The sequence below is a fragment of the Oncorhynchus clarkii genome, chromosome 21 (assembly GCF_045791955.1).
Source record: "Oncorhynchus clarkii lewisi isolate Uvic-CL-2024 chromosome 21, UVic_Ocla_1.0, whole genome shotgun sequence".
In the NCBI taxonomy this organism is placed as follows: Eukaryota; Metazoa; Chordata; class Actinopteri; order Salmoniformes; family Salmonidae; genus Oncorhynchus; species Oncorhynchus clarkii.
In genome coordinates, this window is record NC_092167.1 from 26,895,039 (window position 1) to 27,160,038 (window position 265,000).

Sequence of the window (265,000 nt, forward strand, 5' to 3'; positions counted from 1 at the left end):
CATATTAGTTTGTGGCCCTCCATGGAAAATAATTACCCAGGCCTGGTCTATATTGTGTAATGCAGCGTTGCCCAAACCTCTTCCTGAAAATCTACAGTCCTGTAGTTTTTCAGTCCAACCCTAACCAAACTAGGTACCTGACTCATCTAGTTAAGGCCTTGGTGAGCAGCTAATAAGTGGACTGAAAACCTACTGGACACTAGATCTCTAGAAAGAGGGTTGGGCAGCCCTGGTTTAATGTAGGATTTTTTTTCTGATGTGCGACCAGGAAGATGATTGTTATGTTTTTAACCATTCATGTCTAATCCATTTAATCTAATCACATTTAATTGAATCTAAGGTTCGGGGCAGCTCCGAGTCTCTCCTGGACTCTCCCTCCACCTCCAGAGCCACCTCCCCCTCCCTGCTCTCCATTGAGGCAGAGTCGACCAAAGCTTCCTCCCCCTTCAAGCCACCAGGACTCATGTCCCCCTCCAGCGGCTACTCTAGCCAGTCAGAAACTCCGACGCCCATCACCCCCTCCAACCAGGTGGCAGGAACACCAACAGGGCCCGCCTGCACGTTGGGGTGTAAGATGCGCCCCAAAATCCCAGAGAGGAAGTCTTCGTTGCCAGCTACATCACCACGGGACCTTGCCGCCCGATCGAGGCTGTCCTTCGAGATGCCGGTTAACGCTCATCTGGATTTGTCCTCCATCAAACCAAAACAGAAGGCCAGCCGGCGCCATTCTGACACGTCCACCGCCACTAAGCCCGGTAAACTGAGTGCCGGCGGCCAATCAACTCTCCCAGTGGTGACCACGAACGAGCTCCGGAACATCCGCCTGCGTTCTGTCTCCCGTACTGACCTGGAGGACTGCCTTGATGGAGCCTCTAATGACATCATTGAGGAGGAGCAGGGTCGCGACCTTTCCCCCCCTCCTGTCACCCCCGGTTGCATCCCCGGCCCCCTCGTTGCCCCCAGACCCAAACCCCCTGTGGCCTTCAAGCCCCCATTACCCAAACGCCCCCTCAACATCCTCCTCAAGTCCCCCTCCTCCTCCCCCGTTGCTTCCGAGTCCCCCCCTGCCTCCCCTGTTGACCCTCCCCGGCCCATGCCTAACCCCAGCATCTACATGGTGGTAGGTAGGAAGCCCAAACTGAAGAAAGCCTTCCCTCACACCCCCACCAGCCCCTTTAGACCCCAGGAACATCCCCAAACCTTCCCCCTCCACTACCCCCAGAGCCTCTACGATGCCCCCTCCTTCCCCCACACCCGGTCCCTGTACGATCTGCCTCCTCTCCCCCTGCCCCAGCCCCTCCTGGAGGACCCCTCCATGGAGCCGGAGTTCAACCCTGACTTGGAGCTCCGTCTCGGGCCTGAGGATGGAGGGTCACTCCCTTCTCCCTGCAGTAACCAGGAAGTGCTGGAGACTCAGGATAAGAGCAAGTCTCTACCTAGCAGGATGACCATATCCTGTCTGGCTGAATTGGACAAGAAGAAACCCAAGGTAGGCCAGCTGAATGGGTTAGGGTTCAATGAATGCCTTTTTTTGGTTCTGTGGTCAGTCAGTCAATACTCTCTCTCTCTCTCTCTCTCTCTCTCTCTCTCTCTCATAAACATATACAGTATATTGTCTGCATGTATTTACTTGCTACATGGCACATTGTCCTTTGGCTATCATGTACACCACTAATAACAAATCGCTCCCCAAGGTTCCTCCGCCGGTTCCAAAGAAGCCCAACGTCCTGCTTCTTCCCTCCAACGGTACCACCGACAGACAGGGAACACAGACAGACTGCCCTGCCGCCCTCCGCTCTCCCGTTGGAGCGTTCCCACCAGAAGAGATTCCCGGGAAAGAGGAAAACCAGGAAAATGACCTGGGAATAGGGACGGATGAGGAAAGCTCCATGGAGTCTTCATTACAGGGCTCTTCTTTTACAGACGTGGAGGGGAGGCTCAGCATTACAGAGACAGGCAGAAGTATGTTTACAATGTTATGATGGGAAATGAATAAGTGAAAATCAATTTAGCTGGAATTCAGATCCTGTCAGGGGTGAAAGTATTACAGTGCAGTTTCATTTCAATCGTAGTTGAAATGGAAGTGGTTACCATCGCAAATGAAAAACCATAACCACCAATATTGTTTTGATTGGTCATTGTTAATTGTTTTCTTCATTTATTGATTGATATCCATTGATAGAAATGTTTCTTGTTTTCATTGGTCCGTTGTCAGAGAGTAACTGACCAATCATATTGTTTCCAGGTGATGATGCGGAGAGTGTTGAGGAGAGCAGTTCGGTCGTTAGTGACAAGACGGAACTCCACATCACAGAGGAAATGGATGATGATGTCAGAGGACACACACCTACCACACACACCACAGAGGACCTGTTCACCAAAATACACAGGTATGCCAATACACACGCACGCTCGCACACACACACGCTCGCACACACGCTCGCACACACACACACACACACACACACACACACACACACACACACACACACACACACACACGCACATTGGTTTTACTATCCTTATGGGGACCAAACAATTAATTCTCATTTAAAACAATGTTTTTCTCCCTTAACCTAACCTTAACCCTCACCCTAAAACTAAACTTAGCCCTAAATATAAATATAACCCTAATTCTAACACTAAACCTAACCGCTAAGCCTGAAAAGCCTTTTTCCCTGTGGGGACCGGCGAAATGTCCCACTGGTCCGAATGTTACTTGTTTTACTATCCATGTCAGGACTTCTGTTTCCCACAAGGAAAGTAAAAACAAACTGCACAAACACACACTCCACCAAGGACAGTTACGCTAACTCACACACATATTTATAAAAAAATATATAATTCTAATGCGTTTAACATCTCTCCTCTTCTCTTCTCCCCTCCCTACAGGTCAAAAAGGAAAGTCCTGGGCCGTAAGGAACCAGGGGACTCGTTCGGCAGCCGCCAGAGTCTGGTCTCCCCGGTGAAGCACAGCACCAGTGGTGGTGACCTCCGAACCCTGACCCTGGGCTCGACCCCGCGCTCCACCTCGAGGAATGACAACTTCATGGCCCTGCTCCAAAAGAAGGGCAGCAAGTCCAGCACGGGAGGGGCCAGAGTCTCTGCTATGGAACTCCTCAAGAGCACAAACCCCCTCGCACGACGCGTCACAGAATTCTCCACCTCGGCAGACGGAGGAGGGGATATGACCACCGGGAATAATGGAACCAGAATGCCTCAGGACCAATGAGAGTTTTTAAACCAATTGTCCCAGGTCATCCTCTCTCTCTCTCTCTCTCTCTCTCTCTCTCTCTCTCTCTCTCTCTCTCTCTCTCTCTCTCTCTCTCTCTCTCTCTCTCTCTCTCTCTCTCTCTCTCTCTCTCTCTCTCTCTCTCTCTCTCTCTCTCTCTCTCTCTCTAGTAGTTTGAATCTAGTTATAGACTTTTCGATCGGACTATTGATGGAAGAAAGGAACGTCCAACCAGACCACTCAACCACTGATTGACCTTTCACAAACGTTTATTAACTGGCCAATGGTTGGTCACAATGGTCATCAAAGGAGTTCTGTTTATCACGCCGTCCGTTCCATCATTAAGGGGTATTCTTTTTTGGAGGTCTCCTTCAGTCTAAAGGAGAACATTAGGATTGTTAATGTCATACTTCAACACACTATTTTTTTTTTAAACGAGAGAGCGACTATACTAGGGAACGTTTGATTGGATAATAGACCTGGGTACATCGCAGGCCTGTGCTTGATGGCGACAGATGCCACACTAGTCTTTTGAAGACATGGGGTGAGTGTGTGTGTCGTATTTTCTGTCCCTCGCACAACAACAACAACAACAACAAAACCACAACGGTTTAAATCGAAAACATTCCACGGGAAGATTGACAGTTGGACATGGTACCAAGCCCCGACCCTTTATGTTTGAATCTACGCACTTTGGCGACTGCCTACCGAGGTAGTTTACAACAACGAGGAAAACAACAACGCCTGTTATTCGTTTGTTTATGTTTCTCTTTTCATACGCGATAGAAGGCCATATAAATGTACAAAGATATACATACATACCGTATAAACTGAAAAAATCCGCTTGAACTGTTCTAACAGACTATGGAGAGCCACAGTGTATAGTAGTACTACTAACAGTAGTAGTATAATAGTACTACACTAGTACTAACAGTAGTAGTACAGAAGTACTACAGTAGTACTAACAGTAGTAGTATAATAGTACTACACTAGTACTAACAGTAGTAGTACAATAGTACTACAGTAGTACTAACAATAGTACTAACAGTAGTAGGACAGAAGTACTACAGTAGTACTAACAGTAGTAGTAGTAGTACTACAATAGTACTAACAGTAATAGTACTACAGTAGTACTAACAGCAATAGTACTACTGTAGTACTAACAGTAGTAGGATACTATGTGATACACCTCACAGCACACAACAGGATCAAACCAACTGAACTGAAGGAGCGACGCTATGGAACACAATCCCACGAACCCTTACCCACGGATCTCCCCGCACTGCCGTCAGAGTGTGTGTGTACTTGCGTGCGTGTGTGTGTGTGTGTATACAGGAAATGATAACCAAACACAGCAAGGGAGGTGTGAAAGATGGAGGGCACAGAATTGAACCCTGTGGATCTTTCTTAACAGAGAGTATGATACAGGGTTGGGTTTATTTAACAGGGTTTAGACTGGTTTCTGTTAGGACCAAAGGACTGCCATAAACAGACCAGTGTGTGTGTGTGTGTGTGTGTGTGTGTGTGTGTGTGTGTGTGTGTGTGTGTGTGTGTGTGTGTGTGTGTGTGTGTGTGTGTGTGTGTGTGTGTGTGTGTGTGTGTGTGTGTGTGTGTGTGTGTGTGTGTGTGTGTGTGTGTGTGTGTGGGGACAAGGGCTTCATTTATCCGCCCTAAGGAGAGGATTAAGTGGTCTGAATCATGTGGCTGTAGTCTTTGGAGTTTTCCGTGACGTTTTGGAACTGAGAGAGGATTCTGGGCCTGAGGGGATTCCGGAACTGTGATTAGAACCCACTTTTCTAACAACCATCACAAAACAAACCGAGACAGTCCAGGAAAACAGCTAACCATCCATCGGCCATATTGAAAAATGCATCTCCCTCTTCTTTTTGCCCTCTCCACATGTTTTTTTGTCATACTGTCCGTTTTTTGCAAGGGTGATGTCGCAGCCTTTTCCCCTCGTCCACTCTCCCTCTCTTCTCGTCCACTCTCCCTCTCTTCTCGTCCACTCTCCCTCTCTTCTCGTCCACTCTCCCTCTCTTCTCGTCCACTCTCCTTCTCTTCTCGTGCACTCTCCCTCTCTTCTCGTCCACTCTCCCTCTCTTCTCGTCCTCCTTCCTGGCAGGAACACATGCTCCATCTGTCTCTCTCTCTCTCTGCCCATGGAGTAGCCCCCTCCTCTTCTCATTTCTTCGTCCTCCCCTCATCCCTCCCTCCGTGCCCCTCCCATTCTTTCTGTGCATCTGAGCTTCACGCTCACAGACGACACAGCCTGAATGTCAATGGAAGGAAAGAAAAGGACGCCGCGTTGATATCGTGTTCAAGAGTGCTATGTTCAACTTCATCTTTCGATCTAACCCTCTCTGTCAAAAATACAAATGTTTTTTTATTTTTTATCCTTCTGCTGCATTGTGCATCTGTCCCTATATCCAGACCAAACCAACCATCCATGTTACAAGGAAAACAGGAGGGTGGATTGTGTGAAAGAACACACAAAGAGACGGATGGAAAAGGGTATGAATGTCTGGATGTGTACTTAAAAGGAAAGGATAGTGGACTTCTGGACCCACTCAGACTGTGAACACGGATCTTAACCCATCCTCCTTTCACCACACTTTTCCAGAACCATTACATTGGGGCTGTGCAAACCCTGGTGCTATTAAGCTACAGCGCCCCCTTGTGGATGAAGAGAGGGAGCACACCCTGTAAGACTACTGCTCTGTCCCTCCAGCAACAACACGGAGACGCAACGACTCCAGATGAATATCTGGATGCTCTTTTTGTTATATCGGTCATTCAGGAAACCAGAACAACAACGACGACAACTTATAAAGACAATGAAAAGAACGAGAGAAAAAAAACCTATGTAAATGAACACGTTATTAATAAATAGTCAAGTGACGCTTGTTTTAAATATTTAGTGAATGGAACTACATAAAAAAAAAATAACTATGACAAAACTCAGTGTTAGTTTGCCTTGTAGTCTGGCGTGATGTTTAACCTTCTGTGTTTTCTACATAGAAATATAATTACTAGAATGGACACCCCTATTTACGTCAATGGGGCCATAATGTCAAATTCCTATGGTCAGAGGTTCTATGCCCATTCTACTGGTTATATTCTATGGTTTTCAGCTACCTTGATATTACACTCCCTTTGAGGTATGCAGAGTTGTTACTCTTTCTGTTCTGAAGTACTGTAGTTATTATGGTTACTAAGGTAATGCTGTATACTATGGTTACTACAGTCATATACTGTGGTTATTACGGTAATACTGTATACTCTGGTTACTACAGTCATATACTGTGGATATTACGGTAATACTGTATATTATGGTTACTACTGTCATATACTATGGCTGTTACAGTAGTGGTCGTCACTATTCCCTATTCCTACTATTACTACTCTTGGCTGTACCCTTATATTGTTCATAAAACACAGGTACAACGATAGAGAGAAAGAGGGAGAGAGAAAGAGTTGAAAAAAATGTAAGCAATAGATAGATGACTTAGCCCAAGACTTAGCCCAAGCAGATTCCAGCTCTAGCCACAGAAATGGTTGCGCAGTGCTACACACACACACACACACACACACACACACACACACACACACACACACACACACACACACACACACACACACACGAAGAAATACAGATTTGTTCAGTAGCCTACAGTTGGCACATACAGTGATTTATTATAGTGGGTTCCAAACTCCAATCAACCATGTCTAGGAATGTGGTAGAGTATTACAGAGTATGGGAGCAGAAGAGAAAGAGGTATGAGGATAGGGGGAGGGGGGGCGAGGGAGAGAAGGTGGATATATCACTCCTCTGAAAGAGGGGATCACAGTTGGGTTAATACAAGTTCTGTCCATCGATTTATTTTCTTTCCTTCTTTCCTTTTTTCTTTTTTTCCTTCCTTCCTTCCTTCCTTCGTTCCTTCCTTCCTTCCTTCCTTCCTTCCTTCCTTCCTTCCTTCCTTCCTTCCTTCCTTCCTTCCTTCCTTCCTTCCTTCCTTCCTTCCTTCTTCCTTCCTTCCTTCCTTCCTTCCTTCCTTCCTTCCTTCCTTCCTTCCTTCCTTACTTCCTTCCTTCCTTCCTTCCTTCCTTCTTTCTTTCTGTCTTTCTTTCTGTGATAGGGACAGCTCTTAAAGCTTTCCCCAAACTCCCCACAGAACACTAGAAGTCTAGAGAGAGGGAGAGAAGAAGAGAGAGGGAGAGAAGAAGAGAGAGGGGGAGAAGAAGAGAGAGGGGGAGAAGAAGAGAGAGGGGGAGAAGAAGAGAGAGTGGGAGAAGAAGAGAGAGGGGGAGAAGAAGAGAGAGGGGGAGAAGAAGAGAGAGGGAGAGAAGAAGAGAGAGGGGGAGAAGAAGAGAGAGGGAGAGGAGGGATGACAGAAAAAGATGTCCTTTAGTCAGTTTGTGTTTTATATCTTGTTTCTGCATCGACATCAAACAGCAGCATGACAAGCTGTTAACAACCATCTGGTTGTCAGGACGCCTAACAAACAAACAGACATATTAATCTTAGCCTTTGTCTCAAATCACATCCTACTCCCTATCTAGTGCACTACTCTGGTCTAACACTTGAAAGGGTTTCAAATTAGATTTGATCGCACCCTTTTGAGCTATGTTGAAGTGTTAATCTGTATATACAATGTAAGTACCATTAGACGACCCTTATTCAGATTAAATATAGAGGTGATAGGATGATTAGGGATAGGAGTTATTTTTCTGTCAAAACATGTACTTTTTTTTTCCCCGAACAACATTCTTACAGAAATCTAGCCCCATAATTTTCCCTCACCACATTACCTAACCAATGCAGGAAAAACTCAGGGTCCTAGTTATAGGCTATGAGAAACAAATAGCATATAACTCTCGGCCCAGAGTGTTTCCCGGTCAGGTCATGTGGTCAGGAAAAACTCCTGTCCCTAAGTATAATGAGTATAACCGATAATTAGTTGTACAGCAGTTAAACTGCTCACAGTACTCTCTGTATGTATAGGACCAGGACAATAATAAAGTTTTATTAAGTTAAAAGACACACACAAAAACACCCACGAAACAAGATTAAGTTTGTTGGGTTAGGCTACTCAAATAAAGAGAGAGAGAGAGAGAGTTCTTGGAATTATTCTATTTTTGTTATTTCTCATTGGAAGGACATATTTAAAACTCTACTGCATATATGATTATTATTATGATAATTATCAATAACCTCAGTTTTCAGATCCAGCAGTGTGGTTTATGTAGCTGTTGGTTTGAACACATGCAGCTATGTATGTCTTGCCAATGTGATTCAAATTATTATATCATTCAAATAAATTATTTTTCTTGCTTAACACTGATTTTGTCTATGGATGTCCTTTTGAATTTTTTCTGACTTGGGGTGTATTCATTAGTGCCCACCATGGCAAAACGGTAGCAAAGTGTTTTTGCCATGGAAAACATTTTTGCAATGAAAATGAATGTCTCTTATTGACCAAGTTCAGGTTAGTCCCTCCTCATTTCAGTCGTTTGATTCATTTAGTTCCTAGAGAATACAAACAACCCTGTTATCATATCTGTGTTTCCTGAATGAAAGAACATTGCTGGTGATAGCGAAAGAAAATCTATGATCAGTACAAGACAAATGAAAAGTCATCCGTAACTTGAGAACTGTTTTGATTTCATTAGCGTTTTGCCTTTTTCAATCACCAACATAGATTCACATACACTATTTACATTCATATAACCCTTCTGTGTTTGGGTGTGCTCACTTTCTTCTCCAGTCTGCTTCAGACTGTGTAGTTAAACCTCTCCAGTCTGCTTCAGACTGTGTAGTTAAACCTCTCCAGTCTGCTTCAGACTGTGTAGCTAAACCTCTCCAGTCTGCTTCAGACTGTGTAGTTAAATCTCCCCAGTCTGCTTCAGACTGTGTAGTTAAACCTCTCCAGTCTGCTTCAGACTGTGTAGTTAAACCTCTCCAGTCTGCTTCAGACTGTGTAGTTAAACCTCTCCAGTCTGCTTCAGACTGTGTAGTTAAACCTCTCCAGTCTGCTTCAGACTGTGTAGTTAAACCTCTCCAGTCTGCTTCAGACTGTGTAGTTAAACCTCTCCAGTCTGCTTCAGACTGTGTAGTTAAACCTCTCCAGTCTGCTTCAGACTGTGTAGTTAAACCTCTCCAGTCTGCTTCAGACTGTGTAGTTAAACCTCTCCAGTCTGCTTCAGACTGTGTAGATAAACCTCTCCAGTCTGCTTCAGACTGTGTAGTTAAACCTCTCCAGTCTGCTTTAGACTGTGTAGTTAAACCTCTCCAGTCTGCTTCAGATCGTGTAGTTAAACCTCTCCAGTCTGCTTCAGACTGTGTAGTTAAACCTCTCCAGTCTCAAGATGATGGACTAGAGAAGTTATCCATATATCAATAAATATATAGCCTAGGTTTCATTGTAGTTTTTTCCTACATCCAATGTATTCATACATTAAATATATAATTTACATTCGTATATTCCTTGCCATGTTTAATTAAACGGTAGCTTTGTTTTCTTACCTCTGTAGTGAGCAGAGTCTGCCTCAGACGGTGTAGTCTTGTGTAGTGGTGGTAGTGTGTCTGTATTTCAGACTTGTGTAGCGGTGGAAGTCTGTATTTCAGACTGTGTAGTCTTGTGTAGTGGTGGTAGTGTGCCTGTATTTCAGACTTTGCACCAGTGGAGGCTGCTGAGGGGACGACGGCTCATAATAATGGCTGTAATCGAGTCAATGGAATGGTATCGAACATGTGGTTCTTATGTGCTTGATACCATCCCATTGACTCCATTCCAGGCAGTACTATGATTCACCCTCCCCTCAGCAGCCTCCACTGCTGTTTAGTGGTGGTAGTGTGCCTGTATTTAAGACTGTGTAGTGGTGGTAAGTGTGCCTGTATTTCAGACTGTGTAGTGGTGGTAGTGTGCCTGTATTTCAGACTGTCTAGTGGTGTTAGTGTGCCTGTATTTCAGACTGTGTAGTGGTGGTAAGTGTGCCTGTATTTCAGACTGTGTAGTGGTGGTAGTGTGCCTGTATTTCAGACTGTGTAGTGGTGGTAGTGTGCCTGTATTTCAGACTGTGTAGTGGTGGTAGTGTGCCTGTATTTCAGACTGTGTAGTGGTGGTAGTCTGCGTTTCGCTCAGATTAAAATGTATAACTAGAGGGAGGGTATTTCTTTAATAAACTGAGTTCCACAGAGACAGCTCATTATTAAAATCCAAAACAAACTTACGTAACATAGTGTTCATCCCAAATGGCACCCTAATTCCCTACATAGTGCACTACTTTTGACCAGAATCCTATGGGCTCAGGTCAAAAGTAGTGCACCACATAGGGAAAATGATACATTTTGGGACATACATGCATCTGAGGACTATGGCCCTGGCTGTAAGAACCTACTGGAGTCTGTTGCCACCTAGTGGAAATATCGCTCAATGACATCACACTGGATCTAAAAGTTACTACGCTTTTATTGATGCAGTCCTGATCCTAGAATTCAAATTCCATGGAATTGGCAGCAGTTGGAATGTTGAATGTTGAAAATCCCTCCTGTATGATGAAAGTGTTCTCAGTCAAAATAAAAAAAGATATGTTATACATGACCATAGCGGCAGGTAGCCTAGTGGTTAGAGCGTTGGTCCAGTAACCGAATCCTCAACCCTCGCTATTGAATGGCAGACCCTGGCCGTGACCTCACTTTCCAAGGAATAGGATATGCAAAAAATACATTTCCAATTCACACATGCGTATTAATACACACTTGTACATGTGTGAAATAGGACAAATGCAAGCACCCATCAAATTATTATGATTTATTATTATTATTATTGTTATAGATACATCATGACACAATGCTATTTGCAATGGAAAATCCCAGTAATCACAGAATGAACTAATGCAATACAGACTATTTTGTGCTATTCTGGGTTTTTCATTTGTAATCTTAAATTGTTTTGCTAATGAATAACTACCCCTCCCTAATCCGGCTACTGCAGTACCATTATGATACGATATATGTGTGCCAGTGTGTAAAAATATGGTATAACATACAAATGACAAAACATTATAGATTACCTGAGGTTACGCAGGTCGGAAATTGATCCGTGTGTGTGTGTGTGTGTCTGTGTGTGTGTGTGTGTGTTACTATTTATCAGGGTTCAGTAGGCTAAAAGTGATTACCAACTCCGTCTCACTCTCGCACGCAAGCACACACAGACACACACACAGACACACACACACACACACACACACATATGGACAGTAGGACAGACTGACGAGAACGCAGGCACCAGGGCTAAACTGCCAAACTCCACGTTTCCTGTTTCTGACAGCAAAGAGCGCACAGTGCGTTATCTGTCACAGAACACACATACACACACACTCTTTCTCTCTCACACACACATCCAGCGGCCACAACAGCAGCCGGCACAGGAAGAACTGAGCGCTATCTTCAGAGAGATAGAGAGAAGCAGGAAAGAGAGAGAGGGAGTGTGTGTGAGAGAGAGAGAGAGAGAGAGAAAGAGAGCAAGAGAGGGAGTGTGTGTGTGAGAGAGAGAGGGAGTGTGTGTGTAAGAGAGAGAGAGAGAGAGGGAGTGTGTGGGTGAGAGAGAGAGAGAGAGAGAGAGAGAGGGAGTGTGTGTGTGTGAGAGAGAGAGAGAGAGAGAGAGAGAGAGAGAGAGAGAGAGAGAGAGAGAGGGGGGAGTGAGTGAGTGAGTGAGTGTGTGTGTGAGAGAGAGAGAGAAAGAGAGAGAGGGAGTGTGTGTGTGAGAGAGAGAGAGAGAGAGAGAGAGGGAGGGAGTGAGTGAGTGAGTGTGTGTGAGAGAGAGAGAGAGAGAGAGAGGGAGTGTGTGTGTGAGAGAGAGAGAGAGAGAGAGGGAGTGTGTGTGTGTGAGAGAGAGAGAGAGAGAGAGAGAGAGAGAGGGAGTGTGTGTGAGAGAGAGAGAGGGAGTGTGTGTGTGTGTGTGAGAGAGAGAGAGAGAGAGAGAGAGAGAGGTGGGTGGGGGGGACCACACAACAAAAACCTCATACTATCCTCTCTTGACTGATGGACAACTCTACACATCAACAGTTACTGTCTAAGCAGTGAGAGGAGGAGAGGATAGGAAAGAGAGGAGCGCTAAAGAGAAGAGTGTCAAGGAGGCACACCTCGGTCCCCTCTCTGAGTTTTTAGTCACTGATGGAATATCTTCTTCAGTGATGCAGATGGAGCAGCCTGTGCGGCAGGACATGCAGTTCTACTACGTGGTAAGTCTGTGTGTGTGCGTGCGGGTGCATGCACATGTATGTGTTTCTGTGTGTGTGCGTGCCACACTTTCAACCAAAAGTAGTGCACTACATAGAGAATAAGGTGCCATTTGGAATAAGGCTATGTTTGTCCTCCTTACTCAGTACACTTCATTCAGTGCACCTTGATCATGTTCCCTTTGGTCTCGTTTCCTTATGGCTCTTCGTTTAATTAAGCTCAATAAACTTCAGGGTCACTTTAGTCGACCTTTGGAACAATATTACTATATTGCTGGCAATTGTGAATGAATGAACTTCTCACCGTCATTCTTACTTTGTGCGTTAGTGCTAACCGCCATGTTACATTAATATTGAAAGGAGAAAACCGCTTTTTCAGCTTGTGTTTGTGTGTTTATAGAAGTAGGACAAGGGGTTTTATATTACTATATCAATACAGTGAAATATACAGTAACTAAAGTACTTTTACATTAAGGTTAATGTATTTAAAGTATATACAGTTGAAGTCGGAAGTTTACATACACCTTAGCCAAATACATCTAAACTCAGTTTTTCACAATTCCTGATATTTAATCCTAGTAAAAATTCCCTGTCTTAGGTCAGTTAGGATCACCACTTAATTTTAAGAATGTGAATAGTAGAGAGAATGATTTATTTCAGCTTTTATTTCTTTCATCACATTCCCAGTGGGTCAGAAGTTTACATAGAATCAATTAGTATTTGGTAGCATTGCCTTAAAATTGTTTAACTTGGGTCAAACGTTTCAGGTAGCCTTCCACAAGCTTCACACAATAAGTTGGGTGAATTTTGGCCCATTCCTGCTGACAGAGCTGGTGTAACTGAGTCAGGTTTGTAGGCCTCCTTGCTCACACACGCTTTTTCAGGTCTGCCCACAAATGTTCTATAGGATTGAGGTCAGGGCTTTGTGATGGCCACTCCATTTGACTTTATTTTCCTTAAGCCATTTTGCCACAACATTGGAAGTATGCTTGGGGTCATTGTCCATTTGGAAGACGCATTTGCGACCAAGCTTTAACTTGCTGACTGATGTCTTGAGATGTTGCTTCAATGTACCCACATAATTTTCCTCCCTCATGATGCCATCTATTTTGTGAAGTGCACCAGTCCCTCCTGCAGCAAATCACCCCGACAACATGATGCTGCCTCCCCCGTGCTTCACAGTTGAGATGGTGTTCTTCGGCTTGCAAGCCCCCCCTTTTTCCTCCAAACATAACAATGGTCATCATGAACCAGACTTGTGGAGGTCTACAATTTATTTTCTGAGGTCTTGGCTGATTTATTTTGATTTTCCCATGATGTCAAGCAAAGAGGCACTGAGTTTGAAGGTACTCCTTGAAATACATCCACAGGTACATCTCCAATTGACTCAAATGATCTCAATCAGCCTAGAAGCTTCTAAAGCCATGACATACTTTTGTGGAATTTCCAAGCTGTTTAATGGCACAGTCAACTTAGTGTATGTAAACTTCTGACCCACTGGAATTGTGATACAGTGAATTATGTGAATGATGAATTATGTGAAATAATCTGCCTGTAAACAATTGTTTGAAAAATTATTTCTGTCATGCACAAAGTAATGTCCTATCCGACTTGCCAAACTATAGTTTGTTAACAAGAAATTTGTGGAGTGGTTGAAAAACGAGTTTTACTGACTCCAACCTGAGTGTATGTAATCTTCCGACTTTATGGGATGCATAGTAGTTTGTGTTTACTAGTGTTTTAACAACCTCAGATTGTCCCTGAGGGAGTGCCAATGATATGAACTCATTCATGTATTTATGGTTCAGTGAAGTGACTGACCGCATGCCACTGTGGTATTTTGGACACAGTAATAGCAGAATAGCTGCAGTCATACTGCACGGTAACTGCGATCACACTGCAAAATTACTGCAGTAAAACATTTTTGTTTTTGTTTTGGACTGCACTCTGACTGCAATCTTCTTTTTAGATTCGTGTCTGGAGCATCTGTCTTAGAGCGTCATTTAACCCGGGGATTACAACACACATAGTATTCTTCCTGGCAGACAGACAGACAGATACTTTACCGCTGAGACGTGTTGTTTCTAGATTAACCAGTAATCTGCCATAGCTAAATCCATCGAGATGGAGTATTTTTTTCACTCTGCAATAATCTGCTGTTTTTATTGGTATGCACTCAAACGTTCGATATGTGTGTGTGTGTGTGTGTGTGTGTGTGTGTGTGTGTGTGTGTGTGTGTGTGTGTGTGTGTGTGTGTGTGCGCGCGCGCGCGCGTGTCAATATTTGACGTCCGTTGCTGGTGGTTAGGATATTGCCTAACGTCTTGGATGCTCAACCGTATAATGAGCACCATATGCTAATGGAAGGAAGTGGGGAGGAAGGGAAGGATGGAGAGAGTAGGAGAGAGGTGGAGGGAAGGAGACAGAGGGAGAGCGTGAGAGAGAGAGAGGTGGGATGGGGTCGGGTGAAGGGAGTGGTGGAAGAAGGGACAGGCGGAGATGCCGGAGTGAAGGGAGTGAGGCGGAGGGAAAGATGGAGGATGGAAAGAGGGGGGGAGTGAGGGGTCGAGGTGGGAGAAGGGAAGTGGCATTATGCAAGGAAGAAGAGCGAGAAGGATACTGTACCGTATGCATCACTTCATTAGCGTGATTGCAATCCTACTAATTTAATGGATGGACAGCAACCGTCTCACTTCCTGTTTCTTCTGCTTCTTACGCTGTTCACTGTGTTTATTCTCTCAGACAATCAAGTTGCTTTCTAATTGTGTTATGCGATAATCTCTCTCACGATCTAATAGCTACGTAATGTTTTTCAGTGTTGACAACATAATAGGCCTACAATCATATTGACATAATGCAACATAATATTGATTGCCCTCCTAACTGAAGTGGACATACTAATCTAACCAGGTGGTCTATTGTTTTGTATTCACTGCTCTCTTCCAACTCTATTTATGGTATCAGAAGAAAACTCAAAGCTGTACTATGTACTATGTACATATGTACATATGTTCTTCCTCTTATGTACTATACTATGCACTGTACTATGTACTATACTATGTACTATACTATTTACTATACTATGTACTATACTATGTACTGTACTATGTACTATACTATGTACTATACTATGTACTATACTATGTACTATACTATGTACTATACTATACACTGTACTATGTACTATACTATGTACTATACTATTTACTATACTATGCACTGTACTATGTACTATACTATGTACTGTACTATGTACTATACTATGTACTATACTATGTACTACATTACTGTAATGTCTAGATTAGTTACTTTGGGCCAGAGTCACCCCACTGAATACTTTCTCAAATTGAAATGAGTGTAAATCTACCTTTTCCTGTCATCCTGAGAAAACCTGGCAGTGGAGCCGGATGGAGAGAGGGAGAAAGAGACGGAGGAATCTCTCAAGAGGTAGGAAAAGAGGAAGGAAAAGTTGAGGTTCGAAAAATATTCCTACCAGCTGACGTCAATAAATCAACCATCTACTCAAATGTACGACTCTACTGGGCTGGATACCTCTTCTTGAATTAGTGCTAACACGCACACGCACACACACACACACACACACACACACACACACACACACACACACACACACACACACACACACACACACACACACACACACACACACACACACACAAACACACGCACACACACACACACACACACACACGCGCGCACGCACACACACACATCAACAGAGACGTTACTCTTCTGGAGTGCTACTGTGGAAAACGTCTTGGGTACATATCTCCTTGTGTTTGCTTGACTCCCCCGTCTCTAGATTTATATGAAGGAGTTTGTCTCAGGACACACAAACAACACCCAGAGAGAGACCCGTACACACACACACACACACACACACACACACACACACACACACACACACACACACACACACACACACACACACACACATCAACAGAGACGTTACTCTTCTGGAGTGCTACTGTGGAAAACGTCTTGGGTACATATCTCCTTGTGTTTGCTTGACTCCCCCGTCTCTAGATTTATATGAAGGAGTTTGTCCCAGGACACACAAACAACACCCAGAGAGAGACCCGTACACACACACACACACACACACACACACACACACACACACACACACACACACACACACACACACACACACACACACACACACACACACACACACACACACACACACACACACACACACACACACAGAGAGAGAGAGAGAGAAAAATACACACACATATGTATGCAAGCACACACACACGGATCTGCACATACACGCTAACACAGCATCACAGCAGGCTACAGTACTGTACGTTCTTCCAGTGTCTCTCTGCCTTCTGAACACTCAGTCCCAGTGTGCGTGTGGGTGTGTTAGTGTGTGTGTGTGAGCGATGAGTCTCTGCCTTCTGAACACTCAGTCCCAGTGTCTCTGTAGCGTGCGATAGTGTACACTCCGAAATTGTTCTCTGACTTTCCCTACAACCCTGTGGAAAGGGTTGTACATGGAACCCAAAATGGTTCTATCTTGACCCAGGGTTCTACCTGGAACCAAAAGGGGCAAAGATTACTCCTATGGGGACAGTTGAAGAACCATTTTAGGTTCTAGATAACACTTTTTTTTAAAGAGTTCATCTAGTAATACTTATAAACGGTTTGTTGCTAAGGTAAATATTGTATTTCATTTAGTCTTTGTCCTGAGACAGGAGTTTAGAAGAAGCATCCTTATATTGGACTTCTATTATCATCAAAGAGAGGTTGAGTATCTCTTTGCTCAATCATTTGTTGTTGTTCTTGGTTGGATGGTGAGCCACCCAGAAGCATTTCTTTGATCCTGAGAGGTGCACAGCAACTAAATTATTGACGGTTTCTGACTCACAATGTCCGAGTACAAATACTTTACGTGCTGTACTTTACTTAAGACCCGTTTAGACGCCCACAGTCAGCAGGCTCAACATCAAAGCCCCATCTCCGCCAGTTTCCCCCTTTCCTCTCTATTCCCAATGGAGGAATTCACACTGGACACAAAATAGCGCCCGTCTCTCTGCAGCTTTTATCACAAGATGGATGGCCATCCGGGTCTGTGGCACCATAGAGGAAGAGGCGAAAATAAGCCTACGATGTGAGGAATTTTTGTATGGAGAGAGTGTCGAATTTGGTCAACAAAAAATGTAATTGCTAATTTGCTACGTGAGGGTTATTTGATTGAATAGAAGCATGTAATGCTCAGGTGGATACGAATGAAAACGACTTCATATCGGTGTTGTGCCTGTTTTCATAGAGATAGATAAAGGACTTATCATGGATATAACTGGTTTTAGCATGGACATTGCCATTGAGGGCTTCCACCATTTTAAATTAGTCAACTGGGTGGGGATTCCAATGAGTTGGGAGCAATCAGCCAATGAAGAAAAATAGAAAATAGAAAATTGACTACTTTAAAATGGAGATAACCTTAATGGCGCTGTCCATGCTGTCACATATGTTATAATGACACAGATACAAAGATGAGTCCTCTATCTAGCTCTATGACTTGTTGTTCACACACGTATCTGCCATCTCACTGGCTAGAATGGTCACACCTCCTCCAGCCTGCCTTCCATCTTTGAGGAAAAAAGCGGTCTATTGAATTTCTTGTCAATATAATAGACAATATTTGGTCTGCCTCTCTGATGACCACTTCCTTTTTACCTTTGACCTCTACCTGTCTCTTCCTGTTCCTGTCCGTCACTCATTGTACGATCTGATATCCCTATAGCAGGGTTCCCCAACTGGCAGCCCGCAGGCCATATTTGGCCCGCGTGTGGTATTATTTGGCCCCCCAAGTGTATATATATTTTTTGTTGTTGGACATAAAAGACTAAAAACACTAGGAAATCAGCTCCAATTGATTTTAATTTAAGAAATCTGTTCCCAAGTATTCCCACGCATTATAGAAAGAAACTTATGATCGTATACAAATGTAAGCAAGGTTTGAAATGATTATGTGGCGGGACACAATGCAAATAGTCCGGGTAGCCATTTGATGACCTATTCAGGAGTCTCATGGCTTAGGGGTAAAAGCTGTTGAGAAGCCTTTTTGTCCTCGACTTGGCTCTTCGGTACCGCTTGCCATGCGGTAGTAGAGAGAACAGTCTATGACTGGGGTGGTTGGGGTCTTTGACAATTTTTAGGGCCTTCCTCTGACACCGCCTGGTGTAGAGGTCCTGGATGGCAGGTAGCTTAGCCCCAGTGACGTACTGGGCCGTACGCACTACTCTTTGTAGTGCCTTGCGGTCGAAGGCCGCGCAGTTGTCATACCAGGCAGTGATGCAACCAGTCAGGATGCTCTCGATGTTGCAGCTGTAGAACCCTTTGAGGATCTGAGGACCCTGCCAAATACTTTTTGTCGTGCCCTCTTCACGATTGTCTTGGTGTGTTTGGACAATTCTAGTTTGTTGGTGATGTGGACACCAGGGAACTGGAAGCTGTCAACCTGCCCTATGGTCTGATTATATAGTCTGCATTGGTCTCTAGTCATTGTCATTCATAAATCATTGATAGGTACACACACACACACACACACACACACACACACACACACACACACACACACACACACACACACACACACACACACACACACACGCATGTACACACACACACACAGAATAGCTAAAGACATATTCTAAGAACATGTATAAATAAGTCATTATCTTTAATGTCCAGTCAATCTAACTGTAAGGAGACCTCTGACTATGACTAGATTACTACACATGATCTATTGAATGAATATGCATATAAATATCGGTTTCTTTTAGTGGTTAAGCGATCATAATTGATCTTATTCCATAATGCTTTCTCTGAATGTATACACTGTCAGTAACAGACCTCGGTCATGACCCTCTATCAGAGAGGGTGCACACACACACACGCGCGCGCACGCACGCACGCACGTACACACACACACACACACAGAATAGCTAAAGACATATTCTAAGAACATGTATAAATAAGTAATTATCTTTAATGTCCAGTCAATCTAACTGTAAGGAGACCTCTGACTATGACTAGATTACTACACATGATCTATTGAATGAATATGCATATAAATACCGGTTTCTTTTAGTGGTTAAGTAGTGGTTAGCAGATCTTATTCCATAATGTTTTCCCTGAATGTATACACTGTCAGTAACAGACCTCGGTCATGACCCTCTATCAGAGAGGGTGCACGCACGCACGCACGCACGCACGCACGCACGCACGCACGCACGCACGCACGCACGCACGCACGCACGCACGCACGCACGCACGCACGCACGCACGCACGCACGCACGCACGCACGCACGCACGCACGCACGCACGCACGCACGCACGCACGCACGCACGCACGCACGCACGCACGCACGCACGCACGCACGCACGCACGCACGCACGCACGCACGCACGCACGCACGCACGCACGCACGCACGCACGCACGCACGCACGCACGCACGCACGCACGCACGCACGCACGCACGCACGCACGCACGCACGCACGCACGCACGCACGCACGCACGCACGCACGCACGCACACACACACACACACACACACACACACACACACACACACACACACACACACACACACACACACACACACACACACACACACACACACACACACACACACACACACACACACACACACACACACACACACACACACACACACACACACAATAATCTAATAACTATCAGGCTGATGCTGAATGAGCATCCAAAGGAATGTAGGATAACATCTCCAGATAATACCAGAAATGTTGGGTATGCAATACACAAACATTCACACATATACCGCAAACACACACATTAGTGCACTATATCGTCCGGTATTGGGATAACCAATAATAGTTAGCATTGAGTTCAGGGTAAATCCATTTGAATTCAATCCATTTTTGACAGCAACCCTTATGGTTTGAACAAAACATTCCATTCATACAGTATTTGTCCAATGTGGAAGTGCCTACAAAGTTACTTTATGGACCTGAATGCCAAAACATTCAAGAGATAACAGTGTTCAAAGTTGATTCCTTTTGCATACTCCACCCTACAATGAGACATACATTTCTTCATTACTGGTAGAAGAAAAAAAATGGCTGAGATTGACCATTTTTGTTTTTTTACCATTAACATAAATGATCTAAAAACGTGTAAACTTCAATTTTTTTCGTATTCTCATATGTTGCATATATTTTACATCATCTGAGGTTTTTGTGTTCTCTTGAAGACAAATTCTCTTGAATGCAGGGTAGTTGTCGTGTTTGGCTGATAAATGTTCTAAAATTGGAATTCAATTGAAATTTCAACTTTCAAATGTTACCACAAAGATGGTTGGAGGTCCAGACTTCAGAGAATGTTGACTTGAATGGGAATATCTGTTGTTTTAAATTATAATTATAGTCACAGAGACAGAGATAATAGAATAGACATGATCATGTAAGTTGACGTTCAACAGTGGGTGGACAGGCGGCCATCTTTGTGGTGGTAAATAGAGGTACCATTCAAATTCAATTTAAATTGGTGTAAATTGCATAAATTGGTGTAAATCGGATAAATTGCAGAACAGGTTCAGAACTTTTGTAAAACAGCACAGTTAAAAATATATGGCAAACAGAAAACTGGATGGTCTTTAGAAATAGATGGGAAGGGTTGAGGGTAGCTGAAGGATGGGATTAAAAACAAACAAAAGAGATCAGTCGTCCTGGTCCCTTTGCAGAAAAACAGCCCCAAAGCATGATTTTTCCACCCCCATGCTTCACAGTAGGTATGGTGTTCTTTGGATGCAACTCAGAATTCTTTGTCCTCCAAACACGTTTTGAGTTTTTACCAAAAAGTTATATTTTGGTTTCATCTGACCATATGACATTCTCCCAATCTTCTTCTGGATCATCCAAATGCTCTCTAGCAAACTTCAGACGGGCCTGGACATGAACTGGCTTAAGCAGGGGGACACGTCTGGCACTGCAGGATTTGAGTCCCTGGCGGCGTAGTGTGTTACTGATGGTAGGCTTTGTTACTTTGGGCCCAGCTCTCTGCAGGTCATTCACTAGGTCCCCCCGTGTGGTTCTGGGATTTTTGCTCACCGTTCTTGTGATCATTTTGACCCCACGGGGTGAGATCTTGCGTGGAGCCCCAGATCGAGGGAGATTATCAGTGGTCTTGCATGTCTTCCATTTCCTAATACTTGCTCCCACAGTTGATTTCTTCAAACCAAGCTGCTTACCTATTGCAGATTCAGTCTTCCCAGCCTGGTGCAGGTCTACAATTTTGTTTCTGGTGTCCTTTGACAGCTCTTTGGTCTTGGCCATAGTGGAGTTTGGAGTGTGACTGTTTGAGGTTGTGGACAGGTGTCTTTTATACTGATAACAAGTTCAAACAGGTGCCATTAATACAGGTAACGAGTGGAGGACAGAGGAGCCTCTTAAAGAAATAGTTAAAGGTCTGTGAGAGCCAGAAATCTTGCTTGTTTGTAGGTGACCAAATACATATTTTCCACCACAATTTGCAAATAAATTCATTAAAAATCCTACAATGTGATTTTCTGGATTTTTTTTCTCATTTTGTCTGTCATAGTTGAAGTGTACCTATTATGAAAATTACAGGCCTCTCTCATCTTTTTAAGTGGGAGAACTTGCACAATTGGTGGCTGACTAAATACTTTTTTGCCCCACTGTATATACAGTATATACACAAAATATATGGGTGATTGGAAATGATGCAGACAATTAAATTGATGGAAGCTACAATCCTTCTGCGCTATTAAGGCTGATCTACCCCCTAAAAAAATAATAATAATAATAATAAGGGTAACAAAAAATGTAAGAAATACTCAGATTACTGTGCACGAAAACAATGACAATACCACTGTAGTTTCTGTGAAGCCTTCATATACACTGAGTGTACCAAACATTAGGTCCCCTTTTGCCCTCAGCACAGCCTCAATTCATCGGTCACGAACTCTACAAGATGTCGAAAGTGTTCCACAGGGATGCTGGCCAATGTTGACTCCAATGCTTCCCACAGTTGTGTTCGAGTTGGCTGGATGTCCTATGGATGGTGGATCATTCTTGATACACACGGGAAACTGTTGAAAAACCCAGCAGCGCTGCAGTTCTTGACACAAACCGGTGCGCCTGGAACCTACTACCTACCATCCTCCGTTCAAAGGCAATTAAATATTTTGTCTTGCCCATTTACCCTCTGAATGGCACAAAGCTTAAAAATCCTTCTTTAACCTGTCTACACCCCTACATCTAGACTGATTGAAGTGGCTATAACAAGTGACATCAATAAGGTATCATAGCTTTCAACTGGATTCACCTGGTCAGTCTATGTCATGGAAAGAGCAGGTCTTTTTGATGTTTTCTATACTCGGTGTATACTGCATATGCCAGCGCTGTGTTGACACGACTATTTGGATATTTGGACTTGATTTTGAACTGATATTTTGAACTAGGACTTGATATGGAACCACGATTTGTAACTAGTCGCTATCGTTTGGAATTTTTTTGAACAATTGTTTGCTCTCGTAACACCCGCTGTTGTGCCTTTTATGGTCTCATAGCTGAACATAGCTGAACATAGCTGAACAGGACAGCGTTCTGTTGGAACATGGTTGGCACTTTGTTGGCAGTATCCATAGCCGACCCATCATCGGACTGTTAGTCAACAATTTAATCTGTTTAAGCTGGCAACCGGGGTCAGAGTGAAGGACACCAACCACCATTTTGGAGTCTATCGTACCGAAGCCTACCATTGGCACTTGACCGAGTCTGTATGCCAACAGTGTTATCTAGCATAACATCCGACTAAATAAGCACAGCACAGGAGAAAAACTGCACCCAGAAGGCATCAGTGGCAAAGGAGAGGGGCAATGTTAGGAGATGATGGGTGGGTTATGTTAGAGTATGTCCTGTTTAGAGAAACGCTGGTACCGTGGAAATGAACCTGTTGGGTCAAATGTATAGGTGCAAGAGTTTTCATAACATTCAAACGCATCGGTTCCAAGCCCGCATCAGTTCCAATGGAATATGAGGGGTGGCGGTGGGCTACCTTTTGCAAAGCATGTTTGGATGAAACACTACTGAGTTGATCAGCCAAACCGATCAGCGGGTTGTTCTCTGACGGGTGACGGGTGGGGTTAGTTAGAGTATGTCCTGTTTAGAGAAGCCCTGGCATCCTCCTCGCTGGATCTTTCTCTCCCTCTGGCACTTCCTCTCAGAGACCTCTGGGGATAGAGTGATAGAACAGCAGGATGACAGAAAGAGAGTAGAGAGAGACAGAGTTAGAGAGAGTGAGAGAGAATGACAGAGAGAGAGTAGAGAGAGACAGAGTTAGAGAGAGTGAGAGAGTAGAGCGAGAGAGAGAGAGAGAGAGAGAATGACAGAGAGAGAGAGAATGACAGAGAGAGAGAGAGAGAATGACAGAGAGAGAGAGAGAGAGAGAGAGAGAGAGAGAGAGAGAGAGAGAGAGAGTATGACAGAGAGAGAGAGAGAATGACAGAGAGAGAGAGAGAATGACAGAGAGAGAGAGAGAGAGAGAGAGAATGACAGAGAGAGAGAGAGAGAGAGAGAGAGAGAGAGAGAGAGAGAGAGAGAGAGAGAGAGAGAGAGAGAGAATGACAGAGAGAGAGAGAGAGAGAGAGAGAATGACAGAGAGAGAGAGAGAGAGAGAGAGAGAGAGAGAATGACAGAGAGAGAGAGAGAGAGAATGAGAGAGAGAGAGAGAATGACAGAGAGAGAGAGAGATAGAGAGAGAATGACAGAGAGAGAGAGAGAGAGAGAATGACAGAGAGAGAGAGAGATAGAGAGAGAATGACAGAGAGAGAGAGAGAGAGAGAATGACAGAGAGAGAGAGAGAGAGAGAGAGAGAGAGAATGACAGAGAGAGAGAGAGAGAGAGAGAGAGAGAATGACAGAGAGAGAGAGAGAGAGAGAGAGAGAGAGAGAGAGAGAGAGAGAGAGAGAGAGAATGACAGAGAGAGAGAGAGAGAGAGAGAGTTTGAGTTTTAAATACTCTTTATTGGGTCTGGGGGCCCACCACACAATAAATACTCATACAAAACCACAGTTACACATCAATTAAAAACACAACTCCAATTCCTCCTCCACAGTAACAAAACACAACAGCCTCTGAATACCCCATATACTCAAAAACAGATCGATATTGTTGACAAGTTTATAATAAGCAAACTCAACCCTTAGTCTCGCTGCCAACATTCCCTCCAGCATTCCCACCACATCCACAGACCCCTGTCCCCGAATGCTGTTCTTTCGGGTCTTCCATATCGCTAATTTTGCTGCCCCTAACACAAAATTAAGCAACACAACTACACCCTTTTGACTGAACCTGTACTTTGGCCCAAATATATACAGTTGGGAAGAGAAAACCTCTCCCAACGTTGAGAACCAATCAGTGATCAGATCAATCATCCCAACCAACCTGGGACACAGTAAAAACAGATGTGCCAGAGATTCATCTTCAGCACAGAATGGACACCCCTCCCCAACAGTAGGGTCCAGGTGTACCAGATGCATGTTGGTGGCTATAGCTCCATGTATTATCCTCCATTGGAGGTCAGCTGTCCTCTTATCAATAGGCAGTTTATACAATGATCGCCAACAGCCTTTTGGAGAAGCACCTGGACCAAGCACATCCGCCCACCTCGTCGATTTTACCCCTTCCAGGGAAGAGGCATGGGACACCTTCACACATGTTCTGTACATAGCCTTCTTTCCCACCTCGTTGAACTCCCCCAGCTCCGGGGTATCGAAGGAAAGCAGCATCCCCGCGTCCTCCTCAAATGCCCCCATCGCAGCACTAACAATCAGTGCAGGGAACACATAATCCAGACCCTCCTTCCACCGATCAGAATTGGAAATGTCAGTCACATACTGCAGATGAAGCACTGGCAAGGAGTCGCAGACCTCATCGACGACCTTCCTCAGTAGGCGAGATGATCGGATCCCCGCTCTTTCTCTCAGCTCCTCCAATCTGCTCCTGCTCCGCATCAGATGACCCAGCTTGGTACACCCCACGCCTAATAGGCATGAACGTAGGCTAGCTGAAACCAGAACACGGGACTGGATGGCAGTGTTATGAAAAAGAGGCTCTTCAAAAAGCCACATCCCTGGTGGCGTGCCGGTCTTACGGGACTTGACAAAGACTCTCCAAGCCTGCATAACAGACTCATAAAATGGAGTCAGGCCAGTCAAATCACCCCCCTCCAGCTTTAAGAGGAAAATATGTTTGTCTAAGCCCAAACAGCCCGCTCTCCTCATCAATATGTAGGCTGTTTCGACCCAGCTAGAACAGTCTCTGTACAACAATCTCTGAACTGCTTGGAGCCGGAAAGCCGTGATCCTAGAGGAAATGTCCACCAGGCCTTGCCCACCCTCGTGCAGTGGCAGATACAGGGCTGCAGCTTTGATCCAGTGTTGTCCAGACCAGAAGAAATTGACAAGGGTCCTCTGAAGCTCTTGTATCAGACCCTTTGGTGGCTGTAAAATCATTAGTCTGTGCCACAGGGTAGAAGCAGCAAGATTATTAGCTACCAGGACCCGTCCCCTATAGGACAGCTGGGGCAACACCCATTTCCACCTTGACAGTCTGGCACACACTTTCTCCACTACACCCTCCCAGTTCTTTTTCTGAAAGACATCGGAGCCTAGAAAAACTCCCAAAGTCTTCATTCCATCTCTGCCCCACTGAAGCCCCCCTGGTAACCGTGGAGCGGACCCCATCTGAAGCTGACCTGCCCACAGCGCTTCACTCTTTCCCCAATTGACTCTAGCTGAGGAGGCCCCCTCATACACCTTTAAAGTGTTTGAGAGAACCTTAACATCCTCACCCCCTGTAATAAAAACGATCACGTCATCTGCATACGCAGACAGTGCTATCGTGGGACCCTTCATTACACCTGGCACAGAGAAACCAGTAAGCTTCGCTCTTAAAAAACAAAGCATTGGTTCAATCGCCAGACTATATAACTGCCCTGAAATTGGGCATCCCTGCCTGATGCCCCTTTCGACAGGGATGGGGCAACTCAAACCACCACCAACCTTCACCATACACGAGGCTCCAGCATACAGTAAATTCACCCAAGACAGAAAAACATCCCCAAACCCAAAGGCTTTCATTGTTTTAAACAAGTACTGGTGGTCCACACGATCAAAAGCCTTCTCCTGATCCAACGAAAGTAAACCCACATTTACAGCAGACAGTTTACAAATGTCTAAAACATCTCTTATCAGAAACAAGTTGTCAACAATAGAGCGATCAGGTACACAGTAGGACTGGTCCTTGTGGATCAACAATCCCAGATAGTCTTTCAACCTGTTTGAGAGACATTTAGAAACAATTTTGTATTCTGCGCACAGCAAGGCAACAGGTCTCCAATTTTTTATGAGAGCCAAATCCCCCTTTTTTGGCAACAGTGAAAGCACCGCACGTTGACAGGATACAGGAAGAGAACCCTCATGAAAAGATTCACACACCACTTCATAAAAATCCTCCCCAATAGACCCCCAAAAGTGCTTGTAAAACTCAGATGGTAAACCATCGATGCCAGGGGCTCGGCCTGTTGAGAGCTGCATAACTGCTGTGGACAGCTCTTGCAGTGTAATATCAGCGTCCAATGCGACTCTCTGCTCAGGTCCCAATTGAGGAAGACCGTGTAACAACTGTTCAGTACATAAAGAGTCACAATCCTCCGCCTTATAAAGGGATGAGTAAAAATCCACGGCATGTTGACGCATTTCAATATCATTCGTGGTCACCTTCCCATCAGGGAGACGAAGGCAGACCATCTGTTTGCGTTGAAATTTCGACTGTCCTAGGTTGAAAAAAAAAGCGCTAGGAGCATCCATATCCTTGAGGGAAGCGAAACGAGACCTAATCAAGGCACCCTTCACTCTTTCATGCAGAAACGACCTCAGTTCATGTCTCTTGTCCTGTAAGTTCATGACTAGTCCAGGGTCGTTCTGAGTGAGCAGCTTCAATTCAGTAGATTTGATGTCCTGTTCAAGGGCCTTGATAGTCTCTTTAACCTCAATTTGAGACAGAGCAGTATACTGTTGACAAAAAACTCGTATTTGGGCCTTCCCAACCTCCCACCATTGTCTCAAGGACTCAAAATTCCCTTTTATACCCCTCCATTTTTCCCAAAACAACAAAAACCTGTCACAAAACATGACATCATGTAACAATTTAACATTAAAATACCAGTAAGGCGATGACCGTCGTGGACAGGACAAGTGAATATCAACAGTAACAATATGATGATCAGAGAAACCCACAGGAGTAATGGCACACTTTCCAACCCTACTACAGTAGTGATCAGATACATACAACCTGTCTAACCTTGCTGCACTGACACGACCTTCATTCATTTTTAGCCATGTGTACTGCCTAACTTTTGCATTCCTTACTCTCCACACATCAGAAAGCTCAAACTCAGTTAATAGGCCAGACAGGCAAGTGGCTGACCGCAGGTGAGGTTCTTCAGCGGTGCGATCAACAGTAAAATCCACTGTACAGTTCCAGTCACCCCCTAAAACCATACACCCCTCTTGGTCACACTGTCTTAAGGTTTCCTTTATTTGATCAAATATAGCAATACGCTCTGTACCCTCATTCGGAGCATAAACATTCAAAAAAACAAACAGAAACCCCATAACATCCACCTTGACCAATAAAACCCGACCCTTGACAATCTCTGTTGTAGATACCACAGTCACCCCTAAGCCTGAGGAAAACAAGATGGCCACCCCAGCACTGAAATTAGTACCATGACTGAGTACATGCTGCCCCTCCCACCACATACCCCAGTCAACCTCATTTTCCTCATCACTATGTGTCTCCTGTAGGAAAACTACATTAAGCCTTTTCTGTTTTATTACTTCTAGTACCCAAGCCCTCTTATTCCTGTCCCTTCCCCCATTAATATTGAGAGAACCTACCCTTAGTACCTCCATATAGAAAAGAGAAAAGAAAAGCAGAAGAAACCACAGAGAAACCAACGAGAAAAAAGACACCCTATGAAGCATGATCATCATCATTATTTTTCTTTCTTCTCTTAACCTGAACACGTTTCCCACCACCTTTTGCTGCTGCAACAGCAGTAATAAATTTCCTCAAGCGAAACCGCTTCTTCTCACTCAATTGGTCTAACCCCACCGTCTTCTGTAACATCACAGCTGACCTCACAAACTTATCAACATCAAAATAATCTGCCAATTTGACAGATTTCCCAAAAGTCTGATCCAGAAACTCATTTACCTCCTCTAGATCATAAACTGAGTCCTCACCAGCAGCTGTCATATCTAAAGAGATATCCATATCATTCTCCTGATCTTCAGCTGAGACCACAGACAACTGACTCCCCTCTACCACATCCCTTTCAACACTCCCCACTTGCACCTCATCACTCGTACCAGGCATCTCCTCCACTACCTGGGAGACTAGCCCCACCTGAACATCACTACTCATAGTAGTCATCTTCTCCACTAACTGGGAGCCTAGCTCCACATGAACCCCAGCACTCGTAGTGGGCATCTCCTCTACTGCCTTGGAGCTTAGCTCCACATGAAAACCCTCATGTACCTCATTACTCGTAGTGGGCATCTCTTCCACTACCTGGGAGCCTAGCTCTACATGAACCCCAGCACTCGTAGTGGGCATCTCCTCCACTACCTGGGAGCCTAGCTCCACATGAAACCCCTCCTGAACCTCATTACTCGTAGTGGGCATCTCCTCCACTACCTGGGAGCCTAGCTCCACATGAAACCCCTCCTGTACCCCGTTACTCACAATGGGCATATCCTCCACTACCTGGGAGCCTAGCTCCACATGAACCCCCTCCTTTACCCCAGCACTCATACTGGGCACCTGCTCACCAGTCTGAGGAACTGGCTCTTCAGATACATCCTTACCTTCTACAACAATACTTTTCTGTAGCATAACATTTCCCTCTAATACAAGTTGCAACCCCGTGCCCTCAACGGGGATAACTTGTTCCTCAGCACCAGGTGCTTGTGGCTGCTCTGCCGCTGTCGGCCCACCTCTCCCTACATCAGTGGGCCCAGGCGTTATGAGGACCACCTGCGCCCCTCCCTCGGCCTTCTCCCTTTTCGGGCAAGCATGTCGCTTATGACCAACATCCCCACACTCAAAACACCGTTGACTACCCGTACTAGCATAAGCCATATACAATCTATTGTCATACTTGACTTTAAACGATAACTCTAAAGTCTGCTCCGGTGAGTCCAAAAACATAAACACCTGTCGCCGAAATGACATTACCTGTTTCAACGCCGGGTGTTTGCAACCCAACGGAACAACCTTAATTGAACTGGCGAACTTCCCAAAGCGCAATAACTCGCGCTCCAACAGCTCATTTGGAATAAACGGTGGTACATTTGAAATCGTTACCCTTGTTGACGGAGAAAAAAGCGGCGTAACTTGAATAAACATTCCTTTAAGAATTACACCATGCTCAACCATCCGATCAACCAGACATTCTTCTTTAAGAAATACCACCACAGCTTTATTCATCCGGGATGCATAAGCAATATTCTCATAGCCTACCTTCTCTCCTACGGCGACCAGAAACTCCTCCACCGTGACAGTAGCTTCAGTAACACACCTAAAGCCGTGCCGAAGTGACAGGGACGGCATCCCCATTCGGGCTGCCATCCCCGCCAAAATCAGGGTAATTTCGATACGAAAAACAAAAAACTTAATTCTACCACAACAAAAAAAGTAAAAATAATAACCTTAATCATGCACAGAAGAAAACCAAGAAATAGCAAACCGAAAGAAAGTTGTGAATATCTAACTCTCCACAACACACGCACTCCTTCACTCAAACAATTCCCAGCATGCACCAATCACTCCCAGCATGCAGAGAGAGAGAGAGAGAGAGAGAGAGAGAGAGAGAGAATGACAGAGAGAGAGAGAGAGAGAGAGAGAGAGAGAGAGAATGACAGAGAGAGAGAGAGAGAGAGAGAGAGAGAGAGAGAGAGAGAGAATGACAGAGAGAGAGAGAGAGAGAGAGAGAGAGAGAGAGAGAGAGAGAGAGAATGACAGAGAGAGAGAGAGAGAGAGAGAAATCCGGTCTGCTTTTGCTTTTTTTGTAGGCCCTGACAGTTCATCTCAGTTCGACAAAAATAATTATGTTCCAAAAAAGGTCCAGTTGCCAGGGCCACAAATACAAATTCCACCTAGACATTGTTGCCCTAGAGCACACACAAATCTATACCTACTCCGACCTAAACATCAGCACCAAAGGTAACTTCCACAAAGATGTGAACGATCTGCGGGACAAGGCAAGAAGAGTCTTTTATACCATTAAAAGGAACATAATATGTGACATTCTAAAAATACATGAATCAGTTATAGAACCCATTTGTTCTCTATGGTTGTAATTCACTAAATGGGACAAACAATGAACACTCTGATTGGAGAATTCTGCAAAAACATCCTTTGTGTACAATGTAAAACACCAAATAATGCATGTAGAGCAGAATTAGGATGATTCACGCTATTTATCAAAGCATGAGAAAAGAGCAATTCAATTCTACAACCACCTAAAAGGAAGAAATTCTCAAACGTTCCATAACAAAGCCCTCACCTATAGAGAGAAGAGTCCCCTCAGCTACTGTAGCTGGTACTGGGATTCTATTCACAAACACAAACAGACCCCACAGAGCCCCAACACAATTAGATCCAACCAAATCATGAGAAAACTAAAAGAGAATCACTTGACACATTGGAAAGTATAAACACAAAAATTGAGCAACCTAGAATGCTGTTTGGCCCTAAACAGAGAATCAACAGTAGCAGAATACCTGACCACTGTGACTGAACCCAAAATGAAGAAAAGCTTTGTCTATGTACAGATTGTGTGAGCATGGCTCTCAAGAGAAGACAGGCTATGTGCCTACTGCCCAGAAAATTTGGTGAAAAACCGAGCTGCACTTTCTAACCTCCTGCCAAATGTATGACCATATTAGATACACATACTGTATATCCCTCAGATTACACAGACCCACAAAGAATTTGAAAACCAATTAAATCTTGATAAACTCCCATATCTATTAGGTGAAATGCTACAGTGGGCCATCACAGTAGCCAGATTTGTGATCTGTTGCCACATGAAAAAGGCAACCAGTGAAGCACAAACACCATTGAAATACAAACTATATTTATCCGTTTAACTATTTGCCCATTGTTACAACATTTGAAGTGTCTATATTCTTATTATTTTTTAACAGTTGAGTGTATTCTTTACTTTAGCAATAAGGCTCTTTGAATGTAATTAAGAGAGAGAGAGAGAGAGAGAGAGAGAGAGAGAGAGAGAGAGAGAGAGCGAGAGAGAGAGAGAGAGAGAGAGAGAGAGAGATTTTGATTTGTGGTTTATGTAATATTCCAAACTACACCTGATCAGGGGTCATAGGCCTATTTTGCGTAGCTTACTTCAGGCAAAAGACGTTTAAAGGAGTTGTAGAGACGTTTTGTGTGAGGACAAAAAATATATAGTTCTGCAGATACTGTTGTTTGCAATGTTCCTGAAGCAGTAGTGGCCTGACAACTCCTGCTGAGACTGACACACAGACTGAGGCTGTCCTAATTAAGACACCGGAGACTCTGCCTCTGCCTCCTTCTGCACAGTACCTGAACTGATGTGATTGGTTTATCTAGTGCCTGAACAAGTTTGATTGGTCAATCAATTGATTGGTCAATCAAACTTGGGGCGTGTTCAGCAGGACACAACCTTTTTTAACATTCAGATAGAGCAGGGGAACACAACCATAGTATGGTATATATTTTTACGTGACTGAAGGACAATGGGCCTGTTGATCTCAACTATGCTAATCTTGACTCTGGTTTGGTAGTGGTTTGAACTGGCGAAATAAGGTTTGAATTTACCTTTATAGTGGATTCAATTGTGGAGTTATTCCCTTCTCAAAGTAGATTATCCTTAGTCTGTGAACTAGCTACTGTGGAGTTTTCCCCTCCAATTTGACAGTAAGTACAGTAAATCTACCAGTAGACCTGTCGTCAGTCTAGACCCCTCAAATTCAAAACTGGACCTCGAAGCCAGTTCCACCGCTTTGATTTTTCTAATTTAAAATAACATTTAAACGTATTTAAATGCATTTAAACGTATTTGTCACATGCGCCAAATACAACGGGTGTAGACTTTGCCATGAAATGCTTTCTTACGAGCCCTTCCCAACGATGCAGAGTTTTTTTTTTTAATGGTGGTGTGCGCAATTAAGTATCAGCTGGAACAGAAAAACAGCATTATTCTGGACTTCGTAGGGTAAGATTTGAATACCCCCTGGTCTAGACTATGAAAATGAATTAATTGTTTACTTCACATACCACGCTCTCGAATACAGACACACACAATAACCCCAGTGTCCTAGCCATCTAGACTAGGCCTGGAGCTAGATAGATACAATGATAAATCAGGAATGTCTAATGTGATGCTCCTAATCTAGCGTCATGTAAGGCACTGTGAAGGGATCCAGCTACCTAGAAGCACTAGACGTCTCTTCTCAGAAACATGATATTGATGCTAATCATCCTCCATAAACATCATTGACCTATGTGTTGTACAGGGTTAGCTCCTTCAAAACAGTGAGTCTATGTTTGCAATGTGTAGAGCGAGTTTCAATTTGAAGTGCTTTGAGACCTTGTATAGTAAATCTAATTCATTGCTAGATTCTAATTTCATCCCTTGGACTTTAAAGCAAAGAATCGTGCATTTTGAGTCCCAAAGATGGGTTATTATTGGATTCCCAATGAACGAACTACATTCCATTTAGCGAAAAGGAAGCGATGTCACCATGCAAAATATTGAGATTAGGATATTAGAATTACGATGGCACGGAGATTATTATGGTCTGGGAACAAGGTCGCCTGAAGTTAATTAGCTGATAAGTCTTATTTCAGCTGATAAATGTATCTCTGGAATTGGAGTAACCCTTGCCCAAGTCCTAACCAACCCTAAACCGAACCAACCCTAAACCTAACCAACCCTAAACCGAACCAACCCTAAACCGAACCAACCCTAAACCGAACCAACCCTAAACCGAACCAACCCTAAACCTAACCAACCCTAAACCGAACCAACCCTAAACCGAACCAACCCTAAACCGAACCAACCCTAAACCTAACCAACCCTAAACCGAACCAACCCTAAACCGAACCAACCCTAAACCGAACCAACCCTAAACCTAACCAACCCTAAACCGAACCAACCCTAAACCGAACCAACCCTAAACCGAACCAACCCTAAACCGAACCAACCCTAAACCTAACCAACCCTAAACCGAACCAACCCTAAACCGAACCAACCCTAAACCGAACCAACCCTAAACCGAACCAACCCTAAACCTAACCAACCCTAAACCGAACCAACCCTAAACCTAACCCTAGCCTAACTCTTTACACACTTGCGTTACTGGGAATTGACTTGCACAAAAATGGAATAGTCCGCCAGAAGCTGGAAGTGAAATGAAATTACATTTCAACTCACTCGGTGGACGGTCCGTAGGTTTGGTCCTTATGCAGAGGGCAAAACATCTAATAGAACATAAACGAAACAGACTTTAACTTCTTGCTCCTACTTGAGACGCAGATGTCTCAAGTAGACACCTGGAAATGCAAATGCGCTACGCTAAATGCTAAATGTACTCGTTAAAACTCAAACCTTCATCAAAATTCACATGCAGGGTATTGAATTAAAGCTACACTCGTTGTGGACCTAGCCAACAAGTCATATTTTTAAAATGCTTTTCGGCGAAAGCATGAGAAGCTATTATCTGATAGCATGCAACACCCCAAAATGCCTGAATGCGATGTAAACAAAGATATAGCTTAGCCGGCGCTACACAAAACGCAGAAATAAAATATAAAACATTCATTACCTTTGACGAGCTTCTTTCTTGGCACTCCTATATGCCCCATAAACATCACTATTGGGTCTTTTTTAGTTTAAATCGGTCCATATATACCCAAAATAGCTTTCTATGGAAGCTGTGTCATTCAGAAAAAAACATTGTTTTTAAACGCTGCGTCATTTTTTAAAATTAAAAAAGTTGACGATAAACTTTCACAAAACACTTCGAAATACTTTTGTAATTCAACTTTAGGTATTAGTAAACGTTTATAATCTATCAAAATGATTACAGGGCGATGTATATTCAATAGCTCCTCGTTTTCAAATCAATGGCTGCCAATGTGCACATTCAAAACATCCTGGTGGAGACCGGAAGAAATGGAATCCAGTTAGTTGGATTTACCAAGAAAAAAGTCCCTTGAAAATGACGACAATGGCGACATCGTGTGGAATCTGTAGGAATTGCATGCAGGTCGATAATTAATTTTGTGCCCTTTTAACAAACCATGAAAGTGACGCATGGAAATAATTTTTAGCTTTCAGAGAGCAGTTTTTCTTGCGCTTTTCAATGAAACACACAATCTGTTATAGTCACAGCCGTGATTTAACCAGTTTTAGAAACTTCAGAGTGTTTTCTATCTACACATACTAATCATATGCATATACTATATTCCTGGCATGAGTAGCAGGACGCTGAAAAGTTGCGCGATTTTTAACAGAATGTTCGAAAAAGGATGGGGTAGACTTAAGAGGTTTTAAACACTAGCGTCGCTAAGAGCATCTAACCTAACCCTAGCTTCATGTCCACATCCTGGTTCAAACCTAAAACCTAGCTCTTACTTTGCTGCTACCATGCTGCTAACCTTTTTTGTGTTGTTGGTAAGTTTTGACACCCTATTGGGCAATTTCTTATCTGCTATCTTCATGCACAACACAACACTGACTTGGCCAGTCCTTCAGTCACGTAGGTTGTGAGAAAGAAGGCCAACACACTTTCTGTATGGGTATCTGTGGAAACGTAAAACCAACATGGCACATTACCTCTACCACTGTGACGTTAGAGAGTGTGCGTGTGTCAGAGGAGGCTGGTGGGCGGAGGAGCAATAGGAGGACGGGCTCATTGTAATGGATGGAATGGAATGAATTGAAAGGTATCAAACACACGGAAACCACATGTTTGACCGTTCCATGGAATACATTACGGCCATTATAATGAGCCCATCCTCCTATAGCTCCTCCCACCAGCCTCCTCTGGTGTGTATGTGTGTATTTGTGTGTGCGCTTGCGTGTTTACCGTGTCGTACTGTGTGTTTCCCTGTCAGCTCGTCTGAGTTGGCCGTATGGCTATAAGGGTGAGCGGAGGAAAGGTTGAGTAATGTGTTTTTATTGCCGATTACTAACTGTCAGCTGCTCACAAGTCTGGACAGAAAAAGTTCAACCATCAACGTACGTTTTAATGACATTACATGCAGTATGGCGGTCCACTGTGTAAGGGTGCTCTTTACATTGGCAGCTTGACTTTTTCTTCGTTGATTGATACTGCGATGTTTAGTTTTTCCTCAGAAGGTTGATACATGTGACCCATTTCACAGTCTCAGTGACTTGTGGTAGCACGCTTAGACTAAGGGTGGCAGTAGAGTCAACGGCTGCCCTTGGTTTGAAGTTGAGTTGAGTTGGACATGTGGTTATTTGGTCAGTGTGTGTGTGTGTGTGTGTGTGTGTGTGTGTGTGTACGTGCTAGCGTGCGTGTGTGTTGCTCATAGTAATCAGCTACCAAAACTCATTAGGAATTTCCTGAACAAATAAACAAGTTTCACCTCCTCAATCTTTACGGAGACCTCCAGAGCGCTAGACTATACATCAACACTGGCCTCTCCTCTCCTCCTTTTCCCCCTATCCTTGTCTCTGTATTTTATTCTATTCTAATAAGTAGTTTGCCTTTTGCTATATATTTTTTAATGTATTTATTTATGGGGGACAATGCACATTAAAATCAACATCCATATTAACATAATTCATCATCCATATTTTTAGTGCCGGGGCTAGCCAAAAGCTAACATGCACCGATGCAATACAAAATACTAAATACAAATACATTACATCCAATAATATATCATTCTAACAGCAACACTATCCTCAACTGTTGTCTTACAGATGAGGAACGAGAGATAACTAATGTGTACAGGTTTGGATGGATTTGAGCCATGTTTTCAATCACATTTTTTTTAAATGCAATAATCAGTGCAGCTTCTCTAGTCCATGGGCATTGCATTCCAGTATATTGTAGCTCTAACAGAGAAGGACGATTGACCTATTTTACTGTGTCGAGAAGGGACAACACAATCCCCTCTAGTTTACTGCCCTTGTTATCATGGAGGTGCTTTCTTTGAGCATGATATGCCGGCATAGGGGTGGAGGGGCAAGACCATGCAGGATCTTAAAGACAAGGCTTGCATCTACATACTGCTTAAAGCTATCCAGACTACATCGATTACCTTTGTAAATGATATGACCATGGTGGTAACTGTATGATTTGTTATAAATAAGTGTTTGTTTGTAGAGTGATTCAATTGGTTTCAGAATAGTACTGTAGCTCCTGCTTGTGACCAGCATGTGAGGCAATATTTCACATGTGTTATCCACAGTCACGTGTTTCTTAAATGTCAAGTTGGAGTCTAAATGACGCCGAGATTCCTGAAGTTAGACACACATTTCAGATTCTCCCCATTAACAAGAACAGCTGTTTGGGAAGAATTAGAGGACTTCTTAGAGAAGTACATACAAGCAGTCTTGTCGATATTTAAATGCAGGCAAGAATTAGTCATGCATTTATAAACACGTGCCATAGCTTCAGTTAACTTGTTAACATCTAGCTGTCTGTTTTTTGAGTGTATTAACAGAACTGTACATCTGCATGTTAACTTGTGGGCAAGCACGTGGGAGATCATTTATATCACATATGTCAGAGTCAAGGCCCGCGGGCCACATCCGGCCCGCAAGAAGGTTTTTTACGGCCCCTGGGATGATCTTGATTTATTATTAGAACCGGCCCGCAGCAAGCCGGCAGCCCGCAGATCTTTTACACGCACCAATACTACATTTCCCACAATGCAAAGGTGACGCACCGAGCAGTAGGCTGCTTCATTTCAATATTTATTGGCACAGCAGTCGTCAGCATCACAGTAAAATTAACTTTCAGATACCCATCAAAAATGGCAAAACGGAAGGTGGATACTGAGAACCGGGGGTTTCAAACAAGGTGGGAGTCGGAGTATATGTTCACGAAGGTAGCTGGAAAACCTGTGTGTCTTCTGTGTGGAGAAAGTGTGGCGGTACTGAAAGAGTATAATCTGAGACGACATTATGAAACGAAACACGCGGACAAAAACAAGAATATGGACATGGAACAAAGGCTACAAAAGGCAGAGGAATTAAAACGAGGCCTCAAATCTCGACAGGCTCTGTTCAAAAAAGCCAAATCACAAGGCCAGGCTGCTGTCAAGGCCAGTTTTATTTTGGCAGAAGAGATCGCTAAATCAGCCCGGCCATTTACGGAGGGGGATTTCATCAAAAACTGCATGATTAAAGTTTGTGACGAAGTTTGCCCAGAAAAAAGGCAACTCTTTTTAAATGTGAGTCTGAGCAGAAACACCATTGCCGAGAGAGTAGACCAGTTGTCCATCAATCTAAAAGAGCAGCTTGTGAAAAAGGGAAAAGATTTTATTGCATATTCCTTGGCTGTGGATGAGAGCACCGACATTTCTGACATTGCCCAGTTGTCAATTTTCATCCGCGGAGTGGACTCCAACCTAAGCGTGACAGAGGAGTTTTTGGCTTTACGTCCTATGCATGGCACAACTACGGGGCATGATTTGTATGAAGAGGTGTCAAGATGTGTAAATGAGATGGAGCTGCCTTGGGAAAAACTCGTGGGTTTGACAACCGACGGAGCACCTGCGATGTGTGGACACAGGAGCGGACTGGTGGCGAAGATACGGGAAAAGATGCAAGAGGAAAACGCGACAGGTGAGCTGACAGCTTATCATTGTATCATACACCAGGAAGCGTTGTGCGGTAAAGCCTTGAAAATGGAGCATGTAATGAGCATCATCACGCGCACAGTTAACTTTATCAGAGCCAAAGGTTTGAATCACCGCCAGTTCAAGGCATTTCTGACGGAGTTAGAAACGGAGCATGGTGATTTGCCTTATCACACAGAGGTGCGATGGCTAAGCCAGGGAAAGGTGCTTCAAAGATGTTTCGAGCTTCGTGAGGAGATTTGTCTGTTCTTGGACAGCAAAGGGAAAGACACAACACAACTCCGAGACGAAATGTTTCTGTGTGAAATGGCTTTTCTGTGTGACATTACGAGTCATCTGAATGCAATAAACTTGCAGCTGCAGGGTCGGGATCGTGTCATCTCTGATATGTACAGTACAGTGAAGGCATTTAAAACCAAACTGACTCTGTGGGAGACGCAGATGCGGAAAGAAAATTTGAGCCACTTTCCCAGCTGCCAGACCATGAAAGAGAAGCTCTCTACCAGTGCGTTCCCGAGCACACAGTTGGCTGATAAAATAGGTATGCTTGCCGCTGACTTTCGACGCCGATTTGCTGACTTTGAAGCACAAAAAAGCAGGTTGGAACTGCTCGGTAACCCATTTGCTGTTGACGTGGAAAGCTCACCACCAAACCTCCAAATGGAGTTGATTGACCTCCAATGCAATGATGCACTGAGGGCAAAATATGCGGCAGTGGGTGCTGCGGAGTTCGCCCGTTTCCTCCCCGGCACAATGCCCCAGCTGCGCATCCAGGCTGCTCAAACGTTGTCTATGTTTGGCAGCACATACCTGTGTGAACAACTGTTTTCTTTGATGAACCTGAACAAAACATCACACAGAAGTCGACTTACTGCTGAACACCTCCACTCAATTCTGAGGATTTCTTCAGCTCAGAGCCTTACCCCGAACATTGATGAACTTGTGGAAAAGATGGGACACCACCAAGTATCACCCTCAACCTCAAACAAGTGAACATTACTGTGCAATCACATATTTAGAGTTTTTACTCAGTTCAAGTTTAAAAGTTAAAATTTAATATTTGTTTTCACTGCATGTTACTTCTCCTTAAACAAAGTGTTGTTTTTGATTAATAGATTTTTGCACTTTATTTTTTTGTATTTCAATCCAATTATATTTTAAAAATATTTCAGTTGAGTGGATGATAGAAAATTGCTATTATTGTTTTTTCTTTGAAGTAAATTTAGCCCACTTTTGCTAAAATAGAAAATATAGTCTACTGATGGTGCCTTGAATACCGGTTTCTTTCATTTAATGTTCATGTTATGGGGATATTTATATAAAGGAAATTTGTCTTTTGTGTCACACCCTGGTCAAAGTATTTTGTGTTTATCTTTATTTATTTGGTCAGGCCAGGGTGTGGCATGGGTTTTTGTATGTGGTGTGTATGTATGGGGATTGTAGCTAGTGGGGTGTTCTAGTTAAGTCTATGGCTGTCTGAAGTGGTTCTCAATCAGAGGCAGGTGTTTATCGTTGTCTCTGATTGGGAACCATATTTAGGCAGCCATATTCTTTGAGTTTGTCGTGGGTGATTGTCCTTAGTGTCATTGTTCTGTGTTAGGTTACACAAGTATAGGCTGTTTCGGTTTTCGTTAAGTTTATTGTTTTGGTTTTGGTAGTGTTTGTGTTTAGTGTGTTACTTCATTAAACATGGATTGCAATAGACACGCCGCATTTTGGTCCGACTCTCCTTCTCACCAAGAAAACCGTTACAGAATCACCCACCACAAAGGGACCAAGCAGCGTGTCAACAGGCAAGAACAGCCCAAAGTGGAGTACAGTATGGACTATACTTCTTGGGAGGAGATAGACAGGTGGGCGGTCGACCCAGGGAGAGTGCCGGAGCCCGCCTGGGATTCGATGGAGCAGTGCGCGGAGGGATATAGGAGAATGGAGTTTGCGAAGCAAGCAAGGCGGCGCGGACGGAGGCCCCATAGTCAGCCCCAAAAATTTCTTGGGGGGGGGCTCAGGGAGAGTGTGGCAGAGTCAGGAGCCAGACCTGAGCCAACTCTCCCTGTTTATCGTGAGGAGCCAAGGAGGAGACCAGAGCCGGTGTTGGAGGTGAGCGAAACAGAGACTGTGAAGGAGTTAATGGGGAAATTGGAGGAGAGAGAAATGAGGGAGTTGCTGTGTTGGTGTTTTAAACATGGAATTCGCCCGACGGAGCGTGTCGGGGATTTGATGGCACCTGGGTCAGCGCTCCATACTCGTCCTGAGGTGCGTGTTAGTCGGCTGGTGAAGATGGTGCCAGTCTCACGTACCAGGCCTCCTGTGCACCTCCCTAGCCTTGCACGTCCTGTGCCAGCACCGCTCTCAAGATCTCCAGTACGCCTTCACGGTCTAACCCATCCTGTGCCACCTCCACACCCCAGCCCTCCGGTAGCAGCTCCCCGCACCAGGCTTCCTGTGCGTGTCCTCGGCCCAGTACCACCAGTGCCAGCACCACGCATCAGGCCTACAGTGCGCCTCGCCTGTCCAGCGCTGTTAGAGCCTTCCTTCTCTACAGCGCTGCCGGAGTCTCCCGCCTGTTCAGAACTGCCAGTTAGCATAGAGCTGCCAGTTAGCATAGAGCTGCCAGTTAGCATAGAGCTGCCAGTTAGCATAGAGCTGCCAGTTAGCATAGAGCTGCCAGTCTGCATAGAGCTGCCAGTCTGCAAGGAGCTGCCAGTCTGCAAGGAGCTGCCAGTCTGCAAGGAGCCGCCAGAGCTGCCTGTCTGCAGGATGCCGCCAAAGCTGCCAGTCTGCAAGGAGCCGCCAGAGCTGCCAGTCTGCAAGGAGCCGCCAGAGCTGCCAGTCTGCAAGGAGCCGCCAGAGCTGCCAGTCTGCAAGGAGCCGCCAGAGCTGCCAGTCTGCAAGGAGCCGCCAGAGCTGCCAGTCTGCATGGAGCAGCCAGGGCCGCCAGTCAGCATGGAGCAGCCAGGGCCGCCAGTCAGCATGGAGCAGCCAGGGCCGCCAGTCAGCATGGAGCAGCCAGGGCCGCCAGTCAGCATGGAGCAGCCAGTCAGCATGGAGCAGCCAGTCAGCATGGAGCAGCCAGAGCAGCCAGTCAGCATGGAGCAGCCAGAGCTGCCAGTCAGCATGGAGCAGCCAGTCAGCATGGAGCAGCCAGAGCTGCCAGTCAGCATGGAGCATCCAGTCAGCATGGAGCAGCCAGAGCTGCCAGTCAGCATGGAGCAGCCAGAGCTGTCAGTCAGCATGGAGCAGCCAGTCAGCATGGAGCAGCCAGAGCTGCCAGTCGACCAGACTCTTCCAGATCTGCCAGTCGACCAGACTCTTCCAGATCTGCCAGTCGACCAGACTCTTCCAGATCTGCCAGTCGACCAGACTCTTCCAGATCTGCCAGTCGACCAGACTCTTCCAGATCTGCCAGTCGACCAGACTCTTCCAGATCTGCCAGTCGACCAGGATCTTCCAGATCTGCCAGTCGACCAGGATCTTCCAGATCTGCCAGTCGACCAGGATCTGCCAGTCAGCCAGGATCTGCCGAAACCACCAGCCAGCCAGGATCTGGTAGATTCATCAACCTGCCTGAGCTTCCTCTCACTCCTGAGCTTCCTCTCACTCCTGAGCTTCCTCTCACTCCTGAGCTTCCCCTCAGTCCCGAGCTGCCTCAGTCCCGAGCTGCCCCTCAGTCCCAATCTGCTCCTCAGTCCAGTGGGGTTCTGGGTGAGGACTACTAGGCCATGGTCGGCGGCGAGGGTGGACTATCCAGGGACGCGAGGAGAAGGGGCTAAGACATTGATTGAGTGGGGTCCACGTCCCGCGCCGGAGCCGCCACCATGGACAGACGCCCACCCGGACCCTCCCTATTGTTTTGAGGTGCGTTCGGGAGTCCGCACCTTAGGGGGGGGGTTCTGTCACACCCTGGTCAAAGTATTTTGTGTTTATCTTTATTTATTTGGTCAGGCCAGGGTGTGGCATGGGTTTTTGTATGTGGTGTGTATGTATGGGGATTGTAGCTAGTGGGGTGTTCTAGTTAAGTCTATGGCTGTCTGAAGTGGTTCTCAATCAGAGGCAGGTGTTTATCGTTGTCTCTGATTGGGAACCATATTTAGGCAGCCATATTCTTTGAGTTTGTCGTGGGTGATTGTCCTTAGTGTCATTGTTCTGTGTTAGGTTACACAAGTATAGGCTGTTTCGGTTTTCGTTAAGTTTATTGTTTTGGTTTTGGTAGTGTTTGTGTTTAGTGTGTTACTTCATTAAACATGGATTGCAATAGACACGCCGCATTTTGGTCCGACTCTCCTTCTCACCAAGAAAACCGTTACATTTTGTGTCTGTTGAAAATTAAAGATTACTGACAGAGCCATAAGAAAATATTGCTTTATTTATCTGATCATATTGTAATATATTTGTTAGGTTTTCAGTAGGTTCAATTAGGTTCACTAGACTATATGCGTCATTTAAAAATTTTTCAATGAACATTCGAACAGTCCGGCCCTCGTCTTGTAGCTGATTTTTTTATTTGGCCCTCCGTCCATTTGACTTTGACACCCCTGATTTATATAGATGGTAAACAGAAGGGAGCCTAATATTGACCCTTGTGGGACCCCAATGTTATAGTAAAGAGGGCCGACTGAGTGTCCCCAAAATGAACCTCTTTGACTTCTGTTTGTCAGATAGGAATACATCCAACTAATAACGGCAGTGGACACATTAAGGGAGTAGTAGTTTGGATAGGAGGACCTCAGTGGACACATTAAGGGAGTAGTAGTTTGGATAGGAGGACCTCAGTGGACACATTAAGGGAGTAGTAGTTTAGATAGGAGGACCTCAGTGGACACATTAAGGGAGTAGTAGTTTGGATAGGAGGACCTCAGTGGACACATTCATATGGGATTGATGTTTCAACAATACAGTACATAGAGTATATTTATGATTTGCTATGCCATTCTATGCTCATACTTGGTTCCATTACTGCTCATAAGCCACACTGTTCTGGTTCAATCCGAATGTGGAGTGATCCTGTACCACTGCTGGTTTCCTAATCGTGCCACAGTGGTCAGGTGCCTTCACTTGTTATATGACAGGACAAATACATTAGACTATAATGATGCGAGGGAGGGAGGGCGAGTCTTTTTAATTATAGGTTCATAGTGTTCTCACAGTGGTCAGGTACTTGTTATATGACAGGACAAACACATGTTAGGATATCCGGTGACTTAACCTCTGCTCGCCTCCTCTGAAACCTCGTTGACCTGTTATTGACCTCTTCATGTACATGAGACCTCCTGGCAAAATAAAGGTTGAGTAAATACATAAAAAATGGTCCTTTAGGCCTGTATTCCAATTAAAGCTGCTAACACACTCCCTTTCTGATTGACCAAATGAATCTTTGATCCACCTATTGATCTTTGATCCTCAGAGCCCCTTCGGTCTCAAGACCACATACTGAGTGTCTCGGTGTTTGTCTCGATGTCAGATACATTTGTACTCGGTTCTTGATTCGGTCTCGGCTGTGACCAGCAGAGTAAAAAAGTCCTAATTATCAGCTTCCATTCAGTCAGCGCATAAAACCTCTTCACCAGGCCAAATACATACACTCCTTACTTGAAACATTAATATCTTAACAGTCTTTATATCTATTATAGACATGTTTGCGCAGTGGCGAACTTATAGGCCTTCAGTGTGTGACAGGTTTGTGATTCCCGGAAGGACAGCAACCATAATACCAGCGCACTCATGTAGGAGTGCACTTTCTGTAAAACACAAAGGGCCAGTGGTGTAGTGGAGGGTATACGCAGGTATAAGCCGTGTACAAAAAATGAATTCAGTGGGCATTGCTTATACTCAGTGGCGATTTTAGCATGTTGCCTATACAATTGCAAAGCACAGGAAATATATTCACATGCGCGGCGCAGACAGCCTAGTTTCATAGTTTCAGCGGAACATCATCTGCAGACAGCAAGAGTGTGCAGCTCTCAGCTTGTTTTGGCATGGAGCAGCTCACAGAGGAATGACATCGGTAGCCGGTCGGGTAGGAAAGATGTTTCCACTTATGATGTCTATCAGTAAATTCTAACTAAGGCAACAATGGGTAAGCAAACCAGGTGTTGAAAAGGTTTAGTTCAAAGTGTTGGTTAGTAGGCTATTGGCGATGCACAATTGTCATCATACGCTGTTTGCATAAGGTGCGTAGACATGGATGGGCCTGGGTGGACAGAGGCCCACCCACTGGGGAGCAAGGCCCTAACAGGCCTACTCAATCAGATTGATGTGGGTTAACCATTGTTGTGGACTTAGACCATCACATTTTTGCATTTTTTTCTATAAAAAGAAAGTGTGATTTTGAGAGTGAAAATCTGACATATTTATAGGAAAATAAGATAGGAAAACAAGATTTTTCACACAGGGTGCCTTTCCCTCGCTGAGCGGTCCATTTGGGAACTTTTGGGCAAAATTAGAGTATACCCACTTATATAGACAGGCACACACCTGTCCCACAGTTGGCAGTGCATGTTAGAGCAAAAACCAAGTCATGAGGTCAAAGAGAGTGTCCGTAGAGCTCAGAGACTGGATTGTGTCGAGGCAAAGATCTGGGGAAGGGTACCAAAAAATGTCTGCAGCATTGAAGGTCCCCAAGAACACAGTGGCCTCCATCATTCTTAAATGGAAGAAGTTTGGAACAACCAAGCCTCTTCCTAGAGCTGGCCACCTGGCCAAACTGAGCAATCGGGGGGAGAAGAGGGACTGGGAGACTAGTCAGGATCGAGGCAAAGATGAACGGAGCAAAGTACACGGAGATCCTTGATGAAAACCTGATCCAGAGCGTTTGGGACCTCATACTGGGGTGAAGGTTCGCCTTCCAACAGGACAACAACCCTAAGCACACAGCCAAGACAACGCAGGAGTGGCTTTGGGGCAAGTCTCTGAATGTCCTTGAGTGGCCAAGCCCGAGCTCGGCCTTGAACCCAATCGAACATCTCTGGAGAGACTTGAAAATAGCTGTGCAGCAACGCTCCCCATCCAACCTGACAGAGCTTGAGAGGATCTGTAGAGAAGAATGGGGGAAACTATCCAAATACAGTTGTGCTAAGCTTGTAGAGTCATACCCAAGAAGACTCAAGGCTGTAATTGCTGCCAAAGGTGCTTCAACAAAGTACTGAGTAAAGGGTCTCAATCCTTATGTAAATGTGATATTTTTTGCTATATATGTAAATTACCAAACTTTTCTAAAAACCTGTTTTTGCTTTGTTGTTATGGGGTATTTTGTGTCGATTGATGAGGGGAAAAAACAATTTAATTTTAGAATAAGGCTGTATCCTAACAAAATGTGGAAAAAGTCAAGGGGTCTGAATACTTTCCGAAGGCACTTTATATCCAGGTCACAGAGTCATGATATAGCCACCAATGTTCCACTACTCCACTGGCGAAAACAGGATAGACGAGTGTGTGTGTGTGGGGGGGGGTCAACTCCTGTCATTTCTTCTGTTATTCTGTCCCCAGCTCATTTATCTGTTATGTGACAAAGGCTTTTCCCCTGCTGTTTGGTTGTTCCTGACAGACAGAAAGAAAATATGTGTGTGTGCCCACCACAACCTCCTGTCCTCTCCTTCTCTACAGGGACCATGTCAACTCATGTACACACACACACACACACACACACACACGTACTGTACAGGTCAACCCCTGTCCCATGTCTGTTCTCATGTCTTCCTGCAGAACATGTTTCTGTTATGTAACAAAAGCCTTTGTTCCCAAATTGTTGTTCCTAACAGATACAGCAGAAAGAAAGGAAAGACTTGTGTGTGTGTTTATCATGCCCTGCTGTCCTCTCCTTCTCCACAGGGACCAGGTCAACTCCTGTCCTTCTTCTATTCTCCTTTACCACACACACACACACACACACACACACACACACACACACACACACACACACACACACATACAACAGTTTTTATGTGGGTCAAGTTATTGCACAATCATCAATAATCCCTGTAGTACTGTATAAACAGGCACAGCGGGAAAAGTATTGGAGACAGAGATACAAATATTTCAGCTAAGAGTCATCAGTTTGTTTGCTCTTTCATTAATCTGTTTTAGATTAGAACATTCTAACAGTTCCGTTCCAGAATCTCTCAGTTCAGTAAGGGTTGACTTGTCAGCCGTTTGTGATTAATCGCATAATCCAAAGGGTGTATTTATTCCCGGCTGGGTTGAGGATTGGAAAGCTTCTGAGAGACATGTTGGTCAGGTTGGAGAGAAAGGTGTCTGCGTTCTTTGCTGGGTTGCAGAATGAGAAAGCTTGGTTGGTGACAGGCAGACGGTTTTAGGCCTAGTGGCACCAGCAGTAACTTGAGCAGCGTAACTGGGAGCCCCATAGACGCCAGCCAGATGTGATGCTTGGCATCTGGAGAGGGTTTACTATGACAGAGATGGAGAGGACCCTTGGGAGGCCTGAACACAAACACAGGCATTTTGTTTACCGCCCCAACAGATCCATAGACGACGCAATCTTAATTGCACTCCACACTTCCCTCACCCACCTAGATAAGAGGAATAGCTATGTGAGAATGCTGGTCATTGACTACAGCTCAGCGTTCAACAACATTGTCCCCTCCAAGCTCGTCACCCAGTTTAGGATCCTGGAACACTTCCATCTGCAACTGGATCCGAGACTGAAACCTGATGGGCCAACCCCAGATAGTGAGGGTAGGTAACATCACCTCTGTCACGCTGATCCTTAACACGGGGTCCCCACAAGGGGTTTGTGCTTAGTCCCCTCCTGTACTCCCTGTTCAACCTCAACTCCGTGGCCACACAGGACTCCAACACCATCATCAAGTTTGCTGATGACACGAAGAAGATGAGACAGGGAGGAGGTCAGTGTCTGTGTGGTGCCGGGAAAACAACTTCTCCCTAAAATATTATTTTGAGACAACAGGAGTCATGGAACCTGGTGGAATCTGGCTACTCCAGAGGTCAATTCTAAAGGTCAAAGGTAATACATTTTTGTTTTGTTTAATCTGCTGCTCACTCAGTTTAGCTGCACTGCTGACACACACGCACACGCAGACACATATACACGCAGACACACACACTCACACACACACACACACACACACACACACACACACACACACACACACACACACACACACACACACACACACACACACACACACACGCACACATACACACACACACACACACACACACACACACACACACACACACACACACTGCTGACGGTGACTTTCCAACTCCTCCCCAGCGCTTTGACTCAGAGCATCTGAACATGGGAATGGGAAGTTGGGGGCTGGAGTTTTCCAGAAAGGATTTTTTGGGTGGCCTCCAAAAGCTTTGTGCAAGAAAATAAAAATTCCCTGCTGCTGCTCTTTTTGACTGCTGCAGTAATCGACAGCATCTTGTTTTTTGCCCAAAAATGTTTTCAAGTTCATTCAGGAAAATGTATGTATTAGGTTTAACCATTTATAAAATAATTAACGACGGATTGTGTTAGTCTTGGGGATCACTCACTCTCCATTAGTGATGCTCCTTGCAAGATGTATGCATTGACCCTGTGAGACCCAAGCATAGATCCAAATGAGGAAAAAAAAAATTAACTTCAGAAATACTTGTAATAGGTGTCACGTTCTGACCTTAGTTCCTTTTTTATGTCTTTATTTTAGTTGGTCAGGGCGTTAGTTGGAGTGGGCATTCTATGTTGTTTTTCTATGTTTTGTTCTGTTATATTTCTATGTGTTTGGCCTAGTATGGTTCTCAATCAGAGGCAGGTGTCAGTCGTTGTCTATGATTGGGAGCCATATTTAGGTAGCCAGTTTTCTATTGTGTTTTGTGGGTGGTTGTATCCTGTGTTAGTACCATACGGGACTGTTTCGGTTGTACTTTTGATATTTTGTTCAGTGTTCTGTTGATTTATTAAATATATCATTATGGACACTTACCATGCTGCACATTGGTCTGATCCTTGCTACTCCTCCTCTGAAGAAGAGGAATTCCGTTACAGAATCACCCACCAAAAAAGGACCAAGCAGCGTGGTAACGGGCAGCAGATATTTCAAGACTCAAGGACATGGGAGGAGATTTTGGAAGGCAAGGGACCCTGGGCACAGACTGGGGAATATCGCCGGCCCAAGGCAGAGCTGGAGGCAGCTAAAGCTGAGCGGCGGTGGTATGAAGAGGCTGCACCGCAGCGTGGCTGGGATGAGAGGTAGCCCCAAACATTTATTGCGGGGTGGTCAGGTAGGAGACCTAAGCCAACTCCCTGTGCTTACCGTGGAGAGAGGTGGACCGGGCAGGCACCGTGTTATGCCGTGAGGCGCACGGTGTCCCCGGTGCACAGGCATAGCCCGGTGCGTTACAGCGCAGCGCCTCGTATCGGCCGGGCTAGAGTGGGCATCGAGCCAGGTGCCATGAAGCCGGCTCAGCGCATCTGGTCTCCAGTGCGTGTCCTCGGGCCGGGGTACCAGCACAGCCCAGTGCGGTCTTTTCCACCTCGTGGCACTGGCCTGGCTACGGGGAGCATTCAACCAGGTAGGGTTGTGCAGGCTCGGTGCTCGAGACCTTAAGTGCGCCTCCACGGTCCGGTCTATCCGGTGCCTCTTCCACGCACCAGCCCTCCGGTGGCAGCCCCCTGCACCAGGCTGTCTCTCCGTTTCCTCCCTACAGGTGCTCCCGTCTGTCCTGAGCTGCCGGAGTCTCCCGTCTGTCCTGAGCTGCCGGAGTCTCCCGTCTGTCCTGAGCTGCCGGAGTCTCCCGTCTGTCCTGAGCTGCCGGAGTCTCCCGTCTGTCCTGAGCTGCCGGAGTCTCCCGTCTGTCCTGAGCTGCCGGAGTCGCCCGCCTGTCCTGAGCTGCCGGAGTCAGTGCCGGTGCCGCCGGAATCTCCCGTCCATTCGGGACCCGTTGCTAGGGTCCCCAATCCGGGGTCGGTGGGAGGGTCGCCACTCCTAAGGTGCCACATAAGTGGGCCGAGACTATGGTGGAGTGGGGTACACGTCCCGCTCCAGAGTCGCCACCACGGTAAATGCCCACCCAGACCCTCCCCTATAGGTTCAGGTCTTGCGGCCAGAGTCCGCACCTTTGGGGGGGGGGGGGGGAGTACTGTCACGTTCTGAGTTCCGTTAGTTCCTTTTTTATGTCTTTATTTTAGTTGGTCAGGCCATTAGTTGGGGTGGGCATTCTACGTTTTGTTTTCTATGTTTTTCTATGTTTTGTTCTGTTATATTTCTATGTGTTTGGCCTAGTATGGTTCTCAATCAGTGACAGGTGTCAGTCGTTGTCTATGATTGGGAGCCATATTTAGGTAGCCAGTTTTCGATTGTGTTTTGTGAGTGGTTGTATCCTGTGTTAGTGTTTGCACCATACGGGACTGTTTCGGTTGTTTGTACTTTTGTTATTTTGTTCAGTGTTCTGTTGATTTATTAAATATATAATTATGGACACTTACCACGCTGCACATTGGTCTGATCCTTGCTACTCCTCCTCTGAAGAAGAGGAATTCCATTACAATAGGCCTCTGTAATAGGCCTCTGTTTATAAAAAATAAAAATGTATTTGAAATTTGTAGAACAATTTTCTGGAAATGTTGCAAAAATGAAACATTGGGCTTCAATTTTACCTTTATTTAACTAGGCAAGTCAATCAAGAACAAATTCTTATTTTCAATGATGGCCTACAAACAGTGGGTTAATTGCCTGTTCAGGGGCAGAACAACAGATTTTATACCTTGTCAGCTCAGAGATTTGAACTTGCAACCTTGCGGTTACTAGTCCAACACTTACCACTAGGCTACCCTGCCGCCCCAATAGGACACATCTGTGGTAAGAACTGTTATTCTATTAAAATCATCTCAAAATGGTGCAAAAGCTTTACATGTAATGGAAAATAGTGTCTAATGGTATATAAAGCTGAAATTAAGTCCTAATTTGATTAAACAGGCCCCCAAATAAATATGTACAATGCATCCGGAAAGTATTCAGACCCCTTGACTTTACAACCTTATTCTAAAATGGATTAAATATTTTTTCCCCCTCATCAATCTACACACAATACCCCATAAAGACAAAGCAAAAACAGGTTTTTTGACATTTTTGCAAATGTATTAAACATAAAAAAAAAAAAACGAGTTCAATCATGGTTTCATTGTTTCTCATGGTCTGAGAGTCCTTTAGGTGCCTTTTGGCAAACTCCACACGGGTTGTCATGTGCCTTTTACTGAGGAGTGGCTTCCGTCTGGCCACTCCACCATAAAGGCCTGATTGGTGTACATATTACCTCAATTACCTCGACACCGGTGCCCCCACACGTTGACTCTGTACCGGTGCCTCCTGTATATAGCCCCGCTATTGTTTAATATACTGCTGCTCTTTAATTATTTGTTGTATTCGGCGCATGTGACAAATAAAATTTGATATGATTTGGTGGAGTGCTGCAGAGATGGTTGTCCTTCTGAAGCTCTCTCAGAGTGGTGTAAAGTCCTTAAGTAAATATATTTTTGGGGGTATCTGTACTTTCCTTTACTATTTACATTTTTGACAACTTTTACTTTTACTTCACTACATTCCTAAAGAAAATAATGTATTTTTTACTCCATACATTTCCCCTGACACCCAAAAGTACTCGTTACATTTTGACAGGAAAATGGTCCAATTCACGCACTTACCAAGAAAACATCCTTGTTCACCCCTACTACCTCTGATCCGGCGGACTCACTAAACACAAATGCTTTGTTTTTAAATTAATGTCTGAGTGTTGGAGTGTGCCCTTGGCTATCCGTAAATAAAATTAAAAACAAGAAAATTGTGCCGTCTGGTTTGCCTAATATAAGGAATTTGAAAATGGTTAATAGTTTTACTTTTGAAGTATATTTGAGCAATTCCATTTACTTTTGATACATAAGTAAATGTAAAACCACATGTTTTATTTATTTTTATTTTATTTTACCTTTATTTAACTAGGCAAGTCAGGTTTGTTCCGAAATGTTTCGGCTGGGAAGCATGCGGAAGCTTTTTGTCATTCTCACTCAGACATCATATGGCATAATAAGTCATGGCAAAATGGATAGAACTGCAAGAAATTAGCTGTAAAAATGAAGAAAAACAATTTCTCTGCCCAACGTCAAAACTAGTAGAATTGCAATGTGTTATACATTTTGTTTTTATCCTCTCCACCCAATGACAAAATGTTTCGAATTGCAGAAAACTTGCTTTAAAATTGCAACATTTTCTCTATGCCCCATGGCAGATGTGTAGAATTGCAGAAAATGAAGGGACAGATTAACATTTATTGGAGGGGCTGGTCCAACTCAAGGTGTCATAAAAAAAATACCCTCCCTTCCCTAATGTTAGAAATATTTTCACATGACACTCCCCCCTCGTAAATTTCCATCTGCCCCCCTTGTACAGTAAAATAAATGTAACACCCTCCCCCTCATAGAATTAACTCAAAATAATGTCACGATCAAAAATACAACCGCAGCGACGCTGTGTTTGTAAACGTGGATATTGACTTTGACACTTCGGCATGCATTTGTGGCACAGTCGATGCCACGCAGGGCTATGGGCCAGAAGGTTGTGGGGTTGCCGACCACCACAGAGGAGCTCACTCTCCCTGCCTGTTTCAGAGACGGCTGCAGACAATGATCAGCTAGGGGGAAATCAGATTTTCGAAATTTTGATGCCATATTTATAATTCTATAAAACATATGCAACACATTTTTAACCAACAGGTTTCTGTGCCAACACAACCAATAAACAAAGCACACCGACTTCAGGCACTTGAATATCATGGTTTGCATTTTCAACACAACAATAATAGACTATGTCAATCTCAACATACAGAAAATACATCCCTCCCTACCTTGTAGGCTTACCCAGTACAGAAGGCTTGGCTTGACAATCTCCGAATGTCATTAAACGATTTGGTGTTTTGTTGAAGATATATCTTGCCATTCATTAATTGGCCACTGCACAGTTTGGATTGATAGATTTTATTTGTCAGTAAAAAATGTTTTTGAAAATGTTTTAAAGTGACTGGGATTGCACAATAAAGTTGAGAACTTATTTCCATCGTGGTTCCTATTTTTTACGTAAATACATATACAATTATTACAGAGATAGAGATGAAAAAATGCTATGAGTTTGATGGGTGAGTTGAAGTACAATTCTTACAAGCTTGTTTGGCTGGTAGCTTATTATTTAGATGTTTGGGGCTGCTGGTGAGCCATGATGTTTTGGGGCTGCTGGTGAGCCATGATGTTTTGGGGCTGCTTGTGAGCCATGATGTTTTGGGGCTGCTGGTGAGCCATGATGTTTGGGGGCTGCTGGTGAGCCATGATGTTTGGGGCTGCTTGTGAGCCATGATGTTTTGGGGCTGCTGGTGAGCCATGATGTTTGGGGCTGCTGGTGAGCCATGATGTTTTGGGGCTGCTGGTGAACTATGATGTTTGGGGCTGCTGGTGAGCCATGATGTTTGGGGCTGCTTGTGAGCCATGATGTTTGGGGCTGCTGGTGAGCCATGATGTTTGGGGCTGCTGGTGAGCCATGATGTTTGGGACTGCTGGTGAACCATGATGTTTTGGGGCTGCTGGTGAGCCATGATGTTTGGGGCTGCTGGTGAGCCATGATGTTTGGGGCTGCTGGTGAGCCATGATGTTTGGGACTGCTGGTGAACCATGATGTTTTGGGGCTGCTGGTGAGCCATGATGTGCAGACATGATCAAAGTGACTGGACCAGAGCACTAGCTCGGTTTCCACCCAATTGGTGACACATTTTAGTGAGCCTGTGGATCCAGAAATACTCCCTTTGAAGAAGTTTCCTCTCAATATTGGCTAAACGACACACATTTCCATCCTTAAAAACCGCCTATAACAAATGACAAAAACACTATTCCTTCGATGTGTAGCATATGCAAAACGTTATAGCCAATTTTTTTTGTTTTGTTTTTTTAGGCTACTTTTCCAAAACAACAATTGTCCACCTCACGGTTCAGCTGTCAGAGATTTGATCACAAACTGTATCAGAGCATTGCATGCATAGGCCTATAGGCTTAGGTGTCCACAGTGTGATATTAACATTTGAATAAATACATATAGCCTATATAAAGGAAGAGAAGCTTAGGCCTAACCCCAGAGAGATAGGGATATGCCAGTGGCATGCTACCACACCGACATGCATTTCTTTATGTCAGATGGCCACTGCGGCTGTCATACAGATGTCGACGTATAGAAGGAGGCTAATTTGTTACATCTTCAGTCAGAATATTGTGTATAAAGATCAGCAGTATAATGTTAGATTATGGGAGTAAATCTGGTCGGCCTTCCTCACCTCAAGCTCAACGGTCAGTTGCAGTGCCGGGGCGCACTGCCTTTAGATCATAGGCCTGTAGTAGCTAAAGCTTATGTGAGCGGAGCAAGTATTTTTTAAGTTGCTCTACAGCGGAAAGGTAGAATAAACGAGTCAGGAGCAGGTTTTCTTACATTGAACAAAGTTCTTTGTTGAGGAATGTTTTTCTTCTCAAACAATCCTAACACAGAGTCAAGGATGATCTCACAAGGATAACACAAATCTTCTTCTTTACAGGGATAAGGAACACAATGTCTCCCCCACTGCCGGTTCCCTCCTCTCTCTCATAGGGGGGAAGAAAATAGGTGATTAGTACCGTAAGCTGTGTTTAACTGCCTCTGATCACCTTGACTCACATGCCGGGCTGGGCTACTATACGTGGGACCAGCCTGCCTCCTGGTGGTCCTTCCACATACCTCACCCCTCAGGACTGGACCGGAGGGCCGTGCGAGGGCCCACTTAATGGTTAGGGCCTCTTTCTCTACGGTAGCATATCTCTGTTCCCAATCACAGAACTTCCTACTTATGAAGAGAATAGGCCTCTCTGCTTCACCTTCACCCTGAGCTTGGACGGCCCTGAGCTCTGTATCTGAGGCGTCTACCTGCACAATGAACTCTTGGGAGAAGTCGGGAGCATGCAGGACGGGATCAAAGCACAGGCTGGAAGGCATCTTTCGTCTCTTCCTTCCACGCTATACGGGTAGGCAGATTTTTCTTTATGAAATCTGTGAGGGGGTGGCAATGGTTGCATATCCAGGGATGAAACTGCGATAATATCCCGTTATTCCCAAGACGGGTCAGACGTCCCGTTTCGTCTGGGGCCGAGGCCAATCCCGAATTGACCTGGTTCTGCCTGTGGACATATTTTTTCGTTCCCCACAGTGCATCCCAGGTATTGCGCTTCAGACAGACCCAGGCACCATTTTATGGGATTGACTGCCAGCCCTGTAGCATCCAAGCCCACAAGCACTGCCCGCAGTGGCTATCCCAGTCCTTGCAGTGGATGACCATATCGTCTATATACGCTGCTGCGTACTCTTGATGGGGCAGTAGAATGGCATCCATGAGGCGTTGGAAAGTAGCCGCAGTGAAGGGCATCCTCACATACTGAAAAAGCCCCTCCTGTGTGGCGAAGGCAGTCTTTGTGCGGCACTTGCCAATATCCCTTCATCAGATCCAGGGTGGTGATAAACTTGGCCCTTCCCAAGCACTCCAAGAGTTCATCCACGTGGGGCATGGGATACGCGTCGAATGTAGAGATGGCGTTTACGCCCCTAAAGTCGTTGCAGAGCCTCATACTACCATCAGGTTTGGGTACCAGGACTATGGAACTGGACCACTACTTGTAGATGGATCGATCACCCTCATCCTCAGCATCTCCCTTACCTCGTTCTTAGCGATGACTCGGCGGGCCTCAGGAATCCAGAAAGGCCAGATATGCACATTCTTGCCTGGTTCGGTGTGGATATGGTGAAACAGGACATCTGTTTGTCCTGGGAAGGGAGAGAATACATTGCCGAATTACATAATCAGCGTGTCTAGCTGTCTCGACTGTTCCTGCAGGAGAGTTCGGCCATGGCGTACCTGTAGCGGGGCCTCCTCTTTTTCCTTGTCCTCCACTGCCATCAAAGCCACTCTCTTGTACTTCTTCAGCAGGTTGATCTGATAGAGTTGGACCTTCTTCCTCCTGTCAAGTTGCTTGATGTGGTAATTGACCGGTGAGACCCTCTCCGTTACCCCGTAGGGCCCCCTCCACTGTGCCAGCAATTGGTATTCGGACATGGGCACGAGTACCATAACTTTCTCTCTCACGGTGAACTCCCTGGGTGTCGTTGACTTATTGTAGGCACGACCTTGAGTCTGTTGCGCCTTCTCCATATGCTCCTTTCCTATGGGCCAGAATGCCGACAGTCGGTCCCGCATCAGGATAACATGTTCTGTCGTCGACCGGCGAGGGGTCCCACCCCGGAAGCGGTCCCATGAGGTCCATAGCTATGCATTCGAAGCAGGTCTCTATAATGGGAAGAGGAATCAAAGGATTACGCAGGTGTGGCCATGGGGCCATACGCTGACATTGATCACACATCCTACAATACCTGGCCACATCTCGGGTGACACGGGGCCAATAGAACCTCTGCATGATTCTGTCAATCATTTTGTCCTCCTAGGACATGGGAATGGGCTAGCTGTAGGACAGTATCCCTGTACTGTATGGTCTACGCACCATTCGTAATTCCTGTTTTTCCCCCCTTCGTTGCACGACCCAATACAAGAGCATGCCTGACTGCTTAGTAGGGAAGAGAGGGCTCACCTGACCCGTCTACATTTCTCCTGTTGATCACCTTCACCTTCCTCGTGGCGTCCCGTAGGTCTGGGTCTCGATGCTGAGCAGTGGAGAACTGTCCCTTTAATTCTTGGGGCAAGTCGACCTCTGTAGAGGGGTGTGGAGGTTGTTCCCCATCCCCATTGGGGTGTGCCCGAGGAGAATCCCTTTCATGTTCCCTCCTCTGACTGGGCTTCAAACATATCCCGTAGCCTATGGTCGCGCCTTCCTTCCTCCGTCATGTACAACCCTTCGCAGGTGTTTTCATCTGAGGTTTCCTGGAATAGCTGTCGGAGGCGTTGGGTCAGAGGTCGAGGCCGAGGCTACGTTTCCTCGGGCTTGGACTTGGGTTTTTTCTTTCTCTGCTTTCCTGCCCCCCCTGTGGTGGGCCGGACCTCGGCGTGTGATAGAGAGACCTGGTCCCCTTTGTTCGGTGCGTAAAGTTGTCTGCCGAAGCTCCTTATACAGGAGACAGTCTCTCCCGATCAATAATGGCACCTTCAGCTGGGGTACTTTCCCTGCCTGACTGTACACCTTCCTTTCGGGGTGAGAATGGACAGACTCACAGTGGGGTAATAGTGGGTGTCTCCATGGATACAGGATACGGCTACTTTGTCTGGTAGTAGTGTTGCTGTGGTCACCATCTGCTCCTCCACTGATATAACCATACTTACTGAGTCGAGAATGGCTACCACGCCTTGTCCTTCTATTTGAACATGAATCTCTGGGGCTGGGGCTATTTCTGCTAACCAACAGGGGCAATCCTGCCCTCTCGAACAGGGATGTGTGGGGACGGGCAGCGATGACTCGATGGCCATGGACTCGTCCTTTCTGGGACCTTGTGGGGCGTAATGGTCCGGAGACTGGCAATTATAGCACCAACACTGTTGTGTGGGTGAGGACTTCTCTTCACATCTGGAGTGGTTTCGGTTGTGCCGGGGTTAATCGGGGAAAGGTCTTGGCAGAGTCCTTCCGGTCCTCCTTGTCCCCTTTTAACAACTCCCATGTAGATCGGTACGTTTCCACGGCCTGGGCTATGTCGTCTGCGCCGAGGGGTTTGTTTTCCCCACAACCCTTTTCAAGTCCATGGGTATTTCCCTTAAAATGTTGAGAGTCTCTACAACATGTTCTACTCCCTTTCCGGGTTCCAGCGACTGTTTTGTTAGTCGTACGAGTGCGAAGATCTGGGCCCGCACGGGTTCGTCGGCCATATAGGCCCATTGATGGAACTTCACGGCTCTATCTCGGGCGGTCAGCTGGTACCGGGACAGAATCTCGGTTTTTAGTCACCCATAGTCAGCAGCGTCGTGGGGTTCCAGGTCACAGTAGGCTTCCTGGGCTATCCCGGGTCAAAAGAGGGGCTAACGCGCTCGCCCATTCTGTTAGGGGCCACTCTTCCAAGGTGGCCGTCCTTTCGAAAGGCATGATAAAAGCCTCAATTTCATTCTCCTTTGAGAGGCGAGGTAAGGCGGCTTCACTCTCAGTTCTTCTCGCCTGTTCAGCTGTTGTTGCATGAGTTCTATGGTTGTCTGCTGTGCCGTGATCAAATGCGTTATCCATCTTTCTTGTATGGTTCCTCTGTGACTACAGGTAGATCTTCATTTTCCTTACATTTTTTGTTCCTTACATTTTCCTTACTTATACTCGTGTAACTCGTCCACCTAATGCCCGCATTCTCTACCAATGTATTTAGGTTGCTCTACGGCGGAGAGGTAGAATAAACGAGTCAGGAGCAGGTTTTCTTACTTTGAACAAACTTTTTTTTTCTTCTCAAACAATCTCACACAATCAGGAATGATCTCACAAGGATAACACAGATCTTCTTCTTTTCTTCTTCTTTAATAAGGAACACAAGGTGAGTAACTTTTAACTATAACATAAATCACGGGTGTGTCACTGCCACAACTATCCGTTCGCGGAGAGCTCCTTTCAGGAGGTGGTGCGGATCCGTGGTTGCCATTCCCAAGAGGTAGTTTGCCCTCTTCTTCTCCCTTTCGGTCAGGTAAATCCTCTCCTTTGGAGAATCAATCACTTTTTTCCCCTCCAGTCTCCCCCACTGCCGGTTCTCTCCTCTCTCTCGTAGGGGGAAGAAAATAGGTGATTAGTACCATCAGCTGTGCCTTAACTGTCTCTGGTCACCTTTACTCACATGCCGGGCTGGGCTACTATACGTGGGACCAGCCTGCCCCCTGGTGGTCCTTCCACACTTAATAATAACCACGCCATACCAAATGTTCACAAAAGTTTCTGAACTTTATTAGGGTAATATTAGAAGTAAGTCAAGCCATTGTTAATTGAGAAAATATGAGCAGAAGAGCAAGTGTGCATCACCCTCCCTGTGCCCAATAAACAACCACACAACCCTCCCCAAAGCAAAAACAAAAGTTTGATAACCCCTATCTTGGACCACCCCTCCCCCAAGTACATTTCAATCTTTCCCTAACTTTAAAACGTGTCCATCAATATATGATTGTAGCCCAATGTTGCGTTCTTGTGACACTTACAAAACTACCTCTAGCTCTGGCTCAGAAGGTTTGTTTCTCATGTTTAGTTGCTCTACATAATCACAGTACATCGGAAACATATTTTAAGTCACGTACTTGCACGCATGGTTTAAATCATATGCTTGTGTAGGGGACCAGTGTGGTCTCAGATGGGTGTACCGTTTTCTAATGTTTCAGAGGCTACTGATTCCACAATAAACATACTGACACAGAACAAATACTAATAAGAGGTACATCTGGGTCTACGGACCAGTACGACCAGTGCGCGGGACCAGTTGCTCTGAATAAGAGCGTCTGCTAAGTGACTAGAATGTAAATGTAAACATTGAAGGAGATGCACTATGTAGTGTGCGCCATGAGTTTTGAGTTTAGGACCTGTACAGGATGCGGTTTAGGAAACGTTTCTTCTTTACAATGTTGGTTTTCACGGGGTTAATTCAGTGCTTTTCAAACGTATCCTCTGGGACCCCCGGACGTTTCACATTTTTGTTGTATCCCTGAACTAGTCTCCAAAAACACCCTCCATCCTGAACCAACTGGTTTCACTTAATTTGCATGAACTGTTTTCGTTACATTTATTTGACAGGGATAAGGCACATCGATCAACTTTCCTGTAAATGTGCCAGATTTAGCCAGATAGCTAAATCTGCTAAAAACAGGTCATTTTTCATAAAATAATACTATATGTTCTGAATGACTTGCCTGGTTTAAATAAAGGTATACTAGTATCAGTTTAATTGCGCTTATCATGAGTGATTTAAAGTTGGTGGTTGGATATTTTCTTACCCAACATGCACCTGGTTATAATTGTGCAATCATCCACAGATAATTGAACCAAGGAAGGAGAGAAAGAAACTTGAACACGCTTCCAAGTGAGTTATTTACACAGTATAATACATTCCAACATCCAGAGAGTGCAGAAACATCTAGAAATACCTATTATCCTATTTCTCCTTTTAAGGGGAGTGGTCAGCGTGAGAAGAAATAGCTGAGGTAGATCTCCCTGGGATTCACTTTTCTGTGCTGAGGGGGAATAACGCCAGGAGTAGAGGATGAGAGTTGGAGAAGTGAAGTACTGATGTAGAGGAAAGAGAGTGAGAGGATAAGGGCAGGGAGAAATGAGAGGGAGGGGAGAATGGCAGATGAGAGAGAAGTACGTGATAGAGAGAAAAAAAAGAGAGAAAGAGGAGAGAAGAGCAGAGAGAAAGGAGAGGGAGGAGGAAAATCACTCATTAAATCAAGCCAGGACAGCTTAGTTAGTTCACAGACTTATCCTCCCTCCTTCCCTTTCATCCCTGTTCATCTCACGTCCCACTTCCCCACTTCCCCCCTCCCTTCCTCTCATTCTCTCCCTTTCAGTTCTCTCCCCTGCATCTCTCCCGTTTCCAACCCTTTCATCCACGCTTATTTCCTCCTCTTTCTCTTCTATCCCCCTTCTCCCCTCCCCTCACAGAGAAAAAAGAGAGGGAGAGGAGAAGAGCAGAACAGAGAAGTACGTGATAGAGAGAAAAGAGAGGTTAGAGAGGAGAAGACCAGAGAGAAGTACGTGATAGAGAGAAAAGAGTGGGAGAGAGGAGAAGACCAGAGAGAAGTACGTGATAGAGAGAAAAGAGAGGGAGAGAGGAGAAGACCAGAGAGAAGTACGTGATAGAGAGAAAAGAGTGGGAGAGAGGAGAAGACCAGAGAGAAGTACGTGATAGAGAGAAAAGAGTGGGAGAGAGGAGAAGACCAGAGAGAAGTACGTGATAGAGAGAAAAGAGTGGGAGAGAGGAGAAGACCAGAGAGAAGTACGTGATAGAGAGAAAAGAGTGGGAGAGAGGAGAAGACCAGAGAGAAGTACGTGATAGAAAGAAAAGAGTGGGAGAGAGGAGAAGACCAGAGAGAAGTATGTGATAGAAAGAAAAGATTGGGAGAGGGGAGAAGAGCAGAGGGAAAGGAGAGGGAGGAGGAGAAAGTGAAAATCACTCATTAAATCAAGCCAGGACAGCTTAGTTAGTTCACAGACTTACCCCCCCCCCCTCCTTCCCTTTCATCCCCTGTTCATCTTACATCCCACTTCCCCACTTCCCCCCTCCCTTCCTCTCATTCTCTCCCTTTCAGTTCTCTCCCCTGCATCTCTCCCGTTTCCAACCCTTTCATCCACGCTTATTTCCTTATGTCCTCCTCTTTCCCTTCTATACCCCTTCTCCCCTCCCCTCACAGTGTGCTCCCCCCCTCCATCCCAGTGTTTACGTGAAGTGATCTCTTGGCAGCGAGACTCAGCTCACTGATTTACACCAGCAGATGGAGGGAGCAGATCTCTCTCTCTCTCTCCTTCTGTTGCTCGCTCTGTCTTGCTCTCCTTACACCGAGTGTGTTCCCTCATGCCCCATTTGGACTGGGCACACTAACCTGGTCTGCATCTCTGCTGTGAGTGTGCGAGTTTGAGTGTGAGCGTGAGAAGTAGCTGTGCAGACTACAGGACTTAGCTGAGTGGACTCACTCACTCCATAAAGGGCTTTATTCATCTACAGCTGACTATCTACGTACAGGTATAGATTGTTTTTTAAATATTTTATTATACCTTTACTATACCAGGCAAGTCAGTCAGTGTGTGCTTAATGTGCGTTTGTGGTCTCTCTAAGTCTTCAAAAGGTGTGAATTTATTGCTACTGTCTCTAGAACGGTTTGTTAGTCACAAAGTGTGACAATTGTTTATACTCTCGTTGCTCTTTGTTGTGTCGAAAAGTTCTGTCCGGTAGCGAGTGTGTTTGTGTTCAATAGGTATTTGTCATCAAAAGGTATTGTGTATTTGCTACTGTCTCCATGTCTTGGAGTGTCGAAGAGAATGTGTGCTATGTCTCACGGCTTGCTCTGCCAAGTATTGAATAAAGCTAGATAATGTGTGTGTTGTACAGTAGGTTCTCTCAGTCTCCTTAAGTGCTCTGCTCTGGTTGCTGTCATTTATCTGTAAAGTATTCAATCAATCCGCTTGAACAATCTGAATGTGTGCCTTCTGCGAATTTGAGCCTTCTGTGCATTTGTATTGTCAAGGGTTGCATTTATAGTCTGAAGTCAATCTGACGTCTTCAACAATAGATTAAACGAACTAAGTAAAATGCACATATGGAAAATGATCTTACTTTGTGCAGAGCAAATACTCCTGCATGTGACTATTTTCACATATAGTCCCCTCTTCAAAATAACCGATCTCAGTCCTCTTTAAAGTGAACTCTTGGGTTAAAGGAGAAGCAAAATAACTCAGTTCTCTTTGTATTCACGCTGCCCATGCCTTTGAATGAGGACCCCAACTCTTTTGCCATTTCACTTCACCTATTTTGTGGTCGGAGTCCTCTTTGCATTCACATTACTATGTTTTTAGAAAGGAACCAAGATCTTTTCCCAAAATTTACTCAATGAACTCTGGGTTTTCACAAAGTGCAGGACAAGCCATTCCATCAGATTGTGTTATCAACAGCAAGATATACCTACATTTTGGAAGTTACTATATTGCATTTTGTTAAAAGATGAGACATAATAATTATAATCAGTAGATAATATTAACATCTAAATATGATTGGTAACAGAATAAATAGCAGAAGAATACTGTAATAGATGAGACCCTAAATGTAGGCTACTGGCCCTTTAAGTGTTGTCCCTACCCTAAATCCTAAACTCAACCCCTAGTCTAACCCCAACCTAAACCATAACCCTTACCTAGCCTTAACCCTAACGTTAACCCTTACCTTAACCATTTTAAATGTCAACTTCTATGGTGTAACGTGAGAGTTGGGACGTCCCAAGGATTCCAGATAGCAAGGACCTTGATTTTGTACCCTATCTTGTGATTCTCACCAAATATGTTGCTGTTGCTGTGGCTTCAAACCCCACAATCGAATAAACAGCTGATGAAGCTCTCTTAGCCTATAGATTACATATTGCAAACAAATAACCTGAACATCGTGTCGGTACAAAACTCATATTTTGGCATTTCTGTGCATCCTTGACAATTGCTAATCAATATCCAAAAACAGCACACGTTTTTTTCCACCCACCTGGACATCATCATCTTCTCTCTTTTGTGGCACCAATGTCAGGGGTTATGGCTGGGAGAACGGTGTTGCAGTAGTCTAGTGTGTACTACGGGAAAAGGGTCAAGCAAAACCTGCTGAGCTTTGCCTTCACATTGCCCCAAACAAAGGGAACCGGACAGCGGAATTCAAGCGAACCAAACTCTCGAGATGATCTCGGTTTGGTTCGCTTCTGGGTCTCTTTTGAGGGCTGTGAGTCCCTTTTGGTGTGTTCAAGCAATTAAGCGAACTGCACAGAGTTCACAAGACTTGGCTGAAAGGTACCAAGTGTGAAAACACCCTAAAATTTGTAGAAAATGACTTAAATAGGGATCTTCTCAAGTTAGTAACCTCCATTCATTTTAGTGATCAGATGGTCACTATAGTATGTTTGTATTTTTTTTGGAGGGGGGGGGGGGGGGGGGGGTAGATCAGCTTTAATAGTGCAGAAAGATTGTAGCTTCCATCACTGTAATTGTCTGCATCATTTCCAATCCCCCATACATATTTTTTGTAAATATATATGTACATATATATTTTTATATATATTTACCCCTCTCCTAATTGGAGTAAACTAATGGACAACAACACTTAGAGTTGTACTTCCAGCTTATACATACTATATTCATTTTACGGACACACTGTGTTTTACAATAGTTATATTTTGTGTGTTTTTAATCTTACCCTTCAGCTACCATCAACCCCTCCCATCTGTCTCATAACACCATCCATTTTTGGCGTTGACTAGGAGGTAGCCTAGTGGTTAGAGCGTTGGGCCAGTAATCGAAAGGTTGGTGGCTTGAATCCCTGCACTTACAAGGTAAAAATCTGTCGTTCTGCCCCTGAACAAGGCAGTTGTACTGTTCCTAGGCTGTCATTGTAAATTAAAATGTGTTCTTAACTGACTTGCCTGGTTAAATAAAAAAATATATATTTGCCATGTATTTTTTAACTGTACTGTTATGTTTCACAAAAGTTCTGAACCTTTCTAATGCTCATAGATTCTATAGATTGTAAAGTATCATATTATTGATCGATTGACTATGACTTTTCAAATCCCCCAAATAGTGCTATTTTCAGAGTTAGCTCCAGGTAAATGACTGCAGTATTAGACTGCAATATTTTTGCAATCTATATGGCACAGCTGTCAATTTTTTGGTCCTTAAATGAAACTTGTATACTTTTTTATTTATCACAATTTTCTTAAACCAATTTTGATCTTTAATGCATGGCCAACAGACAAATGTATTACATTTTCCCTCTTCCACTTGCCTCTTCCATTTCTGTGGTGATGCTGCAATTAGTTGGTTGTAATTTTCGGTAGAGCAGCTTTTCCATATATTTCTGTTAGCTGCATGTGTGACATAACACCAACAGTCCTATTCATGATATAATTTACAAAGATAACTTTTGAAAACCTTTTTTTAAATAATGTTTTTTATATCAATTAGTATGTTTGTTAGTTTGTTTTTCTTCCACCAATCGTAGTGCATAAACCTATAAAACATTGTCTGTGCTCTCCTCCGGTACCTTTTAGAATTCAGTTTCACCTCATCTAAGAAGTGTTAGTTTAGAACTTCTTTACATCATTTTTTTAATCATTGGAACACACACACTCTGGTAGCCTGGTTCCATGGACAACAAGTCAGTCCGTATCTCTCTCTCTCTCTCTCTCTCTCTCTCTCTCTCTCTCTCTCTCTCGCTCTCTCTCTCTCTCTGTGTGTGTGTGCGTGTGTGTGCGTGTGTGTGTGTGTGTGTGTGTGTGTGTGTGTGTGTGTGTGTGTCAGCAGTGCAGCTAGACTGAGTGAGCAGCAGATTAAACAGGACAAAAATATATTACTTTTGACCTTCAGCAGCAGTTACACTACCACAGCACACCTATTGAGTTTCAGTGGAATAATGAGTTGTTTTGGCTTCATTCCTGATCCCTAGGGTATACTTGGTATTCATCATCAGGCTTGATCAAATAACAGACACAGAAAAAGCTGTCCTGATCACTCCAAACATCACCAGAATGGGAAAGTAGCCATTTTGAATAGAATAACTAAAATCATCCAACCTGCATTGTCCCAGGTTTGTTTGTACTTCAGCAATCTTGTCTGACTATCATTGTTAGGCCATATAAGACAACAATAGTCAGGAGTTAGATCAGAGGGGTAAGATCAATGCAATACAAAGAGGAGGAAATGAAAGAGAACATTTTAAATAGAAAAACACCTCAGAATCCAGTTTGTTCTTTAGCCAACTACTCTGACTATAGTTGTTATGCCATACCCGATTATTGCCCTAGCTACAGTGGGGCAAAAAAGTATTTAGTCAGCCACCAATTGTGCAAGTTCTCCCACTTAAAAAGATGAGAGAAGCCTGTACATTTCATCATAGGTACACTTCAACTATGACAGACAAAATGAGAAAAAATGTGAATGAATTTATTTGCAAATTATGGTGGAAAATAAGTATTTGGTCAATAACAAAAGTTTATCTCAATACTTTGTTATATACCCTTTGTTGGCAATGACAGAGGTCAAACATTTTCTGTAAGTCTTCACAAGGTTTTCACACACTGTTGCTGGTATTTTGGCCCATTCCTCCATGCAGATCTCCTCTAGAGCAGTGATGTTTTGGGGCTGTTGCTGGGCAACACGGACTTTCAACTCCCTCCAAATATTTTCTATGGGGTTGAGATCTGGAGACTGGCTAGGCCACTCCAGGACCTTGAAATGTTTCTTACGAAGCCACTCCTTCGTTGCCCGGGCGGTGTGTTTGGGATCATTGTCATGCTGAAAGACCCAGCCACGTTTCATCTTCAATGCCCTTGCTGATGGAATGAGGTTTTCACTCAAAATCTCATGATACATGGCCCCATTCATTCTTTCCTTTACACGGATCAGTCGTCCTGGTCCCTTTGCAGAAAAACAGCCCCAAAGCATGATGTTTCCACCCCCATGCTTCACAGTAGTTATGGTGTTCTTTGGATGAAACTCAGCATTCTCTGTCCTCCAAACACGACGAGTTGAGTTTTTACCAAAAAGTTATATTTTGGTTTCATCTGACCATATGACATTCTTCCAATCTTCTTCTGGATCATCCAAATGCTCTCTAGCAAACTTCAGACGGGCCTGGACATGTACTGGCTTAAGCAGGGGGACACGTCTGGCACTGCAGGATTTGAGTCCCTGGCGGCGTAGTGTGTTACTGATGGTAGGCTTTGTTACTTTGGTCCCAGCTCTCTGCAGGTCATTCACTAGGTCCCGCCGTGTGGTTCTTGGATTTTTGCTCACCGTTCTTGTGATCATTTTGACCCCACGGGGTGAGATCTTGTGTGGAGCCCCAGATCGAGGGAGATTATCAGTGGTCTTGTATGTCTTCCAATTTCCTAATAATTGCTCCCACAGTTGATTTCTTCAAACCAAGCTGCTTACCTATTGCAGATTCAGTCTTCCCAGCCTGGTGCAGGTCTACAATTTTGTTTCTGGTGTCCGTTGACAGCTCTTTGGTCTTGGCCATAGTGGAGTTTGGAGTTTGACTGTTTGAGGTTGTGGACAGGTGTCTTTTATACTGATAATAAGTTCAAACAGATGCCATTAATACAGGTAACAAGTGGAGGACAGAGGAGCCTCTTAAAGAAGAAGTTACAGGTCTGTGAGAGCCAGAAATCTTGCTTGTTTGTAGGTGACCAAATACTTATTTTCCACCATAATTTGCAAATAAATTCATTACAAATCCTACAATGTGATTTTCTGGATTTTTTTTCTCATTTTGTCTGTCATAGTTGAAGTGTACTTATGATGAGAATTACAGGCCTCTCTCATCTTTTTAAGTGAGAGAACTTGCACAATTGGTGGCTGACTAAAATACTTACCTACTGCATATCTGTTGTTTTATCTGTGCCTGAAACAAAAAATGAAAAGTGTTATGGCAATAGTCATGTTAAGAATTAGATCAAGTTCACACTGTCCATGGTTCCCATATGATCTGTGGAGTGCACCAATTTTATGTTTCACTTCAAGCTAGTAATACATTTAGTCTTATATAGTCTCATTCTTTAGTACAGTATATTATGGATGTGGTTTGATATTTAAACATACATCTACAGTTGAAGTCGGAAGTTTAAATACACTTAGGTTGGAGTCATTAAAACTATTTTTTTAAACCAGTCCACACATTTATTGTCAACAAACTATAGTTTTGGCAAGTCGGTTAGGACATCTACTTTGTGCAGGACACAAGTCATTTTTCCAACAATTGTTTACAGGCAGATAATTTCACATATAATTCACTGTATCACAATTCCAGTGGGTCAGAAGATTACATACACTATGTTGACTGTGCCTTTAAACAGCTTGGGAAATTCCATAAAATTATGTCATGGCTTTAGAAGCTTCTGATAGGCTATTGACATAATTTGAGTCAATTGGAGGTGTACCTGTTGATGTATTTCAAGACCTACCTTCAAACTCATCATGGGAAAATCAAAAGAAATCAGCCAAGACCTCCACAAGATATTGTAGACCTCCACAAGTCTGGTTCATTCTTGGGAGCAATTTCCAAACGCCTGAAGGTACCACGTTCATCTGTACAAACAATAGTACGCAAGTATAAACACCATGGGACCATAAGCCGTCATACCGCTCAGGAAGGAGATGCGTTGTCTTCTAGAGATGAATGCATTTTGGTGCGAAAAGTGCAAATCAATCCCAGAACAACAGCAAAGGACCTTGTGAAGATGCTGGAGGAAACAGGTACAAAATTATCTATAACCACAGTAAAACGAGTCCTATATCGACATAACCTGAAAGGCCGCTCAGCAAAGAAGAAGCCACTGCTCCAAAACCACCATAAAAAGCCAGACTAGGATTTGCAACTGCACATGGGGACAAAGATCACACTTTTTGGAGAAATGTCCTCTGGTCTGAACAAAAAGAGAACTGTTTGGCCATAATGACCATCGTTATGTTTGGAGAAAAAGGTTGGATGCTTGCAAGCCAATGAACACCATCCCAACTGTGAAGCATGGGGGTGGCAGCGTCATGTTGGGGGGTGCTTTGCTTCAGGAGGGACTGGTGCACTTCACAAAATAGATGGCATCATGAGGCAGGGAAATTATGTGGATATATTGAAGCAACATCTCAAGACATCAGTCAGGAAGTTAAAGCTTGGTAGCAAATGGGTCTTCCAAATGGACAATGACCCCAAGCATACTTACAAAGTTGTGGCAAAATGGCTTAAGGACAACAATCAAGGTATTGGAGTGGCCTTCACAAAGCCCTGACCTCAATCCTATAGAACATTTGTTGGCAGAACTGAAAAAGCATGTGCGAGCAAGAAGGCTTACAAACCTGACTCAGTTACACCAACTCTGTCAGAAGGAATGGGCCAAAATTCACCCAACTTATTGTGGGAAGCTTGTGGAAGGTTACCCGAAACATTCGACCCAAGTTAAACAATTTAAAGTCAATGCTACCAAATACTAATTGAGTGTATGTAAACTTCTGACCCACTGGGAATGTGATGAAAGAAATAAAAGCTGAAATCAATCATTCTCTCTACTATTATGCTGACATTTCACATTCTTAAAATAAAGTGGTGATCCTATGACACTGAATTTTTACTAGGATTAAATGTCAGGAATTGTGAAAAACTGATGTTAAATGTATTTGGCATAGATGTATGTAAACTTCTGACTTCAACTTTATATGTCCGAAGTCAGAATCAAATAGTCTTTGCAAGAATAACATGTTTACTGTGGTAGAACAGACAATGCAATCGGAAAGTATTCAGACCCCTTGACGTTTTCCACATGTGTTACATTACAGCCTTATTCTAAAATATATATTTTTTTAAATGTCTCATCAATTTACACACAATACACCATAATGACAAAGTGAAAACTGGTTTTTAGAAATTTTAGGAAATGTATTAAACATAAAATGTGTAAATATCTTATTTACATAGGTATTCAGATCCTTTGCTATGAGACTAGAAAATTGAGCTCAGGTGCATCTCGTTTCCATTGATTATCCTTGAGATGTTTCTACATTTTGATTGTAGTCCACCTTGGGTAAATTCAATTGATTGGACATGATTTGGAAAGGGACACACCTGTCTATATAAGGTCCCACAGTTAACATTGTATGTCAGAGCAAAACCAAGCCATGAGGTCGAAGGAATTGTCTGTAGAGCTCTGAGACAGGATTGTGTCGAGGAACAGATCTGGGGAAGGGTGCCAGAAATTTCTGAATCATTGAAAGTCCCAAGAATACAGAGGCCTCCATCATTCTTAGATATAATAACTATGGAACTACCAAGACTCTTCCTAGAGCTGGCCTCCCGGCCAAACTGAGCAATCGGGGGAGATGGACCTTGGTCAGTGTGGTGACCAAGAACCCAATGGTCACTCTGACAGAGCTCCAGAGTTCCTCTGTGGAGATGGGAGAACCTTTCAGAAGGACGACAATCTCTGCAGCACTCCACCAATGGTAGAGTGGCCAGAGTGGCCAGGAAGCCACTCCTCAGTAAAAGGCACATGACAGCACACTTGGAGTTTGCCAAAGGGCACCTAAAGACTCTCAGACCATGAGAAACAAGATTCTCTGGTCTGATGAAACCAAGACTGAACTCTTTGGCCTGAATGCCAAACGTCACATCTGGAAGAAACTTGGCTCCATCCCTACGGTGAAGCATGGTGGTGGCAGAATCATGGTGTGGGGATGTGTTTCAGCGGCAGGGACTGGGAGACTAGTCAGGTAAGATGAACGGAGCAAAGTACCAAGAGATCCTTGATGAAAACCTGCTCCATCGACAATGTTCACCTTCCAACAGGACACAATCCTAAGCACACACTACCTACTGGAGAGCTCTTATTTGTCTATCCATTCAGCATCATTCAGCATCATTCACACCCTCTTAAGCTTTAGCCCCACCCATCTCTTTAAGGGTTGATCATTCTGTCCTAACAACAGCAGTGAAGCACTCAAGCTAACTGGCTAATGTTGGCTAGCTTACTAGCTACAGTACTTCCAAACACAAATGAGAGAACAGCTCACTGACCAGTTTTCCATATTCAATGTGTATTGAGCGTCCGTAAATTCATCAGTTATTCTGTGCTTTGGTACACTCAGACGAGAGTGCTCTGAAATCGGAGTATATAGCCAGAGCGAATTTACCAGCTACGTCTATCAACAATTGTCGCAGTGACATTCTATTGAAGTGGTTACTTGCATAGTGGAGTTTTTTGTTAAGCTAGCTAGCTAAGAAACTAACCATAATCTCAACTCATGAAGTTACTAGCCTGCATGAATCTGCAGGTAGATAACCAACCAGATTCAATGTTAGCTAGCTAACATTAGGCTATAACTAGCAAAGCAAATGGCTCTGAGATACAAATAATATTACTACACAGATCATACATGCAACGTTAGCTAGCTGACGTAACAACAGCAGTCAAGCACCCAAGCTAACTGGCTAATGTTGGCTAGCTTGCAGGCTACTTCCAGACACAAATGAGCGAACAGCTTGCTGACCATTTTACCACATTTTACCCTATTGAAATGAATGCTTGTATAGTAGAGTCTGTTGTTAAAACTTCTTATGGCTTGGGGGCAGTATTTCGACGTCTGGATGAGAAGTGTGCCCAAAGTAAACTGCCTGTTACTCGGGCCCAGAAGCTAGGATATGCATATAGAAAACACTCTAAAGTTTCCAAAACTGTTAAAATAATGTCTGTGAATATAACAGAACTGATATGGCAGGCGAAAACCTGAGGAATATCCATCCAGGAAGTGGGATTTTTTTGATGTGGGTATTTTCAATTGAATGCCTATAGAGTATCTAATGGGTAGGACCCAGATTGCAGTTCCTATGGCTTCCACTAGATGTCAACAGTCTTTAGACATTGTTTCAGGCTTGTTTTCTGAAAAATGAAGAAGAATGAGACCTTTCTGTCAGTGGACTGTAGAATCATGCAGTGCTGGTTTGCTCACGTGACCGAGTGTGGGCCCTTCGTTGTTTTTCCTTTCTATTGAATACGCTATTATCCGGTTGAAATATTATCGATTATTTAGACAACTGACAACCTGAGGATTAATTATAAACATCGTTCGACATGTTTCGACAAACTTTACTGGTACTATTAGGATGTATTCGTCTGCATGTTTTGACCGCCTTTGAGCCAGTGGATTACTGAACAAAATGCGCCAACACAACAGAGTTTTTGGGATATAAAGAGGGACTTTATCGAACAAAATGAACATTTATTGTGTAGCTGGGACTCTTGTGACTGCAACCATATGAAGATCTTCAAAGGTAAGTGATTCATTTTAGCGCTATTTCTGACTTTTGTAATTCCTTTTGTAAAATATTTGTATGCTTTTGTAAGCGGGGCACTGTCCTCGGATAATTGCATGGTATGCTTTCGCCGTAAAGCCTTTTTGAAATCTGACAAAGTGGCTAGATTAACAAGAAGTTAATCTTTAAACCGATGTATAACACTTGTATTTTTTATGAATGTTTGTTATGACTATTTCTGTATTTTGAATTTGGTGCTCTGCAATTTCACAGGATGTTGTCTAGGTGGGTCGCTAGCGGAACACCTGCGCCAGAAAGGTTAAGACATGTAGCTAGCTAGCTAAACAATTAACCATAAACCCAACTCATTATGTCACTACCCTATATGAATCTGCAGGATGCTAACCAACCAGGTTCAACGTTAGTTAGCTAACATTAGGCTATAACTAGCAAAGCAAATGGCTCTGAGATACGAAATATACTACTACACAGATCATACATGTAATGTTAGCTAGCAAGCCAGCCAGCTAACATTAGCAAGTTAGCTAACAGTACACTTTTTTAGGGGGTGGATCAGCTTTAATATTGTGGATAGATTGTAGCTTCCATGAATGTAATTGTCTGCATCATTTCCAATCCCCCATATATTTTTGGGGTAAATTTACATATTTATATACAATTCCTAAGAAACTGAAGATCTCGTACAACGCTGTGTACTACTCCCTTCACAGAAAAAGCTCAAACTGGCTCTTGATGACAGCTGTGCACACTCTTGGCATTCTGTCAACCAGCTTCACTTGGAATACTTTTCCAAAAGTCTTGAAGGAGTTCCCACATATGCTGAGCACTTGTTGTTCTGCTTTTCCTTCACTCTGCAGTTCAACTCATCCCAAACCATCTTATTTGGGTTGAGGTCGGGTGATTGTGGAGGCCAGGTCATCTGATGCAGCACTCCATCACTCTCCTTATTGGTCAAATAGCCCTTACACAGCCTGGAGGTGTGTTGGGTCATTGTCCTGTTGAAAAACAAATGATAGTCCCACTAAGCGCAAACCAGATGGGATGGCATATCGCTGTAGAATGATGTGGTAGCCATGCTGGTTAAGTGTGCCTTGAATTCTAAATAAATCACTGACAGTGTCAATAGCAAAGCACCCCCACACCATCACACCTCCTCCCACATGCTTTACAGTGGGAACCACACATGCGGAGATCATCCGTTCACCTACTATTTGTCTTACAAAGACACAGCGGTTGGAACCATAAATCTCACATTTGTAGTCATCAGCCCAAAGGACAGATTTCCACAGGTCAAATGTCCATTGCTCGTGTTTCTTGGCATAAGCAAGTCTCTTCTTCTTATTGGTGTCCTTTAGTAGTGGTTTCTTCACAGCAATTCAACCATGAAGGCTTGAAAAATGCAGGCTCCTCTGAACTGTTGATGTTGAAATGTGTCTGTCAATTGAACTTTGTGAAACATTAATTGGGCTGCAAATTCTGAGGCTGGTAACTCTCCAGACTTAAACCCCATTGAAAACCTGTGGTTTGAATTGAAGTGAGCAGTCCATAAGGTCAGACAAATAATATCAAGGATCTGGAAAGATTCTGTATGGATATCATAAATATGACTAATGTAGTTATGTCACACATGCAGAAATTGCAACCAACTAATTGCAGCATTACCACAGAAATGGAAGAGGCAAGTGGAATGGAGAAAAAGTAAGGAACTTGTCTGTCGGTCCTGCCTTAAAGACCAAATTGGTTAAAGAAAATTGTGATAAATCAAAAAGTATCCCCGTTTCATTTAAGGACCCCAAAAATTGACAGCTGTGCCATCACAGCACATCACAAACCGGATGGTGTTCAGAGATAGATGGGAAGGCTTGAGTGGAGCTGAAGGTTGGGACTAAAAACAACAAGATGACTAATGTTCAATATACTCTGTCTGAAAAATGTTTAAAGGTTGAGAACTTTTGTGAAACAGCACAGTTAAAAATATATGTCAAATAGAAATCAAAGCTGGATGGTCTTCAGATATAGATGGGAGGGGTTGAGGGTACCTGAAGGATGGGATTAAAAACAAACAAAGATAACTATTGTTAAATACACTGTCCGTAAAATGTGTACAGTATGTATGAGCTGGAAGTTGAAACATACGTATTGTTGTCCATTAGTTTACTCCAATAAGGGGAGGGGTGGTAGGGTTAGGAGAAAATAATTTATCTTGTGTAGCACCTGTTTCCATGATGGTGTATTTCATAACCCTTATTTTTATTTATCCGGTTAGGTCTAGGCCTACGTTAGCCATTTTTGAGTGAGCTAGGCTAGCCAGGAAAAGTACACTTGGCAACGTATTCTCAACGTGGGAGGACAAAACATAAAAGTTTCAGCACCCCACAAATAACAAACCGTTCTCTGATCCACTGGGTGCATGGCTGGTCGTCTGTCTGCCTCACCGTTCACAGAGTGGAATTGGCAAAAAAAATACAAGACAACAAGCTCCTGAGTTTGTAAGAAATTTTCAGAATCGAGAGCCGAACCGGGGGTTGAATTTTTTTATATTTTTTTTATGTGCGGGTCATCCATGGAGAACCGCGGATATCCAACCCGATGCAGAACTCTAGAACACGTACACACATACATATACACACATATATTCCCTTGTTGCCAGTAGGGTGAGGGGTCGTCAAAGTGGACCACCACGGATGGGGTTCATCCCAGCACCATGTTTGTTTTTCACTCACCATGTTGTCACCTTAATCCACCATCAAAGAAAACACCTCTTACTCCCTCTATTTTCTTTCTTTCTCTCTCTCATCTTACTCCGTCTGTTTTCTTTCTTTCTCTCTCCTCTTACTCCCTCTATTTGTTTCTTGTTTTTATTTGTTATCCTATACCTCTTTAATTCCCTTCATCCTGTGCCCATTCCAATGATATGAGGTTGTTTATAAGGTTCTAACTTCCTGGTAATCACCCAGGAATGGAATTGTAACCAGGGAGGAATGGATTCCATCAGAACAGTTAAATCCGTCCTTCTCTCTTCCCCCTTACCATGTTCCTACCATTCCATCCATTCATTTACCGTGTCAAGGGATTAGGCTAAGTACAGCTACAGTATATTACATAATATTAAACTAAATGACTTCCTATGAATATACTGTACCTTAGACTGTTTTTCTACTGTATGAAGGATTGTAGAACAGCATGTGTTACTCTGTTCTACAGCAGCAGCTGATACTGATTCCAGAACATCAATATATACTGCAGGAGCATAGGCTAAGGATCTATAGCAGCTGATTCTGATGTTAGGACAGCATTTTCCTAGTCTGGGTCTGTTTCTTCCAGTTTCTTTCTTGTTCCTTGCCAACTCCTAATGGACTTGTCATGCTTGTTGTGACAATGACAGAAATGGGGTTTGGCAAGAGCATGAAGCGTTTTGGCAACAGCATAAACAGGCAACATGGCTTGCATCTTCCCACAGCAATGACACATTCAAAGTGCACGTCTGTTTTCTGAGGCCTACAGTTCTTCTACATTTTGACCAGGGCCTACAGGGAATAGGGTGTCATTTGAGACACACTTTATGATTGTTTCCCAAGCTTTGTGGGTCCAGTGTTAACCCAGAGGGAAAGGGCCTCAAACAGTGTCCTTCGGTGGCGAACCCTCTTCTTCTATTGTCCAGACGTAGAATGGCCTGACTTTGGCCCCCCCAGACATAGCCTTGAGCAGTCTAAAGAAAGTTTGTCTTCTGACTAAAAACAAAACAAAACAAAATAGAACGAAAACAGACGGATGGTTATTTTTCCTGTAAGAAATGTGTGCATGTGAGTGTGCACATACATGCCCGTGTGTATTTGTCTGACTCATTCAACTCTCAGAGAAAACTCAAATGACCACCTGCAGAGGACAAGGCAATTTCCCTATCATCATTCCTATCAAGCTACAGCATAATTATAATCAAGTTGTTGGGAAAGAGAGATACAGTAAAGATGTTTTTAAGCTCTCGGTAGGCCTAACCTCTGGCTATGTATGCATCCCAAATGGCACTCTATTCCTATAGTGCACTTATGACAACAGCCCTATGGGCTTTGGTCAAAAGTAGGAAACTATGTAAAGTAGGGAATAGGGTGCCGTTTGGGACGCACTCTATAGAGTAGATCCCAGTCAAAGATGATTTGATGGTTGGTTAATAGTTGAGATATTCCTTCCGGGATCCTTGGGACGTCCCTACCCCATGGAAGATTACATCTAAAAAGGTTAGGGTTAGGTAAGGGTTAAGGTTAGGGTAGGGGTTAAGGTTAGGATTAGGGTTAAGGGTAGGGACGTCCCAAGGACAGCGGTAACCTCGTGGAGATGGGTTGAAGCCAGCGATAATGATTTCCATACAAATAGCTGCCTTCATGGTTTACTGTTCATTTGATACTTAGCTACAGTAAATTGTATGGTTTGAGGAAACCTATTAAAGAAAACATTATAGTAATTCAAATGTTAAGTCGTTTGGATACGAGGGTCTTGATTGTGGAAATGTTTTATCTTACTCAGCAATGTTTTCTATGATTGCCTTTTCATGTGTAAGTCATCTCTTTTCCTATCTTTCTCTCCTTTCATCGCCCTTCTTTCCCGTCTCTCCCTCTCATCTCCCACATGCCATTTTCTCTCTCTGTCCCCTCCCCCTTCTCGGAGTACATTGTAAATGATATCAAGTAATTCAGTTCTTAGCTGTGATTGGTACTATGTGTAATGCCTCCAAGTAATAGCACATTAACCATTCTCCCTCCCTCCCTCCCTCCCTCCCTACCTCCCTACCTCCCTACCTCCCTCCCTCCAGGGGGACCATACGTGGGCGACCATGCTGGGCCAGAGTGTGCGTCTACAGCCGGTGCCTATCCAGAGCCTATCTGAACTGGAGAGAGCTAGGCTGCAAGAGGTAGCCTGCTACCATCTCGGGGAGCGGGACCTTGACTTCAACATCAGCATCCCCAGAGGTACACAAGGGCTTAGTTGCTATATGGCCAGGCCAGAAAGGACGGCAGAGATATGTATACAGTGCTGTGCTCTGTCTAGATCGTAAAGCTCTTCAAAGCTCAATTGGGGTTTGAATCTGGAGGAGAGGGACCTCGAATTCAACATCAGCATCCCCAGGGGTATAGAGGAAGTAGTAGTAGTAGTTACTATATGGCCATGTTAGAAAGGACATAGATATGTGCTGCTATATGACATTGAAGTCCCCAAAGGTATGCAAGTGAGGAGCATTTACTATGGCCATGTTAGAAAGGACGGACTGAAATATATAGTCGGCGTCCTGAAAAAGTATTGTATCTCTCTTCTTGGTGATTTTAATTTGTTAGACATAACACTTTTTTTTATCAAACTCCTGAAAAGATTTCATTTTGCTCATCCTGGTCTAGATTGTAGAGCTCTTCACTATGCAATACATGGCATTGAACAAGGTGAAGAATGATAGCGATAGGGACATGATACAGTTGAAGTCTGAAGTTTACATACACTTACGTTGGAGTCATTAAAACTCGTTTTTCAACCACTCCACAAATTTCTTGTTTACTAACTATACTTTTGGCAAGTCGGTTAGGACATCTACTTTAATTTTTCCAACAATTGTTTACAGACAGATTATTTCACTTGTAGGGAATAGGGTGCCATTTGGGAGGCATATTTAAGTGAAGTTATCTGTCTGTAAACAATTGTTGGAAAAAATGATTGTTTCATGCACAAAGTAGATGTCCTAACCGAATTGCCAAAACTATAGTTAGTAAACACGAAATTTGATTAGAAATGTACATACACTAAGATGACTATGCCTTTAAACAGCTCGGAAAATTGGCTTTAGAAGCTTCTGATAGGCTAATCCACATAATTTGAGTCAATTGGAGGTGTACCTGTGGATGTATTTCAAGGCCTACCTTCAAACTCAGTGCCTCTTTGCTTGACATCATGGGAAAATCAAAAGAAATCAGCCAAGACCTAAGAAAAAAAATTGTAGGCCTCCACAAGTCTGGTTCATCCTTGAGAGCAATTTCCAAATGCCTGAAGGTACCACGTTCATCTGTACAAACAATAGTATGCAAGTATTAACACCATGGGACCACGCAGCAGTCATACCGCTCAGGAAGGAGACGCGTTCTGTCTCCTAGAGATGAATGTACTTTGGTGCGAAAAGTGCAAATAAATCCCAGAACTACAGTAAAGGACCTTGTGAAGATGTTGGAGGAAACAGGTACAAACTATCTATATCCACAGTAAAACGAGTCCTACAATGGGGCAAAAAAGTATTTAGTCAGCCACCAATTGTGCAAGTTCTCCCACTTAAACAGATGAGAGAGTCCTGTAATTTTCATCATAGGTACACTTCAACTATGACAGATAAAATTAGAAAAAAATTATGGTGGAAAATACAGTATACAGTGCCTTGCGAAAGTATTCGGCCCCCTTGAACTTTGCGACCTTTTGCCACATTTCAGGCTTCAAACATAAAGATATAAAACTGTATTTTTTTGTGAAGAATCAACAACAAGTGGGACACAATCATGAAGTGGAACGACATTTATTGGATATTTCAAACTTTTTTAACAAATCAAAAACTGAAAAATTGGGCGTGCAAAATTATTCAGCGCCTTTACTTTCAGTGCAGCAAACTCTCTCCAGAAGTTCAGTGAGGATCTCTGAATGATCCAATGTTGACCTAAATGACTAATGATGATAAATACAATCCACCTGTGTGTAATCAAGTCGCCGTATAAATGCACCTGCACTGTGATAGTCTCAGAGGTCCGTTAAAAGCGTAGAGAGCATCATGAAGAACAAGGAACACACCAGGCAGGTCCGAGATACTGTTGTGAAGAAGTTTAAAGCCGGATTTGGATACAAAAAGATTTCCCAAGCTTTAAACATCCCAAGGAGCACTGTGCAAGCGATAATATTGAAATGGAAGGAGTATCAGACCACTGCAAATCTACCAAGACCTGGCCGTCCCTCTAAACTTTCAGCTCATACAAGGAGAAGACTGATCAGAGATGCAGCCAAGAGGCCCATGATCACTCTGGATGAACTGCAGAGATCTACAGCTGAGGTGGGAGACCATAGGACAACAATCAGTCATATATTGCACAAATCTGGCCTTTATGGAAGAGTGGCAAGAAGAAAGCCATTTCTTAAAGATATCCATAAAAAGTGTTGTTTAAAGTTTGCCACAAGCCACCTGGGAGACACACCAAACATGTGGAAGAAGGTGCTCTGGTCAGATGAAACCAAAATTGAACTTTTTGGCAACAATGCAAGACGTTATGTTTGGCGTAAAAGCAACACAGCTCATCACCCTGAACACACCATCCCCACTGTCAAACATGGTGGTGGCAGCATCATGGTTTGGGCCTGCTTTTCTTCAGCAGGGACAGGGAAGATGGTTAAAATTGATGGGAAGATGGATGGAGCCAAATACAGGACCATTCTGGAAGAAAACCTGATGGAGTCTGCAAAAGACCTGAGACTGGGACGGAGATTTGTCTTCCAATAAGACAATGATCCAAAACATAAAGCAAAATCTACAATGGAATGGTTCAAAAATAAACATATCCAGGTGTTAGAATGGCCAAGTCAAAGTCCAGACCTGAATCCAATCGAGAATCTGTGGAAAGAACTGAAAACTGCTGTTCACAAATGCTCTCCATCCAACCTCACTGAGCTCGAGCTGTTTTGCAAGGAGGAATGGGAAAAATTTCAGTCTCTCGATGTGCAAAACTGATAGAGACATACCCCAAGCGACTTACAGCTGTAATCGCAGCAAAAGGTGGCGCTACAAAGTATTAACTTAAGGGGGCTGAATAATTTTGCACGCCCAATTTTTCAGTTTTTGATTTGTTAAAACAGTTTGAAATATCCAATAAATGTCGTTCCACTTCATGATTGTGTCCCACTTGTTGTTGATTCTTCACAAAAAAATACAGTTTTATATCTTTATGTTTGAAGCCTGAAATGTGGCAAAAGGTCGCAAAGTTCAAGGGGGCCGAATACTTTCGCAAGGCACTTTATCAACATAACCTGAAAGGCCGCTCAGCAAGGAAGAAGCCACTGCTCCAAAACCGCCATGAAAAAGCCAGACTACGGTTTGCAACTGCACATGGGGAGAAAGATTGTACTTTTTAGAGAAATGTCCTCTGGTCTGACAAAACAAAAATAGAACTGTTTGGCCATAATGACCATCATTATGTTTGATGGTCTTACAAGCCAAGACCATGTTGAAAAGTCTTGCAAGCCGGAGAACATCATTCCAACCGTGAAGCACGGGGGTGGCAGCATCATGTTGTGGGGGTGCAGGAGGAACTGGTGCACTTCACAAAATAGATGGCATCATGAGGCAGGGAAATTATGTGGATATATTGAAACAACATCTCAAGACATCAGTCAGGAAGTTAAAGCTTGGTCGCAAAGGGGTCTTCCAAATGGACAATGACCCCAAGCATACTTCCAAAGTTGTGACAAAATGGCTTAAGAACAACAAAGTCAAGGTATTGGAGTGGCCATCACAAGGCCCTGACCTCAATCCTATAGAACATTTGTTGGCAGAACTGTAAAAGTGTGTGTGAGCAAGGAGGCCTACAAACCTGACTCAGTTACACCAACTCTGTCAGGCGGAATGGGCCAAAATGCGTTTGACCCACGTTAAACAATTTAAAGGCAATGCTACCAAATACTAATTGAGTGTATGTAAACTTCTGACCTACTGGGAATGAGATGAAAGAAATAAAAGCTGAAATAAATAATTATCTCTACTATTATGCTGACATTTCACATTCTTAAAATAAAGTGGTGATCCTAACTGACCGAGAATGACAGGGAACTTTTACTTTTTTACTTGGATTAAATGTCAGGAATTGTGAAAAACTGAGTTTACTTGTATTTGGCTAAGGTGTATGTAAACTTCCGACTTCAACTGTATATGATATAAAAGCCCACTACATGTTTTCTGCTCATTCCACCACCACTCCCAGACTGTATTACCTCAATAAGTCTGAGTGAATTTTACAGTACAGCTCAGATATAGTCTTACAACTTAAGATGAAAGAGTAGGAGTCAGAAGATTAGATACAAAATGAAGATGTGTAAGTTAAAAAGCAACAATAGTAGGAGTCAGACGGGTAAGAAGAGTAGGAGTAAGAAGAGTACTGTAGGAGTAAGATGAGTGGAAGTAAGAAGAGTACTGTAGGAGTAAGATGAGTAGGAGTAAGAAGAGTACTGTAGGAGTAAGATGAGTGGGAGTAAGAAGAGTACTGTAGGAGTAAGATGAGTGGGAGTAAGAAGAGTACTGTAGGAGTAAGATGAGTGGGAGTAAGAAGAGTACTGTAGGAGTAAGATGAGTAGGAGTAAGAAGAGTACTGTAGGAGTAAGATGAGTGGAAGTAAGAAGAGTACTGTAGGAGTAAGATGAGAGGGAGTAAGAAGAGTACTGTAGAAGTAAGATGAGTGGGAGTAAGAAGAGTACTGTAGGAGTAAGATGAGAGGGAGTAAGAAGAGTACTGTAGGAGTAAGATGAGAGGGAGTAAGAAGAGTACTGTAGGAGTAAGATGAGAGGGAGTAAGAAGAGTACTGTAGGAGTAAGATGAGTGGGAGTAAGAAGAGTACTGTAGGAGTAAAAATATTAGGAGTAAGAAGAGTACTGTAAGAGTTTTTTATTTGACCTTTATTTAACTAGGAAAATCAGTTAATTAAGAACAGATTCTTATTTTCAATGATGGCCAAGGAACAGTGCCTTGTTCAGGGGCAGAACGACATATTTTTTGTCTTATCAGCTCAGAGGATTCAATCTTGCAACCTTTCGGTTACTAGTCCAACGCTCTAACCACTCGGCTACCTGCCGCCCCAGAGTAAGAAGAGTACTGTAGGAGTAAGAAGCTTCTGATTCTGAGGGGTCTTAGCGTGCTTACATTCCTCTCTCGTGTCACCCTGGGTTACATAAGAGGCATTAGTCTGATCTCAGTGCTTCTACATGTAGTCCACGCAGAAACAGAAGAGGAAGCGAGACACCGCACTCTTTTTTCTGGTTCAATAAAAGTCAATAAACTAAGTAGACCAGACCCAGCTGCTATTGCATTGGTGTCTATGGGAGGCACACCCCATTAAGTAGACCGGAACAAACAAATGTTTTCCATGGTAAACGGCCTGAGTGAACTCTCTTAATTTATCCACCATCTTCGGTCTTACGTTCATACCGTTAACCTCTCAACCTTTTCAACCTTTGACCCCTGACCACTCTCTAGTCAGTGCTATGTAGTTTACGCTACTTAAGATAAGCAGACTGACAAGTCCATTGGTCAAAACAAGAGGATGACATTTAAACATTATAAAACATCTATTTTCATTTATTTATTGTGTGATTATATATATATATTTTACCTTGAACTAAAATAGAAGAAGGAATAGTGTCGAGTCTACTCAGAAATTAAACTAATTGGAAAGTGCAACATTTTGCTCATCAAGACCTACTGTATTTTATCAAGCTCATCCATTGTGGACTTTTTTTATCCTGAAGTAAAACAGGAGAATGGACTCCCACACGCTGTATAAATGGTCAAATTAAACGTGTTCCAAAGTATAATGGTTTCACTCACAGTTGTTAAGAATGGAGGTCTGTTAGAATAGACTAGAATACAGATGTGGGATCTTAATTTGATCACTATTTTGTTGCCCCTCATTAAGGCATAGTCAACGTCACACAGTTGCTATACAACCGTACTGTACATCATAGAGCATTCAAATGTGTTACAATTACAGCATGTAACCAGTCATGGATGGAACATGGTCAAACATTTAAAATCAGTTTTCACCTAATCTGTTCCAGTACATTCTAATTATATGTCAATAATTCATTCCTTACAGAATCTTGAAATCTAATATTGTCAAAGTTATTGGACAAGACTATATTATTAAGACTAAAATAGAAAACACTTTTTACTGCATTTCATTCTCTGCTGAGCTGCAGAATATGTAAATAGAAAACAGTTAAATCAGTCAGTCAGTGTCAGATAACTCTATCGCAGCATGACTCTATATACAATATACTGTATAAATAAATAAAACGCATACAAATATATAACGAAGGGGGCCAGTGTTTATAACTGTCATAGGGAGGGGGATCAGTCCGAGTCTGTAATGTTTGGGAATATTCCTGTCCCTCTCCCTGGGGTGGAGACCTCAAACAGAGTCTCTGTTAGCTAGCCAGCCACCTCCCATGTGTGTTACTGCTGTGTCTTTGTCCCAAATGACACCCAATTTATTTTATAGTGCTCTACTTTTGACCAAAGTCCATAGAGCTCTTATCAAAAGTAGTGCACTATAAAGGGAGTAGTTAGCCAACCAACTCCCCTGGTGTATCAGGCCCACTACTGTTTTAGTGATGGCTCATGTATAAAATATGGGAGCGAGCTGATGTCTGAGAAAGCACAGTACATCCACGCGCGTGCATGCACACACTCATGCACACACACACACATGCATGTGCGCACACATGCACACACACACCCACACACACACACACACACAGTCTTGTACAACTAATCAGTCCCAGTCCCAACAATTCAGTCCCATTCAAAATCCTATGTTCTCTAACCCCAAACCTTACCTTAACCCATACTCTTACCCTAACTCCAACCCTAACCTTAACTCTAACCTTAACCCTAATCTTAACTCTAACCTTAACCCCAACCCCAACCCCAACCCTAACCCCAACCCTAACCTTAACCCCCTGTTCCTATCCCCCCCAACATATACAGAACCCCAGATTATATCCATCACCAGCACCTTCTCAGACATAAACAGACTCCTTCATTCTAGACTCAAAGATGCTTTCACCCAAACACAACGTACATTTCCCCCACTCCAGGAATTCAGACCTTTATCAGCTTTTCGCAGAAACCCCAACCTAAGGGATCTTTAAATTTTTGTAAAATGTTCCAATAAGCCCACTCCAAAACCACCTATTGAACAACAGTACCATAGACAACTTCAACACATTCAAAATCCACATGCACAAACCTCCAGTCCTATCCCACAACTCATGACCATTCAGAGCACCAACACGGTTTATGCAATAATATGCACATTATGCCACAACATTTATATAGGAGAAACCGGTCACACAGTCTTGACACACCTCAAACAGCACCTCTACACAATATAAAAAAACATATTACAAACATATTACAAACACACACTTTCAAATCCACCCAACAACCTCCCTCCGCATCAACGGTCTGGAGATGAAAGGCTCCCGGACCATAGGCCAGAGAAGAGCAGCTGAATCCAGATGGATATCCAAACTTAAGACCTTGGCTCCACTTGGTATGAATGTTAAGAAGTAGTATAAAGTACTGACAGTGGGAGTTGGTGAGGGCCTAATTAAGAGAGCTGGAAGTTCAATAAAAAATAATGTATTTAATTGCTTAATCTGGTTTTGTATTTTTTATATTTTGCATTGAATTTGATTATATTATGCACTTTAACATAGCACGTAATCCCTTCATCCTTTTTGGGGGGGATTTCCAATGATGTACTTACTTAATTATGTATTTATTTAATTATTCCAGTATGCATGTTTTATTGTGATTTTTTTAATGAAATTTGGTTTAGAATTCAACCTTTTTACTCTCAAGATTTGATTGATAATGATCTTCCTCCTGTATTTGAACTGTTGAGGGTGACCCCTTGGAGCTCTCGGCCTCTCATGTTCTCCCACCCTCTCAAGACCGGTCAGATGTACAACACAGAAACAGGGCAGAAAGTTGCAATAGGCCCGTGGAAGGTTTGATACCAACATAACCATAAACCCTCTTAAACCTAACCCTAACCTTAACCCAAAAACCTAACCTAACCTTCACCCTTAACCTAAACCTAACCCTAGCTCCTGACCCTAAAACTAACCCTAGCTCCCAACCCTAACCCTTAACGTAATTATAACCCTAACACTAATTCTAACCTTAACCCTAAACCCCCTAGAAAAAGCATTTGTCCTCGTGGGGAAAAAACAAAATGTCCCCAGTTGGTCAAATTTGAGTTTGTTTACTTTTGGTAGTCAAACACGTCCACACACACTGAAGACTCAGTGTTATGGGATATTATGGGAGCTGTCTGCTTGAGGGACAAAGGGAGGTCTCCATAGGATTCTGTTCTGATCCCGCTGTTTGAGCCAATACCAGAACCTCTAGTTTATTTTGACAGTGTGTGCGTGTGCATGCGTGTGTGTTTGTTTGTTGTTGGTTTCCTGGCAACTCCTTGGCTATGCTTGATGGATGGATTCTTTCTGAAATCTCTGTTCTTCGCAGTCAGAGTGGTGCTTATATGGCAAGTCTGGAGACTGTTTTTTTACGTCTCATTTTCTCATGGATATAGGAAGCAATCCCACAGGGTCTGTCATTATTTTCTTGCTTCCTTTCTTTCTCTTGCATGCTATTTCTGTCCTTCTGTTTCTTTCTCTCTCAGCCCCAATTGGGCCTATCTTTCAGATTTTTTGCTTTGCCTAAATCTATCTCTCTCCACTCTGTGTGTATATGTGTGTGTCGGTCCTCTAATCTTAAAGTGTGCAAGCCATTGGCAAACACACACACACATCCTCTAATCTTAAAGTGTGCACTCCATTGGCAAACACACACACACACAGAGTACATTGCATGTAGGAATACACACACACGGAGCGTTGAGTTTGCTCAAAGATTAACCCTTGCTCTGGCATGTGCCGAGTGGGAGGAGACGATTGCCGTGGAAATAAACTTTAATTTCCTGTAGTCATGGGAATTTGACCCCCTTTAAACCTTTGACACACACACACGCGCACACACATACACACACACAAACAAACCTCTTCACATGGGGATTTGACTGCTCGGATCATTTACATTTCAAGGCCTTCAAAACTCCTATCCGGTCAGCCCTTAAGGATGAAGTTGCATCTAAACACTGGTGTAGAGTCCGTTCTGTTGTTTTCCCATTAGTGGTGAGGATTGGGATTCTGTGAGTTTAAGCTGATCCTAGATCTGTGCCCAGGCCCAATCATGTTGAGAGAAACAAAGAAAAATACCTTCTAGTCTTGGAAGATCAAGGATTCTGCAACAAACCAGTCCTGAACAGCAAAGGCGTGCTACCTTACAAACACACACACACAGAGACTGTACACACGACTGTGATCTTTAAAGCCCCAAAACCCAAACAGTGATGTCTTCCAGAAAAAGCTTGCCAGAGGATGTTTAGGTTGTAAAATCACATCCTTGATCTGCATGTAGTTTCTCTGGTGTAACCCTCTGGCTAAAGGCTACAAAGGCAGTACAGGAGGCTGTGGCCTATACAAACACACACGCAAAGACTTGACGTTGTTAAAGGTCTATTCTTAGTAACGCCTGAATTGAGGAATAGATGTAATTCTCAGGAAAGCAACTTGCCGCAATGCGTTGGTGGGGCGTGCGTACGGACATGCGCTTTCTTCTTCTCTTGTTTGGTCTTCACATGGGTGGAGATTTTGTGCTAATATTCGGTCTCGGTTTACATGTGTGTATATTTGCTTAAGCATCGTTTATGGTTCCTTTTTTACAAGGAGACAATATGGTGGGAGGAGTAGGAGACAACCCAACATTACAGAGGGTGTGTCCCAAATGGCGCCCTATCCCCGGGATCAGGGCTCTCCAACCCTGTTCCCGGAGAGCTACCGTCCTGTAGGTTTTCACTCCAAACCCAATCTAGTGCACCTGATTCTAATAATTAACTGATTGATCATCTGAATCAGGGGTTGGAGCAAAAAGCTACAAGAGCATAGCTCTTCGGGAACAGGGTTTGGAGAGTTTTGACCAGGGCCGATAGGGCGTAGTGCACGATACTGTATATAGGGAAAAGGGTGTCATTTGGGATGTAAATTCAAATAAACTGCAAATAAGACGCAGATGATAAAGAAAGCCAGTTAAAACGTCATCAGGCAAACGGTACATCGCTCTTCACTCTCATGAACAAACATCTTTTTGTTTCTTTTTGTCTTTTTTTAACTACCTTTTTGTTTTTTTGTCCACTTTTTTCCAGAAATCCGTAAGAGGAGAAAATCGCTCAGAAGGAAGTTTGACTCCTTCTCCAAAGAAAAGAAAGAGAAAGAGCGAGGTAAGGTCGCCCCCTCCCCCATAAACTAGATGATGAAGTGTCGAAATCTTCCACCGTGTGGCTGCATCCCAAATGGCACCCTACATAGTGCACTATGTAGGGAATCGGGTGCTGTTAAGGACGCACACCTATGACTCAGTACTCTTTGTTAAAACTGAAGACTACATGCCATACCTCAGAAGGTCAGACAGACCAGAGTCATGTACTTAGATACACAGCTCTGAGACAGACTAACCGCTACTGACGTAGGTCTATATGAGCCTCTACTCCTTCTTGACTAATTGACTAATGCCTGTGAAATGATCAACCGCTGTTGACGTACAGTTCAGTAGCTCCAGTGCTTCTTCTCTATCCCGTAATGACAATTAAGTGACTAACGCTTGTCAAATCATCAAGCACTGTTGACCTACAGGACAGTAGCTTTTCCACCTCTTCATTGTTTAACAGGGACTAACTGCTTAATGCCTGTGAAATCATGGTGTTGACGACAGTGAGCTTGATTTCAACCCCAAGAAGCAAGGCCCTCTTTAAAGCGTAGATGACTCGTTTTTGCAACTTTTGTCTGTTGCAGAAGGTTTAAACACTGCCTCCTGAGTGTAAACACTGATACACTCTCATAAACATTCTCACACACACACGAACTGACAAAACAAGAAATGTGCAAGCATATGGGTACAGTCTGTCTCTTGCTCTCTCTCTGACACACATGCACACACACACACACTCTGACGGACCCAAAAGGCATGTGTACACAAGTATATGCGTACACAGTCACTTCACAGTCGCTTTCTCCTTCTCACACACACTGACAAAAAACTAAAAGGCACATGCACACACGTGTACACAGTCTCTCACAGTGCCCCCCCCCCCCCCCCCCCCCCACACACACACACACACACACTCTGTTATCCTCTCCTTGGCCCAGTGCTGGCCATGTGGAGGTGTGATCAGGGAGAATAAAGAGATGTTCTCTTTCTCCTCCAGCTGGTTGCCTTCAGGGCAGGGCCAGCTAGCCAGCCTGTTGTCTTACCAGGGTTAGGGTTGATTAGACTACCCGTGACAGGACAGGGTCTGCTAGCCAGTCTGTTGTATTAGGCCTACCCCAGAACAGTGGCCAGCCAATCTACTTGTTAGCATTATGGCCAGCTAGCCATCCTGTTACCCAAGCCAATGGCCAACTTGTTAGAGTTATGGCTAGCAAGCTAGCCTGTTACCCAGGCCATTAGCCAACGTGTTAGCATTATGGCCAGCTAGCAAATGTTTTACCCAGGCCAGCGGCCAACCTGTTAGCATTATGGCCAGCTAGCCAGCCTGTTGCCTAGGCCAGTGACCAGCAGGCCTGCTGTTTTATCTAGGGTTTGTCTGTTGTTTTATCTAGGGTTTGTCTGCTGTTTTGTCTAGGGTTTGTCTGTCCTTTGGTGCTCACAGGTCTGTGTCTGGGTAAATCTCCTAAGATGATAGTACTTAATGCTCGGTCAGAACATTAGGGTTTTGGCAGGGATGGATGAATGGATGAAGGGATGGAGTGGTCGAAAACAAACGAGGGTAAACGAACGCTCAAGTGATCAGAGGCGAGTAGCGTCACTAACGCTAATGCCAACAAATGCTAATTAACCCATAAGACTCTAAGCTCTGTCTAAGCCAGGAGAGGGGAGGTGAGATACTACTAAGCTATATGGAATTGTTTTAAAATGGTCATACCAATGATAATTTTTCTATTTTATTTTGAATTTTAAGACCCCTTGAAGCCTATAAGAAATAAATATATACAGTACCAGACAAACACACCTACTCATTCAAGGGGGAATGGTAAGAAAACACTTACATAGCATTGAAGGTCCCCAAGAACACAGTGGCCTCCATCATTCTTAAATGGAATAAGTTTGGGAACCACCAAGACTCTTCCTAGAGTTTGCCGCCTGGCCAAACTGAGCAATCGGTGGAGAAGGGCCTTGACAGGGAGGTGACCAAGGACCTGATGGTCACCCTGACAGAGCTCCAGAGTTCCTCTGTGGGGATGGGAGGGAGAACCTTTCAGAAGAACAACCATCTCTGCAGCACTCCACCAATTAGGCCTTTATGGTAGAGTGGCCAGATGGAAGACACTCCTCAGTAAAAGGCACATGACAGCCCTCTTGGAGATCGCCAAAAGGCAGCTATAGGACTCTCAGACCATGAGAAACAAGATTCTCAGGTCAGATGAAACAAAGATTGAACTCTTTTGCCTGAATGCCAAGCGTCTTATCTGGAGGAAACTTGGCACCATCCCTACGGTGAAGCATGGTGGTGGCAGCATCATACTGGGGGGGGATGTTTTTCAGTGGCAGGGTCTGTGAGACTAGTCAGGATTGAGGGAAAGATGAATGGAGAAAAGTACAGGGAGATCCTTTATGAAAACCTGCTCCAGAGTGCTCAGGACCTCAGACAGGGGCAAAGGTTCACTTTCCAACAAGACAATGACTCTAAGCATACAGCCAAGAGAACGCAGGAGTGGCTTCGGGACGAGTCTCTGAATGTCCTTCAGTGGCCCAGCCTGAGCCTGGGCTTGAACCTGATCAAACATCTCTGGAGAGACTTGAAAACAGCTATGCAGTCACACTCCCCATCCAACCTGACAGAGCATGAAAGGATCTGCAGAGAAGAGTGGGAGAAATTCCCCAAATACAAGTGTGCCAAGCTTGTAGCGTCATACCCAAGAAAATGCGAGGCTCTAATCACTGCCAAAGGTGCTTAAACAAAGTACTGAGAAAAGGTTTGGAATATTTATGTAAATATAATACATATACAGTTGAAGTCGGAAGTTTACATACACTTTAGACAAATACATTTAAACTCAATTTTTCACAATTCCTGACATTTAATCCTAGTAGAAATGCCCAATCATAGGTCAGTTAGGATCACCACTTTATTTTAAGAATGTGAAATGTCAGAATAATAGTAGAGAGAATGATTTATTTCAGCTTTTATTTATTTCATCACATTCCCAGTGGGTCAGAAGTTTACATACACTCAATTAGTATTTGGTAGCATTGACTTTAAATGGTTTAACGTTTCGGGTAGCCTTCCAAAAGCCTCCCACAATAAGTTGGGTGAATTTTGGCCCATTCCTCCTGACAGAGCTGATGTAACTGAATCAGGTTTGTAGGCCTCCTTGCTCGCACACATTTTTCAGTTTTGCCCACAAATTTTCTATGGGATTGAAGTCAGGGCTTTGTGATGGCCACTCCAATACCTTGACTTTGTTTTCCTTAAGCTATTTTGCCACACCTTTGGAAGTATGCTTGGGATCACTGTCCATTTGGAAGACCTATTTTCAACCAAGCTTTAACTTCCTGTCTTGAGATGTTGCTTCAATATATCCATATAATTTTCCTCCCTCATGATGCCATGTATTTTATGAAGTGCACCAGTCCCTCCTGCAGCAAAGCACCCCCACAACATGATGCTACCACCCCCGTGCTTCACGGTTGGGATGGTGTTCTTTGACTTGCAAGCCTCCCCCTTTTCCCTCCAAACATAACAATGGCCATTATGGCCAAACAGTTTCATCAGACCAGAGGACATTTCTCCAAAAAGTACGATCTTTGTCCCCGTGTGCAGTTGCAAACTGTAGTCTGGCTTTTTTATGGCGGTTTTGGAGCATTGGCTTCTTCCTTGCTGAGCGGCCTTTCAGGTTATGTCGATATAGGACTCATTTTACTGTGGATATAGATACTTTTGTACCTGTTTCCTCTAGCATCTTCACAGGGTCCTTTGCTGTTGTTCTGGGATTGATTTGCACTTTTCGCACCAAAGTACTTTCATCTCTAGGAGACAGAACGCAGCTCCTTCCTGAGTGGTATGACAGCTGCGTGGTCCCATGGTGTTTATACCAGGCACAGTCAACTTAGTGTATGTAAACTTCTGACCCACTGGAATTGTGATACAGGGAATTGTAAGTGAAATCATTTGTCTGTAAACAATTGTTGAAAAAATTACCTGTGTCATACTCAAAGTACAGTGGGGCAAAAAAGTATTTAGTCAGCCACCAATTGTGCAAGTTCTTCCACTTAAAAAGATGAGAGAGACCTGTAATTTTCATCATAGGTACACTTCAACTATGACAGACAAAATGAGAAAAAAAATCCAGAAATCTTGCTTGTTTGTAGGTGACCAAATACTTATTTTCCACCATAATTTGCAAATAAATTCATCAAAAATCCTACAATGTGATTTTCTGGATTTTTTGTCTCATTTTGTCTGTCATAGTTGAAGTGTACCTATGATTAAAATTACAGGTCTCTCTCATCTTTTTAAGTGGGAGAACTTGCACAATTGGTGGCTGACTAAATACTTTTTTGCCCCACTGTAGATGTCCTAACCGACTTGCCAAAACTATAGTTTGTTAACAAGACATGGTTGAACGTGGTTGAAAAACAAGTTTTAATGACTTCAACCTAAGAGTATGTAAACTTCCAACTTCAACTGTATATTTATTTTTTATTTTTTTTAAATTAAATAGATTTGCAAACATTTCTAAAAAACATTTTTGATTTTGTCATTAAAGGTTATTGTGTGTAGATTTATGAGGGGAAAAAAACAAACTAAAATCAATTTTAGAATAAGGCTATAACATAACAAAATGTAGAAAAAAATCAAGGGGTTTGAATACTTTTCGAATGCACTGATTTTAGCCCATATAATTGCATTGAATAACAGATTCACAACATAGAACAACAGATTGTCCCACAGAAAAAAATCTAAAGGAAGTTTGTTCTGAAGTATCTATCCAATATATATATATATATATATATATATATATATATATATATATATATATATATATGTACATGTATTTAAACCCTTATTTTGTCCCTTAACAGTCTCCATATATACTTCCATAAATGTTTTTGACTGGTATCAGGGGACATTCAGACGTGAGGCCTGTGGGAGTCTCACGTTTACACCGAGTGGTCGTATAATTGTCTAGCCTAAACTGTTCGGACGCTACAGACAGAAGTTGGAAGATCGGCTGTACCGACTTCAGACAAGTCCCAAGACGACTGGTGGGGGTCGTCGAGCAAAACGGAGAACAGCATCGTGTTCGTGAGAGTCTCCTCCTTCCATAATAGTTTGTTGGCCAAACCATTCGGGTGTGTAAAAGCACATTTCACAAAATAAAAGTTTGTGTATACTGTGTTTACGTGTCTGTTTACCCTCCACTACAACCCTGGATGGATGGATGGATGGATGCCAGTCGTGCTTGTTCCTTTAAGGCTCTTATCTGTGAAGGTAGCACAGTGGGTAAAGTGGTATGGGTAGCCTAATCTGGAGGAAATGCATTTAGATGGTTGTTAATCGCAATAACATTAACACTCAGGTGTTTCTGCTAATTGTCTTGTGTGTACTTTCTATTGTTTATTCATGCTGACTGTATCTGTCGCCTGACGGTAGTCAGAAAGTGTGCCGGATCCTTCAAAAAATGTATCATGGTATTTTCCTGCCATGGTAGTACAATGAAAACAATACTATTGTACTATCATGTATTTTTGGTTACTAACATGGAAGGAAAATACCATGGTACTGTTGCAAATACCATGGTATTTTCAACCCACGCTAGTGACCAAAACACCATGATAGTACCATAGAATTTTTCTACCATGGCAAGAAAATACCATGGCATTTGCAGCATTAATATTGTATTTTCCTGCCATTTTAGTGACCAAAATACCATGATAATACCATTGTTTTATCAATGCGAGTTGTTAACAATGCATTCTCATGATGGTCAATGTCCCACAGTATTTTGGGTTAAGTGACCAAAAACAGAGTAATTTATACTCGCATAATGCAATATTGACTTTTTGCTCTGCAATGACAAAGTGTAGGCTTACTCTGCTAAACCCCTTGAGCTCATAATGAAAAACCACAACACACATGGTCTAGTAGTGTAGTGTGCCTCTTAAACCTTAGTCCGCTGGTCACTATATTGCTTATTAGCACGCTAGACAGCTAGCTACATGCTTGCTACTTGTAATAGGCATGTAAGCCTATTAACTAGTTAGCCTGTTAGCTACTGTTGCTAGCCACTGGCCTGCAACCAATCAGCGGCATCTGCGGGAGGATTTAGTCAGTTGATGTACCTACATACACGTGTCCGTGGCTTTCATGTACCTTGAACCAGCTTCAAGGAAAGGATAAGAAGAGGAGTGGGGGGGTGAAGGGAAGAGAGAGAGGGTGGGGGAGAAAGAGAGAAGGAAGGTTTGAGAGACAGGGAGAGGTGGGGTGAGAGAGGAGGGAGGGAGAGGGTGAGAGAGCAAGAGAGAGAATGAAGAATGAAAAAGCGAGACAGAAACACCATTCCCATCCACAGTTTTTATGTGAGTAATGTCATACAGTATAAAACAAATTCTTGACAGCTGTGACCGAAACAGGAAGTTTCCGTACAATTTTAGAAATCTCGACATGGTGGGGTCTTTTTGTGTCGGTAAAATTTAGTATGCTAGAAATAGTGGTGGGAAAGCATTTATGCGCAAATATTGATATAATAACCATCATACAGTGGTGGAAAAAGTACCCAATTGTCATACTTGAGTAAAAGTAAAGATACCTTAATACGAAAACAATAGTTAATAGTAAAACACAACTTGAGTAAAAGTATAAAAGTATTTGGTTTTAAATATGCTTAAGTATCAAAAGTAAATGTAATTGCTAAAATGTACTTAAGTATCAAAAGTAAAAGTACAAGTATAGATAATTTTAAATTCCTTATATTAAGCAAAGCAGATGGCCACATGTTGTATTTTCAGAGGCAGCAGGGATGACGAGAGATGTTCTCTTGATAAGTGTGTGAATTAGACCATTTTCCGGTCTTGCTAAGCATTCAAAATGTAACAAGTACTTTTGGGTGTCAGGGAAAACGTATGGAGTAAAAAGTACACAATTCTCTTTAGGAGTGTAGTGAAGTAAAAGTAAAAGTTGTCAAAAATATGAATAGTAAAGTAAATTACTGATTCCCAAAAAATGACTTAATTAAGTAGTACTTTAAAGTATTTTTACTTAAGTACTTTACACCACTGCCATCATATCGAAGTAAACTTGGAGTAACGCGATGACATGATGTGTGATCCTCCCATAACGACTTAGGAAACCATGCAGTTTATTAGGCTACAGATAAATAAATTATGAAGAACTTCACAGGGTGGTGAAAGTGCACAGTGATGCGCTTGATGCTCCTTTCAAATAAATGTCGAGGGTCTTATTCTGGTGACATGATGATCGATGCTTGACTGCCGTTTGACAAATATAAATATTCTCGCTCTTATCCATAATAATCCCACCATGTAGACTGGACCACCCGCAGAGCCTACCCACATTGTATCTACGAGATGTTAGCTAGAGAGCACGTGCCAAGACCAGAGTACACACATTTGCTATTAAAGCAACAGTTTTTGTGACAAAACAATCGGTAGAGTTGAAAATGCAATGGAAACACAGTGAACATTGTACACTATGCCATCACACACTGATTTTCATCCACAACAAGTCAGGTTGGTGGAAACGTCACTGGTGGGAAAATGTACGTTTTATTTATGCAGATTTTTGAATATTTGCATGAAAACCTGACGCCAATTGGGTGGGAACCTAGCAAGAGAGAGAATAGTGGTAGATATAGAGCGAGGAGAGAGAGGAGGGTTTGAAAGATATAGAGAGAGAGTTAAAAGAGAAACGAAAAGAAAAGAGGGAGAGAAAGAGAGAGCGTAAAGACGAGAGAGAGAGAGAGAGACAGAGAGAGAGAGAGGGGAGGAGAGGCCGGGAGGGTCAAAACAAGAGAGACGGAGAGAGAGACAGAGAGAGAGAGGGGAGGAGAGGCCGGGAGGGTCAAAACAAGAGAGACGGAGAGAGAGAGAGAGAGAGAGGGGGGGGGGGGGGTATTTCAGGTTTAAGAGGTATTTCAGGTTCATCCCACCTATCCTTAGAGCTTTACCTCTTGGCACTCTGCCAGTCTCCCATGTCTGACCAGCTTTAGGTCTTACGGCCTCTTCACAGCAGGAGTGTGTGCGGATGTGTGTGTGTGCTTGTGTGTTTTATATGAATTAATTCATTAACAAAAATGGTTTTGTCAAATTGCCAGTTGGCAACCCATTCCTTACGGGATTAGATGACACATAAACAAACATTACAATGATTCAGAGTGATAATTATTCCGGTGTTCTGCATAGTGTGCACCGCATAAAGAATGAAAAATAAATTAATACATAATAGTAGAAAAGGTTACCCAAGCAATAATATATATTTTTTAAATACAATTAAAATACAGATAAATAAATACAGAAAAATGAAATGGAAGGCATTTAACCCTGGTCTGTCACAAAGAGAAAATTCAAGTGAGAGAGATATATTGTAGGCCCACACACAATTTATATACACTGAGTACACAAACATTAAGAACACCTGTTCTTTCCATGACGTAGACTGACCAGGTGAATCCAGGTGAAAGCTATGATCCCTTATTGATGTGACTTGTTAAATCTTCTTCAATCATTGCAGATGAATGGGAGGAGACAGGTAAAAAAAAAAAATATTTTTAAGCCTTGAGACAATTGAGACATGGATTGTGTATGTGTGCCCTTCAGAGGGTGAATGGGCAAGACAAAATATTTAAGTACCTTTGAATGGGGTATGGTAGTAGGTGACAGGCACATTGGTTTGTGTCAAGAACTGCAACGCTGCTGGGGTTTTACACTCAACAGTTTCCTGTGTGTATCAAGAATATCCAGGCACAGTCAACTTAGTGTATGTAAATGCCACCAATTGTGCAAGTTCTCCCACTTAAAAAGATGAGAGAGGCCTGTAATTTTTATCATAGGTACACTTCAACTATGACAGACAAAATGAGAAAAAAAATCCATAATTTGCAAATAAATTCATTAAAGATCCTACAATGTGATTTTCTGAATTGTTTCTTCTCATTTTGTCTGTCATAGTTGAAGTGTACCTATGATGAAAATTACAGGCCTCTCTCATCTTTTTAAGTGGGAGAACTTGCACAATTGGTGGCTGACTAAATACTTTTTTGCCCCACTGTACATCCTCACTCACACACTCATTACTGACGCCACAAACTCACACCCACACGCACACAACCCCTCACACCTACGCTGCTGATGATGATTGATTCAATTTATTACTATCATTACACTGCTGTTCATTGATTATTGATTTCCATTAGCATTATATCTATCTATTTATCCCGCTATTGGTCAGCGTTACCCCTGTTTACATGTACAGTGCTTTCATAAAGTATTCATAGGCTTTATTTTTCCCACATGTTGTTGTGTGACAGCCTGAATTTAAAATTAATTAAATTGAGATTTTCTGTCACCAATCTACACACAATATCCCATAATGTTAAAGGGGAATTTTGTTGAAATTAAAAAACAAATAATAATGAAAAGCTGAAATATGTTGAGTCAATAATTACTCAACCCCTTTGTTATTCCAAGCCTAAATAAGTTCAGGAGTAAAATATGCTTAACAAATCACATAAGTTACATGGACTCATTCTGTGTTCAATAATTGATTTTTGAATGACTACCCCATCTTTATACCCCACACATACAAATTATCTGTAAGGTCTCTCAATTGAGTAGTGAATTTCAAGCACAGATTTAACCACAAAGAAGAGGGAGGTTTTTCCAATGCCTTGCAAAGAAGGGAACCGATTGGTAGATGTGTAACAAATATCCTGCTGAATATCCCTTTGAGCATGGTGAAGTTATTAATTAGGCTTTGGATGGTGTATAATTACACCCAGTCACTACAAAGATACAGGCATCCTTCCTAACTCAGTTGCCAGAGAAGAAGAAAAATGCTCACCGATTTCACCATGAGGCCAATGGTGATTTTAAAACAGTTATAGAGTTTAATGGTTGTGATATGAGAACGGAGGATAGATCAACAACATTCTAGTTACGCTACAATACGAACCTAAATGACAGAGTGAAAAGAAGGAAGACCGTACAGAATAACAAATATTTCAAAACATGCATCCTGTTTGTTACCAGGAACTTTAGTAGTACTGAGAAAAAAGAAACAAATATTGTCCTGAATACAAAAAGGAATGTTTGGGGCAAATCTAACACAGCACATCACTGAGTACCACTCTTCATATTTTCAAGAATGGTGACTGCATCATGTTATGGGTATGCTTGTCATTGGCAAGGACTAGGGAGTTTTTCAGGATAAAAAGCAATGGAATACAGCTAAGCACAGGTAAAATCCTAGAAGAAAACCTGCTTCAGTCTTTTTTCCAACACACACTGGGAGACAAATTCACCTTTCAGCGGGACAATAACCTAAAACAAAAGGCCAAATCTACACTGGGGTTGCTTGCCAATATGACATGCAATGTTCCTGAGTGGCCTAGTTGCAGTTGTGAGTTAAATCGGCTTGAAAATCTAGGTCTACTTTTGAAAATGGCCTTCTGGCAATGACCAACAACCAACTTGACAGAGCTTGAAGAACTTTAAAAAGAGTAATGGGCACATATTGTACAATCCAGGTGTGCAAAGCTCTTAGAGACTTGGCCAAAAAGACTCTGTGAGCTGTAATCACTGCCAACGGTGATTATAACATGTATAAGAGCAGAAACTATACCATGAAGTCCAAGGAACTGGACATAGATCTCTGGGATAGAATTGTGTTGAGGCATATATCTAGGGAAGGGTATAAAACAATGTCTAGAGTGTTGAACGTTTCCAAGAGCACAGTGATCTCCATCATTGGGAAATTGAAAAAATATAGAACTACCCAGACTCTGCCTAGACCTGGCCATCCAACCAAACTGAGCAACTGGGCAAGAAAGACCTCGGTCAGGGAGGTGAACAAGAACCTAATGAACACTCTGGCAGACCTATAGAGTTCCTTGGCTGAAATGGGAGAAGCTGCCAAATAACAGTCTCTACGGCACTTCACCAATCTGCGCTTTAGGAGAGAGTGGCCAGACAGAAGCCACTCCTGAGAAAAAGGCACATGACTGCACGGCTGAAGTTTGCAAAAAGGCACATAAAAGACTCTGAGAGCATAATTCAAAAGATTCTGTGGTATGATGAGACAGAAATGCAACTCTCTGGCCTGAAGACAAAGCGATATGTATGGAGAAAACAAGGTACAGCTCATCACCAAGCCTAACAGGTTAGGGTTAGTAGATAGTTGAAATGCTACTGAAATGAAATATCTGTTCCTCCCTCTTTCCTTCCCTATCTATCCAAACCTCTTTTCCTCCATCCATACCTCTTTCTACCTTTTCCATCATCCCACAGAGACAGCCGCCAAGGCGTTTGGCATACCTCTTTCGCAGGCGATAGCCAACGACCGGGCATACAAGCAGCGTCAGGATGCTCTGAAGGTTTTTTTTGTAATCTACTTCATTAGATTGTTTTACTGTGAAGTGTAATAAAAAAAACAGTAAACAACATGCATCCAAAATACAAGTGTAAAAACCGCACACTAGAAAATACACTTTTACTTTAGGTCTATTTCCTGTAAAGTGTGTTGTGATGGATTATAAAAGCACTTTAAATAAAGTTGGATATGATTTGCTCTGAAGGAGAGCCGGAGAGACTGCCTTGATCTAGAGGCCAGCGTCCTGAGGTTCCGGGCTGAGAAACAACAGCAGAGCAACGGGAATAAACCCCTCTGTAGCACGGCTTCATCCCCCTTCAGTGGTGCTACATCCTCCTCATCATCGGCAGCACTGGCGTTGCACAGCAAGCCACTCTCACCCAGGTTCCTGGATAAGAAAGCTAGAGTGCAGAGACGGGTGAGTTGGAGAGCACAGACAGACACACACGCACGCACGCACGCACGCACGCACGCACGCACGCACACACACACACACACACACACACACACACACACACACACACACAGAGACACACAGAGACAAGTAGATGGGCTTTACTGGGCTTTACTTTGGTCTGAAATATGCGGACCTCTCTTCGGCTATCAAAAGAGCAGGCGAACATCCAACAAACATTTCTCAACCATGACTTATCACCTTCCAACTACGGTTTCAAAACATGACCACGCTGGCATATCTCCTCCGAGACAATCAAACATTTCTATTGTAGGCATTTGGCACTTGAACGTGCTAGACAGCACATACCGTAGTCCTAAGAACTGTGAAATACTGTGACATAGGTGAAACTGATCCAAACATATCCGTTCAAAAATACATCTGAGTTGTTTTATTTTAACAATATGCCCAACGTCAACAAAAATCTGGGGTATAGAAGTTCAACGATGACTATCAGTATTACTCTCTCAGAACCTCGACCCTGGTAAACAGTGTTGATATTGGAAAATGAAAAAAGGTCTGCATTCCAAACGGCACCGTATAGTGCAAAAGTAGTGCACAATATAGGGAATCGGGTGCCACAGGAGACACACACACACAAGGGAACGTTCAGTTAAATCGGTCTGCCCTCTGTCTGGCTGTCTCTCCATCACAATCATTCGCACAATCAATTCATTTTCCTGGTATGGAGTCATACCGTTGTTTGCCACAGCGACACAGTAAAAATATTAGCAGAGCAAAAACTGTGTGCACATTCGTGCATGCATTTGGGCGTAGTCTGTGTTTGTGTGTATTTAAGTTGAGCCCCTGCTGCGTTAATGTCTGTATCGTGCTGCGCTCTAACCTGCTGCCCTGCTGGGTGAGAGATCAGACACCATCACTGCTGGTGGCTCTAACACACTGTCATTACTAGCCAGGGTTAGGGTACCTGATACTGTATTTGTTTTCACTTAGTGTTTGTCTGTAGTCCTTCCACGTCAGAACAGAATGAAGGGCTGGAGACTAGAGGAGGAAGGCATGTTTGAGACTATTGAGATGCACCCATTAATTAGGGCCTGAACCTAACATAAGCAATGTACTGAATGTGCTGCCAAACGTGACAAAGACAATAAGAGACAGCACAAATAAATCTGGGACCAGGTTACTCATGCATAACTTGAATTATGTGTAATAAATTATTTATTGATGTGGATGGGAGATGTGTGTGTGTGATTGTAATTTCCGCATCTAAGAGATAGATACAAGAACGTTGAGTTGAATAATAATTTGGTGTTGACACGCTTTTTACATTTCTTATTCAGATTTACTTGGAAAACTGAGAAACCTTCACATCAAAACAGAGGAAGGGAAGTAGGTTATTGAGATCATGTCCGCGGGAAGATGTTTTGGGGTGGGGAGGCTTTTCTCCACTATTGTTCAGCGCTCATACGGGAGTAAAAAAGGCCTAGTGCACTAATTTGGTTTAAAAAAAATATATATATATATATATATATATATACCTAATTGTGATTTATCAGGGGGTGCTGCAGCACCCGCAGCACCCCTACTTCCTGTGGCAATGATTGAGATGCACTCTAAGTGCTTGCATGACTCAGGTTTCCATGGAAATCTTTAATTAAAGCTTGAATGTGAAAGGGAGGTATTTGTGTTTTTCTAGGTTCTACATTTTAGAGATAGAAGGCAGTTCATTCAGCTCATCATTCCGAGTAGATGGAAATGGCAATTGCAGCGATTTGTGTATACACGCACACACGCATGAACACACACACAGACACACACACACACACAGACACACACACACACACACACACACACACAGACACACACACACACACACACACACACACACACACACACACAGCGTTGGGCGATATACTTGAAAAGTGTAATCCGTTACTGATTACAGTTACATGAAAAATAATCAGTTACACATACACACACACACACACACACACACACGCATACACACACACACATATATATACAGTCGTGGCCAAAAGTTTTGAGAATGACACAAATATTAATTTCCACAAAGTTTGCTGCTTTAGTGTCTTTAGATATTTTTGTCAGATGTTACTATTGAATACTGAAGTATAATTACAAGCATTTCATAAGTGTCAAAGGCTTTTATTGACAATTACATGAAGTTGATGCAAAGAGTCAATATTTGCAGTGTTGACCCTTCTTTTTCAAGACCTCTGCAATCCACCTCCTGGCATGCTGTCAATTAATTTCTGGGCCACATCCTGACTGATGGCAGCCCATTCTTGCATAATCAATGCTTGGAGTTTGTCAGAATTTGTGGGGTTTTGTTTGTCCACCCGCCTCTTGAGGATTGACCACAAGTTCTCAATGGGATTAAGGTCTGGGGAGTTTCCTGACCCAAAATATTTAGGTTTTGTTCCCCGAGCCACTTATTTATGTCACGCCCTGACCGTAGATATCTCTTTTTTTCTATATATTTTGGTTAGGTCAGGGTGTCACTAGGGTGTGTACTCTAGTTTTTGTATGTCTAGGGTTTTTGTATGTCTAGGGGTTTTTGTATGTCTATGTTGGCCTGATATGGTTCCCAATCAGAGACAGCTGTTTATCGTTGTCTCTGATTGGGGATCATATTTAGGTAGCCATTTTCCTAATTTGTGTTGTGGGATCTTGAGTTGCCTGCACTAATTTGTCTAGCATCATGCTTCGGTCGTTGGTTTTTGTTGTGTTTCATTCATTAAAAGAGAATGTACGCATACCATGCTGCGCCTTGGTCTCACTCATACGACGAACGTGACAAGTTATCACTTTGCCTGGAAAAGGCATTGTTCGTCACCAAACTGTTCCTGGATGTTTGGGAGAAGTTGCTCTCTGAGGATGTGTTGATACCATTCTTTATTCATGGCTGTGTTCAAAATTGTGAGTGAGCCCACTCCCTTGGCTGAGAAGCAACCCCACACATGAATGGTCTCAGGATGCTTTACTGTTGGCGTGACACAGGACTGATGGTAGGGCTCACCTTGTCTTCTCCGGACAAGCTTTTTTCCAGATGCCCCAAACAATCGGAAAGAGGATTCATCAGAGAAAATGACTTTACCCCAGTCCTCAGCAGTCGAATCCCTGTACCTTTTGCAGAATTTCAGTCTCTCCCTGATGTTTTTCCTGGAGAGAAGTGGCTTCTTTGCTGCCCTTCATGACACCAGGCCATCCTCCAGAAGTCTTCGCCTCACTGTGCGTGCAGATGCACTCACACCTGCCTGCTGCCATTCCTGAGCAAGCTCTGTACTGGTGGTGCCCCGATCCTGCAGATGAATCAACTTTAGGAGACGTCCTGGCGCTTGCTGGACTTTCTTGGGCGCACCGAAGCCTTCTTCACAACAATTGAACCGCTCTCCTTGAAGTTCTTGATGATCCGATAAATGGTTGATTTAGGTGCAATCTTACTGGCAGCAATGTCCTTGCCTGTGAAGCCCTTTTTGTGAAATGCAATGATGACGGCACATGTTTCCTTACAAGTAACCATGGTTGACAGAGGAAGAACAATGATTCCAAGCACCACCCGCCTTTTGAAGCTTCCAGTTTGTTATTCGAACTCAATCAGCATGACAGAGTGATCTCCAGCCTTGTCCTCGCCAACACTCACACCTGTGTTAACGAGAGAATCAATGACATGATGTCAGCTGGTCCTTTTGTGGCAGGGCTGAAATGCAGTGTAAATGTTTTTTTTAGGATTCAGTTCATTTTCATGGCAAAGAGGGACTTTGCAATTAATTGCAATTCATCTGATCACTCTTCATAACATTCTGGAGTATATGCAAATTGCCATCATACAAACTGAGGCAGCAGACTTTGTGAAAATGTATATTTGTGTCATTCTCAACTTTTGGCCACGACTGTATATAAGACTCCCACTACTGGGAAAGATGGAGACACAGAAGAACAGGAATCAAAGGGAACGCAAATAAATGGCAGAATAAATCATATAATTAGTCATGAGAACACTGTCCTGAAAAAACCCAGAACATTTTGCCCAAAAATGAAAACTTAAACTCCATTTATAGAATTTCTCTTAAAATAAAATCTACCTCATTATGTTACCCAGGAAAAATGTCATACTCATCCCAAGATTAACTGGATAGCTTTGCAAGAAAGTGTTCACGGCAACTGGCAGAATTTTATTACATGATCAATTAATGGAAATCTTTTTTGAAAGCCAGGAAAAATATTGTTGCAATAATGTTGCTTTCCCTTTACTTTTACCCCCTTCTCCATCACCCTTCTGTTTATCCTCTCACTTGTTCTTCTGTTCCTTCAGTCCCTCCTTCTCATCCATACTTCCCTAATGTTCCACTCTCCTTCCCTCTCTCTCATCTCTTCCCTCTGCTCCTCCCTCTCTTCTGTCTCCCTCTCTTTGTTCCTACTATTGTTTCTCTCCTACTCTTTTCTCATCCTTTTTCCCTCACCTCTAGTTTTCACTCTCCCTTTTAATCAACTCCTAAAGGTTTTGAAACTTGAACTTGAAATGCTTAATCTCTCCCTCCCTCTCCTCCTGCGTCCCCCTTCTCCCTCCAACAGGGTGGCCTGTCAGTGGACTCCATCTCAGATCTTGTAGAGAGTCAGTCCCGCCTGTTGGAGGCGCTGCAGCTGTCCCACCCTGCAGAGCTGGAGCTGAAGAAGACTGCAGCAGGTGCCGGGGGGCGGACTCAGACCAAGTTGAGCCTCAACCCCATCTATAGACAGGTTCCCCGTGTGTTGGAGAGGTGCTGCTGCCACATAGAGAGACACGGTGAGACTCAGAGGTCTGCTGATGTGACTGTTATAGCCCATCTAGCTAAAGCTTAGGCATTAGCTCGGGGAACCAACGTAAGTCTTCCGGTCTCAAGCAAGGTTACCCATCATGCGAGTGTGGTTCATTGCACCATGTCTCTGACAATTATAAAGTGTAAAATATATGGGATAGAATATTGAGAGTGAGAGTAATCTGAAGTGACTTTCTCTCCTTCTCCACAGGTCTACAAACTGTGGGGATCTTTCGTGTTGGGAGTTCCAAAAAGAGAGTTCGGCAGGTGGGTCTTTTTGCTCTCCATGCATAAATGTTAATGTCTTCAACGTTACAATTAGCTCTCCCCTGGTTGAGACCTATATACTAGCCAGTGTGTCGATGTACATTTGCTCTCCATACTACACAAACGTTAGCCCAGCTACAGCAGAATTGTGCATTACCTTCACATCATACAGTAGTTATTTATCCCTACTCGGTAGGACTAGCCAGTGTGTTGATGTTGTGGCAGGTGTACTTCTCTTCAGCTGTGTACTTTGTACTCAGGGCCGTTGATCCCTGTCATTTCCTGTTTAAAAAGAAATGCGTCACATGGGAAACTGATCTTATACTGTGTGTGTGGCCGGTGCATGTGAACTTATTTGTGTGTGTGTGTGTGTGTGCTGACTCTCACATGGGTGCTGCCTCGAACTGTGCATCCTTGTGTGTGTGTGTCTCCGTTGCCACTGCCTTTTAAGTGTGTGTCTGCTCGTTCTAGTGTGCGTGCGTGTTCTGATATGGTGCTGTTGTGTGTTTGCCCCACCTAGCTGCGTGAGGACTTTGACATAGGGACAGACGTGTGTTTGGATGAGGAGCACAGTGTCCACGATGTAGCGGCATTACTGAAGGAGTTCCTCAGAGACATGCCTGACCCTCTACTGCCAAGAGAGCTCTACGCTGCCTTCCTACACGCCAACCGTAAGGCACGCGCGCACAGTGACCCATACGACACACACTAGCCATACGAATGCAACCGTTGTCATTTTCTACAAGGTGAATTTATGCTGAACAAGGTCTCTTCTCTCTCTCTCTCAGTTCTGCGAGGGACAGACCAGCTAATGTACCTCCAGCAGCTGCTCTACCTGTTACCCCCCTGTAACTGTGATACCCTGCTCCGCCTCCTCACCCTGTTACACACCGTACAAAGCCACGCACAGGACACCACAGGACCACAGCACCAGGAGGTTCGTCAATGTGGGGGAGGGTAGGGTGGGGTGAGGGGGGTAGGGGGGGGGGTCCGTGTTTGGGTGTCATGGGACTGTCTATCATTCTGTCCATGTTTTTTTCTGTCAGTTTGTCTGTTTTATCTGTCCGTCGTCAACACGTTACCTTCCCTCTCTCAAGAGGAGAGCACATAATGGATTTTGGGTTGTCTTAACCTTCTCTCTCTCCTGTTACGGTTTCTCTGTCTCACCGGACCCTTTCTATATTATATACTGTCTCCTAACGCCTCTCTCTTTCTGTAGCTCACACTAACTAGCCTACACAGTAGCTAGACCTAATATGCGGTCTTTCCCCTAACCTCTCTCTCTCTTTCCCTAACTCATTCCTCTCTTTACCTGCAGTTCCCCGGCAACAAGATGACAGCAACCAACCTGGCAGTGATCTTTGGTCCCAACCTGCTGCAGGGGGAGAGGGGCGGAGGGGACAGGGAGATGAGTCCCCACGCCATGGGCATTGAGGACAGCGCTGCCATCATCAACGTCACCCTTCACCTTATACAGAACTACAGGCGACTGTTCACGGTAGTTGGAGCGTGTGGGTTCGGGGGGGGGGGGTTCGGGTTTAAAAAATGTACGGATAGTCAGGAGCACACTCCAACACTCAGACATGATTTACAAACGAAGCATTTGTGTTTAGTGAGTCCCCCAGATTAGAGGAAGTAGGGAGGACCAGGGATGTTATTTTGATAAGTGTGTGAATTGGACCATTTTCCTGTCCTGCTAATAAGCATTCAACATGTAGCGAGTACTTTTGGGTGTCAGGGAAAATGTATGGAGTAAAAGTACATGATTTTTTTAGGAATGTAGTGGAGTAAAGGTTGTCAAAAAATATAAATAGTAAAGTACAGATACCACAAAAAATCTACTTTAGGTAGCACTTTAAAGTACTTTACACCACTGTGCCTGTTAGCAGGCGCGAGTGTGTGTGTGTCACCCTCCTCTCCTCCTCTCCCCAGGTGTCAGCAGAGCTCCAGCAGGAGGTATTGATGAGTCTCATCCAGACAGATCCTGACATCATCGACTATCTCCTCCGCAGGAAACTCAGGTAGGTGTACACTTCAGGGCCTATATTTACAAACAGTCCACTATGATCTAAAAGGCTAAACTGATTCTGGATCAGCACTTCAGTTGTCTCTGAGTCTTAGTGTTGTGGGTTTCAATATCTCTATTTGTGGCGCTGCAAGACTTCTTGCAACGTGGATAATAGAATACTCTAGTCTCTACTCCCTCTACTTGCTCTCCTCCCCCTTTTTTCTCTCTCCGTTCCTCTCCTTTCTTTCCCCTACTCTCCTCCTCCCACAGTGGCAGTCACCTGACGGTGGAGACGGTAGACACAGCGGGGGGTCGGCGGGACACGGGGGCATCTCTGGACTCGGTAGGGGCGTCTAGTGGAAGCCTGTCACCCCTGGAGCCCTCGCCCCTCTTCAACCCCGACGAGCCCGGGGACAGCAGGCTGACCACAGAGGTGTTCCTCAACCTCAACGTCCTCCAACGCCACCATAACAACAAGAAACGTAAGTCATCGAGTTTAGGTTTAAGATCAGATTTAGGTTAAGGTTCAGATTTGGAGCAGGTAGACACAACCACAACAGGAAGTTACTTATTCCTCCAGGGTCCCATTTCTTTTATTACACCCATAGCAGGTAGACACAACCACAACAGGAAGTTACTTATTCCTCCAGGGTCCCATTTCTTTTATTACACCCATAGCAGGTAGACACAACCACAACAGGAAGTTACTTATTCCTCCAGGGTCCCACTTCTTTTATTACACCCATAGCAGGTAGACACAACCACAACAGGAAGTTACTTATTCCTCCAGGGTCCCACTTCTATTATAACACCCATAGCAGGTAGACACAACCACAACAGGAAAGTTAAGTCACACATACAGTATATAAGGGGTTGGATTTCAGTTACAATACCATCAGCAGGTATACTACACTGAACACAAATATAAACGCAACATGTAAAGTGTTGGTCCCATGTTTCATGAGCTGAAATGAAAGATCAGAGAAATGTTCCATATGCACGAAAAGCTTATTTCTCTGAAGTTTTGTGCACATAATTGTTTACATCCCTGTTAGTGAGCATTTCTCCTTTGCCAAGTTAATCCATCCACCTGACAGGTGTGGCATGTCAAGAAGCTGATTAAACAGCATGATCATTACACAGGTACACCTTGTGCTGGGGACAATAAACTGCAACTCTAAAATGTGCAGTTTTGTCACACAACACAATGACACAGATGTCTCAAGTTTTGAGGAAGTGTGCAGTTGGCATGATGACTGCAGGAACGTCGCCAGATAATTTAATGTTAACTTCCATAAGCTGCCTCCAACGTCATTTTAGAGAATTTGGCAGTGCAAATTTGGTCTCACAGCTGCAGACCTTGTGTAACCACGCCAGCCCAGGTCCGCCACATCCGGCTTCTTCACCTGCAGGATCGTCTGAGACCAGCCATCCGGACAGCTGATGAAACTGTGGGTTTGCACAACCGAAGAATTTCTGCACAAACTTTCAGAAACCATCTCAGGGGAAGCTCATCTGCGTGCTCGTCGTTCTCACCGGGGTTTTGACCTGACAGCAGTTTGGCGTTGTAACCAACTTCAGTGGGCAAATGGTCACCTTCAATGGCCACTGGCACGCTGAAGAAGTGTGCTCTTCACACTGGAGAAGAATCCAGGTTTCAACTGTACCGGGCAAATGGCGTCATGTGGGCAAGTGGTGGTGTTACGGTGGGGTTATGGTATGGGCAGGCATAAGCTACAGATAACGAACACAATTGCATTTTATCGATGGCAATTTTTAACGCACAATGATGCATGACGAGATTCTGAGACCCATTGTCGTGCCATTCATCCGCTGCCATCACCTCATGTTTCAGCATAATAATGCATGGTGGCCCCATGTCGCAAGGATCTGTACACAATTCCGGGAAGCAGAAATTGTCCCAGTTCTTCCATGGCCTGCATACTCACCAGACATGACACCCATTGAGCATGTTTGGGATGCTCTGGATCCACATGTATGAGAGCGTGTTCTGTTTCCCTCCATTATCCAGCAACTTCGCACAGCTGTTAAAGAGGAGTGGGACAACATTCCACCGGCCACAATCAACAGCCTGATTAAGTCTATGCGAAGGAGATGTGTTGCGCTGCTTGAGACATGGTGGTCACACCAGATACTGACTGGTTTTCTGATCCACGGCCCGACCTTTTTTGTAGTTGTTGGTATCTGTGACCATCCAGAAAAATATATTTGCGTGATATGCAAATACGGGCATATTTACTTAACATTGCCTAATTTGCATATTCTACTAAAATATATTTTTTAAGTATTATTATTTGTACAAATATTTATGTACACTCAACTGTTAAAAGTTGATTGTCATATGATTAAGATTAAAACATTTTTAAAACAACAGAATAATAAGATCAGTATAGTAAGAGCTTGATAACATTGTAATAACAAAGTAACATTCTAATGACATTGTAATAACACAATGTTGCTGGTTTTGGAGGATTCAAGCACTGTTAAGGACAACAAACCCTATCAACAAACCAAAGCCAAGTTGGCCAAGCGGTATCAACGATGGCATCAAACCATCCCCAAGCAAGAGGGCGCGCGTGGGGAGAGGTTTACAGATATGAATGTTGACTTGTTGAAATCCATCAATGAAAGGCTTGCCAAACTTGATATCTTGGATATACTACGAGAGGACATCAATGCATTATGTGCCAGTCTAGAATTCAGCCAATATCGGATTGATGATCTAAGGAAAGAGAACACGGCACTGAAAGGTACTGTAGACTCTATTCATGGTGGAGGTGGTGCCAAAGGGGAACAAACAACTTAAAGAAACCTTGCTTGGTGTACAGTGTCGATCAATGCGGGACAATCTCATCTTTTCAGGGGGACCGGAGAATGACAACAGCAGTGGCTGTGAGGACACTGTCTGGGACATTATGTCAACTCAACTGAAACTGCCCACAGATGTGGTGCGTAATGTCACTTTCTCCAGAGTCCTTAGAATGTCCACTTTCTCCAGAGTCCTTAGCCTTTTCCCAGAAGCCTTTGGGAAAAGGCCATGGGCTATTATTGCAGGTTTTGAAAATGTTAAGCAAAAGGAAATGGCAAAGAGCTGGTGCAGAGAACTCCGAAACACTGACTTTGGAATGAATGATCACTTCCCCCACGGAGATCAATGAAAAGAGAAAGAAACTGTATGAAAGAAAAGCGTTGCCTGAACCAACGAGTTTCCTTGGTGATGGATAAACTTTACATCAATGGGAAACTGTATCGGGACTCTGGAGTAACTCCCTGGTTATTTTAATCCAATGTTCAAATCTGAGTTTGTGTGTTGTAGTGTGTCATGTCAACTTCAACTATAATGAATTCATGCTCTATTGATCTTTACTTGACAAGGAAAGGGTTGCATATAGCTCAGGTTAATGTGTGCAGCCTAACTAACAAAATACATTCTCTTTTTTTTACTTGGTCAACATAAATAATATTCATATTTTAGCTTTGACCGAAATGCATTTGGATGCATCTGTAAATGATGGGCAAAGGAACATTAATGGATATAGTCTCCTTGGAAGGGACAGGAATGGGAATGGTGGGGGTGTAGCACTGTGCATTCAGAATCATATGCATTAAGGTCATCCCTCCTCTTAAAAGGAATGTCAATTTATTTATTTTCTACCTTTATTTAACTAGGCAAGTCAGTTAAGAACAAATTCTTATTTTCAATGACGGCCTAGGAACAGTGGGTTAATTGCCTGTTCAGGGGCAGAACGGAAGATTTGTACCTTGTCAGCTCAGGGGTTTGAACTTACAACGTTCTGCAACCTTCTGGTTACTAGTCCAACACTCTAACCACTAGGCTACCCTGCGAGCCCATATTACCCACGAGGCAATATGGGCTCATCTGCCTCACCAGGCAGCCATATTGGAAGGATGTGTGTCTAGACCTCCTAGCGCTAAGGTGTCCTATCTGGATGACTTATGCACTGGGTTTGACCAGGCCACAGAGATGTATTTATCTTGGGTGATATCAATATAAATTGGAAGGATCATAATAATTCAAATAGAACTAAATTAATGAGATATCCCGAGAGCTGTGGTTTGAAACAAATGGTTAATGATACTATTAGATCATGAACTAAGTTAGGTCACCGTTCAGACATGTGCGTTGATCTGATCTTCTGTAATATACCATTGCAATGCTTAACCAAGAATATGCATATCCTTGCTTCAGGGCCTGAGCTACAGGCATTTAGATTTGGGTATGTCATTTTAGGTGAAAATTGAAAAAAAAGGGTCCGATCCTTAAAAGCCAGATCAATGCCAGTGGGCTGGACAGACCATAATTTTGTGACCATAACCATGAACACCAAGGTTCCAAAGAAACCCCCTAGGATTTTGGTCAGGAGATGTGTTAAAACATTTCATCATAATCTATTTCTAAATGATTTGGCTGCTGTACCCTGGGAGCTGATTTATCTAGAGGATGATTTAAATCACACTCCATAATGTTTTATTGATTTGCTCACTGAGGTAATGGACCATCATGCCCCAGTAAGAAAGAGTACAGTTGGGGCTTGTCCATTTTCCATGGATTGGGTGAGGCAATTTCTCCAAAAATATGGCAAAAGTGTTAGCCAAATCTAAACTGGAAATTGATTAACAGAATTATAGGACACCACGTAATTATGCAGTTAAATTGATCATAAGAAAAAAACATTATTTTAAAACAATGCTTTTATTGATTGTAAAAATATTTTTTTTAAAGTATGGAATACTGTTAAGGGCTTACTTGGTACATCTCATCATGCCCATCTAGTGTGGAGGGTGACGGCAGAACAATAACAAAACCAGCTGATATTGCCAATCATCCTATTGAAGTCATTACCCAATGGTAAATTTGGTTATGATCTTATGGACAATTTTTTACTTCGCTATGCTGCTCCCCAGATTGCAGCTCCTTTGAAATACATATTTAATTGGATCACTTGAAAAGGGGACATTTCCAAATAAATGGAAGCATGCTAAACTGTGTCCAACCCTGAAAGACAGCAAAGAACCCATTACTCCTGCCAATAGTTGACCAATTAGTCTACTCCCTTCACCCATTAAGATATTGGAGGGTATTGTGAGTAGACAAATATGGGAGTACATGGAAAAGAATGATCTGATCACAGCCAATCAGCATGCTTATTGCAAAAATGTAATTTAATTGGTTGACATGACTGACCAGAGGCTCAATGCTATAGACAATAGCAGGTTTTGACAAAATTATTTTATTATGGGTTTAAGGAGTCAGCATTGAATTGGGTAGTCATATCTGACAGGAAACAGTCCACCTATATCAATGGGTCGTATTCTTCCCCTCATGCTTTAAACTGTGGAATACCGCAGGGCAGCTGCTTTGGGCCACTTCTTTACTTAGTATATACCAACGACCTTCCTTATATCTTATCTGAAACTCAAGCTACTATATCTGCAGATGAAACTACAATTTATACAGCAAGATAATCAGTTCAACAGGTACACCAAGCTCTACAAGTAGATCTGGGAAATATCAGGGAACGGGTTTACCGTAGCAAACTTGTTTTGAACGCCAAGAAAACCAAGGTTATGTTGGTCTGTTCCACCAGGAAAAGGCCAACACAGAATGGGATACAGTTAAGTATGGAGTGAGTACCAATTGAGTTTCAGAAACCAAACTACTAGGGGTCCAAGCTAGACAACTGCTTATCGTGGTCATCTCAAATAACTCAATGTAAAAGAAATAATAATAATTACAACTGCATGCATGATCAGAAGGATAGCTAAATATTTACCGGGAAAGATTCTTAAGCAAACAATCCAGGCATTAATTGGGAGTCAGGTGAACTACTGTTCTGTGGTCTGGGGAAATTCATCAGCAAGTGAAATTAGAAGGATACAGACTGAACAGAACAAAGCAGCAAGGAGTGTTTTAAGGTGGCGATATGGTAATTATGTTGTAGTCATGCACAATGCTCTCGGTTGGTCATCAATCAACAAGGTAATTGGAGAAAAAAAATGCTTATTTTATTTCACAATTTACACTATTTAAAACAGCCAAACTCCATTCACAATGGTATTCAGTTGGTAAGAGACAGTCATTCAGTAAATACTAGGAATAGATTGTCCACTATCTGTGTTAGACATAAAAGAAAAATAGGCAAAAGAACATTTCGATTCGGACCAATAAAGAAATTTAATCATTTATCTGAGCAAACCAGAAACATTTCAATAAATAATAAAAAATAAAAATAAATTTAAATATAATACATTGGAAGGTAGATGAAGGAATCAATCTATATTTTCAGACTGTTTAGAGTAATTATCTGGTCAATATGTCAGTTTGTAACAGTGTGTTATGTGAAAATGTGATCGTATTATAGCTTGTATTTTAATGTTTAAGGACTCTTGGAAGATTAGTCCAATTAAGGACTAAAAGAGATCCTAATGAAATAAAGGCTCTCCCTCACCAGGTTCCAACGAGACCCCGTCCAAGTCCATTGGTCAGATGAGACAGTTCCACTCCCACCACAACCTACTGAGTCTGGCCCAGCCCTCCAGTAGCTCCAGAGTCCACCCAGAGGACAGCCAACACCATGCCCAGGAACGGAGGATTCCGCTGGGCGAAGGTCTGAGCTTCACCCTGGGGGCTGCCTCATGCTCCAGCCTGGGAGGACAGGGGGAAAACAGTATCTGGGTGAGGCAGACACCCCAGGAGGAGAAAGAGAAACCCTCTCCTAGTCATACAAGTCATTTTTGGGACTTCTTCACAGGCAAGGGCTCAGGGTCTGAGACCATGGTATGACAGGATAGAACACTGGGGGGCGGGGGTGGTGCAGGGTGGATTGGGACTAGAAATGGTTGGACTGGCCCACCATGCCTTTGTCTGGTCTGCCATATTGTCATTTCTGGGTGGCTGGGAGGTGGTTGGACCCCGTTGAGGGACACTGATGTAGAGTAGTGTTTATACGTATTCATACGAGTGCAAACGTAGACCGCACACACACATTGTTGTAACGTGTGAACTTATATTTTTTTTACTATAGAGCCTATCCCCTTCCCCTCTATCCCTCAACTTCTCCATGATCTCTCGTGATGCTACACTGAGCTCCATCCAAACAGCCAGAAAAAAAACATCAGTGGATGTATCCTTTATGATCTATATTCTGAACCCTCTGTTGGGTAACTGAACACTTAACGTTTGATACGGCTGAAGACCAAGGAGACGATGGGCAACACTCTGTAAATACATCAGTGTTTTAAACCGTGAAGACTATGGGCTCGATTCATAGTTCTGCGTTGGAGCCTGATTGACATTTTAAAGACAACGTTCCCATGCTAGCCGAGACTGCATTCACATTAACCGCTGCATATGTCGGCTCAATCGGGAAATTAATTCAATCCCAAGTGCTTTCTCGAATCTCATATATTGGGTTTGAAACATTGGTTGCCATGACAAAGGTGACATTTTTCATATGTACAGAAAAGTATATAATCGTTCAATGCGTTTGCTTCATCTTCTGGTGAAAGGTCACCCCACACATCATTTCTGTCTGGAACTTATCACGCTTCACAGGACTATAGTAATTAACTACCGGGGACAATGTGGCCATAGAGAGCCCATGTATTCAATAACTAAAGAACTACCTGAGAATTCAATTGGGCTTGAGGATTGAGACAACTTCTTAAAGTAAATCTGTCCCTACCATGTAAATGCAGGATTGTCTGTTTTTTGTATGTATATAAAAAATGTAGGCTTGTGTGCATCCAGTCTCTGTATTTGTTCTGGACCTTGTTGAATTGCAGTATTGATATCCAACAAGACACTTGTTCCATGAGGTGCTTGCTATCCTGTAAATATTAATCTCACTCTTGTACCATTAGACAGTATGTGCACATTTTTTGGGGGCAATACTTTTCTATACTTTGTAAACAAGCAAGCAATATCCCCTCAAGGTGTAGCTAGATTTCAAACTGTCTATTTTCTTACAGGTGTTTCTTGTATCTTGGAATGCATCTATGTACGAGATTTGAATTAAATGTACAATTGTTGCTTCGTTATCCTTTATTGAATCCAGTGGGGGTAAAACAGATTTAGAAACACAAAACAGGGTTGTTGATTCATAGCTTACTGAAGCAAGAAGTCCCTTGTGTAATGTTTGGGGAAATTCTGTATTTTTGGAATTTCACCTACTTTTCCATAAGACATGACCGTGTAGAACAGCAGCAACCCCTAAGGGGAACAAAGCATCAGCTTTCCCAGTAAAGTTCTGTAAATGTTCTACCAGTGCACACATACAGAGAGAAAGAGACAGACACTTTTTCCATCTTAAACCAGTTATTTATTGGAGAAAGTTGAGACCAAAACCTTTTTTCCCCCAAACATACAAATTTTCACTGCATCTGGGCCGCGACATCTCACTTTGCACCCCAATAAACACTCCTCCCCTTCTCAAAGTGCACTTCAACTTAAATCACTTTACACAGAGCAGTGCCGGGTTCAATTCCTATTACATTCTTGGGCGAGTTAAAGTAGTGAAATGGACATCTGTGGACAAATCCCCCATGGCAAATTCAGTTGACTGGGATTGAAATGAAATTACCACCCTAGGAAATGTTTCTAGGACAAGGGATTTTTCCTGATCAGGAAAAACATCCTGGTCGTAATTGAATATGATCAATCGTATAGACCTCTTATTTCAAGCAAGCAATTAATTATATTCCAATAACATCTTTATATTTACACATTTTCAATGTCTCCATCCCAAATGGCACCCTATTCCCTATGTAGTGCACTACTTTTGAACAGCACCCTATTCCCTATATAGTGCACTACTTTTGACAGCCCTATGGGCCCTGGTCAAAAGTAGTGCACTACATAGGGAATAGGGTGACATTTGGGACAAACATTGTCTCAAATATAACCCCAAATAAATCACAACCCCATTCATCTCAGCTGCCTACACAAGAATGGTAGGTCTAAATTAGCTAAATATATAGAAAAAGTTAATAATAATACTTAAAATAAACTAACTTCAGACCCTAGTTTTAATTTGTTGTTCCCACCCGTGTCTTCTAAACCATCATTACCCCTCATCAAGTTTATGGAAGTATGGTGGTGTATGCGTCCCAAATGGTGCCCTTTTCCCTATGTAGTACAACACATAGGGAATGGGGTGCCATTTGGGACACAACTGGTATATGTGTCAGTACGTACACAGAATTTCTTTAGAAGAAAAAGAACAGCCAACTCTCCTCGTGTCCTTCCCTTCGCCTAAACCGGTCACAGTCATTGGTTACGTGAGAAACCTTATCAGCGGCTGGGACATACAGAGGAGCAAAAATAGTTTCCAGCGCATCTTGAAATCGTTGTTCCTACAAATTTTGCTGTAGATTTTGAACGGTTGGAGTGATTACCACCTATAAAAGCTGTGCAGGGCTTGTTAGAAGGGAGAGTGATGAGTCTGCACAGAATAACTGAGGGAAATTAATCGATTCTCCACAAATGATCTTATATCATTGCTTGATGATCATCCCTGATGTTTTCTGGAACTTTCCAATACCTTCCTGATGCATTTGTTTCTGATACCTCCAAGTGTCCAAAAATAGAGAATCAGATCATCAAATAGATTGACAGTCTGTTAATAGTATCTTAGATATCATGTATAGATCAATTTAATATAGCGTACTATTTTGGTGACCACCCCCTACCCCCATTCTCTGACGGGTATGCGGCTCGCCCAGCGATTTTGTTTTACTAAAGTGTCTCCCTCTGAAATATTAGTAACTACCAATGATCTACACCGAGGTGAAAAGAACTGGACTGGTTAAACCAAATACCTAGAACTGGATAGAAAAATGTTGCTGTCCCCTACCCAGGTTTTACATATCACTGCAGCTGAAGGAAAGGAGACGAGGTGAGGAAGCCACGTTAAGACTATTGATACGCACCCAGGAAGCAAAACGGGACACATTGCAGACCAGTGTAGTTCGTTAGTTACATACGAAGCTGCTATATCTAAACACCATTTCATGCAGCTAAAAAGGGAGACTCGGGGATATGATGTGGGTGCACAAAGTAAACAGCATAGTGGGTCGATTTCCGCAACTAAGAGCGCTGAAGCGCGAGGCTAAACATCTCGGCGTGAAGCAAACCCGTGCACAGTCGCAAATACTGCGTCTGACTCTGTGGGAGCGATGTCTTGTTCATCGCAAAATGTCGGCAGTGCTGTTCGTGGCAACATCATTTCACGGAGTCTACCTTTAACATTAGGCTGCATTACATGTCCCTCTGTCAGTTAGGCTGGAATACACACTATGGAAAGCTGTGTGACACCTGTTTCTCTGCAGTGTCCAGCGGCGTGTGCTCGCGATCACTCACTTCAAACACTAATCAACCCAAACGTGATAATTGGCTGTGTGTGTGTGTGTGTGTGTGTGTGTGTGTGTGTGTGTGCGCGTCAGTTGCACTGTCAGCAGCAAGAAAAGGGGTCAAACCACTGTTATACACACACCTCTGGTATGCCACACCTCACTTCACTCACCTACGACACACACCAAAGGTTAGGGAGTACAGAGACGCAGACAGACAGGGTAGACGGAGTGTGCGTCCCAAATGGCACCCTATTCCTTACGTGCCCCGGTGAAAAGTAGTGCACTACAAAAGATACAGGGTTCAATTTGGGACTCACCCAGTGAGAGTTTAACCCTATAGGCTAGAAGAGTGTACTAGGTAAATACTCTAGCTCGTAATAGCCTAAGTTCAATCATTAATGAGTTTAGCTCCCTCACCATCCAAACACGTTCTAAGTAGAGTAGCAAGTCACACAATCTAGCATTTAAAAAGGGCAATTCCTCCACTTTTCAACCTCATATCTCCAACATCATACCAGTGTGAACATATGCGAAAACAGCACATTTCCATGATCTCTGGTTAAAAAGACAAGGGGGGAAAAAAAACGCTTCTCTGTGACATCACAGGGTAGGATTAAAGTACTGCAAAAATACTTTTTAGCGTCGGTACCAAGTTATCGTTACTCATTGTGTGTTTATTCCTCGTGTTATTATTTTTCTAATCAGGTTCTCCTTTTTCTCCTCTCTGCATTGTCAGAAAACAAACGCATGTTACAGATATTTTGATCTAGCCAGAGGGAGGGCATTTTCTTGCTCCGCACTTCACTGCAAATCTCAAGAGTTAGGAAATGTATTTTACCGTTATTTAACTAGGCAAGTCAGTTAAGAACAAATTCTTATTTTCAATGACGGCCTAGGAACAGTGGGTTAACTGCCTTGTTCAGGTTGCGGAACGACAGATCTGTACCTTGTCAGCTCGGTTACTAGTCCAACGCTCTAACCACTAGGCTACCTGCCGCCCCAGGCTACCCTGCCGAAATCACCGTTTTAACTTTTAATGATGTCCTTGGGTGGAACTTAACTTTATACATTTTTTCCTACAAAACGTAGAAATGCCATTTTTTCACATAGGTAGACACTGGTATTGTGCTGAAGATAATGAAAATGTGGTTGAATTGCCCTTCGATATCAGTTAAGTTAGGGTTTGCAAAAATCCAGTAATTTTCCACAAATTCCTAGGTTCTCCAGAATTCCTGGTTGGTGGATTCCAGATTTCCAGCTTATTTCTTCTTGATTTCTGCGTATCTTCCAGACGGAATTTTGGGAAAGTTACCGGAGTTCTGCAACTCTATACACAACGTAAAATGTTTTGTTTAAGTCCTTCACCAATGTCAACCTCATATTAGTAATTAGTTAACCCTGAAAACAAGCAGCACGTCTTAGACAGTTAGATTTGAGCTCACAAAGGAATGGTTTATGCGTTAAAATATGAATTAATATATGGTTGCAGAGTATAGCCTAAAAACACAAAATGGCACCCTATACCCACTAGGGCTCTGGACAAAGGTAGTGCACTATGTAGTGAATAAGGTGCCTAGGTCTCCAACTGGTGGGGTGTGTTTGAGATTTAAGAAAACTCTGGGCCTTAGTCAGACCACAGCTGAGTCCCTAGGAGACCTGGTCAAAAATAGCGCAATATATGTTAGAGAATCAGGTGCCATTAAGACACAACCTATATATCTAGTACTGGTCAGGATTGGTAAAAACTCCAGGCCCTAAGTATGGTCCAACCAATAAGCAGCCAGTTTCGTACTGTATATTTCAAAACGGCAGACTGTCTTACATTCAACTTTAATACAGGTCCCACTCTGGGTCTAGCTAACATAAACACCTCCCATGTCAGAGCGATGGATCAGGGCCTGTATTCATAAAGCTTCTCAGAGTAAGAGTGCTGATCTAGGATCAGATTTAAAAAGGCAAAACTGATCCTAGGTCAGCACTCCTGCTCTGGAGACATTTTATGAATAGTGGGCCTTAATCAATTTATCTTTCTGTTGAGAGTACAGGCTCTGTTCCAATACCTACACCAGCGTATTACTTAGAATGTATTGGGACTGCATACTTGGTATTGTGCTAGAATAGATACTGGGACAAAGCCTTTTAAAAAGAGTGAAGTTAGGTTTATTACCCCAACTGGCAGTGTAGCACATACTTAATATTATAAACCAAACAACCGCTATGTTTGGTTTACTTCTACGGTCAAAAAAAAAAAAACAGGAAATGCTTGTATACCTCAGGCTCTGATTGGAAGTTTCATATCAGGTGACAGGAAGAGGAGCTAAATGTTGCAGCAGCCAATCAGGTTTATACTGCGTTAAAGACGACACAAAAGAGGATGGCTGGGTTATGTCCCAAATGACAGCCTACTCCATATATAGTGCTCTACTTATAGAGTGCAGTACATAGGGAATATGCTGCCATTTGAAGCACAGCCATTGACACCAGTGAGATACTTGCTTGCTTAGGAGACAGATATAAGATAAACATCTGGTTGGCAGGTTATTTGTAGTTGGTGGTGTAGTTTGCTGTTGTTGCCAGAGGGGGAAGTTAGAGAGCTTATATGCGTGTGTCCCTTTAAACAGATGGTAATATAGATGTGTAGCTTTCAGGATCTGAACCATGATATAATAAAACACTGCCAGATCTGGCCCGGTGAGCTGCAAAGGGGCCAAACTCAACTCTCCACCCCACTCTCCAAACTAACAACAACTGGCAACAAAGTATTGAGAACATTCAAGAAATGGCAGATCCACTTTTCATCAATCCCAAATCCTGTTTAGCCCCTCTGAGTGGCACTAAATATGACAAGGACACCAATAATTGATGAAACACCAGTAAATGGCGCCACATCAGTAACGGCACACCATGTAAGCAGAGAGCTCGCCAAGCTAACACACCATATATTGCTAATCTGCTGTCAAACCCCCAAAAAAGACCAGGACGATGATGATGAAAAGGAGGAGAGGATGACGAAACATAACAATCCCTGGTACCTGCTCTTCGTTCTACGATGTCATATCAACTGATCAGTTGCTCAGGCATCGTTGGCTCCTGTCTGCTGAAGATCCTCCTCCATGCATCCTCTCGGCGCTCCACAGCTCCCGCTGTAAAGCCTGAATATTTAAAAACAGGTGGTGGGCTAGGCGGGGCCTGTGGCTGCCCAAGCCCCTCCCCTCTATGCTGAGTCCCAATCCCAATGGCCCGTTTCAGCCTTGGGCCGCTGCCATTTGCTGGTTCAGTCCCGGGACTGGTAGAACAGGATGTAACCTGACTCAGAGTTCTTAGAAATGTCAGACGTTAGACCGTAGAACTCCTCGATCGCCTGGGCGTCGATTTTCTATAAAGGAGGAGAAGAGTTTAAGGTTAGGCCGAATCTCAAAATGACACCCTACTATTCCCCATATAAAATCGCAGAAACAAATCGGAAGTGTTTGTGTCTGTCACGACACAAACATATGGTGACAGAGTTCACAATATAGTGCGCTACTTTTGGCCAGAGCCCTATCTTTTTACTGTGTTGTGTTACTTGTCATACACATTTTGGAAATATGTAAGAATATATGTTTGCGGTAGAACAAATGTGGATCCCCTCAGACGAAAGAGAGAATAAATCGGTAGTGCGTCGACCAGTTGTGAGGGTAGAGTAGTGAGGCAACAATGTTTACTTGCAGTTCATTCCAATGTTGGTTTCCAGGAGAGAAAAAAAAAGGTACCTCTCCCTTTCTCCTGGAAACTGAAATCGGAGTGGACTGCGTGCGAGAGTGAGGGGAGGAAAAGAGGAGGAAGAATTTCAAAACAAACCCACAGCAGCCATGTCTACTCTTCTATCCCCTCCCATTCCAAGTTGCCCCTTAGCTACAGATCTAGGATCAGTTTACCTTCTCCAAACCCCAACCTTAACACTAGAACAGCTAAAGCAGTCATTTGACTGCTCATGAATTTAAAAACAATTATTAGTGACATTTTTAAAGTTATGGCCCCCCTCCTTCCTTGACTTTTCGTAAATAAGTCTATACAACATATTGTCGTTGTTAGAACCTTAATGTCAATAACAGAACTGGAGTTATAAATCAGTTTCAGGAGGGAATGTAATTAGTTTTGAATGGTTTTCCCCCCGTCGCCCCTCCTTCTCCCGACAGTTGAAGGTGTCCAGTTGATAACTGCCTTGAAACTTAACCTAAACATTTTTACACATAAGGTATAACAGATTAAATAAATGAAGTTAAAGGATGATGGGGGAGAATGTGTGAGTTGATGAGTGAACAATGCCAAACGTTGTAAACATCAATTGGGAATGAATAAGAGGGATGCCCATTCTTTTGTATTGATCGGTTCTAATTATAATCTCAAAATTGCATGTATGCTATATCTAGGTCCCTATTAAAATCAATTTTATTTTTTGGCTAATTCCATTATTTTTTCCAAAGTGCTGTTTTCCCCAGGTTTCTGTTTCCCCTGTTTTCTTTAGGTTTACGCTCTCAAAAAACAACATTTTTAATAGAAAAACAACCAAATTGGATGTTTTAAATCTTCAACAATGCTTAAAACTACACAAGGAGACCACTTGAGGTCTGGAAGAAAAGAACAATCAAAGAACTTTTCATTTATGAGTGTAGATATCCTTTAATTTAACAGCACACCTGCAAGAGACTCTTTGATTGGTGGGGTTTCTGTAGCATACATGTGATTGTAGAGTTTGCTAATCAAAATTGCCACTGCATTGACGCAAACAATCATGATATCAAGTGGGCACTAGCTACTTTGTAGTTAACATTTATTAAGTGAGAAGGTTTTTAGAAAGCCTTTCCATTTACCAGAAGACGCTACACAAAGTGCTAGACAAATGGGCATTCCTGCATTGCCTCTAAAGAAAGTTGAAGGAAAATGTGAATCACTGATGCATTTTGTTAATGTCTTAATCAAATGTGGGCATATTAATAAATGTTCTAATATCTTCAATAAATATGTCTTTATATTGTTGAACCCCGCTTTAATGTCTGGATTCCGTGCTTCTGTCCACAACGCAGATTTTAATAGGGCCCAACATTTTTTATTTATTTTACCTTTATTTAACTAGGCAAGTCAGTTAAGAACAAATTCTTATTTTCAATGACGGCCTAGGAACAGTGGCCTGTTCAGGGCCAGCTCGGGGGTTTGAACTTGCAACCTTCCGGTTACTAGTCCAACGCTCTAACCACTAGGCTACTCTGCAGTCCACTGAATCGTATTAGTCTACACTTGCCTACTTGGGAGTACACAGCGAGAGAGTGCGTCATTTACAACGGTAAGAAGACTAAGACAAACGGACGCACATGCTACCGCGTTCAAGCTGCTACAAAATCTGAATGAAAATGACTCCGATGGCGGGGAAGAAATTAATCATGACATCTGATGATTATTCTTCTGATTCTGAGCCTGACCTACACCTCCGAGGCCCAAGTGCAGAAAAGGGCGCACTGAACAGGTGTCGAAGCCACCACCAAATGAAACTGTGAGGCAGGGACAGAAGAGGGGATGGCACCATTTGGATAGAACAAGCTGATGACAATACTACAGGTTGATTACCACAGAGAGCAGGCCCGACATATCAAGCAAAAAAACTACATCATCAACGCACTCACATTTTTTGTTTGTTTGTGTGACATGGGTATGCTCCAACTGATGCCATTGCATGGCACGAAGACGCTACAGTTGCAAAATTCCGGGAACTTACAATAGGATTCCGGATTTCCTGCTTATTCCGCAAACCTTCCAACCAGAATTTCAGGAAAAACAGAATTTCTTGAAAGTTCCCGGAGATTTGTAACCCTAGTAGATACACATGAAATCACGAGCTGACAATAATTTAATAGTTTTGACTGCCGTCAATTTGACATTTCTATTAAATATAAGGCCATTATTGCCCATGTGCTGATTTTCACTATTTAACAAGCACACTTGGCGCTTAGAATGATGTGTAGGCTACTGATGTTGTCATTATTTGACCGTGTGTCTTGTTGAGCGTGCATCTTGGTGGATGGTGTAGTTTACATTTTGTTGCTGTTACCACGTTCCAAGACATATGCCCTTGAATGCATTTGTGGTTTATTTTTTTTTTTACATAACCTACAGTACCAAACTAATGAAAACGCTATTGTGTTCATATTTTCAAGCATGGTGGTGGATGCATTACGCTATGGGTATGCTTGTCATCTGCAAGGACTAGGGAGGTTTTGGGGATAAAAAGAAACCACAGACAAAAATCCTAGAGGAAATCCTGGTTTCGTCTGCTTTCCAACAGACACATTCGTCTTTCTGCAGGACAATAACCTAAAAACACAAGGCCAAATCTATACTGGAGTTGCTTACCAAGACGACTTTGAATGTTCCCGAGTAGCCTAGTTACAGTTGCCTTAAAGCATCTTGAAAATGGCTGTCCAGCAATGATCAACAACCAACTTGACAGAGCTTGAAGAATTACAAAAAATAATAAAGGCCATATATTGTACAATGGGGGGGGGGGATTCACAATATACACAAAACTATGTGGACAACCCTTCAAATTAGTGGATTCGGCTATTTCAGCCACACCCGTTGCTGACAAGTGTATGAAATAGAGCACCCAGCCATGCAATCTCCATAGACAAACATTGGCGGAAGAACAGCCGTACTGAAGAGCTTGGTGACTTTCAACGTGGCACCGTCATAGGATGCCACCTTCCAAACATGTCAGTTTGTCAAATTTGCTGCTCATAAGAGTGGAACTGAGAAAAATAGATTTGATTTACCTTGGTTTCACAGTAACTTAATGCAGTTAACTGCTAACATGACGTCCATTTTATCCAAACCACAATAGAGGCAGGATACATGTATTTAATGTAGCAAAAATGACATAGCGCACTTTTGACCAAATGATTAGTTACTGCCTTTTTGCTTGATAGGGTAGTCTAACAAATGGATTTCAATTGTCTGATTACCTTCTATGAACTGTAACTCGGTAAGTGTTGCGTTTATATATTTTTTCAGTATAGAAAGGAAAATGAACGTGCTTATGCGAGAAATGTTAGTGCAGCGTATCGCATGGATTCGTTCTCCAATCAAACCAAATAGTTTCAAAGTAAAACATATCGTTCCTGTATCACATCGGAGCCGACGTATCAAGATACGTATCGAATTGTCTTGAAAGGGAAAGATGCACATCCCCAATTAAATGTATTAATTATACTGTTAGAATGTTGCAGTCAGAATGATTAGCTTGAAGGGGCTCCCTCGAAGCCCAGCAGTTCTAGTGTTAAAGGGATAATTTGACATTTTGGCAATTTTTCTACTTACCCAGAGTCAGTAACTCATGGATACCCTTTTAATGTCTCCATGTGCAGTTTCAAGGTATTTTCTGGAGCCATTGTAACTAGTATAAGCTCATGACTGGACATCTAGACGGACTATGGGTAAGTAGAAAAAAGGGCTTAACTGCCAAAAGGTCTAACTATCCCTTTAACCATTAGACAGTAAACCCCACAGCTGATCTGAGACCAGTGTCTTTCCAAGCCCAGTGGAAACTTCATCACTCAGCCAGGTTCTGCTCATCCACCAGATGTTACAATGGGACTCTTTCCATAGCGGAAAAAGCCTAGACACTGATCAAAGATCAGTTTTGCATTGTTCCACTCTAATGGTCACGCTAGGTAAACTGAGTGTATGCTGATTCTAGATCTGTGCCTGTGGAAAGTGTCTACCCGGAGTGGAAAAAGCAGGCCCCTCGATTGCTATAACATACCTCTACACTGTGGGTACATTTGAAACAGGGCCACATACTACTACCGTGTGGACTCATTCCCTGAATGTGATCTGGTCTGAAAGCATTTCAATAGACGCAGTAGGCCTACTCGACTTTCAAGTATTTCATAGTGTGTGCTGTGCATTGTTTTAATGCATTCTCATTACCTGAGAAAAGCAGGTTGATTATGGTGAGTGTGAGAGAGAGGACAGAGAAAGCTAGACTACCATGCACGGGCAGAAAGACCCCCCCCCACCTTCGGCTCATCCTACTAACTTATCTAAAACTGGTGTTTCCAGTCTGTCTCCCACTCCCTATTCATAAAGATTCCACATTATTAACAGAGCCACCTGGAGCTATCTGGGTCGACCGAAGCGGAGCAAGGCTTGAATTCCAGACAACATTGAAAGCGAGTAGGGATCAGACCTGGGTTCAAATACTTTTAGCGTTTGCTCTAGCCTGCCTGGAGTGCCAGATGTTCGGTGTTTACACTCCCTCCGAGTATTCCATTGGTTATATTGAGGCAGGCAAGATCAATTAAGCACAGACACAAATATTTGAAATGATTGCAAATCATATTTGAACCCAGGTCTGGTATGTAGTAGGGGGATGGACTGGAATGCAGCTTGGATTAGGTCTCGTCTCTGATGGGTCTCTATGGATGCTGTGAATGAGTGAGTAAAATCAAACTACCAGTTTATACCATATAAATAGATGGTGTCATTTGTTGACAACAGGTCGTTATTGGAGGCATTTATTGGGAATTTGCGAGAACCTACAGTTCATTTAGCCTTTCTGTTTTGCCCGTCTCCAGCTTTCATACCGTATTGCAACTAAAAACTGTCTTTGAAAACACAGCTGGCGTGTTTGAGGGCCCCATGTACCACAGCCGATCAGCATCTCACTCTTCTCTTAAAACATACGGAATATAGACTAATTGAAGGAAAACAACCCTTAGAATATAAAGAGAAGAGTTATCACTAGAAAATAATATATAGAGTATAGACAAGCTCTACTTACCTCTACTATGTCGTCATCAAACAAGAGCCAGAATCCATGACTCTTCACTATGGTGATGTAATGACCACGGTTTGGACCACTGGAGAGGAGGGGAACATAGATATACACGTTATAGACAGGAGGTACAACTAAAAGACTATGCTGAGAAGAGAGAGATGGACAGAAGTAGAGAAATATTGAAAAGGTGACAGACAAGGGGAGAGCCGAGAGAGAAACAGTCTACAAAAAAAACAGACACACACAGATCTCTGGCACAATCTGAGCGAGCGACCACACAGTCTCTCTCTATCTCTTTACCTTCCACAGTGGACGACCACGGCGACCAGATCGTACATGCGGTCGGGGTTGGTGGCGTCTCCTGAGGTGTTGAAGAGGCGGAGCTCCAGGGGGAAGACGACGCGATAGGACAACTTGGTGTAGCGATGCAACTGGTCCATGTATTTAAACCTCTTCAGGTGTAACGCCAGGATCATAGGGAGCTTCTTCACACGCATCCTAATCATAATAAAGAACATAATAATATATGATATAAAGGGGGAAGGAGTAGGGTTAACGCTCCAACGTAGCCATTTTTTAAATCTCAATAACAAATCATTTCTGGGTAAAATAAAATGAGCTTTTATAGGCAGAGAGGTTTGGAACACTTAAGCAATAAGGCACAAGAGGCAGTGCTGTATCATGAATACAGTCAAAGGTCAATGGCATTGTCTGGCCCGAAGCGACAGCGTCATTTACTTGGATATGTCCATGATAACGATGTTGATGCATGATTTTGCCTGGCTCAAATTTTTTTTGTCTCATCTTGTCTGGGGACCATTCAATCTCCATGTATGGTACAGAGATCGACACTCAAAAGTAAAGCATTGTTTCCGAGTCTAGACAGGGAGACTTATATTAACCTTGCTGTACCAAACTAAATGCTAGGATGTAAGCAAGGGTAAATAATGTGGGATAAACACAAGAGATGATTCAGACAGCAACATGATAATACAAGAGATGGTTTGGACAGCAACATGAGATTCTTATGGCGGCAGAGTGATAATTTTCAGATGGAACTGTTAGCAGGCATAGCGTGCCTGTGACGGCCAATAGAGCACGGCTTGGAATGCTGCTTGTCCAATCAGCATCCAAACAATGAGTTGTATAATCTTTCTTATTGGTCTGCTAACTAATTTACCACATGGTGATGTCAACATGGAATGGAAAAACTCCCTCTCACCAAAACAGACTGAAATTTCAGGTGGTCTTTTCAAAAAGCTCTTAAACTAAAAGAGCATTATTGAAATTTTCACAAAGTATTATTCCCACCTCAGTGGGGAAACATTAAAACATAGGATTTTTGTTTTGTTTTTTTGACTGCACTGGGCCTTTAATGTTAGTTTTTAAACCTCTTTAGCTGTATCACCGACAAGCTTCGATCCGGTCTACTAATCACCTACTTACTTACTGTATGTTTGCGCCAACTGCCATTTAAATGCACTTTTTGGCCACGTTTTTCAGAGACCAGCCAGCTCACCTTTTCTGTGCTTCCTGTTTACTCCGACACTGTTCACAGTAGTACTTGTATTCACTACATAGTGTCTCAGTGTTGCTGAAACCCCTGTGGAGAGAAAAGACGACGGAAACACACACAGATGAGTTCTGGAGCATCCACAAGGTGATGTCATTTAGCACATGTATAACTTTTTCATAACGCTTCCTCCTATTTGGCCCTACTGAACTCTTCAGTTTTTCCTCCATCCATTCATGCATTTATATTTTCCTCTCTCTTATTTACCTCTATCCCTTTCTCCATCCCCACAGTGTCTCTCTCTCTGGCAGTACACACACACACACACACACACCTACCTAAGACAGTGCGTGATGGAGGTGTTCTGCTCCACGTCGACAGACAGGTCCAGGAAGTCCTCATCTTTACTGCTCACCTGGACAAGAACTACATTGGTGACATCTACCTCTGTTTAAACACTGTTCAGTAATAGGAAACTGGCATAACTTACAGCTCCTGGCCCCATTCCTCTCCTTCATTTAAAAAAACAACGACAGTCTCCATTTTGAATCTGCCTTTACCATTACAATAGTGTCGGCATTAACAGCCTCCATCTTGGATCTCCCTCCACTTACAGCTTCACAGTTGAGGCAACGCGTCTCGTTGGTCAGGGTGCCCTGGAAGATCTCATGGACCCAGGTCTGCTGTATCTTCTCCCCTTCCTCTCCCTCTCCTCCTCCTGTCCCGCTGCTCCCCCCACCTCCTCCGTTCTGCACCAGTTTTCCGTTCTGCTGTCGCTCCTGGCCCTTCTCCTCCTGGAGCAGGTCAGCGATAGTGTTGAGGAGGTAGTTGAGGAACTCATGGGCATCTTGCTGCATGTAGTTGTCAAACAGCTCTGGAGGGAGAGGATAGAGAAAGAGGGGATGATGGAAGAGTAATGAGCTGTCTAAAGTTGCTACATTTTCTCCAATCTCCATCTATCCTTTCTTTTTCAGGAGCGAGATTAACTTGTTTTTCTCCTTTGCACCCCTCCCATCCTTCTCACCATTCTCCTTCCTCAGACGGGAGATGAACTTCTTGGGAGGGATGACGCCGACCTTCTTCTTTTGTGTAGCGATGCTGTTGAACAGGACATGTTGCCATGAGTTAAAGAAAATTGTAACTTAGTTCCAATTGTAATGTTTTCCCCCATTTCTGATCTATTTTTGGTTCCAAAAACCATTTCATGTGTTTATGCAAGAGTCTACGAGTGGGGCACATTCTCTCCCCTTTACCTGTTGAAGAGGTCAGACAGACAGGTGAGCAGGGACTCTTTACGTCTGGGCTGGACCTTGTAGGCCAAGACCTTTTCCCTAAAAGGACGGCAGAAGTAGAGGGCCTGCAGCACCGAGTTACAGTAGCAGGTGTTCCCAAACTAGAGGAGAGGAGAGAGGGAGAAGACAAGACGAAAGGAGAGGAGAGAGAGAGAGGTAGAAGTGTGAGAACATTTGATAAGTCTTGTGTTATGATAGTTGGAAAAAGGTAATTCAATCTTGATTCAAAAGCAAACACACTAACACTGAAATCCATGGTACTGTAGCTATGGTTATATATTGTGTTTGTGCAGGTGCATGCTGGGAAACTTACAGTTGAAGTCGGAAGTTTACATAGACTTATGTTGGAGTCATTAAACTCGTTTTTCAACCACTCCACAAATGTATAGTTAACAAACTATAGCTTTGGCAAGTCATGGCAAGACATGTAATTTTTCCAACAATTGTTTACAGACAGATTATTTCACTTATAATTAACTGTATCACAATTCCAGTGGGTCAGAAGTTTACATACACTAAGTTTACTGTGCCTTTAAACAGCATGGAAATTCCAGAAAATTATGTCATGGCTTTAGAAGCTTCTGATAGGCTAATTGACATCATTTGAGTCAATTGGAGGTGTACTTGTGGATGTATTTCAAGGCCTACCTCTTTCCTTGATATCATGGGAAAATCAAAAGAAATCAGCCAAGACAGCAGAAAAAAGTTGTAGACCTCCACAAGTCTGGTTCATCCTTGGGAGCAATTTCCAAATGTCTGAAGGTACAATGTTCATCTATACAAACAATAGTACCACGCAGCCGTCATACCGCTCAGGAAGGAGATGTGTTCTATCTGCTAGAGATTAACGTACTTTGGTGCGAAAAGCGCAAATCAATCCCAGAACAGCAGCAACGGACCTTGTGAAGATGATGGAGGAAACAGGTTCAAAAGTATCTATATCCACAGTAAAACAAGTCCTATATCGACATAACCTGAAACGCCGCTCAGCAAGGAAGAAGCCACTGCTCCAAAACCGCCTTAAAAAAGCCAGACTACGGGCACATGGGGACAACCATTAAGCACAGGGGTGGCAGCATCATGTTGTGGGGGTGCTTTGCTGCAGGAGGGACTGGTGCACTTCACAAAATAGATGGCATCATGAGAAGGAAAATTGTGGATATATTGAAGTAACATCTCAAGACATTAGTCAAGAAGTTAAAGCTTGGTTGCAAATGGGTCTTCCCGAATGGACAATGACCCCAAGCATACTTCCAAAGTTGTGGCAAAATGGCTTAATGACAACAAAGTCAAGATATTAGAGTGGCCATCACAAAGCCCTGACCTCAATCCTATAGAATATTTGTGGGCAGAACTGAAAAAGCATGTGCGAGCAAGGATGCCTACAAACCTGACTCAGTTACACTGGCTCTGTCAGGAGGAATGGGCCAAAATTCACCCAACTTATTTTTGGAAGCTTGTAGAAGGCTACCCGAAACATTTGACCCGAGTTAACCCATTTGAAGGCAATGCTACCAAACACTAATTGAGTGTATGTAAACTTCTGACCCACTGGGAATGTGATGAAAAAAATAAAAGCTGAAATAAATCTCTACTATTATTCTGACATTTCACATTCTTAAAATAAAGTGGTGATCCTAACTGACCTAAGACAGGGCATTTTTACTAGAATTAAATGCCAGGAATTGTGAAAAAATGAGTTTAACTGTATTTGGCTAAGGTGTATGTAAACTTCCGACTTCAACTGTACATTGACCAACAGCTATGGTTTATATTGTTGAGTGGGCACTTACGTTGACCAATCCAAAGTAGTGTTCATTAACTGGAAACTGTTCCGGTCCGATCTCCTTCTCCAAAGCTGAGGCATTGGCGCCCTGGAAAGCAAAGTATTGCATTTATATAGTGTCTGCCAAATGACCATCTATCGTCCAGAGTGACTTACAAATCAGTAAGAGTCAACGAACCATGTATTCTAGCCAAGAGTGCCAATAATATCCACACTGGAATACTTTTTAGTATGCTCTAATAACTTTTCATGCAGTATGAATATTGTGATATAGCCTAGTTAGATTGGCTATAGGCCTGCCCTCACACTATTTCATATGCTTGGCTTCTAGCATATCATGTAGCAGGTCTACTAGTATTAATATTGGGATATAGCCTAGTTAGATTGACTGAAGGCCTGCCCAACACACTGCTTGGACTGTATGCCCACCAATCCCATTTGACCCCTGGGTCTGGTACGTATCATTATGTAATGATTTTACACGGTATCAAGTGCACAGTCTGCCCGAGACCTGTCCAGTATCATCTTAGGACAGAAGGTGTGGTCCTCCTAGTCCTTGTCCATGATTACACATTTATGAATTCATTATGGTGCTCTGTCATCATATAAGAATGACCACTGCTGACTGAAATAACTAAAAAGGTGTGTGTGTCTCATGTGTGAGATGTTCCCATACGATACAACTGATCTACAAGACGCAGACAGAAGATGCCGGTGAACTGACTAGCTAACCCCTGTGAATGAAAATCAAAGGCTATGAATATGACTAGCAGTAGCAGGGCTTAAACACACTCAGCACACATTTTTTATTTAAAGGCTGCATGAAAGATTTCTCCCTGACATCTGGGGTGCATTCATTACGTCTTGCAAACTGTTTAAGAACCAAATAAGAGTAAATTGAAAGAAACGGGGAGGAACTAATGATGTATATATGCACATCACTGGGAGAGAACTAACTGAATTTGTCCAATAGAAACTCTCAAAAAGTTATCCGTTTGGAGTAAAAGGCCTCTGTTGCAAAAGGTTGTGCAACAGACAAAATGCTTTGTTACAGAATCGCCATAATGAAAACACCCCTGCTATTCATCTCAACTAGCTGTTGGTCTGATAAAAGCTTGGTGCAGCGGCAGAGGGATGAAATGCGGGTTCAAAATCAATCTGTCACCGGATAATGCACTTCTTTATCAGCGACTGGTAGGCTAAGTAGATAACCTGTCACTTGTCAATGTGGGGATCCGTAAGAGTAAGATTATGTCACACAGGGTGGCACGTTCCCTGACATTTTTTATGTTTTGGCAGAGGGACAGGTGAGGAAATTGGTCGAGTTGCATTTCAGGTGGAGCATCTCTCCGGGAATTACTGAATGACACAGCCAGAGTTCTTTCAATCCATAGAATTCAGTTACTGCTGATCGCTACACAACAAACCATTGAAGCCCAAGCTAACGTTAGCTAGCTAACAAGCACTGACCTCTGCAACTTCATTGCTGCCTTGAGATATATGAAAACGAAACATCTAGAGCGAGATTAGCAGAACACAGCTAACTCACTATGTAGGTAGTTAACTTGCCAGATAAAATGTTGCTGGCAAGCATCTATTCAGTAGCTGGCTAATATTTTAGTTACCTTAATGTAGCTAGCTAGTTTAAGTTGAAAGGTTGACCAATATGATTTCGCTAGCTAATGTTAGTAGCATAAAATACTTTATCAAACGCCTAAGATGACAGAGAAAGCAACACAACTACCTAAGTTAGTTAGCTAAATTTTACGTTACTTGTCTAGCTAACTCTGTCAACACTTTGTGGATTTGATAAAACTAGCATTAGCTTGTGGCTAGGCTAACGTTATATGCTAACTAGTTAGCTGGCTCTTATTTGCTAACTAGCTAAAGTTAGCTACCCCTGTTGATCCACCCATATCTAAAGACCGTGCAGTCAAGTGATACTTTACCTTCTTGAAACCCAACAACTAAACGCATCAATAACGGCCACCTATGTTTGCTTCTCTAGAGAGATGTGCCTAGCTAGCTAACCAACTTCCTGGAAAACCTCAGTCATGTCCTGTTCGACAGGTTAGCTAGCATTAGCCAACTAGCTAGTCGCATAGAAAATAACGGATTTTAAACAGAAAAAAAAATACCGTACCATCGTACAAATCGAGGCGATCTTTCGGACTGTCATCAGTATTTCCATCCGTCTGTCGCCATATTGGACCGAACCCCAATTTGAAAACGTTGACAGCCGCTGGGGCTGTTGGAGTTCAGGGGAGCCCTTTTTGCACCGTCCAGTTTGGGGACGAGGGAGTGTTGATGCACGGCTCTGACTCTGTTCTGTTTCCTCTCAGGCCAGCTTCATGGCGAGAACAAGGCTCGCAGAGAAAGTACACGCGCACACACGTTTGTGCACTAGCACTGGGTGGATTATAATTGACTGGTCGCTGCGCAGATAATACACCGAAGCAGGCTAAATCGTAGCCTATGCAACTCACTCTCAGGATGTGTAATAGATCAGTCATGCACGAATGCAGATCTAAGAATGCATGGACATAGAGAGGCAAAACCGTTAAACGACGTGGAACTGTCCTGGTTGAACTAAATTAGGGACAGATCACAATTTATTCGAGGGGAGAAGTGGTCCAAAACAGGGGAGGGTTGTGAAACTTGTTTATTTGCTTTGGGGAGGGTTGTGCGTTTTTTTTATTGGGCACAGGGGAGGGTAGTGCCTATTTTTTCCTGGTTAACATTTGCTCTTTTGCAGGTTTTACTACAGCATTTCTTCCATCCTAGCCACATTTTCTCATCTGCTTGCATGCGCCACCCCTATATCAAGGATGTTTTGGTACTTCCCTTATGCACTACTCTTTTGTGTGCACATTTTTACTACAGGTCAGTATAATCTACCAGTCTAAGGTCTATCCTGCCCTCTATCCACCATTCATGGTGACAATAGGCTGACTAGCAATCATAACACACATAAAAGCGTTCCAAGCTGCATCAATTTGAATCGATAAGAACCAATAGGAATAGCTGATAGGCAGCAGTCAGGCCAGGTGCATCATTGTGCATGAAAGAGCAGTGAAGACATCAAACACACAGCTCAAAACCTTACACAGCTCCCCTATTGATCTTGTTTAGAAACAATACAATTATCCTACCTAGACTATAATAGTAGTATACACAACACCACAATGCAATGAATAATTGCATTATTGTTTTCAAGTGAGTACAACATTCTACTCTAGGCCGCAGTGAAAATGTCATTTGAATAATGGCGCAAAAGTCCTGTGATTTGACTGTTTAATTCGATTTGGATCAGTTGTGGGACTACTCTCAAAAGTGTATAAGTTCTTGCAGGCCCGGAAGACTGTATTTTTTACTTCTGATACTGAAGTAAAAGTATCAGAAGAATCCTTGTCTGTTTCAGATCATCATTATCCCAAGTCCTCCCATAATAATGTGCCACATATGCTCCTGGCAGGCCCAGTTATTCAGGAAAGCTTAACATGTGCTCTGCCTCCTCTCCAATCCAAATGGCTATTCCTCGCGCACCGAGAACCTAATGCTTTAATATAGCCTAAATATTTATCATTTCACTTTTAAAATGTATTACCTTTTATATGTGACATCAACACAACCAGTCACGGTGTTTTAATCTGATTAGGCTACTTCAATAGTCTCCTGTAGGCATACGTACATTCATCCAAAATATAACTTCAGCATCCTCAAAATGGCTTGACATTAACCAGGTTTCCATTCAACCTTTTTATGCAATAAAAAAATGTCAAGATGTCATGAAAAAGCATGGAATTTATTAGGCTACAGATGAAATCAATTATAATGAACTTCAGAGGGTGGTGAAAGTGCACAGTGATGAGGTCGATGCTCCTTTCAATAGGTTTTATTCTGGTGACATGATGATCGATGCTTGGCTGCCATTTGACAGGTAAAAATAATCTAGCACTTTTGTCCATAATAATCTCATTGTGTGGTAGGCTATACCTGCACTGTATCTGCAAGCTGTTGGCTAGAGCACAACATGGCAATACCAGAGTGGGCACATTCACTATACCTATGCAACAAAAAAAAATGTAACAAAACCAAAACTCTGATTGGGAAATGCTCCAGGGTTTACCTTAGTAATTCTGGCTTTTGGCTGATAAAAAAATGAAATGCCAATAAATAAAATTGTGGTAGGCCAAATTGTCTAGGAGAGGCTGTCTATCATAGCTTACAAGGCTAATTTAATATATGTTTTAATATTGTAGTGGAAGATTAGAAGGTTGTTCAGGCCAAATGCAGGCTACTGTGCAACTCCCTATTCAGGAAGGATGGAATTTTGAAACTTACCTTTATTTATAATTTTTTGAATCATTATTTTTACTGTATATAATTGTTATTATTTTAAGACTATTTATTAATTGAAACCAGTTTTTAAATATGCAAAACCTGTCCTGTTTAATTTTGTTAAGACATTTTCATTGGCTAAATTAAATTACTTTGTGTGCTCCATATTTAGTTTAAAATAGGTTTTAACTAGGTCTGTTGTAAAATAAATAACATCAGCCTATTTCTGTCATTTGTTGGGTATGGTAGGCACTTGCATTTATTGCTAATTGCTGCAATATTGCCTGTTCTAAACTTTTGGGAAGGTTTAAACCAGTTCGCAATTGTTTTGTTTCATTATGTTGAGCATTTTCTTTGGCTAAATTAAGTACCAACTGTAATGCTGTGTTTGCCGCAATATAATAGCCTGCTTTTGATATTATCCTAATAAAGTTTATACATTTTTGTGAAGATTTGGTGTGGTGTGGCCATTATTAAGCTTTAGCAACTGCAAGCCTATGATAGGAAGGCAGTGCCTCACCGATGCTCCAACTACCTCTGACAGTTGAAATGGAGTTAAGGAAGAATGTTTCAGGCCTACCAGAGTTTCTCCTATCATCTAACAATATAATGCTTATCTTTATACAAAATATGCCAATCAAAAATTAACCAATGAACCTTCTTCTGTAAGTCTATAACTATATAGCAGACTCAGTCAGTGTGGTCGCATGCTGCTAGAATATCACTATCTCTCTGGGGATAGGCCTAAAGCTTCTCTTCCTTTCTTTATACAAGCTATATCTTTTTTTGCTCATAATGCGCTTTACATGCAGATTTTAGAATATTCACATAAAAATATGTTGCCAATTTGATGAAAACCTAGCTATAGACATCCTAAAGACTGTGGCAGGTGTGCTAGTCCAGTGTCACTTTGATTATGCCTGCACATCATGGTTCACCAGCAGCCCCAAAACATCACGGTTCCATGGCAGCCCCAAAACATCATGGTTCACCAGCAGCCCCAAAACATCATGGTTCACCAGCAGCCCCAAATATCTAAAGAATAAGCTACAGATCAAGGTGAATATTTGCCCTGCATTTTACAAATGTTCCATTCCATTGGGTAAGTAAATGAAACTAGCTCCAGCAAGTTAATCTTTTGGAGTGTGGACTGTATTACTGTACTGTATTATACTGTATTACAGTACCAGTCACAAGTTTGGACACCTACTCATTCAAGGGTTTTCCTTTATTTTTACTATTTTCTACTGTACATTGTAGAATAATAGTGAAGACATCAACACTATGAAATGACACATATGGAATCATGTAGTAAGCCAAAAAGTGTTAAACAAATGAAAATGTATGTTATATTCTTCAAAGTGGCCACCCTTTGCCTTGATGACAGCTTTGCACACTTTTGGCATTCTCTCAACCAGCTTCACCTGGAATGCTTTTCCAACAGTCTTGAATGAGTTCCCACAAATGCTGAGCACATATTGGCTGCTTTCTCTTCATTCTGTGGCCCAACTCATCCCAAACCATCTCAATTGAGTTGAGGTCAGGTGATTGTGGAGGCCAGGTTATCTGATGCAGCACACCATCACTCTCCTTCTTGGTCAAATAGCCCTTACACAGCCTGGAGGTGTGTTTTTGGTCTTTGTCCTGGTGAAAAACAAATGATAGTCCCACTAAGCGGAAACCAGATGGGATGGCCTATCGCTGCAGAATGCTGTTGTAACCATGCTGGTTAATTGTGCCTTGAATTATAAATAAATCACAAACAGTGTCACCAGCAAAGCACCCCCACACCATCACACCTCCTCCTCCATATTTCACGGTGGGAACCACACATGTAGAGATCATCCGTTCACCTACTCTGCGTCTCACAAAGACACAGTGATTGGAACCAAAAATCTCCAATTTGGACTCATCGGACCAAAGGACAGATGTCCACAGGTCAAATGTCCATTACTCGTGTTTCTATGCCCAACAAGTCTCTTCTTCTTATTGGTGTCCTTTAGTTGTAGTTTCTTTGCAGCAATTCAACCATGAAGGCCTGATTCACGCAGTCTCCTCTGAACAGTTGATGGTGAGATGTGTCTGTTACTTGACTTCTGGGAAGCATTTATTTGGACTGCAATTTCTAAGGCTGGTAACTCTAATGTACTTATCCTCTGCAGCAGAGGTAACTCTGGGTCTTCCTTTCCTGTGGCGGTCCTCATGAGAGCCAGTTTCATCATAGCACTTGATGGTTTTTGCGACTGCACTTTCAAAGTTCTTGACATTTTCTGGATTGACTGACCTTCATGTCTTAGGGTAATGTTGGACTTTCATTTCTATTTGCTTATTTGAGCTGTTCTTGCCATAATATGGACTTGGTCTTTACCAAATAGGGCTATCTTTTGTATACCACCCCTATATCATCAAGGCAACAGGTGGCTACTTTGAAGAATCTAACATATATTTTCATTTGTTTAACACTTTTTTGGTTACTACATGATTCCATTTGTGTTATTTCACAGTTTTGAAATATTCACTATTTTATTATAATGTAGAAAATAGTAAAAATAAAGAAAAACCTTTGAATGAGTAGGTGTGTCCAAACTTTTGACTGGTACTGTAAATGGACTGCAGTTACACACCTCTTTCAAACCATGAACCTGGGAGAAAACATATGATGCTGGTGCAGGATATGTGCCTACAAAGTTACAATTTTAGGCTAGCGATTTAGATTTTAATTTGGAAATATAATAGGGCTTATTTTACATTTGTATAATTAGTACTCTGACACATGCACACCTTTTCATAATAATTCCCCTAATGTTGTGTGGCATGCCTACCTCCTCTTTCTCTTTTGTTGCTTCATTCCTTCCTCACTTTCAACAGTTACCCTAAGTTAAATGTTTATTTGTCCTGATCTTCATCATTGTAATGACATGCTTGAATAATTAAGCAGTAAGTCCTGAGGGGGTGTGGTATATGACCAATATACCGTGGCTAAGGACTGTTCTTATGCACAACGCAATGCGGTATGCCTGGATACAGCCCTTAGCCGTGATGTAATGGCCATATACCACAAAACCCCAAGGTGCGTTATTGCTATTATAAACTGGTTACCAAAGTAATTAATGTTTTGTCATACAGGTGTTATACAGTCTGATTTTAAATTTTAAATGTTATTTATACCACATCTTTCAGCCAATCAGCATTCAGGGCTCGAACCACCCAGTTTATAATATAGAATAAGATGCCGATGGCTTTCTTTTCTCTTCACAAAGATTGGATGGTTACAGGTCTGAACAAAGAACTGCTCTAGCCATTCTGCATTCTCTCTTCTTTCAAACTCCCCAATTCTCAATTCTTTCAAACTTCCCGGCCCGTGGCTGTGAGTTCTATTGGCTGAGGTACTTAACATTCACCAAACAAGAGCTTGCATCCCTCTTCCAATAGTCTATTAGTATAAGAAATGCTACAAATAAATTATTCCAGCAAGCTATTTCTAGTCTAGCTTTTCCTAAGACTCCAAAAGACTCCAAGAGCTAAAGAGAGAGGACAGCAGAGCACCTGGTGCATATAGCGCAAGATACAGAGGCTATACATTAGAAGCTTATGCATAGCACATCATTCATTAGCTAAATATAAGGCTAAAAACTGCATTGAATTTATTACCTGAAATTATTACCTGAAGACGTAGGCTGGGACATACCCCCAACTTTTGAACGGTAGTGTAACTTGGAAATGACCTTATTGTTGAAAGAAAAGCAAAACAAAATTGTCCATTAAAATAACATAAAATTTATCAGAAATACAGTGTAGACATTGTTAATGTTGTAAATGACTATTGTAGCTGGAAACGGCTGATTTTTTTAGTGGAATTTCTACATGGGCGTACAGAGGCCCATTACCAGCAACCGTCACTCCTGTGTCCCAATGGCACGTTGTGCTAGCTAATCCAAGTGTATAATTTTAAAAGGATAATTGATCATTGGAAAACCCTTTTGCAATGTTAGCACAGCTGAAAACTGTTGTTCTGATAAAGAAGCAATAAAACTGTCCTTCTTTAGACTAGTTGAGTATCTGGAGCATCAGCATTTGTGGGTTCGATTACAGGCTCAAAATGGCCAGAAACAAATAACTTAATTCTGAAACTCATCAGTCTGTTCTTGTTCTGAGAAATGAAGACTTTTCCATTAAAGAAATTGCCAAGAAACTGAAGATATGCAACGCTGTGTACTACTCCCTTCACAGAACAGCGCAAACTGGCTCTAACCAGAAGAGAAAGAGGAGTGAGAGGCCCCGGTGCACAACTGAGCAAGAGGACAAGTACAGCGCATTAGAGTATCTAGCAAAGAGTTGCTACTTTGAAGAATATAAAATATATTTATTTGTTTAACACTTTTTGGCTTACTACATGATTCCACATCTGTTATTTTATAGTTTTGATGTATTTACTATTATTCTAAAAACTCTTGAATGTGTCCAAACTTTTGACTGGTACTGTAGTATTTTTTATTTGTTGACAAATAAAATAAATCAATCAATCCAAACTGTGCACTGGCAAATTGGTGAAAGAGACACCTGTTACAATACACCAAAAAATGTCATGACATTCGGAGATTGTCAAACCAAGCCTTCGATACTTGGTAAACCTTCAAGGAAAGGAGGGATGTATTTTCTATTTGTCTAGATTGACATAGTCTATTTGTTGTGGTGTTGAAAACAGAAACCATGTTATTGAAGTGTCTGACGTCGGAATGTTTTGTTTATCGGTTGCGTGGTGGATTTGCACAGAAACCTATTGGGGTAAAATGTGTTGCATCTATTTTATATAATTATAAATATGGCAACAATATGATGATAATCTGACTCCCTCCTAGTTGACCATTCTCTGTAATCGGCTCTGATCGTGAAGTAATGAAACAGTCAGGGAGCGTGAGCTCAACTGCGGTCGTTGACGAACCCTCAACCTTCTGGCCCGTAGCTCTGTGTGGCATCAACTGTGGTATTGTTATTTTTTCCTTCATTTAACTAGACGAGTCAGTTAAGAACAAATTATAATTTGCAATGACGGCCTACCCCAAATCAAATCAAATGTATTTATATAGCCCTTCGTACATCAGCTGATATCTCAAAGTGCTGTACAGAAACCCAGCCTAAAACCCCAAACAGCAAGCAATGCAGGTGTAGAAGCACGGTGGCTAGGAAAAACTCCCTAGAAAAGCCCAAACCTAGGAAGAAACCTAGAGAGGAACCAGGCTATGTGGGGTGGCCAGTCCTCTTCTGGCTGTGCCGGGTGGAGATTATAACAGAACATGGCCAAGATGTTCAAATGTTCATAAATGACCAGCATGGTCCAATAATAATAAGGCAGAAGAGTTGAAACTGGAGCAGCAGCACGGCCAGGTGGACTGGGGACAGCAAGGAGTCATCATGTCAGGTAGTCCTGGGGCATGGTCCTAGGGCTCAGGTCCTCCGAGAGAGAGAAAGAAAGAGAGAAAGAGAGAATTAGAGAGAGCACACTTAAATTCACACAGGACACCGAATAGGACAGGAGAAGTACTCCAGATATAACAGACTGACCCTAGCCCCCCGACACATAAACTACTGCAGCATAAATACTGGAGGCTGAGACAGGAGGGGTCAGGAGACACTGTGGCCCCATCCGAGGACACCCCCGGACAGGGCCAAACAGGCAGGATATAACCCCACCCACTTTGCCAAAGCACAGCTCCCACACCACTAGAGGGATATCTTCAACCACCAACTTACCATCCAGAGACAAGGCTGAGTATAGCCCAGCCAAACGCAGACGACGCTGGGCCAATTGTGCGCCGCCAGATGTGATGCAGCCTAGATTTGAAACAGGGACTGCAGTGGCACCTCTTGCACTGAGCTGCCTTAGACAGCTGTGCCACTCGAGAGCTTATTTGTGAGTATTAACATAATTTTGAGTTAATTCTGTGAGGCGGGAGGGTGTTACATTTATTTTACAGTACAAGGGAAGGGTGGTGTGAATATATTGTTTTATGTTGGGGAGGGGTGTGCATTTTTTTTTATGACACCTTGAGTTGGTGAAGTATATGGATCCTACATGGCACCCTATTCCCTATATAGTGCACTACTTTGGTCCAGGGACCAATAGGATTCTGGTCTGAAGTAGTGCACTATATAGGCTACGGAATAGGGTGCCATTTGTGAGACAAAAACACGTATTTCAGTTCGGAGTTGTGCCTCTTCAGCAACTCTAGCCTACTCATTCTTCTCTCTCATCCCTCTCCGGCTGCTCTGTCTCTCTTCTCTCACTAGACGAACCACTGCTGCGGGCTCTGGAACAGGAGGGATAGACTTGTCTCTCTTCTATCACTAGACGAACCACTGCTGCGGGCTCTGGAACAGGAGGGATAGACTTGTCTAGGCTACTCTAACCCCTTTGGCTTATGTGGACTATTTGCTGTGCTCTGTCTCGGTATACTTAGCCAACGTGAAATAACCGGGACAATATAAAACCTACGGTCAAATAACGGTTCTGGTCAGGGTGCGCCAAAATAACTGGATTCTGTCAACTTGTTGCGCACTCAATGTAGTGGAACTACAAGTGGTAGTTAGAATTGTTTCGAGTAGCAGCCAAAGTGGACGATTATAATTTCAGTTATCATTATGGGCGAGACACACTAAGCCTCAGCTCCCGAGGCTCAGGATTGTTTTAGAAGTGGGGGGACGAAGACGAAGAGAGAGGCACTGCATTCCCAGACTGGACCGATAAGGACTCCTAAATGCGTCTTCCTGTTGACCCAACGACAACAATGAATAGTGGTTCTAGCAACTTTCTGCTAGTTCCAATACAGGAGTATCCCGTTCTAGACTGCGTACCCAACAAAAACGTCAAGATCGTGGTTTTGGGAGCGAGCAACGTGGGGAAAACAGGTAGGAGAGCAAGCTATACGAGAAGTGTGCAAAAGTAGTCTGAATCGCACCGTTGTCGTGAAAGTCCGGAGGTTTTTAATGTCCGACTCTTTGAATGAATCTATCGAGGCTTATTAATCGGGTCCTAATGTATGCTAGAATGGAAATACTTTATTTGCATCAGTTTGGCACAAACGGATTGGCCATACAAGTAGCCTATATAGCCTATCCAAATTTCGATTTTGGAAAAACGTCTATTTATTAATATTTCCACCTAAATATTGTATTATGTATCTGGGATAGGCTACACACTAGTGTGCCAGTTGAACAGTGAGAGGTAAACAATCTCGCCAGGGGGCGACGTGTACGTTCACAGACTCGACCAGGACAGACAGGCTCAGTGCATGTCCCAAATGGCACCCTATTCCCAATTAAAGTGACCTACTTTTGAAAAGTAGTTGCAGTACGTAGGGAAGAGGGTACTATTTGGTTTAGGATGCAGACATGTCAGCAGTGAAAAATATACAGCATGCAGTATTCTCTTACAGCGACTATAACAGATGTGTGGCCTTCTAGTATTCTTCTCAAGGTGTTTATATGTATTTTTTAAATCAGTTAGTAGACACTCTTACCCAGAGCAATTTAAAGGAGTAATTAGGGTTAAGTGCCTTGATCAAGGGTACATCGATATTTTTCCATGTTTAGGATGTTGTTGGCCTATGCCAACTAGGAGTACAGTATTCTTCAATGGCAACTGTGAAAATATGTAGTCAACTACATTATTATTCTCAAGGTGTTTCTCATTGGAGACTATATTCTTCTCCTTGTTTCATTCACAGCGTTGATAGTCAGGTTTCTGACTAAGAGGTTCATCGGGGACTATGAGGCAAACACAGGTAAGGTTTTATAATTTTAACAGTCCCGTTCATATAAAATACACACACACTCACCAACCATGCACTCACCCACCTACCACTGCTACTGCCATACGGTTTATTATTATCATTATTTATCCTGCTACCGGTGTGACGTGGCGAGGTTGGACCCAGGTGCAGAGAAGAGACTAAACGAGGAATCAGTGGTTAAGGATAAACATAATACTTCACTAAGAACGGTAGCCACAGGATCCCAGTACACTTGGAAAAAACAACAAACATTAAGTCTCGAAAACTCACTCAGGAAACGACCGCACACAGTAAACAACTCAAGCTTCTGCAAAGTACAACAGAAAACACAGCTCTTTTAACAGGGAATACAGAATGAGTAATAGAACACACCTGAGTGTCGTTATTGTCTCTAGGATGGTCTCTATTGCCCTCTGGTGACAGGTGGAACCATGGCAACCAGTCACTTTCTCCTAATCCCCTCTTACATTTACATATCTATCTCAAATTACTCCAGTATCCCTGCGTAATATGCATAATCTTGTACATTTGTTATTGCCACTCACCCTATATGTATGTTATGTTTGTGTTTTTCTTTGTTATGTATATTTATTTTCGTATTAGTTATACTATTTTGATATTGATTACTGCACTGTTGGGTAGAGCTTGCAAGTGAAGCATTTCACTGTACTTGTGCATGTGACAATAAAACGTGAACTCTTCATTTCACATTGTTATAACCTTGTAAGAACCCAATACTAGTTTACTACACATTTAGAAACAATTTCACTTATAAACACCCAGTGAAAAGCCTGAGCTGGCGCACACCCCAAAAAAGTTAGTACAAGTGCTGACTAATGGCGAGTTAACTGTAGGCTATAAAAATAAATGGAGTCACACACTCTATAGGCTCCCAGTAATTTATTGGATAAACAATAACGTTTCGGCATCCTTGTGAAGGGCACTATACAGGGCACTAAACAGTGAAGTAGGCACTGTGATGCTGAGACGTTAGTGGTTTACCCAATAAATGTCTCTCTTTATTAACTTATACTGTAAACACCCACCCTAATAATACAGGCAACTTATACATTTTACATCGGTTTTACATTTGTTGCATAGCAATCCATTGTGCATAGTCAGTAATGTTTTGCTTATCTCTGTCCCCAGGGGCCCTGTACTCCAGAAAGATCAATCTAGATGGAGAACAGGTTTCACTACAGGTTCAGGACACGCCCTGCGTCTCTCTACAGGTCGGTCTCTCTCTCTCTCTCTCCACACAAGGGCTGAGTCCCAAATAGCACATTAAGGAATGGGAAAGGGAAAGTGGGGATACCTAGTCAGTTGTACAACGGAATGTGTCTTCTGCATTTAACTCAACCTCTGAATCAGAGAGGCGAGGGGGGCTGCCTTAATCGACATCCACGTCTTCGGGGGCCCGGGGAACTGTGGGTTAACTGCCTTGCTCAGGGGCAGAACAACAGATTTCGATTCAGCACTCTTTTCTATATGGTGCACTACTTTTCAAATCAAATTACATTTTATTAGTCACATCACATACACAGTTTACAGCAGGCATAAAAGGTGTAGTGAAATGCTTATGTGCAAGCTCCCTCAACAATGCAGCACATCAGTCAATAACATTAAAAACAATAAAAAGAGTCAATAGAAGTAATAAGAGAGATAGCATAGTAATAATGGACTGTATTACACTGTATTTACAAATATAATGTGGGTAGTGACTTGTTCACACAGTGGAATACTGTAAATAGTATATAATAGAACAGCAACATTGATTGTGTTGTATGTGTGTGTGAGTTGTGAGTGCGTGTGGGTGCTTGGGGTGTGTGTTTATGTTTGTTTGTGTGTGTGTGTGTGTGTTTGTGTGTGAGGGTTTTGCTTAGTCAGTGCAAATAATGTCTAAGGTGCAGATTGTCTCTTAGGTGCAAATAGTCACAGGTACAAGTCTGTGCAGGGAGTCAGTTAGGGTTAGCTGTTCAGCAGTCTGATGGCTAGGTGGTTGTAGCTGTCTCGGAGCCCGTTGGTCCGAGACGTGATGCTCCGATACCGCTTGCCAAATGATAACAGAGTGGCTGGAGTCTCAGGCATTATGGAGCCTTATGGGCCCTGGTCTCCATAGGGAGTATGGTGCCATTTGGAACACAGCCCCTGTATCTCTCTACAGGTAACTCCTATAGTCCTCTCTACAGTCTAAGGGTGTATGTAACCAGACCTGGGTCAAATGTATGTGAAATCCTTTCAAATGTCAAGTACTTTAAATTACTTGCCAAGTCTCCCTTGGGAAATAGGTTTTCTGACCTCCATGGGACTTTCTGGTTCAATAAACAAAAAGTAACCGTAAATAAAACAGTATCTCAGTTTGCACTTTTGGGACTATTACATTGTATTGACTCCATCGCAAAAAAGTGTTTGACATACATACGGTAGCTTATATATTTGATCCCGGTCTGGATATAACAAGTGGAAACATCTTATTTACAGTTCATCACCAGTTCACTACCAGTAAGAAGTTATGATGTTACAGTATCAGGGCATATCTCAATTATTCTTCTCCCTCCTAGAGTGGTTTTTGATAATTCAGTGCCAGGCCTAAGGGAGGCTCCCGTTCATTTATCAAACTCACTTCCACCACCCATTCAAGGGCCTCGTCTTGTAAACAGACTATGCCTGAGATAAAGAGTGTGTGTTGTCTTTCTGTCTGCTCCATAATCCCATAATAATAACCGTGCAGACTACTGTAGGAGTTCGGATGAACACATCACTAGCTACATACCACTGACTTTCCCTCTTTCTTTCCTCTCTTTCTCTCCTCTACCCCTTACCCCTTTCCTCCCCTCACCCTTCCATCCAGGACGATGCAGAGGGACTTTATTGTCAGGAGCAGATCAACAGGTCTATCTACTGGGCGGATGGATACGTCCTGGTCTTCTCCATCACAGATCACAGCAGCTATAGAACCATCCAGCCTCTCTACCAGCACGTCAGACGCATCCACCCTGCAGGGAATATACCTGTCATACTGGTGGGTCTGACCGTTATATTACATCTATTAGTAACGGGAGCTGGATCCTATTATTATTAGTATTTAACTATACAGTATCGGTTACCCATCTATTACATCTGTGTCCATGGCGATACATTAAATTATATGTCATATTTAACTCTCCCGGTATATGTCCTCGTCATACTGGTGGCTCAATAACCTTTATTTTATCTGGAAGTATTTCTGGACTTTGCCTTAACATTGGTCTAATCCATCTCTCATCTCTCCCAGGTGGGCAACAAGAGTGACCTCCTCCGTGCCCGCCAGGTGCCAGCCGATGAGGGTGAGACTTTGGCAGCCTCTCTGGGTGGTGCGTATTTCGAGGTCTCTGCCCGGGAGAACCACGAGGGGGTCCACTCCGCCTTCCTGCACCTCTGTGGCGAGGTGAGCCGAGCGCTGGGCGGGGGGAACGGGGAGAAGAGGAGAGGGGGGCTGCACCTAGCCCGGCCTAAGTCCCCCAACATGCAAGAGCTCAAAAGAAGGTTCCGACAGGTGCTCTCTTCCAAGGGGAAGTCTTCCACTACCACACTGTGATGATAATGGAAAAAAAGAGATGGTTCTGGTTCTGACGGTTCTAGTTCTGGTTCCAGAATTGGAATTATGGATTTAGCCCAGTTGACTCTCTTGTGATGTCATTGTATGAGAATGAATGTAACAGTTTCAATTGGAACACAGAGAAGAGATAAACGGTTCTATACTCTATTTCATTCTATTGGAATGGAACATTGAGATAAGGAAAAATCTATATTCCACTTGCGGAAGGAATGGCTCAGAGACAGCAAGACCAAACGCTTCCAACAACGGAGTGGGCTTCATTGGTATGTGACGTCAAGAAGCCTGTCTGCCGATTCAACCAATGGTGACTGAGGAGACTGAAAAACAGACTACGACTGACAGGTCTAACGGACCATTCGTAGGCTTCTCTGAGATCGCTATTCGTACTAAGCGATTATGCAGTAGTCAACTCTCCTTGCTTTTGATACATTTGTATTTAAATAATGTCATCTAAAATAAACTCTACCCAGAGGCAAAGAAAAATGATGTTGGCATCACAGATTACCTATAATGAAGGGACACTTTATCTCTAATGGCATTCTACGAGCCCTGGTCAAAGGTTGTGCTCTAGGCTATATTATAGTAGAGTGCCATTAGAGATTGAACCTATGTATTTTCTCAATGAAACATTTCAAATGGACGGGCCATGCTTAATTTAATTTAATTGCTAAAAAATGCACTCAACCACAGTCCTTGACATCCTGGTCTGTACTAATCTATACCAGCTTGGTTCCCCTGAACAGTCACGAACCACAGGATCAGTTTACCCTACCCCAACCCTAACTTCAACCATCATGAAGGCAATAGATAAAACGGACCACAGACCAGTTCTTAGGGGAAACTCCATCCTACATCAAACCACTGTGATGCCTATGGCTGCAAAAGTCGGTTGGAAGATTCCTGGAATCAGGGGGGAATAAGCAGGACACTTTGAATCCTTCAACCAGAATTTCAGAAAAACCTGGGAATTATTGGAAAAATACAGGAATTTTGCAACCCTACTCAGGCCTCTTTAAGGTAACACATGTGGAGGCTCTATGTCCTACAGATGTATCTTTCTGTCTGTGTTTTTTAATATGAGTCTGGAAAGGGAGAGACTTGGGGTGCGTCCTAAATGGCACTGTATTCCCTATATAGTGCACTACTTTTGACCAGGGCCCATCAAAAGGAATGCACTATATATGGAACAGGGTGCCATTTGGGATGCAACCACGAGTTCTCATGACCTTTCACCTCTATCTGCTGTGTCAGAGTTTAACACACACCAGAGCAGGGATCACCCACTAGATTCAGCCGCAGGCTGATTTTTTTTCTTGAGCGAATGGTCAGGGGGCCGGAACAAAATTACAAATAATTTGAAAAACGCAAATGCTGTAGACCGCAAGACTCCCAAACAGATATAATATATCAAACCTTGTTTACATTTGTATACAATCACATATATACAGTATCTCTGTTATGCGTGGGAATACTTTGGAACGGATTTCCAAAATTAAAATCACTTGGAGCTGATTTGCTGGTGTTTTGAATCTTTTATGTCCATCAATAAAAGTAAAATATATTTTTGGGACCCAGAAAACTCCAGTTGGGGAACCCTGCACCAGAGGTAAGGGAGTGCCCAGTTCCCCCAGGATGTCACTCCCTCTGAAACCTTGAGGTAGTTGTTTCCCTTGCTCTTTGGAGCGATAGGTAACGATGCTTCATGGGTGACTGTTGTCAATGTATTCAGAGGGTCCCTGGTTTGAGCCCAGATTGGGGCAAAGAGTGGACGGAAGCAATACTGTTACATTGATGCTGTTGACCCGGATCATTCAGTTGGGCTCTGCCCAGCAGCTGGGGTTGCTAAGGAGAAGGAGGAGGTCAAAGGGGGGGGTGAGTGTAACCTGTGTGAAATGGCTAGCTAATTAGCGGTGCGCACTAGTAGCGTTTCAATCGGTGATGTCACTCGCTCAGAGTAATTGTTTCCCTTGCTCTGTACTGACTGCGGCTTTTGTGGAGCGATAGGTGGGTGCTTTGTGGGAGGCAAGTTATTGATGTGTTCAGAGGGTCCTTGATTCAAGCCCAGGTTGGGGCAAGGAGAGGGACGGAAGCAAGACTGTTACACACAACCAGAAGAGAGACGCAGAAATGACAACACACTAGGACGCCAGGGGTACAGTGCTCTGATAATGAGAAATTCCTCGGCACCTGGAATTTTTCTTTGCGAATCTGGTCGTTGCCCCCAACCACCTCCGTTAAACACACTTGACTTTCAAAATGTAATCCTTTACAGGTACTAATGTAATCCTTTACAGGTACTAATGTAATCCTTTACAGGTACTAACGTAAACTCACTCACTTTTGGACATCGCCTTGGTTCGTACAATTGAACCTCATTTTAGCGCCCCAAAAACGTAATACTTCCAGATCAACTGTAATGTCAATACCAATGTAAAGCACAATTTCTCCCCTTTCCAACACAATTAATGATATGATCTCTAAGCTGCCCGTTTCTGCATTATTCAAGCAGGCAATGAGCTCCGCCGGGTCTTTTTTAAAAATGGCGGGTGGGGAAGCGAAACTAATGTGTGGTAGTGAGAAGGAGAGGAGATGTGTGGCGAAATTGCTTTTTTTCACTCGATCTGTCCAACTTATCACCTTATCGCCTCTAAAATGTAAATAAACAATAGAAAGAGTTTATATAATGTGTCATTACATACCTATTTGAAGGTTTGTGTCGAATTTGAATCGGGTTTTTAGGGCGGTGCTAAAGTGATCTTCAGAAGTAAACAGCGGCTTTGAGAGTCATGATCGCTTACAGTGATGACGCAAAAAATGACTAGGTATCCGCCCCCTTACCCAGTCACTGTCCATTTCTTGTTTTTAAACGATGAGAGAAGTGCTACACCTGGTGGAGAGAGATTGTAAAACAGAACTAGTTGCTATATGCGTGCTGTACGTTACGGCATGATACGTCACGATGTAACGGAGGGTCCGTTTTTTCAACTTTTCTCCAATACTATAGAGCCATTACCATGTCGATCAACGCTTGAATAGAAACCTAGTTCACACCCCCGATGTTGACGTCAACACAGTCGCTACAGTCCCAATAGTTTTCTTTGTAGCCTAGTTTGAATGTCGCTGTTGCGCACATTTGTACGGAATGGGGTGAGTTTACGTTAGTTACCTGTCCAAAATTGCCATCAGTAACTTCACTTACATTTTACATGTACGTTTTAGTCATTTAGCAGACGCACTTATCCAGAGCGACTTAGTTGGTGCATTCATCTTAAAGGGATACTTCAGGATTTTGGCAATGAAGCCTTTTATCTACTTCCCCAGAGTCAGATGAACTCATGAATACCATTTGTGAAGTAGATAAAGGGCTTCCTTGACAAACTTCATTCCCGAAGTATCCCTTTAACCCTTTCCTGCAGTCAAATGACCAAATAGTGGCCTCATGGGCGAAACGTTATTTATATTTGTCACATCTGTCCCTTTGTTATATTTTATAGTCTTCTGTGATATATAAAGTGTAATATCGGGATGCAAACTGAAAATTTAATACATTTCAACTCTATTTCTGACATGGTACAGGTGTTCTAAGCCCATAACCATGTGAGTGAGTAGATAGATTCAAAGTAGATTTGTTGAAGACTACCAAGAACCACTCTGTGACACTGATTTAGCCCACTGCAGTAAATTAAGATAGCTAGGTGAGACAATGTCTTTGCTGGTAACGTAACTGATTACAGTCCCCCCAAAAATTGTAATCATATCAGACATGTAACTCCCCAACCCTAAACGCACACACACACACACACACGCACACACACACACTTCAAAACCTTTTAACCCCTTGAGCCCTGGCCTTTAACCTATAAAATGAATCAGTCTCAGTATGTGGCAGTACAAGGATTCATCTCACAGTGGTGGCTGACCGAGTATCGCTATACTGGGTCATGCCCATTAGGGACCAAATGGACTGAAACGGTGCCTTTTTATTTTCAGTTTTCCGCTGAGTGCCCTATTAAACAAGACACTGATGTTTGAGATGTAGTTTAGAAATGCAAATAAAGAAAAAATGAGAGAGAAGTCATTGACTGGATTCTTTACATTTTAATGTCCTTCTCTTCCTGTCTCTGAGTATTTAAGCTCCCTGACTACTTCCACCCCCCCCCCCCCCCCCCCCACACACACACACACACACACACACACACACACACACACACACACACACACACACACACACACACACACACACACACACACACACACACACACACACACACGAGAGGGCATGAAGTACATGAGGATGGCTGGTGGGTGGTCTGTAGGGGGTTGTAAAACACCTTAAACAGCTTCTTCCTGCAATACAGAGCCATAATCATTATGCTTCATTCTATGACAAACATATGTTTATTTTCTGCATATCTAAGCATACCTCTTGAGCTGTCTGTATCCTCTTGAGTGGTGTTTATTTATTTTTAATAAACTGAATATGCTTCTCTGCTAAAATCTTGGTCAAAGATTGAAAGGAATGTGAGTTTTATTCAGTATATTTAGTTATTGTGTCACGCCCCGACCTTAGAGAGCCTTTTATTTCTCTATTTTTGGTTAGATTAGGGTGGGCATTCTAGGTTTTCTGTTTTCTATGTTTTTCGGTTTCTTTGCTGTTTTTGCCATGTGTGGTTCCCAATCAGAGGCAGCTGTCTATCGTTGTCTCTGATTGGGGATCATATATAAGTTGTGATTTTGGGTTTTGTGGGGAGTTATTTTCTGTTTAGCTGTTTTGTTGCCTGACAGAACTGTGGGCTTTAATTTTTTCTGCTTTGTTATTTTGTTGCGGTGTTCAGTTGATTAAAAATCATGAACGCCACCATGCTGCACCTTGGTCTTCATTTAACGACAGACGTTACATATTGCATGCTTTTCTAAAGTTTACCAATCTTGCCAGCAGGCATCCCAGCTAAGATAGTTAGACAAGCTAGCTACTCCACATTTATGGCTTCTTGATAGCTAGTTATGAGGTTGAGAGGTTGGAAACTTATCTGAGCCAGCTAAACCCAACTTCATAAAATTGCCTGTTGGCTAGTAGTATTAGAGCGAAACAACAAAAACCTATATATTTGTTTTTAACAGGACAATCTGATACGTTATATTTGAGGTTTTCTCCCAAATGGAACCTTATTCCCTACATAACCCTATGGACCCTGGTTGTCAGAAGTATTGCACTACATGGGGAATAGGCTATGGTCAAAAGAAGTGCACTATGTGGGGAATAGGATGCCATTTGGGAGGCAACCGTACTCTTATTTCCCTCCAAGTGTGCCTGAATACCTTTAGTCCACCCAGTCTACCAGATGAGCCAAACAGTAGCAACATCGCCCCAGCCCACCATAGAAGAAGAGCAGATAGTAGCAACATGGCCCCAAACCACCATAGAAGAAGAGCAGACAGTAGCAACATGGCCCCAGCCCACTATAGAAGAAGAGCCTGCAGTAGTAACATGTCCCCAGCCCACCATAGAAAAAGAGCTCTGCAAGCCTCTTCTTCTAGCTCAGTGCATCTTCCTGTCTTCAGAATAGTGGGCTTGCACAACAGGGTCAAATCTGTCATGGATATCACTAGCTAGGACTAACTGTTCTCTCTCTGTGTGTGGACGTGTTTAACTATTCTTGTGGGGACTTCTGGTCCCCACAAGAATAGTAAACAAACCACAATATAACCAACTGAAGAAATATTGTTAGGCTACACAAGTTGAAATGCTATTTTTAGGGGGTTTATGGTTAGAATTTGTGTTAGGGTAAGCATACAGGTTATTTATTTTTTATCTTTATTTAACTAGGCAAGTCAGGGATTCAATCTTGCAACCTTTCAGTTACTAGTCCAATGCACTAACCACTAGGCTACCTGCGGGTTAGGGGTTACGGAAAATAGGATTGTGAATGGGACTGAATTGTGTGTCCCCACAAGGTTAGCTGTACAAAACTGTGTGTGTGTGTAATGGTCTCTGGCATGGCCTGATGTTGGGGTTAGGGCTATGGTTTGGGGAACGCTTAAAACAGAATAATAATACAAAACTATACGCTATTACCATCAGGTACCATCCGTATTCTCACGGCTTGTGAAGTGCGGTGGCACAGTGGCCTGTATTTTTTTACAAAAATTTGGTGAGCACCCGAACTAGGCACATATCAACATTCTCAGGACCTTTTCAAACGTCTGAAATCAAAGTTTATTTCTAGTGATCAGGCTGGCTGCCTAGGGCCTTATCTGAGTTGCTTTGTTTCAATAGTGCCACAAAGAATACACTGTATACACATTATATATACAAAAGTATGTGGTCAAGACAAAATCATTTATAACTGAATTTTTCCAGAACAATATAGGTTCAACAAATCCCCTTATTGTTTGGGATACCTTTAAAAATACCTTCAGAGATCATTCAATATTCATCAATAATAATAAGAAGAAAGCATTTCTGTCTAAAGAGACAAGACTAACAAGGGAAATACATTAACAAATAGTGTTATGTGGAGTGGAACAGGGGAACACAAGAGCAGACTCAGACGGGGAGACTAGGATGAAGTAACCAAGGTATTTATTGAAACACAGGTGGGAGATGGAGTACAGGTCAGGGGAAGCTCGGGCTGGTTGGTGGAAACCAGGTGTGGAGGCTGAGGCTGGAGTGAGAGGGGTTGGGACAGGGTAAGCAGGTCCGGAGGGGAATCCAAGGGAGTAGTAGAGTGGGGAATCCAGGACAGAGACGCAGGATGATGAGACATGGGACAAGAGACAGGGACCAGAGTCAGAGCGGGCAGAATGAGCAGAGATTACGATCTGGCAGCGTGGAAGTGGCAGGGCTGAGTATTTCTTGAGTAGTTCTTGATTGTGGAACAGGTTGCAGCTGGTGGGGATCTGCTCTGACTCCAGCACACATGTCTCCGCCCACACAATCCCACACAGAGAGAGAGAGGGAGAGAGTACCGGGGGAGTGGCGGCAGGTCAAGGATACACAGGATGAGCATTAGAGGGCATTGCAGGAACAGATGTGCCAAACACTACAGGTAGGTACTACAAAGATACAAAATAAGTTAGAGTAAAAACAAAAAAACGAGAGGAACTTATTCAAGAATGACCTAACGTAATCTATTACAAACATAAAGCAAACTGGATGGAATATGGAGAAAAATGCACCAAATTCTTCCTGAATCTCCAACTCAGTAACACTACCAAAAATAATTAGCAAAAACTAGTTACTAAAGATGGAGTCTAAGATTTTCCAAATTATATTTTAAAACAGGAAGCTAAATATTTTAAGCAGATGTTCTCTTTTCCGTCTCCCCCTCCCGCTCTCAATGACGATTACTGTAAGGAATTCTTTCCAAAAAGTAAAAAAATTGAAAAGTAACGAACATACAAAAAGATCAGTGCAAAGGCCAACTGACAAAGTATTAACTTTTTATTAACTTTTTGAGGCTATTGAATCCTTTCAGTCTGTAAAAACCCCAAGGCTTGATGGCATACCTTTTTTATATAATCAAGCTCCATGTTTGGGCTTGTTTTAACTACTCGTATAGATATTTTGGTCTTTCAGGTACTCAGCAGGAAGGTCTGATTTTTCTATTATTAAAACAAGACCCGGATGGCAAATATAAAAATCAAAAAAACTGGAGGCCTCTTACAGTTCAATATTGTGATGCAGAAATAAAACGGTTTACCAGATATTGTTCATCCTGATCAGGGAGGTTTTTTACATGGACGATACATTGGAGATAATATACGACAATTACTAGAAATAATAGAACAGTATGAAACATCTAAGAAGCCAGGCCTGGTATTTATAGCCAGGCCTTCGATAAAGTAAGACTGGATTTTATTTATAAATGCCTGGATTTTTTAAAGTTCGATGAGTCTCTTATAAAATGGGTAAAAGTAATATATATCAACCCCAGGTGTAAAATAGTAAATAGCGGCTAATTGGTACAACAATAAGGTACATCTTATCCAAAACGATACATTGCCAATGCTTTCACTGACTAAAGTATTCAATAAAGATAATTTACCAGTATATACCCAGAAGTTACTGCAAAGAAAGTCAAAACATGACACAGAAAAGCCATTTGCGCTCAAGGATCTCAGAGAGATGCATGTGATGATGACCCTCTCCTTTCCTATACCCTAATAAGCAGTTGTTGATGGTCTCCTCCTTCATCCTTCACTGGCCAGCTCTCTCCTGTCCCTCACGTCCCACTGACACCGCTGACAACAACATAAACAATGAGATCACTCCATTTGACAGATTAACCAATGAGACCACTCCCCTTGACAGATTAAAATGGATCACTTCCTGTCTTCTGATGATGGGCCTCGCTCTTGCTTGGGGCAGAAACTTCCCCGCAGATCTAGGATCTGTTTACCCTCTCTGAATTCTAACCGTAGATTAGTCTTAGATCTTTCTTGTGGCAACTTCCTCCTACTCCTCGCAACCCTTAGAGAGATGATTTTTTTTAATTTTTATGTAAATAAAGAAAACAAACTCTTTTAACTGTGAAGGGTGTTATCAGCTAACTCAAAAATAAAGCATGTAAACTAGCATATATAGTATGCCTCTATCAGTCTGTGAAAGCATGATAGATGGTGGGAGAGAGCTCGTTATGAGAGGGATTAGAACATGGAACGTGGAACGTCTTCTAAGGAAATGTGTTGCTGGACATGGAACAGCTGTTGGTCTTGTTAGTGTGTGTGTGCGTGTGTTAGAGTGGGCGAGGTTGTTAACGCTTTGCCTCGTTATCAGGTGAGGCAGGATGTGGGGGTTCGGAGGCCAGGAGAACACTCACCGCCTGGGATTTTTTACCTTTATTTAACTAGGCAAGTCAGTTTAGAACAAATTCATATTGTCAATGACAGCCTAGGAACAGTGGGTTAACTGCCTTGTTCAGGGGCAGAATGACAGATTTTCACCTTGTCAGCTCAGGGATTCGATTATGCAACCTTTTGGTTACAAGTCCAACTCTCTAACCACTAAGCTACTTACCGCCTGGGATGAGGGGAGAGGGGGAGGAGGAGAGAGAAAGAGAGCGAGAGAGCAAAAGAGAGAGAGAGAGAGAGAAACACTAACCTCCTAGGATGAGAGAGGGAAATGGATGAGGGGGGGAGAAAGGCCAAGGGAGAGGGGGTTAGAGGGATAGAGAGCAGGGGGCAGGGGAGGAGGGTTGGGAGAGAGTGAGAGAGAGGCCAGAGCAGAGGGGGACAAGCAGAGCTAGAGGGCGATTGAGATGTGGTGAGCAAAAGGGAGTGAAAGGGCAGGGCAGCAGAAAAGAAAGAAAGAAAGTGTGAGAGAGAGAGAGAGATAGATGGGCCTGGAGTAGAACTCATGTCAGTGTGCTGGTCTGGAATTACCTGTGAGTCCATCAGTCAAACTCTGCAGCGCCCAACACACACACACACACGCACACATGCAGACACACAGACACACACACACAACTTTTCCCTACACAAGACTTTGGGCTTACTTCTGTATCTGGGTTTTAGATAAGGAATAAAGGAACACAACTTAGCAGACAGTCAATAAGAGTGTCTCATCAGATAACTGTCCACTTTCAACCACTGCCTATAGAAGGGTAGGTTGACAACTTCACGACAATGACGCACGCGCAACTCAGAGGCTAAAGGCTGTGTGTTGTCATGATTCTGAGCGGTCAGATTACTAGCAACAATGACAAGAACCTGCTGTGTATCTTGTTCTTGAAATCATCTCTTGTTTTGAAGTCTTTTTTTTACCTATGCCATGTTTTTGCTACACTCTAGTAAAAAGGGTTCCAAAATGGTTACCTTTCCACAGAGGGTTCTATATGGAACCAAAAAGGGTTCTCGTATGGAGACAGCTGGAGAATCCTTTTGGAACCCTCTTTTCAAATGTATTTATGTTTTCAATGAACATTTGCGAACAAAATATAGTTTACAGATTGTCAATAATCCTTTGATTGTAAGCCAACCCTGTCTGTTTTGCCTCGACGTTGCGCACACATCGGTTTTGTTGGTGAACACCGAACCCGTCTATTAAATGAAACATATAAGAATGCAATAGCAATCACACATACAATATGTATCGAATATATCATTTCAAGCTCCTTGGTGTCCACATCACCAACAAACTATCATGGTCCAAACACACCAAGACGGTCGTGAAGAGGGCACAACAAAACCTTTTCCCCCTCATGAGAAATATTTGGCATGGGTCCCCAGATCCTCAAAATGTACTACAGCTGCACCATCGAGAGCATCCTGACCGGTTGCGTCACCGCCTGGTATGGCAACTGCTCGGCATCTGGCCGTAAGGCACTACAGACGGTAGTGCATATGGCCAGTACATCACTGGGGCCAAGCTTCCTGCCATCCAGGACCTCTATACCAGGCTGGTCCAAGAAATTGTCAAAGACTCCAGTCACCCGAGTGTTCTTTCTGCAACCGCACGGCAAGCGGTAGAAAGAATCGTCAAGTCTAGGTCCGAAAGGCTCCTTAACAGCTTCTACCCGCAAGCAAGAAGACTGCTGAACAATTAATCAAATGGTCACCCTGATTATTTACATTGACACCCCCCCCCCCCCCAGTTGTTTTTACACTGCTTTTTATTTATTTATTCTTCATTTTACCAGGGAAGTTGACTGAGAACACGTTCTCATTTACAGCAACAACCTGGGGAATAGTTACTGGGATGAATGAGCCAATTGTAAGCTGGTGACTGTGAGGGTATGACTGAGGGCCAGACTGTGATTTTACTTTTTTTTATTTTTTAGGTTTACCCCCTTTTCATAGTATCCACATAGTAGTTACTATCTTGTCTCATCACTACAACTCCCATATGGGCTCGGGAGAGACGAAGGTCATGCGTCCTCCGAGACACAACCCAACCAAGCCACACTGCTTCTTAACACAGCGTGCATCCAACCCAGAAGCCAGCCGCACCAATGTGTGTAAACAACGTGCACCTGACGACCTGTTTAGCGTGCACTGCACCCGGCCGCCACAGGAGTCGCTGGTGCGCGATGAGACAAGGATATCCCTACCGGCCAAACCCTCCCTAACCCGGACAACGCTAGGCCAATTGTGTGTCGCCCCATGGACCTCCCAGTCGCGGCCGGCTGCGACAGAGCCTGGGCGTGAACCCAGGGTCTCTGGTGTCACAGCCAGCCCTGCTATGCAGTGCCCTAGACCACTGCCCCACCTGGGAGGCCCCAGATTGGGAATTTAGCTAGGACACCGGGGTTAACACCCCTACTCTTACAACAAGTGCCATGGGATCTTTAGTGACCACAGAGAGTCAGGACACCCATTTAACTTCCATTCCAAAAGACAGCACCCTACACAGGGCAATGTCCCCAATCTGATATTTTTTTTAGACCAGAGGAAAGAGTGCCTCCTACTGGCCCTCCAAAACCACTTCCAGCAGCATCTAGTCGCCCATCCAGGACTAACCCTGCTTAGCTTCAGAAGCAAGCCAGCAGTGGGATGCATGGTGGTATGCTGCTGCTGGCATGCTTGTATGCTGCTGCTGGTATGCTGCTGCTGGCATGCTGCTGCTGGCATGCTGCTGCTGGTATGCTGTTGCTGGCATGCTGTTGCTGGCATGCTGTTGCTGGCATGCTGTTGCTGGTATGCTGCTGCTGGTATGCTGTTGCTGGTATGCTGCTGCTGGTATGCTGTTGCTGGCATGCTGCTGCTGGTATGCTGCTGCTGGTATGCTGTTGCTGGTATGCTGTTGCTGGTATGCTGTTGCTGGCATGCTGCTGCTGGTATGCTGCTGCTGGTATGCTGTTGCTGGTATGCTGTTGCTGGTATGCTGTTGCTGGCATGCTGCTGCTGGTATGCTGCTGCTGGTATGCTGTTGCTGGTATGCTGTTGCTGGTATGCTGTTGCTGGCATGCTGCTGCTGGTATGCTGCTGCTGGTATGCTCCTGCTGGTATGCTGTTGCTGGTATGCTGTTGCTGGCATGCTGCTGCTGGCATGCTGCTGCTTGCTGTCTATTATCTATGCATAGTCATTTTACCCCTACCTTCATGTACAAATTACTTCGACTAACCTGTACCCCTGCACATTGACTTGGTACTGGTACTGGTATATAGTCTCATTATTGTTATTTTTATGTGTTACTTTTTATTGTATTTTTTTATTCAGTAAATATTTTCTTAACTCTATTTCTTGAACTGCACTGTTGGTTAAGGACTTGTAAGTAAGCATTTCACGGTAAGGTCTCTACACCTGTTGTATTCGGCGCGTGTGGTAAATACAATTTGATTTGATTTGAAAAACAACTTGCTGATGTTGAGTTATTGCAGTTGTTTATGGCTTTGTTACTATTTTTACAAGTATGTGGTCAAATTTCACAACTCTTAGTGCAAAAATCAAAACAGATAATCAAAAAAGCTGTTTTTTTTTCACAACTTTAAGCACATTTTCAATTGACTAAGTACAACACAGAAAATCACACAGTAACTTTTTCACCAAACCTGTTTAATCTAGAACCTTTCATATACCTTTCATGTAAAGCAATTGCCTTTCACAATGCAATGCTCACAATACTTTTCATATGATTCCCTTGTCATTTGTTTAAATACATTTGACCATCACTTATTCCAACTGCGCTTAATGGTTAATCGCTTAACCGTTTGGTAAACCTATAGATTTGAAACTGGTTTGTCTACTATATTTTGGATTTGGAGAAATACAGAAATAAAATGTGTGTTTGTAAAGTATAAACATCTAAATGACATATATGGTACATGATAACCATGCATAGTAACTACAGGTTATTGCTAATTGATTTTACATAGAGGTTACCACAATTGGTCGCCAATAAAAGGCAGTGTGTGAACACAATTTCTTTCAACATGGAGCAGGATAGACAGCAAGGGAGATGACAAAATAAAAGCTTGTGGACAAGAGGCCTGTCAGAGCGGTGGGTATGTGCCCCATCAAAGTGTTCAAAGAGGTGGGCATGGGCCCCGTCAAAGAGGTGGGCATGGGCCCCGTCAAAGAGGTGGGCATGGGCCCCGTCAAAGAGGTGGGCATGTGCCCCGTCAAAGAGGTGGATATCAGAGAGGGGGAGGCAGACAGCTGGGAACTGTTGTGTCTAATGAAGTCCGTGCCAAATTTGTTGACCATGTAGTAAACATAGGCCTTACCATGGCAGAGGCTACCGGATTAGTTCACCCCAATCTGAAAATATCAACTGTCAATTCGATAATGAGAATTTACCATTACATTTACAGTAAATTATATATTGTAAATGCATGCGGCTGTGTGCTGACCGACCAACAGGAGTGGGCAGTGGTGGAAATGGTGATGGAAAGGAATGACATACAGCTGTCCGAAATAAAGCAGGCCATTGTTGGTCATCTTTGAACATTTGAACATCTTGGACATGTACTGTTATTATCATGACACAAGGCAAGACCCAGATGCAGACACAGGAGGCAGATGGTTGGAGTCTTACAATATTTATTAATCCAACAGGGTAAGGCAAGAGAATGGTTGTGTACAGGCAAAAAAGTCCAAACCAGTTCAGAGCCCCAAAGGTACCGAAGGGCAGGCAGAATCAAGGTCAGGGCAGGCAGGCGGGAAAGTAGTCCAGAGTCAGGCAGGGGTCAAAAGCAGGAAGACTAACAAAAAGAGAATAGCAAAAGGAGTACGGGGAAAAACCACGCTGGTTGACTTTACTAAACATACAAGACAAACTGGCACAGAGAGACAGGAAACACAGGGATACATACACTGGGGAAAATAAGCGACACCTGGAGGGGGTGGAGACAATCACAGGAACAGGTGAAACAGATCAGGGCGTAACAGTTATAATCTCCACCTGGCACAGTCAGAAGAGGACTGTCCACCCCTCAGAGCATGGTTCCTCTCTAGGTTTCTTCCTAAGTTCCTGCCTTTCTAGGGAGTTTTTCCTAGCCACCGTGCTTCTACATCTGCATTGCTTGCTGTTTGGGGTTTTAGGCTGGGTTTCTGTACAGCACTTTGTGACATCGGCTGATGTAAAAAGGGCTTTATAAATACATTTGACTGATTGATTGATAGAGAACGATGACATCTTTGCTAATGTGGCATCCATCAGCCTACCAACAATCGCCTGTCTTTTGAAGAGGCACCAGGTATCTATGAAACACATTTACCTGGTGCCTTTTAAAAGAAACAACGACCAGGTGAAATACAATATCATATTGGAACTATACTGTAAAAAGAGGGTGATTGATGTTGTTGTGAACCATCACAAGTATATCTTTGTGAGTAAAGCAGGTTTCAAACTGGCCAAAACTCGGCATCGTGGGCAGAGCCTCATCAGCCAATGGGCGACCGCCCAAGTGCCTGGACAACGTGGGGGAAACATCTCCATGTGCACAGCTATCTCTGAAAATGGTGTGGTAGGATGTAGGCCATTTCTTGGAAACGACAACGCTGCACACCTCATTGTGTTTCTCAATTAAAATAGAGGAGGCCTGTCCAGGTGAAAGGGTCACCTATGTCACTGTGTGGGACAATGTCAGGTTCCACCATGCAGAGTTGGTTCAGGCAAGGTTTCGGGCCCATTCCCGATTCGTGACCCTATACCTGCCAGCATACTCTCCTTTCCTCAAAGCTACTGAATACATTTTTTCAGCATGGAGGTGGAAGGTGTACGGTCACCATCCCCATGAACATGCCACCCTCCTTCTGGCCAAGGATGAGTCATACGACAACATCAATGCAGACCGATGTCAAGCTTGGATTCGCCATGCCAAGATGTTTTTCCCACGGTGCGTGAACAATGAGGACATTCACTGTGATGTGGATGAGAATTTATGGCCAAATGCTCAAGAAACACTTCATGCAAATTAATGTGTGCTAAACATCATGTTTTATTTTCATTCCTTTCATTTGTTGCATTTCATTTTGTTACATTTGATTACAGACAGTACATCTATGTTGCAATTTTATCTGAAAAGTACAATGTTTTTTTGTATTAATGATTCATTGATCACACCTTTGATAGATGTTATGGAAATTATAAATTTTCTGTCAATTTTGTTGGGTAATCTATGTGTATTGCCTAATGTGAACTGTGTAGTCTACTGTAATTTACAGTACTGGAGCACATTACTTTCATCACTTCTAAGGGTGATTTGAAACAATTATCTTGCAATGTTTACAATTGGATTAACTGGCAGTTAAAACGACTAAATTGAAAAGATATCCTTATATTGTGTTTTGGTGATTAAACCAATGTTCTTACATTTCACTATAAACATATTTTGAATCAAGGGTTGTGTGGTGAGAGATGTTTGAAATCCAAATGAACGCACAATGACATGTTTTGAATAAAAGACTGCCTGTGTTACAAGAGTGACTAGTTTGGAGTTTTGTACCAAGAGTTGTGAAATGAATCCACATACTACTTGTGACATAAAAAAAACTACAACTGGACTGGTTTGCTTCCTTATCTACTGTGTGAATTACGTCTGATCTCTGAGCACGGTCTGTTTGATGATAAATATCAAGAAACGTGGACATATTTGCTTCTCTGTGCAATCATTTGAGAAATCGTTTGTAGTTCAGAGACTAGCTGCTAGGTTTAACTGAATGTGGGCTGTTCCTCTGTGTGGTGTGTGTGTGAGCACATTTTGTCAGTTGACCGATTTATCTGATACCACAATATCAGAGATGCTGTCAGTATATGCACAGGTCTATGATCACCTCCGTCTCCTAAAGCCTTACCTTAACCATACACATATCACCACAAAACTTAACCTAGATCAGTGGTTCCCAAACTTTGTATAGTCCAGTACCCCTTCAAACATTCAACCTACAGCTGCGTACCCCCTCTATAGCACCAGGGTCAGCGCACTCTCAAATTTAGTTTTTTTTGCCATCATTGTAAGCCTGCCACACACACACTATGCGATACATTTATTAAACATAAAAATGAGTTAGTTTTTGAAGGTAAAATTAAAAATTTAAAATTGAGGGGTATACCACCTCAGTCACAGGTTTCATCAATAATTGTATTGACGACGTCATCCCCACAGTGTCACGCCCTGGCCATAGAGAGGCTTTTATTCTCTATTTTGGTTAGGCCAGGGTGTGACTAGGGTGGGCATTCTAGTTTTGTTATTTCTATGTTTTCTCTTTCTTTGTGTTTGGCCGGGTGTGGTTCTCAATCAGAGGCAGCTGTCTATCGTTGTCTCTGATTGAGAATCATACTTAGGTAGCCTTTTTCCCCACCTGGGTTTGTGGGTAGTTGTTTTCTGTATAGTTTTAGTTACTTACAGAACTGTTTTTTCTCGTTTTGTTATTTTTGTTCTAGTGTTCAGATTTTAATAAATATCATGAACACGTACCATGCTGCACTTTGGTCCACTCCTTCTTCATCAGACGAGCGTTACACACAGTGACCTTATGTACATTTCCCAACCAGAAGCCATGGATTACAGGCAACATCCGTACCAAGCTAAAGGCTACAGCTGCTGCTTTCAAGGAGCAGGAAACTATTCCGGACATTTATAAGACATCCCGCTATACCTTCAAACGAACCATCAAACAGGCAAAGCATCAATACAGGACTAAGATGGAATCATACTACACCGCCTCTGATGCTCGTCGGATTTGGCAGGGCTTGAAAAATATTACTGACTACAAAGGGAAACCCAGCCACGAGCTGCCCAGTGACGTGAGCCTGCCAGACGAGCTAAATGCCTTTTATGCTCGCTTCGAAGCAAGCAACACTGAAGCATGCATGAGAGCACCAGCTGTTCCGGAGAAATGTGTGATCACGCTCTCCGTAGCTGATGTGAGCAAGACCTTTAAACAGGTCAACATTCAGAAAGCCGCGGGGCCAGATGGATTTCCAAGAAGTGTGCACAAAGCATGCCTGGACAAACTGGCAAGTGTCTTCACTGACATTTTCAGCCTCTCCCTGACTTAGTCTGTAATACTTATATGTTTCAAATAGACCACCATAGTCCATGTGGCCAAGAAAGTGAAGGTAACCCGCCTAAATTATTACTGCCCTGTAGCACTCACATCGGTAGTCATGAAGTGCTTTGAAAGGCCGGTCATGTCTCACATCAACACCATAATGCCGGAAACCCTAGACCCACTCCAATTTGCATACCGCCCCAACAGATCCACAGATGATGCAATCTCAATTGCACTCCATAGTGCAACACCATAGTGCCCACAAAGCCACTAAGCTAAGGACCCTGGGACTAAACACCTTATTCTCCTCCTGTATGACTCCAACGACTCCAACACCATCATTAAGTTTGCTGACAACAGTCTCTCCCTCAATGTGAGCAAGACAAAGGAGCTGGTCGTGGACTATAGGAAAAGGAGCCCCGAACAGGCTCTCATTAACATTGACGGGGCTGAAGTGGAGCGGGTTGAGAGTTTCAAGTTCCTTGGTGTCCACATCATCAACAAACTATCATAGTCCAAACACACCAAGACAGTTGTGAATAGGTCACAACAACACCTTTTCCCCCTCTGGAGACTGAAAAGATTTGGCATGGGTCCCCAGATCCTCAAAACGTTCTACAGCTAAACCAATGAGAGCATCCTGACCGGTTGCATCACGGCCTGGTATGGTAATTGCTCGGCATCTGACCGTAAGGCGCTACAGAGGGTAGTGCGTACGGCCCAGTACATCACTGGGGCAGAGCTTCCTGACATCCAGGACCTATATACTAAGCGGTGTCAGAAGAAGACCCCAAAATTGTCAGACTCCCGTCATCCAAGTCATAGACTGTTCTCTCTGCACATCGCACAGCAAGCGGTACCGGAGTGCCAAGTCTAGGACCAAAAGGCTCCTTAACAGCTTCTACCCCCAAGCCATAAGACTGCTGAACAATTAATCAAATGGCCACCCTGACTATCTACCCCCCCATGACTATCTACCACCCCCCTTAGTTTTTACACTGCTGCTACTCACTGTGTATTATCTATGCATAGTCACTTTACAAATGACCTCGACTAACCTGTACCCCCGCACATTGACTCGATACTGGTACCCCCTGTATATAGCCTTGTTATTGTTATGTAATTTTCTTTTGTTTATTTAGTAAATATTCTCTCTATTTCTTGAACTGCATTGTTGGTTAAAGGCTTGTAAGTAAGCATTTCATGGTAAGGTCTACACCTATTGTATTCAGCGCATGTAACATATAAAATCGGATTTGATTTGATTTGAGATTGTCTCTCTAAATTGTCTTCAAGAGAACTCAACAACACTCAACTCTACAATAGCTCTGTGATGTATGACTGTGTTGTTAGGGGATAGTCAGCATTCCAAATGGCACCCTATTCCCTTTACAGCGCACCACTTTTGACCAGAGTCTTATGGGGCCTGGTCAAAAGAAGTGTGCTATATAAGGAATACCGTGGCATTTGGGATGTAGCCACAGTCTCTGATGACAAATTTGGTTCTGAGTGCCAAAGTGAGTTGAGGAATAGGGATGGTCTGTTGGTTGCTACCACAAACAAATAGAGAGAGTCAATGGATGTGTCTCAAATGGGTGCCTATTCCCTTTAGAGTGCACAACTTTTGGCCAGGGAACATACGTGTAGGCCAATGGTCAGGGCCCATAGGGCTCTGGTCAGAAGTAGTGCCCTATATAGGGAAAATAATGCCATTTGGGATGCAAGCAATGTGATTTAAGCACACATACGAGAACCTTGTTTGGTCCTGACAAAAGTCCTATCAGGGCAGCAGCTAGTCTGGCGGTCAGTGCCTCGACAAGCTGTCGATGTACCCTTGAGCAAGGCACTTAAAACCCTAATTTGCTCCAGGGCCGCTGAACTACAATGACTGACCTTGTAATACAGCACATTTCACTGCACCAATCTGGTGTGTAAAACATATTTCATTTAATACATCTGTCAGCTATGGAAACTCAAACGTACAGGCTTCAGTGATTATCTATCCACATATAGGCCTATTACAGGGCTTCACAGGACATCAGGACATCCAGCATTAACATAATGGACCATATGGGTGAGGGAGAGAGAGATATTACACTTACCACCCAAGAAAGACGACCACATTTTTATTTGCAATTTTCTGTGAATTCAATGGTACTTCAAATTCACTTCACACATAATATTGTTTTGAGCATTTTATTACACATTCTGCCTTTTGAAACATCAGTGATGTCACTTGCTATTTTGCAGCTGAAGCCAATATTTTCTTTCCTTCGGGAGTGTTTCGTAATCACCAACTCCAACTGACCCTATCCTCTCCTCCCTCCCCCACATCCCTCATCTCCGAGTAAAACAAACAGAGAGAGGAAGAAAAAAAGAAAGAGGGAGGGGCACTTGTTTACCCGTTCATCCTCTCCAAAAATGTTTTCCTTGAGGGGGAAGAATAGATCTTTCTTTGACCGAGAAACATCTCCAGAAGTCCTGAAGCACTGAAACATCACTGCAACCATTCATACAACACAAACTTAGTTTTAATGTGTTTTCTTGAGCCTGTAGGCGATTCTGAATGCAATCTGCAGTTCACACAATAACAAAGTGGCTACCCCACAACTGTTTTGATAAAAAGGCTGAGGCATGGGGCTGGAGAAATGTAACCACTACAATTCACAGACAGAGCTATGGGTGCAAGGACTGACCATCCATGATTTCAAAATGATAGTTTTAACCATGTTTTGAGGCATTACAGTGTTTGTTTACAATTGTGTAAAACAAGCTTATATTTTGAGTTCGGATGGGGTACGACAGTTGAACTAAGCTCCTGAGGCATTTATAAGTTATATTCTTCATGAATCAATGGGTATGTATGTATCATTCATTTAAAAGTCCAAAAATGGATGTACAAAGCGCAGATTGCCCCTTTAAACTCTGTGGTTCAAGCTCAAAGTCTTGGAAGTGTGGCCTTGCTCATCAAAATCATTACAATGAACCCACATTACAATAAAACAATATCCTCAAAAATAATACTACAATCTTTGAGGTCCAGATTGTCATTGCCATTATTATTATTATTGTTCAAACATCATCCTCCCTAAGAAGAGAGCCAGACTGTTGTGGACAGCATCAGACAAGACTCAAGGGACAAAGGGCGATGATGTCTCAATATGGTCTTACTAGGAAATAGCCATGTCTTCGGGAACCACCCATCACTGACAGTACGTGGCTCGGTGTTTCGTCCCAAATGGCACCCTATTCCCTATGTAGGGAACAACCTTTGACTGAAAATGTTATCAAATAAAATGTTAGTTGTTAGTCACATGTTAGTCACATGTGCCGAATACAACGGGTGTAGACTTCACCATGAAATGCTTTTTTACGAGCCCTTCCCAACGATGCAGATAAAGAATAAAAATAGTTACACTCTTAGAAAAAAAGGTGCTATCTAGAACCTAAAAGGGATCTTCGGCTGTCCCCATAGGAGAACCCTTTGAAGAATCCTTGTCAGTTCTAGGTAGAACCCTTTTGGTTCCAAGTAGAGCTGTTTTGGGTTCTACTTTTTGGGGTTCTACATGGAACCCAAAATGGTTTTACCTGGAACCAAAAATGGGTTTTACCTGGAATCAAAAAGGGTTATCCTATGGTAATCAAAAAACTATTTTTTCTTAGAGTGTAGTGCACTACTTTTGACATTAGTCCTATGGGCCCTGGTCAAAAGTTCTGCACTATATACGTAGAGAATAGGGTGCCATTTGGGATGCAGACCCTTGGTAGTCAGTCTCCCTACTAACATCTGGACCTGTTAGTATTGGCAGACTGCTGCTGTTACTAATGTCAGGGGAAGGGGGAGAGAGAGAGAGAGAGAGAGAGAAAAAGAAAGAGAGAGAGAGAGAGAGAGAGAGAGAGAGAGAGAGAGAGAGAGAGAGAGAGAGAGAGAGAGAGAGAGAGAGAGAGAGAGAGAGAGAGCATGTCACCTCTGTCATCCTTAATAAGGACTTGGATACAACCTCTCGGGTGTTCGGCTTTCTGTCTTTCATTCTCTTTCTCTCCCACACTCACTCACATCACTCTTTTCTGCCAATCTGTTTCCCTCTCTAATGGTCTTTCACACAGTTCATTCTCTCTGTCACGTGACAGATTCATGATGATGACATTTTCAGAATGAGAGAACTGGTAAGAGAGAGAGAGGAGGTGAGGAAGAGAGAGAGTGAGCGAGGGGTGGGACAAAGAAAGAGAGAGGGGAACAAGGGAACCGATGCTACAGATTATGTTCAACAGTGCTTGCCAAGCCCAAAACTCACTTAAATCTTGTTGTTTGTTCCCAACTCCACATAGTACAAGCTAGCTTATCACAGTGAGTTGGTTAAGTAAGTCTGGGTGAATGAGGAAAGGGCCTGCAAAATCAGAATCTGTTTTCTATCATTATAGAGTTCCAGAATGTAACTCTATACTCAGAGTTCCACATGGGAACTCCATTGAAGAACAGTTACCCAATGAGAATGAACCACTGAAGTTGCTATCTTGTGCTGCCCTCTAGCTTCAAGAAGAATAACTGAAAATCCGGATGCTGTAGGTAGAAGTTGCCCAAAGATAGGAGCAGGTCTAGGATCAACTTACTCCCAAATCTGAAGGTGTAAATTATAAAGTAAAAAAACACAACACTGACCTAAGTGCATCCTGGTGTCATACAATGTTTTGTAGCCTAACTTTGCTATCCTGACTGACACACACACACCAATCCAATCAGAGGGGTTGGGTAAAATACTGAAGACACATTTCAGTTGAAGGCATCCTGTTGAACTGACTAGGTATCCCCCTTTCCCATTCCCTTAGTATGGCTAGAAGACACACTACATGACCAAAAGTATGTGGACACCTGCTCGTTCCAAAACATCATTCCAAAATCATGGGTATTAATATGGAGCTGGTCCCTCCTTTGCTGCTAGAACAACCTCCACTCTTCTGAGAACGCTTTCCATTAGATGTTGGAACATCACTGTCGGCATTTCAATTCATCACAAAGGTGTTCGTTGGGGTTGAGGTCAGGGACCTGTGCAGGCCAGTAAAGTTCTTCCACACCTATCTTGAAAACCTTTTTCTGTATGGACCTCACTTTGTGCACGGGGGCATTGTCATGCTGGAACAGGAAAGGGCCTTCCCCAAACTGTTGCCACTAAGTTGTAATCACAGAAAGGGTCTAGAAAGTCAGCGTATGCTGTAGCGTTAGATTTCCCTAGCCCAAACCATTAAAAACAGCCGCAGACCAATATTCCTCTTCTTCCAAACGTTACAGTTAGCACTATGCATTGGGGCTGGTAGGGTTCTCCTGGCATCCACCAAACCCAGATTCGTCCATCGAACTGCCAGATGGTGAAGCGTGATTCATCACTCCAAAGTCCAATGGCGGTGATCTGTGCATGGTGCATGGTGATCTTAGGCTTGTGTGCGGCTGCTCGGGCCATGGAAACCCATTTCATGAAGCTCCCGAAGAACAGTTCTTGTGCTGATGTTACTCCCAGAGGCAGTTTGGAACTCAGCAGTGAGTGTTGCAACTGAGTACAGACAGTTTCCTCTTTTCTATCTGTTTCAAAGAGAGTTCCAGAGTTGTAAAATACAGAATGAATCAGAATGTCTCCATGGCCAGGCTGGACATGGAAAAACAAGATGGAATGTTAGGTTAGAGCCTGCGTATCATGTGCTTGGTGCTGTGCTCTGTTCCAGAACGTCCAGTGGTAGAACAATAGGGTTATTATGTTGAGATTGAGATACATGATTTGTCCCACTACAAAGTAACAAAGTACAAAGTAACTTTGTACAAAGTACAAAGTAACACTACAAAGTAACTTCGGCCCCACACTACCTGGGCAGATGTGTCTGGTCAGCTGAAGTAGGCCTACCTACAAAGAGCAAAATAAGGTTGAAGATAAAGGTTAAAGGTAGGCCTAATGTAAAAACATTTCCTGTTTTTATACACTACCGGTCCAAAGTTTTAGAACACATACTCATTCAAGGGTTTTTGTTTATTTTCACTATTTTCTACATTGCAGAATAATAGTGAAGACGTCAAAAATATGAAAATAACACAAAAAAGGGTTAAACAAATCTAAATATATTTTATATTTGAAATTTTTCAAATAGCCACCCTTTGCCTTGATGACAGCTTTGCACACCCTTGGCATTCTCTCCACCAGCTTCACCTGGAATGCTTTTCCAACAGTCTTGAACGAGTTCCCACATATGCTTGTAACGCTCAAAGAGTGAATGGGTGTTGGAGTCAGGCGCAGAGAGCAGAGGATACGGGAAAAAACATGCTTTAATGTCCAACCGAAAACTACAATAGGTGACGCCGAACACAGGCGTAATACACTCCACCTAAGTACACATTGGTATCTAACCGGATAGCGGAAAACCCACAATAATAAAGGACGTCTCTTACATAACAGAAACAAGCCCACACAAACACAAGCGGGCTAATCAAACTTAAATAACACCAACCCAAAAACCCCAACAAGGAACAGGTGAAAACAATTAGACAAAACCAAACTAAAAGGAAAAAGGGATCGGTGGCAGCTAGTAGACCGGTGACGACGACCGCCGAGCGCCACCCAAACTGGAAGGGGAGCCACCTTTGGTGATATTCATGACAATGCTTGTTGGCTGCTTTTCCTGCTTTTCCTTCGCTCTCCATCTCAATTTGGTCGAGGTCGGGGTGTTGTGGAGGCCAGGTCATCTGATGTAGCACTCCATCACTCTCCTTCTTAGTAAAATAGCCCTTACACAGCCTGGAGGGGTGTTGGGTCATTGTCCTGTTGAAAAACAAATGAGATGGGATGGCGTATCGCTACAGAATGCTGTGGTAGCCATGCTGGTTAAGTGTGCCTTGAATTATCAATAAATCACAGACAGTGTCACCAGCAAAGCACTCCCACACGTTAACACCTCCTCCATGCTTTACGTGGGAAATATACATGCGGAGATCTTCCGTTCACCCGCACCTCGTCTCACAGCGGTTGGAACCAAACGGCGGTTGGAACCAAAAATCTCATATTGATTTGGGCTGCAATTTCTGAGGCTGGTAACTAATAAACTTATCCTCTGTAGCAGAGGTAACTCTGGGTCTTCCATTCCTGTGGCGGTCCTCATGAGAGCCTGTCTCATGAGAGCCAGTTTCATCCCAGTGCTTGATGGTTTTTGCAACTGCACTTGAAGAAACTTTCAAAGTTCTACGTACTCTCGTCCTAAATATTCTTACATTAACCTCTTTGATCTCTAGGGGCGCTATTTCATTTTTGGATAAAAAACGTTCCCGTTTTAAGCGCGATATTTTGTCACGAAAAGATGCTCGACTATGCATATTCTTGACAGTTTTTGAAAGAAAACACTCTGAAGTTTCAGAATCTGCAAAGATATTGTCTGTAAGTGCCCCAGAACTCATTCTACAGGCGAAACCAAGATGATGCATCAACCAGGAAATGAGCAGAATTTCTGAAGCTCTGTTTTCCATTGTCTCCTTATATGGCTGTGATTGCGCAAGGAATGAGCCTACACTTTCTGTCGTTCCCCCAAAGTGTTAGCAGCATTGTGACGTATTTGTAGGCATATCATTGGAAGATTGACCATAAGAGACTACATTTTCCAAGTGTCCGCCTGGTGTCCCTGCGTCGAAATTGGAGCGTAAAGCCAGGTGCAATTATTTTTCCATTTGAGAGCAAGGAGAAACCAGGCTTCCACGAAGGATATATCATTGAAGACATATGTGGAAAAACACCTTGAGGATTGATTCTAAACCACGTTTGCCATGTTTCAGTCGATATTATGGAGTTAATTTGGAAAAAAGTTCGCGTTTTGAGGGCTGAATTTTCGTTTTTTTTTTTTTTTTTTTTTTTTTTTTTTGGTAGCCAAATGTGATGTACAAAACGGAGCTATTTCTAATACACAAAGAATATTTTTGGAAAAACGGAGCATCTGCTATCTAACTGAGAGGCTCCTCATTGAAAACATCAGAAGTTCTTCAAAGGTAAGTTATTTTATTTGAAGGCTTTACTTGTTTTTGTGATAGTTGCCTGCTAAATGCTAACGCTAATGCTAACGCTAATGCTAACGCTAAATGCTACGCTAGCTAGCTACTGTTACACAAATGATTGTTTTCCTATGGTTGAAAAGCATATTTTGAAAATCTGAGATGACAGTGTTGTTAACAAAAGGCTAAGCTTGAGAGCTAGCATATTTATTTCATTTCATTTGCGATTTTCATGAATAGTTAACGTTGCGTTATGGTAATGAGCTTAGGTCTATAAATAGAATCCCGGATCCGGGTTTGGTCGTCGCAACAGGTTAAGAACAAATATTGATTGGTTGATTGATTTATAATGCATTCATAATGCATTTGTATAATGATTCTCTTCTTGTCTTTCTGTTTCTATGTTGACGGGTAGATGGGGACTACATGTTAAAAACATCGTCTTTGACTCTGCTGTGGCAGTCTGCTTATAGCATCTTGTAGTGTGTGTTAGCCTCCTTGAGATCAGACCAAATCTCTGTGCCTTCCACAGCAATCCTATCTTAAGGCCATTCAATTGTTAAACAGTCATCACTAGCACATTAGAGGCTGCTGCCTGTAGGCATAGACTAGGAATCACTGGCCACTTTAGGGAATGGAACACTAGTCACTTTAATAATGTTTACATATCTGGCATTACTCATCTCATACGTAAACTCAACAACAAAAAATAAACAGGACCCTGTCTTTCAAAGATAATTCGTAAAAATCTAAATAACTTCACAGATCTTCATTGTGAAGAGTTTAAACACTGTTTCCCATATGTGTTCAATTAACCATAAACAATTAATGAACATGCACCTGTCGACCTGTCGTTAAGACATTAACAGCTTACAGATGGTAGGCAATTATGGTCACAGTTATGAAAACTTAGGACACTAAAGAGGCCTTTCTACTGAAAAACACCAAAAGAATGATGCCCAGGGTCCCTGCTCATCTGTGTGAATGTACCTTAGGTATGCTGCAAGGAGGCATGAGGCTTGCAAATGTGGCCAGGGCAATAAATTGCAATGTCTGTACTGTGAGATGCCTAAGACAGCGCTACATGGAGACTAGATGGACAGCTGATTGACCTCACAGTGGCAGACCACGTGTAACAACACCTGCACAGGATCGGTACATCTGAACGTCACACCTGCGGGACAAGCACAGGGTGGCACAACAACTGCCTGAGCTACACCAGGATCGCACAATCCCTTCATCGGTGCTCAGACTGTCCGCAATAGGCTGAGAGAGGACGGACTGAGGGCTTGTAGGCCTGTTGTAAGGCAGGTCCTCACCAGACATCACCGGCAACAACGTTGCCTATGGGCACAAACACACCGTCACTGGACCAGACAGGACTGGCAAAAAGTGCTCTTCACTGACGAGTCGCGGTTTTGTCTCACCAGGGTTGATGGTCGGATTCGTGTTTATCGTCAAAGGAATGAGCGTTACACCGAGGCCTGTACTCTGGAGCAGGATCGATTTGGAGGTGGAGGGTCCGTCATGGTCTGGGGCGGTGTGTCACAGCATCATTGGACTGAGCTGGTTTTCATTGCAGGCAAACTCAACGCTGTGCGTTACAGGGAAGACATCCTCCTCCCTCATGTGGTACCCTTCCTTCAGGCTCATCCTGACATCACCCTCCAGCATGACAATGCTACCAGCCATACTGCTCGGTCTGTGCGTGATTTCCTGCAAGACAGGAATGTCAGTGGACCTCTTGGTCCCCTTGGCCCATCCTCTGCTCATACCGCCCGCTTCCGTGTCGGGGTGGTGGAGCTGTGGTCATGAGACCCTCTCTTCGTTAGGGCGCTGCTGAGCGGGGCGGCTTGGCTGGTGGTCGACCGTATCAACAGCCCTCTCACTGGCGGCAACTTTTGATTGTGTCACCCTGGAGGAGAAGTGTGAGACATCCAGGGCTCTGGATGGGTTCATGGGCCAGCCAACCCAGGGTACTGTGACGCTGCATTGCTACTGGGCATGGGCTAGGACAATGTCGGTGAGCAGTGGTGGTAGTAAATGTGAATGTAATAGATGGATTCTATTCATGTAATATATTCTGTTCCATTCTATTCCATTCTATTTCTTTCCGATTCATTCTATGCAATCCTTTTCTCAGGCGTTGTTCTCGTGGGGGGGTGTTGGCTATGAGCCGGAGTCACCCTACCTTTGCCCACTCTATGCCCCGGCCCACCTGAGTGCTGCTCAGCCTCATGCAGCACTTTCGCTGGGCACACGTTGGCATCACCGCCTCTGCAGAGGACAGCTGGGTGGAGACTGCCAGGGAGGTTAGCAGAGTACATGCCTCTTTTATAACAGCCTGGTAGCCAGATGTGTACTTGAAGTGTACCTACTTTTTCAGCCAGTTTTGCATTAGCTATGACATTTCAACTTTATTCTGGATTATCATTATGATGATGATGATTTATTTCGGTATTTATTTTATTTATTTTTAAACAGAATGTTACTGTGTTGGGCACTAAGAATACATGTCATGTTTTTATACTTCTGTCCAATAAGGAACTCTGAACTGTGACCTCTGACCTCTCTGAAGGTGTCCAACTCTCTGAGAAGTCATGGGATGCCGGTGAGACTGGTGGTTACCATCGGTAACGATGCCAGGTAGCGTCAGAACGACCCTGGCCAAGCTCAAGAAGGTGGAGGACCCACGCAGCTCAGACACTAATGCATACCCCACAAGACATGCCACCAGAGGTCTCTTCACAGTCCTCAAGTCCAGAGCAGACTATGGGAGGCGCACAGTACTACATAGAGCCATGACTACATGGAACTCTATTCCACATTAGGTAACTGGTGCAAGCAGTAGAATCAGATTTTTAAAAACAGATAATACACCTTATGGAACAGCGGGGACTGTGAAGCAACACCAACATAGGCACAGACACATGCATACACACACACTCTACACACATGTATTTTGTGTTAAAGATATGTGGTAGTGGAGTGTGGGCCTGAGGGCACACACTTAGTGTGTTGTGAATTCTGTAATGAATGTTGTAATGTTTTTAAAATTGTATAACTGCCTTAATTTTACCAGACCCACAGGAAGAGTAGTATCTGCTGCCTTGGCAGCAGCTAATGGAGATCCATAATGAACACAAATACAAATAGGGCGCTGGTGAAAAGTAGTGCACTATATAGGAAAATAGTGTGCCATTTGTGACTCAGCCTGTCACACCCTGATCTGTTTCACCTGTCTTTGTGATTGTCTCCACCCCCCTCCAGGTGTTGCCCATCTTCCCCATTACCCCCTATGTATTTATACCTGTGTTCTCTGTTCATCTGTTCCCAGTTTGTCAAGTAACAAGTGGTTTTGTCTCAGCGCCTGCTTTTCCCAGATGCTCTTTTTCTCGCCCTCCTGGTTTTGACCCTTGCCTGTCCTGACTCTGAGCCCGCCTGCCGCCCGTTACCGTTGCCCCACCTCTGGTTTACTGACCCCTGCCCGCCTTGACCTGTCTATTGCCTGCCCCTGTTGGATGATTAAACCATTGTTAATTCGTTATTTGTCTGCATCTGGGTCTTACCTTCATACCTGATACAGCCTTAATGGATTATGACCGATCTGGATGACACACACGCCCACTACTTTCCAGGGCTTCAGCCACCCCATGAGGACCAACAGCTCTGGTGCTAGCTTGGCTGACTATCTGGTACTGGACACAGGCGGGAAGACCTGGGACCTCAGGCCCACACACACAGGTTGGAATGGAGGAGTGGGTTAGAGGTGGTGGTGTGTGTATGGCCCTAACACTACTGTATGCCTACAAGATAGCCATAGTGGCTGACATGTTGAGTTTAGGGTTAGTTATATTACTGTTGTAATATTGGTTGAGGTTCCTGGGTAGAGACATCCACAATTCCTGGTTTACGGTTATGATGGTGTATTGATGATATAGGTTATGGTTCAACAGGCTAGACATGAGAGCAGACATGAGGTTAGGGTTAGCACTAGTGCTACTGTAGTAATACTGGTTATGTTAACCATAACCCCGTCCCCTACAGGATAGATATGGTTGCTGACATGGTGAGGTTTCTGGGTCGAGACATCTCCCCCCCCCCCCCCCCCCACCCACGGTATTTCCCCCAAGACTGACTCCAACTGCTGCTTCATCAACTGCTGCTTCATCAACTGCTGCTTCATCAACTGCTGCTTCATCAACTGCTACTTCATCAACTGCTGCTTCATCAACTGCTGCTTCATCTGCACTGGAGGCACACACACACACACACACATACACACACATATGGAAATGCTCCACAATACATGCAATACTCCACAGTTTGCATACAGCATGGTTTTAGTAACATAATGCTATGTTATAAAATGCTGAAATGTTGGGATGGGATTTGCCCAGCTTGTTTTTGTCTTGTTTATTTTGACCTACTGCATCAAGTAATCTCTAACATTATCTTCCTATACACAGTATATAGCTGCTGCTCTCCAACCCTGTTCCTGGAGAGCTACCATCCTGTAGGTTCACTCCAACCCTAATCTAGTGTATCTGATTTTAATAATTAGCTGGTTAATAAGCTGAATCTGGTTAGTTAAAACTGGGGTTGGAGCAAAAACCTACAGTATGGTAGTTCTTCAGGAGCAGGGTTGGACAGCCCTGCTGTATAAAGTACAAGCCACTGTATCACGTAAAGCTCTACAACCTGCCAATACAGTGCCTTGGGAAAATATTCAGACCCCTTGACCCCCTTCAATTTTTTGTTATGTTACAGCCTTATTCTAAAAAGGATTTAAAAAATAATAATCCTCAGCAATCTACACAATACCCCCATAATGACAAAGCGAAAACAGGTTTGTAGAATTTTTGCACTTTTATGAAAAATATCTTATTTACATAAGTATTCAGGCCCTTTGCTATGAGACTCGAAATTGAGCTCCGGTGCATCCTGTTTCCATTGATCATCCTTGAGATGTTTCTACAACTTGATTGGAGTCCACCTGTGACATGATTTGGAAAGGCACACACCTGTCTATATAAGGGTTCATAGTGCATGGCAGAGAAAAAACCAAGCCATGAGCCATGAGGCATTGTCCGTAGAGCTCTGAGACAGGATTGTGTCGAAGGGTACCAAAACATTTCTGCAGCATTGAAGGTCCCCAAGATCACAGTGGCCTCCATTATTCTTAAATGGAAGATGTTTGGAACCACCTAGACTCCGCAGTGGTGTAAGGCACAGCATTTCGGTGCTAGAGGTGTCACTACAGACCCTGGTTCAATTCCAGGCTGTATCACAACCGGCTGTGATTGGGAGTCCCATAGGGCGGCGCACAAGTGACCCAGCATCGTCCAGGTTTGGCCGGGGTAGGCCATCATTGTAAATAAGAATTTGTTCTTAAAACCTCTTAAGGATCAGCCCCTTTTAATTTTCGCCTAAAATGACAAATCTAACTGCCTGTAGCAAAGGACCTGAAGCAAGGATATGCATATTCTTGATAGCATTTGAAAGGAAAGACTGACGTTTGTGGAAATGTGAAATTATTTTAGCAGAATATAACACATTAGATATAGTAAAAGAGAATACAAAAAAAAACATGCACATTTTTTTTCCATCTTTGAAAGGCTATAGTGTATTATTCCAGCCTAGGGGCAATTTAGATTTTGGCTACTAGATGGCATCTGTGTGTTTGCAACGTTTGACTGATCCAATGAACCATTCCATTTATGTTCAAAAAATGTGTATCAAGACTGCCCGAATGTGCCTAATTGGTTTAATACATTTTCAAGGTCCTAACTGTGCACTATCCTCAAACAATAGCATGGTATTATTTCACTGCAATAGCTACTGTAAATTGGACAATGCAGTTAGATTAACAAAAATGTACGCTTTCTGCCCATATCAGATATGTCTATGTCCTGGGAGATTTTCATGTTACTTAACAACCTCATGCTGATCACATTAGCCTACGTTAGCTCAACCGACCCTTTAGAGTTAACTGACTTGCCTAGTTAAATAAAGGTGTAAAATAAACTCTTCCTAGATATGGTCACTCTGACAGAGCTCTACAGTTCCTCAGTGGAGATGGTTGTCTTTCTGAAAACCTTCTCCGGAGCACTCAGGACCTCCGACTGGGGTGAAGTTTCCCCTTCCAACAGGACAACAACCTGAAACGCAGTCAAGACAAAGCAAGAGTGGCTTCAGGACAAGTCTCTGAATGTCCTTGAGGCCCGGACTTGAAACCGATCAACGCTCCCAATACAACCCGACAGAGCTTGAGAGGATCTGTAGAGAAGAATGGGAGAAACCCAAGCATCATACCCAAGAAGTTTCTAAAAACCTGTTTTTGCTTTGTCGTTATGGGGTATTGTGTGTACATTGATGAGGGAAAAAATTAAAAAAGTAATCAACTTTAGAATAAGGCTGTAACGTCACAAAATGTGGAAAGTCAAAGGGTCTGAATACTTTCCGAAGGCACTGTACATACACTCCTCACATTTACTTCTGTACTTACTGCCTAGGCTGGAAACCTAACCAATAAGATAGTTGATGCCTAACTGTTAACATCTTAAAGGGCCATTACACCACCTTTCAGCCTTCATTTTCATTATCTCCAGCGACATACTGTTTCAGAGCACTCGTCTGAGTGTGCCAGAGCGCGGAAAAACTGATGAATTTACTCACGCTCAACACCCGTTGAATATGGCCGGTGTCATTAAACGTTGGCAAAGAAGCATAATTAAATTGTTGCCAGCAGCACAGTTAGTCACCAACTCTCAGGATAACATCAAAACAGCCTAACTAACTCTGCTAGTGCGAGTAAAATGGTCAGTGAGGTGTTCTCTCATTTGTGTCTGGAAGTAGCTAGCCAACGTTAGCCAGTTAGCAGTGGTGTAAAGTACTTAAGTAAAAATACTTTAAAGTACTACTTACTGTAAGGAGTTTCTTAGTTATCTGTACTTTACTATTTATATTTTTGACTACTTTTACTTCACTACGTTCCTAAAGAAAATGATGTATTTTTTGCTCCATACATCTTCCCTGACAACCAAAAGTACTTGTTACATTTTTAATGCTTAGCAGGACAGGAAAGTGGTCCAATTCACAAATGTACCTGGTCATCCCTACTGCCTCTAATCTGGAGGACTCACTAAACACAAATGCTTCATTTGTAAATTATGTATGCTTGTTGTAGTGTGCCCCTGGCTATCCGTAAATAACGTTTAAAAAAAGAGAATTGTGCAGTCATTTGTCAAAACGCTGAATTTTTGCACTTTAGCAAGCCTTCAATTACATAGAAATAAATCTATAAATCGGATTTATTGAATTCTCCATGTGGTCTATATTAAAGGGCACTTCATTTAATATAACAGGCTTTTAAAATTCAATATTGGTGTACAATTTATACTTAAAATATCAAATGGCACTCTTTTTGTGGAAAGAACCTGGTGTATTAGCAGTCATGATTGAACCTGTCTGCTGTGCTCCAGAAGCGGAGTATAGACGAGAGTAAGAGTAAGACCAGAGGAGTCTCCCTGAGGAGCCTGTCGCAGCGCATGCGTCATGTCCCCTTCTCTGAACAATCACCTGCCACCTACGATAACTCCGTCCTCTACGAAGTAAGATGGAGGCAGGACAAGAGATATGAAAGTGTCTGAGACAAAAGGAAAGAGGAAGGAGCAGGAGGCTAAAGTGCAAAGGGGAAGGTGGGAGGGCACGCCTGGGTTCCATGCTAAGTACCAGTGTTCTCTATATTCTATGTTCTCTGAGTTCTATGTTCCATGTTCTCCCCCAGGGTATGAAGTACCCGCACCACAGGAACTTGTTTCATGGTCATCTGAAGAGCTGGAGCTGAATGGTGGACGGACGTTTTGTCCTGAAAAACACTGACTACGGACACAACGAGGCAGCAACTTTCCCCTACCCAGAACCGCCCGCAGAGGGTGAGTAGGTCTGGAGAGAGGTGGAGAGTTTTACCTTTAGTGCCATAAGTTCCATCTGGACAGAGTGGACTGATTCTGTATGTTTAAAAGTTAATATACAGTAACTCGTAGTTTGTTTCTCTATGCTTGTGTGTGAGTGTGTCAGAGGAGGCTGGTGGGGGGGGCTATAGGAGGACGGGCTCATTGTAATCACTGGAATGGAGTTAATGGAACAGAGTCAATGTGGTTTCCATATGTTTGATTCCATTACAATGAGCCCGTCCTACTATAGCTCCTCCCACCATCCACCACGTGTGTACTAACTCTATGCTTGTGTTTGTCTGCGTGCTTAAGAGGTGATGACCAGTCCACTCCACTAACATTGTCAACTCTGCCCTGACATGAACTGAAGCCACGTCTCATGTGCCCGCTCATCCACTTTCACATTGAATGTTTCCTCTCCAAGCACTGTGTACCCCTTTCAATTTTCTCTCATTACTCGAAGTAGAGTCAATCACATACACAATCACATTATTACACATCAATGATTTTGCTCCTTGCTTGGACTAACTCATTCTAAGCTCGTTGGTCTAACTGTGTTGTGTTATTTTATTTTTTTTGTCTTCCCAGACATTCTGTCCTGCACTGAAGTCAAGCCTCTGAACACCTCAACTCAAGCCTCTCACACTCATTCAATCACTGCTGTGATCCCTTCCAAACACTAAGTTAACCCTCTTATTCCCATTCCCCATAATATTGTACTATAAACGTCTTTTATTCAACGCTTTAGGTTCAAATAATGACTCTTTTGACGATTTTTGAAACACACTGACATCTCCGTGCGTTCAGCACCTATACCGTGCGTCTCCCATCATCAATTGTTCAAGTTACCATCCTCCACTGATATATATATATATATATCTGTCTAAGTCAAAGGTTTGGACTTATATATTGGATATTTTCTATTTGAGGTTCTTCAAATAGCCACCCTTTGTTTTGATGACAGCTCAAATAAGCAAAGAGAAATGACAGTCCATCAATACTTTAAGACATGAAGGTCAGTTAATCTGGAAAATTTTACGAATTTTGAACGTTTCTTTAAGTGCAGTCGCAAAAAACATGAAGCGTCATGATGAAACTGGCTCTCATGAGGACCACCATAGGAAAGGAAGACAGAGTTACCTCTGTTGCAGGGGATTTCATTAGAGTTAACTGCACCTCAGAAATTGCAGCCCAAATAAATGCTTCAGAGTTCAAGTAACAGACACATCTCAACATCAACTGTTCAGAGGAGACTGCGTGAATCAGGCCTTCATGGTCGAATTGCTGCGATGAAACCACTACTAAAGGACACCAATAATAATAAGAAGAGACTTGCTTGGGCCAAGAAACACGAGCAAGAACACTACACCGGTGGATGTCTGTCCAAATTTGTGTCTGTGACGTGAAGTAGGTGAACGGATGATCTCTGCATGTGTGCTTCCCACCATGAAGCATGGAGGAGGAGGTGTGATGGTGTGGGGGTACTTTGTTGGTGACACTGTCTATGATTTTATTTAGAATTCAAGGCCCACTTAACCAGCATGGCTACCACAGCATTTTTCAGCGATACACCATCTCATCTAGTTTGCGCTTAGTGGGACTATCATGTGTTTTTCAACAGGACAATGACCCAAAACACACTTCCATGCTTTGTAAGGGCTATTTTACCAAGGAGAGTGATGGAGGGCTTCAACCTGGTCTCCACAATCACCTGACCTCAACCTAATTGAGATGGTTTGGTAAGAGTGGGACCGCAGAGTGAAGGAAAAGCAGCCAACTAGTGCTCAGTGTATGTGGGAACTTGTTTTAAGACTGTTGGAAAAGCATTCCAGGTGAAGCTGGTTTAGAGAATGCCAAGAGTGTGCAAAGCTGTCATCAAGGCAAAGGGTGGCTACTTTCTAAAATATATTTTGATTTGATTTATTATTTCATAGTACATTTGATTTATTATTTAATGTGTTATTTCATAGTTTTGATGTCTTCACTATTATTCTACAATGTAGAACATAGTAAAAATCAAGAAAAACCTCAGTGCTGTGGGCACCTACAAGATGAGACACATGCTTGATGTCCCTATACGCATAGGACTACACTCAGGTGAGTGGGGACACATACCTTACCTCACCTATCTGTGTCTATCCAATAGGTCCATGTGTAGCAGGGGTAGTAGAACTGACTATGCCCAGATACCGTTTATTCGGTAACTGTCACCACTGCCTCTCGTATGGAGTCTACTGGGATGCGTAAATTACATATGTATGTATAATAGATATGTAACGTAGTCTATGCACTGTTGCTTAAAAGTGAAGGACTTGTCGTGGGTACACGATTGACTGAGCCAGGAAGCTTCTTTATAAAGTGTGTATAAATTAGAGTTTTGAGTGTCATGCCGCCTGTATTTGCAGTGTCCAGAATCCACATCCTTAACAGCACAGTTAAAATCCTCCTGGATCTCAAGGCAGGATACAAGGTGCAACTGAGGCAGGACAGACCTCAAGGTAAAAGTCACAGGTAGAACCGACTACTTGGTACCACCATCATGTTACATACAGTAAGCTCAAGAATACTTAAAACTCCCTACAACACCCTAAAACTTCATAGAACTGTCTAGAACTCTCTAGAACTCACCTAGATCTCCCTACTAAACTCTTTCTCTCTCGTCTTTCCCTGCCCTCTGTCTCTCTGTCCTCTCCTCTTCACAGGGAAAAGGGGGAACAGAGGAGACCTATTGGCTTATAGGGAAGGGCAACTTTGAGAAACCTCTCCCCGTCCCTCCCGAATTCAAGAAAGGGTAAGGACCGCCCTCCTTCCCTAACCCTAACCCTAACAACATAGCTCAGGCAGTAGGAAGCTCTCATCCATTTATATGCAGATGATATTCTTAAACTCAGCTGGCCCCTCCCCTGATTTTGGTTTCCCTGGTGTATATATCCCTGTGTTTCCCTGGTGTATATATCACTGTGTTTCCCTGGTGTATATATCCCTGTGTTTCCCTGGTGTATATATCCCTGTGTTTCCCTGGTGTATATATCCCTGTGTTTCCCTGGTGTATATATCCCTGGTGTATATATCCCTGTGTTCCCCTGGTGAATATATCCCTGGTGTATATATCCCTGTGTTCACCTGGTGTATATATCACTGGTGTATATATCCCTGGTGTATTTATCCCTGTGTTTCCCTGGTGTATATATCCCTGGTGTATATATCCCTGTGTTTCCCTGGTGTATATATCCCTGTGTTTCCCTGGTGTATATATCCCTGGTGTATATATCCCTGTGTTTCCCTGGTGTATATATCCCTGGTGTATATATCCCTGTATATCCCTGGTGTATATATCCCTGTGTTCCCCTGGTGTATATATCACTGGTGTATATATCCCTGGTGTATTTATCCCTGTGTTTCACTGGTGTATATATCCCTGGTGTATATATCCCTGTGTTTCCCTGGTGTATATATCCCTGTGTTTCCCTGGTGTATATATCCCTGTGTTTTCCTGGTGTATGTATCCCTGGTGTATATATCCCTGTGTTTCCCTGGTGTATATATCCCTGTGTTCCCCTGGTGTATATATCCCTGTGTTTCCCTGGTGTATATATCCCTGGTGTATTTATCCCTGTATTTCCCTGGTGTATATATCCCTGTGTTTCCCTGGTGTATATATCCCTGGTGTATATATTCCTGTGTTTCCCTGGTGTATATATCCCTGGTGTATATATCCCTGTGTTCCCCTGGTGAATATATCCCTGGTGTATATATCCCTGTGTTCCCCTGGTGTATATATCACTGGTGTATATATCCCTGGTGTATTTATCCCTGTGTATATATCCCTGGTGTATATATTCCTGTGTTCCCTGGTGTATAAATCCCTGTGTTTCCCTGGTGTATATATCCCTGGTGTATATATCCCTGTGTTTCCCTGGTGTATATATCCCTGTGTTTCCCTGGTGTATATATTCCTGTGTTTACCTGGTGTATATATCCCTGGTGTATTTATCCCTGTGTTCCCCTGGTGTATATATCCCTGTGTTTCCCTGGTGTATATATCCCTGGTGTATTTATCCCTGTGTTCCTCTGGTGTATATATCCCTGGTGTATATATCCCTGTGTTTCCCTGGTGTATATATCCCTGGTGTATATATCCCTGTGTTCCCCTGGTGAATATATCCCTGGTGTATATATCCCTGTGTTCCCCTGGTGTATATATCACTGGTGTATATATCCCTGGTGTATTTATCCCTGTGTATATATCCCTGGTGTATATATTCCTGTGTTCCCTGGTGTATAAATCCCTGTGTTTCCCTGGTGTATATATCCCTGGTGTATATATCCCTGTGTTTCCCTGGTGTATATATCCCTGTGTTTCCCTGGTGTATATTTTCCTGTGTTTACCTGGTGTATATATCCCTGGTGTATTTATCCCTGTGTTTCCCTGGTGTATATATCCCTGGTGTATTTATCCCTGTGTTCCTCTGGTGTATATATCCCTGGTGTATATATCCCTGTGTTTCCCTGGTGTATATATCCCTGGTGTATATATCCCTGTGTTTCCCTGGTGTATTTATCCCTGTGTTTCCCTGGTGTATATATTCCTGTGTTTACCTGGTGTATATATCCCTGGTGTATATATCCCTGTGTGTCACGCCCTGGTCTTAGTATTTTGTGTTTTCTTTATTTATTTGGTCAGGCCAGGGCGTGACATGGGTTTATTTTGTGGTGTGTTTTTGTATTGGGGTTTTAGTAGGTATTGGGATTGTGGTTGAGTAGGGTTGTCTAGCATAGTCTATGGCTGCCTGAGGCGGTTCTCAATCAGAGTCAGGTGATTCTCGTTGTCTCTGATTGGGAACCATATTTAGGTAGCCTGGGTTTCACTGTGTGTTTGTGGGTGATTGTTCCTGTCTCTGTGTTTGTTGTCACAAGATAGGCTGTATAGGTTTTCACGGTCCGTCTGTTGTTTTGTATATATTTAGTTATTTCATGTATAGTTCATTTTTCCATTAAAGAACATGAGTAACCACCACGCTGCATTTTGGTCCGCTTCTCTTTCAACAGACGAACGCCGTTACACTGTGTTTCCCTGGTGTATATATCCCTGGTGTATATAGCCCTGTGTTTACCTGGTGTATATATCCCTGTGTTTCCCTGGTTTACATATCCCTGTGTTTCACTGGTGTATATATCCCTGGTATATTTATCCCTGTGTCTCCCTGGTGTATATATCCCTGGTTGATATATCCCTGTGTTTCCCTGGTGTATATATCCCTGGTTGATATATCCCTGTGTATCCCTGGTTGATATATCCCTGTGTTTCCCTGGTGTATATATCCCTGGTGTATATATCCCTGGTTGATATGTCCCTGTGTTTCCCTGGTGTATATATCCCTGTGTTTCCCTGGTGTGTATATATCCCTTGTTGATATATCCCTGTGTATCCCTGGTTGATATATCCCTGTGTTTCCCTGGTGTATATATCCCTGGTGTATATATCCCTGGTTGATATGTCCGTGTGTTTCCCTGGTGTATATATCCCTGTGTTTCCCTGGTGTGTATATATCCCTGGTGTATACATCCCTGTGTTTCCCTGGTGTATACATCCCTGTGTTTCCCTGGTGTATACATCCCCGTGTTTCCTTGGTGTATACATCCCTGTGTTTCCTTGGTGTATACATCCCTGTGTTTCCCTGGTGTATATATCCCTGGTGTATGTATCCCTGTGTTTCCCTTGTGTATATATCCCTGGTGTATATATTCCTGTGTTTCCCTGGTGTATATATCCCTGGTGTATATATCCCTGTGTTTCCCTGGTGTATGTTTCCCTGGTGTATATATCCCTGGTGTATATATCCCTGTGTTTCCCTGGTGTATATATGCCTGTGTTTCCCTGGTGTATATATTCCTGGTAAATTTATCCCTGTGTCTCCCTGGTGTATATATCCCTGTGTTTCGCTGGTGTATATATCCCTGGTGTATATATCAATTTGTTTCCCTGGTGAATAAATCCCTGTGTTTCCCTGGTGTCTTTATTCCTGTGTTTCCTTGGTGTATATATCCCTGTGTTTCCCTGGTGTATATATCCCTGTGTTTCCCTGGTGTATGTTTCCCTGGTGTATATATCCCTGGTATATATATCCCTGTGTTTCCCTGGTGTCTTTATCCCTGTGTTTCCTTGTTGTATATATCCCTGTGTTTCCCTGGTGTATATATCCCTGTGTTTCCCTTGTTTATACATCCCTGGTGTATATATTCCTGTGTTTCCCTGGTGTATATATCTCTGTGTTTCCCTGGTGTATATATCCCTGGAATATTTTTCCCTGTGTTCCCCTGGTGTATATATCCCTGTGTTTCGCTGGTGTATATATCCCTGGTGTATATATCCCTGTGTTTCCCTGGTGTATATATCCCTGTGTTTCCCTGGTGTATTTATCCCTGAGTTTCCCTGGTGTATATATCCCTGTGTTGCCCTGGTGTATATATCCCTGTGTTTACCTGGTGTATATATCGCTGGTCTATATATCCCTGTGTTTACCTGGTGTAATTATCCCTGTGTTTCCCTGGTTTATATATCCCTGTGTTTCCCTGGTTTATATATCCCTGTGTTTCCTTGGTGTATATATCCCCGTGTTTCCCTGGTGAATATATCCCTGGTGTATGTATCCCTGTGTTCCCCTGGTGTATATATCCCTGTGTTTCCCTGGTGTATATATCCCTGGTGTATATATCCCTGTGTTTCCCTGGTGAATATATCCCTGGTGTATTTATCCCTGTGTTCCCCTGGTGTATATATCCCTGTGTTTCCCTGGTGTATATATCCCTGGTGTATTTATCCCTGTGTTCCTCTGGTGTATATATCCCTGGTGTATATATCCCTGTGTTTCCCTGGTGTATATATCCCTGGTGTATATATCCCTGTGTTTCCCTGGTGTATATATCCCTGTGTTTCCCTGGTGTATATATCCCTGTGTTTCCCTGGTTTATATATCCCTGTGTTTCCCTGGTGTACATATCCCTGTGTTTCCCTTGTGTATATATCCCTGGTGTATAAATCCCTGGTGTATATATCCCTGTGTTTCCCTGGTGTATATATCCCTGTTTCCCTGGTGTATATTTCCCTGTGTTTCCCTGGTGTATATATCCCTGTGTTTCCCTGGTGTATATATCCCTGTGTTTCCCTGGTGTATATATCCCTGATGTATATATCCCTGTGTTTCCCTGGTGAATATATCCCTGGTGTATTTATCCCTGTGTTTCCCTGGTGTATATATCCCTGGTGTATATATCCCTGTGTTAACCTGGTGTATATATCCCTGTTTTTCCCTGGTGTATATATCCCTGTGTTTACCTGGTGTATATATCCCTGTTGTATATATCCCTGTGTTTCCCTGGTGTATATATCCCTGTGTTTCCCTGGTGTATATATCCCTGTGTTTCCCTGTTGTATATATCCCTGTGTTTCCCTGGTGTATATGTCCCTGATGTATATATCCCTGTTTCCCTGGTGTATATATCCCTGGTGTATATATCCCTGTGTTAACCTGGTGTATATATCCCTGTTTTTCCCTGGTGTATATATCCCTGTGTTTACCTGGTGTATATATCCCTGTTGTATATATCCCTGTTTTTCCCTGGTGAATATATCCCTGGTGTATTTATCCCTGTGTTTCCCTGGTGTATATATCCCTGTGTTTCCCTGGTGTATATATCCCTGTGTTTACCTGGTGTATATATCCCTGGTGTATATATCCCTGTGTTTACCTGGTTTATATATCCCTGTGTTTCCCTGTTGTATATAACCCTGTTTCCCTGGTGTATATAACCCTGTTTCCCTGGTGTATATATCCCTTTGTTTCCCTGGTGTATATATCCCCGGTATATTTATAACTGTGTCTCCCTGGTGTACATATCCCTGGATCATATATCCCTGTGTTTCCCTGGTGTATATATCCATGTGTTTCCCTGGTGTATATATCACTGTGTTTCCCTGGTGTATATATCAATGTGGTTCCCTGGTGTATTTATCCCTTTGTTTCCTTGGTGTATATATCCCTGTGTTTCCCTGGTGTATATATCCCTGTGTTTCCCTGGTGTATATATCAATGTGGTTCCCTGGTGTATTTATCCCTTTGTTTCCTTGGTGTATATATCCCTGTGTTTCCCTGGTGTATATATCCCTGTGTTTCCCTGGTGTATATATCCCTGGTGTATATGTCCCTGTGTTTCCCTGGTTGAATATATCCCTGGTGTATTTATCCCTGTGTTCCTCTGGTGTATATATCCCTGGTGTATATATCCCTGTGTTTCCCTGGCGTATATATCCCTGTGTTTCCCTGGTGTATTTATCCCTGAGTTTCCCTGGTGTATATATCCCTGTGTTTCCCTGGTGTATATATCCCTGTGTTTACCTGGTGTATATATCGCTGGTCTATATATCCCTGTGTTTACCTGGTGTATATATCCCTGTGTTTACCTGGTTTATATATCCCTGTGTTTCCCTGGTTTATATATCCCTGTGTTTCCCTGGTGTTTATACCCCTGTTTCCCTGGTGTATATATCCCCGTGTTTCCCTGGTGAATATATCCCTGGTGTATGTATCTCTGTGTTCCCCTGGTGTATATATCCCTGTGTTTCCCTGGTGTATCTATCCCTGGTGTATATATCCCTGTGTTTCCCTGGTGAATATATCCCTGGTGTATTTATCCCTGTGTTCCCCTGGTGTATTTATCCCTGTGTTCCTCTGGTGTATATATCCCTGGTGTATATATCCCTTTGTTTCCCTGGTGTATATATCCCTGGTGTATTTATCCCTGTGTTTCCCTGGTGTATATATCCCTGGTGTATATATCCCTGTGTTAACCTGGTGTATATATCCCTGTTTTTCCCTGGTGTATATATCCCTGTGTTTACCTGGTGTATATATCCCTGTTGTATATATCCCTGTGTTTCCCTGGTGAATATATCCCTGGTGTATTTATCCCTGTGTTCCCCTGGTGTATATATCCCTGTGTTTCCCTGGTGTATATTTCCCTGTGTTTCCCTGGTGTATATTTCCCTGTGTTTCCCTGGTGTATATATACCTGGTGTATATATCCCTGGTGTATTTATCCCTGTGTTTCCCTGGTGTATATATCCCTGATGTATATATCCCTGTTTCCCTGGTGAATATATCCCTGGTGTATTTATCCCTGTGTTTCCCTGGTGTATATATCCCTGGTGTATATATCCCTGTGTTAACCTGGTGTATATATCCCTGTTTTTCCCTGGTGTATATATCCCTGTGTTTACCTGGTGTATATATCCCTGTTGTATATATCCCTGTTTTTCCCTGGTGAATATATCCCTGGTGTATTTATCCCTGTGTTCCCCTGGTGTATATATCCCTGTGTTTCCCTGGTGTATATATCCCTGTGTTTCCCTGGTGTATATATCCCTGTGTTTACCTGGTGTATATATCCCTGGTGTATATATCCCTGTGTTTACCTGGTTTATATATCCCTGTGTTTCCCTGTTGTATATAACCCTGTTTCCCTGGTGTATATAACCCTGTTTCCCTGGTGTATATATCCCTTTGTTTCCCTGGTGTATATATCCCCGGTATATTTATAACTGTGTCTCCCTGGTGTACATATCCCTGGATCATATATCTCTGTGTTTCCCTGGTGTATATATCCCTGGTGTAAATATACCTGGTGTATATATACACCTGTGTTTCCCTGGTGTATATATCAATGTGGTTCCCTGGTGTATTTATCCCTTTGTTTCCTTGGTGTATATATCCCTGTGTTTCCCTGGTGTATATATCCCTGTGTTTCCCTGGTGTATATATCAATGTGGTTCCCTGGTGTATTTATCCCTTTGTTTCCTTGGTGTATATATCCCTGTGTTTCCCTGGTGTATATATCCCTGTGTTTCCCTGGTGTATATATCCCTGGTGTATATGTCCCTGTGTTTCCCTGGTTGAATATATCCCTGGTGTATTTATCCCTGTGTTCCTCTGGTGTATATATCCCTGGTGTATATATCCCTGTGTTTCCCTGGCGTATATATCCCTGTGTTTCCCTGGTGTATTTATCCCTGAGTTTCCCTGGTGTATATATCCCTGTGTTTCCCTGGTGTATATATCCCTGTGTTTACCTGGTGTATATATCGCTGGTCTATATATCCCTGTGTTTACCTGGTGTATATATCCCTGTGTTTACCTGGTTTATATATCCCTGTGTTTCCCTGGTTTATATATCCCTGTGTTTCCCTGGTGTTTATACCCCTGTTTCCCTGGTGTATATATCCCCGTGTTTCCCTGGTGAATATATCCCTGGTGTATGTATCTCTGTGTTCCCCTGGTGTATATATCCCTGTGTTTCCCTGGTGTATCTATCCCTGGTGTATATATCCCTGTGTTTCCCTGGTGAATATATCCCTGGTGTATTTATCCCTGTGTTCCCCTGGTGTATATATCCCTGTGTTTCCCTGGTGTATATATCCCTGGTGTATTTATCCCTGTGTTCCTCTGGTGTATATATCCCTGGTGTATATATCCCTGTGTTTCCCTGGTGTATATATCCCTGGTGTATTTATCCCTGTGTTCCTCTGGTGTATATATCCCTGGTGTATATATCCCTGTGTTTCCCTGGTGTATATATCCCTGGTGTATATATCCCTGTGTTTCCCTGGTGTATATATCCCTGTGTTTCCCTGGTTTATATATCCCTGTGTTTACCTGGTTTATATATCCCTATGTTTCCCTGGTGTATATATCCCTGGTGTACATATCCCTGTGTTTCCCTTGTATATATATCCCTGGTGTATAAATCCCTTTGTTTCCCTGGTGTATATATCCCTGTGTTTCCCTGGTGTATATATCCCTGTGTTTCCCTGGTGTATATATCCCTGGTGTATATATCCCTGTGTTTCGCTGGTGTATATATCCCTGTGTTTCCCTGGTGTATATATCCCTGGTGTATATATCCCTGTGTTTCCCTGGTGTATATATCCCTGGTGTATTTATCCCTGTGTTCCCCTGGTGTATATATCCCTGTTTTTCCCTGGTGTATATATACCTGGTGTATATATCCCTGTGTTAACCTGGTGTATATATCCCTGTTTTTCCCTGGTGTATATATCCCTGTGTTTACCTGGTGTATATATCCCTGTTGTATATATCCCTGTGTTTCCCTGGTGAATATATCCCTGGTGTATGTATCCCTGTGTTCCCCTGGTGTATATATCCCTGTGTTTCCCTGGTGTATCTATCCCTGGTGTATATATCCCTGTGTTTCCCTGGTGAATATATCCCTGGTGTATTTATCCCTGTGTTCCCCTGGTGTATATATCCCTGTGTTTCCCTGGTGTATATATCCCTGGTGTATATATCCCTGTTTTTCCCTGGTGTATATATCCCTGGTGTATATATCCCTGTGTTTCCCTGGTGTATATATCCCTGGTGTATTTATCCCTGTGTTCCTCTGGTGTATATATCCCTGGTGTATATATCCCTGTGTTTCCCTGGTGTATATATCCCTGGTGTATATATCCCTGTGTTTCCCTGGTGTATATATCCCTGTGTTTCCCTGGTTTATATATCCCTGTGTTTACCTGGTTTATATATCCCTATGTTTCCCTGGTGTATATATCCCTGGTGTACATATCCCTGTGTTTCCCTTGTATATATATCCCTGGTGTATAAATCCCTTTGTTTCCCTGGTGTATATATCCCTGTGTTTCCCTGGTGTATATAGCCCTGTGTTTCCCTGGTGTATATATCCCTGGTGTATTTATCCCTGTGTTTCCCTGGTGTATATATCCCTGTGTTTCCCTGGTGTATATATCCCTGGTGTATATATCCCTGTGTTTCCCTGGTGAATATATCCCTGGTGTATTTATCCCTGTGTTCCACTGGTGAATATATCCCTGGTGTATTTATCCCTGTGTTCCCCTGGTGTATATATCCCTGTTTTTCCCTGGTGAATATATCCCTGGTGTATTTATCCCTGTGTTCCCCTGGTGTATATATCCCTGTTTTTCCCTGGTGTATATATACCTGGTGTATATATCCCTGTGTTAACCTGGTGTATATATCCCTGTTTTTCCCTGGTGTATATATCCCTGTGTTTACCTGGTGTATATATCCCTGTTGTATATATCCCTGTGTTTCCCTGGTGAATATATCCCTGGTGTATTTATCCCTGTGTTCTCCTGGTGTATATATCCCTGTGTTTCCCTGGTGTATATATCCCTGGTGTATATATCCCTGTGTTTCCCTGGTGAATATATCCCTGGTGTATTTATCCCTGTGTTCCCCTGGTCTATATATCCCTGTGTTTCCCTGGTGTATATATCCCTGGTGTATATATCCCTGTTTTTCCCTGGTGTATATATCCCTGTGTTTCCCTGGTGTATATATCCCTGTGTTTCCCTGGTTTATATATCCCTGTGTTTCCCTGGTGTATATATCCCCGGTGTACATATCCCTGTGCTTCCCTGGTGTATTTATCCCTGGTGTATAAATCCTTTTGTTTCCCTGGTGTATATATCCCTGTGTTTCCCTGGTGTATATATCCCTGGTATATTTATCCCTGTGTCTCCCTGGTGTACATATTCATGGTTGATATATCCCTGTGTTTCCCTGGTGTATATATCAATGTGTTTCCCTGTTGTATTTATCCCTGTGTTTCCTTGGTGTATATATCCCTGTGTTTCCCTGTTGTATATATCCCTGTGTTTACCTGGTGTATATATTATCCCTGTGTTAACCTGGCGAATATATCCCTGTGTTTCCCTGGTGTATATATCCCTGTGTTTCCCTTGTGTATATATCCCTGGTGTACATATTCATGTGTTTCCCTGGTGTATATATCCCTGGTGTATATATCCCTGTGTTTCCCTGGTGTATATATCCCTGTGTTTCCCTGGTGTATATATCCCTGGTGTGCATACCCCTGTTTCTCCCTGGTGTAAATATCCCTGTGTTTCCTTGGTGTATATATTTGTGTTTCCCTGGTGTATATATCCCTGTGTTTCCCTGGTGTATATATCCCTGTGTTTCCCTTGTGTATATATCCCTGGTGTATATATCCCTGTGTTTCCCTGGTGTATATATCCCTGTGTTTCCCTGGTGTATATATCCCTGGTGTATATATCCCTGTGTTTCCCTGGTGTATATATCCCTGTGTTTCCCTGGTGTATATATCCATGTGTTTCCCTTGTGTATATATCCCTGGTGTATATATCCCTGTGTTTCCCTGGTGAATATATTCCTGGTGTATTTATCCCTGTGTTTCCCTGGTGTGTATATATCCCTGGTGTATACATCCCTGTGTGTCCCTGGTGTATATATCCCTGGTGTATATATCCCTGTATTTCCCTGGTGTGTATATCCCTGTGTTTCCCTGGTGAATATAACCATGTGTTTCCCTGGTGTATTTATCCCTGGTGTATATATACCTGTGTTTCCCTGGTGTATATATCAATGTGTTTCCCTGGTGAATATATCCCTGTGTTTCCCTGGTGTATTTATCCCTGTGTTTCCCTGGTGTATTTATCCCTGTGTTTCCTTGGTGTATATATCCCTGTGTTTCCCTGGTGTATATATATATATCCCTGTTTCCCTGGTGTACATATCCCTGGTGTATATAGCCCTAGTGTATATATCCCTGGTTGATATATCCCTGTGTTTCCCTGGTGTATATTTCCCTGGTGTATATATCCCTGGTGTATATATCCCTGTGTTTCCCTGGTGTATTTATCCCTGTGTTTCCCTGGTGTATTTATCCCTGTGTTTCCTTGGTGAATTTATCCCTGTGTTTCCTTGGTGTATATATCCCTGTGTTTCCCTGGTGTATATATCCCTGGTGTATATATCCCTGTGTTTCTCTGGTGTATATATCCCTGTTGTACATACCCCTGTGTTTCCCTGGTGTACATATCCCTGTGTTTCCCTGGTGTATATATCCCTGTGTTTCCCTGGTGTATATATCCCTGTGTTTCCCTGGTGTATATATCCCTGTGTTTCCCTGGTGTATATATCCCTGTGTTTCCCTGGTGTGTATTTCCCTGTGTTTCCCTGGTGTGTATATATATCCCTGGTGTATTATTCCCTATGTTCCTCTGGTGTATATATCCCTGGTGTATATATCCCTGTGTTTCCCTGGTGTATATATCCCTGTGTTTCTCTGGTGTGTATATCCCTTGTGTCCCTGGTTTGTATATATCCCTGGTGTATTTATCCCTGTGTTTCCCTGGTGTATATATCCCTGGTGTATTTATCCCTGTGTTCCTCTGGTGTATATATCCCTGGTGTATATATCCCTGTGTTTCCCTGGTGTATATATCCCCGGTGTATATATCCCTGTGTTTCACTGGTGTATATATCCCTGTGTTTCCCTGGTGTATTTATCCCTGTGTTTCCCTGGTGCATATATTCTTGTGTTTCCCTCGTGTATATATATCCCTGTTTCCCTGGTGTATATATCCCTGGTGTATATATCCCTGTGATTCCCTGGTGTATTTATCCCTGTGTTTCCCTGGTGCATATATTCTTGTGTTTCCCTCGTGTATATATATCCCTGTTTCCCTGGTGTATATATCCCTGGTGTATATATCCCTGTGTTTCCCTGGTGTATTTATCCCTGTGTTTCCCTGGTGTATTTATCCCTGTGTTTCCTTGGTGTATATATCCCTGTGTTTCCCTGGTGTATATATATATATCCCTGTTTCCCTGGTGTACATATCCCTGGTGTATATAGCCCTAGTGTATATATCCCTGGTTGATATAACCCTGTGTTTCCCTGGTGTATTTATCCCTGGTGAATATATCCCTGTGTTTCCCTGGTGTATTTATCCCTGTGTTTCCCTGGTGCATATATTCTTGTGTTTCCCTCGTGTATATATATCCCTGTTTCCCTGGTGTATATATCCCTGGTGTATATATCCCTGTGATTCCCTGGTGTATATATCCCTGGTGTATATATCCCTGTGTTTCCCTGGTGTATTTATCCCTGTGTTTCCCTGGTGTATTTATCCCTGTGTTTCCTTGGTGTATATATCCCTGTGTTTCCTTGGTGTATATATCCCTGTGTTTCCCTGGTGTATATATCCCTGTGTTTCACTGGTGTATATATCCCTGGTGTATATATCCCTGTGTTTCCCTGGTGTATATATCCCTGATGAATATATCCCTGTGTTTCCCTGGTGTATATATCCCTGTGTTTCCCTGGTGTATATATCCCTGGTGTATATATCCCTGTGTTTCCCTGGTGTATATATCCCTGTGTTTCCCTGGTGTATATATCCCTGGTGTATATATCCCTGTGTTTCCCTGGTGTATATATCCATGTGTTTCCCTGGTGTATATATCCCTGTGTTTCCCTGGTGAATATATTCCTGGTGTATTTATCCCTGTGTTTCCCTGGTGTGTATATATCCCTGGTGTACACATCCCTGTGTTTCCCTGGTGTATATATCCCTGGTGTATATATCCCTGTGTTTCCCTTATATATATATATCCCTGTTTCCCTGGTGTACATATCCCTGGTGTATATAGCCCTAGTGTATATATCCCTGGTTGATATATCCCTGTGTTTCCCTGGTGTATTTATCCCTGTGTTTCCCTGGTGTATTTATCCCTGTCTTTCCTTGGTGTATATATCCCTGTGTTTCCCTGGTGTATATATCCCTTGTGTATATATCCCTGTGTTTCCTTGGTGTATATATCCCTTGTGTACATATCCCTGGTGTATATATCCCTTGTGTACATATCCCTGTGTTTCCCTGGTGTATTTATCCCTGTGTTCCACTGGTGTATATATCCCTGTGTTTCCCTGGTGAATATATCCCTGTTTTTCCCTGGTGTATTTATCCCTGTGTTTCCCTGGTGTACTATCCCTGTGTTTCCCTGGTGTACAATTCCCTGGTGTATTTATCCCTGTGTTCCCCTGGTGTATATATCCCTGGTGTATATATCCCTGTGTTTCCCTGGTGTATATATCCCTGTGTTTCCCTGGTGTATATATCCCTGGTGTGCATACCCCTGTGTTTCCCTGGTGTACATATCCCTGTGTTTCCCTGGTGTATATATCCCTGTGTTTCCCTGGTGTATATATCCCTGTGTTTCCCTTGTGTTTATATCCCTGGTGTATATATCCCTGTGTTTCCCTGGTGTATATATCCCTGTGTTTCCCTGGTGTATATATCCCTGGTGTATATATCCCTGTGTTTCCCTGGTGTACATATCCCTGTGTTTCCCTGGTGTATATATCCATGTGTTTCCCTTGTGTATATATCCCTGGTGTATATATCCCTGTGTTTCCCTGGTGAACATATTCCTGGTGTATTTATCCCTGTGTTTCCCTGGTGTGTATATATCCCTGGTGTATACATCCCTGTGTTTCCCTGGTGTATATATCCCTGGTGTATATATCCCTGTGTTTCCCTGGTGTATATATCCCTGTGTTTCCCTGGTGAATATAACCCTGTGTTTCCCTGGTGTATTTATCCCTGGTGTATATATACCTGTGTTTCCCTGGTGTATATATCAATGTGTTTCCCTGGTGAATATATCCCTGTGTTTCCCTGGTGTATTTATCCCTGTGTTTCCCTGGTGTATTTATCCCTGTGTTTCCTTGGTGTATATATCCCTGTGTTTCCCTGGTGTATATATATATCCCTGTTTCCCTGGTGTAAATATCCCTGGTGTATATAGCCCTAGTGTATATATCCCTGGTTGATATATCCCTGTGTTTCCCTGGTGTATATTTCCCTGGTGTATATATCCCTGGTGTATATATCCCTGTGTTTCCCTGGTGTATTTATCCCTGTGTTTCCCTGGTGTATTTATCCCTGTGTTTCCTTGGTGAATTTATCCCTGTGTTTCCTTGGTGTATATATCCCTGTGTTTCCCTGGTGTACATATCCCTGTGTTTCCCTGGTGTATATATCCCTGTGTTTCCCTGGTGTATATATCCCTGTGTTTCCCTGGTGTATATATCCCTGTGTTTCCCTGGTGTATATATCCCTGTGTTTCCCTGGTGTGTATTTCCCTGTGTTTCCCTGGTGTGTATATATATCCCTGGTGTATTATTCCCTATGTTCCTCTGGTGTATATATCCCTGGTGTATATATCCCTGTGTTTCCCTGGTGTATATGTCCCTGTGTTTCCCTGGTGTGTATATCCCTGTGTTTCCCTGGTGTATATATCCCTGTGTTTCTCTGGTGTGTATTTCCCGTGTTTCCCTGGTGTGTATATATCCCTGGTGTATTTATCCATGTGTTTCCCTGGTGTATATATCCCTGGTGTATTTATCCCTGTGTTCCTCTGGTGTATATATCCCTGGTGTATATATCCCTGTGTTTCCCTGGTGTATATATCCCCGGTGTATATATCCCTGTGTTTCCCTGGTGTATATATCCCTGTGTTTCCCTGGTGAATATAACCCTGTGTTTCCCTGGTGTATTTATCCCTGGTGTATATATCCCTGTGTTTCCCTGGTGTATATATCCCTGGTGTATATATCCCTGTGTTTCCCTGGTGTATTTATCCCTGTGTTTCCTTGGTGTATATATCCCTGTGTTTCCTTGGTGTATATATCCCTGTGTTTCCCTGGTGTATATATCCCTGTGTTTCACTGGTGTATATATCCCTGGTGTATATATCCCTGTGTTTCCCTGGTGTATATATCCCTGGTGAATATATCCCTGTGTTTCCCTGGTGTATATATCCCTGTGTTTCCCTGGTGTATATATCCCTGGTGTATATATCCCTGTGTTTCCCTGGTGTATATATCCCTGTGTTTCCCTGGTGTATATATCCCTGGTGTATATATCCCTGTGTTTCCCTGGTGTATATATCCATGTGTTTCCCTGGTGTATATATCCCTGTGTTTCCCTGGTGAATATATTCCTGGTGTATTTATCCCTGTGTTTCCCTGGTGTGTATATATCCCTGGTGTATACATCCCTGTGTTTCCCTGGTGTATATATCCCTGGTGTATATATCCCTGTGTTTCCCTGGTGAATATAACCCTGTGTTTCCCTGGTGTATATTTCCCTGGTGTATATATCCCTGGTGTATATATCCCTGTGTTTCCCTGGTGTATTTATCCCTGTGTTTCCCTGGTGCATATATTCTTGTGTTTCCCTCGTGTATATATCCCTGGTGTATATATACCTGTGTTTCCCTGGTGTATATATCAATGTGTTTCCCTGGTGTATTTATCCCTGTGTTTCCCTGGTGTATTTATCCCTGTGTTTCCTTGGTGTATATATCCCTGTGTTTCCCTGGTGTATATATATCCCTGTTTCCCTGGTGTACATATCCCTGGTGTATATAGCCCTAGTGTATATATCCCTGGTTGATATATCCCTGTGTTTCCCTGGTGTATGTTTCCCTGGTGTATATATCCCTGGTGTATATATCCCTGTGTTTCCCTGGTGTATATATCCCTGGTGTATATATTCCTGTGTTTCCCTGGTGTATTTATCCCTGTGTTTCCCTGGTGTATTTATCCCTGTGTTTCCTTGGTGTATTTATCCCTGTGTTTCCTTGGTGTATTTATCCCTGTGTTTCCTTGGTGTATATATCCCTGTGTTTCCCTGGTGTATATATCCCTGGTGTATATATCCCTGTGTTCCCCTGGTGTGTATATCCCTGTGTTCCCCTGGTGTATTTATCCCTGTGTTCCCTGTTTCTCTGTACCAGTTTGTCTTGTATGTTTATCAAGTCAACCAGGGTTTTTCTCTACTCCTGCTTCTATTCTTTCCTCACAGTTTTTGTCCCTTGACTGTTTTCTGGACTCTGTACCCACCTGCCTGACCATTCTGCCTGTCCTGACCTCTTGCCTGCCTGACCATTCTGCCTGACCTCTAGCCTGCCTGACCATTCTGCCTGTCCTGACCTCTAACCTGCCTGACCATTCTGCCTGTCCTGACCTCAACCCTGCCTGACCATTCTGCCTGTCCTGACCTCTAGCCTGCCTGACCATTCTGCCTGTCCTGACCTCTAGCCTGCCTGACCATTCTGCCTGTCCTGACCTCTTCTGCCTGTCCTGACCTCTAGTCTGCCTGACCATTCTGCCTGTCCTGACCTCTAGCCTGCCTGACCAGTCTGCCTGTCCTGACCAGTCTGCCCTGCCTGACCAGTCTGCCTGTCCTGACCTCTACCCTGTCTGACCAGTCTGCCTGTCCTGACCTCTAGCCTGCCTGACCAGTCTGCCTGTTCTGTCCAGTCTGTCTGTCCTGACCTCTAGCCTGCCTGACCAGTCAGCCTGTCCTGACCTCTAGTCTGCCTGTCCTGTCCAGTCTGTCCTGACCTCTAGTGTGTCTGCCACTCAGTACCTCCTGGACTCTGATCTGGTTATGACCTTTGGCCTGTCCACGACCATTCTCTTGCCTCCCCCTTTTAGTATATTAATAAATATCAAAGACTCTAACCATCTGCCTCCCGTGCCATCTGGGTCTCTTCTTGTGCCTTAAACCACATTGCTATTCTTTGAGGGTATCACCTTTTAGATGAGGGTAGTTTAAAACATGTCTGTTTCAAAATTTAGAAAAATAAAAACACTATGTACCTATTTGAAGAAGTTATGGACTATGTGTGCCTGGTAAACATGAGGATCTGGTGAACAGTTATCACTTGTTGACCAACTACAGGAATCCTGACCTCAGAGTCTCCAGTTTACAGTGGGGATTCCCCAGTCCAGCAGAGAGCAGCTTCACTCCTGAATCCTTCAGGTTATTGTTACTCAGGTCCAGCTCTCTCAGGTGTGATGGGTTTGACCTCAGAGCTGAGACCAGAGAAGCACAGCCTTCCTCTGTGACTAGACAGCCTGACAGCCTGCAAAGAGTCAAATCATATTAACATCACACTGATATTCTTTGGTGGTGAAAATTGTGGCAGTATATTTTTTTAACATATTCAGATATCAGTGTCCTGAAACCTGCCACATCTATTCATGATTGGATGTTTCATTATTAGAAATGACAAATTATCAAAGTATTGCTGAGAGAAAAATGTATAGTACAAATATTATAGTAGACTGACCAGACCAGTTTTAAAAGCAGTATCAGTCAGAAGACAGACAGTGAGGTATCAGATTTAGATTGTATTGAGTATACAGTCCACACCATATCTATTTTGACAGTGAAGCTAACATTTTAAATGTGTCTCTATACTCCAACATTTTGGATTTCAGATCAAATGTTTCATATGAGGGGACAGTATATAATGTCACCTTTTATTTGAGGATATTTTAATACATATCTGTTTCACGGTTTAGAAATAAAAGCACTTTATGTATCTAGTACCCCCATTTGAAGAAGTCATAAATATTCTGACCAATTAACTTATAGTGTATTAAAGTAGTCAAAAGTATAGTATTTTGTTCCCATATTCTTTGAACACAATGACTACATCAAGCCAGTGACTGCCATGATTGAGAAAGATCATGAATGAATCATGAATAATAATGAGTGAGAAAGTTACAGAGGCTACAACAAAACATGCTAACCTCTCACCATTACCAATAACAGAGGCTACAACAAAACATGCTAACCTCTTACCATTACCAATAACAGAGGCTACAACAAAACATGCTAACCTCTCACCATTACCAATAACAGAGGCTACAACAAAACATGCTAACCTCTTACCATTACCAATAACAGAGGCTACAACAAAACATGCTAACCTCTCACCATTACCAATAACAGAGGCTACAACAAAACATGCTAACCTCTCACCATTACCAATAACAGAGACAACAACAAAACATGCTAACCTCTCACCATTACCAATAACAGAGGCTACAACAAAACATGCTAACCTCTCACCATTACCAATAACAGAGGCTACAACAAAACATGCTAACCTCTCACCATTACCAATAACAGAGACTACAACAAAACATGCTAACCTCTCACCATTACCAATAACAGAGGCTACAACAAAACATGCTAACCTCTCACCATTGAAAATAAACGAAAGCCGCACACTCTTGGAGCTCAGATGCAAAAATGTAATACCAACGTTTCGACAGCCAAGCTGTCTTCATCAGGGTATAATCACAAACACTGCGGGATGACTCGTTTAAGGACACAGGTGTCTGTAATCATGGCCAGGAGTGGCCTAATGTCATTGGTTAATAATCAAATATTAAAATGTCATACAAAGAACAGCATACAAACAAATGGATAGCATACGGTGATAGATTACTTTGACTATAAAAGTTTACACACAATTACAATGGCAAAGTCACAATAATCACAAGAATGGCTTCAGATCAAAGTCTACGTTGAGACCGAAGGGCGCAAGGGTCTTTAAATTAAAGATCCAGGCAGCCTCTCGTTTTAACAATAAATTATCAAGGTCACCCCCTCTCCTAGGGAGGGTGACATGTTCGATGCCAATATAACGCAGAGACGAAATCGAGTGGCCTGCCTCCAAGAAGTGGGCCGCAACTGGATAAGTAAAGTTTTTACACCTAATGGTGCTAAGATGCTCTGAGATACGTACTTTTAATTCGCGCTTTGTTTTACCTACATAATTTTTACCACAAGTTATAAGATAAATAACTGCCTTAGTGGAGCACGTAATAACACCTTTTATTGGGATCGATTTCCCTGTTTGTGGGTGTTTGAAGGATCTACATTTATAAGTGCCATTGCATTGAGCACAGCCATTGCATTTGTAATTTCCATCCAGTAGGGGCGCAAATAGACGTTGTTCAGGAATATCTTGGGGTGGTAAATCAGAGTTTACCAATTGGTCTCTGAGATTTCTATCCCGCGAGAATACGACCAAGGGAAGGTCTGAAAACACATTACCGAGACTATCATCGGATTTTAGGATGTGCCAATGTTTGTGAACAATTCCCTTAATTTGTTCAGAGCACTTTGAATAGCGGGTAGTTAGAACACAAGAATGCGTCTTTTTGCGAGACTGACCTTGAAAAAGGTCATGTCTCGTTTTGTTTTGAATTTTCTCAATGGCAATATTAATCTGATCATTCTTGTAGCCCCTCTCCTTAAACTTTGCGTCTCAGCCATATTTCTGTCGAAATCGGACTGTTTTTTGCAAATTCTTTTGATTCGACAGAATTGGCTGTAGGGCAAACTATTTTTCAGGGGAAGCTGGTGACAACTGTCAGCCCTCAACAAACTGTTACGATCAGTAGGCTTCCTGTAAAGATCAGTGTATAGAACATTATCTTCACACAAGATCAGAAGATCAAGGAAACTGATTTGACGTGTATCAGATTGCATAGTAAATCTCAGATGCTCAGAACAGGAGTTAAGAAAAGCATGGAACGCCTGGAGCTGTTTTGCATCACCCCTCCATATAACAAAAATATCATCAATATATCGTTTCCACATAATGATGTGAGGCAAGAAAACATTTTTGAGAGGATTGAAAATAGACTCTTTCTCCATGTAACCCACATACAAATTAGCATAGTTAGGAGCCATGGGGGATCCCATAGCAGTCCCTTTAGTCTGAATAAAGAAGTCATTTAGAAACATGAAATAGTTATGCGTGAGTACTATTTCAGCCAACGTTACAATGCATGCACTGGAAGGTAGTTCATTAGGGTCACGTTGCAGAAGAAAATGTTCCATAGCTTCAATACCGCCCTCGTGTGGAATATTAGTGTATAATGACTCAACATCAAAAGTAACTAACAAGGTATTCTCAGGGAGAGGATCCAGAGATTCAATGATAGAAATCATACTGCTGGTGTCCTTTACAAAGGACAAAACATGCTAACCTCTCACCATTACCAATAACAGAAACTACAACAAAACATGTTAACCTCTCACCATTACCAATAACAGAGGATACAACAAAACATGCTAACCTCTCACCATTACCAGTAACAGAGGCTACAACAAAACATGCTAACCTCTCACCATTACCAATAACAGAGACTACAACAAAACATGCTAACCTCTCACCATTACCAATAACAGACACTACAACAGAACATGCTAACCACTCCCCATTACCAATAAGAGAGGCTACAACAAAACATGCTAACCTCTCACCATTACCAATAACAGAGGCTACAACAAAACATACTAACCTCTCACCATTACCAATAAGAGAGGCTACAACAAAACATGCTAACCTCTCACCATTACCAATAAGAGAGGCTACAACAAAACATGCTAACCTCTCACCATTACCAATAACAGAGGCTACAACAAACATGCTAACCTCTCACCATGACCAATAACAGAGGCTACAACAACACATGCTAACCTCTCACTAATACCAATAACAGAGGCTACAACAAAACATACTAAACTCTCACCATTAACCTCAAATAAAATGTTACATTCTGTACTCCTAATATAAAACATTCTATCTCAAATCCAAAATGCTGGAGCATTGCACCAAATATAAAACTGTAAGCTTCACTGTCCAAACACATACAGTGGGGCAAAAAAGTATTTAGTCAGCCACCCATTGTGCAAGTTCTCCCACTTAAAAAGATGAGAGAGGCCTGTAATTTTCATCATAGGTACACTTCATCTATGACAGACAAAATGAGAGAGAAAAATTCAGAAAATCACATTGTAGGATTTTTAATGAATTTATTTGCAGATTATGGTGGAAAATAAATATTTGGTCACCTAGAAACAAGCAGGATTTCTGGCTCTCACAGACCTGTAACTTCTTCTTTAAGAGGCTCCTCTGTCCTCCACTCGTTACCTGTATTAATGGCATCTGTTTGAACTTATTATCAGTATAAAAGACACCTGTCCACAACCTCAAACAGTCACACTCCAAACTCCAATATGGCCAAGACCAAAGAGCTGTCAAAGGACACCAGAAACAAAATTGTAGACCTGCACCAGGCTGGGAAGACTGAATTTGCAATAGGTAAGCAGCTTGGTTTGAAGAAATCAACTGTGGGAGCAATTATTAGGAAATGGAAGACATACAAGACCACTGATAATCTCTCTCGATCTGGGGCTCCACTCAAGATCTCACCCTGTGGGGTCAAAATGATCACAAGAACGGTGAGCAAAAATCCCAGAACCACACGGGGGGACCTAGTGAATGATCTGCAGAGAGCTGGGACCAAAGTAACAAAGCCTACCATCAGTAACACACTACGCCGCAAGGGACTCAAATCCTGCAGTGCCAGACGTGTCCCCCTGTTTAAGCCAGTACATGTCCAGGCCCGTCTGAAGTTTGCTAGAGTTCATTTGGATGATCCTGAAGAAGAATGGGGGAATGTCATATGGTAAGATGAAACCAAAATATAACTTTTTGGTAAAAACTCAACTCGTCGTGTTTGGAGGACAAAGAATGCTGAGTTGGATCCAAAGAACACCATACCTACTGTGAAGCATGGGGGTGGAAACATCATGCTTTGGGGCTGTTTTTCTGCAAAGGGACCAGGACGACTGATCCGTGTAAAGGAAAGAATGAATGGGGCGATGTATCGTCAGATTTTGAGTGAAAACCTCCTTCCATCATCAAGGGCATTGATGATGAAATGTGGCTGGGTCTTTCAGCATGACAATGATCCCAAACACACCGCCCGGGCAACGAAGGAGTGGCTTTGTAAGAAGCATTTCAAGGTCCTGGAGTGGCCTAGCCAGTCTCCAGATCTCAACCCCATAGAAAATCTTTGGAGGGAGTTGAAAGTCCGTGTTGCCCAGCAACAGCCCCAAAACATCACTGCTCTAGAGGAGATCTGCATGGAGGAATGGGCCAAAATACCAACAACAGTGTGTGAAAACCTTGTGAAGACTTACAGAAAACGTTTGACCTCTGTCATTGCCAACAAAGGGTATATAACAAAGTATTGAGATAAACTTTTGTTATTGACCAAATACTTATTTACCACCATAATTTGCAAATAAATTCATAAAAAATCCGACAATGTGATTTTCTGGATAAAAAAATTCTCATTTTGTCTGTCATAGTTGAAGTGTACCTATGATGAAAATTACAGGCCTCTCTCATCTTTTTAAGTGGGAGAACTTGCACAATTGGTGGCTGACTAAATACTTTTTTGCCCAACTGTATGGTGTGGACTATGTGTGTCTGGTAAACACATGTGGATCTGGTGAACAGTTATCACTTGTTGACCTACTACAGGAATACTGACCTCAGAGTCTCCAGTTTACAGTGGGGATTCCCCAGTCCAGCAGAGAGCAGCTTCACTCCTGAATCCTTCAGGTCATTGTTACTCAGGTCCAGCTCTCTCAGGTGTGAGGGGTTTGACTCCAGAGCTGAGACCAGAGAAGCACAGCCTTCATCTGTGACTCCACAGCCTGACAGCCTGACAAAAAGATCATCATGACTTCACAAACACACTGTTAATTTAACACCAGTAGTGTAGAAGGACAATGGCAGATGCATTTAGTTAAATCTCCCAAACAACATATAGATTCATCTTCCGTCTCCTAGAACTGTATGGTCATTTTGTTATACTAATGTAAACGTCAATGCATTTATTCAATATGTTTTTCAACATAAAATTATATACGGATTATGTACATCATTTTCTAAAAACTGGATATTTGTTTTTATATATAATATTATATACATATTATAATACATATTTTTCTCTAAACTGAATATTTCTTCCTGATGATTAGTTCATAAATGTCATTTTTATTTACTCACAGAACAGCTCTGGAGGCTTTGACCACTGGCATCAGCCTCAGAAGACCTTTCTCTGATCTGGAGTATTTCTTCAGGTCAAACACATCCAGCTCCTTTTCTGAAGTCAGCAACACAAAGACCAGAGCTGACCACTGTGCAGGTGACAGTTTGGCTTCAGAGAGACTTCCTGATCTCAGGTATCTTTGGATCTCCTCCACTAGAGAATGGTCATTCAGTTCATTCAGACAGTGGAACAGATTGATGCTCCTCTCTGGAGAGGGATTCTCCCTGATCTTCTCCTTGATGTACTTGACTGTTTCATCATGGCTCTGTGAGCTGCTTCTTGTCTTTGTCAGTAGACCTCGTAAGTGCTTCTGATTGGACTCCAGTGAGAGGCCCAGAAGGAAGCGGAGGAAAAGGTCATGGTTTCCTGTCTCACTTTGTAAGGCTTTATCCACAGCACTCTTGTAGAAAGTAACTTCAGGCTCGTCGTTTGTTTTCAGTTTGTCCATTCGATTCTCATTGTTGTTGATGAATGAGAGGAACACATATACAGCAGCCAGAAACTCCTGAATGCTCAGATGTACGAAGCAGTACACCTTGACCTGGAACAGAACACATTCCTCTTTAAAGATCTGTGTGCACAATCCTGAGTACACTGAGGCTTCATTAACATCAATGCCAGACACTTTCAGGTCTTCTTCATAGAAAATCAGATTGCCATTCACAAGCTGTTGAAAAGCCAGTTTTCCCAGTGACAGAATGCTCTCTTTATTCCAGTGTGGACCTGTCTCTTCTTTCCCAAGATACTTTTCATTCTTCTGTTTGGTATGAAACTCCACAAGGTGTGTGTACATCTCAGACAGAGTCTTGGGCATCTCTTCTCTCTGATGTTTCAGCATGTGTTCAAGGACTGTTGCAGAAATCCAACAGAAGACTGGAATGTGGCACATGATGTGGAGGCTCCTTGATGTCTTTATGTGTGAGATAATTCTGCTGGCCAGATCCTCATCACTGAATCTCTTCCTGAAGTACTCCTCCTTCTGTGGGTCATTGAACCCTCATACCTCTGTTACCTGGTCAACACACCATGAAGGGATCTTATTGGCTGCTGCAGGTCGGGTAGTTATCCAGAGGAGAGCAGAGGGGAGCAGATTTCCCTTGATGAGATTTGTCAGCAGAACATCCACTGAGGTTGACTCTGTGACGTCCCAACAGATCTTGTTCTTCTGGAAGTCTAGGGGCAGTCGGCACTCATCCAGACCATCAAAGATGAACAGAACTTTGTGCTTGTTGTAGATGGAGATTCCTGATTGTTTGGTTTCCATTGAGAAGTGATTAAGAAGTTCAATGAAAGTGTTTTCCCCTTTCATCAAATTCAGCTCCCGGAAAGGGAATGAAAATACAAATTGGACATCCTGATTTGCTTTTCCTTCAGCCCAGTCCAGAATGAACTTCTGCACAGAGACTGTTTTTCCAATGCCAGCGACTCCCTTTGTCAGCACAGTTCTGATACGTTTGTCTTGTCCAGTTAAGGGTTTGAAGATGTCGTTACATTTGATTGCAGTCTCTGGTCTTGCTTGTTTCCTGGTTGTTGTCTCAATCTGTCTCAGCTCATGTTCCTTATTGACCTCTCCTGTTCCACCCTCTGTGATGTAGAGCTCTGTGTAGATCTTATTGAGAAGTGTTGGGTTTCCTTGTTTAGCGATCCCCTCAAATACACATTGAAACTTCTTCTTTAGATTAGATTTGATTTCACGTTGGCAAATCACAGCAAGCTCATCTGAATCTAGAAATAACACAGAGGATATTAATATGACGTCTGTTTTAATGCCTACAGTATTGTAGGACTGTTATAAAGTTTTACATTATAATAATGTATTCTCTTAACTGACTGTATAAATGTGTAAATGTTTTCATAATGCATTACAGACTGGTGTGACTGATTATATTATTATTGGTATTATTGATGGTATTATTAATGTTCTCTCTCTCTAAATAAATAAATCAGTAAAACACATCCCTGCTGCTACTTGATGAGGTCACTAGGTGTTGTGTTAAGGCTGCTACAATATCATTGAGTTACACAGCTACTTTAGCTGTACTTTAGCTACAGCTTTTAAATGTTATAAAACATTATTCAACATGAGGCAGACAGATCTTACATTTCTCCAGTGTGTCAGCAAGCTCCTTCTGGTTCATTTTCCTCAGGATGTGCAGTGTGATCTTCAGAGCCCCCTTTCTAGCACTGCTCTCATGCTTCTCATCTTCAGCATCCACCACTTCCTTATCCTGCTTCTGACTCTCAAAGCCTTCTGGGAGTTCTGGACTAAGAATCCTCTTGAACATCTTCAGCTCGTTCTTCACAAATGTCATAATATTCTCTTCAAGCAACTGAAATAAATCAAGTAAATAAGTTAAGCAAGAGACTAAATGCTTTCTCATTAAAACATTAATGAATGATTGACAGATCAACTTTACTTGAGGTAAACAAAAACAAATGTACATAACAGGACCACATACACTGAATATGGAGGCCAGGTATGTTTGATGACTCTGGGAAGACTGACCACTGAGAATCTCTGACTCTGATCTCTCCTGTTGGTTTCTGTGGACAAAACATGAGATTACATCTCCTCATCCAGGGAGTACACGTACACACACACACACACACACACACACACACACACACACAGGGAGGGAATGTTCTGTTTGTTTATTATTGTTTTAGGACTATGAAGATGGACAAAATGATTAGGCTATGGATTATGAAGAGGAGAAATGACTAGAGACAGTGTTGTTTTACTCACTGACCATGACCCATGAGTTCTTCTCACCTTTGTTCAGTAGAAAAGTCTCCCTCTCTAAAGTGTATAGGATAGTCCATAGACTGGTCACTCTTCATGGACACACAGCTGGGAACAGGGGAGGCTGGTCTCTCCTGCTTGATTGGACTTCAACACAACAGAGACAAACATTACATCTCTCAACTACTCTGAGCTCAGAGAAACATAAGAGTTTCATTCCAAAAAGCTATATATTCATTTTCAGAAATGTTTGTAAATTAGCTTTTATTGTTTAAAGAAGTTATGTTTATGTTAAGTTATGTTTTTTTGCTAAATAAGATTGCACGTGGGTACCTGCTTCTATAAACCAATGAGGAGATGGCACGTGGGTACCTGCTTCTATAAACCAATGAGGAGATGGCACGTGGGTACCTGCTTCTATAAACCAATGAGGAGATGGCACGTGGGTACCTGCTTCTATAAACCAATGAGGAGATGGCATGTGGGTACCTGCTTCTATAAACCAATGAGGAGATGGCACGTGGGTACCTGCTTCTATAAACCAATGAGGAGATGGCACGTGGGTACCTGCTTCTATAAACCAATGAGGAGATGCAGCGTGAACTGCGTCACAAATATAACTGACTTCCAGACGCTCGTTGCCGCGCGCGAGCAGTGTGTCATTTTTAATAACGAAATTCATTTAGCGATGCGAGCGTTGTAGTCAGTCTGTCAGCCCCGCTAAAAGGCTGGTGTCGTTACTCTGCCTTCTCCGGGGGCATGTTGAGGTAAATTTACTAACCGGGAGGGTTGAATAATGTAATTTATTGGAGGGCTGGAAGACGCACTCTCGAGGTTGTTTACTCACAATATCAGATATTAAGATGATTTTTATAATGAATGTATACTGAGGTTGAGGTTCTGACTAGTGATTATTTACCTGGGATTCAATACCTGCTATAGTTTTTCTCACCCAAAAGCAACACAGCCCTAATAGGAGATATATAGCTAACTAAAGTAATAAGTGACCATTTTAGAAAATAATGGGACATATAGTCTGTGGTTGCATGCTATTTTATGTCAATCATATTGCTGCTTGTAGCCTATAATTGATGCTTCTTGGTCTTATGCTCCCATCTATTGGAAATTTTGCAATTAAAAGTTATTAATTCACCTACAGACGTTGGTGGGGCAGCTGAGAAATAAAGTGTATTTTTTCTGGTTAATTCCTTAGATCTCTAACCTGTCCCACCTATCACACGCCAATTGCTGGACATAGAAGTTACTTGGTCACCCAGTTCAAACCACATATGAAAAATAAAACACGTGGCTTGTTGATCAAGTGTTCTGCCTTGCAATAATAAATATAATAAAATAACAAAACAAAAACAGCAAAATGCTGAGACAGGTTTTGATTAACAAAATAATCTAAATGCTATTTAGTATTATAATGGTATTTACTAACATAATATTATTACTAAAACAGTTTCTAAAATAATTAGGGTTAGGGTTTAGGCTAAAATAGGTCATACGTAGGGTTAGACGCTGCTTTGATTGATTGTTAGGTCCAGGGTTTTTAAGGTAAAAAACAGTATGGGTTTATAGGTCTCTTGCTCCTCCCTGTGGCCTCTGGGTACTACATAACTCATTCACGACACCTGCTAGGCTCATAATCTGAGGTAGCAACTGCTTCAGATCTACAAATCAATGAGCTAGATTTATCCATTTGTTTTCGAACTCAGTGAAACTGCACAGCCATTTAGAAACAACAAGTCATCAAAAAAAGTGTTATTTCTTAATTAAAAAATGTATTCTGGCTGTTTAAATCGGCCAAGTCTTGAAAAAGAGGACAGGGACATATGTTTTAGTTAGGTGGTATACTATATACTCAGATATATACTGTATACTCAGACAGGCTAACCTCCTATGAAGGGTTCTATATATATTCTATATATACTGTATACTCAGACACTTCCTAACCTCCTATAAAGGGTTCTATATATATATTCTATATACAGTGCCTTGCGAAAGTATTCGGCCCCCTTGAACTTTGCGACCTTTTGCCACATTTCAGGCTTCAAACATAAAGATATAAAACTGTATTTTTTGTGAAGAATCAACAACAAGTGGGACACAATCATGAAGTGGAACGACATTTATTGGATATTTCAAACTTTTTTAACAAATCAAAAACTGAAAAATTGGGCGTGCAAAATTATTCAGCGCCTTTACTTTCAGTGCAGCAAACTCTCTCCAGAAGTTCAGTGAGGATCTCTGAATGATCCAATGTTGACCTAAATGACTAATGATGATAAATACAATCCACCTGTGTGTAATCAAGTCTCCGTATAAATGCACCTGCACTGTGATAGTCTCAGAGGTCCGTTAAAAGCGCATAGAGCATCATGAAGAACAAGGAACACACCAGGCAGGTCCGAGATACTGTTGTGAAGAAGTTTAAAGCCGGATTTGGATACAAAAAGATTTCCCAAGCTTTAAACATCCCAAGGAGCACTGTGCAAGCGATAATATTGAAATGGAAGGAGTATCAGACCACTGCAAATCTACCAAGACCTGGCCGTCCCTCTAAACTTTCAGCTCATACAAGGAGAAGACTGATCAGAGATGCAGCCAAGAGGCCCATGATCACTCTGGATGAACTGCAGAGATCTACAGCTGAGGTGGGAGACTCTGTCCATAGGACAACAATCAGTCGTATATTGCACAAATCTGGCCTTTATGGAAGAGTGGCAAGAAGAAAGCCATTTCTTAAAGATATCCATAAAAAGTGTTGTTTAAAGTTTGCCACAAGCCACCTGGGAGACACACCAAACATGTGGAAGAAGGTGCTCTGGTCAGATGAAACCAAAATTGAACTTTTTGGCAACAATGCAAAACGTTATGTTTGGCGTAAAAGCAACACAGCTCATCACCCTGAACACACCATGCCCACTGTCAAACATGGTGGTGGCAGCATCATGGTTTGGGCCTGCTTTTCTTCAGCAGGGACAGGGAAGATGGTTAAAATTGATGGGAAGATGGATGGAGCCAAATACAGGACCATTCTGGAAGAAAACCTGATGGAGTCTGCAAAAGACCTGAGAATGGGACGGAGATTTGTATTCCAACAAGACAATGATCCAAAACATAAAGCAAAATCTACAATGGAATGGTTCAAAAATAAACATATCCAGGTGTTAGAATGGCCAAGTCAAAGTCCAGACCTGAATCCAATCGAGAATCTGTGGAAAGAACTGAAAACTGCTGTTCACAAATGCTCTCCATCCAACCTCACTGAGCTCGAGCTGTTTTGAAAGGAGGAATGTGCAAAACTGATAGAGACATACCCCAAGCGACTTACAGCTGTAATCGCAGCAAAAGGTGGCGCTACAAAGTATTAACTGGGGGCTGAATAATTTTGCACGCCCAATTTTTCAGTTTTTGAATTTGTTAAAACAGTTTGAAATATCCAATAAATGTCGTTCCACTTCATGATTGTGTCCCACTTGTTGTTGATTCTTCACAAAAAAATACAGTTTTATATCTTTATGTTTGAAGCCTGAAATGTGGCAAAAGGTCGCAAAGTTCAAGGGGGCCGAATACTTTCGCAAGGCACTGTAGAATCATTATGATGATCCAGGTTCATATTATAACATGTAGAATCATTATGATGATCCAGGTTCATACTATAACATGTGAAATCATTATGATGATCCAGGTTCAACATATCTCTAACTGTGAAGGATACAATGGGGTCCCAAATTATTGACCCTGATAAAGATTTGTAAAACTGACTGTATAAAATAAATCATTCCAAGACTGAGCTATATTTTATGCTCAAACAAAATGGTGAAATTAAATGATTTTCTACTAATACAATATGGCTCAGAGAAAGAGATTGTGTTTAACAAGTAATCATTTTTCTCTCTAAAGGTTCGGGGTCAAAATTGACAACGCTTTCAATACCTCACCTTGTGTGGATAACGGCACTGAGCCTTTTTCTAAAAGGTTTTATGAGTTGGAGAACACATTGGGAGTGATCTTAGACCATTCCTCCATACAGTATCCTTACAAATCTTCCCAGTTTGTTTTCTTACCATGAACAAATGACAAACTAACAAAACTGTGTATTAGTCCCCCCTCTAGTGGTAGGTGGTGATAAAGTTTCCGGTCTCCTCTCTCTCTCTTCTCTCCGTCTCCCCCTCTACGGTCTCCACACTCCTCTCTCTCTCTCTTCTCTCCTCTCTCCGTCTCCCCTCTACAGTCTCCACACTCCTCTCTCTCTCTTCTCTCCATCTCCCCCTCTACAGTCTCCACACTCCTCTCTCTCTCCTCTCTCCGTCTCCCCCTCTACAGTCTCCACACTCCTCTCTCTCACAAACATAGACTATGACCTGCCGAATGAGCCATCCTGATTAAAGATTCCCACAATACCCAATCTCTCTGTGTGTGTGTGTGTGTGTGTGTGTGTGTGTGTGTGTGTGTGTGTGTGTGTGTGTAGACCTGCCAGGCTGTTAGGTTAATGGACTATGGAAACCTACTGAGAATCTGCCATACAGAGAGAGCTACAAATGAACATGATTGAAATACATGAAACCGTGTTAAACACAAGTCCATGTATGTTGTTCTCTCTGTTTACAGGACTAGAAGTCTGGTTAAAACACATCAATACAGAATGAATTATATGTCTTCAAACCTTAAACTCATGTCCATCAACATGCTGGCTTCAACCCAACCCAACCCCAACCCAACCCTAACCCAACCCAACCCTAACCCTAACCCCAACCCCAACCCCAACCCTAACCCAACCCTGTTCTCTCTGTTTACAGGACTAGAAGTCTGGTTAAAACACATCAATACAGAATGAATTATATGTCTTCAAACCTTAGACTCATGTCCATCACCATGCTGGCTTCACCCCAACCCAACCCTAACCCAACCCAACCCAACCCAACCCTAACCCTGTTCTCTCTGTTTACAGGAGTAGAAGTCTGGTTAAAACACATCAATACAGAATGAATTATATGTCTTCAAACCTTAAACTCATGTCCATCAACATGCTGGCTTCAACCCAACCCAACCCTAACCCAACCCTAACCCTAACCCCAACCCCAACCCCAACCCTAACCCAACCCTGTTCTCTCTGTTTACAGGACTAGAAGTCTGGTTAAAACACATCAATACAGAATGAATTATATGTCTTCAAACCTTAGACTCATGTCCATCACCATGCTGGCTTCACCCCAACCCAACCCTAACCCAACCCAACCCTAACCCTGTTCTCTCTGTTTACAGGAGTATAAGTCTGGTTAAAACACATCAATACAGAATGAATTATATGTCTTCAAACCTTAGACTCATGTCCATCACCATGCTGGCTTCACCCCAACCCAACCCTAACCCAACCCAACCCAACCCTAAACCTGTTCTCTCTGTTTACAGGACTAGAAGTCTGGTTAAAACACATCAATACAGAATGAATTATTAATCTTCAAACCTTAGACTCATGTCCATCACCATGCTGGCTTCAACCCAACCCTAACCCTAACCTAACCCAACCCAACCCAAACCTAACCTAACCCAACCCTAACTCAACCCAACCCAACCCTAACCTAACCCAACCCTAACCCAACCCAACCCAACCCTAACCCTAACCCTAACCCTAACCCTAACCCAACCCAACCCAACCCCAACCCAACCCTAACCCAACCCAAACCAACCCAACCCAACCCAACCCCAACCCCAACCCCAACCCCAACCCTAACCCAACCCTAACCCAACCCAACCCAACCCAACCCCAACCCCAACCCCAAACCCAACCCTGTTTTTTTAACAATATAATAATAAAAGTTACGTTTTAATTGACGATGTGGAGGGTTCTAGAGGGAACTGGGAGAAAAACACTCCAGCTGGAGAATCTGTAACCGAACTGCAACCCAGAACTTTTTAATCTGCACATCTGAGTCCACAGAATTGAACAACATCGACCCCAGGAGTTATAAAAAGACCCAGACTCAGCATCCAGACTCAACCTCTCTAACTCCAGCCTCAACAAAAAGGCGGTAAGAACCCACACTGAGCAGCACATCGTCTCGTGCTGCCAAGAAATTCACATCTTGCAATTAAAACACACACCCGTCCGGTTGCTGCACGTTGTCCTGCCCCTACTAGAGAACGACACCCACCCTAACAAGTATAGGAAACCATGCAGTCCCTTATGAGTATAGTAACGCAGCAACGCAGTAGTAGAGCCCAACAACCCCTTAACAACAGTCTTACAACCCCCCACTAATAGAGTCCCACACCCCCCTCTCAGCAGACAGCCACGCTTAAACCAACCCCCTGATGAGGCAAACATCAAAACTGTACTTCAAATTGATACAGGCCATCCATCATAAAGAAATCATTGATAAAGCCATCTCAGGCCGAAGGTTCCCTAGTGGCATGATGAGACAGGTGAGCAGACTCACCAATTTGATCAAGCCATCCTCACCCACAGATTACACTGTAACCCAAGTACTACAGAACACACAGCAATGGATGAACAATAACATGAACATATTACAAATACACTACCAGACAGTTATCGAATCACTCACACAACCACCCAATACATTCAACACTCTTGCATTGCTCATAGCTGTGGGCTGGGCACATAAGAGATACACACACAAACTGACACACACTACCATCACTACAGTGGAAACAATTTTGAACCATTCCTTAGAAACTCACGACAGACAACTCCCTAGGGCTACCCTTTCTTACCCCACTACAGAGCTCCCCTTCCCCTCAGCCTCCCCCCAGCCAATAACCACATTGCTCCCGGTCCACTGGAACAACAACAGAACCCCTGGCATACAGCCTCAGCTCAAATCCAGGCCCCACCACAGTTGATTTCTCTGCCCACCACTTCAGCACCAGTTCCTTTCTCATCCTCGTTGGAGGAATTCCCTCCTTTACCCAAGTTCTCTCCTCTAGTTAAGCCTCAGACTTCTCAAAAGCGATCATCACCATTGGGGCCACGCCCTTCCCCAGCACAGTGCTCTTTAAACCAGAAGCTAAATAATCAGTATCCTCCTCTTCCTCAGACACAATCTTCTACTGAGATAGGGATCCGTATCTCAACACCCTCTTCCCCTGTTGCACCTTCGCAGACACAGATAGATGTCAGCAATATTGCCCCAAACAACTACCCATCTCATTCTAAGAACAACATGACACCCACTCCCTCCCCATCTCATTCTAAGAACAACATGGCACCCACTCCCTCCCCATCTCATTCTAAGAACAACATGGCCCCCATTCCCTCCCCATCTCATTCTAAGAACAACATGGCCCCCACTCCCTCCCCATCTCATTCTAAGAACAACATGGCACCCACTCCCTCCCCATCTCATTCTAAGAACAACATGGCACCCACTCCCTCCCCATCTCATTCTAAGAACAACATGGCCCCCACTCCCTCCCCATCTCATTCTAAGAACAACATGGCACCCACTCCCTCCCCATCTCATTCTAAGAACAACATGGCCCCCACTCCCTCCCCATCTCATTCTAAGAACAACATGGCTCCCACTCCCTCCCCATCTCATTCTAAGAACAACATGGCCCCCACTCCCTTACCATCAAATTCTAAGAACAACATGGCACCCACTCCCTCCCCATCTCATTCTAAGAACAACATGGCCCCCACTCCCTCCCCATCTCATTCTAAGAACAACATGGCCCCCACTCCCTCCCCATCTCATTCTAAGAACAGCATGGCACCCACTCCCTCCCCATCTCATTCTAAGAACAACATGGCCCCCACTCCCTCCCCATCTCATTCTAAGAACAAAATGGCCCCCACTCCCTCCCAATCTCATTATAAGAACAACATGGCCCCCCTCCCTCCCTTTCTTCCAAAGTAAAAGGAAAGGAGATTATGAGAACCCCGACCTCCACTTCCCCTCATGACCCACAGAGATTAAACAACCCAGGGACCACCCAGGAGAACAGTATTCAAAGTATCATTGGTCCCCCATTGCCCACCATAGGCTCCAACCTTGAATTGATAACCACTAACACCTCTAATTTAATCCAGGCCCCAGTTGAGTTCCACCATAGGGCCTGCAGCCAGAAACCCTCAATGGTATAGCAACACGCCCCAATCCCCTGGTTAAAACCCCTAAACACAACAATGTTTCAGTTAAAATCTTGGAAAGGATTTCACCTCTATCGCTCTCACCAACAGGAGGCGCCACATCAGGGGGTGAGACTAGGACTGGGCAGTTCCAGGGGCAAATGATGATTAATGGACAAAACAATGGGCAACAACCCCAAAACAACCAATCTGAGCCCTCCCAAAAAGACACCATGTCACTGCCAGTCCGAGACCCCTGTATAACTGGCGCCTCAACATACTCACCCCAGTTTGAATTCCAACGCCTCAGCCCCAACATCAACCCCCAACCCCAGCCTCAGCCCCAGCATCAACCCCCAACCCCAGCCTCAGCCCCAGCATCAACCCCAACCCCAGCCTCAGCCCCAGCATCAACCCCCAACCCCAGCCTCAGCCCCAGCATCAACCCCCAACCCCAGCAACCCTTCAGAAACCATCGTACCATAAAGACAGACCAAAAGGCAAGGTGGCGGATTGGAATTTGAAGGGAAATAAACCAATACTAGTCTTGGGAGACTCAAATGTTAATAGAATCCCTCAATTTCATAACCCAAACATACAAGTGGACAGTTACCCTGGAGCAACATTTTACCATTTCACAAAGGTTCTGGAGAAAACAGCGGTTCATTTAGACACCAGCATAGTGGTTCTCTCGGTGGGCATAAACAATATGGATAATGACCCATACACAACATCAATCAAACAGATTGCATCAATGCACAAGGAAGCAAGAGTCACTTTCCCTAATGCAATTTTTTACATCCCCATTATTAACCACTCACACCTCCTTTCACCAGATCGAAAACTAAGTCATTAACCGTTACATCACCACACATGGCCCATTTCTCTTGGAGATACCCCATGATGAATTCCACACAACAACAGACCTGATACACTGGACAACAACCACAGCAGACCTCATTTTTAAGAATTGGTGTGAGCAGCTAAATTTAGACTAGGCTCTACCCACAATTTGGACCCACCTAGCCACACCACACCCTTCTCCCCCCCCTCCAACCCCCTGTACTCTCTCCCCCCTTTCCTCCCCCAGTTGCTTTCTTAGATTAGCCAGCAGAGGGGGTAGTTGACCCCCTCTCATCAAACATCATGAATTTATCCAAGTCTTTTCAACTCACAACAGCACAGACCCAACTTTTGGAGAGGGGGTTGTCTTTCATTCCCCGCCCTGGTAAATTTGACCGGGAGGAACTTCATAGGGACACACATAAATATCATAGACGACTTAAACTTCTAGACTACTTTGACTATCAGACGAATGACAACCATTTACCATTCACCCTTCCTTCAATCTGGGAACCCAAACTGTCCCAGATAGATAGGAGGGTAAAGAACCTAATCAGAACCGACCAAGACACCCTTCACAACTATCACACCCAGGCAGATAGAGAGGACAACATCACCCACATCGAAAGACAAGCCATAAAATAACTTATAAACAACCCTCACATAATATTGAAACCGGCAGATAAGGGATCTAAAACAGTGATCCTAGATAATCAATACATATACGAGGCAAATAGACAGTTATCCAACACCAAGTATTATGTACCAATAGGAAACCTACAACCACAGACCCAGACTAAATTACGTAGAATCATACAAACACTTTATGATAAACGGCACATCACGAATAAACAACCATACTTTCTATTTGGACCAGACACTCCACCACCTAGACTGTTTTTACCTGCTTTGCAACATTCATAAAGAACCAGAAACCTGGACTATTCCCTATGAAGTTCCTCCTGGCAGGCCAATCGTATCAGACTGTAATAGCGAATCATACAACATAGCCCACTATATAGATCATTATATCAACCCTCTCTCCACTAAACACCCCAGCTACCTCAGACACACTTATCACTTTCTTGAGAAGATCAAACCCATAGTTGTTCCCTCCCAAACATATATATTCACTATAGACATTGATAGCTTATACACTAACATAAATACAGCAACAGGAGTACAGACGGTCAGAAATATTTTCCATGCACACCCAGATAGCAATAGACCAGACAATTAAATACTACAATTATTAGAAATCAGCCTCACACACAATGACTTTATGTTCAATGATAAGCACTACTTACAGGTGGAGGGAACAGCTATGGGCAAGAAATTTGCCCTGGCATATGCAAACCTTTACATGGCTGAATGGGAGAGAGAGGCATTGGCCAAGTGCCCACATCAACCTACATTCTATTACAGACTTCTAGACGACATTATAGGAGCCTGGCCTCATGATATCCAACTATTAATTGAATTCATCAGCATTCTCAACAGTCACCACCCATCCATTAAGGTTAAATACATAATAGATCCATGTGAAGTACACGTATTGGATACTACAGTTTTCTTTAATCACATTAAATCAGTCTCAAAAAACAATATTCACTAAAGTTTATTTCAAACCAACAGATACACATGCTTTACTCCACAAACACAGTTATCATCTGTTACAGGAATTAAAATCCTATATGTTTTAATACCCAATTAAAATGTAACACTGTCAATTTCTAAGAATTTGTAAGACTCTTATTTGCATGAAATAGACTGAGACCAGTCTCAAAATCTATCAGCAGCATTCTCGAGAGTAATGAACATGATACAGTTTACCACAGATTATAAACTGAAAATGACGTCATTAGTTTTCGTACTACCCCGTCTACCCCGTCTCATCTCCGCTCCAGTACAATCGCTGTATGGTTCTCAAGACTTAGATAATTTATGATCCGAGCCAAGGTCTGCCTGTGTAGATAAGCATTCTAGCCAGTCTGGCTATAAGTTCATTCATTTCTACCAAGGAACAGACAGTTATTGTTCTAATTCTTGATTATATTTACACACATTATATTCAGTACTAAGGTTAAAAGAAAATTCATACATCTATACAGTAACAAAATAGTATTCTGATTAGTCAGTCCTGATTGAAATGTATACATAATTAGTCATTATTGATAAAAATTCCCTTAACATCACCCCAAACATACATTTAGAGGCATCGTTAAATCACAAATTATACGGTTTCATAGGATTTCCTCCTGCAAACAGGACCTGGGAAAAGCAATTCAAACATTATTTCATGCACTCAGACAGAGAGGTCACTCTAAACAATATCTCAGAACCATAAAAAGCAGCTCCTTGGGGGCCCTCTCTCCCATTCAACCTACACACTCACATAACACAAGTCTGTCAATCACTCTTTTGGACCCCAACCTCCATTATAGAGGTTCCGGAGACATTTCCAAATCCTCCCCTTCCCCTAACGCTAACGCTAACCCTAACCTTAACCCCACGCCTAACCCCACCGCTAACCCTAACGCCACCACTAACGCTAACTCTAACCCTAACCTTAACCCCACCTCTAACCCTAACCCTAACCCCACAACTAACCCTAATCCTAACTCTAACCCTAACCATAACCCCACCCTTAACCCCACCGCTAACCCTAACCCCACCGCTAACCCTAACCCCACCCCTAATCCTAATCATAACCCTACCCCTAACCTTACCCCTCCTAGAACAACAGATTTGGAAATTGACCCCCCTCAGAACCACAATCTTCTTTCCTCCTCTCATTCCCCTTCCCAGCAGCAGACAATCCTCATCCCCCTAGTTACTACATTCTCACATAAGCTAAATACAGTGCCAAGCCCCCACAACCACCCAAACCCTACACGGCCCACTTCAGACCAAGAAAATTCATTTCAAACTCATACAGCAAGACCTCTACTCCAGTTTTAGACTCCATTTTACTCTACACTCCAAATGTCATATATATAATCACTTGCACATTTTGCAAAAAACACTACATTGGGGAAACCCAGTATACAATAGAAAATAGACTTAAACAACATCTATACAATATCAAACGGGCCCATTTACACACAGAACTAGTGACTCATTTCCAGGATCACCCCATCACTTACCTCCATATATCAGGATTACTGTCGTGTTCTGGGTGGACCAGTGGGCGGTGAAAAGCAGTGGAATGTAGGTGGATAAGAGACCTACAAACAATTACACCTAGCGGTCTGAATGAGCGTTTTTAACTGGTAAGATAGGATCAATTACACCTAGCGGTCTGAATGAGCGTTTTTAACTGGTACGATAGGATCAATTACACCTAGCGGTCTGAATGAGCGTTTTTAACTGGTAAGATAGGATCAATTACACCTAGCGGTCTGAATGAGCGTTTTAACTGGTACGATAGGATCAATTACACCTAGCGGTCTGAATGAGCGTTTTTAACTGGTAAGATAGTATCAATTACACCTAGCGGTCTGAATGAGTGTTTTTAACTGGTAAGATAGGATCAATTACACCTAGCGGTCTGAATGAGTGTTTTTAACTGGTACGATAGGATCAATTACACCTAGCGGTCTGAATGAGTGTTTTTAACTGGTAAGATAGGATCAATTACACCTAGCGGTCTGAATGAGTGTTTTTAACTGGTACGATAGGATCAATTACACCTAGCGGTCTGAATGAGCGTTTTTAACTGGTACGATAGGATCAATTGAAGGACATAGCACTTGTTTACAGGGTTCTCAAGGAGTTGGAAGAAGGATGCACCATAAAACAAAAAACACAATAAATAAAGTTTGTGTAGCTTTTATTATATTTAACAGATGCATGCTTATTTATTATAGTTTTTGAATTTGAAATTGAATTTGTTTTAACAACTCAGCACTTGATTTTATAGCACTTTTATAGATATATGGGCTTTTAACTGTGTTGGTTTATGTACTAATAAAGCATCTATCCCTTGACCCCTTGTATATTTTAACATTATAGTCCCTTCATTGTCCTAGATAACCACTAAGAATATCATTTTTAGAAGCAATATGAACCTACTTACGTTTGTTAAGGTTTTTAGGAGTCAGTCTAGTGTATTTTAACAATAGAATGTATTCAGATTGGAGGGGTGCACAACAATAGACCTGTGCATCACAAGACAAATCAGTCTCTTTTTAACCCTACTCAAATTCAAAACCAAACCCTAAACCAACCCTAACCCAACCCAACCCTAACCCAACTCTTACCCAAACCCAACCCTAAACCAACCCTAACCCAACCCAACCCTAACCCAACACTTACCCTAACCCAACCCTAAACCAACGCTAACCCAACCCTAACCCAACCCAACCCTAACCCAAACTTAAACCAACCCTAACCCAACCAAACCCCAACCCCACCCCACCCCAACCCCAACCCTAACCCTAACCCTAACCCTAACCCAACCCTAACCTAACCCTAACCCAACCCTAACCCTAACCTAACCCAACCCTAACCCAACCTAACCCAACCCTAACCCAACCCAACCCAACACTAACCCAACCCAAACCTACCCTACCCTAACCCTAACCCATGCCTAACCCAACCCAACTCAACCCTAACCCAACCCTAACCCAACCCAACCCTAACCCAACCCTAACCCAACCCAACCCTAGCTCCAAGCAGCAGCACTGTGGCAATGACTTATACCAAGTTGTTTGAGTGAATTTAACAATAGGAGAGGGGGATATATATAATATAGCCTACTATATTTAATTCGCCATAAACTATTGTTTTTTAACAGTTTCACTAATTAATTTGAATTAACTTAATAATTATGACACACCCCTCACTATTGTCATTGGTTGCACTAGAGGAGGTAACATGGAGATCCTACTACGACAAAGGGAGGCTTGATGGATATCCTAAAAACATTGACCCCTAGTGGTGTGAATATTGACTTTGATCTCAGGCCCTTCGTATGAACAATTCTCTTTTAAATTGATATCTTCTTTCGACAGCTTATCAGAGTGCATCCAATATGTTCCTCCTGGTGATGATGCTTATTATGCATTAAGGTTGAACCAAAAGATTACATTACAGTGAAATACAGTTTCACTCAATTCATTCTAACTAACTTAGTAATTATGACACACCCCTCACTATTGACCTTGGTTGCACTAATTGCACTGTTTGTCTACATAACCTGGTTCAAGTATTCATGACATCACACTGAAGAAGACACAGTGATGCTGAAACGTTGGTAAAAACCCAATAAATTACTGGGAGTTTATATATGGAGTGTGGGACTATTTATTTTGATAGTTTATAGTTTATTCATGGTTAGTCAGCACCTCCACACAACATATTTTTTCTTGGTGTGTGCCAGCTTAATGTTATTTATTGTCCCAGACCACAACAACATCTCTGAGTTCTTTATTTGATTGGAATGTTCCGTCAGCAGGGAAATGAGTTTGATACATTGTTCCCATATTGGAGCCAAATTAGTAGAATGCTGGTGCTCCTCTTTCAGCACCTCTATGGCTTTATTACACTTCTCTTCCTCTAGTCCCACTTTACAGGGAGGATCTGGTCCTTCTGTCTCTATTTCAGTAGTTATTATTCTGAAACCTCTCCTGACGGTGTCCAGGGTGTTTATATCTTCCTCTAGTCCCACTTTACAGGGAGAATCTGGTCCTTCTGTCTCTATTTCTGTAGTTATTATTCTGAAACCTCTCCTGACGGTGTCCAGGGTGTTTATATCTTCCTCTAGTCCCACTTTACAGGGAGAATCTGGTCCTTCTGTCTCTATTTCAGTAGTTATTATTCTGAAACCTCTCCTGACGGTGTCCAGGGTGTTTATATCTTCCTCTAGTCCCACTTTACAGGGAGAATCTGGTCCTTCTGTCTCTATTTCAGTAGTTATTATTCTGAAACCTCTCCTGGCGGTGTCCAGGGTGTTTATATCTTCCTCTAGTCCCACTTTACAGGGAGAATCTGGTCCTTCTGTCTCTATTTCAGTAGTTATTATTCTGAAACCTCTCCTGACGGTGTCCAGGGTGTTTATATCTTCCTCTAGTCCCACTTTACAGTGAGAATCTGGTCCTTCTGTCTCTATTTCAGTAGTTATTATTCTGAAACCTCTCCTGACGGTGTCCAGGGTGTTTATATCTTCCTCTAGTCCCACTTTACAGGGAGAATCTCGTCCTTCTGTCTCTATTTCAGGAGTTATTATTCTGAAACCTCTCCTGACGGTGACCAGGGTGTTTATATCTTCTTCACTCCCAGCTCTAAGTCTTTTATTAACTGTTTTCCAAGGTATTGATGTCCACTTCCCCAGAGAATAGTTATGGTATTGATACCCACTTCCCCAGAGAATAGTTATGGTATTGATACCCACTTCCCCAGAGAATAGTTATGGTATTGATACCCACTTCCCCAGAGAATAGTTATGGTATTGATACCCACTTCCCCAGAGAATAGTTATGGTATTGATACCCACTTCCCCAGAGAATAGTTATGGTATTGATACCCACTTCCCCAGAGAATATTTATGGTATTGATACCCACTTCCCCAGAGAATAGTTATGGTATTGATACCCACTTCCCCAGAGAATAGTTATGGTATTGATACCCACTTCCCCAGAGAATATTTATGGTATTGATACCCACTTCCCCAGAGAATAGTTATGGTATTGATACCCACTTCCCCAGAGAATAGTTATGGTATTGATACTCACTTCCCCAGAGAATAGTTATGGTTTTTGTGCCTTTTAATTGGTAACGGCACTTAATACCTTGTATTAGAACCAATACTATAGTGTCTGTTAATGTATTCCTGGAGAATATGGGAGACCTAATGTCTTCCAGTGTTACGCCTCAAATATCACTTTTGTTGATAACAACAGTTATTCACATTTGTCTTCCTATTTCCACAAATTGTCACAAATGTTATTTGGCACTTAATATGCTCTTATTATAGTCATTTCTTTATTTAACCTTTTGAGATGGAAACAGTCTGTAGAACGTTGAATTAAGCCTCTACTGTGATGTGGGGCTGGATGGGAGGTGTTTGAGTCAGTGGTCTGGCAGAGAGCCAGTTCCTGGTCATGCACATTCCACATGATATCGCCTTGCGTTCCATTACTTCTGTAGACAGAAAGGAATTCTCCGGTTGGAACGTTATTGAATATTTATGATAACAACATCTTGAAGATTGATTCTCTACTTAGTTTGACAAGTTTATTCGTCCTGTAATATAACTTTTTTAAGTTTTCGTCCGACGTTCGCCTGGACCTGTGCAAGCTTTTGGACATGTGTACTAAACGTGCTTGCAAAAGTAACTACTTTTTTAAATTAATGGACATTATCGAACAAAACAACAATTTATTGTGGAACACGGATTCCCGGGAGTGCATTCTGATGAAGATCATCAACGGTAAGGGAATATTTATGATGCAATTTCGTATTTCTGTTGACTCCAACATGGAGGAGAAATGTTGTTTATATCTGAGCGCCGTCTCAGATTATTAAATGGTTTGCTTTTTCCGTAAAGTTTTTTTGAAATCTGACATTTTTTTTGAGCGTCCCACATATCCCAGAGAACCTTTCTCCTCCCTTTCATCTACAAGTGAAACATAAGGAATCATAGCTTTCACCTGGATTCACAGTTTGTCATGGAAAGAAAGGTGTCCTTAATGGTTTATACATTCATGGTCCCCACCTGGGGACTGAGGGTTATGAGAGAACCCCCACATCACTAGCTTCTCTTTATTCAACCTGCCATCTACCCACCTGGGGACTGAGGGTTATGAGAGAACCCCCACATCACTAGATTCTCTTTATACAACCTGCCATCTACCCACCTGCGGACTGAGGGTTATGAGAGAACCCCCACATCACTAGATTCTCTTTATACAACCTGCCATCTACCCACCTGGGGACTGAGGGTTATGAGAGAACCCCCACATCACTAGCTTCTCTTTATTCAACCTGCCATCTACCCATCTGGGGACTGAGGGTTATGAGAGAACCCCCACATCACTAGCTTCTCTTTATTCAACCTGCCATCTACCCACCTGGGGACTGAGGGTTATGAGAGAACCCCCACATCACTAGCTTCTCTTTATTCAACCTGCCATCTACCCACCTGGGGACTGAGGGTTATGAGAGAACCCCCACATCACTAGCTTCTCTTTATTCAACCTGCCATCTACCCACCTGGGGACTGAGGGTTATGAGAGAACCCCCACATCACTAGCTTGTATGTTCTACAGCCTTGTAAAGATAAGGAGGGGATGACTGGGAGGCAGGTTGGCATTTATTGTCATGAATCTTGCCCTGGAGGCAGTTCTGTAAAGTGGTCACTAACTGGCACAGGCACAAAGTAATAAAATCAGATTTGAATCCTAACCTCAATCCTAACCACACTGCTAATCCTTCCCTTGAGCATATATATATAATTGTACAATTTGTTATTCAACATAAAAAAACAGAACAAATTATCAAATTGGTATTTTGGAGTTATTGTACGAGTTTAAATGTTTAAACAGAGGATCCATCTAAAACAGTATAAAACAAGATGATAAACAGAGGATCCATCTAAAACAGTATAAAACAAGATGATAAACAGAGGATCCATCTAAAACAGTATAAAACAAGATGATAAACAGAGGATCCATCTAAAACAGTATAAAACAAGTGCAGTATGTTCTGAGAATGTTACTTTAACGTCAACTCATAACGTCACACTATAACTTCATGGGAGTCTTGTGGAAAGACTGCATGTTGTTTTGGGTGGATTGAGTGACGTCTTCATCAACATTTGCAGAATATTCCTGTAATATTTTCACCTCTTGTCAGACGCCAACAGCCTAGTCGGCTGCAGACATTCAATAGGAGTTCAAGTAGTTTATTTGCCATTTGCAGGTATTAAAAGTAAAACATACATTGTAATTCATTGTTGGATCTCTCACATATAGGACAGTACATACCAGAGGAGGCTGCTGAGGGGAGGACGGCTCATAATAATGTCTGGAACAGAGTGAATGAAATGGAACACATGGAAACCACGTGTTTGATACCATTCCACTTATTCCCCTCCAGCCATTACAAGCCTGTCCTCCCCAATTAAGGTCCCACCAACCTCCTGTGGTACAAACACAAACAGTAAAATATGTCATTAAAATGCAAAGTGGTAAAAGATCAGAAAAGGAACCAAAAGGTTCAGTCATGTTCTAATAGTCTGATGGAAACAGTTTAGGTTGATGATTTAACAGGCAGATAGAACTGGGATAGAAGCTATTCTAGAACCTGTAGTCCAGAAACTAATTTAACAAGCAGATAGAACTGGGATAGAAGCTGTTCTAGAACCTGTGGTCCAGAAACTGATTTTACAGGCAGATAGAACTGGGATAGAAGCTGTTCTAGAACCTGTGGTCCAGAAACTGATTTAACAGGCAGATAGAACTGGGATAGAAGCTGTTCTAGAACCTGTGATCCAGAAACTAATTTAAGAGGCAGATAGAACTGGGATAGAAGCTATTCTAGAACCTGTGGTCCAGAAACTGATTTAACAGGCAGATAGAACTGGGATAGAAGCTGTTCTAGAACCTGTGATCCAGAAACTGATTTAACAGGCAGATAGAACTGGGATAGAAGCTGTTCTAGAACCTGTGGTCCAGAAACTGATTTAACAGGCAGATATAACTGGGATAGAAGCTGTTCTAGAACCTGTGGTCCAGAAACTGATTTAACAGGCAGATAGAACTGGGATAGATGCTGTTCTAGAACCTGGGATCCAGAAACTGCCAAGCAACCACTGGTCCTCACTAGACTGGTGCCCTGAATGGCTATTTTTTCATTTTAGTTTTTCAGGTTTTGAAGTGATATCTGTGTTTGTGGAACCACTTGGTGTGTGTGTCCAGTGTGTGTGTGTGTGTGTGTGTGTGTGTGTCCAGTGTGTGTGTGTGTGTGTGTGTGTGTGTGTGTGTGTGTGTGTGTGTGTGTGTGTGTGTCCAGTGTGTGTGTGTTAGTGTTTTTGAGTCCAGTGTGTGTGTGTGTGTCCTCTGTGTGTTTGTGTGTGTGTGTGTGTGTCCAATGTGTGTGTGTGTGTGTGTGTCCAATATGTGTTTGTTTGTGTGTGTCCAATGTGTGTGTCCAGTGTGTGTATTTGTAGGTTTGTGTGTGTCCAATGTGCGTGTCCAGTGTGTGTTTGTGTGTCCAGTGTGTGTGCATGTATGTCCACTTTGTGTGTGTGTGTGTGTGTGTGTGTGTGTGTCCAGTGTGTGTGTGTTAGTGTTTTTGAGTCCAGTGTGTGTGTGTGTGTCCGCTGTGTGTTTGTGTGTGTGTGTTTGTTTTTGTCCAGTGTGTGTGTGTGTGTGTGTGTGTGTGTCCACTGTGTGCGTCTAGTGTGTGCGTGTGTGTGTGTGTTTGAGTGAGTATGTGTGTGTGTGTGTGTGTGTGTTTGCGTGTGTGGGTCCAATGTGTGTGTGTGTGTGTGTGTGTGTTCAGTGTGTGTGTGTGTGTGTCCAGTGTGTGTAAGTCTATTGTGTGTGTGTCCAGTGTTTGTGTGTTTCAGTGTGTGTGTGTCAGGTTATTATTTACAGGGACACTGAGGAGTTGTAATCAACCCAAAACCCTGGAAAGAGGGGCTCAGTGAATGTGGAGGTGATTGTGTACAGGTGGTTCAGTGTGTCGGAGGAGGCTCTATAGAAGGACAGCGTGCCGGCTGGCCAGTCCAGATACACTCCTACTCTGTGGGGTCTGGAGGAGGGGACATCTATGGTAGAGGGATTATTATTGTGATAGGCAGTGTAACTGTTGTCTGAGCAGGACAGACTCCAGGACTTGTCATTGAATCCAAGATAACAGTCCTTAACCCCTCCTCTTCCTTTCCTGCTGATTCCTTTATATGTCACTCCTATGCCAGCCTCTCTCCCACTCCACTCTACCTCCCAGTAACAGCGCCCAGTCAGACCCTCTCTACACAGCACCTGTCTACAGCCCTCAAATCTCTCTGGGTGATCAGGATACGGCTGCTCCTCTGTCCTACATGTCACCTTTCTGTTCTCCTCAGACAGAGAGAGGAGTCTGTCTACTGTGTTTGGGTCCAGTGTGAGATCACAGACATCTGATGGATGAAACCAGACACAATATTAGAAATCATTATCCTTCACTTTTCACTAATTAATTTAATGTAGATGTTTCTAGGTATCAAAAGGAGAAGTTAAGGTAACTTGAGACTTGTTGAATGATCATATGTTATACTGTATGGTAATATAAACACACTTGTTCCCATTAATTACACACACACACACACACACACACACACACACACACACACACACACACACACACACATTTCTAATGTAACACTAAGATACCACACACACACACACTCACCTGTATGCATCATGAACACACACACACACACACTTCTAACGTAACACACACACACACATCCACACACACACCTGTATACATGAACATAAACACACATTTAGTAATACGAACGTACACACACACACACACACACACACACACACACACACACACACGCATTGTCAAAGCAACACTTTGTAAACTTTGGTGTACCTGATTTCTGCTTCTGTAGAACTACAGCTGATATTTAATATGACCAAGTAAGTAATGATGGTGGTCTTTGACTTTGACTTAACCTGAATTAAGACTTATTCTTAGTCATATTCTTCACAGCTGTCAACACTCACATTTTCTAGGCCCAGGTTTCATTCTGTTCTCTCCACCATGTTCCACACTGTAGCGGTAAGCAGAAGAACAGACAGTCATTGAGGGATACACCTGAATTCACACACACACACACACACACACACACACACACACACACACACACACACACACACACACACACACACACACACACACACACACACACACACACACACACACACGCACACACAGTAACATATAACTTTGTCCAAGTGGTGGTCAGAATGTTTGTCTTCTTTGATATAAGGGGCGCTCTTTTAATTTTTGGATAAAAAAACGTTCCCGTTTTAAACAAGATATTTTGTCACGAAAAGATGCTCGACTATGCATATAATTGACAGCTTTGGAAAGAAAACACTCTGACGTTTCCAAATCTGCAAAGATATTGTCTGTGAGTGCCACAGAACTGATGCTACAGGGGAAACCAAGATGAAATTTCAAACAGGAAATGCCCCAGATTTTGAATGCGCTGTGTTCCAATGTCTCCTTATATGGCTGTGAATGCGCCAGGAATGAGCTTAGACTTTCTGTTGTTTCCCCAAGGTGTCTGCAGCATTGTGACGTATTTGTAGGCATATCATTGGAAGATTGACCAGACTACATTTACCAGGTGCTCGCTTGGTGTCCTCCGTTGCAATTATTGCGTAATCTCCACCTGCGTGTATTTTTCCTTTTGTTTCAGAGGAGAAACCCAACTGCCACGAATGATTTATCATCGAATAGATATGTGAAAAACACCTTTAGGATTGATTCTAACCAACGTTGCCATGTTTCTGTCGATATTATGGAGTTAATTTGGAAAAAAGTTTGGCGTTGTAATGACTGAATTTTCGGGTTTTTTTCTTAGCCAAACGTTATGAACAAAACGGAGCGATTTCTACTACACAAATAATCTTTTTGGAAAAACTGAACATTTGCTATCTAACTGAGAGTCTCCTCATTGAAAACATCCGAAGTTCTTCTAAGGTAAATTATTTTATTTGAATGCTTTTCTTGTTTTTGTGAAAATGTTGCCTGCTGAATGCTAGGCTTAATGCTATGCTAGCTATCAATACTCTTACACAAATGCTTGTGTAGCTATGGTTGAAAAGCATATTTTGAAAATCTGAGATGACAGTGTTGTTAACAAAAGGCTAAGCTTGAGAGCCAATATATTTATTTCATTTCATTTCCGATTTTCATGAATAGTTAACGTTGCGTTATGCTAATGAGCTTGAGGCTATGATTACGCTCCCGGATACGGGATTGCTCGACGCTAGAGGTTAATTAGCCTGATGAGTCAAACATGTCTGATATGAACATTGACATAAACCCTCTACATACTTGAGTTTCTCCAGTCTGCAGTGTGGATCCTCCAGTCCAGCAGAGAGCAGTCTGACTCCTGAGTCTCCTGGGTGATTGTAGCTCAGGTCCAGCTCTTTCAGGTGTGAGGGGTTTGACTCCAGAGCTGAGACCAGAGAAACACAGCCTTCCTCTGTGACTAGACAACCTGACAGCCTGCAAAGAGTCAAATCATATTATAATCACACTGATATTCTTTGGTGGTGAAAATAGTGACAGTATATTTTTCTACATATTCAGATACATCAGTGTCCTGAAACCTGCCATATCTATTCATTTATGAATATATTATTATTGTAAATGACACATTCTCCAAGTATTGCTTGTAGATAGAAAGATGCATATTAACAAATATTTGAGTGGACTGACCAGACCAGTTTAAAAAGCAGTATCAGTCAAAAGACAGACAGTGAGGTATCAGATTAGATTGTATTGAGTATACAGTCCACACCATATCTATTTAGACAGTGAGGTATCAGATTTAGATTGTATTGAGTATACAGTCCACACCATATCTATTTAGACAGTGAGGTATCAGATTTAGATTGTATTGAGTATACAGTCCACACCATATCTATTTAGACAGTGAGGTATCAGATTTAGATTGTATTGAGTATACAGTCCACACCATATCTATTTAGACAGTGAGGTATCAGATTTAGATTGTATTGAGTATACAGTCCACACCATATCTATTTAGACAGTGAAGCTAACATTTTAAATGTGTCTCTATACTCCAACATTTTGGATTTCAGATCAAATGTTTCATATGAGGGGACAGTATATAATGTCACCTTTTATTTGAGGGTATTTTCATACATATCCGTTTCACTGTTTAGAAAAATAAAAGCACTTTATGTATCTAGTCCCCCTATTTGAAGAAGTCATAAGTATTCTGAACTATTAACTCAGAGTGTATTAAAGTCGTCGAAAATGTTTGGTCCCCTATTCATTGAACGTAATGACCACATTAAGCTTGTGACTCAAACTCGTTGATTGCATTTGCAGTTTGTTTTGGTTGTGTTTTAGGTTACATTTTTCCCAATATTAAAATGGTGGTGATGCCTGGAGAAATGTACTTTCTAAGTAGAAACATGTTTCTAAAACACTACTATATTAATCCTGATGATGCCTTGATTAATACAAATCATTAACGAATCAACCTGTCTGTCAGTGTCTCCTGACCCCTCCTGTCTCAGCCTCCAGTATTTATGCTGCAGTAGTTTATGTGTCGGGGGGCTAGGGTCAGTTTGTTATATCTGGAGTACTTCTCATGTCCTATCTGGGGTCCTGTGTGAATTTAAGTGTGCTCTCTCTAATTCTCTCTTTCTCTCTTTATTTCTCTCTCTTGGAGGACCTGAGCCCTAGGACCATGCCTCAGGACTACCTGACATGATGACTCCTTGCTGTCCCCAGTCCACCTAGCCGTGCTGCTGCTCCAGTTTCAACTGTTCTGCCTTATTATTATTGGACCATGCTGGTCATTTATGAACATTTGAACATCTTGGCCATGTTCTGTTATAATCTCCACCCGACAAAGCCAGAAGAGGACTGGCCACCCCACATAGCCTGGTTCCTCTCTAGGTTTCTTCCTAGGTTTTGGCCTTTCTAGGGAGTTTTTCCTAGCCATCGTGCTTCTACACCTGCATTGCTTGCTGTTTGGGGTTTTAGGCTGGGTTTCTGTACAGCACTTTGAGATATCAGCTGATGTACGAAGGGCTTTATAAATACATTTGATTTGAGTTGATTTGATTAATAATAATGAGTGAGAATATTACAGAGGCTACAACAAAACATACTAACCTCTCACCATTAACCTCAAACAAAAGGTGACATTCTGTACTGTCTCCTAATATGAAACATTCTATCTCAAATCCAAAATGCTGGAGCATAGCACCAAATGTAAAACTGTAAGCTTCACTGTCCAAACACATATGGTGTGGACTATGTATGCCTGGTAAACACATGTGGATCTGGTGAACAGTTATCACTTGTTGACCAACTACAGGAATACTGACCTCAGAGTCTCCAGGTTACAGTGGGGATTCCCCAGTCCAGCAGAGAGCAGCTCCACTCCTGAATCCTTCAGGTCATTGTTACTGAGATCCAGCTCTCTCAGGTGTGAGGGGTTTGACCTCAGAGCTGAGACCAGAGAAGCACAGCCTTCCTCTGTGACTAGACAGCCTGACAGCCTACAAAGAGTAAAATCATATTAAAATCACACTGATATTATTTGGTGGTGAAAATAGTGGCAGTATATTTTTTCCAACATATTCACATATATCAGTGTTCTGAAACCTGCCATATCTATTCATAAATGAATGTATCGTTATTAGAAATTAGAAATTATCAAAGTATTGCCTGCAGATAGAAACATGTATAGTACAAATATTTGAGTAGACTGACCAGACCAATTTAAAAAGCAGTATCAGTCAAAAGACAGACAGTGAGGTATCAGATTTAGATTGTATTGAGTATACAGTCCACACCATATCTATTTAGACAGTGAGGTATCAGATTTAGATTGTATTGAGTATACAGTCCACACCATATCTATTTTGACAGTGAAGCTAATATTTTAAATGTGGCTCTGTACTCAAACATTTTGGATTTCAGATCAAATGTTTCATATGATGTGACAGTATATAATGTCACCTTTAATTTGAGGATATTTTAATACAAATCTGTTTCACGTTTAGAAATAATATGTATCCATGTATTTATGTATCCAGCCCCCTTTTTGAAGAAGTCATAAGTATTCTGACCAATTCACCTATAGTCTATTAAAGTAGTCAAAAGTATAGTATTTGGTCTGATATTCCTGACTACATCAAACCTGTGACTCAAACTCATTGATTGCATTTGCAGTTTGTTTTGCCCAATATTAAAATGGTAGATGATGACTGGAGTAAATGTCTTTCTTAGTGAGCGAACAACATGTTTCTAAACACCACTAAATTAATCCTGATGATGCCATTATTAAGAAAAATAATAAATGAATAATTAATAGTAATGAGTGACAAAGTTACAGAGGCTACAATAAAACATGCTAACCTCTCACCATTACCAATAACAGAGACGACAACAAAACATGCTAACCTCTCACCATTACCAATAACAGGGGATACAACAAAACATGCTAACCTCTCACCATTACCAATAACAGGGGCTACAACAAAACATGCTAACCTCTCACCATTACCAATAACAGGGGCTACAACAAAACATGCTAACCTCTCACCATTACCAATAACAGGGGCTACAACAAAACATGCTAACCTCTCACCATTACCAATAACAGAGACGAGACGACAACAAAACATGCTAACCTCTCACCATTACCAATAACAGAGGCTACAAAAAAACATGCTAACCTCTCACCATGACCAATAACAGAGGCTACAACAAAACATGCTAACCTCTCACCATTACCAATAACAGGAGAGGTTAGCATTATTTTCTGACCTTTGTGCCTCTATAACTTTGTAATTCGACATTATTCAAGATTCATTCAGGATTGTTCATAATCATAGTAGCATCCACATGAATGTAGAAGTGTTCAGAAACATCTTCTATTCTTACTGACAATACAAGTGAAGTGACTCCAAAATGACAGGACATTATTCACCATTCAGTTTCTATTAAGAAAAACATAATCTGAAACACAACCAAAACAAACTGCAAGTGAATTCAACAAGTTAGTAGAATTACAAGCTTGATGTAATCACTGGAGGCATGGAACATGGGACCAAATACTAAAAAAAATGGGACAACTACATACATAGAGTGCTTTCATTTCTAAACGGTAAAATATATAACTATGAAAAACTTTTTTTAAATTTCACCTTTATTTAACCAGGTAGGCCAGTTGAGAACACCTTTATTTAACCAGGTGGCCAGGTGAGAACACCTTTATTTAACCAGGTAGGCCAGTTGAGAACAAGTTCTCATTTACAACTGCAACCTGGCCAAGACAAAGCAAAGCAGTGTGACACAAACAACAACACAGAGTTACACATGGAATAAAAGTAATTTCAATTTAGCAATTAACACTGGATTGATAGTTGTGCAGATGAGGATGTGCAAGTAGAAATACTGGTGTGCAAAAGAGCAGAAAAACAAAAACAAATCTGGGGATGAGGTAGGTAGTTGGTTGGATGGGCTATTTACAGATGGGCTGTGTACAAGTGCAGCGATCTGAAAGCTGATGCTTAAAGTTAATGAGGGACATAATAAGTCTCCAACTTCAGTGATTTTAGCAATTCATTCCAGTCATTGGCAGCAGATAACTGGAAGGAAAGGCAGCCAAAGTAGGTTTTTGCTTTGGGGATGACCAGTGAAATATACCTGCTGGAGCACGTGCTACTGGTGGGTGCTGCTATGGTGACCAGTGAGCTGAGATAAGGCGTGACTTTACCTAGCAAAGACTTATAGATGACCTGGAGCCAGTTTGGCAACGAATATGTAGCGAGTACAAGCCAACGAGAGCATACAGGTCGCAGTGGTGGGTAGTATATGGGGCTTTGGTGACAAAACGGATGGCACTGTGAAAGACTGCATCCAATTTGCTGAGTTGAGTGTTGGAGGCTATTTGGTAAATGACATCGCCCAAGTCAAGGATCGGTAGGATAGTCAGTTTTACGAGGGTATGTTTGGCAGCATGAGTGAAGGAGGCTTTGTTGCGAAATAGGAAGCTGATTCTAGACTTAATTTTGGATCAAAGATGTTTAATATTGTGTCTGGAAGGAGAGTTTACAGTCTAGCCAGACACCTAGGTATTTATAGTTGTCCACATATTCTAAGTCAGAACTGTCCAGAGTAGTGATGCTAGTTGGGCCGGCAGGTGCGGGCAGTGATTGGTTGAAGAGCATGCATTTCGTTTAACTAGCATTTAAGAGGAGATGGAGGCCACAGAAGGAGTGTTGAATGGCATTGAAGCTTGTTTGGGGGTTTGTTAACACAGTGTCCAAATAAGGGCCAGATGTATACAGAATGGTGTTGTCTGCGTAGAGGTGGATCAAATAATCACCCGCAGCAAGAGCGACATCATTGATATACAGTATACAGAGAAAATAATCGTCCCGAGAATTGAACCCTGTGGCACCCCCATAGAGACTGCCAGAGGTCTGGACAACAGGCCCTCCGATTTGACACACTGAACTCTGTCTGAGAAGTAGTTGGTGAACCAGGCGAGGCAGTCATTTGAGAAACCAAGGCTGTTGAGTCTGCCAATAAGAATATGGTGATTGACAGAGTCGAAAGTCTTGGCCAGGTTGAAGAAGACAGCTGCACAGTACTGTCTTTTATCGATGGAAGTTATGATATCATTTGTGACCTTGAGCATGGCTGAGGTGCAGCCGTGACCAGCTCGGAAACCAGATTGCATAACGGAGAAAGTACGGTGGGATTCAAAATGGTCGGTGATCTGTTTGTTCACTTGGCTTTCAAAGACTTTAGAAAGGCAGGGCAGGATGGATACAGGTCTGCAACAGTTTGGGTCTAGAGTGTCTCCCCATTTGAAGAGGGGGATGACCACTGCCTCTTTGGGCCAGTTGCTGTAGGGGATGCAGAGCTTTTGGCTGGGTTTGGGATCGCCAGGTGGAAAGCATGGCCAGCCGTACAGAAATGCTTCTTGAAATTCTCAATTATCGTGGAATTATTGGTGGTGACAGTGTTTCCTAGTCTCAGTGCAGTGGGCAGCTGGGAAGAGGTGTCTTATTCTCCATGGACTTTACAGTGTCCCAAAACTTTTTGGAATTAGTACTGCATGGATGAACATTTCTGTTTGAAAAAGCTAGCCTTTGCTTTGCTAACTGACTGGGTATGTTGGTTCTTGAATTCCCTGAAAAGTTGCATATCGTGGGAACTATTCTAAGCTAGTGCAGTACGCCACAGGATATGTTTGTGCTGGAAAAGGGCAGTCAAGTCTGGAGTGAACCAAGGGCTACATCTCTTCTTAGTTCTACATTTTTTGAAAGGGGAATGCTTATTTTAGATTTTTATTTAAAAATATATATATTTTACCTTTATTTAACTCGGCAAGTCAGTTAAGAACTAATTCTTATTTACCATGACGGCCTACACCGGCCAAACTCTGGCGACACTGGGCCAATTGTGCGCCGCCCTAGGATGCCGCCCTATGCCGTGATTGGGAGAATCTCTCAATCACGGCTGGTTGCGATACAGTGTCGTCTGTATCACAACCAGGCATTCTCTACTGACGGGATGAGGTCAATATCGTTCCAGGATACCCGGGTCAAGTCGATTAGAAAGGCCTGCTCGCTGAAGTGTTTTAGGGAGCGGTAAAACAGTGATTAGTGGTGATCGTTTGACCGCGTACCCCATAATGGACGCTGGCATCGAGGCAGTGATTACTGAGATCCTGGTGGAAAAAGGTGACATTCTGTACTGTCTCCTAATATGAAACATTCCATCTCAAATCCAAAATGTTGGAGCATAGCACCACATTTAAAACTGTAAGCTTTACTGTCCAAACACATATGGTGTGGACTATGTGTGCCTGGTGGATGTGGATCTGGTGAACAGTTACCACTTGTTGACCAACTACAGGAATACTGACCTCAGAGTCTCCAGTTTACAGTGGGAATTCTCCAGTCCAGCAGAGAGCAGCTTCACTCCTGAATCCTTCAGGTCATTGTTCCTCAGATCCAACTCTCTCAGGTGTGAGGGGTTTGAACTGAGAACTGAGGCCAACACTTTACAGGATGTGTCTGTGAGTTTACAACCAGCGAGTCTGAAACACAGAAGACAGACAATGACAGACAGGTTATATTAAAATGTTACACTTAGCTTTCCCTGCTTAAGCTGTTAACCGGGCACGAATAATGTGTTGGGTTTGACCTCAGAGCTGAGACCAGAGAAGCACAGCCTTCCTCTGTGACTAGACAGCCTGACAGCCTGCAAAGGGTCAAATTATATTAAAATCACACTGCTATTCTTTGGTGGTGAAAATAGGGGCAGTATATTTTTCTACATATTCAGATATATCAGTGTCCTGAAAGCTGCCATATATATTCATAAATTAATGTATCATTACTAGAAATGATTAGAAATGACACATTCTTATTAGAAATGACAAATTATCAAAGTATTGCTTATAGAGAGGACAATGCATATTACAAATATTTGAGTACTGACCAGACCAGTTTGAAAAGCAGTATCAGTCAAAAGACAGACAGTGAGGTATCAGATTTAGATTGTATTGAGTATACAGTCCACACCATATCTATTTTGACAGTGAAGCTAACATTTTAAATGTGGCTCTATACTCCAACATTTTGTATTTGGGATCAAATGTTTCTTGTGAGGTGACAGTATATAATGTCACCTTTTATTTGAGGGTATTTTCATACATATCTGTTTCACCATTTTCAAATGAAAGCACTTTATTTATCTAGTCCCCCTATTTCAAGAAATAATAAGTAATAACAACTTATCTCATAGTGTATTAAAGTTGTCAAAAGTATAGCATTTGGTCTGATATTCCTTTAACGCAATGACTATATCAAGATTGTGACTCAAACTCGTTAATTGCGTTTGCAGTTTGTTTTGGTTGTGTTTTGGGCTATATTTTGCTGTCTAAGTGAGTAGATAACATGTTGTGTATGATCTTTGTGCCTCTGTAACTTTCTCATTCATCATCATTCACGAATCATTCATGATTATTCATAATCATAGTAGCATCCACATGAATGTAGAAGTGTTCAGAAACATCTTCTATTCTTACTGACAATACAATTGAAGTGACTCCAAAATGACAGGACATTATTCACCATTCAGTTTCTATTAGGAAAAACATCTAAAACACAACAAAACAACCTGTAAATGAATTCAACAAGTTTGTAGAATCACAAGCTTGATGTAATCACTGCAGACATGGAATATGGGACCAAATACTAAACTTTTGACTTAATGAATTGTCCAAATAATTATGATTTTTTTTTAAATGGGAGAACTGCATACATAAAATGCTTTAATTTCTAAACGGTAAAATTAACAGTTTTTTTATTTACAGTGCCTTGCGAAAGTATTCGGCCCCCTTGAACTTTGCGACCTTTTGCCACATTTCAGACTTCAAACATAAAGATATAAAACTGTATTTTTTTTGTGAAGAATCAACAACAAGTGGGACACAATCATGAAGTGGAACGACATTTATTGGATATTTCAAACTTTTTTAACAAATCAAAAACTGAAAAATTGGGTGTGCAAAATTATTCAGCCCCCTTAAGTTAATACTTTGTAGCGCCACCTTTTGCTGCGATTACAGCTGTAAGTCGCTTGGGGTATGTCTCTATCAGTTTTGCACATCGAGAGACTGACATTTTTTCCCCATTCCTCCTTGCAAAACAGCTCGAGCTCAGTGAGGTTGGATGGAGAGCATTTGTGAACAGCAGTTTTCAGTTCTTTCCACAGATTCTCGATTGGATTCAGGTCTGGACTTTGACTTGGCCATTCTAACACCTGGATATGTTTATTTTTGAACCATTCGTAGATTTTGCTTTATGTTTTGGATCATTGTCTTGTTGGAAGACAAATCTCCGTCCCAGTCTCAGGTCTTTTGCAGACTCCATCAGGTTTTCTTCCAGAATGGTCCTGTATTTGGCTCCATCCATCTTCCCATCAATTTTAACCATCTTCCCTGTCCCTGCTGAAGAAAAGCAGGCCCAGACCATGATGCTGCCACCACCATGTTTGACAGTGGGGATGGTGTGTTCAGCTGTGTTGCTTTTACGCCAAACATAACGTTTTGCATTGTTGCCAAAAAGTTCAATTTTGGTTTCATCTGACCAGAGCACCTTCTTCCACATGTTTGGTGTGTCTCCCAGGTGGCTTGTGGCAAACTTTAAACAACACTTTTTATGGATATCTTTAAGAAATGGCTTTCTTCTTGCCACTCTTCCATAAAGGCCAGATTTGTGCAATATACGACTGATTGTTGTCCTATGGACAGAGTCTCCCACCTCAGCTGTAGATCTCTGCAGTTCATCCAGAGTGATCATGGGCCTCTTGGCTGCATCTCTGATCAGTTTTCTCCTTGTATGAGCTGAAAGTTTAGAGGGACGGCCAGTTCTTGGTAGATTTGCAGTGGTCTGATACTCCTTCCATTTCAATATTATCGCTTGCACAGTGCTCCTTGGGATGTTTAAAGCTTGGGAAATCTTTTTGTATCCAAATCCGGCTTTAAACTTCTTCACAACAGTATCTCGGACCTGCCTGGTGTGTTCCTTGTTCTTCACGATGCTCTCTGCGCTTTTAACAGACCTCTGAGACTATCACAGTGCAGGTGCATTTATACGGAGACTTGATTACACACAGGTGGATTTTATTTATCATCATTAGTCATTTAGGTCAACATTGGATCATTCAGAGATCCTCACTGAACTTCTGGAGAGAGTTTGCTGCACTGAAAGTAAAGGGGCTGAATAATTTTGCACGCCCAATTTTTCCGTTTTGGATTTGTTAAAAAAGTTTGAAATATTCAATAAATGTCGTTCCACTTCATGATTGTGTCCCACTTGTTGTTGATTCTTCACAAAACAATACAGTTTTATATCTTTATGTTTGAAGCCTGAAATGTGGCAAAATGTCGCAAAGTTCAAGGGGGCCGAATACTTTCGCAAGGCACTGTATTTAAGAGACCACTGCAAAATTATCAGATTTTCTGGTTTTACTATTTATAGGTATGTGTTTGGATAAAATTGACATTTTGTTTAATTCTATAAACTACTGACAACCTTTCTAAATTTCAAATAAAATTTATTTGCAGAAAACAGTGTTGTCAGACCTCGAATAATGTAAAGAAAATAAGGTCATATTCATTTTTAAACAACACAATACTAATGTTTTAACTTAGTAAGAGTTTAGAAATCAATATTTGGTGGAATAACCCTGATTTTCAATCACAACTGTCCTGCTTCTTGGCATGATCTCCACCAGTCTTTCACATTGATGTTGGGTGACTTTATGCCTCCTGGCGCAAAAATTAAATCAGCTCGGCTTTGTTTGATGGCTTGTGACCATCCATCTTCCTCTTGATCACATTCTAGAGGTTTTCAATGAGGTTCAGGTCTGGAGATTAAGCTGGCCATGACAGGGTCTGGTGGTTCTCCATCCACTCCTTGATTGACCTGGTTATGTGGCATGGAGCATTGTCCTGCTGGAAAAACCAATCCTCAGAGTTGGGGAACATTGTCAGAGCAGAAGGAAGCAAGTTTTCTTCCAGGACAACCTTGTACGTGGCTTGATTCATGCGTTCTTCACAGAGACAAATCTGCCCGATTGAAGCCTTGCTGAAGCACCCCCAGATCATCACCGATCCTCCACCAAATTTCACAGTGGTTGCGAGACCTGGAGAGACCTACAAGCCACAGTGTCTCGAACCCACTGTGAAATTTGGTGGAGGATCGGTGATGATCTGGGGGTGCTTCAGCAAGGCTTCAATCGGGCAGATTTGTCTTTGTGAAGGACGCATGAATCAAGCCACGTACAAGGTTCTCAAAAAACATACATTTGAAAGACTGGTGGAGGGCATTCCAAGATGCTTAAAAGCTGTGTTTGAAAATCAGGCTTATTCCACCAAATATTGATGACTGAACTCTTCCTAAGTTAAAACATTAGTATTGTGTTGTTTAAAAATATTTAACTTATTGTCTTTGCATGCGAGGTCTGATAACACTTTTTGTTATTTTGACCATTTCTGCAAATAAATGCTCTGAATGATAATATTGTTGGGGGGGATTTGGGAGACATGTTGTCAGAAGAAGATAGAATAAAACAAAAATGTTAATTTCACCCAAACACCTATAAATAGTAAAACCAGAGAAACTGATAACTTTTCAGTGCTCTCTTAATTTTCTTAAGGGCTGTATGTGACTGAAAATCTTTAAATAAAAGGTGACATTCTGTACCGTCACCTAATATGAAACATTCCATCTCAAATCCAAAATGTTGGAGGATAGCACCACATTTAAAACTGTAAACCTCACTGTCCAATCACATTTGGTGTGGACTCTGTGTGTCTGGTAAACACATGTGGATCTGGTGAACAGTTATCACTTGTTGACCAACTACAGGAATACTGACCTCAGAGTCTCCAGTTTACAGTGGGGATTACTCAGTCCAGCAGAGAGCAGCTTCACTCCTGAATCCTTCAGGTCATTGTTACTCAGGTCCAGCTCTCTCAGGTGTGAGGGGTTTGACCTCAGAGCTGAGACCAGTGAAGCACAGCCTTTCTCTGTGACTCCACAGCCTGACAGCCTGACAAAGAGATCATCATGAATTCACAAACACACTGTTAATTTAACGAGTCGTGTAGAAGGACAATGGCAGATGCATTTGGTTAATTATCCGAAACAACATATAGATTCATTTTCCGTCTCCAAGAATTGTATGTTGATAATGTTATAATAATGTGAAAATCATTGCATTCAGTTTGTTCTTCAATATGTATTTTTTTCAAAAATTAATATTGCTTCTTGATGATTAGTTCTTATATGTCATTTTATTTACTCACAGAGCAGCTCTGGAGGCTTTGACCACTGGCAGCAGCCTCAGAAGACCTTCCTCTGATCTGGAGTATTTCTTCAGGTCAAACACATCCAGCTCCTTTTCTGAAGTCAGCAGCACAAAGACCAGAGCTGACCACTGTGCAGGTGACAGTTTGGCTTCGGAGACACTTCCTGAACTCAGGTAGCTTTGGATATCCTGCACTAGAGAATGGTCATTCAGTTCATTCAGACAGTGGAACAGATTGATGCACCTCTCTGGAGAGGGATTCTCCCTGATCTTCTCTTTGATGTACTTGACTGTTTCTTCATGGGTCTGTGAGCTGCTTCTTGTCTTTATCAGTAGACCTCGTAAGTGCTTCTGATTGGACTCCAGTGAGAGGCCCAGAAGGAAGCGGAGGAAAAGGTCCAGGTTTCCCGTCTCACATCGTAAGGCTTTATCCACAGCACTCTTGTAGAAAGTAACTTCAGGTTCGTCTTTTGTTTGAAGTTTGTCCATTAGATTCTCATTGTTGTTGATGAATGAGAGGAACACATATACAGCAGCCAGAAACTCCTGAATGCTCAGATGAACAAAGCAGTACACCTTGTCCTGGTACAGCCCACATTCCTCTTTAAAGAGCTGTGTGCACAATCCTGAGTACACTGAGGCTTCATTGACATCAATGCCAGCCTCTTTCAGGTCTTCTTCATAGAAAATCAGATTGCCCTTCACAAGCTGTTGAAAAGCCAGTTTTCCCAGTGACAGAATGCTCTCTTTATTCCAGTGTTGACCTGTCTCTTCTTTCCCAAGATACTTTTCATTCTTCTGTTTGGTATGAAACACAACAAGGTGTGTGTACATCTCAGTCAGTGTCTTGGGCATCTCTTCTCTCTTATGTTTCAGCATGTGTTCAAGGACTGTTGCAGAAATCCAACAGAAGACTGGAATGTGGCACATGATGTGGAGGCTCCTTGATGTCTTTATGTGTGAGATGATTCTGCTGGCCAGGTCCTCATCACTGAATCTCTTCCTGAAGTACTCCTCCTTCTGTGGGTCATTGAACCCTCGTACCTCTGTCAATTGGTCAACACACCCTGAAGGGATCTTATTGGCTGCTGCAGGTCGGGTAGTTATCCAGAGGAGAGCAGAGGGAAGCAGATTTCCCTTGATGAGATTTGTCAGCAGAACATCCACTGAAGTTGACTCTGTGACGTCACAACAGATCTTGTTCTTCTGGAAGTCTAGGGGCAGTCGGCACTCATCCAGACCATCAAAGATGAACAGAACTTTGTACTTGTTGTAGTTGGAGATTCTTGATTGTTTGGTTTCCATTGAGAAGTGATTGAGAAGTTCAATGAAAGTGTGTTTGTTCTCTTTCATCAAATTCAGCTCCCGAAAAGGGAATGAAAATACAAATTGGACTTCCTGATTTGCTTTTCCTTCAGCCCAGTCCAGAATGAACTTCTGCACAGAGACTGTTTTTCCAATGCCAGCGACTCCCTTTGTCAGCACAGTTCTGATAGGTTTGTCTTGTCCAGTTAAGGGTTTGAAGATGTCATTACATTTGATTGCAGTCTCTGGTGTTGCTTGTTTCCTGGTTGTTGTCTCAATCTGTCTTAGCTCGTGTTCATTATTGACCTCTCCTGTTCCACCCTCTGTGATGTAGAGCTCTGTGTAGATCTTATTGAGAAGTGTTGGGTTTCCTTGTTTAGCGATCCCCTCAAATACACATTGAAACTTCTTCTTTAGATTAGATTTGAGTTCATGTTGGCAAATCACAGCAAGATCATCTGAATCTAGAAATAACACAGAGGATATTAATATTACGTCTGTTTTAATGCCTACAGTATTATAGGACTGTTGTAACGTTTTAAATTATAATAATTTATTCTCTTAACTGACTGTATAAATTTCGTAAATGTTTTCATCATTACAGACTGGTGTGACTGTTTAATATTATCATTGGTATTATTGATGGTATTATTAATGTTCTCTCTCTCTCTCTCTCTCTCTCTCTCTCTCTCTCTCTCTAATTTAATCACCAAATCACATCCCTGCTGCTACTTGATGAGGTCACTAGGTGTTGTTTTAAGGCTGCTACAATATCATTGAGTTACACAGCTGCTTTAGCTGTACTTTAGCTACAGCTTTTAAATGTTATAAAACATCATTCAACATGAGGCAGACAGATTTTACATTTCTCCAGTGTGTCAGCAAGCTCCTTCTGGTTCATTTTCCTCAGGATGTGCAGTGTGATCTTCAGAGCCCCCTCTCTGGCACTGCTCTCCTGCTTCTCATCTTCAGCATCCACCACTTCCTTATCCTGCTTCTGACTCTCAAAGCCTTCTGGGAGTTCTGGACTAAGAATTCTCTTGAATATCTTCAGCTCGTTCTTCACAAATGTCATAATACTCTCTTCAAGCATCTGAAATAAATAAAGTAAATAAGTTAAGCAAGAGACAAAATGCTTTCTCATTAACACATTAATGAATGATTGACAGATCAACTTTACTTGAGGTAAACAAAAACAAATGTACATAACAGGACCACATACACTGAATATGGAGTCCAGGTCTGTTTGATGACTCTGGGAAGACTGACCACTGAGATACTCTGACTCTGATCTCTCCTGTCGATTTCTGTGGACAAAACTTGAAATTACATCTCCTCATCGCACGCACCCACGCACGCACGCACTCTCTCTCTCACACACACACACACACACACACACACACACACACACACACACACACACACACACACACACACACACACACACACACACACACACACACACACACACACACACACACACACGGAGGGAATGTTTTTTAAATTTTGTTTTAGGACTATGAAAATGGACAAAATGATTAGCCTATGGATTATGAAAACAACAACAATAAATGTAAAATGGGAGAGGAGAAATGACTAAAGACAGTGTTGTTTAACTCACTGACCATGACCCATGAATTCTTCTTACCTTCGTTCAGTAGAACAGTCTCCCTCTCTAAAGTGTATAGGTAGAATCATAGACTGGTCACTCTTCATGGAAACACAGCTGGGTACAGGGGAGGCTGGTCTCTCCTGCTTGATTGGACTTCAACACAACAGAGACAAACATTACATCTCATCTACTCTGAGCTCAGATGGGGAAACATAAGAAGAGTTTCATTCCATAATGCTATATATCACTTTTCAGAAATGTTCGTGAATTAGCTTTTATTGTTTAAAGAAGTTATGTTTATGTTAAGTTATGTTTATATATTTTTGCTAAATGAGGAGATGGCACGTGGGTACCTGCTTCTATAAACCAATGAGGAGATGTCATGTGGGTACCTGCTTCTATAAACCAATGAGGAGATGGCGCCTGGGTACCTGCTTCTATAAACCAATGAGGAGATGGCACGGGGGTACCTGCTTCTATAAACCAATGAGGAGATGCCTCGTGGGTACCTGCTTCTATATACCAATGAGGAGATGCCTCGTGGGTACCTGCTTCTATAAACCAATGAGGAGATGGCGCCTGGGTACCTGCTTCTATAAACCAATGAGGAGATGCAGCGCGATCTGCGTCACAAATAGAACTGACTTCTAGACGATCGGTGGCGCGCGCGAGCAGTGTGTCATTTTTAATAACGAAAATAATTTTGCGACACGAGCGTTGTCGTTACTCTGCCTTCTCCAGGGGCATGTTGAGGTAAATTTACTAACTGGGAGGGTTGAATGGTGTAATTTATTGGAGGGATGGAAGACGCACTCTCGAGGTTGTTTACTCGCTATATCAGATATTAAGATGATTTTTATAATGAATGTATACTGAGGTTGAGGTTCTGACTAGTGATTATTTACCCGATGTTCAATACCTGCTATTGAGGCGTCCTGAAAATAATATTCAAAAGTTTGGTCCTTGGACACAGAGGGGTTAAACACTAAAGTTACCGTCCATCTAGTGAAGAGAGGAGAACCGGACAGAGGTAGCCAGCATCCGTCAACGAGAGAGGGAGAAGCCTCACCGGGATTTAACAGGTGGAAGAAACAACCGGGGAGCTCCATCGGTCCACAAGAAATGCAGACAGTCGGTGATGATGTAGTGGTAGCTATGGTAACTAGGATGCTGCTGGTAGAGTAGCTAGCTAGTTTACCGAGCTGTACCGAATAGTTTGGCTAATTAGCAGGTCGTTCGTCTGTCCCTCGTCTCGATGATGATGATGAATCCGATGAACCACAAAATGAAACAAGGATAGAGAGTGAAAAGGATCTGGCTACACTCACACTGTCCCTGACCGTAAAGAAAAAAGCTAATTGAACAGTAAACTTCGGTGTCTCAACACTGTAACAAACTCCATCGTTATTCCCCAAGATCAGCTCAGTCCACTCTGCGCGTAACCGGACAACATCCTTGGCGCCACACCGAATGTGGACGCGGACAGTTCTGTACGGGGACGCGGACATTTCTGTACGGGTACGCTGACAGTTCTGTACGGGGATGCTGACAGTTCTGTACGGGGATGCTGACAGTTCTGTACGGGGACGCGGACAGTTCTGTACGGGGACGCGGACAGTTCTGTACGGGGACGCGGACAGTTCTGTACGGGTACGCTGACAGTTCTGTACGGGGATGCTGACAGTTCTGTACGGGGATGCTGACAGTTCTGTACGGGGACGCGGACAGTTCTGTACGGGGACGCGGACAGTTCTGTACGGGGACGCGGACAGTTCCGAACGCGGACACGCACAGTGCAACACAATCAACTAAACCCAGTCTTTACAGTGGGTTACATTATAAATATTCATTTTTTATTATTATGTTAAACAAACATTCAATATTTTGAGATCTGGGTCCATATCGCCAAAGTGTCTCAGAGTAGAAAATTGGTCGTATAAGTGCTGAGAATAAAGACATTTTACACTTGTGTATAAGTGGGTGGGTAACTATGCATGAAGTCTCTAGTCCCACCTAGTCAGCAGATATTTAGGACACCTCGTGAGCTATCCTAAGTAGTTAAGAGTTAACAGCAGGTGTCCTAAGTAGTTAAGAGTTAACAGCAGGTGTCTTGATAATACTATAGAATAATGCAGTGAGTCAGTGGTTCCTGAGCCACATGTAATTGCTTTGAGTAGTTAAAATAATGTTTTGATATTTGATATGATCAATCCATTAATAATATAGACCGACATTAAAATAATGTTTTGATATTTGATATGATCAATACATTAATAATATATGATGATTTATGTGTCATAAATATGTAAAACAAGTGATACCATGTATGTCTCTAAAGTGTTTTGTCTTCATTTTGGCAGATTAACTCATGCTTATTCCCCAAGATTAACTCAGGTTTTCACCCAGTGGCTAAGGAGTTGGACATGTGGCCTAAAGGTGGCTGGTTTGAATCCCTGGCCGGGTGCTGGAAATGTTCTATTTGCTAACCGCAAGGGTTGCAAGATGTAATTTATTGACGGGCTGGAAGTCGCACTCTTGTCTTTTCTATTCCGAGGTTGTGGGGTCAGTCTGTTATATCTGGAGTATTTCTCCTGTCTTATCTGGTGTCCTGTGTGAATTTAAGTATATCTCTAATTTTCTCTCTCTCTGAGGACCTGAGCCCTAGGACCATGCCTCAGGACTACCTGGCCTGATGACTCCTTGCTGTCCCCAGTCCACCTGTCCTCCCCAGTCCACCTGGTCATGCTGCTGCTTCAGTTTCAAATGTTCTGCCTGTGGCTACGGAACCCTGACCTGTTCACCGGACATGCTACCTGTCCCAGACCTGCTACCTGTCCCAGACCTGCTGTTTTCAACTCTCTAGAGACAGCAGTAGATATACTCTGAACCATCAGCTTTGAAAAGCCAACTGACATTTACTCCTGAGGTGCTGACCTGTTGCACCCTCTACAACTATTGTGATTATTATTATTTGACCATGCTGGTCATTTATGAACATTTGAACATCTTGGCCATGTTCTGTTATAATCTCCACCCGGCACAGCCAGAAGAGGACTGGCCACCCCTCATAGCCTGGTTCCTCTCTAGGTTTCTTCCTAGGTTTTGGCCTTTCTAGGGAGTTTTTCCTAGCCACCGTGCGTCTACACCTGCATTGCTTGCTGTTAGGGGTTTTAGGCTGGGTTTCTGTACAGCACTTTGAGACATCAGCTGATGTAAGAAGGGCTTCATAAATACATTTGATTTGATTTGAATTGATGTGGATGAAGTCTTATGCCAGACCCACAAAGAAGGCGAGAAGTTACCTAAAACAATTACGTTTTTTCTTCTTCTACTGAGCTTTTGTTGTTTGTTGTTTGTTGGAACATTTAGAGAAAATAAGAAGTATTTTCCCCTTATAGTGTGTTAAGTTCAGAATACACAGCCATACTTTACACATCCGGATACCTGTGTGTTATGTTCGGAATACACAGCCATACTTTACACATCCGGATACCTGTGTGTTATGTTCAGAATACACAGCCATACTTTACACATCCGGATACCTGTCTGTTAAGTTCAGAATACACAGCCATACTTTACACATCCGGATACCTGTGTGTTATGTTCGGAATACACAGCCATACTTTACACATCCGGATACCTGTGTGTTATGTTCAGAATACACAGCCATACTTTACACATCCGGATACCTGTGTGTTATGTTCAGAATACACAGCCATACTTTACACATCCGGATACCTGTGTGTTATGTTCAGAATACACAGCCATACTTTACACATCCGGATACCTGTGTGTTATGTTCAGAATACACAGCCATACTTTACACATCCGGATACCTGTGTGTTATGTTCAGAATACACAGCCATACTTTACCCATCCGGATACCTGTGTGTTATGTTCAGAATACACAGCCATACTTTACACATCCGGATACCTGTGTGTTATGTTCAGAATACACAGCCATACTTTACCCATCCGGATACCTGTGTGTTATGTTCGGAATACACAGCCATACTTTACACATCCGGATACCTGTGTGTTATGTTCAGAATACACAGCCATACTTTACACATCCGGATACCTGTGTGTTATGTTCAGAATACACAGCCATACTTTACACATCCGGATACCTGTGTGTTATGTTCGGAATACACAGCCATACTTTACACATCCGGATACCTGTGTGTTATGTTCGGAATACACAGCCATACTTTACACATCCGGATACCTGTGTGTTATGTTCGGAATACACAGCCATACTTTACACATCCGGATACCTGTGTGTTATGTTCAGAATACACAGCCATACTTTACACATCCGGATACCTGTATGTTATGTTCGGAATACACAGCCATACTTTACACATCCGGATACCTGTGTGTTATGTTCAGAATACACAGCCATACTTTACACATCCGGATACCTGTGTGTTATGTTCAGAATACACAGCCATACTTTACACATCCGGATACCTGTGTGTTATGTTCAGAATACACAGCCATACTTTACACATCCGGATGGATACCTGTGTGTTATGTTCAGAATACACAGCCATACTTTACACATCCGGATGGATACCTGTGTGTTATGTTCAGAATACACAGCCATACTTTACACATCCGGATACCTGTGTGTTATGTTCAGAATACACAGCCATACTTTACACATCCGGATGGATACCTGTGTGTTATGTTCAGAATACACAGCCATACTTTACACATCCGGATACCTGTGTGTTATGTTCAGAATACACAGCCATACTTTACACATCCGGATGGATACCTGTGTGTTATGTTCAGAATACACAGCCATACTTTACACATCCGGATACCTGTGTGTTATGTTCAGAATACACAGCCATACTTTACACATCCGGATACCTGTGTGTTATGTTCAGAATACACAGCCATACTTTACACATCCGGATGGATACCTGTGTGTTATGTGTGTTTACGACATGTATGACAAAACTTTATGCAATCTGCTATGCCCTGCACACCGAAAAAGCAAAAGTCTCAAGTGGTTTTCATTGATACTGTCAGTACGTAGTTGGGGCTTTGTGTGCTTATTCAAATGGTGCTTTGTGTTTGCAGCAACAACAAAACATGTTTTAAGTGTTTAAAGAGTTTTTCAAGAATTGTTTGCTTTTGCAAGAGATGTATAATGTTTTGTTACTTTGATTTAAGGTTTTGTGGTTAGTGTGCAGAGTTTTGCTGAAATAAGATAAGATATAAGATAAGCAAGCAATAGAAAAAACTGTAAAATCCTAGAAAAACAAGATTTTCCAGACACATGAAGGCAATCAGCAATCATTTCTGAGGAAAAATAATAAATGTGAAAAAATTGTGGATGTTTTAGAAACAAACTCTTAATAAATTCTAAAACATCTTTAACATTATTGTCATCTCACCTCTTAGCTTTGGTGTCATGTTCTCCAGAGAGACTCATTTTAGAGGCAGGGCCCCCCTCCTTTCTCTCCCCAGAGAGACTCATTTTAGAGCACTGAACCCTAAACAGAGATCCAACATGTTGATTGTGTTTAACACAGTGTCAACTAATTATTGAAGGTCAATTGTTCACTTTTATTTATTATCTCTTAGAAATAAAAATTTACTAGCAGACACATCCAAACAGTCAGGTGATTTATTGCATCACATGAACATGTCGTTGTGATTGAAATTTTTCATCTTTTCTCCATGTAGTGGAACTATTAATTATATTAATAATATTAATAATACAAATATTAATAATACCAATATAATACATGTAATAATTATAATGTGTCTCTTTCTCTTATAATAATTTATCTCATTCTAGTGTGTTACTTTGTTCAACAGGTATGATATTATGATGCTGTTACTGAATTGAGTTCATAATATTAATGTTAAGGTAAGTATGTTCAGTGGTGTCATACCAAATTACACAGGAAGCAGGAGCTCATTGTAATTTAGAAAACAACAAATGTTCTGATATTCTGAAAGACGACCTACAAATTATACATAAAAAATATACAAATTGTAAAATAACCAGAATACAGGAATATATGAACAACATGTTTTTGAATGTGACTTGACTACACCCAGTTAGCGCCATTTTGTATGATTGAACTGTCACGTAGCTGTCCCAGGTGAAATGGACTGTTAGATCTGAGTGTTTTACTGTCATTCACTATACTAAAATAACACCAGACATTTAATTTCTCTACACACTTTACAATAATTCCTGGGAAGATTCTTACCTTGTAGCCTGAATTCACAACCAGAACATGTCAAGTCATTGAGATATTTTCCGTTGTGTTGAGAGAGCACCTTCCTGATGACAAGTGTCTCTGTATCTATATTCTAGGTACAGTTGATCTTTGGATGTAATAATATCTGGTCAAAGTCTAGTGACACAACACCATAGTATATCATAACCATAACAGCAGTTTAACCTTTGGCCAGTAAAGGCCATGGCATATTATAACATGTAGAATCATTATGATGATCCAGGTTCATATTATAACATGTAGAATCATTATGATGATCCAGGTTCATAATATATCATGTAGAATCATTATGATGATCCAGGTTCATAATATAACATGTAGAATCATTATGATGGATCCAGGTTCAACATATCTCTAACTGTGAAGGATACAATGGGGTCCCAAATTATTGACACCATTGATAAAGATTTGTAAAAATGATGTTATAAAATAAATAATTCCAAGACTGAGCTATATTTTATGCTCAAACAAAATTATGATATTAAATGATTTTCTACTAATACAATATGGCTCAGAGAAAGAGATTGTGTTTAACAAGTAATACTTTTTTGTTTGTTTTTTTTGACACCCCTTTCAATACCTCACCTTGTGTGGATAACGGCACTGAGCCTTTTTCTAAAAGGTTTTATGAGTTGGAGAACACATTGGGAATGATATTATACCATTCCTCCATACAGAATCCTTACAAATCTTCCCAATTTGTTTTCTTACCATGAACAAATGACAAACTAACAAAACTGTGTATTAGTCTCCCTCTAGTGGTAGGTGCTAATAATGTCTCCACACTCCTCTCTCTCACACAAAACATAGACTATGACCTGCCGAATGAGCCATACTATAATATATCTCTCTCTCTCTCTCTATATATATATATAATAATAAAAGTTACGTTTTAATTGAAGATGTGGTGGGTTCTAGAGGGAACTGGGAGAAAAACACTCCAGCTGGAGAATCTGTAACCGAACTGCAACCCAGAACTTTTTAATCTGCATATCTGAGTCCACAGAATTGAACAACATCGACCCCAGGAGTTATAAAAAGACCCAGACTCAGCATCCAGACTCCACCTCTCTAAAGACCCAGACTCAGCATCCAGACTCAACCTCACTAAAGACCCAGACTCAGCATCCAGACTCCACCTCTCTAAAGACCCAGACTCAGCATCCAGACTCCACCTCTCTAAAGACCCAGACTCAGCATCCAGACTCAACCTCTCTAAAGACCCAGACTCAGCATCCAGACTCAACCTCTCTAACTCCAGCCTCAACAAGGCGAACTGAACAACATCTACTCAAGGAGTTACAAAAAGACCCAGACTCAGCATCCAGACTCCACCTCACTAAAGACCCAGACTCAGCATCCAGACTCAACCTCTCTAACTCCAGCCTCAACAAGGTGAACTGAACAACATCTACTCAAGGAGTTACAAAAAGATGTTTAGGGTTTGGCTCCAACATCTTCAACACCCAGACTCTACCTCTATTTCGAACCCCAGCCTCAACAACAAGGCGGTAAGAACCCACACTGAGCAGCACATCGTCTCCTGCTGCCAAGAAATTCACATCTTGCAATTAAAACACACACCCGTCCGGTTGCTGCACGCTGTCCTGCCCCTACTAGGGAACGACACCCACCCTAACAGGTATAGGAAACCATGCAGTCCCTTATGAGTATAGTAACGCAGCAACGCAGTAGTAGAGCCCAACAACCCCTTAACAACAGAGTCTTACAACCCCCCCACTAATAGAGTCCCACCCCCCCTCTCAGCAGACAGCCACGCCTAAACCAACCCCCTGATGAGGCAAACAGGCAAACATCAAAACTGTACTTCAAATTGATACAGGCCATCCATCATAAAGAAATCATTGATAAAGCCATCTCAGGCCGAAGGTTCCCTAGTGGCATGATGAGACAGGTGAGCAGACTCACCAATTTTATCAAGGCATCCTCACCCACAGATTACACTGCAACCCAAGTACTACAGAACACACAGCAATGGATGAACAATAACATGAACATATTACAAATACACTACCAGACAGTTATCGAATCACTCACACAACCACCCAATACATTCAACACTCTTGCATTGCACATAGCTGTGGGCTGGGCGCATAAGAGATACACACACAAACTGACACATACTACCATCACTACAGTGGAAACAATGTTGAACCATTCCTTAGAAACTCACGCCAGACAACTCCCTAGGACTACCCTTTCTTACCCCACTACAGAGCTCCCCTTCCCCTCAGCCTCCCCCCAGCCAATAACCACATTGGCTCCCGGTCCACTGGAACAACAACAGAACCCCTGGCATACAGCCTCAGCTCATTGGCTCCCAGTCCACTGGAACAACAACAGAACCCCTGGCATACAGCCTCAGCTCAAATCCAGGCCCCACCACAGTTGATTTCTCTACCCACCACTTCAGCACCAGTTCCTTTCTCATCCTCGTTGGAGGACTTCCCTCCTTTACCCAAGTTCTCTCCTTTAGTTAAGCCTCAGGCTTCTCAAAAACAATCATCACCATTGGGGCCACGCCCTTCCCCAGCACAGTGCTCTTTAAACCAGAAGCTAAATAATCAGTATCCTCCTCTTCCTCAGACACAATCTTCTACTGAGATAGGGATCCGTATCTCAACACCCTCTTCCCCTGTTGCACCTTCGCAGACACAGATAGATGTCAGCAATATTGCCCCAAACAACTACCCATCTCATTCTAAGAACAACATGACACCCACTCCCTCCCCATCTCATTCTAAGAACAACATGGCCCCCACTCCCTCCCCATCTCATTCTAAGAACAACATGACACCCACTCCCTCCCCATCTCATTCTAAGAACAACATGGCCCCCACTCCCTCCCCATCTCATTCTAAGAACAACATGGCACCCACTCCCTCCCCATCTCATTCTAAGAACAACATGGCCCCCACTCCCTCGCCACCTCATTCTAAGAACAACATGGCACCCACTCCCTACCCATCTCATTCTAAGAACAACATGACCCCCACTCCCTCCCCATCTCATTCTAAGAACAACATGACACCCACAGCCTCCCCATCTCATTCTAAGAACAACATGGCCCCCACTCCCTCCCCATCTCATTCTAAGAACAATATGGCCCCCCCTCCCTCCCCATCTCATTCTAAGAACAACATGGCACCCACTCCCTCCCCATCTCATTCTAAGAACAACATGGCACCCACTCCCTCCCCATCTCATTCTAAGAACAACATGGCACCCACTCCCTCCCCATCTCATTCTAAGAACAACATGGCACCCACTCCCTCCCCATCTCATTCTAAGAACAACATGGCCCCCACTCCCTCCCCATCTCATTCTAAGAACAACATGGCCCCCACTCCCTCCCCATCTCATTCTAAGAACAACATGGCCCCCACTCCCTCCCCATCTCATTCTAAGAACAACATGGCCCCCATTCCCTCCCCATCTCATTCTAAGAACAACATGGCCCCTACTCCCTCCCTCCCCATCTCATTCTAAGAACAACATGGCCCCCACTCCCTCCCCATCTCATTCTAAGAACAACATGGCCCCCACTCCCTCCCCATCTCATTCTAAGAACAACATGGCCCCCACTCCCTCCCCATCTCATTCTAAGAACAACATGGCCCCCACTCCCTCCCCATCTCATTCTAAGAACAACATGGCCCCTACTCCCTCCCTCCCCATCTCATTCTAAGAACAACATGGCCCCCACTCCCTCCCCATCTCATTCTAAGAACAACATGGCCCCCACTCCCTCCCTTTCTTCCAAAGTAAAAGAAAAGGAGATTATGAGAACCCCAACCTCCACTTCCCCTCATGACCCGCAGAGATTAAACAACCCAGGGACCACCCAGGAGAACAGTATTCAAAGTATCATTGGTCCCCCATCGCCCACCACCAACCTTGAATTGATAACCACTAAAACCTCTAATTTAATCCAGGCCCCAGTTGAGTTCCACCATAGGGCCTGCAGCCAGAAACCCTCAATGTTATAGCAACACTCCCCAATCCCCTGGTTAAAACTCCTAAACACAGCAATGTTTCAGTTAAAATCTTGGAAAGGATTTCACCTCTATCGCTCTCACCAACAGGAGGCGCCACATCAGGGGGTGAGACTAGGACTGGGCAGTTCCAGGGGCAAATGAGGATTAATGGACAAAACAATGGGCAACAACCCAAAAACAACCAATCTGAGCCCTCCCAAAAAGACACCATGTCACTGCCAGTACGAGACCCCTGTATAACTGGCGCCTCAACATACTAATCCCAGTTTGAATTCCAACCCCAACCTCACCCTCAGCCCCAGTATCAACCCTCAACCCCAGCCTCAGCCCCAGCATCAACCCCCAACCCCAGCCTCAGCCCCAGCATCAACCACCAATCCCAGCCTCAGCCCCAGCATCAACCCCCAAACCCAGCATCAACCCCCAACCCCAGCCTCAGCCCCAGCATCAACCCCCAACCCCAGCCTCAGCCCCAGCATCAACCACCAACCCCAGCCTCAGCCCCAGCATCAACCCCCAACCCCAGCCTCAGCCCCAGCATCAACCCCCAACCCCAGCCTCAGCCCCAGCCCCAGCATCAACCCCCAACCCCAGCCTCAGCCCCAGCATCAACCCCCAACCCCAGCAACCCTTCAGAAACCATCGTACCATAACGACAGACCAAAAGGCAAGGTGGCGGATTGGAATTTGAAGGGAAATAAACCAATACTAGTCTTGGGAGACTTAAATGTTAATAGAATCCCTCCATTTCATAACCCAAACATACAAGTGGACAGTTACCCTGGAGCAACATTTTACATTTCACAAAGGTCCTGGAGAAAACAGAGGTTCATTTAGACACCAGCATAGTGGTTCTCTCGGTGGGCATAAACAATATGGATAATGACCCATACACAACATCAATCAATCAGATTGCATCAATGCACAAGGAAGCACGAGTCACTTTCCCTAATGCAATTATTTACATCCCCATTATTAACCACTCACACCTCCTTTCACCAGATCGAAAACGAAACCTCAGACATTAACGGTTACATCACCACACATGGCCCATTTCTCTTGGAGATACCCTATGATGAATTCCACACAACAACAGACCTGATACACTGGACAACAACCACAACAGACCTCATTTTTAAGAATTGGTGTGAGCAGCTACATTTTGAATAGGCTCTACCCACAATTTGGACCCACCTAGCCACACCAAATCAAATCAAATCAAATTTATTTATATAGCCCTTCGTACATCAGCTGATATCTCCAAACAGCAAGCAATGCAGGTGTAGAAGCACGGTGGCTAGGAAAAACTCCCTAGAAAGGCCAAAACCTAGGAAGAAACCTAGAGAGGAACCAGGCTATGTGGGGTGGCCAGTCCTCTTCTGGCTGTGCCGGGTGGAGATTATAACAAAACATGGTCAAGATGTTCAAATGTTCATAAATGACCAGCATGGTCGAATAATAATAAGGCAGAACAGTTGAAACTGGAGCAGCAGCACCGTCAGGTGGACTGGGGACAGCAAGGAGTCATCATGTCAGGTATTCCTGGGGCATGGTCCTAGGGCTCAGGTCCTCCGAGAGAGAGAAAGAAAGAGAGAATTAGAGAGAGCATATGTGGGATGGCCAGTCCTCTTCTGGCTGTGCAGGGTGGAGATTATAACAGAACATGGCCAAGATGTTCAAATGTTCATAAATGACCAGCATGGTCGAATAATATTAAGGCAGAACAGTTGAAACTGGAGCAGCAGCACAGCCAGGTGGACTGGGGACAGCAAGGAGTCATCATGTCAGGTAGTCCTGGGGCATGGTCCTAGGGCTAAGGTCCTCCGAGAGAGAGAAAGAGAGAAGGAGAGAATTAGAGAACGCACACTTAGATTCACACAGGACACCGAATAGGACAGGAGAAGTACTCCAGATATAACAAACTGACCCTAGCCCCCCGACACATAAACTACTGCAGCATAAATACTGGAGGCTGAGACAGGAGGGGTCAGGAGACACTGTGGCCCATTCCGAGGACACCCCCGGACACCACACCCTTCTTTTCCTGCCAACCCCCTGTACTCTCTCCCCCCTTTCCTCCCCCAGTTGCCTTCTTAGATTAGCCAGCAGAGGGGGTAGTTGACCCCCTCTCATCAAACATCATGAATTTATCCAAGTCTTTTCAACTCACAAGAGCACAGACCCAACTTTTGGAGAGGGGGTTGTCTTTCATTCCCTGCCCTGGTAAATTTGACTGGGAGGAACCTCATAGGGACACACATAAATATCATAGACGACTTAAATGACAACCATTTACCATTCCCCCTTCCTTCAATCTAGGAACCCAAACTGTCCCAGATAGATAGGAGGGTAAAGAACCTAATCAGAACCGACCAAGACACCCTTCACAACTATCACACCCAGGCAGATAGAGAGGACAACATCACCCGCATCGAAAGACAAGCCATAAAATAACTTATAAACAACCCTCACATAATATTGAAACCGGCAGATAAGGGATCTAAAACAGTGATCCTAGATAATCAATACATATACGAGGCAAATAGACAGTTATCCAACACCAAGTATTATGTACCAATAGGAAACAGCCTACAACCACAGACCCAGACTAAATTACGTAGAATCATACAAACACTCTGATAAACGGCACATCACGAAAAAACAACAAGACTTTCTATTTGGACCAGACACTCCACCACCTAGACTGTTTTACCTGCTTTGCAACATTCATAAAGAACCAGAAACCTGGACTATTCCCTATGAAGTTCCTCCTGGCAGGCCAATCGTATCAGACTGTAATAGCGAATCATACAACATAGCCCAATATATTGATCATTATATCAACCCTCTCTCCACTAGACACCCCAGCTACCTCAGAGACACTTATCACTTTCTTGAGAAGGTCACACCCATAGGTGTTCCCTCCCAAACATATATATTCACTATAGACATTGATAGCTTACACACTAACATAAATACAGCAACAGGAGTACAGACGGTCAGAAATATTTTCCATGCACACCCAGATAGCAATAGACCAGACAATGAAATACTACAATTATTAGAAATCAGCCTCACACACAATGACTTTATATTCAATTATAAGCACTACTTACAGGTGGAGGGAACAGCTATGGGCAAGAAATTTGCCCCGGCATATGCAAACATTTACATGGCTGAATGGGAGAGAGGGGCATTGGCCAAGTGCCCACATCAACCTACATTCTATTCCAGACTTCTAGACGAGATTATAGGAGCCTGGCCTCATGATATCCAACTATTCACTGAATTCATTATCATTCTCAACAGTCACCACCCATCCATTAAGGTTAAATACATAATAGATCCATGTGAAGTACACTTCTTGGATACTACAGTTTTCTTTAATCACATAAATCAGTCTCAAAAAACAATATTCACTAAAGTTTATTTCAAACCAACAGATACACATGCTTTACTCCACAAACACAGTTATCACCTGTTACAGGAATTAAATTCCTATATGTTTTAATACCCAATTAAAATTAAACACTGTCAATTTCTAAGAATTTGTAAGACTCTTATTTGCATGAAATGGACAGAGACCAGTCTCAAAATCTATCAGCAGCGTATATTCTTGAGAGTACTGAACATGATACATTTTACCACAGATTATAAACTGAAAATGACGTCATTAGTTTTCGTACTACCCCGTCTCATCTCCGCTCCACTACAATGGCTGTATGGTTCTCAAGACTTAGATAATTCATGATCCGAGCCAAGGTCTGCCTGTGTAGATAAGCATTCTAGCCAGTCTAGCGATAAGTTAATTCATTTCTACCAAGGAACAGACAGTCATTGTTCTAATTCTTGATTATATTTACACACATTATATTCAGTACTAAGGTTAAAAGAAAATTCATACATCTATACAGTAACATAATAGTATTCTGATTAGTCAGTCCTGATTGAAATGTATACATAATTAGTCATTATTGATAAAAATTCCCTTAACATATCTGACTGATTTTAGGCCAACATCAGAATCATAACTCTTCTCATCAGAATTTTTGTTACAATCTTCATTGAAACAAGGTACAACCTAACCTCCCTAAATATCAAAAATGGTCTCATCAAACATAAGTTCCCCACAAATGAAGGATCCAGATTCGTCCACTTGTTCTGTAGACATGCATTCAGCACTCCACGTGTCAGAACTTGGAATCGGCCCGTACCTCACCATCTGTTGTGTCATCGATTTCTCCAGAGTCCTGGAAATAAGGCCTCGTACACAGGGAATTAGACAACAGCCACATAAAACTAAAACAGTTACACAGATGAAGGTAACCCATAATACAGTGATCATAACATGTTTCCATTTTCCAAACATACTATCAAACCAGTTAGTCAAAGAGATTTCCACTCCAGAGTTTTCTGCCAAACCGTGAGCCAGGGTGGTCAAACCAGCTGAGGCTTCGGTCACTGATCCGTCCGGAGCTGTGTTATTTGGGATGTAAGTGCAACACATGGTCCTGAAAATCACGCATACTACTCCCTTTTCAGCCAATAACATATCTAATGCAATTCTATTCTGCCAAGCCATCAGGCTGGTTGCTTCAGTCTGTTCTGCCAAACCTTTAATAGCATCTCTGGTATATTTTATAAAGCGCTGTTGATTATAACAAATATAATTAATCCAGTCCACGTTCTTATTGAGAGTAGACCACCCAGAAATGCTTAACTCTAATCCTGCTAGGATCTGATTTCTTGCTTTGAACTCATCTGGCACCCCCCGTGGAACCCCAATGTTATCAATATATACTTTGTCATCAAAAGACCCAGATGGAGTACCTCTTTTCTCCCGTTTGGCTAACTTCGTGTCTTGGTGTTGAATGAGTGTGAAAGGCATTCCCAAATGTACAAGGGAGCATAATCCTGTCCAAATGCCGGTAAAACCTCGCCCTGACATCATTCCCCCACACAACCTCCAGATGTCAGCCCTGGCCCACTTTACCTTATTGAAATTCCCAGAGTTCAAACCGCCTATCAAATTAGACATGATCTCGACATAAACAGTAACCCCTTTCTCTCTTATCTCTCAAACGCCATTAAGCGTCTCACTGTTTGACTTTATCTAAAATCATTGATTTGAGAAAAAACATGTCTATAAGTGGCAATCTCTAAAGTCCTTACATTTCCTTAATCAATCTATCTTAATCCTTACAAAAATTCTAACTCATCACAGATGTCATATATTCCTGTCAAATGTAATACTATTTAAATAAAAACCTCCTAATAGTCAAACAAAGCCAAAATGAATGCTAACCATATTCAAAATCCTTCTTACACTTACTTACAAGCTCTTTCCTTCAGAGATCCTCAGTATTCTATCTGACAATAACATTAATTTAATATATGTTGCATAGTGTGGAATACCTTATCTACAGTAATTTATCACCCCTAAGAACTGAAACTTATTTTTCTATGTAATTTCCTGCCCTATTGGCTTAATACGGTGTCCTGTCCAAACCTCAAAGGACCATGTTTTATCTCCCCCTATTTATTCTCAATGATAAATAGGATTATTTTCTGTTGTAATACCAAATCAATAATAGCCCATTCAAAAACTTCACAGCTAATATTTGTAAAACAGAATCCTGAAACACTTTCTCATCTCATCATGATTCAAACAATAATTCTAACCCCAAACTAAAACTCCATTATAATTAATTTACCTTCAAACTAGTAACCCAAATGACCACAAATGCATTATACAAATGGCTCTCCCCTGAGGCTGATCAGACCCCAAAGATAGCCATGATAAGGTCAATAGGTCATACCACCCTTTTATAGTCATGTTCCATACTACATTAGACATATTAAAGAACCCTTTATCCTTAAAATCAAAAAAATGAACTTGTGTAATTAAAACTCATAAAATAAAAACTCATAAAGTTCCATATGTGAGCGTGCCTCTTTAAAATACCTTTGCACTAAAACAAATAGTCCTAACAAATGTTTTATGTGTATATATTTGCAAACCTTAATGAATAAACAAAACTTCCAGGCCTTTTTCAATTTGGTCGTTTATGGCCTCAATTGCACCCACTCTCCCCAGGATTATAATCCCAGGAAACATCTAAAAGTGAGATACCTAAACATCAATTTTCCCAGAAGAACTCAAAATGCCTAACTAGCATTCACTATGCTACCTCGATTCTGAAACTCAAAAGTGAACTATAAACTAAACCTAATGATAATTCCCCTTTACCTCAAATCATTAATCATAAATTTTAAACAACGTCAATGTATATGTTTACTTAAATGAACATGCTACCCTTAGATACAATTAACCAGATAACATTATTATCCAATGCTTCCCTTAGATACAATTAACCAGATAACATTATTATCCAATGTATTACTTTTTCCCTCTGCTGCAAATGTTGTACATTTCTCAGTGTAAGAAATCCGTAATTTAATCCCAGATATTTAATAAAAATGTAAACGCATTCTCCCATGGCTCCTTCAACTTACATATTTTAGATAACTTCAATCCGTCCCGGAATAAGGAATCCTACTTAAACACACCAGAATACAATGTTTAATTAAGTTAAAGCAAACCCTAAAATAGACCATAACCAGTAACCAAATAAACAAAACACTTTTATCAGCAAACAATTTTCTCCGTTACCCCCAGTCATAACATCATTTCCGTGGCGACAAAAGTGCCTTGCGAGTGATGTCATCAACAAGCGCTCAACCTAGAGCCGAGCAGCAACAACTTTCAACGAATAGTAAATAATTGTTGGCTGTCTGCAGCAACAGTAGTACGGGTTCGATAAACCAAACCTAATTTATCACATCTGTTGAATCCTGATTTAGAATTTACAACATCAATCAACATCTCTCATCTCTCAATTCGCTAAATTTATAAGAACATTTCGATGGGCATAAATCTATCGTAATTGTCTCTTCGTTATTATTTAGAATTGATTTGATTTAAGTTACTGTCTCGTCTTTGACTTAGCATTTTAATTACGACTCTATTCCCAATACATTATTCACTTGTCTAATTAAAACTCAGAAAATAAAACTCCTAATATTCCATATGTGAGTGTACCCCTTTAAGATATCTTGTCTCTGGGAACAGGGAAATCCCCTTAACCCAAACGTTTACTACAACAACGAAATCTAATAATTATGATAATCCCTTCACATCATTCGTTTTAAATCCCTCGATGTTTCATGTAACTCATTCAGTCTATCTCCAAATTGTTGCCCCAAAATATTTTATACACTGCCATACACTCAAACCACTGTGATAAACGTGCACTGTCCCTTTAAGATAAGACATTTACTTGTTCCCCATAATGAAAACAGATAATGTTTTTAGAATACGGTGCGCTATCGAAAGTGCCATGCGAGTGTGGGCATCGAGCCAGGGCGTATGGTGCCTGCTCAGCGTGTCTGGTCGCCGGTACGCCGTTTCGGGCCAGGGTATCCTGCGCCAGCTCTGCGTGCTGTGTCTCAGGGGCGCTGGGAGGGTGCAGTGCGTCCTATGCCTGTGCTCCGCTCATGCCGGGCAAATGTGGGAGTGGAGCCTAAGGGAGAGGTGCACGTAGTAAGCATTAGATCTCCCGTGCTTACCCACAGCTCGGTTCAACCTGTGCCTGCACTCTGGAGGGTCCGAGCTAGAGTAGTTATCCAGCCTGGGGAAGTGGTGCCAAGGCTGCGCACCAGAGCTCCAGTGCTCCCCCACAGCCCGGTCCTTCAGGTGCCTCCTCCTAACACCAAGCCTCCTGAAGGGCTGTCTCTCTGTCTCCTCCCTACAGGTGGTCCCGCCTGTCCGGCGCTGCCGGAGTCTCCCGCCTGTCCGGCGCTGCCGGAGTCTCCCGCCTATCCGGCGCTGCCGGAGTCTGAGGCGCCAGAGCCCCTCAGCCCAGAGGCGCCAGAGCCCCCGCCCCACTGTCCCGAGCTTCCGCCCCACTGTCCCAAGCTTCCGCCCCACTGCACCAAGCTGCCGCCCCTCTGTCCCGAGCTGCCGCCCCTCTGTCCCGAGCTGCCCCTCTGTCCAGTGGGGTCATTGAGAAGGGTTGCCATGGTTAGAAAGCCACGGAGGCGGACAATTAGGCGGACTAAGACAATGGTGAAGTGGGGTCCGCGTCCCGTGCCAGAGCTGCCCCCGCGGACAGACGCCCACCCAGACCCTCCCCTATAGGTTGAGGCTTTGCGGCCGGTCCACACCTTTGGGGGGGGGGGGGGGGGGGTACTGTCACGTTCTGACCTTTACTTCCTTTGTTTTGTCATTATTTAGTATGGTCAGGGCGTGAGTTGGGGTGTTTGTTTTTCTATGTTTCTTCAGATGAAGAGGAGGACAACCGTGACAAGCGTATTACATCAAAATCTCTCCGTATATTTATTGACCAGGTTTTTTCTGTTTAAGTTTATCGTATGTCCGTCGATTCATAAAAATATAACATTCTGGTTATCGTATCTCTCCATTATTCCCTACATTTAACTTTAGGTGACTTTCTCTTCTATGATACATTTATTTAAATACGACTCCCATCTCAATACATTATTCTAGCAGATCATTTTGGGCAAGATAGCGTATTACATCGAAATTGTCCCGCCACTATTTTTAATGACTTATTTTTTCAGTTCAATCTAAACAACATATTAAACGTTCAGTTAATATCTTATACAAACACTGGCGACCGTATTTTTTCAGGCAAAACATACAAATAGATTAATTACAATCTAAAATCAATTTTAGTCTATCGGTTTCAAAGCTGAAATACGAACCTTGGTGTCCCGCTATTGAAATGATTGAGTTTCCCCGCCAATAATTAAATTATTATTATTATCTGTTGTCGCAAACTTCGACACCGAGAATTCACAGAAAATAGTTATATTTTAAAACCCTTCCTGACTATTTTAGTAATATCAGCTTCTATTCAGGTTCTTTGTTTGAGTCAATTTTTGACGCCTCCCTTCCATTCTCTTTGTTCTCTTATAACGGTAATCTCCCGTTAGTTCCGGGACCTCCTTGGATTTCTATTTGTGTTTTCTCCTTTATGGAAACCTTATCAATAGCTTTGACTGTTGAATCAGATATTAGGTCTTACCTTACAACTATAAAGGATTTCAGTGTACATTGGCGCGTTACGTGCAGTTCCAAAACATCCGGTGATTTTGCAGAAATACTCACAATAAACATTGATAAAAGAACAGAACCCAAACTCATTCAGCTGAAAAAATATTCTTTAGAAATATTTAACTTTCACACATTATGATGTTAATGCGAGTGTAGCGAAATGCTTGTGCTTCTAGTTCCGACAATGCAGTAATAACCAACGAGTAATCTAACCTAAAAATTTCACAACGATTACAAGTGTAAAGGAATGAATGAATATGTACATAAAATTATATGAATGAGTGATGGCCGAACGGCATAGGCAAGATGCAGTAGATGGTATTGAGTACAGTATATACATATGAGATGATTAATGTAGGGTATGTAAACATTATATTAAGTGGCATTGTGATTAATTTTTTTCCATCAATTTCCATTATTAAAGTGGCAGGAGTTGAGTCAGTATGTTGGCAGCAGCCACTCAATGATAGTGGTGGCTGTTTAACAGTCTGATGGCCTTAAGATAGAAGCTGTTTTTTCAGTCTCTCGGTTCCTGCTTTGATGCACCAGTACTGACTTCGCCTTCTGGATGATAGCGGGGTGAACAGGCAGTGGCTCGGGTGGTGATGATGCACCTGTACTGACCTCTCCTTCTGGATGATAGCGGGGTGAACAGGCAGTGGCTCGGGTGGTTGTTGTCCTTGATGATCTTTATGGCCTTTCTGCGACATCAGCAGTGTGTGTGGAGCGTATGTCCATATATAATTGTACTATTTGTTATTCAACATAAAATATGTACAACAAATGATCACATTGGTATTTTAACGGTGTTATTGTTTAAATTGTTTAAATTTAAGAGTTTAAATGTTTAAACAGAGGATACATCTAAACAGTATAAAACAAGATGATAAACAGAGGATCCATCTAAAACAGTATAAAACAAGATGATAAACAGAGGATCCATCTAAAACAGTATAAAACAAGATGATAAACAGAGGATCCATCTAAATCAGTATAAAACAAGATGATAAACAGAGGATCCATCTAAAACAGTATAAAACAAGATGATAAACAGTTTTGTGTGTTTGTATGTGTGTGTCCAGGTCAGGTGATTATTTCAGGGAATAATGTGTATGTCCAGTGTGTGTGTGTGTGTGTCCAGGTCAGGTGATTATTTCAGGGAATAATGTGTATGTCCAGTGAGTGTGTGTGTCCAGTGTTTCTGTGTGTGTCATTATAAGCCAATTACAGTGTGTCCGCTGTGTTTGAGTCTAGTGTCCGCTGCTACTTTTTCATGAAGGTCCTGTGTTAAGGTCCTAACAATTATAGGAAGACGCGTGTGTGTGTGTGTCCAGTGTGTGTGTTGAGTGTGTGTGTGTCCAGTGTGTGTCTGAGTGTGTCCATTGTGTGTGAGAGTGTGTGTGTGTCAGTGTGTGTGTGTGTCTGTTTACAGTGTGTATCCATGTGTGTCCAGTGTGTGTGTTTCCAGTGTGTGTGTGTGTGTGTGTCCAGAATGTGTTTGAGAGTGTGTGTGAATCCACTGTGAGAGTCCAGTGTGTTACCAGTGTGTGTGTGTGTGTGTGTGTGTGTGTGTGTGTGTGTGTGTGTGTGTGTGTGTGTGTGTGTGTGTGTGTGTGTGTGTGTGTGTGTGTGTGAGTCCAGTGTGTGTATGTGTTTTGGGGCTGTGTGTGTCCAGCGCGTGTGTGTGTGTTTCCAGCATGTGCGTGTGTGTGTTCAGTGTGTGCGTGTCCAGTATATTTATCCAGTGTGTTTGTGTGTTTGTTAACAGTGTGTGTGTGTTTCCAATGTGTGTGTATCCAGTGTGTGCGTGTGTACCCAGTGTTTGTGTGTGTGTGTGTGTTTCCAATGTGTGTGTGTATGTGTGTGTGTGTGTGTTTCCAATGTGTGTGTATCCAGTGTGTGCGTGTGTGTTTCAGTGTGTGTGTGTGTGTGTGTTTCCAATGTCTGTGTATCCAGTGTATGTTTGTGTGAGTGTGTGTGTGTGTGTGTCTGTGTGTCCAATGTGTGTGTCAGTGTGTGTGTGTGTTTCAGTGTGTGTGTGTGTCCAGTGTGTGTTTCCAGTGTGTGTGTTTACAGTGTGTGTGTTCAGTGTGTGTGTGTGTGTCCAGTATTTGTGAGTGTCCAGTGTGTGTGTGTGTTTGTGTGTGTGTCCAGTGTGTGTGTGTGTGTGTGTGTCCAGTGGGTGTGTGTGTGTGTGTGTGTGTCCAGTGTGTGTGTGTGTGTGTGTGTGTCTGTCCAGTGTGTGTGTGTTTTCAGTGTGTGTGTGTGTCCAGTGTGTGTGTGAGTTCAGTGTGTGTGTGTGTGTGTGTGTGTGTGTGTGTCTGTGTGTTTGTGTGTCTCAGTGTGTGTTGTGTGTGTCTGTGTGTGTGTCCAATGTGTGTGTGTGTGTGTGTGTGTACAGTGTGTCAGGTTATTTTTTCAGGGACACTGAGTCGCCATCACCCCAAACCCCAAACCCTGGATAGAGGGGCTCAGTGAATGTGGAGGTGAATGTGATCAGGTGGGTCACTGTGTCAGAGGAGGCTCTATAGAAGGACAGAGTGCCGGCTGGCCAGTCCAGATACACTCCTACTCTGTGGGAGCTGGAGGAGGGAATGACTATGGTAGTGTGTTTTTTATTGTGCCTGGTTCTGCAACAGTTGTCACAGCAGAACAGACTCCAGGACTTGTCATTCCATCCAAGACAACAGTCATCACCTCTTCTCCTGTTGATTCCTTTATATGTCACTCCTATTTCAGCCCTCCCACTCCACTCTACCTCCCAGTAACAGCGCCCAGTCAGACCCTCTCTACACAGCACCTGTTTCCAGTCCTCAAATCTCTCTGGGTGATCAGGATACGGATGCTTCTCTCTCCTACATGTCAGCTTTCTGTTCTCCTCAGACAGAGAGAGGTGTCTGTTTACTGTGTTTGGGTCCAGTGTGAGATCACAGACATCTTCTGATGGATGAAACCAGACACAATATTAGAAATCAAACTCACTTTTCACTAATTCATTGAATGTAGATGTTAATGTAGATGTTTCTAGGTATCAAAAGGAGAAGTTAAGGTAACTTGTGACTTGTTGAATGATCATGTGTTATACTGTATGGTAATATAAAACACACTTATTCCCATTAATTACACACACACACACACACACACACACACACACACACACACACACACACACACACACACACACACACACACACACACACACACACACACACACACACACACACACACACAC

General features: G+C 42.7%; 6 protein-coding genes and 1 pseudogene across 7 annotated transcripts in view; 4 read left to right on the forward strand and 3 right to left on the reverse strand.

Moving 5' to 3' along the window:
* LOC139378810 (NHS-like 2) overlaps positions 1 to 3,304 on the forward strand; it is a 137,964-nt gene extending 134,660 nt beyond the window's left edge. The window contains exons 6-9 of the mRNA XM_071121328.1: positions 341 to 1,489; positions 1,695 to 1,962; positions 2,246 to 2,390; positions 2,893 to 3,304. Coding sequence (XP_070977429.1) covers positions 341 to 1,489; positions 1,695 to 1,962; positions 2,246 to 2,390; positions 2,893 to 3,232 — 1,902 coding nt within the window. The 3' untranslated portion in view covers positions 3,233 to 3,304. The remainder of the gene's footprint in view (positions 1 to 340; positions 1,490 to 1,694; positions 1,963 to 2,245; positions 2,391 to 2,892) is intronic.
* A 9,094-nt stretch (positions 3,305 to 12,398) lies between these two features.
* Positions 12,399 to 113,080, forward strand: LOC139378811 (rho GTPase-activating protein 6-like). Of its 2 annotated transcripts, none has more exons than XM_071121329.1 (14): positions 12,399 to 12,475; positions 75,798 to 75,954; positions 86,038 to 86,112; positions 97,416 to 97,501; positions 97,703 to 97,915; positions 102,509 to 102,719; positions 102,944 to 102,999; positions 103,520 to 103,670; positions 103,788 to 103,936; positions 104,318 to 104,497; positions 104,932 to 105,020; positions 105,278 to 105,489; positions 111,502 to 111,725; positions 112,075 to 113,080. In XM_071121329.1, the coding sequence occupies exons 1-14, from the start codon at positions 12,428 to 12,430 to the stop codon at positions 112,216 to 112,218; spliced, it is 1,995 nt and encodes a 664-aa protein (XP_070977430.1). In that variant the 5' UTR covers positions 12,399 to 12,427; the 3' UTR covers positions 112,219 to 113,080. The 2 variants fall into 2 exon arrangements, with proteins under 2 accessions (XP_070977430.1, XP_070977431.1); XM_071121330.1 differs by lacking the exon at positions 12,399 to 12,475 and adding an exon at positions 60,933 to 61,165.
* A 1,071-nt stretch (positions 113,081 to 114,151) lies between these two features.
* On the reverse strand, positions 114,152 to 131,195 carry LOC139378812 (ubiquitin carboxyl-terminal hydrolase 12-like). Its single transcript, XM_071121331.1, has 10 exons — positions 130,949 to 131,195; positions 128,813 to 128,893; positions 126,981 to 127,120; positions 126,752 to 126,825; positions 126,342 to 126,601; positions 126,066 to 126,142; positions 125,734 to 125,817; positions 124,515 to 124,712; positions 124,218 to 124,296; positions 114,152 to 118,778 (listed from the first exon to the last, which is right to left on the reverse strand). Exons 1-10 carry the CDS (start codon positions 130,994 to 130,996, stop codon positions 118,677 to 118,679), a joined length of 1,143 nt encoding a protein of 380 aa, XP_070977432.1. The 5' UTR covers positions 130,997 to 131,195; the 3' UTR covers positions 114,152 to 118,676.
* An 8,149-nt stretch (positions 131,196 to 139,344) lies between these two features.
* On the forward strand, positions 139,345 to 148,608 carry LOC139378813 (ras-like protein family member 11A-like). Its single transcript, XM_071121332.1, has 5 exons — positions 139,345 to 140,052; positions 140,871 to 140,927; positions 142,086 to 142,168; positions 143,788 to 143,958; positions 144,211 to 148,608. The coding sequence occupies exons 1-5, from the start codon at positions 139,902 to 139,904 to the stop codon at positions 144,511 to 144,513; spliced, it is 765 nt and encodes a 254-aa protein (XP_070977433.1). The 5' UTR covers positions 139,345 to 139,901; the 3' UTR covers positions 144,514 to 148,608.
* An 8,873-nt stretch (positions 148,609 to 157,481) lies between these two features.
* On the forward strand, positions 157,482 to 177,336 carry LOC139379174 (uncharacterized; annotated as a pseudogene).
* A 48,062-nt stretch (positions 177,337 to 225,398) lies between these two features.
* The window catches only part of LOC139379544 (NACHT, LRR and PYD domains-containing protein 12-like), a 151,090-nt gene continuing 111,488 nt past the window's right edge, over positions 225,399 to 265,000 (reverse strand). Inside the window, exons 9-14 of the mRNA XM_071122360.1 lie at positions 238,993 to 239,166; positions 234,467 to 234,640; positions 229,905 to 230,078; positions 227,869 to 228,042; positions 226,527 to 226,573; positions 225,399 to 225,928 (exon numbers count right to left, since the gene is read on the reverse strand). Of these exons, the coding sequence (XP_070978461.1) occupies positions 225,399 to 225,928; positions 226,527 to 226,573; positions 227,869 to 228,042; positions 229,905 to 230,078; positions 234,467 to 234,640; positions 238,993 to 239,166 (1,273 nt within the window). The remainder of the gene's footprint in view (positions 225,929 to 226,526; positions 226,574 to 227,868; positions 228,043 to 229,904; positions 230,079 to 234,466; positions 234,641 to 238,992; positions 239,167 to 265,000) is intronic.
* On the reverse strand, positions 239,419 to 241,691 carry LOC139378820 (NLR family CARD domain-containing protein 3-like). Its single transcript, XM_071121342.1, has 2 exons — positions 241,594 to 241,691; positions 239,419 to 241,193 (listed from the first exon to the last, which is right to left on the reverse strand). Exons 1-2 carry the CDS (start codon positions 241,628 to 241,630, stop codon positions 239,419 to 239,421), a joined length of 1,812 nt encoding a protein of 603 aa, XP_070977443.1. The 5' UTR covers positions 241,631 to 241,691.

Coding starts and splice junctions, on each gene's coding strand:
- LOC139378811 (XM_071121329.1), top strand. CDS start 12,428: ATGCAGATGGAGCAGCCTGTGCGGCAGGACATGCAGTTCTACTACGTG. Junction 103,000..103,519: donor CCAAAAAGAGAGTTCGGCAG/GTGGGTCTTTTT, acceptor TGCCCCACCTAG/CTGCGTGAGGACTTTGACAT. Junction 105,021..105,277: donor CTCCTCCGCAGGAAACTCAG/GTAGGTGTACAC, acceptor CTCCTCCCACAG/TGGCAGTCACCTGACGGTGG.
- LOC139378812 (XM_071121331.1), bottom strand. CDS start 130,996: ATGGAAATACTGATGACAGTCCGAAAGATCGCCTCGATTTGTACGATG. Junction 126,826..126,980: donor CTGTCTGACCTCTTCAACAG/GTAAAGGGGAGA, acceptor CCTGTTCAACAG/CATCGCTACACAAAAGAAGA. Junction 125,818..126,065: donor TCCATCACGCACTGTCTTAG/GTAGGTGTGTGT, acceptor TTCTCTCCACAG/GGGTTTCAGCAACACTGAGA.
- LOC139378813 (XM_071121332.1), top strand. CDS start 139,902: ATGCGTCTTCCTGTTGACCCAACGACAACAATGAATAGTGGTTCTAGC. Junction 140,053..140,870: donor GAGCAACGTGGGGAAAACAG/GTAGGAGAGCAA, acceptor TTTCATTCACAG/CGTTGATAGTCAGGTTTCTG. Junction 143,959..144,210: donor GGAATATACCTGTCATACTG/GTGGGTCTGACC, acceptor CATCTCTCCCAG/GTGGGCAACAAGAGTGACCT.
- LOC139378820 (XM_071121342.1), bottom strand. CDS start 241,630: ATGAACCAGAAGGAGCTTGCTGACACACTGGAGAAAT. Junction 241,194..241,593: donor TGCTGACACACTGGAGAAAT/GTAAAATCTGTC, acceptor TGTTATTTCTAG/ATTCAGATGATCTTGCTGTG.